The sequence below is a fragment of the Mustelus asterias genome, chromosome 17, assembly GCF_964213995.1.
Source record: "Mustelus asterias chromosome 17, sMusAst1.hap1.1, whole genome shotgun sequence".
NCBI classification, from domain to species: domain Eukaryota; kingdom Metazoa; phylum Chordata; class Chondrichthyes; order Carcharhiniformes; family Triakidae; genus Mustelus; species Mustelus asterias.
The window spans coordinates 44,377,404-44,665,761 of record NC_135817.1 but is presented as its reverse complement, the minus strand read 5'-3'; the positions used below and the strand labels follow the sequence as shown (position 1 = coordinate 44,665,761).

Below are 288,358 nucleotides of genomic sequence, written 5' to 3'. Positions count from 1 at the left end.
GGAGGCACAAGAATCTCACCCATTTAGTGTGAGAGAGATAGAACCATAAAATCCTTTCAGTGCACACTGAGCCCATTCTACCCATCAATTCTGCATGTACGCTTTGAAAGAGTCCTCCCCACTCCCATCCCTATAACTCTGCACATTTACCATTGTCTAACCTACACATCTTTGGACACTAAGGATCAATTTAAATGGCCAATCTACCTAATCTGCACATCTGTGGAATGTGGGGGAAACCGGAACACCTGGAGGAAACCCACACAGACCCGGGGAGAATGTGCAAACTCCACACGGACAGCCATCCAAGCCAGAATTGAACCCGGGTCCCTGGCATTGTGAGGCAGCAGTGCCAACCACTGTGCCACTGTACCACCGACGAATAAGTATTCCTGTTATAACTAATTCCAAAGGATAAAGTTTTGGCATACAGCAACTGTAAACCATTCCTTTAATTAGGATTTAGGAACTCTCTGATGTAAAACTACATCAACCCAACTTTCTATTGATAATAATTTTGAAAGTGAAATTTATATCAGTTTTATTATACTAAGATGCAGAGTAAAACTGATCAGTAAAGCAATGGCCTAAAAATTATATTTCCAAATTATTATTGATGATCTATTTCCTCAGGATGCAATGAATGATCTTAAGCCAATAATGGCTTCAATAGCCCACAAATATCAACTGTATTCCTCACTAGCAGTGAATGTTGTAAAGCATTTTATAAGATGCTGTTAAACACTATCCCGTATTGTGTGTAGAACACTAACATTGGAATAACAATTATGTTAGTTCCAGAAATTCCAGACAATGGCAAAAGATAAACAAGGAATGACATTACATAAGAGCATAAAAATATAAAAAATAGGAGCTGGAGGAGCCATTTTGGCTGCTTGGCCATTAAACAGGATTATTCATCAGCAACAACAGCCAACACAAACATGATGAGCCATCTGGCTTCTTTCTGTGCTGTAATCATTCTATAATTCATGGCCTAACATCTACCTCAATTGCACCTTCTCGCATGATCCCAAGAATATTTAGAATTCTCAGAAGACGAAGGAAATTTGGCATGTCCACTATGACTCTCACCAACTTTTACAGATGTGCCATAGAAAGCTTTTGTTTTGGTTATATCACAGCTTGGTATGGCTCCTGCTCTGCTCAGGACCGCAAGAAACTACAAAGGGTCGTGAATGAAGCCTAGTCCATCATATAAACTAGCCTCCATCCATTGACTCTGTCGACACTTCCCGCTGCCTCAGAAAAGCAGCCCGCATAATCAAGGACACCACGCACCCCGGAAATACTCTCTTCCACCCTCCTCTGTTGGGAAAAAGATACAAAAGTCTGAGGTCACGTACGAACCAACTCAAGAATAGCTTCTTCCCCGTTGCCATCAGACTTTTGAATTGACCTACCTCACAAGAAGTTGATCTTTCTCTACACCTTAGCTATGATTGTAAAACTACATTCTGCACTCTCTCCTTTCCTTCTCTATGAATGGCATGCCTTATCTGTATAGCGTGCAAGAAACAATACTTTTCACTGTACACTAATACATGTGACAATAATAAATCAAATCAAATCAAAAGAATAATTGTAAGAATAATACCCAAAAATCTATCAGCTTTTGTCTTGAATATATTCAATGACTGATCATCCACAGCTCTCTGGGGTAGAGAATTCAAAAGATGAATAACCCTTTTAGTGGAGACATTTCTTCTATCTTGGTCCTGAATAGCAGACACCTTATTCTGAGACTGTGGCCCCATGCCCTGAATTCCGCAGCAAGGGAAAGTATTTTTCTCAGCATCTACCTTGTCAAGCCTTTTACAAATTGTATATGTTTCAATAGATTAGCTCTTATTATTCTAAAATTCAGGGAATACATAGGTTTAGTCCACTCAATGTCTCCTCAGAGAACAATTCACTCATCCTATTAGCCAGTCTAGTGAACATAGTTATACTCCCCGTAGATAAGTTCCATTTTCCTTTGGTAAGGAGACCAAGGCCAGAATTCTCCAACTGTTCATGTAGGCAGGATCATCTGGTCCAGCCATTGGCGCACCCCTGCCTTGGGGTTCCCAGCAGTGTGCGTTTCAGTCAATGGGAAATCCACACTGCGGGGAGGTCAATGAAACCCCCCACCCCAAAATGTGCACACATTACTCCAGCTGTTGCCTCACCTATACTCCATATAATTGTAGCAACAATTCTTTACTCCAATTCCTGAAAGTGAATACACAACTTCCCTTTCTAATTGCTTGCTGTACCCATATGTTAAATTTCTGTGATTTATGTACAAGCACAACAAGGTCGTTCTGAATGCAAATATTTCCCAGTGTCTCACCATTCGAAAAAAATCTCTACCGTCTGAACTGTTTCTGCTCATAGAACACATAACTTCATACCCGACCCACAACCCACAGATACTGCTAAATGCTGGAATTGCAAATACAAAGCAGAGTTTTGTGTCTAATGTCAGGAAATATTTTGTGACTTTCTTCCTGAATCATAAAATTATCAAATCCTACAATGGTTACAAGACAGGTGGCTATTCAGTCTGTCATGCCTCTCTGCAAGAGAAAGACACCCAATTCCCCTTTGAAAGCCATGATTGAATCAGCCTCCACCACACTCTCAGACAGTGTGATCCTAACCAATAACTGCATAAAAAAGATGTTCCTCATGTTGCCATGTCTTCTTTTGCCAATCTGTGTCTTCTATTTCTCAATCCTTCCACCAATAAGAAGAGCTCCTCTCTATTTACTGTCTCCAGTCTCTGTAATTTTTCTATTAACTCTCCTCTCAAAGTTCTCTTCTCCAAGGAGAACAGTCCCAATTCTCCAATCAATCTATGTAACAGAAGTTTTTCATTGCTGGAACCATTCTTGCGAATCTTTCTTTAACGTCTTCACACCCTTCCTAAAGTATTGTGCCCAGAACTGGATGTAATACACCATTTGAAGTTGAACAGTGTTTTTTACAGGTTTATCTTAAATTCTTTATCAAATCCTACAATGGTTACAAGACAGAAGGCCATTCAGTCTGTCATGTCTCTCTGCAAGAGAAAGACATTCAATTATAAAGCCCAGGATCCCTTATGCTTTATTAAACACTCTCTCAACCTGTCTTGTCTCCTCCAAAGATTTATGTACATATGCCTCAAGGACCCTCTGCTCATGCACCCTCTTTAGAATTGCACTTTTTTAATATATTGTTCTTCCTACCAGAATGAACCACCTCACATTTCTCTGGGGAATCAATTAAGCTCCAGGAGACAATGTGTATCTATGATACATCATTGGTCATACATAAGCTTATCCACGCCCTTACATGTTTCAATTTCTTCAGCTACATTGGACATTTTTAAAGCCAAATCTTCACTTTTTTTTAAATTTCCACCCTTTCTTGTCTGAAAACACTGAATCTTTGCTAACATAAAGTCCAAAGTGCCAGTAACTTTCTGATGCTCCCCAAGTGGCACTATTCATGTGTGCGGTCCTAAAGTGAATGTTAGCAGGTTATTGAACTGTGCATGGTATTACAGTCTGATTCTGTCTGTGTAATGATGCACTTGCAGAGACTTCATTAGTGAACAACAAAGGATTTGTTTACAAGGATCTACAACAGCAGCAACATGTCTGCAGCTAGTTCTGGAATGTGTTTGCTCCCTGCAGTGATTCCCCACTCTCAGTCCCAATTGGTCACCCAAGTCAGCTGACCCTTATTTTGTTGTGTTTCCCTTAAAGGGACAATCACCACATCCCTCCCCCTTTAATTGTTTTATACAAAGTTCAATAACTAATTCACTCAGTCCTAAGTTTTAACTCAGCATTATATACATGAGTTGGACAATTATAAATAGAATCTTTGAGGGCTTTTTCTGTTTCTTGTACAGCGGCATAATTCTGTAGTCTGAGATAGTTACACAGGAACTATCATTCTGAGGTGATGTTTCATCAGCAGCTTTGCTAGTGTAACTCCCATTGTTGCATGCGGAGTGCTTATAACTACAGAGGAACTATGAGATTTTGGTCTCCAACACTCCTCCTGACAGTTTCTTTAGGCCAGAGTTGAAAGTTTGGGTTGCTCTCTTGCCCACACCATTTGATGATGGGTGGTAAGATGCAGTTCTAATGTGTTTAATAACATTAAGAGTGGTGAAGTTTTGAAACTCAGCACATGTGACTACGGTTCCAATGTCTAACACCATGACTTCAGAAAATCTGTGAGTTGAAATGCATTGATGTAATTTTTTGATGGTAGCATGTGATGTAGGTGACTTCACCTCAGAAATATCCATCCATTTAGAGTGTGCATCGCAAGCAAAAACAATGTGCCCAGGAATGAACCAACATAATCGATAAGGATTCGTACCCATGCCTGACCAGCTCATTCCCAAGGGCGTAGTGGAACTGTAGCAGGCAATTTTTGCTGCAGTTGGCGTTATTGAAAGTGCTTGACTAGCTTCTTGATATCAGCATCAATATCAGGCCATCACACACAACTCCTGGAAAGCATCTTCATGTTACAAATGCCAGGATAAGAGTAATTCAGTTGAGAGCAGCTCTCTGCCTGGTGCAGGAATGACAACTCTTGCTCCCCAATATGGTGCCATCCTGACAACTCCATTCATTCTTGTGGGCGTAGAATGGTTTCATTTCCTTGGAAAGTGGCTCATTTACCCAAGCTATAAGTATTTTGTCTCTCACTTTGGACTAGAAGTCGATCTCATTTAGTTCAGTTCCATCTTTGGTAAGACTGGCAATATAGCTAAAAGATTTAATGCCATGATGATTGCCTGTGGTACTGGAGTATATGCATTATTTTCTTACAAGGGTAAGTGGCTAAGAGTGTCTGCATTTGCTATGATTGCCCAGATTGGTGCTTCAAAGTATATTCATAGGAAGACGGAATTAACATTGAATTGTTGCCAACGTGATTGTGTGACAGCTTTATCCTCTTTGAAGAGGCTCAACAGTGGTTTGTTGTCAGAAAAAATGGGAAAGTGCCTACCATGTAAGCACTGGTGGAATTTCCTGATACAGTAGAATATTTATAGTCCTTCCTTCTTGAGTTGTGAGTAGCCTTTTTCAGCCTCTAAGAGGGTTCTTTACATATACCCTATTAGCCTATTAGAGCCATCTCATGGGACAACACCCACACGAATGCCATATGGAGAGCTGGCACAGGTTAATATCAGTTCTTTAGATGGTTTGAGGAATGCAGCAATTGCTTCACTCTGTTGATAGTTTCCTTCTGGGCAACCTTCCAAAATCAACGATGGTGTTTCTTTTGCATAATATGCAAGGGGCCAGCACCATCGATAATTTTGGTTAAAAAAAAGTCCATAGCAGTTTACCATCCCAAAAAATACAATATGAGTTCAGTTGTGCTTCTGTGGGCAGCCACGTCCTTTATTGCCTTGACCGAGTCTTCAATGGGAAGTCATCCTTGTGCCGCTACACGGTGCCTCAAGTAGATCACCTCAGTGACTTGAAAGGTGCACTTCTCTTTCTTGAGGTGAATTCCAGCCTCCTGAAACCTCTTGAACACCTCTTCTAAGTTTGCTAGGTGCTTGGCCTCTGTTTATCCAGTTATAAGGACATCATCATGATATACTATAACCTGTGATAGCCCTTGTAGCAGACTCTCCATTGTCCTTTGGAATATTGCACAAGCTGAAGACACACAAAAAGGTAGGCACGTGTACTGGAATAGGCGTCTCTGTGTGTTTATCGGGACATACTTCTCAGAAGCATCAACTAATTTGAGTTGCTGGTAGGTCTGGCTTATATCCAGCTTTGTGTAAGATTGACATCCTGCCAGCTTTACATACAGGTCTTCAATTCTCAGAATTGGATATTATCCAGCTTGGCGGCCTGATTAACTGTTAGCTTATAATCGCTGCAAATGCGATTATATTGTCCGGTTTCAATGCAGGGACTATGGTTGTTGTCCATTCCAAGGACTGAACTAGTTGGATGATGCCTAGTTCCTCCAACCTGTTTAACTCAGTATCCACTTTCTCTCATGAGTCATATGGTAGCAAAAGAATCGGAGAATTGCCTCTGGGTCAATGTAAAGCTTCTCTTGCAGCTCTTTGATTTTGTGTAATTCAACATGAAAGACATTGGGCCTGATTTTACCATCATGTTGCACCCGTTTTCAGGCATGAAAACTTGGTATAGTCGGACATGAGGCGAGTAGCGCGCACTGGTACCCCCTTTACCAAGGCCTGAAAATGGCCCCGATTGGGCCTGCACCTAAAACGGGCATGACGGCCATTTAAATGTATTTGAATGCATTTAAAGTGAATTAATGGGCTGCATGCCCAACTTTACCAGCATTTCCCGCTTTACCACCGCTTTCGCCAATCCTGAATCAGCACGAAACAGACATGCTCCATAAAAGTCCGATTCGGGCGCTCCATAAGTGAGGGTTAGTGAGGAGGTAAGTGCATGGTGTCCGACGGCTCTCTGCTGCTCACGGGTGTCCTCTCATTGTGGCCATTTTCTTTCTCAGGTCGGTGGCAGCTCTGTGAGTGTGTGGGGGGTGGGGGCTGTTGCTCACTGTAAAGAGGTGTGGACTCCAGATTCAACCTGCCAAACAGACAATCTCTATGGCATCAAGGTCCCGGTCTGTCCCTGTTCAAGGACGTTGTGTGGTAACTTTGAAAGTGCAAGGCACAATTTACGAGCGATTCAGGCTCCTTGTGTTACCGCATCTTTGCGCACCAATTCTCCTCGGACTAAATTTTATGGTCCACATGAAGAGTGTGATCCTACAGTACGGTGGGCCACTCCCTTCGCAGACAGTAGGGGAACAGCTGCAGTCTCCAAATTGTCCAAAGCGCCCCGCATGCAATCTTTCTACATTAAAGATCACCACACCCTCTTTATTCAAGAATCTGGTACCAGGCTGCAAGCCCATCGCTACTAAAAGTAGGCGTTACAGCACTGAAGATCGGATCTTCATCAGATCTGAGGTTCAGCGACTCCTCAAAGAAGGGATCATACAGCCCAGTGTTAGTCCGTGGAGAGCACAGGTTGTGGTGGTCAAGAGCGGGAACAAACCCCGGATGGTCATTGATTACAGTCAGACCATTAATCGATATACGCAGCTGGATGCGTATCCCCTCCCGCGCATATCTGATATGGTCAATCAGATTGCGCAGTACCGGGTGTTCTCCACCATAGACCTTAAGTCCGCCTACCACCAACTCCCCATTCGCCCAGAGGACCGACACTACACGGCCTTTGAGGCGGATGATCGTCTGTATCAGTTTCTTAGGGTTCCATTTGGTGTCACCAATGGGGTCTCGGTCTTCCAGCGTGCTATGGACCAAATGGTGGACCAGAACGGGCTGCGGGCTACCTTCCCGTACCTGGATAACGTCACCATCTGCGGCCATGACCAGCAGGACCACGATGCCAACCTTCTTAGATTCTTACGCACTGCATCTCGCCTGAATCTGACCTACAACAGGGAGAAGTGTGTATTTCGCACGCGCCGCCTAGCTATCCTCGGATACGTGGTGGAAAACGGGGTCCTTGGCCCTGATCCAGACCGTATGCGTCCCCTCCTCGAATTCCCCCTGCCCACTAGCATCAAAGCACTGAGAAGATGTTTAGGCTTCTTCTCATACTATGCACAGTGGGTTCCCAATTACGCGGACAAAGCCCGTCCGCTCATCAAGTCTACCTCCTTTCCCCTAACAACAGAGGCTCGCTTAGCCTTTGCAAGAATAAAAGCCGACATCGCGAAAGCCACGATGCACGCTATGGATGAGTCCATCCCCTTCCAGGTGGAGAGTGATGCATCTGATTTCGCCCTGGCCGCCACACTTAACCAGGCAGGCAGGCCCGTCGCCTTTTTCTCTCGCACCCTCCAAGGCCCTGAAATTTGGCATTCTGCGGTGGAAAAGGAAGCCCAGGCCATTGTGGAGGCCGTTCGGCATTGGCGCCATTACTTGGCGGGAAAACGGTTCACTCTGCTCACGGACCAGCGGTCCGTGGCGTTCATGTTCAACAACATGTTACGGGGTAAGATCAAGAATAATAAAATTTTGAGGTGGAGAATCGAACTCTCCACCTACAATTATGATATCATGTACCGTCCAGGGAAGCTCAACGAGCCCTCGGATGCCCTGTCGCGTGGAATATGCGCTAGTGTGCAGGAGAATCGATTACAGGCTCTCCACAATGACCTCTGCCATCCGGGGGTCACTCGGCTCTTCCACTTCATAAAGGCCCGGAATCTACCCTACTCGGTGGAGGATGTCAGGTCCATAACCAGAAGCTGCCGGGTATGCGCGGAATGCAAACCGCACTTCTACCGACCTGACAGGGCACACCTCATTAAGGCCACTCGTCCCTTTGAAAGACTGAGTGTGGACTTTAAGGGCCCCCTTCCCTCGACAGATCGGAACGTGTACTTCCTCAATGTGATTGATGAGTACTCACGATTCCCTTTTGTCATTCCCTGTTCTGATATGACCGCTGCCACGGTTATCAAGGCATTTCGTGATCTTTTCACCCTGTTCGGTTACCCCTGTTATATCCACAGCGATAGGGGCTCGTCGTTCATGAGCGACGACTTGAGGCAATACCTGCTCTCATATGGGATTGCCTCTAGTAGAACCACGAGCTACAACCCAAGGGGTAACGGACAGGTTGAACGAGAGAATGCTACAGTCTGGAAGGCTGTCTTACTGGCGTTGAGGTCTAAAGGTCTTCCAGTCTCCCGTTGGCAAGAGGTACTCCCTGATGCGCTCCACTCCATACGCTCACTCCTGTGTACGGCAACCAACGCTACTCCTCATGAGAGAATGTTTTCATTCCCTAGGAAGTCTTCCTCTGGGACCTCATTACCGTCTTGGTTGACGTACTCAGGACCTGTCCTCCTGCGGCGGCATGTTAGGACCCGCAAGTCCGACCCTTTGGTTGAACAGGTCCATCTCCTCCACGCCAACCCTCAGTATGCCTACGTGGCCTATCCTGACGGGCGAGAGGACACGGTCTCGATTCGAGATCTGGCGCCGGCAGGGGGCTTGGAAACCCCTGTCGCTCCCACACCCCAGTTAGGGACCCCCCAACCATTATCTCCCCTCCTGACATGGCGCGGGCAGTATCGAGACCACCACTTAACCCTCTTACTCCCGTGTACAGCTTGCCTGAGTCCAGGAGATGGTCGCCACTTCAAGGCGTGCCCGAGTTCAGCGGATTGTCACCACCTCGGGGTCTACCGGCCCGTGAGGCACTGGAGGAGTCGCTGGACACCGCCTTGGAGAGAACGTCACCGCGATTGCCTGAACCGGTGTCATCGCCGGTGTTGAGGAGGTCACAGCGACGGTGCGGTCCCCCAGACTGTTTGAACTTATAGACAGATGAACAATTGTTCTGTGTTTTGTACCCCGCCGGCCTTTGTTTTCAAAGGAGCTGTGAATGTGGTGAACCATTGTTGGTTACCACCAGGAGCGCTGAGCCATGGTCTCGCCAGTACTATGAGTCTGTATATATGTTACTGTTGGGGTTAGGGTTGGGCTGTTCTACCTGTTAATATAGTCCTATGGTACACCCCAGTTGGCTCCGCCTCCTGGGAGAGGTATAAAGGTCACTGCTCTGCCTGGTGACCCTTTAGTCTGGGATTGTATATTGTATATAGTAGCTCTGTTATTGTTGGCAATAAAAGCCTTTATTTCCCGGGTACATCCAGCCTCCCGTGTGATTTATCGCGCATCACCCCTTAAAAGTCACTATTGTATCTGCACCCGCGACCACCCCCGGCAGCGAGTTCCAGGCACCCACTACCCTCTCTGTGCAAATAAATATGCCTCGTACATCTCCTTTAAACCTTGCCCCTCGCACCCGAAACTTGTGCCCCCGAAAAGTTGCCTCAGATTGAGTGGAGGAATGACAGGTGCTCATGTCTTGATGGCAGCCCAACCATGCTGTCGCTGACAGCCCGCATCTCCCCTTGAGAGCTCCAGCGCCCGCTTCTCAAAGGAGGTGAGGACCCAGAGGTCTGGCTCACCACCCTCTGTCTTCACCCTCTCACAGGTGTTATGGTCGGTCTTCTCCTGTGGAGACAGAAGGAGACATGAAAGAAATGGTGGCGTGACTCCTGCAGAGTATCAGGTGGTGGCCCTTAGAGGACAAGCACAGTGGGGCTCTTGGGCATGTGTGGGGGCGGTGGGGGGGGGTTGGATAAGAAGGAGCTGTTTGGGGGTCAGGAGCTGGAAGCATGCAGAGTGCTGGGGATAGGAGGATCTGGGGGAGATTTGGGGGATGATGCAAGATGGGGTTCAGCACTCACCCTTGCTGCACAGATGAGGTCATTGACTTTTTTCTGGCATTTCTTTGCGGATTGGGGGGGTGGGGGGGGCTGTGCTCTGGCATTGACCGAAGCAGCGACTTCCTGCCAAGTCACATTTCCATTAGCCCCCCTGGGTCTTCGTCCTCCTCGGGGAAGAGCGTGTCCTGCCTCGCCTCTGCTGCATCCAGTAGCCTCCCCAGGTCGTCCGCAGAAAATCGGGGGGCTGGTCGTGTGCATGATTTGTGCAGGAATGCCTGCCTGCCTGTCCATTCTTGAGTTTTTAATAGCACTGCCCCTCATTAGGGCAGATCAGCTGCAGGCAGTTTGGCAGCGCATTCCAGCAAGTTCCATGCAGTTTGCTTGTTAGCATTGAGGGGAAGGCAAGTAAGCACTTGCAGGTGTGCTGATGGGGAGGGGGCGGGTGGTGGATCAGTGCCTCAATGATTGGGGACAGGGGAGAGAGAGGGAGGTGTCACACAGCCATCGGAGTCCGGAGGAGATGGGGGTCTTGTGCGTGAGCGTCCGGGGTGGGGGTGAGGGGGATCACTCTGCTTAATATCTGTAGAGTGGAGGGTGGATCTCTCTGCCTGTGATCAGTGAGGGGGAAGGGAGGTCTGCTGCCTCTCTGCCTGAGATGCGTGGGGGGGAAGGGGATGTCTGCTGCCACACTGCCTGTGATCAGTGGGTGGAAGGGGTTGAGGCCACGATCAGTCTGGGTGGTGGTGGTGGGGGGCGGTGGGGGGGGGGCTAAGGGGTCAGTAATGTTGTAGGTGTGGGGCAATGTCTATGGGGGCCAGGGGGTGGCATTATCTGGCCCAGGAGGGATGCGGCAGGGGAGCGTTATTCTATCATTTCATTTCTGCGCAGGGCTGCAGGGTTTCAGGCGTGTTAAGCCCCGCCCACAGGCTTGTGCAGCGCGATTCGGAATCACTAATATTTTTGCAGGCAGAGTGCGTATGGGGGCACCTGAGAACAGGTCTAAAAGTTGGATCTGAAACACTCCCAGTTTCAAGTCCGCCCAGCACTTAGAATCAAAATGGTAAAATAGGGCCCATTGCCACATTTCCTTATCAGTTCAGGCAGTCCCCTTCCCGCACTTGAAAAATTGCTGCCCAATTCAACTTGCTTTCTTAAAACCAATTGTGGCTGTAAAGACTTTGTCCTTCACCCTTCACTATTATCACTGGGAGTTGGGTAGACTGTTGTCCATAGCTTACAGGTAACATTGTGGTGCCTTTTAATTATATTGCTTCTCCCAGATAAATCTTCAACTTGGCAGAAGTGCTCTCTAAGTTGACTGGTTGGACTCCCTCTCTTAGATACTGAAATGTATGCTCGCCCATCACAGCGGCTGATGCCTCTTTATCCACTTCCATTTAAGAGTCTCCCCATTTACCCGGAACATTACAGTGACCTGGCTGTTTTTAGATTAAACAGGCAGTGAATACCAGAATTACTGGTGCCAGGCTTTTCCATATTGTGCATACTTGTAACATCTTGGTTGACTGATTATTTGACAGAAGATGCTGGAAATCTGAAATAAAAACACAAAACGCTGGAATAACTCAGCAGGTCTGACAGCATCCGTGGAGAGTTAACATTCTGAGTCCATATGACTCTTTTATCTTCAGCTGCTTCATCACTAGCCTTCCCTCCATCATAAGGTCAGAAATGAGGATCTTTGCTGATGATTGCACAATGTTCAGTACTCTTTGCAAGTCCTCAAATACTTTTGTGCATGCCAATATGCAGCAAGACCTGGACAACATTCAGGCTTGGGCTGATAAGTAGCAAATAGCATTCATGCCACCAAAGAGTAAAACAATGACTATCTCCACAAAAGAAAAGCTAACCATCTCCCTTGACATTCAGTGACATTACCATTGCTAAATCCTCCACCGTCAAACACTCCAGAAGGTTGCTGCTCCACAATCAGGGCCAGAAAGCTGTGGTTATTTCAAACTACAAAAGAACTGACCTCTACTTCTGACAGCACTTCTGTGTTGAGGTGACCTCTCTCTCTCCATGAAGAATTTGCAGCTCCCACTTTGGCCAGTGGTGCTGCCCATATGTAAGTGCTGGAAGGCCTCCAATTGATCTTCTGGTTTCAAACTGAGACATCATCATTAACTGGATGGTGAATGTGCTTGCTGCCATTAATTGGCCTGTCCCTTTAAAAATTCCACTGGGTGTGCCTGGAACAGGTCGAGTGACAGCAAGACCTAAAACTGAACCAGCGACCAAGTTCCCCGATCCAGGATTGAAAATCCTAGCCCACGTCTCTGAGAAAGATCTCAACATGTCTTGAATAGAAATCAAGGCTTTGAAATGCGATTATGCACTCTACAGCCAAATGCAATTTCAAATTGCCAAATTCCCCTTTGCACAAACTAAGATTCCATAAATCACAACCCAGATGAATGAGCAGTCTACCTGCTTTTTGTAGTATTGATCAAAGATAAAATATTGGCAAGAACACCAGGAGAACTCATTGCTCTCCAAATTGTGCCGAATGATTTTTAAAAGACTGTTTTTGCTGCCAAAGCCACTCACGCACAGTTGCCTGTGCAGCTGCTCACTTTATAGAGTCAATGTGCAGTAGGGCGTATGTGGGGTCATCACTGACCCTGGCCTGGCAAATATTACTGCACTGGCTGCATCAAGTTGACAATTTTACCAGTACCCCCAATCCACAGCTCAGCCCAAACCTCATAGACAGGGTGGGAAGAGCAAGTGGCAAATAGCACCCACTCCATCTGCCCATCCTCACCTCCAACCCCCAATCAAAATGACACATTATGTTGGTGTCTTCTTAGAAATTTAATTCAGGGTGAAATATTGAAAGAAATTGCTGGGGGTGAGAAAGTTGGAGAGATGGGGAAATGGCAGCACCTGGAGTGCTTCTCTGCCACCGGCTCAAGGATTGCTTGAAATTTCAGTCCAGCCATTTAATTCGTTCAGAGAATCGATCAACCTGGATGAATTATGTCTTGTTTCTGTGAGAAATTATTTTGGGGTTGCATGGCAATGGAGCAAGATTCATTATTACAAGGTCATCGGTTGCCTAAAAGTATCTGTTACTGTTTATGAGGGTGGATTTGTATCTCCTGCAAATGATGTCATTGGATTTTGCACATGTGCAGAAGCACTGACGGCAGCCATCTTTCACTGGCAGGAGTTATTGGGCAGAAATTTATTGTCCCGCCCACCATGGGAATCGGAGCGGATGAGGGACGAACCATGAAAAGGTCCGATGATCTCGGGTAGGATTTTCCAGTCTTGGGGCGAGCACAGCCAGAAAATCCCACCCAAAAAATTCACATGAGCAAGCTAGCTTTGGTTCAATGTTTCATCTGATGGAGAGCTTTAGGAGCAGTAATGTTCCAAAAATGATATATTGATAGTTTGTAAGTGTGGATGTTTCAATAGCTGAATAAATATCAAAAATATTATTTTATTGTAGGGTTATGTGCCACTGCATATATTAAGCATGCTTAAGAAGTCTTACAAGGATCAAAGTAAAAATTGTTTTCTTTAAATCTTGTATGCTTGAAGGAAGTTTATAATGAGGAACAAACAATTTAAAATTTTTGGTATCCAATCTGAGAAGAAAGGATTCCCAGGTCAGGTCAAAAATAGTTTATTTATTTACAAGATTTTCCCTTTCACATCACCACACACTAATTAGGCTACCATACAGTCATTGATCAATATAAATTCCATATGACCGGTTGTCCAATTAAACAGGCACATCATTGCAATCTCAGAATTTGTTCCATTCTACTTTTGGCCTCGTTGATACAAGAGGTCAGGTAACGAGAGACTAAGCTCTTTCCCAGCATTGTCCTGTTAAAAGCCTGAATGACCTTGTGTTGACTGATACTTCATCTTTGGTAACAGATGATATTTTACGTTGACAGTCAGCATTTTATCCCCTGTGTCAGTTTGTCAATGTCTTTTCACGGGAATTGGAGATTATCAATATCAACCAGATCTGTTAGAGAGTAGAGCTGAAGGCTGTTGGAATAAATCAATCAGACATAACTTGCTTCAACTGTTGATTGCCCTCTAATTTCAACCTGAAAAATTGAAGATAACATTTAAAAAAATAAGAAATAGGATCTGGAGTAGACCATATGTCCCATCGAGCCTGTTCAGCTATTCATCGTGATCATGGAAGATCTTCAACCTCAAATCCACTCTCTTGCCCATTCCCCTTGATCCCTGAGAGACCCATAATCTATCTATTTCAGCCTTAAATATATTTGATGATGGAACGACCACAACCCTCTGTCATAGAGAATACCAAAGATTCACAACCTTTTGAGTGAAGAAATTGCTCCTCGTCTTAATTCTAAATAACCAGTCTCGTAAATTGAAACTGTGCCCCCTTATTCCAGAGTTACCAGCCAGGAGAAACAACCTCCCAGTGTTGATCCTCTCAAACTCCTTCATGATCTTGTAAGGTTCATTTAGATTCCCTCTCATTGTTCTAAACTCCAGAGAGGATAGGTCCGCTTTATCTAGCCACTCACTGTAGGACAAACTTCTCTTTCCAGAGACAAATCCAGTGAAACTCCACTGTACTGCCTCCAATTAAATATATCTTTCCTTAAATATGAAGACCAAAACTGTACACAGCATTCCAAGTGTGGTCTCACCAAAGCCCTGTACAGTCATAGCAAAAGTTCCTTATTCTTGTTATCCTTTCCTTTTGTAATAAAGGCTAACATGCCATTTGCCCTCTTAACTGTTTGCTGCACTTGCATGACAACTTTCTCTGTTTCCTGTATGAGTCCCTCAAAATTTACAGGTTCCATGCCATTTAAACATACTCTGCTTTTCTATAAAAGCAAAATACTATGGATGTTGGACATTTGAAATAAAACGTAAAATGCTGGAAAAACCTAGCCGTCTGGCAACATCTGTGCAGAAAGAGGCAGAGTTAATGATTCAACTCCGGATGATTCTTCTTCAGAGCTGAAGGTTAAAATGAATTGGGTTTTATGAGACTAAATGACAAAGGCATCATGGGCACAAGGCAGAAGGAGTGGTAATGATAATATTAAAGACTAAAGCAGGTGTTAATAGTCACATAAATATCAACCTGTCTGAAAGCAAGAGAGCAAAATGAGTTAATAGCAGCACAAGGGTTGGCACTACCTGAAAGCAGAACATGAGAACAAGGTACAGACTAACACTTGGGGTGGGGGAGGGGAGCAGGTTGGGAAAGAAATCAAACTGGAGAACAGAGTGCATGGTCTGAGGTTGTTGACTGCAATGTTAAGTCCAGAAGGATGCAAGTGGAGAGTATTCCATCACACTCCTGACTTACACCAGCTGCAAGGCACAAGTCAGGGGTGCGATGGAATATTCTCCACTTGCTTGGATAAGTGCAGCTCAACACCATCCAAGACAAAGCAACCCAACTTGATTGGCAGCCCTTCCATAAACATCCACTCGGTCCACCAGCATTGCACAGTGACAGCCATGTGTACCATCTACAAGATGCACTGCAGGAACTCACCAAGGTTCCTTAGACAGCACCTTTCAAACTCATAACCACTACCATCTACAAGGACAAGGGCAGCGGACACATGGGAACACCACCATGTGTTCCTTCAAGGAACTCACTATCTTGACTTAGAAATGTAACAACGCTCCTTCATGGTCACTGGGTCAAAATCCTGGAACTCCCCCCTGACAGCGCTGTGCGTGTACCTACACATGAGGTTCAAGAAGACAAATCATCACTTCATTCTCAAGGGCAATTAGGAATGGGCAATAAATGCTGACCCAGCCAGCTGACCCATATGCCAGAATTAATAAAAGCAAAGTGCCTAATTGGAAGATGAGGCGCAGTTCCTCCAGTTTGCGTTGGGCTTCACTAGAACATTGTAGCAGGTCAAGGACAGAGATGTAAGCATGAGATAAAGATAGTGAATTGAAATGGCAAGCAACAGGAAAGTCAGGGTCATGCTTGCAGGCTGAGGGAAGGTGTTCCGCAAAGCCATTACCCTGTCTGTATTTGGTTTCCCCAGCGTAGAGGCGATCACATTGTGAGCAGCGAATGCAGTAGACTAAATTGAAAAAAGTACAAGTGAATCGCTGCTATACCTGGAAGGAGTGCTTGGGGCCTTTGATGGTGAGGAGGTAAAGAGGGAGGTCTGACACCTCCTACAATTGATGGGAAGGTGCCATGGGTAGATGATGAGATGTTGGGGGTGATAGAGGAGTGGACCGGGGTGTTACAGAGGGACCAGTCCTTATGAAATGCTGACAGGGAAGGTGAGGGGAAGATGTGTTTGGAAGTGGCATCATGCTGGAGTTGGCAGAAATGGCAGAGGCTGGTGGGGTGAAAAGCAAGGAAAAGGGGAACCCCATCATTGTTCTAGGATGGAAGGCAAAAGTGTGAGAAATGGGTCAGAAATTACTGTACCTCGGCTCAGGAAAAAGGAAGATATGTCAGAAGTGCCATCGTGGGAGGTGGAATCATTGGAATAGATACAATGGAGATGGAGAAACTGGGAGAATAAGATGTTTTTATAGGAAGCAGGGTGTAAGGAGGTGGGAGTCAGTGGGCTAGCAATGAACACAGGTGCGTGACTTGTTGAGTTTTTCTGTTTACTGTTTTTATTTCTGCTTTTCTATTCTTCGCATCAAAGTGAATAACCGCACACTTCCCCACACGCTACTCCCATCTGCCATCTTGTCGCCCTTTCACTCAATCATCTAGATCTCTTTGAAACTTCTTTGTGTCATCTTCCCAGTTGACATTCCCACCTAGCTTTGTATTATCTGCAACTTAGTTCAAAAGCTTTGAATCATAATCTCTGCCTTCAGCTTGTTTTTCTCTTCTCTTTCATTTTTATTTGAATGGATTTTGTTTTCTTTCTTTCCACTCGTGTCACATTCAGCTGGATGCTAAGTAGGTGGATAAATAGGCAGGATATAGGTGGGTGAGTGGGTAGGTGGTAAGGTTGTGTAGGTGCATAGTCAGGTTTGGGGGAAGTTGGGCCAATTTGGGCATTAGTTGGATTGAGTTGTTAGGGTAGTTGGGTGGTCAGTGTGGTTTCGGGACAGGGTCTAGTCAGGTCAGCTTAAAGGGGCAGTGAGGAGGGTAAGAGGGTAATCAGGTTGGGTCAGAGGTGTTGCTGGGTCAGGAGGTAGTCAGACTGGGTTAGGGAGCAAGGTGGTCGAGAGGGCAGTTGGGTGGTTTGGAGAGTGGTCAGAGGGGTTAGTTGGGTGGGTGGGTGTCGGGTGATTAGTTAGTCAGTAGTGCAGTTAGATGGTAGATTAGGGTTTAATCTGTCTAACATTTCCTGGGTAACTATCTAGGTAAGTAAGTCTCTTCATAGTCGAAGATGACCATAGGCTGCTCTCCCCTTTGAGAGGGGAGCTGACTGGTGCTAATTTAACCTGAGGATCACCACTCCTCAGGCAAGGGGCAAGGTTGAGAGGGCAGGGCTTCATGTGTAATCTCAGCCAGTACAGGAATTGAACTGTCGCTCTGCATTACTAACCAGCCGTTCAGCCAACTGAGCTAAACTGACCCCCATCCAGGTATTTACTGCAAAACTGCCCAAAGTCTGTGGGCTAAATTGTCACATTTTTAAGCAGAGTTTTGCAACGAGTGGGAAAAATGGCGTGGAAGCCATCGGCTCCAAGGGCGGCTTCTTCGGCCTTTTTTATAGGTAAAGGGGTGGATCCCACAACATCACACTGGTGAGATGGCCTCTGATTGAGTCCACCTCGCCAGCAACTTAGTTTAGGGTGTCTAAATGTAAAAAAACAATAGAACCCCATGGAACCCCATGCCCTCCCTCCCCATGGAACTACCCACCCCTTCAAGGATGTGCGTGTGTGCGTGCGTGTTTTTGTGTGTGTGTGTGTCTGTCTGTCTGTCCCAGGCATTAAGGCCTAATAATTATATTTAAATACATTCAAATGGGAATCCCGGTATTCAACGTTGAATTCCCATTGTCTCATTGCTATGAGACGGATACAATCAGACAGCAAATCCCGCTGATGTAAACTGTGTTTTGGGATTCCTGCGGGATTTACAACTTCCACTGCTGATCCTGCCCCTCCCCCCCACCACCACCCCAAAGACGGGAGCGGAAAATCTCCTCCTCTGACTGTAACTCAGAGTTTTACCTACCCTACCCATTAACAAACCCTACCCACTTACCCACCTCACCCACTTCAGCCACTTACCCCATACCGACATACTGACAATCTGGAAGATTTAGCCCTTTGTTTTAAAATTTGTTAAATATAAACAGTTCATAAAATATAACTAATAAAAATGATTTCTTTTCCTCACAGCAAATTTCAGAAGTACATTGGCTCTTTTCTCTTATTAATGTTTAATTTCCTCAAATCTTTTTTTAAGATTCAACTGATTCCTGATATAAATGAATCAAGTGGCTTAAGAACATAAGAAGATAAGATATAAGATCAGGTGTAGGCCATTCAACCCTTCAAGCCTGCTATGTTCACATGAACCCGCTGCACTGTTTCTACTTGTTGTCCAAGTTTAGATTTTGCAGGTTGTGGTGGACTTCAGTTGTGCCTTTGTCCTATATGGACCACCGTTGTGTATTTGTCATGCCTGGACACATCCCCTGCCGGTTCGGTTCCTCCCCTTGTCACCTAGTATAAAGGTGGCTGTCTCCTCCCCCTTGTTCAGTCCAGGTTGGTTATTTGTTGGGATGTGCTCCTGATTCTGTTATGAATAAAAGCCTACAGTTGTATTGGCACACAAGTAGTCTTTCGCCTGATTGATAGCGCATCAATTTTATTCATAACATTTAACCAACATGGAGCAGCTTCTAAAACCTGACAAGTTAACATTAGACCCTCAAGAGGTCGGAGCCTCTGATAAATTTGACCATTGGCTGGACTGCTTCGAAGCATTCGTCGCGCCGCTACGGCCATCGACTCCGACGACGTTAAGCTCCACGTGCTCCGCGCCCGGGTAAGCGAAGCCGTCTACGGTATCTTCCGTGGCGCTGCTAGATACGCAGACGCTATAGAACTCCTAAAAGGGCAGTTTCGAAAGAGCCCTAACGTGGTTTACGCCAGACATCTCCTAGCTACCCGCAAGCAGCAGCCAGGAGAATCGTGCTCCCAAGTTCTGCGCGCCCTGCGGGTCCTCGCTCGAGCTTGCGACTGTAAGGCTGTTTCAGCAGCTCAGAACATGGAGGACCTGATCCGGGACACCTACGTTGCAGGCGTTGAGTCTACTTACATTCGGCAGCGCCTGCTTGAACAGGGTGGCCTGGATCTCTGGAAAACGGCCACGATGGCTGAAACGCTAGAAGCGGCCTCTCGCAACCTCGGGTCCTACCCCGCATCCCGTTCCATCGACGGTTCCACCGCGACGGCTGTTCCGGCAGGGCCCAAATGTTACTTTTGTGGCCTATCCAAGCACCCTCGGCGTCACTGCCCGGCGAAGGATGCGATCTGCTCCAGATGCGGTAAGCTAGGCCACTTCGTTAAAGTCTGCCGGGCGAAGCCAATTCCGAAGCCTCGTGGCGCCACGTGTGCTCCGCGGGCGCAGCCATCTTTAATGCGGGCGGCGGCTGCGCGCGAATCGCCATCTTTAATGCGGTCACCGGATACGCGGGAATCGCCATCTTTGAGGCTGTCATCAAGACGCGCCGAGCAGGAAGCTTTATCCGTGATGTCATCAGACGCGGCCGAAGATGGATTCTTCCTGGATTCGACGGTGGCATCGATTTGCCTGGACCAGTCGCAGCCTCAACAACTCTCCAAGTCAATAATGGAGATCAAGGTAAATGATCATGCAGAAAACTGCCTGTTCGACTGTGGGAGCACAGAAAGTTTTATACACCCTCGCACAATGCGTCAATATGCCCTTCCCGTGTGACCCTGGAGCCAGACCATCTCCATGGCCTCGAATTCCCACTCGGTGGAGGTCCTCGGGTGCTGTTCGGTGACGCTGACGGTACAGGGCACAGTCTACGAGCGTTTTCGGCTCCTCGTGCTGCCGCGACTCTGTGCAGCTGTACTGCTGGGGTTAGATTTCCTCAACCATCATAGGAGCGTTACCCTGCAGTATGATGGCCCTTATCCCCCGCTTTCCGTCTGCCAGGCGCCGTCACTGCAGCGCCCCCCACGTACCACTTGCAGTCTCTCGACCCTCAAGATTACCCCTCCCCCTTTATTCGATAATCTCACCCCGTATTGCAGGCCTATAGCCACCAAAGGTAGGCGCTATAGTGCGGAAGACCGGGCCTTCATTCGGTCCGAAGTACTACGTTTGCTCAAGGAAGGGATTATCCAGGCCAGCACCAGCCCCTGGAGGGCGCAGGTGGTCGTAGTTAAATCAGGGGAGAAACACCGCATGGTGATTGACTACAGCCAGACCATAAACAGGTATACACAACTAGATGCGTATCCTCTTCCCCGTATCGCCGACATAGTCAACTGCATCGCGCACTATAGGGTTTTCTCGACGATCGATTTGAAATCGGCTTACCACCAGCTCCCTATCCGCTTGGAGGATCGCCCATATACTGCCTTTGAGGCGGACGGTCGCCTCTACCAATTCCTCCGAGTCCCCTTTGGTGTCACCAATGGGGTCTCAGTCTTCCAACGGGCCATGGATCAAATGGTGGACCAGCACGGGCTACGGGCCACTTTCCCTATCTGGATAACGTCACCATCTGCGGCCATGACCTGCAGGACCATGATGCCAACCTACAAAAATTCCTCCATACGGCCACTCTCCTGAACCTCACATATAATGAGGCGAAGTGTGTCTTTCAGACACGCCGCCTCGCCACCCTTGGGTACATGATAGAAAATGGTGTCCTTGGCCCAGACCCAGCCCGTATGCATCTCCTTATGCAGCTTCCCCTCCCTACTACTCCCAAAGCACTGAGGAGATGCCTGGGCTTCTTCTCCTATTATGCCCAGTGGGTTTCCCGTTACGCGGATAAAGCCCGTCCGCTCCTAAAATCGACCTCTTTTCCCCTGGCGGAGGAGGCCCGTCGGGCCTTCGACGACATCAAGGCAGACATCGCGAAGGCCGCGATGCATGCTGTGGATGAATCCATCCCATTCCAAGTGGAAAGTGATGCGTCTGACTTTGCCCTAGCCGCCACCCTTAACCAGAGGGGCCGTCCGGTGGCCTTCTTTTCCCGGACCCTACAGGGCCCTGCGATTCGACACTCCTCGGTTGAGAAGGAGGCCCAGGCCATCGTGGAAGCCGTCCGGCACTGGCGCCATTATCTTGTGGGCCAACGGTTCACCTTAATTACGGACCAGCGGTCCGTTGCCTTCCTGTTTAACACCAGGCAGAAGGGCAAGATTAAGAATGACAAGATCTTGCGGTGGAGGATTGAGCTCTCCACCTACAGATATGACATCATGTACCGGCCCGGGAAGCTCAATGAGCCCCCAGACGCCCTGTCCCATGGAACATGTGCCAGCGCCCAACTTGACCAGCTGCAGTCCCTCCATAACGACCTCTGTCACCCGGGTGTCACCAGATTTTTCCACTTTGTCAAAGCCCGTAACCTGCCCTACTCCCTCGAGGAAGTCCGGACAATTACCAGGCAATGCAGGGTCTGCGCAGAGTGCAAACCGCAGTTCTACCGGCCAGGTAGGGCGCACCTTATAAAGGCCACTCGTGCGTTTGAGCGCCTTAGCATTGATTTTAAAGGCCCCCTCCCCTCCTCTAACCGCAATGTTTATTTCCTGAATATCATTGATGAATACTCACGTTTCCCTTTTGCCTTCCCCTGCCTGGACATGACCACGACTACTGTGATTCGGACCCTGAACACGCTCTTCACCCTGTTCGGCTGTCTGTCCTGCATTCATAGCGACCGTGGGTCCTCTTTCATGAGTGATGAGCTGAGGCAGTACCAGCTCGCCAAAGGCATTGCCTCCAGCCGCACCACTAGCTATAACCCCAGGGGAAATGGTCAAGTAGAGCGGGAGAACGCAACCGTCTGGAAGGCTGTTCTATTAGCGTTACGGTCTAGGGGCCTTCCAGTCAGCCGTTGGCAAGACGTCCTCCCGGATGCATTACATTCAATTAGGTCACTCTTGTGTACAGCGACCAATACGACCCCTCATGAGCGGATGTTCTCGTTTCCCAGAAAATCCTCCTCGGGTACTTCGCTCCCGGATTGGCTGATGTCCCCGGGGCCCGTTCTGCTTCGGAAGCATGTCCGGACCCATAAGGCAGATCCCTTGGTCGAGGAGGTCCAATTGCTTCACGCTAATGCTCAATACGCTTATGTAGCGTACCCCGATGGGCGGGAGGACATGGTCTCTGTCCGTGACTTGGCACCCGGGGGTGCCCCTGAGGCCACCACGTCCTTCTGCCCCACTGTCCCTGGTGTTGTCCACTCAGAGACCGCTACGCCCCTTCCCCCTTCGGTCCCAGTCTCCAATGTTGTGCGCCCAGAGCCCGTTGCGGCCCCCCAGCTCCGGTTCCCACTGTTCTCCATACGCCACCAGGGCCACAGCTCACTCCTCTCACCCCTATGTACAGCTCGCTTGAGTCGCCGGAGCCGTCGCCACGCAGTACCCGACTACTGGACGGGACGACGGATCGGTCTGCCTCACACCACCTGGTGCCTTCTCTCGACGCTCACTGTGTGGAGCCTGGGCCGACATCGCTCCCTACTCGGATGACTCTGCGACCTGTATTACGTCGATCGCGACGACGGACCAAGCCACCGGTTCGCCTGGACTTGTGATATTGTTTCCGCTTCACCCCCGTATTGTTTTTTTTAAAGAAGGGGTGAATGTGGTGGACTTCAGTTGTGCCTTTGTCCTATATGGACCACCGTTGTGTGTTTGTTATGCCTGGACACATCCCCTGCCGGTTCGGCTCCTCCCCTCGTCACCTAGTATAAAGGTGGCTGTTTCCTCCCCCTTGTTCAGTCCAGGTTGGTTATCTGTTGGGATCTGCTACTGATTCTGTAATGAATAAAAACCTACAGTTGTACTGGCACACAAGTAGTCTTTCACCTGATTGATAGCACATCACAGGTGTACTCAGTCTTGGCAAGTTGCTACAGTGGATCTTCAAATTGTGCGCAATGCAATCATGGTGAATGTTTGGTGGAGGGAGTGAATATTTAAAGTGCTGAATGGATGCTGATTTGTCCTGGAAAATTTAAAGTGTTGTTGGAACTGCATTCATCCAGGCAAATGGAGAGTATTCCACCAACCTCCTGAATTGTGCCTTGTAAATGGTGAATAGACTGTGGGTTTAAAGTTTATTTATTAGTGTTACAAGTAGGCTTACATTAGCACTGCAGTGAAGTTACTGTGAAAATCCCCGAGTCGCCACACTCTGGCGCCTGTTCTGGTACACTGAAAGAGAATTTAACATGGCCAATATATCTAACCAGCATATCTTTCAGACTATGGGAGGAAACCGAAGCAACCATAGGAAACCCAAACAGACACGTGGAAAACGTGCAGACTCCGCATAGACAGTGACCCAAGCTGGGAATCAAACTCGGATCCCTAGCGCTGAGGCAGCAGTGCTGACCACTGTGCCACCGTGCCACCCCCAAGAAATGAACAAAGCCTGGGACATTTAGGGCTCATCCAGGATTTGAACCTGTGACCTCTCGAATCATTTTTTGGCTTGGAATACCCAAAGCGAGAATCATACCCCCATACCAAAGAGGTAGCCAGAATGAGAGGTATCCGCTGCAGAATATCCAGCCTCTGACTTGCTTTTGTAGCCACAATATTTATATGGCTAGTCCAGTTAAGTTTCTGATCAATGGTAACCTCCAAAGAATTGATGGTGGAGGATTCAGCAATGGTAATGCCATTGAATATTAAGAGGAGATGATTAGTTTCAATTCAGTTGTTGGAAACGGTTAATGCCAGGCTGTTGTGCAGTGAAAATGTTACTTTCAGCTTATCGCACTAAGCCTGATATTTTCCAGGTGTTGTTGCATGAGAGAACGGATTGCTGCAGTATCTGAGGCATTGCAAATATAACTGAACATTGGGCAGTCATCAGCAAACCTGAGTTTCTAACTTTATGAAGGAGGGAAGGTTATTGATGAATGAGCTGAATATGGTTGGGCCTACCACAGGGAGCTCATGCAGTGATGTTCTGGAACTGAGATGATTGACCTCCAACAATTACAACCACTGAGAAGGTGCCAGAGATTGAAGATAATAAGAAATCAGATTGGAGTAATGAGATTTGCTCCATTAAAAAAATATTATTGCGTTGAAGGCTTTACCACAGTGTACGATCTTGCTAAGTGATATAGACCATTGGTTTGATTGTGTGCGAGTTGCAGCGCTCGCTAATGCTCCTTTATTTTTAGAGCTGTTTCGAGTTTGTTTACATGCACATTAAGATCGCACAGGAAAAGGCGCTGCACCAATTGAATTACAGCAGGAAACATCTACAGAGAAATGTGGGGATTAACATTTTAATGAGTAAGAATGTAATTGATTACGAACCCTACACTTGAGACAGTCTGAACCATCTAAGATTAGAAGATTCAACTCTGCGAGCTCGTTCCTGCAAAATAAGATATTGTGCATTTGTTTTTTTTCAACAACCTTTTATTCCCAATCTGATTTCATTTCCAAAAAGAAAATAAACTTAGTGAATAGGTTCACAAAATAACTTAGACTAAGAATTGCCATTCGTAGCGATAGTGACTGAACCCTTACTGCATCATTTGGCATTTCTTTATCTGCTACCTTAATCCATTTACCTTAACTCGATCCAGAGGTTTAACTGCCTCTGACCCTTCCAGGAAAAAAGTATTTTTGGCTTGTGAAGCAGAATTATTGTTCTTCCCAAAATACTAAAAAGTGCACTAAATAAAGAATCAAAAATCAAAGTTGTCAATGGGGCAGGGTTGAATTTGCTCTTGGATAAATGTCATGTTTTCTACACTCATTCCCCTATAGTAATCTCTGAATTTATCACTGTTGCAAAATGGGTTTGCATGCTGTTGTATTTTTTTCCATTTCGAAACTGGCCAAATGTTGGCCATTCTTACTGCTAAACATATAACTAACAGATGAGATTAAACTGCACATTCAGTGTAACACTTTGGCTTCATTGGTTGGAAGGACAAAGCTACGGGCTGGGCTGTTCTTGTGTTTGGAGTTTTTTGTGGAGTAGTGGAGCTTTAATTAAGCTGTGTTTTCTTTGTTTGGCATGTGATAGGTTCCAGTGAGTGGAGAGACTGATTGGTCACTGTTGACCTCTTTAAGGTACTTGCCACATTAGGCTTAGAGATAGTGGTTTGCCTTTCCTCTGAATGAGGACATATTTTCTGTCAGTTTTGGGACAGTGGACAGTAATGGAGCAATAGTGCCAAACACCCGATGAATGTAAGTCTAACATCCACCAGAATTATCATTCCAAAACAAAAGTCACCAATTCTCTTTCAGACCAACTACGAGCCCACCCTGCAGTATTTAAATCGAGTCCTGTTGATGTAGTGAACATTCCAAACCCACTTTCCCCGGCTTTTGCTGTCACAAAATAAATGGTAGTATGAGTTTTTTAAAAATTCATTCATGGGGTTTGGGCAGCACTGCCTCGGCCAGTATTTATTGCCCATCCATAATTGCCCCTGAGAAGATGGTGGTGATTGCCTTCTTGAACTGCAGCAATCCATGTGTTGTAGGAACGTCCTCAGTGCTGTTAGGGAGGGAATTTCAGGATTTTAACCCAGTGACAGTGAAGCAATGATATTCCAAGTCAGGATGGTGAGTGGCTTGAAGGGGAACTTCCAGGTGATGGCATTCCCATGCATTTGCTGCTTTTGTCCTTCTAGGTGTTAAGGGTCATGGGTGTGAAAGATTGTGTCAGGAAGCCTTGGTGAGTTGCTAGCTTTCTTATTTCATAATAAATGTTTAAATTTAATTCCACTGCACTGTTACTTCTCAATGGCATCACATTAACTTTGTTACTTACAATGTTTGTAATAGCACAGACTATTTATTTACCCCAGTGTTGTGGGAAAATTGCCACCGGAATCAGACTGGAGGTTCAACAATACAGTTTTATTTAACGAAGCTTCGTGGAGAAAGGCACTGGCACTCCGCAGTACTTTAGGCAGCTACCTTCTCTCAATGATACAATAGGAATGGTTCATTTTTATACTTTTCAGACAATGGATAGTCCGGACATTAGCCATTTAGCACATCGTTATAGCTGAGTAGGATTGATAGTTTAACGCATCGTTACAGCCAGACATATAGAGACATTGGCTTTTAACATCGCATTGTTTCATAGAATGGGTACATTTTCCCTATCAATGACTTAGTTTCGGTCTATACATACAGTAATTGGTTTTCCTGCATTTATGTATTCCCGTTCACATTTATGGCTAATCTCTTTATCAGTCCTTATTGTCCTAGGTCTGTCCTTTTCTTAAAAGTGCCTCAAGCCCTTACTGGTTTCCTGTAGTATATGATTCCTGCATGTTTAACTTTAAATAACTGTCTGTCCTGCATGTTTTAATTCCAAGTAGCTGTCTGCACTAAAAGTCAGTGCCTGCTTAATGTCTCTTTCCCAGGTAACCTTTTTATGTGCCAGGCAGCCATTTTATGTGTTAGGTATCCATCTTTATGTTTTTCCCCACTTCACCCAGCACCTCCCCCATCCCTTGCAAAATGTTCCTTGCTTTCCTCCAGAGTTGGTGATGGTCCAGATGGCAATGGGTTTAGAAGGTGCTGTCGAAGGAGCCTTGGTGAGTTCCTGCAGTGTCTCTTGTAGCGGTACGCACTGCGGCCACTATGCATCAGTGGTGGAGGGATGTTTGTGAATGGGGTGCAAATCAAGTGGACTACTTTGTCCTGGATGGTGTCCAGCTTTTGTGTCGTTGGAGCTGCACTCATCCAGGAGAGCATTCCATCACACCCCTGATTTGTGGCTTGTAGATGGTAGACATAATTTGGAGAATCAGGAAGAGAGGGGCAGGCTGCAAAATTCCTAGCTCCTGACTTGCTCTTGTTTGTCCATGTTTGAACCAAGGCTTTGAAGAGATCAGGAGCTGAATGATCCTGGTGGAACCCAAATTGAGTGTCTGTGAACAGGTTATTGCAAAGCAAGTGCTGCTTAATTGCACAGTTGATGACCTCTTCAATCAATCACTTTACTGATGATCGAGATCAGACTGATGGGGTGGTACTTGAATGGGTTATATTTGTCTTGTTTATGTGTACGGACATACCTGGGCAATTTTCTGCATTGCTTGGTAGATGCCACTATTTAAGCTGTACTGGAACAACTTAGCTAGGAGCTTGGCGGGTTCTGGAACACAAGTCTTCAGTACTTTCGCTGGTGTTATGGTTCAGGTTGGAAACTCCACAATGTTTTATGAAGCCCGCCTGGATCATAAGTTTTGCACCTTGAATTTGGCTAGGATAAACATGATATGTTTCACTTCGGGAAGGATTCTAATAACCCACACAGAAACTTTCATCAAACAAAGTTTATTTAAGAATATAGTTAACATGTATGGAAAGAAAATTAGCAATAACTTTTATCAATTACAAACAAAAACAAAACAACCACAGTAATTTATAACTCTTAACAAAAATATCTAAGATGTTCCAATCAAAACCAAACTTCCATCAGACAAAACCCTTTTCATAGGTTTAACACAGCAAAGACTAATGCTCACGCAATACAGGAACTGAGTCCTTTGGATGAATGCTGCAGTCCTCTCAGAACAGTTTGAAGTCAGAACAGCTTCCCAGACCAGGGAGACTCTCTGGTCAAGCCATCAGCAGCAGATTTTCTACTCCAGGAAAGCAGCTAAACCAGCAGAACCTCCCAAAACCTTGGCGGGCAGGGGGGGTGGAGAGACACACACTTCTTTCCAGCTTGATGTCCCTTCTAAAACTAAAATCTGCAGCACAGAATTGAAACTGAAAGATCTCCTGCCACCTGACCTGCCAATCAGTTTTCCTCCTGACAATGCAGGGTCGTAAAACTAATTCCAAAAGTAAAATTAAACAACTGCCATTTAAACCACTTAAGGAGCAATAAAAGGACTCATCATAGGCAACCCAGTGCCACAGTGAGAACAAAGAGCTACAGAGAACATGATTTTACAAAATCTCTTAAAGGTACACAAACGTCACATCGGAATATTGTCAGGGTCCACGATCTTTGCTGTGTCCAGTGCCTTCAGCTGTTTCTTGATGTTGGGTAGGGCGAATCAAATTGGCTGAAGACTGACATCTGTGATAATGGGGACCCCCAGAAGAGGGGGAGTAACATGAAAGTAATCCCTGATGCATGCATCCTTTAGACCATGTTTTTTTTTGCTGCAATTAAAGGTTAACTCAGAATTGTCACTGTTAGCCTGGTTCAGGCAGAATTAATTTCCTGCCCACCCAAATGGCAAAATGAAATCCCACCAACAAAAGTTCCTTCTATTTTTATGTTATGAAAATGAAGAGAATGAGGAAGAGGCTAGATTAGAGAAATTCAGAGTCAGAGATCACAGGAGATAGTTGTTTCTTACATGTTTAGATACCAATAGAGTTGACAAACCAAAAGGGCCTTACTTGGAATACACTGCACATCACTGCAGTTTGCCACTGGAAATAGGAGAAATACATGTTTGGAGCTGAATTCCCCTCACTCAGGAGAATAGCTTTGGATCCTTGCAGGCTGCACCTAGAGACCGTTGCACATTCATTAGGCAGCTGCTCAGCGGGCTGTGCTATCCATATTCTTCCCAATTTAATTAGACATACAAGAAGATACCTATCCAATCATGCAGGAGGAATCGAAAGCAAAGTACTGGAAATCTGAAATAAAAAACATAAAATGCCTGAATTACTCAGCAGGTCTGGCAGCATCCATGGAGAGGAAAACAGAGTTCACATGTTTCAGATGGATAACGTTTCATCGGAGTCGTGGATCTGGGGAAATGCCAGTTTTATACACTGACCCACATTACTCTCCATTGACTTCAATGGAAGGAGAAATTAGACTGGGTTGCAAATCCGTTTTACATCTGATCCCAATACATGGCTTGGGATAAAATGGTCTCCATTAAACTATACACCTCAGTCATGACATAGGAGCACTCCTGGTGTGCAAGCTCAATGTTTTAGTTTTCTACACTGCCGGCTCACTAACAATAGTAAGGACCATGCCCAGTGAAAGGCTTATAAATTATTACATCAGGTTTGTAGCTCGGGGAATAATGGAGTTCTAGGACTGATAGTCCTGACAAGTTAATTTTGTGACATGACATTTTTAAAATACTTGAAAAATGTGAGTAATAAGAATGTCTTGTTTAAATTTACAGCGTGGTGTATAACATATTTAGATCCACAAAGTGTGCATAGTGGAGTCTTTATCGCAGGTCTGGCAATGCATGAGCTGACGGCTATAAAAATGACATGAAGCAGGAAAAGAGTATGACTGATTTTACTCGAATGATTTATCTGCTGGTGATGAAAAATAACTATGCCCTCAGCAGATTTTACTTAAGTTTTAATGGTGGAAGAATGGCTGTGTGCATGACCTCAATTGTTTAATAAGAAAACACAATATTTAAACAAAGTATGATATTTTCATTTCTACACCAGAGAGCTGTGATTATTTGCCCCGAATGGAATTTGATCCCATCCCTAATAATGGTGTCCTAGTACCATTTTATGAGGCATATTTGGTGCATGCATGATCAAGATGAATGGAACAGTGCCGGAAAATATCAAACATCCCCAGTCTATCACATAAAGGTCAGATGCAAAATAAAGCCACGCTACGCCAATAAATGTTGCCTAACATCTGTGGAAGAGAAAATAATTAATTGCATTGTACAAAATGCCATCAGTGTTTACAAAACTGCACAGAGGAGCATTCAGCACAAATTCAGAACCAAAATAAGAAAGCTATTGGAATTTTTGAAGGGACAGTGAAATTATTAGATTATAGGTCTATCCAGTTGCAAAGGTTTTCCTTGATTTTAGAAGGCATTTGATAATATCCCTCACCTAAGACATTTACAGAAGATAATGGATGCATTTTAAGCAATAAAGGGTGTACTTACACTCAAGGTGCAAAGTAGTTTGACTTTGTATCAACATCAGGCTTATAGTGTAAATCTGAACTGACTGTGAAGCAAGTGGATTCCACTTCCGCCTAATATCAGACTGAGCTCTGCTTCTGGATTCAGAACGCATTCATGGATTAACTCCAGTAACGCTACTGCATTGTCAGTGCATTCTTAAAGTACAGGAGCCAATAGTAAATTAGGTAAAGGGTTTGAAAACTGATAACATAATCGGAAGTAATATGGTGCTGCTTTTCATCCCACCCCTACACTTAGCACAAGTCAGGTGAAGCGCTCAGCGTGACCTGATCCTGACCATATTTTCAAGGTCAGATCATTAACTTAGGCCCAAGTGCAACCAGCCCATCATTAGGATTTTCCCTCTAGAAATGGATATATGTTGCTGTGGTAACAACTGCCAGCTTCGATGACTTCTGGGCACTGTCCAAAATCAACAGTCAGAATGCCTCTCTTCCCTAACCTACTGCCTGTGAACTAAAAGAACGTTTGCAAGGAGCTGTTCAAATAGCATAAAGCCCAATTTTCTTCAAAGAGGCATAGAAGCTGGTTCTTTTACTTCTTCCTTTTGGTCAACTCTACCTTTGTTTGTAGATGCTGTAGGCTTAAGCATTTTGACACTCCCTTTAATTGAGAGGAAATCCATAAACCTCTGGGAAACATTTAGGAAGGGATTTTCTGATCACGCTCGCCCCAAGACTGGAAAATCCCGTCTGAAGTCAATGGACCTTTGCATGGTCCACATCCCACCCCCCACCCCACCCGCTACGATTCCTGTAGCGGGAGGACAGGAAAAGTCCATTCTTATAGTTTATATCACTTTCCATCAAGGGGCCACTGCATTTAAAATGCTCCACAGCACACATTCAAGCCAAGACGATGGCAGCTGGAAGGCCAGCTCCCAGATTCTCGGAGGGGGCCCTCACTCAATTACTGGATGCCGGGGAGGAGAGGTGGGCCACAATCTACCCGCAGGTTGGCAAGAGGCCCTCCAGCAAGGTCACCAATGCAGCCTGGGAGACGATGGCAGCACTGGTCAGTTCCAGCAGTCTGACCAAGAGGATGGAGCTCAATGCAGAAAAAAGATGAATGGCCTCCTATGATCAGCAAGGCTAAGTGCCCCCTGCCTCTCCTTAGCATTTGACCCTTCCTTCACCTTGAACCCACATGCCGCCACCTTGCCGGTTCCAAGCACCTGACCTCCCAGCATCATCCTCATATCCCCCGGCACTCCTCATCAGAACCCCTTCCTGCTTAGGCATAGTGCCCACACATTCGAAGATTCATCTAGAACCTCAGTAATGATACTAAAAGACATTCAAATTCATTCAAATCATGTTCTTGCCCTCTCTGCATATGAACCCGATCCCATCATCAGAGAGGGCCTGGGAACATCACGATCAGAAATATTGCCTGTGCAAATCCCGCTTCTGGCCTCTCACTCTCAATTTTGCAGCCATGGCATGATTTGTGCCTCCGACTAATGGATTCATAAAATTGCATCCATAGTGTGGAATTTACAGGCCAAATTCAAAACAGTATTCCAATGCCTCACCTTTAATATTTTTTCTGTCTTAAATCTGCACTCCATTTATTTCTTCAAAGGATTCTTTTAAATGAGCAAATAGCTGGCTGACGACTGCCACTCACTCAAAGGAGCGTATGGCAAATAATATTTCAGAAATTGTCAATGTCATTCTGAACTTGAAGGTGTGGTTACCAGGAAGAATGATACCAATTATCTAGAACAGGACATTGATAGGCTGGCAGGATGGGGAGACAAGTGGCAGATGGAATTTAACACTTATAAGTGTAAGGTGATGCATTTTGACAGAAGGGATAGAGAAAGGCGATATAGACTAAACGGCATAGTTCCAAAGAGTGGGCGGGGACAGAGGAACCTGGGATTGCATGTGCACAGATCTTTGATGGTAGCAGGACATAGTGAGAGAGTTGTTAACAAATTATATAGGATCTGGGTTTCATCAATCAAAGGGCTCGATTTTATCATCAAGTTGCGTCTGTTTTCAGGCGCAAAACTTGGTAAAGTCAGGTGTGAGGCGACTAGCGCAATCTGCGACCGCCTCTGCGCCCGTTCCCCCTTTACCAAGTGCCTAAAATGGCCATGATTAGGACTGTGCCCGAAACGGGCATTTGAATGCATTTAAATTGAATTAATGGGCTGCACGCCCAATTTTACCAGCACTTCCACCTTTAACCACCGCTTTCGCCAATCAGGAATTGGCGCAAATCAATAAAAGTCCAATTCAGGCGCTCCATCAGTGAAGGTTAGTGAGGAGGTAAGTGCATGGCGTCCGACAACTCTCTGCTACTCACGGGTGTCCAGTTGTTGCGGCCATTTTCTGTTTCGGGTCAGTGGTGGCTCTGCGAGTGTGTGGGGGGGTGCGGGGGGTTGTTTCCCTGCTCCGAAGTCCGACTCGCAGCATGGACCCGGGTCTCAGCACTGACCTCAGGTCTTGCAGTGCTGCTGGGTCCTAGCGCATTCAGTTCACTTCCAGCTGAAGGATGTGCACAAAGCCCTTGCAAATTGCACTGCTGCAGCCCTTCAACTTAGCAAGGAGCTATGATTGTGGGGAGCATGTGGCTGAGGGAATTGGGGGGTATGGACAGTGACTGTTGATGTGCTAGGGGCAAGCAGCATTTCATAACCTCTACATGTGTTCCTCTCCATCTCCCCCACACTGCCCCCCCCCCCCCCAACCCCCCACCTCCCTTCAGAGTGACAACATGGCTTTTTCTATCCAACCAATCGATCTCGCTGTCCTTTTGGTTGCTGCTGGAGCTGAGGAGGAGGAGCAGGAGGAAGAATTGCGGGCACGGGAGGCCTGGGCCTTACCACTTCCAGGACCACAGGGAGATGACCACCAGAGACATTCACCCAGAGCAGGGGGGTGGGGGGCACAGGAGAAGGAGGGAGCAGAGACCCCGGCAGTTCCGTGCATGAGCGTCCTTCGAGCAGATGTCGGACACCGTGTGCTGTCGACATCTCCAACTCCGAAAGGAGACCATGCAACACCTGTGCAACCTGTTGCAGGACCTTGAGGCGGGATGGGGGGGCACCCACTCTCGGAGGCTGTCAAATTGACGGCCGCTCTGAACTTCGACGTGACTGGTTCTTTCCAGACCCCGAGCGGAGATGTCTGTGGCATCTCCCAGTCTGCCGTGCACACCTGTGTGAGGCAGTCACTGAAGTCCTGTACGCCTGGGTTGGGCAATTCATCAACTTCAACCTGGACCAGACGCAGCAGGAAGCCTGGGCTGCAGCAGGAAGCCCAGGTTGCAGGGTTCACAGCCATCGCGGAGATGCCGAACATGCAGGGGGCGATCGACTGCACACACTTGGCCCTCAAGGCCCCCCTACAGAATCCACGAAGATTTGTTAATAGGAAGGGGTTCCACTCCCTGAATGTTCAGCGAGTGTGCGACCATAATATGACCATCATGCACATCTACGCCAGATATCCAGACAGCGTGCATGACAGCTTCATTGTCAGGAGCTCGGACATCCGGAGGCATTTGAGGAGAAGTCCAGACTGTGGGGTGGCTCCTGGGTAATATGGGTTACCCGCTTCGGACATGGCTGATGACGCCTGTGCGGAGGCCTGTGTCTGAGGCGGAGACCCGCTATAATGAGGCCCATGTAGCCACCCGCGCGATAGTGGGGAGGTGCATTGTGCTTCACAAGATGCGATTCCGGTGCCTGGACCGATCTGGCTGGGCCCTCCAATACAACCAAGTGATCTCCTCTCGCATAGTGGTCGTGTGCTGTGCCTTGCACAATTTGGATCTACAGAGAGGTGACCTCTTGGAGGAGGTGGAGGATGACCAGCCGGCCGTTGCTGGGAAGGATGACCAGCAGGAGGGGGAGGAAGAGGAGGAGGAGGAAGATGAGGAAGAGCACGCCGAGGAACACTACCCAGGCGCTGGAGGGCTGGCAGCCCAAAAGAGGCATGCGTGGGCGGCAAGGGAAGCCCTGATCACTAGGCGGTTCACTCGCTAGGGGCTTGTGTCTGTGGGTTCCATCCCCCCCACCCCCCAAATTCCTTCTATATTCAGCTCATTGTCACTCCAGAGTGGTGGGCCTGGGTACTCTGTGTTAGCGAGTTTTTTGGCAGGCAGGAGGGATTGGTGTTGGGTCCATTGTTGTTTGTCATCTATATCAATGATCTGGATGATAATGTGGTCAATTGGATCAGCAAGTTTGCTGATGATACAAAGATTGGAGGTGTAGTGGACAGTGAGGAAGGTTTTCAAAGCTTGCAGAGGGATTTGGACCAACTAGAAAAATGGGCTGAAAAATGGCAAATGGAATTTAACGCAGACAAGTGTGAGATGTTGCACTTTGGAAGGACAAATCAAAGTAGAACGTACAGGGTAAATGGTAGGACTCTGAAGAGTGCAGTTGAACAGAGGGATCTGGGAATACAGGTACAGAATTCCCTAAAAGTGTCGTCACAGGTGGATAGGGTCGTAAAGAGTGCCTTTGGTACATTGGCCTTTATAAATCGGAGTATCGAGTATAAAAGTTGGAGTGTTATGGTAAGGTTATATAAGGCATTGGTGAGGCCGAATTTGGAGTATTGTGTACAGTTTTGGTCACCTAGTTACAGGAAGGATGTAAATAAGATTGAAAGAGTGCAGAGAAGGTTCACAAGGATGTTGCCGGGACGTAAGAAGCTGAGTTACAGAGAGAGATTGAATAGGTTGGGACTTTATTCCCTGGAGCATAGAAGATTGAGGGGAGATTTGATAGAGGGGTATAAGATTTTGATGGGTATAGATAGAGTGAATGCAAGCAGGCTTTTTCCGCTGAGGCTAGGGGAGAAAAAAACCAGAGGGCATGGGTTAAGGGTGTGTGGTGAACCATCGTTGGTTCCCACTGTGGGATTGTTCTAATGTTGTTGTTGGGCTAGGGTGGGATTGATACACCTGTGGTTGTTACTGTTGTGGCACATGCCAGTCGGGCTCCGCCTCCTGGGAGAGGTATAAGACCCCCTGCTCGGGCGGGACCTCGTCAGTCTGGGATAGTGTGTTTACGTTCTATTAGTTCCATTGTTAGACAATAAAAGCCTTCTTTTACCAAAGCTTCGTGCCTCGTGTTCAATTGATGCGCATCAATTTTATTGTCTAACATTAAGCTCTCGACGGAAGAAAAAAAAAGAAAGGAGAGTATGGAGCAAATCCTAAAGCCAGAACGTCTGACGCTAGATCCACGTGCGGTGGGCGCTTCTAACACCTTCGACCACTGGCTGAAGTGTTTTGAAGACTACCTGGCAGCCTCCGCAGCGGTCACCACAGATGATGACAGACTCCGGGTCCTCCATGCGAGGGTAAGCGACACAGTCTACCTCGCGATCCGTGCGGCCACCACTTACCCGAGGGCCCTCGAGCTTTTAAAAAAGCGCTACACGAAACCTCCCAACGAGATCCACGCTCGTTACCTCCTCGCTACACGACGTCGGCAGTCGGGCGAAACCATGGAGGATTACGCCAATGAGCTCTTGCAGCTAGCCAGGGGCTGTGATTGCAAAGCTGTGTCGGCTGAGCAGTACATGTACGACCTCGCCCGAGATGCGTTTGTGGCAGGGGTAGGGTCTTCATACATCCGTCTCAAGCTGCTAGAAAAGGGGAATCTCAACCTGACCCAAGCTATGGAATTAGCTGAAATGCTTGAGGCGGCTTCGAAGAGCTTGGTCCTGTATCCGGAGGATCACGTGGAGACAACGTGGCAGCAGCAGTCGCAAATCCCTCCTCGCCCCACGGGCTCGAAGTGCAGTGTTATGGCGTGCTCCCATGTGGACCCGACGACGGCTGCAGCCCCATGCGGCCCGCGGTGCTACTTCCGCGGAGGAGCCAAGCATCCACGACAAAAGTGTCCCGCTAATGCGGTGGTCTGTAACCTATGCGGTAAAAAGGGGCATTATGCGAAGGTGTGCAGATCGAAGCCCAAGAACGGCAGTGCGGCCTGTGACCCTTCGGAACAGGGATCATCACCATCGTCGTCGAGGTACTCACGGGGTTCGTCCACGTGCGAGTCCAGGACGACGCCATTGCGGTCGACGGAATCGCAGCAGGATGACCACCAGGAGTCGCTACGTTTGGCGCCCTCACCCATGTGCGATTCATGGGGGCGGCCATTTTGGTCGACGATGACCATGAGCGACCAGCAGGGGTCCTCAGCATCGATCTCAGCTGCCTGCAGTGACGTTCACGGACCAACGGTGGCGCCGATCACCCTGAACCAGGCTAAGCATCACAGGCTTGACTGTTCGATGATGGATATACAGGTAAATGGTCGTGCAATTTATTGTCTGTTTGACAGCGGGAGCACTGAGAGCTTTATTCACCCTGACACTGTAAAGAGGTGTTTACTCCAGATTCAACCTGCCAAACAGACAATCTCTATGGCATCAAGGTCCCGGTCTGTCCCTGTGCTAGGACGTTGTGTGGTAACTTTGAAAGTGCAAGGCACAATTTACGAGCGATTCAGGCTCCTTGTGTTGCCGCATCTTTGCGCACCAATTCTCCTTGGACTAAACTTTATGGTCCACATGAAGAGTGTGATCCTACAGTATGGTGGGCCACTCCCTTCGCTGACAGTAGGGGAACAGCTGCAGTCTCCAAATTGTCCAAAGCGCCCCGCCTGCAGCCTCTCGACGCTGAAGATCACCACACCCTCCTTGTTTCAGAATCTAGTGCCAGGCTGCAAGCCCATCGCTACTAAAAGTAGGCGTTACAGCACTGAAGATCGGATCTTCATCAGATCTGAGGTTCAGCGACTCCTCAAAGAAGGGATCATACAGCCCAGTGTTAGTCCGTGGAGAGCACAGGTTGTGGTGGTCAAGAGCGGGAACAAACCCCGGATGGTCATTGATTATAGTCAGACCATTAATCGATATACGCAGCTGGATGCGTATCCCCTCCTGCGCATATCTGATATGGTCAATCAGATTGCGCAGTACCGGGTGTTCTCCACCATAGACCTTAAGTCCGCCTACCACCAACTCCCCATTCGCCCAGAGGACCGACATTACACGGCCTTTGAGGCGGATGGTCGTCTGTATCAGTTTCTTAGGGTTCCATTTGGTGTCACCAATGGGGTCTCGGTCTTCCAGCGTGCAATGGACCGAATGGTGGACCAGAACAGGCCGCGGGCTACCTTCCCGTACCTGGATAATGTCACCATCTGCGGCCATGATCAGCAGGACCATGACACAAATCTCCAGAACTTTTTACGCACTGCATCTCGCCTGAATTTGACCTACAACAGGGAGAAGTGTGTATTCCGTACGCGCCGGTTAGCCATCCTGGGATACGTGGTGGAAAACGGGGTCATTGGCCCTGATCCAGACCGTATGCGCCCCCTTGCTGAACTTCCCTTGCCCGCTAGCGCAAAAGCACTGAGAAGATGCCTAGGCTTTTTCTCCTATTATGCGCAGTGGGTCCCCAACTACGCGGACAAAGCCCGTCCGCTCATTAAGTCCACGACATTTCCACTCACGCCAGAGGCCCAATTGGCCTTCAAGGAATTGAAACACGACATCGCGAAAGCCACGATGCACGCGGGAGACGAATCCATCCCTTTTCAGGTGGAAAGCGATGCATCTGATTTCGTCCTGGCCGCCACACTAAACCAGGCGGGCAGGCCCGTCGCGTTTTTTTCCCGCACCCTCCAAGGCCCCGAAATTCGGCATTCAGCGGTGGAAAAGGAGGCCCAGGCCATTGTGGAGGCCGTCAGACACTGGCACCATTACCTGGCGGGAAAGCGGTTCACCCTGATCACGGACCAGCGGTCCGTGGAGTTCATGTTCAACAACACGCAGAGGGGCAAGATCAAGAATGATAAGATCTTGCGGTGGAGAATTGAACTCTCCACCTATAACTACGATATCATGTATCGTCCAGGGAAACTCAATGAGCCCTCGGATGCCCTCTCGCGCGGAACATGCGCTACTATGCAGGAGGATCGCTTGAACGCCCTCCATAATGACCTGTGCCATCCTGGGGTCACTCGGCTCTACCACTTTGTCAAAGCCCGCAACCTGCCTTACTCGGTGGAGGACGTCAGGTCGGTGACAAGGAGCTGTCGGATTTGCGCGGAATGCAAACCGCACTTTTACCGACCTGACCGGGCACATTTGGTCAAGGCCACTCGCCCCTTCGAGAGGCTGAGTGTGGATTTTAAGGGCCCCCTTCCCTCAACAGATCGGAACGTGTACTTTCTGAACATAATAGATGAGTACTCCCGGTTCCCGTTTGTTGTCCCCTGCGCGGACACGTCGACTGCCACGGTGATCAAGGCATTCCGTGATCTTTTTACCCTGTTCGGGTACCCCAGCTATATCCATAGCGACAGGGGCTCGTCGTTCATGAGTAATGACTTGAGGCAATTCCTGCTCTCATACGGGATTGCCTCTAGTAGGACCACGAGTTACAACCCTAGGGGTAATGGACAGGTGGAAAGAGAGAATGCTACAGTCTGGAAGGCTGTCCTACTGGCGCTGAAGTCCAAAGGCCTTCCAGTCTCCCATTGGCAGGAGGTCCTCCCTAATGCACTTCACTCCATTCGCTCCCTCCTGTGTACGGCAACCAATGCTACTCCCCACGAGAGGATGTTCTCATTCCCTCGGAAGTCGTCCTCGGGGATATCTTTACCAGCCTGGTTGACGTACCTAGGACCCGTCCTTCTGCGGCGACATGTAAGGGCCCGCAAGTCCGACCCCTTGGTCGAACAGGTCCACCTCCTCCACGCCAACCCTCAGTATGCCTATATGGCATATCCTGACGGGCGAGAGGACACAGTCTCGATCCGAGACCTGGCGCCCGCAGGGGACGTAGCAACTCCTGTCGCTCCCATACCCCCAGTGTCGAATCCCTTATCACTTATTTCTCCCCCGGACATGGCGCGGACAGCACCGGGACCAGTGCTTAACAGTTTTACTCCAATGCACAGCTTGCCTGAGCCCCGGAGATCGGCGCCATCGCAGAATGTACCGGGATCCCCTGCACTACCGCTTCGTCAGGGTCAACCGGCCTGTGAGTCCATGGGAGAACAGCTGGACGCTGTTTTGGGGAGAACGCCACCGCAAGCACCTACTCCGGTGTCACCGCCGGTATTGAGGAGGTCACAACGATGGTGCGGTCCTCCAGACCGTCTGAACTTATAATCTGTTGACATTTTAGTCTGTTTTCGTACCCCGCCGGCCTTTGTTCTCAAAGGAGGGGTGAATGTGGTGAACCATCGTTGGTTCCCACTGTGGGATTGTTCTAATGTTGTTGTTGGGCTAGGGTGGGATTGATACACCTGTGGTTGTTACTGTTGTGGCACATCCCAGTCGGGCTCCGCCTCCTGGGAGAGGTATAAGACCCCCTGCTCGGGCGGGACCTCGTCAGTCTGGGATAGTGTGTTTACGTTCTATTAGTTCCATTGTTAGACAATAAAAGCCTTCTTTTACCAAAGCTTCGTGCCTCGTGTTCAATTGATGCGCATCAGGGTGAAAGGAGAAAAGTTTAAAGGGAATATTAGGGGGGGCTTCTTCACGCAGAGAGTGGTGGGAGTGTGGAATGAGCTGCCAGATAAAGTGGTAAATGCTTTTAACATTTTAAGAAAAACTTGGACGGGTTCATGGATGAGAGGGGTGTGGAGGGATATGGTCCAAGTGCAGGTCAGTGGGACTAGGCATAAAATGGTTCGGCACAGACAAGGGCCAAAAGGCCTGTTTCTGAGCTGTAATTTTCTATGGTTTTCTATGGTGATGATGACTCGCTAAGCACCATTATGATGATGACCTGGTGCAAACTAGTCTGACTCCTACCTGAGCTCTGCATGCACGCTGGCACCTGGGCCCATGTCTGTGTAGTGGGTAAGGGATCTGAAACGCCCGTACAGGGCCCTGGGACGGGTGGGGTGGGGGACGGGAGGGAATCGCTCGTGGGGTCTGGGGAACAAATGCCTTCCTTTTCTCAATGACACAGCATTGAGGGGCCTCCCCAACTGACATCAACATGAAGCATCCCTCAGGCGATCATCAATGGAAGAGGATTCACAATCGAGACAAATTAGTCACAGGTGGGTGGTGAAAAAACATTTATTTTCATTAAAGGTGTTTAAATAAGATGTTCTAACATAAAATCTTGTGAACAGAAAACGTTAATGTGCTTAAATATCTTTCTAACTAGTGCAGCCCTTCACCCGTGCCATCTCAGTGCAACTACAACTTCCTAACCATACGTGACCTACCACCATGTCTCACTGACTCCCCAGAATGTACATCGGAGGTGGAGGGTGCCAGCTGCCTACCTCGCCCCATTGCCTGTGATGCGCATGGCGGGCATCCTCAGGAGGTCCTGGACCTTGAGGGCCCTGGCCTGCTTCCAGGTGTCCGGGATGTTTCCATGATACCCTCTTCATCCTGCTGCCCCTGAGATGCCCCGGTGTCAGAGAGGGGAGAGTCAGAAGGTGTAGCCACAGCCTCAGTCTCCTGGTTGGAAGGCCTCGGCTCGAGCTCTTCCTCCTCCCTTGGGGTTCCCGTGGGCCCCTGGGTCACTCCATGGGACGGTGGTGCTTCTGCAGTGAGCTCCAGAAGCTCTGGCATCACCAGGCACTGCCAGTCCATCTGGAAGACCACCTGCTCTTACCCATGGTGGTCTAGCCCTCTGCGATGGCCACTTGAGTCGGGGGCCATCTCTCAAAGGCCGCAGCAAGTGCCCTCTGAGATTGGGCCATGCTCTGCAACCCCTCAGCCATGACCCTCTGATGCTGGGCCACATTCTCAAGATTTGCTGCCATAGCCCATTGGGTCTCCTGCAAGCTCTCGAGCCTCTCAGCCACAGGTTGCAGAATCTCGAGAAGTCTGTTCAGTCCCTCAGCTGTGGCCCGCTGTGACTCAGCCGCGGCCCTCTGGGACTCTGCTGTGGGCTGCTGTGACTCAGCCATCGCTTGGACCCTGCCACTCATGGTAAGGATCCCCTGTCCCAGGCTTTCCAGTGCAGAGCCACCCTTGCAGTGTTGGCCTGGGAAGCACACAAGACAGGCAATAGCTGGTCCGCCTGAAAGCTTTCGGACTCCTCCCAGCAGCCTCGCAGTTGGTCCAGTGTGGCCGTCAGCCCTCCTGCATTCCCTGGCTCTGTTGCTGCATCTCCAGCAGCTGAGGGAGAAGTGATCTCAGAGGCTTAGCATGTAGCCTGGAGCCAGTTGAGTCTTCGCCTCAGGTAGGACCCCTGGCAGAGGCCTCGGACATTCCCTACTCCACCCGATGTACATTATCAGATGTGAAGTGCTCACCAGAGACTGTCCTGGAAGCCTCACCACTAACTGGAGCCACCAATGTGTCAGTATCTGGGATGGTGAGTTGTGAGGTGACAGCTGACGCCAAAATGGTGCCACCCTCCGAGGTCCCTTCACCCATATTCTCCGAGGACTCATCCGAGCTGTCCGGACCAGGAGGGGCGGGAGCTGTAGCCAGGGCCTGTAGTTCAGAAGGCCCCGGGGCATCCGGATCTGACCCTGCAACACAAGACACAAGGTTAAGTACAAGGGAGGGAGAGGAATCCGGGATGCCAAAAACATGATTCACATTTCTCCATTGAACATAGAACAAAGAACCAAGAAAATTACATCACAGGAAGAGGCGCTTTGGCCCTCCAAGCCTGTAGCGACCAGACTGCCCATCTGATTTGTAACCCTCTACCCTTCCGGGGACCATGTGCCTATATTCCCATCCCATTCACATAGCTGTAAAGATGCCCCTTAAAGTTCACTATCGTATCTGCATCCACGAGCTCCCCCTGACAGCAAGTTCCAGGCACCCACTACCCTCTCTGTGCAAATAAACATGCCTCGTACATCTCCTTTAAACCTTACCCCTCACACCTGAAACTCGTGCCCCCGAGAAGTTGCCTCAAAAGTGATTGAAGGAATGACAGGTGCTCACGTCTTGATGGCAGCCTGACCACGCTGTTGCTGACAGCCCGCATCTCCCCTTCTCTGGAGAGCTCCAGCGCCCGCTCCTCAAAGCGGGTGAGGAGGTCTGGCTCATCACCCCCTGTCTTCGTCCCCTCACAGGTGCTGTGCTCGGTCTTCTCCGCTGGAGACAAAAGGAGCCATGAAAGAAATGGTGGCGTGACTCCTGCAGAGTATCAGGTGGTGGTCCTTAGAGGGCAAGCACAGCGGGGTTCATTGGGGGGAAAGGAAGAAGGTGCTTGGCGGTCAGGAGCTGGAAGCATGCAGGATGCCAGGGATGAGAGGATCTGGGGGAGATTTGGGGAAAGATGCGTAATGGGGTCAGCACTCACCCTTGCTACACGGATGAGGTCGTTGACTTTTTTCCGGCACTGCTTCCCGGTTCGAGAGAACGGTGCCCTGACAACTTTCTCCCAGGCCGTATTTCCATCAGCCCCCCCTCCTGGGGGAAGAGGGTGTCCTGCCTCGCCTCTGCTGCATCCAGTAGCCTACCTAGGTCACCCTCAGGAGAATCGGGGAGCTGGTTGTGCGCACATTTTGTGCAGGAACTCCTGCCTGCCTGCCTGCCCATTCTTGATGGAGCTGCCCCTCGTTAGGGCAGATCAGCTGCAGGCAGTTTGGCAGAGTATTCCAGCAAGTTCCATGCAGTTTGCTTGTTAGCATTGAGGGGAAGGCAAGTGAGCACTTTCAGGTGTGCTGATGGGGGGGGGGGTGGATCAGTGCCTCAATGATTGGGTAAGAAGTTTAACAACACCAGGTTAAAGTCCAACAGGTTTATTTGGTAGCAAAAGCCACACAAGCTTTCGAAGCTCTAAGCCCCTTCTTCAGGTGAGTGGGAATTCTGTTCACAAACAGAGTTTATAAAGACACAGACTCAATTTACATGAATAATGGTTGGAATGCGAATACTTACAACTAATCAAGTCTTTAAGAAACAAAACAATGGGAGTGGAGAGAGCATCAAGACAGGCTAAAAAGATGTGTATTGTCTCCAAGACACCACACAACCCTGCCACAGCAACCTCTGCAAGACGTGCCAGATCATCGACACAGATGCCATCATCTCACGTGAGAACACCATCCACCAGGTACACGGTACCTACTCTTGCAACTCGGCCAACGTTGTCTACCTGATACGCTGCAAGAAAGGATGTCCCGAGGCATGGTACATTGGGGAAACTATGCATACGCTGCGACAACGGATGAATGAACACCGCTCGACAATCACCAGGCAAGACTGTTCTCTTCCTGTTGGGGAGCACTTCAGCGGTCACGGGCATTCGGCCTCTGATATTCGGGTAAGCGTTCTCCAAGGCGGCCTTCGCGACACACGACAGCGCAGAGTCGCTGAGCAGAAACTGATAGCCAAGTTCCGCACACACGCGGACGGCCTCAACCGGGATATTGGGTTCATGTCACACTATTTGTAACGCCCACAGTTGCGTGGACCTGCAGAGTTTCACTGGCTGTCTTGTCTGGAGACAATACACATCTTTTTAGCCTGTCTTGATGCTCTCTCCACTCCCATTGTTTTGTTTCTTAAAGACTTGATTAGTTGTAAGTATTCGCATTCCAACCATTATTCATGTAAATTGAGTCTGTGTCTTTATAAACTCTGTTTGTGAACAGAATTCCCACTCACCTGAAGAAGGGGCTTAGAGCTTCGAAAGCTTGTGTGGCTTTTGCTACCAAATAAACCTGTTGGACTTTAACCTGGTGTTGTTAAACTTCTTACTGTGTTTACCCCAGTCCAACGCCGGCATCTCCACATCATGTCAATGATTGGGGACAGGGGAGAGAGAGGGAGGTGTCACACAGCCATTGGAGTCTGGAGGAGATGCGGGCCTTGTGCAGGAGGGTCCGGGGTGGGGGAGAGGGGGATCACTCTGCTTGATATCTACAGGGTGGAGGGAGGGTGGATCTCTCTGCCTGAGATGAGTGAGGAGGAAGGGGGGGGTCTGCTGCCATTGCGCCTGAGATATTTGAGGGGAAAGGGGGGAGGGGGCCGCGATCGATCTCGCTGGCAGACGGGTGGGGGGATAAGGGGGTCAGTAATGTTGTGGGGATGGGGCAGTGTCTGTGGGGCCAGAGGGAGCATTATCCATTCCTGGGAGCGATGTGGCAGGGGAACAGCATTCTATCAATTTTTTTCTGCTTACACGCAGTTGGAGGCGCCAATCGGAGCTGCAGGGTTTCGGGCGCGATAAGCCCTGACCACAGACTTGTGCAGCGCGACTCGGAATTGCTGATTTTTTTTTCAGGCAGAGTGCGTATGGGGGCGGCGGAGAACGTGTCTAAAAGTCTGATCTGAACACTCCCAGATTCAAATCGGCCCAGCGATTAGAATCAAAATGGTAAAATCGGGCCCAAAGTATTGAGTAAAAAAGCAGGATGGTTGTGCTGAACATTTAAAAAGCTCTGGTTAAGCCACAGCGAGCGTGCAGCATCCAGTTCTGGGGTCACCACACTTTAGGAGGGATGTGAGAGTCCTTGAGAGGGTGCAGAGGAGATTTATCAGAATGGTTGCAGAGATGTGGGGATGTTAGCATCAACGTTAGGTTGGAGTAACTGAGGCAGTTCTCCTTGGAGATTGCACAGAATTGTACAAGATTATGACAGGTTTTATGTAGAGAAAGAAAAGCTATTTCTTTTAGCTGATGGAACAAGCTCTATGGGACACAAATTTAAGGTTTTGAGCAAGTGATGCAGGGGAATAAGATAATGAACTTTTTTTACACAGGGAGTGGGAATAATCTGGAACTTGTTGCCTGTGAGGACAGTGGAGGCAGAGACGATGAGTGATTTCGAAATGTTATTAGATGGGCACTTGAGGGCTACAGAGATAGAGTGGGGGACTGAGGCCGATTGGATTGGTCTATAGAGAGCGAGCTTGAATTTAATAGGTCAAATGGCTTTCTTCTATGCCATAAAAATCCTCTGAATCTCTGGCTCTCTAACATTATTTAATTCATGCCCTGAAAAGAACAAACTGTGTGCAGAACAAGCAGTGGGTTAAATTATTAAAATGGATATTGACCCGTCATTTAATTATATTGGATAAATCATTAGCACATTCCAATGTGTTACAAGATTTATCACAGCCTATTAAAATGATAACGACAGCCCCTTCTTCTGTACATACTATTATTGTAAATGTGGCCCGTTTATTCCGACGTTATGTCAATTATCAACATATCAACAGTGTTGATATGAAATCATTGGTATAATGTCTATTTTTTGGACTGCTTTTGATTTTTTCTTATGTGCAACGAACCTATCACCTCCATAAGCAGCCCCCACATTTTGCATAAAGAAACTTGCCTGTACAACTTAAAATCACACTATACAATAGCATAATTCAGGTGTGCAACAATTGAACTCCTTATGATCTGGACTTAACATTGTGGGGGTGAAATTGGTCCCCATCATGCCTCTCTTTTGAGTTTATGGCCTGCAGCACAACTGGAAGAATGAGCAAAGGGCACACGGAGCAGGACAAGCAATTGGAAGAGGGAGGAAGAGGAGACAGAATCCCAGTTGGTGCTCATCCTTAGGTGCTCAGGGAGAAATTCTCATCCCATGTGGGCTGAATTTGCTCAGCTCATTGGGATTGGGCTGGGAGATGGGAAGGCCGACAATATGGCGGGGAAGGCATAGGATATAGGACAAACACCTTGCTGCCAGCATGGTATATTGCTAGGTGCATGGAGCACTGCAGTTTAGTCATTCACCAGACTGCCATTGAGCTACTCAGGGCGGCACGGTAGCACAGTGGTTAGCACTGCTGCTTCACAGCTCCAGGGACCTGAGTTCGATTCCCGGCTCGGGTCACTGTCTGTGTGGAGTTTGCACATTCTCCTCGTGTCTGCGTGGGTTTCCTCCGGGTGCTCCGGTTTCCTCCCACAGTCCAAAGATGTGCGGGTTAGGTTGATTGGCCATGGTAAAATTGCCCCTTAGTGTCCTGGGATGCGTAGATTAGAGGGATTAGTGGGTAAAATATGTAGGAATATGGGGGTAGGGCCTGGGTGGGATTGTGGTCGGTGCAGACTCGATGGGCCGAATGGCCTCTTTCTGTACTGTATGATATGTACTTCTGATACTCAGCTACCCCAATTAAGTCTCCCACATCCGGAGGACCCACTGCTGTATGCAAAGACTGCCAAAGCCTCCGAGTGGTTTCCTTGAGGGTCGGGGGGGGGAGCAGCTGAGTTCTAGGTAACCTGTGGCCTCTCCAGCAATGTCGGCCCTGATACACCACAACGGCAGTGTTCCCTTCCCTTCTCTGAGGTCACCGCTAACGGTGATGCTGCTGAGACTGCTGACCCTCTGATTGTGCTGGCAGCTCTGGGGGTGGACAGCGACCCCAGCAGTAGCATCTTAATCGGTTAGCACCAGCAAGATGCCACCTCAAATGCCCCCACCCCCTGTCGTGGATTGTCTCCTGCTTCCAGTCCTAGCAGCAGGAATTCAGTATCTCCCAGAAAATCTAGCCCAGGGTGTCAGATATCCGCTTTTCACTATGGCTTTCCCCACTGAAATCTGCTGCTTGTTGTAGCCATAACTGCATCTCAGAGCAGGATGAGGAATGTATTGCCTGTGGCACTCTGCCCCTTCCATGCAGGGAATCTATCATCCACTGTTGCGTAAGGGAGCTCACTGACATTTCCTATTGAAAAAAGGCTGACTAAATTCCATTTCTTTCTTGCCAGAGAATGGAAGACAGAATGAGCACATGACTTAATGTGGAGTGCAGTACCCCCATGGTGCAGGATGCCATTGACTGCATGCACACCACATTGCAGGCATTACATTGACAAATCTAAGATGTACCACAACCAGAAGTGATCCCATTCCCTCAATGTCCACTTAGAGTGTAACCATAGCAAGGAATCATGCAGATCAATGCCCAATATCCTGGCAGCAATCATGTCTTCATCCTATGACAGTCCATTGTGCAATTGGGCCCCACAGCAAAACAGAAATGTTTGAGTGGCAACTGAGTGACAAGACTACCCACTGATGTAATGATTGATGACTCATACGGGCAACCCATGCACATGCAAATAGCTACATACATTGAAAGTCATGCTGTCACTGGAAATCTGATAGAGAAGACCATGAGTGTTGGAACAATACTTCCACAGCCTGGACCACTCTGGAGGAACCATGCACCTCAGGCCACAGCGGTGTCAAGATTTATGGTGGTCTCCTGTGTGCTGTACAACCATACCCTCATGAGGGGCTAGCTCTTTTCTAGCAGCTTTACAGTAAGCAGAAGGAGGAGCAGGAGAAGGAGCTGGAGGAGGAGGAACAGGAAGGGCGGAGACAACTTTAACAGCCCCTTTCTGGCCACGCCGTCTGTGAAGCTTCTCCGCTGACTGCAACGCCAGTAACTGCAACACTAATTTCCCACTCAACACAGTCGCACTCCTAACCTTCCCTCTGGCACTGATCAGCACAGCTTCTGCTTGTCTACAATGCAAACATAAAAGCCAACACAAAATGCACATTGAAAAGCAAATTTATAAATCAAGGGATGTCACATTGCATACATGAAAGAACCTTATAATCACCCTGGTACATCCCGTTTGCCTTTTCCTGTCCCAGTGCTCCTACACAGTGCTGCCCCAATAGCTGCAGAATGGCTGCAAGTCAGTTGGTGACATTAAATAGAGGAGACTGCAAATCATCCTGCACGATGACCTTGAGCAGCTCTAGGCCTGGAAGGTCTGCTTTCAGACTGCATGATCTCTGCATGAGCAGTCTGGGCTGGCTGGCTGAGATGCAACAGCAAAGGAACTAACAGAGTGCCATTGATGAAAGGTAAACACTGTCATTGTGAGAGAGGACAGCAGACTCAGCCTCAATGGACTCACTGCCACTCCCTCAGAATGCAGCCTCAGCAATCCCGGTAATCTGCTGGTCCGTAGATGACTGGAAGATCCTGCAAACCCCCGGGAACACTGATATTCACAGCTCCAATGGCAGCAGTCTCAGCCCGAGTGACTTCAGTCTGGTCTTCCACTGCAGCATTCAGACTGACTGGCTTCTGCTTGTTCTGCAATGGGAGCTGAGGCATCAATAGCTAGCATTTCAGGTCCTCACACATTTAGCGCAGTTGCAAGCTTCACACTTACCCTTGCTTTTTAGCGCAGAGGTCAGGACCATCTCTATTAGCACACTTGTGGACCCAACCACACTGCAGGAACTGCTGGCTGCAAATGGGAAATTGAATGATAGCGTTTCTTCTTCATCAGTGTCTTCCTGCTGTTCTATCTGTTCCTCTTTCACCATAGGTTGCAATTCTTGGTTATTGAAGGGAAAACAGTGCAAGGGTGGGATGGTGATGAGAGTGTGAAGCTTGCAGCTGTGTTAAATGTGTGAGGATCTGAAATGTTAGGCACGAGTCATGATAGATAGAGGTGGTTTGTAGGTGAGTGAAGGGCATGTGGTGCATGGAGTAGGGTGGCTAGTGGTGCAGTTTGTAGGACGTGGCATTTGAAGATACATTCACTGACCATGTCCAGACATGTGAGGTGATTAAACCTCTTGCAGTCCAGGTCCTGAGGGTTTGACATTCACAATCAATGCTATCTGGTTCTACAAACTTCTCAGATCTTTTCTGAAATTCCTCCTGGCCCTCTGTGGATAGAACATACTGTGCTCTACACCTGCTCAACAAATCCACCAGTGCAGAATCCGATATGTGCAGGTTAACCTGCACTGCTTAATACTGGTTAGCCTCACAGCGCCTGGTACCCGGGTTCGATTCCTGGTTCGGGCCACTGTCTGTGTGGAGTTTGCACATTCTCCCCATGTCTGTGTGGGTTTCCTCCAGGTGCTCTGGTTTCCTCTCACAGACCAAAGATGTGCGGGTTAGGTGGATTGGTCATGCTAAATTGGCCCTTAGTGTCAGGGGGACTAGCTAGGGTAAATGCATGGGGTTATGGGGATGGGCCTGGATGGGATTGTGGTCGGTGCAGATTTGATGGGCCTCCTTCTGCACTGTAGGGATTCTATGATAACTCATGCTGTCTTCTAATTTTTTCAGAACCCCGCTGAGGCTTTCAGCCACTCTGCAGCACAGTTAGTGCTTAGCACTGGCTGCACAATGCAACCATGTGAATTAGCAGTTACACTAAATTCACGTGCAGCCTGGATCAGAAGCAATATACACAGATACATTCCAGAGTGTTCACTGCACCTGCTTTTGGCGGAGAGTGAGGGTGGTGGTGTTGATTTTAGTGTCCCTCCCAATGCCCCAATGAAAATTCCCCTTTGATTCCATAGCAATGTTAAGAAGAATTTAAAACTTTAAAATTTTAAACAAGTTAATTTAAAACACATCATTTAAATGTAGCTCATTTTCAAATGTTGCGTGACCTGCTTTGTGATTCTGACATTTTATGTTTTAATTCCAAATTACTAGTACATGCAGATCTGCCTTTTCCTGCTTTTGCTCAGTCACTCTGCAAATGAACTAAAAGAGAACCAGGACTTTTACCTGTAATCATCAAGGGAAACTCAACATGGTTTAGAGATTTTTTTATAAGGCTGCTGGAACTCATCTCTGAGAAGAGGCAGATCTGATAAAAAAAATTTAAGTTTATTTGTTATTAGTCACAAGTCGGCTTACATTAGCACTGCAATGAAGTTACTGTGAAAATCCCCTAGTTGCCACACTCCGGCGCCTGTTCAGATTCTGAGAGAGAATTTAGCATGGCCAATGCATCTAACCAGCACGTCTTTCGGACTGTGGGAGGAAACCTGAGCACCCAGAGGAAACCCACACAGACATGGGGAGAACATGCAGACTCCGCTCAGACAGTGACCCAAGCCAGGAATTGAACCCAGGTTCCTGGTGCTGTGAGGCAGCAATGCTGAGCATTGTGCCACCGTGCAATAGAACAAAGTATGAGAACAGCTTCTGTTCTTGTGTTAATTTGGAAGGCCCCTGAAAATCACCTTTTAAATGAATTGGTCACAAATGAATAAAGTAGAATTCCAAACTTTGTTGATAACCGACAATAATTTACAGATTGTTTAAAGAACTGAAAAGTCTGAACGGAGACTTACTCACTCAGCCCCAAATTACCTGTTAAATTTCTACCTGTTGACGTTTTAGCTGCTCTCCTGACCTATTGCTTGGCTCTGTCACACTCAAAAACTCTCACTGCTGCAGTCTGTGAGAAGCGCATAGTTGTTGAACCGGAGCAGCGATTGGCCTCTGAGCTGTCATGTTCTACCCATGTTGGTTTGGAGACGTGTTGAGTGTGAGGCAGCAATAGCAGCAAGAAAGCAGGATAGGAGACTCAAGTGGAAAGTAACAAGTTACGGCATGCTAGAAGCAGGGGCAGGTCAGCTGACGGAACAATGCTATAATTCGGATATTACAGCAACTTCTGTGCTGGTTTGAACAAAAGCAATGAGGAAGGACATAGTACAGCAGCCAACAGAGCCAAGTATGATTTCTGGACGCACAAGTTTCATTGTAGATATTTAGAAATAAGTCAAAACTATCCCCACATTAATGCAGAAAATACAATATATTATGGAGAACAGAGTTATGAAGTCTTATTCATAACACATACAAGCTACCTGTTACCATTGACTAATCTTTTTACATATTGTGAGGATAAGATTGCAGAAAAGGTATAGCCACGGGGACAAGCCTCAATTATGGATATACTCAATTATAGAAATATACTGTTTCTAATGACACTTACAAGGTAAAGTGATATTATAAGTTGATAATTTAAACACATTTTGTTGCAATCCACCCACTTTGAATGGAACTGTTAATAATAAAATAGATATGTATGGTTGTCTGCAAGTCTGTTGAGTTTAACTTGTTTGCATTTTAATACTGGAGTTCCTTTATTATAAAAGGTTCATTTACATATTGCCAAACTCGCATATTCCCAGAAGTCGTTTTTCATAAATTTCACAATGTTACCATGATGCAGAAATGTGTGTTATAGAAAGTGCTTAATTACACTGGTACTTTTAACATAGCAGCACAAGAAATATGTGTTGGTTTTGCCATTGAGGAAAGTTTAATCTTCATATGCAAATTAGGTTTAATTTGCATAATTCATCAAAGTTAAAACTAACAGGATTGTGAATACACAATTAAACTTTCATAAACATTAGACAATGTTAATACCATAGTTTGTAGATATAAATGCCAACTAACTCAATTAATTATTTATTTTACAATACATTTTTCCTTCCAGTTTTGTGAAGATAGAAAGCAACAATATTTTGTAATTAACATAATTTGCACGCATGATTTAAGATGAATTAGCTTTGGTATCAATCTATTCTCCCTAATACCAACACAAGAATCAGATTATGTTTTTGAGTCCAGGAAACGTTGCTGTAATTCTAACTCATTTGCACATGTAAATTTGGCTTAAATGTTCTCACGAGCGAATTTTCCCCGAATATCGACAAAGGCCGGTAGCGGACGGGAAAAGTAGTGTTCTCCGCCGTATTGGTTGGGACAGAGTGCAAGGAACTTAAAGGCAGGTCCCACCACATCAAGCGGGTAGGGTGAGCTCTGATTGAGCATGTACCACCAGCAATTTGGGGTGGGATTCTACCACCTCGTTCTTCCTGAAACCATAAAATCCCACCTGAGGTCAACAACGGACCTTCCCGTGTTCCGCCCCTTGCCCGCTCTGATTCCCATGGTGGGTAGGCCGGTAAAATTCCGGCCTTAGTTTTTTGAAGATCGGCCACCATTTTAAAAGGCTGTTCTAGTGCACAAAAGTTCATATGGAACACCACTCCTCCTACCCATGCAACCACCTCCCACCACCCAACCCCCCCACCACCCAGCACTGCCTTGGGCAGTGCCAGGGGTGCAGTGCCAGAGGCAATGCCCGGACAGTGCCAAGGTAGTGCCTGGGGGCAGTGTCAGTGAGTAATGCCCGGTAGTGCCCAGGTAGTGCCTGGGGGTGGTATCAGGCAAAATGCCCTGGCAGTGCCCAGGTAGTTCTTAGGGCAGTGTTGGGAAGCAGTGCCCAGGTAGTGCCAGGTGGCAGTCCAGGTGGCAGTGCCAGGGGCAGTTCCTTTTAGATTTGTTCATCGTAGCATCAAGTTATCTGACTGGCGAATGCGTTTCTGGAAGAGAGATTTCTTTATAACATCTCACATTCTTACAGGTTATACATCAAATACATCATTCAGGAATTCTCTCAGATATGTTTCCATTCTGCCAATGTAACTTTGGTGGAAATTCCGTTCTCACATGTAAACTGGGTTCTTGACACACCTTCAATGGCAATAATGTGATGGAGTAGGAGTAGCTCGGTGAAATTCAATCACTCTACCCAGAATATTTCCAGAGATTCACTGCCTGTGTTTAGGAACCTTATTTAGTGGTTGAGGCATCTTGATATACACACTGGGCGTGATCTTGATCCCAGACTCTCCGTGCATGGGATCATCGGCAGGGGCTCGAAATCTGGAGAGTTGCGAAACCGCAAATCTCAGCGGCGAGATTGCGATTTACAATTTCCTGCGCGCCCTTGCCAGTGATGTAATCAGGTTCACGCCCTTTAGTACATTTTAATAAATGTAAGTATTATTAGTGGGCTTCCTTGCCACACGATCACCCTTCACAAAATATTTATACCTTCCCAACATGCTGCCTTATCAGCGAGGTTTACAACAGGTTTGGCCAGGTGTAAACCTGTCAAGAGGATCTCATCGGGTGTGCAGAGGTAAGTATTGCCCCCAGGGGAGAGGGACATGGCCAGGCAGTGCCCTGGCAATACCTCTGGCATTGCCCCCTTACTCTGGTTACTTGTGCCAGGGGGCGGTGCATGGACAGGTCTTTGTGGGATACCCATGAAGAGGGCATTCATTTATTTGTGGTGAAGGGAGAGAGCAAGAACTGTGGAGATGTGAATGCCAGTGATGATTGTGAAGGTGCCGGAGGGCCGGGGCAGAGGGGTGGCGGGCAGATGCCAGTGATGATGGGGGGTGTGGGAAAACTTCCATAGTGGTGTTGGGGCGGGGGGGGGGTTATGTTTTGTTCCAATTGGGACGCCCTTTACAGGTGGCACCCTGGTCTCTGTGCAATTGGTCTTGCCGGCTGTAAGAGTCCCCACCCCATTAGACTGGTGGCGCAAACCACACCCATTCATTCTTTTTAGTCTAAGAGGTTCAAAATCCAGAGAGCAAACTGATCTGTGCCAATTTTCTGACTAAGCCTGACACTTTGAAGGATTTTGGTAAGATTCCACCCACAAGCCCAGAAGTTGCAGTAATAATAAACGCGAGACTTCCAGCACTTACTGATATCACTGAATAAAACTGACAGCAACTCTGATGTCCACATCTGCACAGTCAAATATGGAAATCTGGAATTTTGTGTCAGATGCCCTGCTCTTCCTCAGTGTGAGTTGTTGCAGGGTTTGCTGATGCAATCAACACAGAAATCACTAATTTGGCATGATCCTAATTACTCACTTCTCACTGTAAAAAAACACTGAAAATCTTAAGATTCATTATAAATTAATTTTACAAATTATTTTCCCTCAGAATAAAATTGAAATGTCACAGATTTTGGAAAAAGACAACAAATTGATTCTTTCCAAAAGCCTCTTCCTTAATGTCACTTGTACTCTTTAATCTTTATTTTGCTTTCTGCACAGTGATTTGACTGTAATCTATGGGTGGGATTTTACGGCCATTCCCACTGACGAGCTGCTCTGGCCCTGCCGACGGCAATCCCTCCCCTCCCCACCACAGAGGTTCCCCGGCGGCGGATGGTGCAAATAATGTGAAACCCCATTGACAGCAGCGGGACTGGAAGATCCTGCCAGCAGCCAATGGCAGGCCACCTCCACCGTTGCTAACATGCCTTATATGTTCCAATTTTTACTTCCTGCTTTATAGTCTGTGAGAATTCTTCAGTATGATTGGTTGATCATAAGCCTTGATGCTTGCCCTGTTCACAGACCCAACAGATTCCCTCTAGAAGATGCCAAATGCAAACTAGTGGAGGAAAAGAGATTTATACTTTAGTGTTTGTTAAAACCACGTGGACAGCTTTACTTTGTGGTCAATGGTGAGCACGGTTTCTTCAGTGTTTTCTGCAAAACCTAATATTTATTCCAATAATAAAGCTTACCATAGATCTCAGGATGGATAATGTTACAAATGCACGACACCCCATCATTCCATTGGTAAATATACTGATTAATAAAGATGTGCAAGCCTCATGTTTAATCTGTGATCTGCCAGAGTGGCATTTCAGCCATTTAATCCATTATGTGGGGTGTTGCAATTTTAGTTTTATAAGATAGTTATGTCTTAGGACTGCGTCTTTAAGCTAAGGTAAAATGAAGGGAGTCATGTAACCTGTTCTGATGTGTGTCTGACAGCAAGCCAGGGTAGATTAATTGTTCAAGATTGAAGGTGTCCCATGTCTCAGACAGTTTTATTGGTCAGAAGGTGCAAGGTGTTTATACGTGGAGACAATGGCAGCAGCTAATAGGCTGTCAGTCTCCAAAGTCATGATGTGGAGATGCCGGCGTTGGACTGGGGTAAACACAGTAAGAAGTCTCACAACACCAGGTTAAAGTCCAACAGGTTTATTTGGTAGCAAAAGCCACTCTTTTGCTACCAAATAAACCTGTTGGACTTTAACCTGGTGTTGTGAGACTTCTTACAGTCTCCAAAATCCCATCAAAGTGTTGAAAATGTAGCACAGTGGTTAGCACTTCTGCCTCACAGAGCCAGGGACCTGGGTTCAATTCCTGCCTTGGGTGATTGTGTGAAGTTTACACATTCTCCCCGTGTCTGCGTGAGTTTCCTCAAGTGGTTTCCTCCCACTCTCCAAAGATGTGTAGGTTAGGCTGATTGGCCATGCAACATTGCTAGTCCCCCTTCCCCTCGGGGCAAAGTAAAGAACAAAGAAAATTACAGCACAGGAACAAGCCTTTTGGCCCTCCAAGCTTGCACCGACCATGCTGCCCGACTGAACTAAAACCCCCTACTCTTCCGGGGACCATATCCCTCTATTCCCATCCTATTCATATATTTGTTAAGATGCCCTTAAAAGTCACTATCGTATCTGCTTCCACTACCTCCCGCCGGCAGCGAGTTCCAGGTATCCACCACCCTCTGTGTAAAAAGACTTGCCTCGTACATCTCCTTTAAATCTTGCCCTTCGCACCTTAAACCTATGCCCTCTAGTAATTGACTCTTCCATCCTGGGAAAAAGCTTCTGACTAGCCACTCTGTCCATGCCCCTCATAATCTTGTATACTTCTATCAGGTCGTCCCTCAACCTCCGTCATTCCAGTGAGAACAAACCAAGTTTCTCCAACGTCTCCTCATAGCCAATGCCCTCCATACCAGGCAACATCCTGGTAGATCTTTTCTGTACCCTCTCCAAAGCCTCCACATCCTTCTGGTAGCGTGGCGACCAGAATTGAACACTATATTCTAAGTGCAGCCTAACTAAGGTTCTATAAAGCTGCAACATGACTTGCCAATTTTTAAACTCAATGCCCCGGCCGATGAAGGCAAGTATGCCATATGCCTTTTTGACTACCTTCTCCACTTGCGTTGCCACTTTCAGTGACTTGTGTACCAGATCCCGCTGCCTATCAATATTCTTAAGGGTTCTGCCATTTACTGTATATTTCCCAAGTGTTTTAGACCTCCCAAAATGCATTACCTCACATTTGTCTGGATTAAACTCCATCTGCCATCTCTCTGCCCAAGTCTCCAATCGATCTATATCCTGCTGTATCCCCTGATGGTCCTCATCGCTATCCGCAAATCCACCAACCTTTGTGTCGTCCGCAAATTTACTAATCAAACCAGTTACATTTTCCTCCAAATCATTTATATATATTACAAACAGCAAAAGTCCCAGCACTGATCCCTGAGGAGCACCACTTGTCACAGCCCTCCATTCAGAAACGCACCCTTCCACTGCTACCCTCTATCTTCTATGACCGAGCCAGTTCTGTATCCATCTTGCCAACTCACCTCTGATCCTGTGCAACTTCACCTTCTGTACCAGTCTGTCATGAGGGACCTTGTCAAAGGCCTTACTGAAGTCCATGTAGACAACATCCACTGCCCTACCCTCATCAATCATGTTCGTCACTTCCTTGAAAAACATGATCAAGTTAGTGAGACATGACCTCCCCTTCACAAAACCATGTTGCCTCTCGCTAATACATCCACTTATTTCCAAGTGGGAGCAACTCCTGTCTCGAAGAATTCTCTCCAATAATTTCTCTACCACTGATATAGGCCGGTGAGCCTTACAACTACCTGGATTATTCTTGCTACCCTTCTTAAACAGAGGAACAACATTAGCTATTCTCCAATCTTCTGGGACCTCCCCTGAAGCCAGTGAGGATCCAAAGATTTCTCTCAAGGCCCCAGCAATTTCCTCCCTTGCCTCTCTCAGTATTCTGGGGTATATCCCATCAAACCCTGGGGACTTGTCTACTGTAATGTTTCTCAAGAACCCCAATACCTCCTTTTTGATCTCAACATGACCCAATCTATCTACCCACCCTTCCCCAGACTCATCATCCACCAAGTCTTCTCTTTGGTGAATACTGACACAAAGTACTGATTTAATACCTTGCCCATTTCCTCTGGCTCCACGCATGAATTCCCTCTCCTGTCCTTGAGTGGGCCAACCCTTTCCCTGGCTACCCTCTTGCTCTTTATATATGTATAAAATGTTTTGAGATTTTCCTTAATCCTACTGGTTAATTACTTTTTGTGACCCCCTTTAGCCCTCCTTACTCCTTGCTTAAGTTTCTTTCTACTTTCCTTGTATTCCACATTTGCTTCGAGTGTTCGCAGTCTCCTAGCTTTGACAAATGCTTTCTTTTTCTCTTTGACTCAGTTCACAATATCTCTCATTATCCAAGGTTCCCAAAACTTGCCATACTTATCCTTCATCCTTACAGGAATATGCTGGTCCTGAATTCCTATCAACTTACAATTGAAAGCATCCCACATGCCAGTGTTAATTTGCCCTCAAACATCTGCCCCCAATCTACATTCTTCAGTTCCTGCCTAATATTGTTGTAATTAGCCTTCCCCCAATTTAACAACTTCACTTGAGGACTACACTTACCTTTATCCATCAGTAGCTTAAAGCTTACTGAATTGTGGTCACTGTTCCTGAACTGCTCCCCTACTGAAATGTTGACCACCTGGCCAGGCTCATTCTCCAATACCAAGTCCAGTACGACCCCTTCCCTAGTTGGATTATCTACATGCTGTTTCAAGAAGCCTTCCTGGATGCTCCTTACAAACTCTGCCCCATCCACGCCCCTCGCACTAAGTGAGTTCCAGTCAATATAGGGGAAGTTAAAATCTCCCACCACAACAATCCTGTTACTTTTACACCTTGCCAAAATCTGACTACATATCTGTTCCTCTATCTCCCACTGGCTTTTGGGAGGCCTATAGTAAATCCCCAACATTGTGAATACACCCTTCCTATTCCCGAGCTCTACCCATATTGCCTCGCTGGATGAGCCCTTCGAGGTGTCCTCCCACAGTACAGCTGTGATATTCTCCTTAAGCAGTAGTGCAACTCCCCCACCCCTTTTATATCCTCCTCTATCCCACCTGAAACATCTGTATCCTGGAACGTTAAGCTGCCAATCCTGTTCTTCCCTTAACTAAGACTCTGTAATGGCAGCAACATCATAGTTCCAAGTACTAATCCAAGTTCTAAGTTCATCTGCCTTACCTGTTACACTTCTCTCATTGAAATAAATGCACTTCAGTCTACCAGAAGACCCTCTTTGATTAGCAACCACACCCTGCCTGCTCTTTATCCGAGTCTTACTGGCCATACTCTCTAGTTCCCCTTCAGTTAATTTGCTTTAGCTTTGGTTCCCACCCCCCTGCCAAACTAGTTTAAATCATCCCGTGTGACACTAGCAAACCTCCCGGCCTAAATATTTATGCCTCTCCAATTTAGATGCAACCCGATCTTCTTGTACAGGTCCCACCTGCGCTGGAAGAGATCCCAATGGTCCAGATATCTGAAACCCTCCCTCCTACACCAGCTGTTTAGCCACATGTTGAGCTGTACTATCTTCATATTCCTAGCCTCACTGGCACGTGGCATAGGGAGTAATCCTGAGATTACATAGGGTTACGTGGGGTTACGAGGGATAGGGCCTGGGTAGGATTGTTGTCAGTGCAGGCTCGATGGGCCTCCTGGCCTCCTTCCGAACTGTAAGGATTCTAGGTTGTAAACAGTTGGACTTTAAACTGTCCATTTAGTTCCAAGATGAAAGAGATTTGGGCTCTCGAGATCTATTCATCATTTCCATCAGGATGCAAGACTTACGTGATTCATGTTGCCATGGAAATGGGCTTTGAGAGGGAAATGGTTTCGAAGATATCCCTGACATATTCACAGACACTGTTAGTGTGCAGGGGTCCTGGAGAGAGAGAACAGCCTGAGGCCTAACGTCTCTATGGTGCTCTACATCGAATGTGAGTGGAAGCTTGTGCTTGGATTGAAAAGACCAAATTTGTGAAGTGCTAAAAAACAAGGCTGGATGATTCACCTGCTTGCACTAGAGGGAGGAACCCCAATAATATTCTCAGTGTGAAGGTCAGTTCTGGGTTTAGAATTTACTGGGCTGAGAAAAGAAACAACAATAAGTAAACCTTCAGGAGCTAAGTATCACTTTGGACTGATTTTGGGAGAATTAAAGGTCTATTTCAAGGACAGTGTAACATATACCTGTGAAGTGTGTTTTATCAGTTGTGCTAAGGTAAAAGAGGGATATTCTGTTCTGTGGTTTAAAGTATAAATTGCGTACAAAATAGCGTTCAGTCTTTTCGTTACAGTAAACATCCTAAAACGTGCAATCTTGTTGTGCTATCTGTTCAGCTATTAACTGGAATTTCAATTTTCTTTTTGAAAGCAATCCATCTCTATGGGGATCATAACAGGGGCTTAGAAAGCCACTGCTTGCTGCTGTCCAATCATTTCTACTGACAAGTGCATGATACAGACTGAATGAGCTCAGAGACAACTCAGCTGTGGTTTGCCCCACAGTGAAATAACCTGTTGATAACTCAAAGTCCAGACCTGCATATATAAGGAATGGTCATTTGGTCAGGGTTCTGGAGAGTGGCTAGTGTCGGGTGAACAATAATCTTTAAGGAACAGACAGGAGAAGAATGAGGAGATGGGGGAAGAAGTTAATGTCACAAATATTATTGAAGATTATAGGCCAAATTCTCTCATTTTGAGACTGAGTGCAGTGGTGGCTGGTTCAGGCAGCATCTTTCCCATGCCAGACTCTGTTCTTGCAACCTCATTAAGCATGCACAGGTGAGTTTCCCTCCGACTGTCCTGGCGGGTCGGCAACTGATTCCTCCACCTGCTGTCAGCTGACAGGTTTGAAGGTCCTGCCGCCATATTTAAACAGCAGTCCAGCAGACTCCTATCTCTCTCTGCAGTCCGCCTGTATTCACAGCAGCACAGAGGGAAAAGGCTACTGCCTCAAGACAAAGTCTGTTCCTCGATTCAACAATCCTTCCCCTGAGCCTGTCATCTGCGAGATGTTCATGCTCCACTTGGATCTCTACCCATCGCATCTGGAGTCTTTGCGTATCCCCTTCTAGCAAACAATGAGATCCTTTTGACCCACTTTTTTGTGAGCTTTTTGTGCAGCCTTGTCAGGGTTCAACTTCCCTCCCCTCGGTCTTCCCTCTACCTTCCATTGTGAGCCCTCAAAATTCTCTTCCTCGCTCCTTGCTCTGTCCTCCTTCCGTATTGCTCCCCCCCCTTGTCTTCGTCAGACCACCATCAACAACGACACCCCACCCCAACTCTCCTCACCCCTCAGACTCACCTTGCACTTCACCCCTTGTTAAACTTCAGATCTTTGCTGTGTCCCGCAGCCCAGTGCTATCCAGAGAGAGGCACTGGTTTGTGGCACCAGGGGGAAGGAGACCCCTGTACTCCCCAACCCCAGGCGTTGTACTGATTCAACTAGGTGCTACTGGATGGTCCATAGGTCCAACAGCACAGTGCTATCCATGAAAACCAGCTTGACATGGAGATGAAGGACAGGAACCAGTCTTCCCCGGCAGGGTGATGAACAGTGCATCAGGAGCAGCGCAGCACCATGGCAGAAAGGCTTTGCTGCACTCACGTCAAAATCTCTTACAAACTGAGGCTTGCTTTGTGCACACTCCTACTTATCAATCAGGTTTCAGATGGATGTAACTGCCCGCTGGCATGACGCAAGTTTAGAAGGCCTCATGGGTTGGCAGCGGGCAGCTATTTTAATGAGCACTCACGAGATACAAATGGCACACATGCCACCAGCAGCAGAAAGACTGGCACGCCATTGGGAGAATTGCAACATTATTTTACTGGTGGATTTCTGACATTTTGGTTCCCACTAGATCCAGGCTCCCGCCCGCCCCCAAGCCCACCACGGGTGGGATGGGAGAATTCTGCCCTGTTTTATTTAGGCAATGCATTTATATAATATCAAGCAAACATTGAAATCAGCCAGAAATGCAGGGAACACTACCTGTGCTTTAGAGGTTAGTATTCACAGCATCACCGTGCAGGTGTCGTGTGCCCAGTTATAGTGAGATGGCACTCTTCTATTTCCAAATATCAATGAACTTAATGGGCGGGATTTTGTGGCCTCGCTCATCCTGAAACTGTAAAATCCTGCCCGAGGTCAACAGATATTTCCATTATCCACCCTTCGACTGCTCTGATTCCATGGCGGAGGGTGGGGGGGGCGGGGGGGGGGGGGGGGGCGGTAAAATTCCAGCCACTGTGCCTTTCAAGCACTTTGATTATACTTCTGCTTAGAAATTGTTCAGTTCTAAACTGGTGACTCTACTAAATAGTTAATTAATCCAGGTTTGTTGCAAGTTAATGTCCATTCAAGGCAGGCACCTACTTGATGTAGATTTAAATCTGTACTGGTTTATTGCAATATCGCAATAATAGTATCAATAAGTATATCTAAATGTAACATCTCAGTTGTAAATTAGACAACAAACGTTTCCAGAATAATGGCATTGACCATAATTTAAAGCAGAAGAGTGTGCATTGGACTCCAAACAGAACACACACTGTTCTAAATTATTCACATATGTGAATAGAAAATAGGAGCAGACATAGGCCATTCGGCCCTTTGAGTCTAGTCCACTATTCATTATGATCATGGCTAATCATTCAACTCAGTAACCTGTTCCTGCATTCCCCCCATATCCTTTGATCCCTTTAGCCCGAAGAGCTATATCTAATTCCTTCTTGAAAACATACATGTTTTTGACCTCAACTGCTTTCTGTAGTAGCAAATTCCACAGGCTCACCACTCTCTGGGTGAATATTTCCTCATCTGAGCTCTAAGACAACAAGGCACCCCTGTATAACTGTAAAAAAGCTGCTGCATGAGATAAAGGTGCACCGCATTATGGGTAATGTATTAGCATGGATCGAGGATTGATTAACTAACAGAAAGCAAAGAGTGGGGGTAAATGGGTGTTTTTCTGGTTGGCGATCAGTGACTAGCGGTGCGCCTCAGGGATCAGTTTTGGGACTGCAATTGTTTACAATTTACATAGATGATTTGGAGTTAGGACCAAATGTAGTGTGTCAAAGTTTGCAGGTGATACTAAGATCAGTGGTAGAGCAAAGTTTGCAGAGGACACTGAATGTCTGCAAAGGGATATAGATAGTTTAAGTGAGTGGGCAAGGGTCTGGCAGATGGAGTACAATGTTGGTAAATGTGAGGTCATCCATTTTGGTAGGAATAACAGCAAAATGGACTATTATTTAAATGGAACAAAATGCAGCATGCTGCTGTGCAGAGGGACCTGGGTGTCCTTGTGCAGGAATCTCAAGGCGTTGGTTTGCAGGTGCAGCAGGTAATTAAGAAGGCAAATGGAATTTTGTCTTTCATTGCTAGAGGGATGGAGTTTTAAAACAGGGAGGTTATACTGCAGCTGTGTAAGGTGCTGCTGCAGCTACACCTGGAGTACTGTGTACAGTTTTGGTCTCCTTACTTGAGAAAGGATATACTGGCACTGAGGAGGTGCAGAGGAGATTCACTAGGTTGATTCCGGAGTTGAGAGGGTTGGCTTATGAGGGGAGACTGAGTAGACTGGGACTATACTCACTGGAATTTAGAAGAATGAGAGGGGATCTTATAGAAACATATAAGATTATGAAGGGAATAGATAAGATAGAAGCAGGGAGGTTGTTTCCACTGGCAGGTGAAACCAGAACTAGGAGGCATAGCCTCAAAATAAGGGGGAGGAAATTTAGGACTGAGTTGAGGAGGAGCTTCTTCACCCAAAGGGTTGTGAATCTGTGGAAGTCTCTGCCCAATGAAGCAGTTGAGGCTACCTCGTTGAATGTTTTTAAGATAAAGATAGATAGATTTTTGAACAGTAAAGGAACTAAAGGTTATGGTGAGTGGGCGGGCAAGCGGAGCCGAGTCCATGAAAAGATCAGTGATGATCTTATTGAATAGCAGAGCAGGCTCGAGGGGCAAATGACCTATTCCTAGTTCTTATGTTCTAAATGATCTACCCTATACCTTCAGACTACAACCCTTAGTTCTGGACACCTCCACCATCGAGAACATCCTTCCTGCATCTACCATGTCTAGTCCTGTTAGAACTTTATAGGTTTCTATGTGATTTCCCCCCGATTCTTCTAAACTCCAGCAAATATAATCCTAACCCACTCATTCTTTCCTCATATGTCAATCCTGCCATCCCAGGAATCAGTCTGGTAAAATTACACTATATTCCATAGCAAGAACATCCTTCCTCAGATAAGAAGACCAAAACTACACACACAATATGCAGGTATGGTCTCACCAAGGCCCGATAACTGCAACAAGGTACCCCTGTTCCTGTACTCAAATCATCTCACTATGAAGGCCAACATACCATTTGTGTTCTTTACCACCTGTTGCACCTGCATGCTTAGTTTCAGCGACTGATGTACAAGGATACCATCAATGCATCCACTATTCCTTAGGGCCACATCTTTAAGTACTCAGAGATGTAGATTACATCTACATCTGGGGAATTGTCAGCCTTCAATCCCAACAATTTCCCCAAAACCATTTCCCTACTCATACTGATTTCTTTCAGTTCCTCCCTCTAACTAAACCTTTTCCCCAACATTTCTGGTTGGTTATTTGTGAAGACAGAACCAAAGTATGTAATTAGTTGGTAAGCCATTTTTTTTGTTCCCCATTATAAATTCCCATCTTTCTGACTGTAAGGGACCTACATTTGTCTTCCAAGTGAATATGTTGGTGGTATGTTACAAATCATTCAGGGAACCCGAGTTGCTGTCTTCACATACACTTTTATTTGCATGTTGTAGTCTGGAACAATGGTAGAGTGTCCAACTTCCTTTTATTACATGGCCGACCAGGAATCTCTCCCACTCTTACCATCTGTGATAGGAGGTCTTGTGGTGCAGTGGCAGTGTTCCCTACCTTTGTACCAGAAGCTCTGGGTTCAAACCCTGTGTCAGGACTTGTTGGCCATGAAAGGAGCATTCATGATGTGGTTCACTGAGCTGATAATCAGCCTGAGAATCTTTCCACCACCTTACCATCATTCCCCAAAAGGGAAAGAAATGTTGGCTGGAATTTTACCATTCTGCCTGCCATGGGAATTGGAGCGGACGAGGGGTGGACAATGGAAAGGTCTGTTGACTTCGGGCAGAATTTGACGGTTTCGAGATGAGCGAGGTCATAAAATCCCACCCGTTGTGTGAAGATACACTAAAAGAAATGGCTGCCATTGATGTGATTTAGAAGGATGATCAGTTGATACTGAGCCCATCTAACCATGCTATAAATGCATTATCCTTGGTCATCAAATCCTGGAGTGGGACGTGAATCTAGATCTTCTGTTTCAGTGATGAGGTCATTACCCACTGCACCATAAGGCCTCTTCATGTATGTCGTACCCAAAAATTATTACTCAGCTGAATAAACTCAGCTGATGTGGAAATAAAAGAAATTTCTATGTGTCAGGGTTTCATTCACTGAACACAAGTACACATCTTCAGTGGCTCAACCTCTTATTAAATGGCAGCTTGATATGTCTTGGATTTATGGCTTCTGGTTTGACTTCCAGCTGAAACCACTTGCAGGTACTTGAGATAATTTGCGGATCCACTATGTCGCAGAGTACAGTTTGGACACAGACCCCTATGATGAGCGATTACTATAATGAATGAATGCACTCAGCAGTCTCAATTAAAGGTAATTAAACTGTTCTGAAATGTTCTTTGTACAGCTACTTCATTAGGAACAGATGTGGATCCGGAGATGCCACATAAGCCAAGAACCACAATCATATGTAATAGGAAATGATCTGACAGCCTCTACCGATCCATCTGGATCCATCATAGTGCAATAGAAAACTACTTCATTACTTCTGATTAAGACAAATGAGTGAGTACATAAAAATCTGCATTGATTGCATCTAGTCAATGAATATTTATTACATCTTCAAGCCTTTTAGTTTTTTGGGACTTAAAAGCTTGTTTAGTTGGATTCAACATTTTTCAAACAAAATGTTGGATTCATCATTATTTGGCCTGTTTGTATTGACATTTATGCTGAGCTCCAAAACTGATCTCGTATTCAACTAGTTAAATCTAAGTTTACAATGTACTTTGAATTGTTTATCAAGATAACAGATGCCAATGTTGGATAGAAGACCACATGATTACAGCGCTGAGAAAAACATCTCGCACTACACAATTATATTTCTAATTTCCACAGTGTTACTCCTGAGCTTTATGCACCTCAGGTTGCTGAATCATGCCACTACGACAATTATTTGCTTTGAACTCATCTCCACTGGGAACCAAATTAAGGTAAACAAATCTTTTCTCACCTGTGGACATTAAGTCATTAGTTGGAGAAGAATTGTCTCCTGGATGCATTTTAACTTCACTCCCCTGAGATGAAAGAGAGTAAATAAATGGAACATTGCCTGTCCTCAACATAACACAAATCAACATATCTTTGTACAATATTAGGCATGCACACACCTTATGTAACTAGGAGATGAGAATTAGTTTCTAGTGTTGATTAAAAAAAGCACAATTATTAACAGCTTTAAGCTTTGTTGTTGTTTAGGTTGGAAATATGGACCTCGTCATGCAATTACCAGTTAATATATCAGCATGATTCAGTATTGATTTTTACCGAGGCCCAATAAGTACCATTACAGAATTATTTGTACATTACTTCACCAAATTAATCAATTAACAGTTACTCCGAGGATTGAAAACAGATGGGTGACGGTGAGAGGGGCTGGGAGGAAGCAGTCCGTGCAGGGATCCCCGGTGGTCGTTCCCCTTAGCAACAAGTATTCCGCTTTGGATACGGTTGAGGGGGATGACATACCAGTGGGGAGCCGCAGTGAGAGGATCTCCAGCACTGTGTCCGTCTCTGTGGCTCGGGAGGGAAAGGGGGAGAGCGGGAGGGCGATAGTTATTGGGGACTCGTTAGTTAGAGGGATAGATAGGAGGTTCTGTGGCAGCAAAAGAGACTCACGGATGGTATGTTGCCTACCGGATGCCAAGGTCCGTGATGTCTCAGACCGTGTTTTCCAGATTCTGAAGGGGGAGGGGAAACAGTCACAAGTCGTGGTGCACATTGGTACCAATGACATAGGTAAGAGAAGGGACGGGGATTTAAAGCAGGAATTTCTGGAGCTGGGCTGGAAGCTGAGAGCCAAGACGAAACATGTGGTCATCTCTGGTACGTTGCCGGTACCACGTGATAGCGAGTTGAGGAACAGGGAGAGAGTGCAGTTAAATATGTGGTTGCAGGGATGGTGTAGGAGGGAGGGTTTCAGATACGTGGATAATTGGAACACGTTCTGGGGAAGGTGGGACCTGTACAAACAGGACGGGGTGCACCTGAACCAGAGGGGCACCAATATCCTCGGAGGGAAATTTGTTACGGCTCTTCAGGGGGGTTTAAACTAATTTGTCAGGGGAGTGGGAAAGGGAGTTGTAGTCCAGAAGTCAGTGAGGGTGGTGAGGTATTGGGGAAGGTATCAGGGTCAAGGGTGGGTACTGGTAGACAGGAAGGTAGGTTGAAGTGTGTCTACTTCAATGCAAGGAGCATCCGGAACAAGGTAGATGAACTTGGGGCGTGGATTGGTACTTGGGACTACGATGTTGTGGCCATTACGGAGACGTGGGTAGAACAAGGACAGGAATGGTTGTTGGACGTTCCGGGGTATAGATGTTTCACTAAGTGTAGGGAAGCTGGTAAAAGAGGTGGAGGAGTGGCATTGTTAATCAAGGATAGTTTAACGGCTGCGGAAAGGCACTTCGTGGGGGATCTGCACACTGAGGTGATATGGGCTGAAGTTAGAAATAGGAAAGGAGCGGTCACGTTGCTAGGAGTTTACTATAGGCCCCCAAATAGTAATAGAGATGTGGAGGAAGAAATTGCTAAGCAGATTATGGATATGTGTGGGGGTCACAGGGTAGTTGTCATGGGGGACTTTAACTTTCCAAATATTGATTGGAACCTTTGTAGGTCAAATAGTTTGGATGGGGCAGTTTTTGTGCAGTGTGTGCGGGAGGGTTTCCTGACACAATATGTGGATGGGCCGACTAGAGGTGAGGCCACATTGGATTTGGTACTGGGAAATGAACCGGGCCAAGTGTTAGATTTGGTTGTGGGAGAGCAATTTGGAGATAGTGACCACAATTCGGTGTCTTTTGTTATTGCAATGGAGAGGGATAGGGCCGTACGGCAGGGCAAGGTTTACAATTGGGGGAGGGGTAATTATGATGCGATTAGGCAAGAATTAGGGGGCATAAGTTGGGAACAGAAACTGTCAGAGAAAGGAACTAATGAAAAGTGGAACTTTTTCAAGGAACAAATACTGGATGTCCTTGATAGGTATGTTCCTGTCAGGCAGGGAGGAAATGGCCGAGTGAGGGAACCATGGTTCACAAAAGTGGTGGAATGTCTTGTGAAAAGGAAGAGGGAAGCTTATGTAGGGATGAGGAAACAAGGTTCAGATGGCTCGATTGAGGGTTACAAGTTAGCAAGGAATGAGCTGAAAAAGGGGCTTAGGAGAGCTAGGAGGGGACATGAGAAGTACTTGGCGGGTCGGATCAAGGAAAACCCCAAGGCTTTTTACTCTTATGTGAGGAATAAAAGAATGACCAGGGTGAGGTTAGGGCCGGTCAAGGACAGTAGTGGGAACTTGTGTATGGAGTCAGTAGAGATAGGCGAGGTGATGAATGAATACTTTTCTTCAGTGTTCACCAAGGAGAGGGGCCATGTTTTTGAGGAAGAGAAGGTGTTACAGGCTAATAGGCTGGAGGAAATAGATGTTCGGAGGGAGGATGTCTTGGCAGTTTTGAATAAACTGAAGGTCGATAAGTCCCCTGGGCCTGATGAAATGTATCCTAGGATTCTGTGGGAGGCAAGGGATGAGATTGCAGAGCCTTTGGCGTTGATCTTTGGGTCCTCGCTGTCCACGGGGATGGTGCCAGAAGACTGGAGAATGGCGAATGTTGTTCCTCTGTTTAAGAAAGGGAATAGAAATGACCCTGGTAATTATAGACCAGTTAGTCTTACTTCGGTGGTTGGTAAATTGATGGAAAGGGTCCTTAGGGATGGGATTTACGACCATTTAGAAAGATGCGGATTAATCCGAGATAGTCAGCACGGATTCGTGAAGGGCAAGTCGTGCCTCACAAATTTGATAGAATTTTTTGAGGAGGTAACTAAGTGTGTTGATGAAGGTAGGGCAGTTGATGTCATATACATGGATTTTAGTAAGGCGTTTGATAAGGTCCCCCATGGTCGGCTTATGATGAAAGTGAGGAGGTGTGGGATAGAGGGAAAGTTGGCCGATTGGATAGGTAACTGGCTGTCTGACCGAAGACAGAGGGTGGTGGTCGATGGAAAATTTTCGGATTGGAGGCAGGTTGCTAGCGGTGTGCCGCAGGGATCAGTGCTTGGTCCTCTGCTCTTTGTGATTTTTATTAATGACTTAGAGGAGGGGGCTGAAGGGTGGATCAGTAAATTTGCTGATGACACCAAGATTGGTGGAGTAGTGGATGAGGTGGAGGGCTGTTGTAGGCTGCAAAGAGACATAGATAGGATGCAAAGCTGGGCTGAAAAATGGCAAATGGAGTTTAACCCTGATAAATGTGAGGCGATTCATTTTGGTAGGACTAATTTAAATGTGGATTACAGGGTCAAAGGTAGGGTTCTGAAGACTGTGGAGGAACAGAGAGATCTTGGGGTCCATATCCACAGATCTCTAAAGGTTGCCAGTCAAGTGGATAGAGCTGTGAAGAAGGCCTATCGTGTGTTAGCTTTTATTAACAGGGGGTTGGAGTTTAAGAGCCGTGGGGTTATGCTGCAACTGTACAGGACCTTGGTGAGACCACATTTGGAATATTGTGTGCAGTTCTGGTCACCTCACTATAAGAAGGATGTGGAAGCGCTGGAAAGAGTGCAGAGGAGATTTACCAGGATGCTGCCTGGTTTGGAGGGTAGGTCATATGAGGAAAGGTTGAGGGAGCTAGGGCTGTTCTCTCTGGAGCGGAGGAGGCTGAGGGGAGACTTAATAGAGGTGTATAAAATGATGAAGGGGATAGATAGAGTGAACGTTCAAAGACTATTTCCTCGGGTGGATGGAGCTATTACAAGGGGGCATAACTATAGGGTTCGTGGTGGGAGATACAGGACGGATATCAGAGGTAGGTTCTTTACGCAGAGAGTGGTTGGGGTGTGGAATGGACTGCCTGCAGTGATAGTGGAGTCAGACACTTTAGAAACATTTAAGCGGTTATTGGATAGGCACATGGAGCACACCAGGATGATAGGGAGTGGGATAGCTTGATCTTGGTTTCAGATAAAGCTCGGCACAACATCGTGGGCCGAAGGGCCTGTTCTGTGCTGTACTGTTCTATGTTCTATGTTCTATGTTCTAACTGAAGTGACTGGACCTCTCAGACTGACCAACAGATATACTCATCCCACTCTGTTTCTGTGCTCCATAAGCATCATTCGGCACAGTGTAGTTTTGGGATTACGACATATATGATCAGTTCACTAAATTAGTTGCATATTCAAAATTGCATCTTGCGCTGTTTAAATAGCGCAACATCACGCATTTATTCCTAAATATTCAACAAAACATTCTCCACAAGTTGCCTGCATGCATTTATCGATTGAAAGTAACAACAATAACAACTTGCAGTTATGGGCTAATAAATCATTTGTTCTTTAAATGGAGTACCAGAAATACAGAGCCAACAGGTCTGTATTTGGAAAAGAGAACAGGTTTACATTTGAGTCACTGACCCTGCATCTGGATTGAAAACATTCACCTTTCTTTTTTCTTTCAGGTGTTGATGGGTTTGTTGTGTATTTCTAACATCTTCCATGTTTATTCCATTTTTTTCACCCTAACTTTAAAAGGAAAATTGCTTCAGAGTTCAGCTCATTTTTAAAATGAACTCAAACCAATATTTCAAATTTAAGGAAGTCATTGCTCACTAATGCAGGAAGTTAATTTAATTTTAGAGCCTGTATTTGGTGACACCGCAACCGCAGAGGTTTCACTACCAAACCAGGCACAGTCCCAATGCCTTTGTTCATGACACTCTGTATTCCCTAATGCTGACTTGAAGTCAAATGTGCACACGCGTACCCGACTCATATTTCATTAACCTATGTTTGCACACTTTGTTCCAGTATATTATATTACTGGGGCCCTCTCACCACCTCCCAATGGCTTGCCTGCTGCTACTGTGCCTCTTGATGTCACTGGCTGTGGTTCTCCAGGCCACCAGGACTGGGATGTCATGGCTGGTGCTGGGGTTTGGCCATTGGTTCCACAGAGGTTGTCATCACTGATTCGATGCCAGTGAGTTCAGGGATCGGGGGCCTGAGGTGAAAGGATCTGAGTTCAATGTGGGTGGCCCCAGAGTCTGGGTGACTGAGTTCCCACTCACTGGGCCCGATTTTACCATTTTCATTCTAAGTGCTGAATCTGAGAGTGTTTCAGATCTGATGTTTAGACCCGTTCTCCGGCACCCCCATACACGCTCTGCCTGAAAAAAAAATCAGTGGTTCTGAAACGCACTGCAGAAGCCTGTGGGTGGGGCTTATTGCACCCGAAATACTGCTGCTCCGATCGGAGCCTTCAACTGCGCATGCGCAGTTAAAAAATAATAGAATAACGCTCCCCTGCCACAATGCTCCCAGCCTAGATAAAGCCTCCCCCCTGACCCCCACAGACATTGCCCCACTCCTCCACAACATAACTGACACCCTTATTCCCCCACCCCTCCGCACTACCCAGACCGATCGCAGCCCCCTGCCCTCCTTCCCCCCACCGACCACATGCTGAGTGGCAGCAGACCCCCCTTCCCCCCCACCGATCACACGCAGAGTGGCAGCGGGCCCCCCTTGCCCCTGCCCCCCCGTCCCCTCCCCACCAGAGAGCCATCTGACACGCCTCCCTCCCCGCCCACCACCACCGATCTGAGTCAGAGAGCCACCAGAAGCTCTGAACTTACCTCTTCAGAAGCTGGAGAGTCTGAATCGGACCTTTGCGGACTATGTCTGTTTCGCGCCAAATCTGGACGAGGGAGTGCGGTGGTAAAGGGGGAAGTGACGGTAAGTTTGGGCGTGCAGCCCACTAAGTCAATTTAAATGCATGCAAATGAATTTAAATTGACGTTGTGCCTGTTTCGGGCGCAGTGCCGGGGGCGGCCATTTTAGGCCCTTGGTAAAGGAGGAACAGGCGCGGAGGCGGTCGTGGATCACACTATTCACCTCACACCCGACTTTACCAAGTTTTCACGCCTGAAAACAGGTGCAACTTGATGATACAATCGGGGCCACTGTCCCCCAGACTCGATTTCCTGTGGTCAGGATCTGAGCTGTTGCTTTTCTGTCTGTCTGCTGAAGTTCCAAACATTAGCATAGATCATGACATATAAGTTGACTTGACTTATAAGTCAACCCCATTTTTTTCAGCCCTAAATATCATTTTATTCTAAGTACATAAATCAACCCTATCCTCCTTTGTCAGCTATGACTTGCAATTACACATGGATGGGAAGCACATCTTCTGCAGTTGCAATGTCACAAAAACAGTCATATTAAAATGTTGACATGTTTATTAAGTCAACAGATGCCAGTACTGATATAATGGAATATTTTCTACTTGACTTTCACCCAGCCATATTTCTAATTTCCACAGCAACTTCTGCCTATCTTTCAAGACTATTGAGATTGGTCACTTGTGTCACCTATTTGCTTTGAACTCATATCCATTGGGAACTGGACTGAGACAAATAAAGCTCAACTCACATGCAATCATGACTAGTCATCAACGAGGTGAGTCTCAGCTCTCTGATGGATTTAAGTTTGTGTCCTCAGAGATTAAAAGACGAGAACAAATAGGTGTGTCTGGGTTCACACCAACTAATCTCAAAAGCCTATTGTGCCTCAGCATTCATTATAAATAAAAAAAGTTCTTGCCTTTTGCAACTTACAAGTCTTTAACTCTTGATTCAATCACCTTTATCAGTCAGATTAATTCTTTATCTTTGATTAAAGTGTGTAAATCTCTATATTTCTCCCTCTGATTGGTTATTCCTTATTTCTAATTATATTACATAAAACTCCTTTCATGAATTTCAATATTCTTTCCAGCCTCAATGTAGCAGCAACATCTGAGATGCGGTTGCAATTATAATTTTTCACTCACTGCATTGTGAAGCCCCGTATAATAAAATTAAACACATGACAAATGATAAAACAATCCACAAAATATCAGAAATGCACCAATGCATCCTGCTGTCCCCTCTTCCCTTCTCCCAACAACCCTCGAAGCAGGTTAGTTCTGGAGCACAAGTCTTCAGTATTATTGTTGGAATGTTGTAAGGGCCCTTAGCCTTTGTTGTATTCGCTGCTTTCAGCTTTTTCTTGAAATCATGTGGAGTGAATCAAATTAGTTGAAGACTGACATCTGTTATGCTGGGGTCCACTGGAAGAGACCGAGATGGATCATGCACTTGGCATACTGACTGAAGATATTTGTAAATGTTTCAGCTTTGCCTTTCGCACTGGGTTCTCCTATCATTGAGGATGGGGATGATTATGGAGCCTCCTGCTCTGGCGTAGTGGTATTGTCACAGGATGAGTAATCCAGAGACCCAGATGCTGTCAGACCTACTATAATGAGAGATCTGCATGGCTGAATCAGCATGCAAGTTCACTGCAGGAAAGCTTGAATTTGTACAACTTGCTGTGTGAACAGCTGGAAAGAATGATACCACTTTAAAAGAAAAATCAAATAAAATTGGTTATGATTTCCCCAGCTGTGACTCTCCACAGGTCAGAGTTCTGGGCTTTGAGAACTCAGAACTACTTTCAGCTTGGTACTGAAAACTTGCGATCTTCTTTCACGAAGGTCACAGCATTTGGGGCACTTAATATTAAAAAAATCTATAAGCTTCTATCGCCTTCAAAATGTAATTTATAGACTGTCTTCCATTTAAATGCCTGCTTTTCTTCCTGCTATCATGCTTTTGTGGAAAATAAATTCAACGGAGAAAAAAATCACAAGCAATGCAGAAAATGTTGCCCTTGTGTTGCTTTGTTCATAGACCTTGCTACTGAAATATTGCATGCATGACTCCTCTCTTTGGGGCAGACTGGTTTATTTCATATGAAATACATTCTTCTTCTGTTCTCCGCCTGAAGGCAGACCTAACCCACAGCACTATGACCTCCACCATAAGTAGGGCAAGGAGGCAAGTCCTGAATCCACCCCAGCCGGAACAGAAATCAAAAACCCCCATGCTGTTGGCACCAATCAAATCCGCACTGGCCATTCAGCCAACTGACGCAACAGGGCCTCAGGAGTCCCAAGCTGCAACATACACTTTTAAATGCACTTGGTGTCTGGAGCTATGGATAATGATGATAATGACTAAAATTTATTTCCATCACAGAGCGAACCAGGAACTTCTTCCACTCTTACCACTTGCCTTTGGCATATGTTGGAAGGATTTACAAATTGATACTCAACCAGTTTGGCCATGTTATGAATGCACCTTCCTTGCCCATCAAGTCATGGAGTGGAATTCAAACCCAACATTTCTGGCTCAGGGGCAGGGATGCTACCCACTGTGCCTCAGGACCTCCTCCATAAAATACATCAGTGAAGAGAATACAATTTTCACAGTGAGAACAGTCAATTTCCTACACCACTCTCATACAAAAATAACACAGCTGCATCTTACTAACTCCATAAATATAGACTTTATTTGATAGCTAAGCAATTAAAGATAACTGGTTCAGATCTTTCTTTAAAATTCAGGCAACTTTCTGCTGCTGCTTGCTGTATCACAGTTCACCGTATATCTGACAAAGCAAGCTATTCCCTTATCACCTGCATTGTGGTTAGAGTGAGCAGTTCGACCCACCAGGCTGAAAATCTCAGTTACAAGCATAACCATGACGTGTGAGTGGGAAGATTTCAAGTGTCTATCTTAGCTAAATCCCCAGCTGTGTGAATGAAATGAAATGAGGCCCAGCTCCATAAAACGTTGCAAAGAATGTTCCATTAACAATGGCATTAAATGCTAGAAATTGCACATAATGATCTGACCTTCGTTATCTAATTGATACTCCAAATCATTCTGGTAACCATGGCTGCTGCTTTATGTTGAGCAAAATAAAAATTCTGAATTAAACCTTACGAAGTCAAAAAAGACACCAACAGTTCGAATAACACAGGCAAAATGAAATTAGTTACAACCTCATTTCAGCATTGAAATGATGTTCTTGCATATAACACCGATGCTTTAGGCTGGCTTAAATAGTTACCGATGAGATTATACGTTGCACGGGGCAGGTTTCAACAATATGATTTTATGGCCCTTTTGTGTACATAACAACACTGGGACCGATTGCACCAACCTGTACCTCCATAGGACCAAGGTAAGGAGGGACACATTTGTTTGTACAACATCAGGTGTTGGCATTGTCACATGCAATTAAACATGAGAACTCTTGGAAACATTCTTTGTACCAATACTTTAAACATTTTCCGTTTTCTCATTTATTTCAGTAGCCAGCCTACACACAACAAAACTGATTATTTGACAACACATCCTTCCACCTGGCATTGCTACTATTGACAGCTCTTCAAGTTGCCCGTTTCAATCATATTAACAAAATGGAAACTGCTCTCAGTGCTGGCATTCACACAATCCATATTTTCCTAGCTTGACTGACAGTGGGAAATGAGTACTCTGTCAATCACAAGAAGGTCCTCTAGCCATATCAAATTGGACTGAATACTGATTCATAGAGGAATATTGCAGCTTACTACATAGAAGCACAGATATCAATGTCTGTTAGACTTGTAAACTGCACAAGGCCACTGTTGATGGAGTTAATGGAGTTGTAGATGGGGAGCTGACACTGATGATTGTTTTAAAAGGTAACAGTTTCTCAGGACTTCCGAGATGGCAGTTTTTTTACTCAAACAAATACGGGACACTCGGGATAGATCTGCACCAAGTTGTATACTTCAGCACCATATCCTACGGGTGCTACTGGAAATAGATTCCAGAGTAAAACCAGTGTTCACGATAATATGACAATAGGATTTTTTTTAACCGTATAATGCACAATGTGGTTATTGAATGTGTCAAATTTTCTTCTTGTTACAAGGTGCAATGTGGCTTTTACTGGTGTTTTGAGGAACAAATTCTGCAATCTTACTTGTGGAAATAGTGAATCAGTGACATTGATTGCAGTATGTTACAGTTTATCTGCTAATCTGCTACAGAGAAATAGAGGGTGGGTTTTTGAAGCCCCGTCGCAGTGTGATGGGCCTGTAAAACGCGGCGAGCCATTCAAACATCCATTGACTTTGGCAGAGCTGGAAAATCCCGTTGCCGGGAGGTGCTGTAAAGTTCCACCCAGTGTTTCAGTTCAATCAGAAGCCAGTCCATTTGTTTCCTACTCTTCTACTGTTCTACGTCACCTTCTGTTTCCCATCCTTCCTTTCTCATGGTGATGCCATGGCACATTTCTCATTATGGTGTCTATTTACCTGTTAATTTTCCCCTCACTATTTCTGTCAACATTGTCCATTGCACTTCAGGTGTTACATTCTTACATCAAACTTCCATGATGTTTTGATTTGATTTGATTTATTATTGTCACATGGATTATTATACAGTGAAAAGTATTGTTTCTTGTGCACTATACAGGCAAAGTGTACCCATTCATAAAGTAAAGTAAAAAGTTTATTTATTAGTCACAAGTAAGGCTTACATTAACACTGTAATGAAGTTACTGTGAAATTCCCCTAGTCGCCATAGTCCAGCGCCTGTTCGGGTCAATGCACCTAACCAGCACATCTTTCAGAATGTGGGAGGAAACCGGAGCACCCAGACACGGGGAGAATGTGCGAACTCCACACAGACAGTGACCCGAGCCAGGAATTGAATCCGGGTCCCTGGCGCTGTGAAGCAGCAGTGCGAACCTTAGGTTATATAGGGGATAAGGAGAGGGTGCAGAATATAATGTTACAGTCATAGCTAGGCTGTAGAGAAAGATCAATTTTATATTAGATAGGCCCATTCAAAAGTCTGATGAAAGCAGGGAAGAAGCTGTTCTCGAGTCGGTTGGTACGTGATCTCAGACTTTTGTATCTTTTTCCGACAATATACTTGAAATGTTACACTTGTTGTTGTGCATTTCTATGTACAAACTTCTTGAACATTACTGTCTCAAACTTTATATTCAGAAAACAACAATGAGTCAAAATTAACGTAGTGAAAATAAAATTCATTTGAATTTCTAAAGCAACTGACCATGTCTGTCATTTTGAAAACATTATGGAAGGCATTCTCTCAGGCAGTCCCCATTCTCTCCTCAGTAGCCGTCAGAGGCAGAAAGTTCTAAAGTGTCCAGCTGTGCTTTCCTCGAGTTCATAGAATCCCTACGTGCAGAAAGAGGCCATTCAGCCCATCAAGTCTGCAACAACTCTCTGACAGAGTATCTTACCCTATCCCCATAACCCCACGTATTTACCCCGCTAATCCCCCTAACCTACACATCGTTGGACACTAAGGGCCAATCCACCTAGCATGCACACCTTTGTTGCTTTTGACATCTCAGGTGCCTCTTACACCAAAGTAGCCAAGGTCCCTTGGGGCTGCCGTAAGTTGCAACTCTCATGCTGCTGTATAAGCAAACACCCCCAGGTATCTTCTGATCAGTGTACAGGTGTCTGAGGAGTCTGGCAGGAGGGTAAACATGTGAGAAACCCTTTCATCCTTCATTTCTCCACTTCGCTCCCCTCCTTTAAGCTCCTCCTTAAAAGTCACATCTTTGGTCATCCTTCCTAATGCTGCTCCTTTTGTTTGGTGTTCTTTATTGACTGACCATGTCCCTGACATTTTTCTACATTAAAGACACCATATTAATGCCAGTTGTTGTCAACATTATTAAATGTCAAACCTAATTGCTAATACGATCAAAGATTGGAAAACAGATTTCAGCCTGGCAGAAACTGTCAGGTAGGAGAACCAGGCTGAATACAGAAAATTCAGAAGGGAGGTGAAAAAGAAAATAAGAGAAACAAAAAGGGATTATGAGTAAAGACTGCTGTCTAACATAAAGGGGAATCCCAAAGTCTGCTGTAGTCACATCAATAGAAAAAAGAGCAGTAGGGCTAATTAAGGACTAAAAAGGGGATTTTCACATGAAGGCAGGGGACACACATAGCGGAGGTATTAAATTAATACTTTGCATTTGTCTTTATCAAGGAAGCAGATGTTACCCAGGCCATGGTGAGGAGGAAACAGTCACTAGAGTAGTTCAAAATTGAAAAGAAGGAAGTGCTGAATAGACTGTCGGTACTTTAAGTTGACAGGACACTGGAACCAGATGAGATGCATCCAAGGATATTGAAGGAAGTGAGAGTGGAACTTGCAGGGGCACTGGCTATAAATTTTTAGTTTTCCCTAAACTTAGGGGAGGGATCAGAGGTCTGGAGAACTGCAAATGTTACGCCCTTGTTCCAAAAAGATCATAAGGATAGCTCCAGCAATTACAGACTCAATCAATTTAACTGCAGTGGTGGGGAAGCTTCTGGAAATAATTATTTAGGATAGAATTACTAACCACATGGAAAAATGTGGGTTGATTAGGAAGAGCCAAGATGGATTTCTAAAGTGGTAATCATGCTGAAATAACTTGCTGGAGCTTTTTGAAGAGGTAACAGAGAGGGTTGATGAAAGTAATGCTGTGGATGTGGTTTACATGGACTTTCAAAAGGCATCTGATATAGTGCCACACAACAGACTTGTGAGGAAAGTTATAGCTGATGGATCAAAAGACAGTAGCAACACCAGCAGGAAATTGGTTGAATGATAAGAAACCACAAGTAATAGTTAATGGATATTTTTTGGGCTGGAGGAAGATTTGTAGTGGAGTTTTCCAAGGATTGGTATTGGAATCTTTGCTCTTCCTGATATATATTAATGATCTAGATCTTGGTATGAAGGGGACACTTTCAAAGTTTGCAGCTGATACAAAACTGAGAAGCATTGTAAACCGTAAGGAGGGCAGTGTAGAACTTCAAAAGGACATTGACAAGTTGGTGGATTGGGCAGATGAAATTCAATGCACAGAAATGTGAGGTGATCTATTTGCTAGGAAGAACAGTAGATACAATATAAAAAAGTGGTACAACTCTAAAGGATGTGCAAGAGCAGTGAAACCATGTGCATATGTGCATCAATCATTAATGGTGGCAAGACAGGTGGAGAGAGCAGTTAATAAATCATAAACAATTCTTGGCTTTTTTAATAGTGATATAGAGTACAAGAGCAAAAAGGTTATGCTGAACTTGTATAAGACATTAGTTAGAGCTCAGCTGTAATAGTTTGTACAATTCTGAAAACCATACTACAGGAAGAGCCTGAATGCATTGGAGAGAGTGCAGAAGAGGTTCCCAAGAATAGTTCCAGGGATTAGAAACTTTAGTTATGAGGATAGATTGAAGAATTTGGGACTGTTCTCCTTGGAGAGGAGAAGGCTAAGAAGAGAATTGATGGAGATGCTCAAATTCATGAGGAGGCTGGACAGAGTAGATGGAGAGAAACTGTTTCTGCGCATAAAAGGAGCAAGAAGGAAAGGGCACAGATTTTAAATGATTTGCAAAATAAGGAAATGTGGGCCAGGATTCTCCAAAAAATTAGAAGTCCCCAATGTGCGGGAAAATGGGAGTAAATCCCACTCTATGCATCAGAGTGCCCTAGCATTCACTCGGAAAATCAGGGGCGGGCCTATTCCCGCCCGAGAGGGAGGCAGCATAGCACTGAGTGGGCCACTGCGCAAGTGCAATCTGTCAACATGGAGGTCGATGCATGCGCAGCTGTCCCCCCATTGTCAGCCTCCAGATTGTAGGCCTTCCTGATCGTTGGCCAGACCCGCAATCCCCCAAGCCTTCCGACCCCCTCACCCTCTGATCACTGGCCTCCTGGAATAGCCCCAATCTTCCCGACTCCCCCTGAGTCCTGATGCACCCCCCACCCCCCTCAATGATCAGCCCCGATTGCCGTCCCCCCTCCCTCTGCCACTGATCCTCTTGCAGACTGGCAGAGTGGCAGCGGGTCCCCCGCCAACCCCCACCGCTCATCACCGCAATAAGTCCTGCTCCAATAGACCCCGCCCCAATAGGCCCCACCCCATTAGCACTGCCCATTGCCCGGTGGGCAGTGCTAGTTTGCCCCTTGGCAATGCCAGTTTGCCCCTTGGGCAGTGCCAGGGGGCCAGGTTGGCACTGCCCAAGGGGCACCCCCCTTACCCCCAAATTCCTAGGGGGACTTCAAAGGCCTCTCTTCCCTCCAGCGAGGTCAGGCCACCTGTTCATCGTTGGACTTCAGTCCCAGGCCCACTAATCGGATGCAAATGGAGATTTCCATATTGTAATTAGTTCTGCATTGGAAATCGTAATCACGCAGTTTCGTGGAGACCGTGATGCCTAGCGTGAAGTCGCTGATCTCTCCTGGACTGCTGTGCTGCTCTAGTAGGGAGAATCACCCCCTTGAGCAAAAACGTTTTTGTACAGCAAGTGGTTCGGGTTTAGAATGTTCTGCCTGGAAGTGTGGTGGAGGCAGGTCCAATCCAGGTATTCAAGAGGGTATCAGATGATTATTTGAATAGAAAAAATGTACAGGGGTATGGAGAAAAGGCAAGGGAATGGCAGTAAATCATAAAGCTCATTTGGAGAGCTGACGCAGACATGCTGGGCCGAATGGCCTTCTTCGGTACTCTGACGATTCTGTGATTTGTACTGTCTGGCTCAGAATCAAATTCTTAGGAGTTAAAGGGAGCTCAGTGCATTCATGCTTATAAATGTGAACACAGCTTCAATCCCACCATTACATTTTAAAAGTCCAATTGGAGTATAAACATATTTAAAATATCTCTGTATAAATAGATAAAGTAATTATTGCACTGGCGATGTCATGCTTAAGGCCACTTATAGATCTGAGAAAGTGCTGGGTTCCCCTTTGGGCAATGGAAGTTTAAACCAGCATTTGTTCTGGAGTTCCAGAATATTGACCCAACCCTAATGAAGGAACGGGTAGCTTAGAATTTGGAGCAAAATATGAAGTTGATATTAAACAGAAAATGCTGGAAAATCTCAGCAGGTCTGATAGCATCTGTGGGGAGAGAATAAAGCCAAGTGAGTCCAGTGAACATTAAGTTCAACAACTTCAGAGGATGAACTCTCTCCTACACCTTCACCCCATTTCCATTTTACTTTCTTCCATTTCATTTAATCTCATTCATCCATTTTATCATCCTTCTTTTTCACTTCTATTTTTTCCACTTCTCCATTTCAGCTCTCTTCCTTTCCGCACTCTCCCCACAGCCACCCCACCCACCCCTCCCCCCTTCAATGCAACTGCCACATTCCTCAGGCAGTCCTTTAACAATTTGTACCTCTGGTTTGCCATTCTCGCATTCTGATCACCTTCTCAGCCTTCTGTATCCTCATTTACATTCCTTTTGTTGAATTCCACACCCCCTCATCCCCCACACCCACCCCCAACCCAATGGTATAAATCTCTGCTGATTCTCTTTGCTCTTAGCTCTGACGAAGGGTCATCCAGACTCGAAATGTTGGCTCTATTCTCTCCCCACAGATGCTGTCAGACCTGCTGAGATTTTCCAGCATTTTCTGTTTTTGTTTCAGATTCCAGCATCTGGGGTATTTTGCTTTTATCTTGAAGTTGATACTGTTTCCATGACATTGCTATTTCTTGCACATTGCAAGGAAAGGAGATGCTGTCATATCTTGCTGAAATACTGCAGTGAACCATATACATAATATATGCTGCATCTACAGTGATCCATGGCCAGAGCAAGTGGAGATTTGTGAGGCAATGATCAAGTGTATGTTTCTGTTTTGATGGTTTTTGAACGCTATTGAAGCTGAATCCATGCAGTTAAGTGAGTATTTCCTTACGCTCTTTAAGGCTTTAAGGAATTAGGAAGTGAGCCATTTTTTGCAGAAAATTTTCCATTAATGAATTTAGTGCCCTGTTCTTGTAGCCACAGTGTTGATATAACTAGTCCAGTTCAGCTTCTAATCGATGGTGACTCTCAGGTGTTGATAGGAGGAGAGTCAGTTATGCTGGCTATATTGAAGATTAAGGGGAAACGGCTGAGTTTCTGCTAGTTCATTAATTGGCAATTAAGTGAACTGACTGTTAACAGTCCAAGACTGAAAGTTATCCATCTCCAGTTGAGTTGTCTTAACGTAATGTCATTAAAGCGTAGAAGGAGGCCATTTGGTCTATCAAGTCCCTGACAGCTCTGTACAGCAATTCTGTCACTTCAAGTGCCTGCTGTATCTTCGTAGACATGTAAGTTTATTTCCCTCAAGTGTCCATCCAATTTCCAAAATATCAGAATTACTGATCTTTAATGGACCTAATTATCATAAAATGCAAAGAATTTATGAACAATGAGGAACACTGAAGTTTTCTCTTAGTGTCCCCATGCTGCCCATTATTTGTCAAGTTTAGCAAATGGTTCCAATCTAATCACAGCAAAGTGGTGATAATCGTTAATTAGTGTCTTGATAAGCAGGAAATGAGCTTTATGACACTGTTAAGAAACTTGCTTTCTTGCCAGTTTGAAAGGGCTGAGAGGAAACTTTGGAGGCAGAATGTAAAAGCTGCATCAATAGCAGAGTGAGTTTGGCTGTACAGGCAGGATTCAGCTCGGGTATTCATATTGCTTCAGGCTGCTCATTAATATGTGCCTGACAGGAGATCTACTGTCCAAAAAGGACTGAAATTAGAGATAGACTGTGAATTAAGCATGAAGTAAGGAAGGACTGTTTTGATCATATTAAATAAGGTCTTTCCTTCAGCAGAGGCCACAATGTCCAAGAAGCCTACCACTGCTTTCTTGGTCATATTTCTCCCACCATCTAACTGGAGAGCAGGATGCCCTCTAAACGTGACCAATTTCCCTTCCCACTCCTCAGATGCTGTCAATCCTCCTGAGCATTTCCAGCATTTTTCTGTTTTTATCCCTACTGGGGCTACACCTCACAGTTTAAGTCTACCAACCTGAAGTACCGCTGGATCCCTCCACCATTACCTGTTTACAGTCACAAGCTCTATAGTTGGATAAACAATTTTCCATTAATGAATTTAGTGTCAACTGTGGAGCAGAGGTAATCTCCATTCCTGTTTAATGGCACATACAGAGTGAAGAGAAATGCAGTGAATTGGGAGACATGATGTACAAACACTAGCTAGACATCAGCTGGAGTATTGTGTACAGTTCTGGGCGCCACAATATAGGAAGCATGTAAATGCATTGGAGAGAGTGTAGAAGAGGTTTACAAGAATGGTTCCAAGAATGAGAAACTTCAGTTATGAGGATAGATTGAAGCGTTTGAGACTGTTCTCCTTGGAGAGAAGTAAGCTAAGAGAAGATTTGATAGAGATGTTCAAAATCATGAGAGGGGTGGACAGAGTAGATCAGGAATAACTATTCCCACAGTATTTATATGCCTGATCCAGTTCAGTTTCTGGTCAATGATAACCCCCAGGATGATAACGGGGGATTCAGCGATGTCAGTGCTGTTGAATATCAAAGGGGGATAGCTGGATTCTCTTTTGTTGGAGATGCTTGGTGCTTGTGTGGCCCAAATGTTACTTGCCACTGTCCAAAATGCAATCACCCCCGAGGTTTCCGGATTAAGGATACTCGACCTTTCACGTCCATTGCATCGATGTGGAACTTTGTCCCAGTGTTTTGGAAACAATTTCTGTTTTAAAAAGATAGGTACAAAATAAAATTGGAAAATGTTGGAAATACTGGGCAGACGTGACAGCATCTATGAAAAGTGAAAAAGAATGAGAGTTTCAGGTCTGCCAACCTATGATCAAGACTGAACTCCAGGAATGGTATAGTTCAAGGATTTACTTGGACTAAAATGTATGATATGCCATAGTAAATCAGCTCCATTTGAATATCTGTTGTACGTGTATTTACTTTACCAAAGGTAACTGTAAAAGATGTTATAGGTGATGCATTTAATTTAAATAAATTTAATCTGACTTCTTAATTGCTTGTTGCATATTTTGAGACATCTCGGGAATGCCTTGGAGAATAGTTTTGTCACAGTTTAAATGACTTCTGGTGAGAGAGTGACATGAGAGTCATAAAAGGTGCTGTAAAAGGACTGGGGTGTCATTAATTATTACAGCTGCCAGGCAGCAAATATAATAGGGGACATAATGAAGTCATTTAAAGAGTTCTAAAATATAGCTTGAATATAAATAGGTGGTTAAAACCGATGAATAGGTGGCAATTTTATCTGGTAACAGACTGTTAATGAAAAGCCTGACAGAAGATAAAGGACAGCTGAAACACCTTCCGACAGTTCACTTATTTAAATTATATATCTACTGCATTTATTAGAATAACAACTGTCTGGAAGAATCACCTGAAAATGGAGATGCTCTTAGTGAAGAGGGAATCTCTGCTTAGAAAATCTGTTATAGCTGTCATTAATTTTAAACTCTTGGAAAAATAATCACTATGGCAGTCTAACATTTTTTGAGAGAAAGTGACGATAAGCCTTCTAACTGGTAGCAGAAAAAAATATCCCCACTACTTAAAACAACATGCAGCCAATGTCCCAGACACCACTGTCACCACTTCTGGATATGTCCAGTTCCATCTGCAGGGCAGAACCACCAGTGGTATACAGTCGGGAGGGAGCAGCCCTGGGAGTCCTCAATATTGACTATGGATTCATGCAGTCACATGGCATCACATGGCATCAAACATGGGCCAGATAACCTCTGCCTGATAACTACCTACCACCAGCACCACCTTCTCAGCTGACCAGTCAGTACTCCTCCATGTTGAAGAACAATTAAAAGAAGCACTGAGAGTGGTAAGGGCACAGAATGTACTCTGGATGGGGAACTTCACTGTCTACCACCAAGAGTGGCTCAGTAACACCACTACAGACTGAGCTGGCTGAGTCCTAAAGGACATAGCTGCTAGAGAGGGCCTGTAGCAGGAGGGGAGGGATCTAACAAGGGAGATAAACCTACTTGGCCTTGTCCTAACTAATCTACCTGTCACAGATGCATCTGTCCATAACAGTATCAGTATGAGTGACCACAGTATGGTAATTGTGGAGATGAAGTCCCATCTTCACATTGACGATACCCTCCATTGTGTTGTGTGCTAGTGCTAAATGGGATAGATTTAGCAACTCAAAATTGGGCATCCATGAGGTGCTGTAGGCCAGCAGCAGCAGCAGAATTGTAGTCAACCACAAAGTGTAACCTCATGACCAGAATAGCCCCCACTCTACCAATACCATCATGTTGCTGAATCAACCCTGTTTCAATGAAGAGTACTGGATGGCATGCCAAGAGCAGCACCGAGCATAACTAAAAATGAAATGTCAACCTGATTAAACTACAGCACAGGATTATTTGTGTGCTAAACAGCAAATGCAGCATGTAATAGACAGAGCTAAGAAATCCAACAACCAATGGATTGAGTTTAAGCTCTGCAGTCCTGCCAAGTACAATCATGAATGGTGTGGATGAATAATCAAATAACAGGAGGAAGAAGCTCCACAAATAGCCCCATTTGCAATGATAGGGGAGCCCAGCACATCAGTGCAAAAGACAAGGCTGAAGTATTTGCAACCATCTTCATCCAGAAGTGCTGAGTGGATGGTCCATCTCAGTCTCCTCTCAAGGTCCCCAGCATCACAGATGCCAATCTTTCCTCAATTCGACTCACTCCACGTGTTTTCAAGCAACAGCTGAAGGCAGTGGACACTGCAAACATTCCGGCAATAGTATTAAAGATTTGTGCCCCTAGCCAAGCTGTTCTACAACACAGGCATCTACCTGGCCATGTGGAAAATTACCCAGCTATGTCCTGTACACAAAACGCAGGACAAATCGAAACTGACCAATTACTGCTCAGTCTATTCTTGATCATCAGTAAAGTGATGGAAGGGGTCTTCAACAGTGCTGTCAAGTGGCATTTGCTTAGAAATAACCTGCTCATTGACCCTCAGTTTGTGTTCTGGCAGGGTCATTCAGCTCCTGACCTCATTACAGCTTTGTTTCAAACATGGACAAAAGAGCTGAATGCTAGAGATGAGGTGAGAGAGTCTACTCTTAACATCAAGCAGCATTTGACCAATTATGACATCAATGAGCTCTAGCAAAACTAGAGTCAATGGGAATCAAGGGAAAAGCCTCCCCTGGTTGGAAGGTGGTTGTGGTTGTTGGAGGTCAATTATCTCAGCTCCAGGACATCAATGCAGGAGTTTCTCAGGGTCGTGTCTGAGACCCAGGCATCTTCAGCTGCTTCATCAATGACTTTTCCTCCATTACAAAGTCAGAAGTGGGGGTGTTCACTGATGATTGCACAATGTTCAGCATCATTCACAACTCCTCAGATACTGAAATAGTAAGTCTCCAAATGCAGCAAAACCTGGACAATACTCAGGCTTGGGTTGATAAGTGACAAGTCACATTCGCGTCACACAAGTGCCAGGCAATGATCCTCCAACAAGAGAGAATCCAACCATCGCCTTTTGACATTCAATGGCATTGCCATCACTGAATCCCCCATTATTAACATCCTGAGTGTTACCATTGACCAGAAACTGAACTGGACTAGCCATATAAATACTTTGGCTGCAAGAGCAGGTCAGAGACTAGGAATACTGCGGGAATAACTCACCTCCTGACTCCCCCAAATCCTTTCCACCATCTACAAGGCACAAGTCAGGAGTGTGATGGAATACTCCCCACTTGCCTGGATGAATGCAGCTCTAACAACATTCAGGAAGCTTGAGACCATCTAGGATAAAGCAACTTGTTTGATCGGTATCCCTTCCACAAACATTCACTCTTTACACCACCAACAGAAAGTGCCAGTGGTGTGTACCACCTACAAGATGCACTGTAGGAACTCACCAAGGCTTCTTAGTGTACCTCCCAACCCCACGATTACCATCATCTAGAAAGACTAGGGCAACAGGTATATGGGAACACCACCACCTGGAAGTTCCCCTCCAAACCACTCTGACTTGGAAATATATAGTTGTTCCTTCTCTGTCATTGGGTTAACATCCTGGAACCCCCTTCCTAACAACACTGTAGGTGTACTCACACCACATGGACTGCAGTGGTTCAAGAAGGCAGCTCACCACCACCTTCTGAAGGGCAATTAGGGATATCCTGGCCTAGTTAGCAATGTCCACATCCCTCAAATGAATATTTTTTAAAAACTTACTATCAGAAGAATGTTGTCTGGTATGGAAGGCATTATCTATGAGGAGAGGTTGGAGAAACCTGGTTTGTTCTCACTGGAACGACAGACGTTGAGGGGTGACTTGATAGAAGTCTACAAGATTATGAGGGGCATGGACAGAGTGGATAGTCAGAAGCTTTTTCCCAAGGTGGAAGAGTCAATTACTCAGGGCTTGGTTTAAGATGCGAGGGGAAAAGTTTAAAGGAGATGTACGAGGCAAGTATTTTACACAGAGGGTGGTGGGTGCCTGGAACTCGCTGCCGGGGGAGGTAGTGGAAGCAGATAATTTTTAAGGGGTGTCTGGACAAATATATGTATAGGACGGGAATAGAGGGATATGGTCCCCGGAAGGGTAGGGGGTTTTAGTTCAGTCGGGCAGCATGGTCGGTGCAGGCTTGGAGGGCCGAAGGGCCTGTTCCTGTGCTGTAATTTTCTTTGTTCTTTATTCTTTAAGAAGTGGTTAGCTGAGACACTGGGGAGGTAGATAGGATAAAAGCAGAGATGTGGTTCTTCTTTGCAAAATTAAAAATACAGGACAGAGTTGCCTATCTGCAACGAGTCTGTGGATACCAAAGCTGCAAGTGGCCCAATGAAGGGATCAGGAGGATAACAGGAGAAATGCCATTCCCTGTTAGAAATCACAATAGATGGAGAAATCAGATGAACTCAGAGGTGAGTGGAAATCACCCACATTGATGTAGGGAGAATATTTCAACTCACTGTTGTCCATTTATCAACTAAAAATTGGACTGTTGGCTGTTGAAAATTGTAGTGGTCTTCAACCCTGCTGATGCCCAAGGTCCACTTGATGCCATTTTCATGCATGTCTTTAAATGGGAGATCAGCCCTCTTGTGTAAAAAAGGCAGATAATTAGGCTGCTTAAATGGGGGAGCTGGGGAGGCTGCTCAAATCAGGCACAAATCGTCAGCATGTGTGCCATGCCTACTCTGCGTATGCCATGTCACCTCAGACTCATTCCCCTCACACCTTTATTGGTTCAACCTTTCTGCCAGTTGGGGGAACCTCTGGACCACCCAGAGCTGGAGTGCTGCAGTAGGAGGTCCATTTGGCACCTGAAGCTCCAAAGAGACACAGTAACCAGCGCCAACAGGCACCACCAAATGTTCACCTACTTTGTGTGGAAGTCAAAATTCTCCCCAATGATGTTTGATATTAGAAACTAAGTAATTACTGGTTACTCAGCAGGCTGAATGGCCTACTCTTGCTGCTATGTTCCTCAAGGGTGATACAAACAAAAGGATGGCACACTAGAATCATAGAATTCCTACAGTGCAGAAGGAGGCCCTTCAGCCCATCGCGTCTGGAGTGACTTTCTGACAGAGTATCTTAACCAGACCCTTTCCCCCACCCTGTACCCTTAACTCACACATTTACCATGGCTAATCCATTTAACCTACACAGCCTGGGACACTAAGGGGCAATTTAGCATGGTAAATCCACCTAATGTGCACATCTTTGAACTGTGGAAGGAAACTGGAGCACCGGGAGCAAACCGGCGGAGACACAAGGAGAATGTGCAGTCTTCACACAGACAGCCATCCAAGGAATCAAACCGGGTCCTTGGTGTTGTGTGGCAGCAGTGCTAACCATTGTGTCACCATGCTGCACCACACTAGATAATAATAATGACATAATTTTAAAAAGTCATGTGATTATTCAGGAAGAACGGCATGCTTTAGAAAAGTTGAATAGGATTAAATAAGCTAACAAAGAACATAGAGGCAGCTATTGAAATTAATTTCAGCTAGACGCAGAGGTGGGAGGCAATTGGATCCCATACAAGACTGATAGAAGAATGAATGTTAGTCGACATACAGGGAAGAACACAGTATGAAAGAAATGCTGGAGCCAACTTTCAAGAATAGTCACTGAAAACAAAACAAGAGTCAGATTTTGATGACAAGTGTGTATATAAAAATGCTGGAAAAAGCCATTGTAAAATGACACAGCCTATTTATTGTGGCTTTAGGGAATATGATGTAATAAAAGTAACAGAATATTACTTTAAATAGAGAGAAATATAACATCAAAGTGTACAGAATACCTGGGAATTACAGAACAAATAAGAGCGAAAATGTAGATTTGGAACACTTGAGATGTAAATTAAATAAACCTTGTGCAATGTGAAAGATTACTTAATGAACCACTTTAACTGATGTTTCTAATGTAAAGAATGCTAAACTAACACTAGGGCTTTGTAAGTGGCTCAGCACAATAATAAAAAGTAAGGCAGCCTACATTGTGAAGAGATATGGTGAATGTGTGAAAATAAAAACATTACATTAATGGGGACTTCAACCATTTAAATATAAATTGACAATGCCCAAATGGCTCAGAAACCGGAGCTGGTAAATTTAACACACATTTGCTTCATGACCCAATGCATCAGCGACACCATGAGAGCTCTCAGCTTGACTTGGTAATGATAAGTAACCCTGGCAGCATACACGGCATTGGAGTTGTAGCACCCCTGGGCAATTGGAACTGCAACAAGATTAAATTTCATGCGACTTCAGATTCAACACTGGCCTGGACCAACAAGCAGGTGCACAATTTCAAACTACCCTTACGAAGCAGCGGGAATCATGGAAGAACACATTTTCCAGGCTTCCTGTAAACAGTTGTTCCGCTCTTGTGGCTGTGCCATTTTGGATATATACACACTCAGACTGCTGTTGCTTCAGAGGTACATCATGCCATAACCAGCACTGAACATACTGCTGTTGCCAGAAGAGTACGTTCATTGCTCTACAACAGCAATTTATTTTCTATAATGCCTTTAACATAATAAAAAGTCTCAAATTGCTTCACAGGGGTAATAAAAAACAAAAAATGACAGTCACATAAGGAGATACTAGAGCAAGTAACCCAAAGCTTGGTCAGACAGAAAGATGGGTTTTAAGGAATGTCTTAAAGAAGGAAAGCAAGGTGGAGAGACAAAAAGGTGTAGATGGAATTCCAGAGCTTCGAGTCTTAGGCAACTGAAGGTAAAGCTGCCATGGTGGAATAATTAAAACCAGGGTGTTCAAGAGGCTAGAATCAGATGAGTGCAGATATTTCAGAGGGTTGGGAGGCTGGACGAGGTTACAGGGCTGGGGAGAAATGTGGCCATGGAAGGATTTGAAAAAAGCGTAAGAAATTTAAAGTCAAAACTTTGCTTGACCAGAAGCCACTGTAGGACAATGAGCACAGGATGATAGGTGAATGGTACATGGTGCCAATAAAAACACGGGCAGTAGAGTTTTGGATATCCTCAAGTTTAAGGACAGTAGAAAGTGGATGCCGAACCAAGAATATGACTCAAGGTAACAAAGGCTTGAATGAGGGTTTCAGAAGCAAATAAGCTGAGCGGGGGTGGGGAGGCAAGCAATGTTACAGAGATAGGCAGTCACAAGCTCATGTCAGAGTCAAATATCACACCAAGGTTGCAAAAAGTCTGGTTCAGTTTCAAACAGTTGCCAGAAGAAGAATGAAATCAGTATCTAGGGAAATTTGTTTGGAGCAGGGACCAAAATCAGTGGCATCAATCGTCTAGTATTTAACTGGAGGAAATTTCTGCTCATCCAGTATTGGATGTCAGATAAAGAGTCTGATGCTGTAGGGATTGTGAAGGAGAGGACAGAGGTGGTAGTGATGTGGGATAAAAGCAGAAATGCTGGAAACAGTGAGCAGATCTGGCAGCATCTGTGGAGAGTGAACCAGAGTTAATGGGTGGGATTTTGAAAAACAATCCTCTACAACCAACCTCTGTCTTCTCTCATCAAACTAATTTTGTATCCATTTGGCTACCTCACCCTGGATTCCGTGAGATTTAATCCTATGTAACAACCTACCATGCGATACCTTGTCAAAGGCCTTGCTAAAGTCCATGTAGACAACATCAACTGCACTGCCCTCATCTACCTTCTTGGTTACCCCTTCAAAAAACTCAATCAAATTTGAGAGACATGATTTTCCACTCATGCCTTGCAAAGCCTTGCTGACTGTCCCTTGCCTCTCTAAATGCTTGTAGATCCTGTCTCTCAGAATACCTTCTAACAACTTACCCACTCGAGATGTGAGGCTCACCGGCCTGTAATTCCCTATACCCTGCAGCCTTTCTTAAACAAAGGCACAACATTTGCTGCCCTCCAATCTTCAGGCACCTCACCTGTGGTTGTCGAATGATTCAAATATCTCTGCTAGGGGACCCGCAATTTCCTCCCTAGCCTCCCACAATATCCTGGGATACACTTCATCAGGTCCCGGGAATCTATCTACCTTGATGCGCTTTAAGACTTCCAGCACCTCCTTCTCTGTAATATGTCCACTCCTCAAGACATCACTATTTATTTCCCCAAGTTCCCTAACATCCATGCCTTTCTCAACAGTAAATACTGATGCGAAATATTCATTTAGGATCCCACTCATCTCTTGTGGATCCACACTTGTTGATCCTTAAGAGGCCCTACTCTCTCCCTAGTTATTCTTTTGACCTTTATGTATTTGTAGAAGCTCTTTGGATTCTCATTTGCCTTATCTGCCAAAGCAATCTCTTGTCCCCTTTTTGCCTTCCTGATTTACTCTCTTAGCTCTACTCTGACAATCTCTATACTTTTCAAGGGATCCACTTGATCCCAGCTGGCTATGCATGTCATATGCCTCCTTCTTCTTTTTGACCAGGGCCTCAATATCCCGAGTCATCCAGGGTTCCCTACTTCTACCAGCCTTGCCCTTCACTCTAAAAGGAGCGTGCTTACCCTGAACCCTGGCTACCACACTTTTGAAAGCCTCCCACTTACCAGGCGTCCCTTTGCCTGCCAACAGACTCCCCCAATCAACTTTTGAACGTTCCTGCCTGATACCATCAAAATTGGCCTTACCCCAATTTAAAATTTTAACTTTTGCGCCAGACCTATCATTCTCCATCACCATCTTAAAACTAATGGAATTATGGTCACTGGTCCCAAAGTGATCCCTCACTAGTATTTCTGTCACCTGCCCTTCCTTATTTCATGATGTGGAGATGCCGGCAATGGACTGGGGTAAACACAGTAAGAAGTCTCACAACACCAGGTTAAAGTCCAACAGGTTTATTTGTTAGCACTAGCTTTCAGAGCGCTGCTCCTTCATCACCTGTTGAAGGAGCAGCGCTCTGAAAGCTAGTGCTACCAAATAAACCTGTTGGACTTTAACCTGGTGTTGTGAGACTTCTTACTTCCTTATTTCCCCAGAGGAGGTCAAGTTTTCTACAGCAGCAACTTGCATTAATTCATACATTATATGCTTATTATGAAAGGATAAAAGTAACCACGGTAGAGTTGAAAGAAATCTGGTGGCGAGACGGTCTTTTAAATTTTGCCCTCCAAGTAAACATTCAAATACTGGACCAGCAAACTTAAAAGTGATGCAAGAACAGAGAGAGACTTTGGGGATTTCTGCGCACAAATTGTTGAAGATGGCAGCTGATTAAGGTATGGGATCCTAGGCTTTATCAATAGAGTCAGAGTACAAAAGTCAGAAAGTTATGTTTAATGTATATAAAACATCAGTACGGCCACAGCTGGAGTATCCAATTCTGGGCATCACACTTCAGGACAAAAACAAAGGATTCGGAGCAGATACGGAAGAGATTTAGCAGAATGGTTCCAGGGATTCCATTATGTGGATGAACTGGAGAAGCTGGGCTTGATCTAATCAGAGCAGTGAGGTTGGCAAGAGATTTAATAGAGGTGTTTAAAGTCATGAAGAGTTTAGACACAATAAATAAAGCATGGCTGAATAGGGCACAGATTGAAGCTGATTGACAAAAAGAACCAGTGTTTACAAGACGGTGAGCTTTTGTCACAATGAGTACAGGCCTTGGAATACATGGTCAGATAGTGTGGGATTCAATAGTAAGTTCAGGTAAATACTTTAAGGAGAAAAAAGTTGCAGGGATGTGGGGAGAGTGGCAGGGAGAGCAACTAACTGGGTTACTCTTTGAAAAGACCAGCGCAGACATGATGGACCAAATACCTCTCTCTGTGCGGTACTATTCAGTGATTCAAAGAGCCCAGTGGTTGATCTTTCACATCATAGGACTACTGATTTGCTTTATCTGTAATGTCACATTCGTCCCTCAGAGAATAGTGTGAATTGTGGAAGGATTTACAGATTGATTGACAGCCTGAGGAGCTGCAATGTCAATGCTATTTCCATGGCTGCAACCAGCATTATGCCACTCATGGTGGTTAGTTCAATGTGGCATCTTATCTATGAGTTGGGGGGAGGGGTGCACCACATTCAGTCCACTGGGCGACAAACCAGTAATTCAGAGCCAAAAGCTCCAGTCTGCAAATAATGCCAGGACTTGTGGAGTGTGGTTTTAACCCTATATCTTCTGACTTAGGGTGGGATTTTCCAGCCCTTCCTGCCGGCAGGATTTTCAGATCCCACTGGAGGTGACCCCACCCCGCGATGTGTTCCCCGGCAGCGGGACAGGAGAATCAGGCAAAACACTGTAAATTTTGGCAAGACCAGAAGGTCAATTCTTCTATTGAAAGATTATTTGAATGATCATTTGTAGGAACAGCGGCTAAAACACAAACATCGTGGGAAAAGGAAATCAGATCGCCCAGTTGAACAGATAGCAGATACAATTGTTTTAATTTTCTTAAACATTAAAGCTCAAAAGTAGTAGGATATATTAATTTAATGCAGATAAGTAACTACCTGTTTTGAAGCGAATACAAAAGAATGCTGGAACTTAAGGGGAAAAAAATCAGCAAAGATTACTGTTTCAAGTCAGGTTCTTCTCATTCTCGTCCAAAATATTAATCAGATGCTCTCTTTACAAATGCTGAAGAGCCTATTGCTTTTATATACTTTTAATCCAGCTTTCCAGCTCCCATGGTTTTTCTTGGCATCTACCTTTACAATTAAAACACTTAACCAAGAGGAGATACTGTCTGAGGTCATAGATGAGAAGGTCAGTCTAAGTCATTGGATCATTATCCCGTTCCATCATGCATACAAACGGATTTAATCATCCAAGATCGAGGTACTCAATATAAAGGACAAAGTAAAATGTAAGCTCTTATCTGATCTCAACACCCAGAAAGAGATCCTTTCACATAATACAATTTGCAACAGAGTGTTACATCGTATTCTGAAAGAGGCTATTGGGATATTTTTCAAATGTATCAGAGTTATTGTCAAGGACCCAAAGGAGGCAGACAGTAGGGTTGGTAATGTTACTAATGGATTGTCACAGGGATCCACGATATACAACCTATATCAATGACTTTGATGAAGGGTCTGAATATGTGATTGCTAACTTTGCTGATGACACAAAGATAGGTAGGAAAGTAAGTTGTCAAGAGAACAAAGGCCGGAACTCTGGCCATTCATGCTGGCGGGATTCTCCGGTCCTGTCGACAGCGCACCCCCTACCATGGGTTTCCCGCTGGCGTGGGGGTGGCAATGGGAATTCCCATTGACAGCGGCGGGACCAGAGAATCCAGCCGCTAGCTAACAACGCGCCACCTCCCGCTGGTGGGAAACATGTGGCTGGGAGGCTGGAGAATCTCACCCAAAGAGTCTGCAGAGGGATATAGTGAATTGGCAAAACATTGAGCAGATGGAGCATGATGCACGAAAATGTGAACTTGCCACTTTGGCAGTTAGAATAGAAAAGCAACACACTGTTTATATCAAGAAAGATTGGAGAACTCAGTGATACACAGAAATTCGGCTGTTCTGGTACATGAATTACAAAAGTTGATATGCAAGATCAGCAAGTGTTTAGGAGGGCAAATGGGACATTGGTGTTTATTGCAAGAGGAATCGCATATAAAAGTTTAACTGCAGCTGTACAGGGCCTTATTTAGTACAGGGTGTACTGTATACAGTTTTGGTCTCCTTACTTAAGAAAGGATAGAATTGCATTATTAGATCAGGCAACGTTCATTCAATTGATTCCTGGGATGAAAGGATTATTTTATGAGGAAAGATCACACAATTTGGTACCTATTGAAGTTCAGAATATCATTGAATCATAGAAACCCTACAGTGCAGAAAGAGGCCATTTACCCATCGAGTCTGCACCAACCACAATCCCACCCCAGGCCCTACCCCCATATCCCTACATATTTACCCGTTAATCCCTCTAACCTACACATCTCAGGACTCTAAGGGGCAATTTTCTTTTAGCATGGCCAATCAACCTAACCCGCACATCTTTGGACTGAGAATAATGAGAGGTGATCTTATTGAAATGTATAAGATGCTGAAAGGGACTTGACAGGGCGGACGCTGAGAGAATATGAGAGGACACCCTTGTGTGGGAGTCTATAACTGGGAGTCTAAGTTTGAAAGTTTAAACTAAATTTAAAAATTAGGGTTCTGTTTGTAATTTTCGCTCTCAAAAAAGTCATTAGTCTGTGGAATCCTCTTTCCCAGGGCCAGTGGAGGCCGAGTGATTGAACATGTTCAAGGCTGAGATAGTTTGATTTTTGATCAGCAAGAGAATGAAAAGTTATGAGGGATGGGCAGTAAAGTAAGATTGAATTCACAGTCAGATCAGCCATGATCTTATTGAATGGCAGAGCAGGCTCGAGGGGCTAATAGGCCTACTACTGTTCCTAATTCTTGTGCATCCAAAGGCAGAAGCAGACAGAAAATAACGATTGCCAGGACCTATGTTGTACAAACTTGGAATCACAGCATTGCATTAGGATAGTTCCACTTCAACATGTTTGAGTGCATGCAGGGGCATAGCTTTGTGGACCCTTATCAATGATGTTGCACAGGTTATGCAGGTAGGCCTACCCCTAGGGAAGCCAGTCAGGCCTTTGTCGTGCTTCTAAATGCTGGATTGAAAATCCCAATGTGTTCAGCAGCCAATGAAGTATATCTGTATGTTTTAAGTGTAGTAATGGAGAAAATGAGGCAGCCAATTTGCTCACAGTAAGCTCCCACAAAGAACAATGTGATAATGACCAAATAATCTGTGATTAGGGCTAAATATTGGCCAAGACACTAAGGATAGTTCCCATATTCTTTTTCAAAATAGTACCATGGAATCTTTTTTCTCCTCTCAAGAGGAAAAACAAGCCCTTGGGTTGACATCTCATCCAAAAAGGCTTAGGAGGACTCATTCTGGAATAGCCAACATTGCAGTACTCCCTCAACAGTCTACTGCACTATCAGCCTAGATTATTGTGCTCAAGTCGTGAAGTGAAAACCTTCCAACTCAGAAGCAAGACCACTAGCAACTGAACTATGGCTGAAATATTTTCCCACCCCGCGTGTCTTTGAGAAGAAACTCAAAGGCTGTCTCATGTGCCAACTGGAGGAAGGTGGCCACCTCTCTCAGCCCCTGAATTGCAGACCAGTGCTGGAAGCATTCCAACAACTTGAGGAGCAATACAATACACCAACCATTCAGCATTTTCTTGAGTACCATTCGCAATAATTCACTGTTCACCACATAATTTAACAGCTGCGGAGGGTGTCAAGAAGGTCACATTAATGTATCAATTCTATCTGCTTCAAGGGCAAACTTAAGGTACACCTGAAAGAGAAGGGGATAGTAGGGAATGAGGACAGTTAGGGAGGAAACTCATATGGAATATATGCACTGGCATAGAATAGTGGGCTGAATAACTGGATTCTGTGCTGTAAATTTTATGTAAATTTATAAGTTTATGTCTCACTTTTACAGATTGGAGTTTGAATGAAGTCTGTCTAATTCTTGAATGCCATCTAAATCCAATCTGCGCTGAATCTTTGTGATAGAATATTCCACATAAGTGATGAGACTCATCTTTAGGGAGAGTGAGAAAAGTTTTCATTATGAAGCCTAACCTGTGATTAGCACACATTATATTGGTTGAACAAATACAATTATCAATGGCAGTGATGGGTAAATTCAGAAGATGTGTAGAAGCAAAATGTCACATTTTAATCTTAATTCAAATTCTACTTTGTGTCGGGGAAGGAAATAGAGTAAGAATCAATGCGGTGAGTACATTTTCTTATAAAGATGTATAAAATAGTATATTAATGAACAGACAGTAAGAGATTCTTGTCACTCTGATTGCCTATTCAATTCTATTTTTGACAGCATTTCTATTCATTTTCACCCCAGTGGTGCTAATAAGATTGCCAGTATTTGTGTAAAAATATTCAGCAAAGCTTAATTGAACATCACACCAAAGCCTTTATACTGTTTTAACGAAAGATGCAGGGTACAGGGAAATAGACACATTAGTTAAATAAACCAGAGAAATACTATCGCATTCACAGACACCACAATAGAGGCCAAACCTATTCCTGTCTCACATTGAAGGCTATTCTTTCTCACATCCATCAAAAACATTGTGTTGAGGCAGCTTGTCATTGTTTTGTGTAGCTTGCCCATTACTTGTGCTCCCTGGTTGGCCTGTGCTGTCCCAGAAATGAATTGAAGCGCTAATGTCAGCTGAAGATGACAAGTTGCTGAGGTCCATCACATGCTATGGAAAACTATGCTATAAGAATGCTATTAGGAAGAATAGAATAACCATAAAACCATCCCTTCTATCATTATTCAGAATGAATCATGCTGCAAACTAGAACTAGCCAAATTTAATCTGCCGATGGTTTGAAACAAAGGTCTGTGATTGAAAAAAATTCCCAAGATGAATATTGTCTAATATAGCACTGCTAATGTTTTGGTATGTTTATCCAGTGAGTAACTGAGACATGTAGAGCAGGAATGTCTAAGGTTTGATCCCAGGCTGTGCTCAGTGGCACAAAATCCACCACTGCAGTGTGACAGTGGCACCACTACAATGCACCCTGCTGGAAAGATCAGTCTGAGTGCTGCTCTTTGTAGTATTCAAAGCTACCCTTGAGAAGTGAGCATGCTGAATGAGGTTTGCTTATGATGGCTCTTGCAGTCTAATTGCCTGACACTGAACCGACTACCACAAAATTAAGGAGAGTTACTTGGATAAAATACTACGGATCTATCATCCAGCAAGCATTCAGTACCTGCAGATAGTGACAGGAGGAGGGAGAAAAAAACAATGTTATCAGCCAGAATAACATTTCAGAATATGAGGAAAAAGTAACATTTCATCAAATGAATGCAAGTGAAAAGATTTGATTGAAAGATGTGACTCAAAGGTTTTGACTCGCTAGAAAGTTTCTGCTGAAATCTCTTCAAATAGAGGTATCATTTGAGGCATTAGGCTCGGCTTACCATCTGGCCTGTTGGATGGTGCACCTTTACCTCCATCAAGGACGAAAAAATGTTTCATACAGGTGTCCCAAGTCACCTTCTAGGAGTAAAGAAATCACTGAAGAAATTAATGATCTGATTCTTCATGGTTAACAAAGAAAACAATGGAGTAGAATCGGAAAAGATGGAACAATCAAACACAGGTAAAATAGAAGCACATAGCATTCTCTTCACAAGAAAATCCTCCAAAAAAAAATCAACATAGTCAGGATAATAGCTCTATAGAGGTTTTACTTCATCAAACCTAAGGTCGTTCAATTAGCCAAACTAGCTACCAATTTCTTTCAGTAAACAAAGCATTGGTCACATTCTTCGATATCTGAATTCGATATAAGCCATCAGTCATTAGCATTGCAAGGTTGCCAGTGTTCTTTTTTGAGCAAAAGACAAAACAGTACCTCCCACAGCAGGCGTTTTAGAAAGTATGAGTGCTTCATTTCCATCCATTTGTGGCCCCGACCTTCTCGTGGCAAAGGCCTGACTATGGGAGAACCAATGCCACACATGCTTCATTTCTGTTTGTTTTCCTTCACAATTCCCCAACTACCCCTGACATCAGGGTTAACAGCTTCCTTTTCTGTGACACACGTGAACTGTAAGTGCATTTTTTTTGCCGTGTCAACAGAAGTTTACGGCAAGGTTGAAACCTGAAAGCTTTCGAGTCAGTAATATCAGAAAATTGTTCAGAAAAAAATCATTCCATTGAAAAATAGTGTGGTATACTGTCCAAATGATTGCATACAGAAATAACCTTTTCAAAAAATGGTTTTGTGGTTTCAAATGTGATCTCCAACATTTAGGTGCATGAAAATTATAAGCACAGGAAAAATATAAGACAGTAATAGAAAAGTGCATTTTTCCACAACAAGATTGATCAGCACATACCCATGTTAAAGCCAGCAATGTTACACTGCAATTAGCAAACTGCTTGGCCCAATAAATTCTTTCTGCAATCAGAATAAAAGCAAGTTCAGTTTATTCTAAGGATTATATGACTTGGATAAGGATTCTGAACCCATTGCATAACTACTACATTCTGTTCTCCTGCTGAGTAGCACAATTGCTGAGATGCAGCCCATTGTGTGCCAAAGGAAAGGCATATGCTGCTTTCTCAGAATGACAGCAAAACTACTGCACCCACCAACACGAAAGACAGCTGCACTCAACTGTCTTGGCTAAAACACAGATGCTGTAGTCTGCAATCAGGCTCTATCAAGTCTGAATTCCTCAAGATCTCCCATAGCTACTCTCCAAAGAGTCCTCCCTGAATTAAAAGTAGCCGATCACTGCCCATGTTCATAGAATCCCTACAGTGCTTGACAGAAGCCAGAGGGTGGTTGTAGGGAGTTGTTTTTCAAACTGGGGGCCTGTGACCAGCGGTGTGCCTCAGGGATCAGTGCTGGGCCCACTGTCATTTGTCATTTATATTAATGATTTGGATGAGAATATAGGGGGCATCGTTAGTAAGTCTGCAGATGACACCAAGATAGGTGGCATAGTGGACAGTGAAGAAAGTTATCTCCATTTGCAACGGCTTCTTGATCAATTGGGCCAGTGGGCTGACAAATGGCAGATGGAGTTTAATTTAGACAAATGTGAGGTGATGCATTTTGGTAGATTGAGCCAGGGCAGGACTTACTCAGTTAATGGTAGGGCGTTGGGGAGAGTTACTGAACAAAGAGATCTAGGGGTACATGTTCATAGCTCCTTGAAAGTGGAGTCGCAGGTGGACAGAATGGTGAAGAAGGCATTCAGCATGCTTGGTTTCATCGGTCAGAACATTGAATACAGGAGTTGGGACGTCTTGTTAAAGTTGTACAATTCATTTGTAAGGCCACACTTAGAATACTGTGTGCAATTCTGGTCACCCTATTATAGAAAGGATATTATTAAACTAGAAAGAGTGCAGAAAAGATTTACTAGGATGCTACCGGGACTTGATGGATTGAGTTATAAGGAGAGGCTGAATAGACTGGGACTTTTTTCTCTGGAGGCGGAGGGGTGACCTTATAGAGGTCTATAAAATAATGAGGGGCATAGACAAGGTAAATAGTCAATATCTTTTCCCAAAAGTAGGGGAGTCTAAAACTAGAGGGCATAGGTTTAAGGTGAGAGGGGAGAGATACAAAAGTGTCCAGAGGGGCAATTTTTTCACACAGAGGGTGGTGAGTGTCTGGAACAAGCTGCCAGAGGTAGTAGTAGAGGCGGGTACAATTTTATCTTTTAAAAAGCATTTAGATAGTTACATAGGTACGATGGATATAGAGGGATATGGGCCAAATGCAGGCAATTGGGATTAGCTTAGGGGTTTTAAAAAAATAATGGCGGCATGGACAAGTTGGGCCGAAGGGCCTGTTTCCATGCTGTAAACCTCTATGGCTCTATGCAGAAGGAGGCCGTTCGAGCCATCAGGTCTGTACCGACAATTCCACCCAGCCCCTATCCCCATAACCTCTGCTAATCCCCCTGACACTAAGGGGCAATTTAGCATGGCCAATCCACCTAACCAGCACATCTTCGGACTGGTAAGGAACCGGAGCATCCAGAGGAAACCCATGCAGACATGGGAGAACGTGCAAACTTCACACAGACAGTCATCTGAGGCCCAAATTGAACTCAGGTCCATGGCACTGCGAGGCAGCAGTGCTAACCACTGTGCTGCCCTTTAAATTGCACTATCTGCCATGCTGGGATTCAAACCCAGGTCCCTGGATTACATTATTACCCTAGGTCTTTGGATTACTAGCCCAGTGACAATACCACCGTGCCACCACCTTCTCTTATAGCACACTGTGGCAGGACTTCACAGGAGTACAAAGATAGGTAGAATAGTATCTAAAGTAGGCACTAGGGGGTTTGCACCAGTTGACTTATGTGGTTACTGGCATTTTGAAATTGTTTTCTGAATGAATCATTGCAGTTTCTTTAGATTAGTCTTTCTTCATCATACCTTGTATTGTGATATAAATATTCTGCTTTTTTTTTTACTTCATCCTTAAAGTTACAAAGCCAATGCTCAGAGTGGACCGGGCAAACCTAAATCCATTCCTTGCTTGCTCCAAAAACCAAATTCAAATTCCAATTGAATCCAACTCACAGGTAGGGATTTTATAGCCTCACTCGAGCGAGATTGGAACTTCCCACCAAGGACAATGGCCATTTCCATTGTCTGCCCCTCGTTCGCTCGGATTCTGTGGTGGGCGAGGTGGTAGAATCTCGGTGATGGTCCCCACGAGATCCAAGCTGACAACATAAGGCATTGCAGCCCATCTTGGGCTTGATCCAACACTTGATCTTAGCCAAAAGGCCGAGAAGCAGTTGAGGGCACTGCAAATTGATGAACTGTGCTCATTACTTGTTGCAGCCTAGAACAACAACTCAGAGTTACAAATACTCTTGGATCCACAGGCAATGAAGCTAGGAATGGTTCTGGATTCTAATCACTTCTAGACTTTTTAAGGTCCAGCGCTGGTGAGTATACATTCGACATATAGCTGCTAAAAGAAAGCTAAACACCAATCACTTGCATTCGATTTTTAGGACACCATGTTGAAACATTCTTTTTGCACTACTGAAATTTAAGGGCATTGCTAATAGATTTAACTTTACACACTTGAAGAGTGTGGAAGACACGAAAGTAAATTCAATCCCTTAGCCTTAGTCCAGACAGCCACTTAAAAAAAATTATAAACTAATTTTTGTGATCCTTGAGATATCGCAAAGCCTTTTGCATCCAATGAAATATTTTTGAAGTGTAGCCACTGTTGTAATGTCAAAAGTGTGGAACCCAATATATGCACAGTAATGGTCCAAATCTTCCAGCCTGGGGAGAGGCCTCTGGCTCAACCCCTTTCCTGACTCACCTTCCGGAATTGTTTGCTTCTGTCCAGCCAATGGCAGAAGAGTCAACATCAGCAGGGAGTGTGGGGTTTGAGCATTTTAGTAGGGTGAAGAGGGATGAACACTGTCAGAGTGAATATTGTTGGAGAGGGGCTTAGCGCCATCAGTGAGGGGAAGTTGTGCAGTGTTGGTGTTGACAACTCCATTAGACAGCGTGAGTTAATGAACTGAATTGATTTTAAGGGGCATGTCTGTAGTTCATGATGAGAAAAAGGGGCATGGTTGTACTGAAATTACACTAGACACTTAGCTGGCCAATTATGCTCATCCTTGCTGGAGCCGACAGCAGGCGTTGCAAACTAAATTGCAATCAGCATCAGGCACTTCCTCTCCAGTACTGACTGGACAATCTGGGCCATTGTGATAATGAGCAGACAATTTGTTTTTAGGTGTTGGGTTAGATGAAGGATAAATTTTGGCCTGGACACCATGGAGAACATCACTGTGTTCTTTTGAAATAGTGCCACGGTATCTTCATTATCTATCTGAGACACCAGGAGGGGCCTTGGTTAACACCTCAACTGAAAGGTGGCACCGCTGCAGTGCAGCACTCCGAGACCAGGGTACCAGCATAGATTTAGTGCTCACTTCCCTATGGTAGGTCAGGAGGACGAATTGCACCCATTTATAGTCATATACTGTTACTTCAAATAAAACTTTGTTCTATTTGGTTCAGAATAAAAAACACCTATTAAGGGATATATAATAGCACATTTAGAGGATGATGCTGGGGCAACTTGGTTTATTAGAACCATAAAAAAGTTACAGCACAGAAAGAGGCCATTCAGCCCACTGTGTGTCAATTTAAAAATAATTTAAAAAACTATCCCCACCCATTCTAATCCCATCTTCTAGCAGCTGGTCTAAAGCCGTGCTGGGTACAGCGCTTTAGGTACAGATTCAGGTGCCTTTTAAAATGAGCTTAGGGTTTCTGCCTCCATCACCAGGCAGTGAATTCCAGACACACACACCCCACCCCCCCCCCCCCCCCCCCCCCGACCCCCACCTCTGGGTGAAGAGGAATTTCCTCATGTCACCTCTCATTCTTCTAGCAATCACCTTAAATCTGCGGCCACTGGTAATTGATCTCACTGCTGGGACTGTTTACTCTATCTACGCCCCTCATAACCTTGCACACCTCAGTTAAGTCAGTGCTCAGCCTCCTTTACTCTAGGAAAACAATCCTAGCCAATCTTTCCACATAGCTTCAATTTTCGAGCCCTGGCAACATTCTTGTAAATCTCTTCTATCAAAATAGGCATACTTAAAAGTCTAACATAATAGACATGTCTGTACACTTAACAAAAGTCAATTAATGTCCTAGGAAGATAAAAAACCTTACCATGAATGAATGCTTCACCTCACTTCAGAGCGATTGAAATAAAAGGCTGAATTTTACCACAGCATTTGGGGCTCTATGTCGGGGCAAAAAGGACCAAGCTCGCTCTGGCCAGCAATGGGACCTGCTCAGTGATTTTACCACAAGATGGCCACCTACTTGATAGCAGTCATGCTCCTGATGCTACCAGTCCAGAAGGCCTGTACCTGTAAAGCCTAAGCAACCCCATGGGGAAATGGTGGGTGCTGCTGCGGCAGGCCAGTAACCTTGGGTGTCTTGGACAGTTATTTTAAATTAAAATTCAGGAAGGTGGGAGGCCCATGGGATGGAGGGGAAACCACCCAGGGGGTCATTGAGCCCCCAGCAGCTACCTCTCATGTCCACAGACCCCTCTCTCTTTGCTGCAGGGCTATCTGCCTTCATGAGGCAGGCAACCACTCCCATCAACATAAAATGACAGCAGCCCCATAAATTGTCTCATAATTGAGTCCTTAATTATGCAAATTGTCTGCCATTCTCCATGCAGCAGGTAGCTAACCCTGTCATCTGTCATAAAGTCTGTCATCTTCCCACTGCTGGGAAACTTCCCTGACAGTGGGACGATGGGGAGTATCCTGACAAGGTTCTCTGCTATTCTCAATCTGCCATCTGGAGGCCAGTAAAATTGAACCCAAAATAACTAGCAGATTAAGCCTGAATGAAGATGTACTTGATAGAGCTTAGAAAGATTGTTGAGGGGTGGTGGATCTCATTGAAACTTACCAAATACTGAAAGGCCTGGATAGAGTGAACATGGACAAGGAGTTTCCATTAGTAGGAGAGACTAAGATCCAAGGGCACAGCCTCAGAGTAAAGGGACAGCCCTTTAGAACCAAGGTGAAGAGGAATTTCTTCACCCAAAGGATGGTGAATCTGTGGAATTCATTGCCACAGAAGGCTTTGGAGGCCAAGTCATTGAGCATATTTAAAACAGAGATAAATAGGTTATTGATTGGTTAGGGAATTAAAGAGTACGGAGAAAAGGCAGGAGAATGGGGTTGAGAAACATATCAACCATGATCGAATGGTTGAGCAGACTCAATAGGTGAAATGGCCAAACTCTGCTCTGATATCTTATGGTCTTATGTACTGAACATAAAGACTACAAACAAATGTAGTATCCATTTCATCTGTTCACAGCTTTTAGAGATGGTGAAATTCTTCAAAAGGTACTTTGAGGTTTTTACATAGTGAAAAGAATGGAGACACTGGTCTGATTTTACCAACACGTTGTGTCCATTTTCAGGCGCGAAAACTTGGTAAAGTCAGGCATGAGGCGAGTAGCGCGATCCATGAACACCTCCACGCCCGTTCCCCCTTTACCAAGTGTCCAAAATGGCCACGATTAGCACCGCGCCTGAAACAGGCGCGATGCCAATTTAAATGCATTTGCATGCATTTAAATTGACTTATTGGACTGGATGCCCAAACTTACCTGCATTTCCCCCGTTACCATCACATTCGCCCGTCCAGCTTTGGCGCAAAACAGATGTGGTCCGCAAAAATCTGTTTCAGGCACTGCAGCTTCTGAGGAGGTAGGTTCGGAGCTTCCAGCAGCTCTATAACTAAGATCGGTGGTTGGGGGGGGGGCGGCGGGGGTGGTGGGATGGCGGGCCAGATCGTTCTCTGGTGGAGGGGGGGGGGGGGGCAGAGAAGGGAGGCAGGCCAGATGAACCTCTGGTGGGGGGAGGGGGGGGGGTGCTGGAGGAGGGCCAAATCGTTCTCTGGTGGGTGGAGGACAGATCGTTCTCTGGTGGGGAGGGAGGCGGGCCGGATGAATCTCTCGTGGAGAGAGGAGGAGGGCCAGATTGTTCTCTGGTGGGGGGAGAGGGGAGGGAGGCGGGCCAGATGGATCTCTGGTGGAGAAAGGGGAGGAGGAGGCCAGATCATTCTCTGGTGGGGGGAGGGGTGGGGAAGGGCGGCAGGCCAGATGGATCTCTGGTCGGGGGAGGTGAGGAGGAGGATCAGATTGTTCTCTGGTGGGGGGGGGGGGGGGGCAGATCATTCTTCGGTGGGGGAAGGGGAGGTCCACTGCCACTCTGTGTTCATTCGATGAGGGGGGTGGCGCCTGAGAACGGGTCTAAAAGTCAGATCTGAAACACTCCCAGATTCAGCACTTAGAATCAAAATGGTGAAATCAGGCCCACTGTGCGCTATCTGGAAAACTAGAAAAAGTGACGTCATTTATTTTGTGCACAGAGCAGGATTGCTAACATAATTAGGCTTTATAAACATGAAAAAGACTACAAAAAGAATACAAGCTGGTTCTTTTCATAAGTAAAACAAAAATCCGATTTTTCCACCTTTTGTTTATTACTTTTCATAAATCATAACTTCCATGTTGCCAAGGGTTTTGTGGTGAAAAGCAGGAACAGTGTTATGGTGATAGTTCTATTACAGAAAGAAGCCAATATAAAGACACTGGTGCTGTATTTCATGCCGATTTGGCACACAAACTAAATGAAACATTAAATTCGAAGCAATGGATGCCATGTACGGAGGAAAATCATGTCTTATTGACAATGACTTTGCTCGTAATTATGATATTGTTAAAAAAGGAGCATTTCTTTGGCTATTTGATTTAAAAGAGATGTCACAATGGAAAAGAATAATTCATTGCCGTAGTTCAAAATGGAAAAAAAGTACTGCATAAAACAAACAAGCTGACTGAAGCTGTTTTATTGCAGTCAAGTATGATAGAATATTTAACAGATAATTGTTAAAATATATTTTATCAAATTCATCCCAAGTTACTTCTTCTAATCCAGCACACCCCTTTCTAAAATATCCTGATGCAGGAAGACACCAAAATTCATTGGTCTTAAAAGCATCTTTATTTACAAAAGCACATTTTTGAAACAATTTTGTTGACAACTGTACTAATACTGATACAATGATTCTATACAGCTCACAAACAATGAAAGAATATCAATGTTTTCTAAATGTCGTTTACAGGTTGTGATACCCTGATCATGACACCAACCTTCACGCTGGGCATACTTTGCACAGCACTTCACCTCTGATGGCCTGGAGCCAGCAGAAATACACAAAAAATATCAACTCTCTTCAGCAACTGCTAGAGGTTGAAATGGAATGAACAGTGGCAGCTTCCAATTAGTCCTCTGTGAATAAAACTTCACAGCACAAACTACCTTGGTTCTGGAATGTCAACTCTCAAAAGCACGAAAATGGAAATGTCACCAAGAACATTGCAGAGTGCTCTTCAGACTTCAAGACCGGGGCTACATTGTCAGAGATATATTGTGAGGTGGATAGGGCAAGCACCACTGTTGCCATTCCAGGTTTCCCTTGTATCACTACTAAAGACAGCAATGTTGTGAAAAAAAAATGCTTGTGTTTCATAAAAACACATTCATTCTGTTGATGTCATCTAACTCCACAATAACTAGCTAAAACGTTTTTTTTCATACACCAAACACTACGCACCTGTCATGTTACTGGATTTTACCAGAAGGATCATTAATTAATGAGATGCAAGACGTCACAGAGCTCCAATCAGTTAAATGTTATCACAACTGGAATGAACCAATGGTTACCATAAATGTTGCTTTAGAATCTATTTTTCCAGTCAAATACCACAGTGCTATAATTATCAACAACATTTTAGTTTGTACTTCTCTTCCTCTTCCCACCACCATGCATGTCCTTGTAGGCCCTACCTGCACTCAGCAACTCAACTTGGCAATGTTCTTTTTGAAGGGAGTAAAAGAGGGGATGCAAATAGATATAATTGAGTTTTGGGCTGGAATGAAGGTGGGGAAGTGGTTGGGGGGGAGGTGGGGAAGTGGTTGAGGGGGGGAAAGAGGTGGGGAAGTGGGGGGGGAGGTGGGGAAGTGGTTGGGGGGAAGAGGTGGGGAAGTGGTGGGGGGGAAGAGGTGGGGAAGTGGGGGGGGGTGGTGGGGAAGTGGGGGGGGTGGTGGGGAAGTGGGGGGGGTGGTGGGGAAGTGGGGGGGGGTGGTGGGGAAGTGGGGGGGGGTGGTGGGGAAGTGGGGGGGGTGGTGGGGGAGTGGGGGGATGTGGGGGAGTGGGGGGATGTGGGGGAGTGGGGGGGGATGTGGGGGAGTGGGGGGGAGGTGGGGAAGTGGGGGGGGAGGTGGGGAAGTGGGGGGGGGAGGTGGGGAAGTGGGGGGGAGGTGGGGAAGTGGGGGGGGGAGGTGGGGAAGTGGGGGGGGGAGGTGGGGAAGTGGGGGGGGGAGGTGGGGAAGTGGGGGGGGGAGGTGGGGAAGTGGGGGGGGGAGGTGGGGAAGTGGGGGGGGGGAGGTGGGGAAGTGGGGGAGGTGGGGAAGTGGGGGGGAGGTGGGGAAGTGGGGGGGGAGGTGGGGAAGTGGGGGGGGAGGTGGGGAAGTGGGGGGGGAGGTGGGGAAGTGGGGGGGGAGGTGGGGAAGTGGGGGGGAAGGTGGGGAAGTGGGGGGAAGGTGGGGAAGTGGGGGGGGAAGGTGGGGAAGTGGGGGGGGAAAGTGGGGAAGTGGGGGGGGAAGTGGGGCAGTGGGGGGAGCGGGGGGGAAGGGAAGTGGGCGGGTGGGGAAGGGAAGTGGGGGGGGTGGGAAAGGGAAGTGGGGGGGGGAGAAGGGAAGTGGGGGGGGTGGGGAAGGGAAGTGGGGGGGTGGGGAAGGGAAGTAGGGGGGGGGGCAGTGAAACATGCAGACACAGTGCTACCTGCAAGATGAGGCGGCAATATTGAGGCTGTAAAGCAATGGCTGCTTAATGGAAGCAGCTTAATGATGGCATATTGTATTTTCTATAAGCAATTACGTACAAATCATCAAATTTATTATTGATTTTAAAATCCAGAAAAGGTAAACTGCAGCTTACAGAACTGTCCTTAATTCTGAAAAACTACTAGAAACATACTGATAGTGTTTTAGCCAACATTTTCCAATTTATTTGCATGTGCTATTTGACGGGGGATAAATTGAGCACTTTTCCAATTCAGTGCCTGACGTTAGTAACAAGTGCTGCAGCTTGGGCAGAAAGTAAAGCTTGCTGTACTCTTGATCAGTCTAAACCTCAGCATCGTTATCAGATTATTTGGTTCAGGTTGCTCAGGAGCATCTGAAGTGGGATGCACAGGGATCACAACTATGTAAGACATGCTGGATAGGTCAGCTCATGTCCTGTCTAATATTTCTGTATGTCTGTATATACGAGGGTGTCATTTTCCATTTCGAGCACCAGCTGTCTTGTTCCCCGAGTGATATTGGCAGCTTTGCATCATTGCCCCCTCCAATCATGCTATTAGACATTGGACTCAGATTACCTGGCATTATTCTATCCAACACAACATTAAACTTTCATTCTTTTTGTCGAACTGCAAGGGGTAAGAGATTTGAAAGAAATTTTGGTTCTGGTTAAGGGCTGTCATACAGACAGCCTGCATACAGTAGAATTTAACAGGAGTTTTACCTGCAAGCATCAATGATTAGAATACTTGCTGCTTGTTTCAGAGATGTACAAAAATATTTCTTACAAATTTTCAGTATCATTTAAAGTTCACAATGACTTACCATTTTCTTTTACTATTTGGCAGGGAAGAGATGAGCTAATTTTTGATATTACCAGAATGACTCCCACACCCCCACTACTCTCAGTAAAACCTCTGGCCCTGTACTCCAGCTAAATCAGAGGTGTTTATAAAGAGCTGATGCTGCAGTGTGGAAATGGAGAAAGGATGCACATCTAAATCAAAAAGACCTTAAAAGAATTTGACATTTCTATTTTCTATGTTTAGTTTTCTTCCTGCACTTGCGAATTTACTCAACTATTGAAAATTAGCTGGTCTTCAGTTTTCACTGCTTTAACTTACAAAGTTGGAGTTCACTTGAACCTTCTTGGGAGATTATATATAAACAGGCAAAATAAGTGTATTTCCTGGTCCTAAGATAATTTCTCTGGAGAAAGAAGGGGAGAATTTATCCTTAATATTTCAATTGTTACACCAGTGAATAGTAGGGAGTGTTTACAAAAGACAAATTTTGGTAGGTCACCAAAATGGCCTGTTTTGCTGTCAATCACATTGAAATAAATTGTGTTATAGATACAAACACACACTGACAGCTGGGTGCTACTATCTTATTGAGATAGAAAATTCTATTGTGCCATCTTTATATATTTATTTCTTGTGCTTAGTTATTTGGTCGCTATAAGCATCTCTATCTTTCCCTTTCAATTTTAACGGAGAATAAAACATTATAACAAGTACATTAAGGTGCAGAGTACAGTTACAAAACATAAACAAGGCATGCCATTTAAGTAAACAAGTAAATACTGCAGATGCTGGAATCTGAAATAAATACAAACAAATGCTGGAAATCTAATGCAAGGTTATCAAAATGAAACACAAACTTTCTTTCTCTCCACTGATGCTGCCTGACCTGCAGAGTATTTCCAGCATATTTTGCTTTTATGCTGTTCAGTTAGTAACACATTCAACTCAAAACTTAAGTGTTCATAATCCCTCATATTTAACTAAACCATTTTATCAGCTAAGTTTTTCATACATTTGAACAAATTCTGAGCTTCATAATTTGTGTAGCTCACAACCATGACTAATGTGTAGAAACTGGAGTCATTAGTATGTACAAAGCCCCAACATAAGCTGAACCTGATATGATCACAATTATTACCAAATTTTACAATTTTTAAAATTTGCACCTGAATTACAAATCAGTGCAACTTCCACAGTTTGCTGCTATACATAGGACCCCAAGGTTTCCCCCTTTCCGGCACGACTAACTGTCCATGCTGTACACCCTCAGCAAACGTGAAGTAATCGGCGAGGGAACGTGCCAAGCCTGTTAAATCCACAGCCTGAATGTTGTCATAAGAATTCAAGACAGAGGCCACAACATCGTCATTTTCTGCTTGAGACAGTGTGCACGTAGAATAAACGACAGTCCCTCCAGGACGCAGTGCCTCAAGAGCTGACCTGCAAGTGGCCAGTAAAAGGACAGTTAGGTCACTTCCAGTAGACACAGAACAGCAAGTTGAAAAATGGATCTTGTTTATTTTTGTGCAACCAGAGAGTAAAATAACTTTAATAATGCACCATTTCTATGGAACAGTGCACCCTTAATCAATCAATCTGGCTTGCAGTAACAATCTCAATCACTGAACAGTGTTTCTGAAACAAGAGATGGTAATTTATGGGAGAAAATATGATATAGTTTCAAGTGAACTTTGATTCCTTAATATGAATACCGAGAAACAAAAGGAGGTAACTGGTTTACATGAATAGGGAGGGAATCACGATCGGCACAACCTTGAAGGGCTGAAGGGCCTGTTCCTGCACTGTGCTTTTCTTTGTTCCTAAAAATTTCTTCTCAAAAGAGAGTTAGTACTGATCATTACACATCATATACATATGATTTTTTAAGCTGATAATTTACAGAAGCTATTAAATGAAACTACTCCATCAGAAACATAACCCATTTGTGGATACAATTACTCTGTGCACTATTTTTAGAGCACCTGTTTGGTCTATTTGCATATAGTTCTCTCTGCGCTATTTTAACACAGACATTAAACAGTTGAAAACAAACAGGTTAAAATAAACCGCTCAATATGAAAACATGAATGTAAGTAAATGCATTTATTAATATGCTAAAAATAGCACTGTATAGAATTAAACTAATTGATATTGTATAAATGGGTAAATATGTATCATACAATATTCTTTTTCATCAACTTTTCAGTAAATACAGGTGGATATTTTTCAGTCCTCATACTTTTCCAATACGAGAGCCTATGGGCTATTTTTTTTCTCCCATATGGGGCAAGTATGGAGGTGGGCCATGTTCTAATGTAACCAATGATAACATTGGAATCTGTTATAATGTAACCAATGGCAAAACGATGTGATGATATAGAACATAGAACATAGAACATAGAACATTACAGCGCAGAACAGGCCCTTCGGCCCACGATGTTGCACCGACCAGTTAAAAAAAAAACTGTGACCCTCCAACCTAAACCAATTTCTTTTCGTCCATGAACCTATCTACGGATCTCTTAAACGCCCCCAAACTAGGCGCATTTACTACTGATGCTGGCAGGGCATTCCAATCCCTCACCACCCTCTGGGTAAAGAACCTACCCCTGACATCGGTTCTATAACTACCCCCCCTCAATTTAAAGCCATGCCCCCTCGTGCTGGATTTCTCCATCAGAGGAAAAAGGCTATCACTATCCACCCTATCTAAACCTCTAATCATCTTATATGTTTCAATAAGATCCCCTCTTAGCCGCCGCCTTTCCAGCGAAAACAATCCCAAATCCAGTAAGCTTAACATCGGAAGTGGGGAAAATTCTCGAATCCATTATCAAGGACTTTATAGCAAAGCATTTAGAAAGCAGTGGCAGGATCAGAGTCAGCATGGATTTATGAAAGGGAAATCATGCTTGACAAATCTGTTGGGATTCTTTGAAGATGTAACTAGTAGAGTTGACAAGGGGGAACCAGTCGATGTGGTATGTTTGGACTTTCAGAAAGCATTTGGCAAAGTCCCGCATAAAAGAGATCATCGTGCAAGATGAAAGCGCATGGGATTAGGGCAAGTGTATTGTGATGGATAGAAAACTGGTTGGCAAAGAGGAAACAAAGAGGAGGAATTAATGGGCGCTTTTCAAATTGGCAGGCAGTAACTAGTGGGGTGCCACAAGGATCGGTGCTGGGACCCCAGCTATTCACAATATATATTAATGATTTGGATGATGGAACAAAATGTAACATCTTAAAGTTTGCAGATGATACCAAGTTGGGTGGGAGGGCGAACTGTGACAAGGATGCAGAGATCCTTCAGAATGATCTGGGCAGGTTGGGCGAGTGGGCAAATCAATGGCAGATGCAGTATAATTTGGATAAGTGTGAGGTTATTCACTTTGGAAGCAAAAACAAGAAGGCAGATTACTACCTGAACGGCTGTAAATTGGGAGAGGGGAGTGTGGAGTGGGACCTGGGTGTCATTGTGTACCAGTCACTGAAGGTAAACGTGCAGATGCAGCAGGTGGTAAAGAAGGCAAATGGCTTCGAGTACAGGAGGGTTCGAATACAGGAGCAGGGATGTGTTGTTGCAATTATACAGGACCTTGGTGAGGCCACACCTAGAGTATTGTGTGATATTCTTGCTCTCAAGGGAGTGCAGCGAAGGTTTACCAGGCTGATTCCGGGGATGGTGGGACTGATGTATGAGGAGAGATTGACTAGGTTAGGATCGTTTTTGCCAGAGTTCAGATGAATGAGGGGGGAATCTCATAGAGACTTATAAAATTCTAACAGGACTAGACAGGGTAGATGCAGGGACGATATTCTCAATGGTGGGGGAATCCAGAACCAGGGATCACAGTTCAAGGTAGACCATTTAGGACGGAGGTGAGGAGACATTTCTTCACCCAAAGAGTGGTGAGCCTGTGGAATTCATTCCCACAGGAAGTAGTTGATGCCAAAACATTGAATATATTCAAGAGGCAGCTGGATATAGCACTTGGAGCAAATGGGATCAAAGGTAATGGGGATAAAGCAGGATTAGGCTAATGAGTTGGACGATCAGCCATGATCATAATGACTGGCGGAGCAGGCTCGAAGGGCTAAAAGGCCTCCTCCTGCTTCTATCTTCTTTGTTTCTATGATCAGTTGACCTGGTATAAATAGAAAGCAGATGGATATTGTGGGGAGCTTGCGTGACCCAGGGCTTGGCCTGAATGTTGGTGTGATGAGTGAAGGGTCAGGATCTCCATTTGACCCAACATCAAATCCACATCCTACTCACCATCACGATTATTATTTAGATATAAATGGGACTATATTTCAAATTATGTTATCAACCGTATAAATTTCTTAAAGCAATCGCTCGGTTAGATCTATATTAGAATATACAATAAAAAAATTACCAAGACAGTACTGCAGCTTGTTAAACATACGCACATGTCTAAGATTGACATTCCAAATCAAGCATTCTAAGAAAGTAACATATTTTGCTGACATGTAAAAATAGCAATTGGATGGAAAAAAAATTTTAAATAAGTTTTCTGCTCAATTAACCTCATTTCCTAATTCAATTTAGAACATCAACAGTAGAGTGATAATCATCTGAAAAGCTTTTAAACACTCACAACATGACAAGAAACTGTGACATTTAGCAATATGCAGTAAGCACCTGTCTATATGAATCTTATTTTATGTAATTCTAAAATATGGCGTGCTTGTACTAAATGGGTTACAGGAATCACGAGTTTCTGAGAAACAGATAGCAACCGTTAAGTCAATAAAGAAAGTTAATTCAATAAGGATATGCATTATGGATTGAAAAGCAGTTTCCAGTAAAAGGGTAACTGCCTCAGCATCACTATTAAGCATTTAGCAGGATAAAGGCATGGCTGCCTTGGAGGTCACAAAGTATCAAATGAAAGAAAGCAAATAATTTTGTTTCCTTACACATCAAGCTGCAAAGTGCTAATACAATTTCAAACAAAGCACATGGCAGCAAGTTCAGTGCATCTTTGATAATCTGCATAGTTAAATAATTTTTTACATCCACGTTATATACAGTTCAGTTGATTTAGTGAATCATTGTGTTTCAGAGACATGAATTAATCATGGTACAAATAAATGTAAAACAGTCAGTTTTACATAAAATATATTGATCAACATAATATATATGCTATATGATCAATTTGTGAGGTGTACAATATATGGTTTAATGTAAATGTACTTGAAAAAATTACTTGTTTTACTTTGATCACACTGTTATTGTGTCATTTTTATTAAGTTCAATATGCTAATTGATTTTTTTTCCCCAAACAGATACACAAGTTGGACACAAAAACATTGACATCGAGAATTGACAAATAATTCATGATATCAGATGAAAATTGGCAGCTACAGCTTTGGATTATTAGAAAGATGTTTGACAGTACACTATGTAACACTATCACAACAGTGCTAATTCAATGCAGTTGAATAGTTGATGTATTGTTTGGTTAAATGGTCATAGAGGTTTACAGCATGGAAACAGACCCTTCGGCCCAACTTGTCCATGCCGCCCCTTTTTGTTTAAATGACTAAGCCAGTACCAATTGCCCACGTTTGGCCCATATCCCTCTATACCCATCGTACCCATGTAACTGTCTAAACGCTTTTTAAAAGACAAAATTATACCTGCCTCTACTACTACCTCTGGCAGCTTGTTCCAGACACTCACCACCCTCTGTGAAAAAATTGCCCCTCTGGACCCTTTTGTATCTCTCCCTTCTCACCTTAACTCACCAGGTCAATTACATCAATAAAAGGAATCTGGGAACTAGACATATTTGCCACTGGAAGCATTATTTAGGATAAAGTTTCCAGCTTTCAATACCTAACTAGTCAAAGGCTGCTCTGACTGCTGAGCTTCCTTCCATCTCTTCACACAATTTGTTGTCTACTGCATTTGACTAAACACCATCATCTTGGACACAAGTAGAGAAAAAAATTCTATCTTTGATGATTGTCAGTCATCATCGCTATAGTGGATCAGTCAACCAGCATGACGTTTGGTGACGGATTTGTGAATATAACAGGAAATGACAGTAGACAGTATCCAATTTGTCAAAAATAAAGTTGGATGTCCAACCCAACAGAAAACAGCCATTTATTTTCAACCGTTTACATTTCTATTTTAACTTGTGTAATAGGCACACACGTTACAGTGTACCTGCTATACCTGGTTTATAGTTATACTAAAATAATTTGACCACAATAAAATAGATTAGATTCTCATCTCCACTAATTGTTTCAGCAACTAAATATCTTCACTGTATCAACAGTGCCACCTGATGGCGAAGGGCAGCATGTTCAAGCAGGCTGAGAGTAATTTAAAATTATTTGATCGCAGCACAGAATCCAAATTTTCAATACTTATCGCTCACTTTAATTATATACTATGAATTCCTGATCCATTTACTCAAGAGCTGAAAGCGCAATCGTAATTCAAACATTACCACCTCACCCTCTCAGGTTTTTAATTCCCTTCTTACAGAATATTGACCGTGCATTTAATGTCACTTAAGGCAACATGAAATGTTAGAATTCTCACCACTTCTCTGCATTAGCACCTCCATGTAAATCATTTTTGTCAATCTATTTGCACAGTAATGTGTGGCATGCTTCCTGTAATCTCATTTCAGTTGAGTAAATGTGCAAATTAGATAAGATGTAAATTGCCAATTTATTCACTAGAGCAGCAAGGAGATTTTGATGTGAAGAAGACAGGGTAAAACATTTATAGGGCTGTGAGTCAATAAAGCAAACGTATATAACGATGCAGCTTGATGAATGCACAGGGGATGCAGACTATAGACTATAAAGTGGTGTCAGAAATGGACTGTTGTGCATATTGCCCCACTGATTCTACAATCAATTCTACCACCTGCAGCTTTAAGAATTAAAGGGAAAATATTCTGGAGAAGTATGAGTCTGGAAGTCAGTTCTATCGCGCACAGGTTTTCTGTGGTATGAATGTCATTGTGCTCAATATGGCGTCAGCACAATGTGTGTACACCTTTGCAGTGGGCCATGCCGGATGCAGTGTTGGTAAGAGCCAAAGAAGAAGCATCTTTCACCCAGGTCAGAAGCAAGCATGAGGGCAGGGACTTGCACAAATAAGGGGCAGTAAACCTGCATCTGCTCAATTGTACAACTGTGGCTTACACCTGAGTCAGCTAACACCAATGTTGATTGCCTCTGGGAAAACCACTCATAGAATGAGAAAAAGGTTAGTCATCTTAATCACACCACTCCATATGCAGAGATCTTGCGGGACTTTTCCCCTGGCGTCAAGCTCCAGACACCACCCTGAACTTCTCTCCCCTCTCCCAAACTCCAATCACGCTCCCAGATCCCCCAACAATACTGCAGATCCCAGCAATGTTCTTTCTTGATCCCAAACCCATCCTTCACCTCCACAGTTTAGGGTCCAACCTTTACTCCTCTAGTTCTCCGTGATCTTACACAATCACCTACCTAAACGTTGGTACGTGGACCTAAGCTGGCACCTACCACTGTGGGGATGGTAGTGAAGTCTGAGGCCCAAACTGCATTGCTCTTCAGTCCTCTTTATTTGCCCCCTATGGGTGAGGTGCCCAAAATGAATGGCGTGCCTACTTTCTAGGCCTAGACATTTACAATTTTGCAGATTGCTGGACATTTCATGCCATAATTCTTCTTACAATAATCCTCCAAACCTCAGCCATAATGTTATTAAAGGGACCAAATGGGGACTAGTCATTTTCCTATATAATAGAGCATCAAAAAACAAATTGGAGTGTCGTGCTGCTTCTAGAACAGCTTCTCAATTTGGATCTTGGCACCACCTTTGTGGGAACTATGAATTGGATTGAATTCGAATTGGCTTTTGGAGCAAGCAAAGAGATGGATTAAGGGCTTGGCTGGCCACTCTATGCATTGGCTTTGTAACTCTGAAAAAGGAATACATTCCTTTTTTAAAATAAAACACCCATGGTTGGGCCACCTGCTCACCCTTTTGGTTAGAAAATGTAAGCAAGTATCAAACTTTGGGATTTCTACTTATTTAGTGTGGAAGGGATGAGATTAATTACATTGATATGAACATAAATTCAGTATACGACATGAATAAGATCTATTAGCTGAGGTATCAGGTGAAGTACTTAACAGAATTGCATACATTATTAATACCATATCAGTTTGAGACATCATTGGTGGACAGAATCATTAGCACATTCTAGAGAGGTCAGCAAGCAACCAAATGGGAAATGTACAATCTAGTTATATGGCTGCTATACCCGACAGGCTGGGAGTGGTGGTGGTCGTGTGGGGGTGGGGGCTGGGGTGGGGTGGGAGGGCCAGGACAGTTGGGAACAGGCACGGGAGGCTCAAGGTTGCAGAACAACGGGTTCATGTTCCCCATTCAAAATGGTACTTTTGGTTGACAGCTCGGCAAGCCAAACATTGACACCAGGCTTGAGAAAGAATTCAGATATACAGCTTCTTATGTCGAGAAATGATCTGGAGCATGTTCGAGGACAAACCAGACCAAAAAATAAGTTCAGTACTGCTGACTTGTAATGTGACGTAGACCTGCATCATAAGGGTAAAGTTTGCATGGTTTGTTATTTTACTGTTTAGAATTGGTTGAGATACACTGAGAAACTGTGGCCTGTTCATCACAGTTTTTGTGCTAAACTAAATCAGTTTGTTGGTGCTCAGATAGACAGACAGATAGACAATCTATAAAAGGATAGGGATATCAACATGAGAACACGAGGCCACAATATTTAGTAACTCCTTTTGCTTAACTAATTATTGAGTTGTAAATCTATACTCCTGATGTTTGCAAAGTGGGTTCCAGCCACAGGAGTGATCACCATCACTGACCCAAGAGAATATCTTGTATGGATGCAAAATTAATAACACACAGGAAGAACAAACTAGTAAAGCTGAAAGCATAAGGAGTATAATTCAAGCACAAAACACTTGTACGGCAAAAGTGTTTCATCCTGGAATACTGCATAGTTAAGTGCTGTTTTTATGTCAACCATTTTAATTTTAAAAGATAACCAATCAAAACTATACAAATCCTTATGTCATTGCACAAATGACACACATAACCAAAGCATACAAATGTAAGGACTGATTTTATTCCATTTTTTAAAAAATGAAATTTTGAACCACCTCTTCAGCACTTAAGATAAAGACCTCACAAAAATTGCACATTGAATGCTTCTCTATATTGGGATAGATCGCACCTGGGAATATTATTTTTCTTCCTTCAGAGATAACAAAGCGGCTCATCTTGTTTGTAGAGGATAACCGAGTTAATTGGTGAGTTTCAAACAGAGGATCATCTAAACAGAGTAGAACTTTATTTTCACTGCTCGGGAGCAACTCGACAGCATCACCACTTGCCCAGTTTTAGATAACAAGCCACCTGATCTTTTTTCTTTGAAGTCAACAGCCTACAAATCACAAATTCTATACAGGTCAGCATTCAATTCCACTCAAGAGGTAGAAAGAAAACTCTACCTCTCTGTTAGTTCAACCGTGTACCAGTAGTTCCTTAGATGTCATACTTATTTTACAGGCTATCCTGTTGTTGTACAAACAGGGGATAAAGAACAGTTCTATGATTCTGTGTGTGATGGCAAACCAGTCAACATGGTTTTTAGAGATTGAAAACACATTCCAGCTGGCTTCCAGTGAAGGCGTTCTGAAATCTTCAGATTTGCTGCTAGTAACATCTTCAGTCAGTCATCAGAACATTGCTTGGAGTTGCACATTATACTATTATTTTGTCATATTTTTTGAGTGTTATATAACTAACAAACATGAAGTCCGCCTTGGTTAAACAGTACAAGCTACCACACATTTAAGTTATTAAAAAGAATCCAATGATAACAAGAATATATCAAGCAAAATCAGGAGCTATGTATTACATTTGTCATAATTAGTTTATTTCCCCTGTCAAAATAGTTTCCTGTCAAACAGTTTCCCAAAGCTCACCATCGCTGGCTCACCTTGTGTCCGGGTCTACTGTAGACAAATTGATAGTGTTTGCTTGCATTTACAACCAGAGTATATACACAAGTTGTGCTGAATTTCAGCTTTGTAGCAAACCTATTAGAGCCACTAAGCAACCCATGTGTGCGCGAATGCCATAACCACAATGGGCCAAATGGCATCTTTGTGTGTTGCATTATTGTATGATTCTATAATCAGAGAGTGGGACTAACTGGATTGCTCTTCGAAAGAGGTAGCTAGGGTTGTGGGCCACTTTCCGGTTCTATAATTTAATGATTGAATTTTGTGGCTTGTGTTAGGCCAACTAAGTAATAGGTATGGCTCAAAAGGTATTCCTGCAGAGCCTATTGATAGAATGTACAATTAGTTAATTGATAATAGCTGAGGAGCACAGCTTCAGGACTGTTATCAATTAGCTAATTGTACATTTCTATCAATAGTCTCTGCAGGCAGTTTTACATGCAAAGTATTATGTACACATTAACTTAATTCTACTAACGATAAATAGATTTACAAAATGAAGAGCCAGATATTCAATTTTCTTTCTGTGCAGAGGGCGAGTGCCAAGCTGTTTGAAAAGTCATAATATCAGTATTATCTGGTAAAATCTCTGGGGTTCAGAGAAGAGATCAACACGCAAAACAAAAATCATGAATGTATGATATTCCTATTTTTAAAAAAAATGCTTTTGGTAACATTTTTGGTTTTCAAGGTGAAAAATATCACAACATGTTGCACCTAGTGCCACTATCATGTCCCTCAGGTCATATTTAATAAGGATTAAGTATAATACATGGATCCTCATTCAATCTTCATTACAAAATGTTTAATCGAAGCAAGAATTTAAGGTTACACTTTCTAGAAGACAAATTAGGGTTGGAGAAAATGAAGGCCATTAGAAAAACTCAGCAAAACCTTGATTCACATTCAGAATAATTTTATGACTGTCCATCAGAAACAGAAATCAATCACCCCCTGAACAAACATGGCAGCAACAAATTGCATTTTCTCACAAAGTACACCAAGCAGCAAGGAGAAGGGGTGGTGGGGCGGGGGGGGGGAGGTGCGTGTAAGATAGACAGGGTGACTGAAGGCAAGATCAAAGACATTGGTTTTAAAGAGACCTTTGAAGACAGAGGTGAAGGTAGCAAGCAAATTGACCTTAGCAAAGCGTTTCAAAAGACCACAGCATTCTGATTGAATGACTGCTCTTCAATGGTGCAGCTCCATAGAAGGAAATAATCAAAAGTAATTAAGATTGCTCAGGGAGGCTGGTGAGAAAATGGGGTCTAAAATTATTAAAGAACCTGAAGTCAATTGCTGAAGTATAGGAAGTCAGTGGAGCTGTGAAACAACATGGCATTCATGGTTTGAAGGACTTTTTGCTGAAGAGGGGATGGGCCATGGTTTTATGAATTCACTGTAGTTGGTTAAGGAGGAGGAGTTTTCAAAGAGAGGATTACAGAAGAAGTCGATCCTCAAAGTGATGAGGTGGAGGATTAGATTTTTGACAGCAGAAGAAATGTGGCTCATCATGCAATGTTTAACTTGTGAATGAATTCCATCTTAGTCGGCCAGATATAGAACATGAAATTCATCACAGGGTCAAACAGAGTGAGGGCAAAACTCCTAAGGGTTCAATGCATAGTTTCTCTCTCACAAATGACTGGCTAAGTTGAAGCTCAAATCAATGGATTCATTGCTGAAGGTGAAACAATAGGTTGCAGGTAACTAGAAACTGGGGCAGCAAGATGGAAGGAGTCTGTGTCACAGCCGGTTTCAGTGGACAATTAAATCAATGTTGACCAAGTGTGATCAAAAGTAGCTAAAATCAACTAGATTTCTGAACAGTGAAAACATCTTGCATTACATATATTTTGTTACATGAATAAATGTATTTATCAATGTAATTTTTAACATCAATTTATGACAAAATAAATAGCATCACTACTCATAATGCACAAGGAAACCTATACATAATCTATCATACAACTGACTGCAAACAAATCCATCAGTTCTGTTATAAAGAGAATACACAAACCAATACATCATACCATGATCAAAATATTTGTACTCTATCATTTCACATATTCTCTCCTTCGTTACTTGAACTTTATTTTTGAAATTGGCCAATAAAACATCTGAAAGAATGTAAAACGAAGGAGATAGTCATCGACTTCAGGAAACGTAGTGAGTGGAGGACATGCATCTGTCTACATCAACAGGGATGAAGTGGAAATGGTTGAGAGCTTCAAGTTTCCAGGTGGCAAATCACCACCAACCTGCCCTGGTCCCTCCACAGTTAAGAAAGCCCACCGACACGTCTATTTTCTCAGGAGGCTCAGGAAATTTGGCATGTCTACTACGACTCTCCCAGCATTTACAGATGAACCACAGAAAGAAACTACAAAGGGTTGTGTACGAAGCCCAGTCTATCCAGCCTCCCATCCATTGACTCAGTCGACACTTACCACTGCCTCGGTAAAGCAGCCAGCATAATCAAGGACCCCACACCCTGGATATACTCTCTTCCACCTTCTCCCGTCGGGAAAAAGATACAAAAGTCTGAGGTCACCTACCAACCGGTGACCTCAGACACCGGTTCTTCCCTGCTGCCATCAGACTTTTGATTGGACATACTTTATATTAAGTTGATCTTTCTCTACATCCTAGCTATGACTGTAACACTACATTCTGCAGTCTCTCCTTTCCTTCTCTGTGTACAGTATGCTTTGTCCGTATAGCACGCAAGAAACAATTCTTTTCAGTGCATACTAATACATGTGACAATAATCAAATCAAAAGTATGATTCATTTAAACTCTTCAACCATTAAAATATTGCATGTTAAATACTTTTAAAATGAGACAATTGTAAAAGATTGCTTGATAGATTTATTCACGAGGTTACAAATAACTAAGTTTACATTTCTAGAACGTTCATAAAAACGAAAGCGTTAGAGGTAATCATTGTGACAGATATAGATGAATGGAAGTTAAAGATCACGTCGTTGGAGCCAAAGTATTCATGTCCATTTTGAAAAAGTGTACAAAAATGTAGCTGTGGATACCTGCCGTAAAATGCTGCTATAAAACCTCTTTTTTAAAAATCAGAGGTTTTTACTTCGTTGAACACACAATGGGCTGTAATTTACTCTTAGTGGTGACCATTCGCATTACACTTGCACTGTATAGCCCATTAACCAGAATGGAGAATCATCAACGAGTTTCGCAGAGTCTGAACCACAAAGTGTTAAATAGAACAACAAATTCCATGTCAAATCAAGGGGTGCGTGAAAAGAGGGGGAAGGAAAGATTGAAGTGAAAGCGACAGATAGAGGCAGAAAGAAAAAGTAAAGGAAAATTGTTTAAAATTTCCAACCGTAATTCACATTTGCAAATTTGGTGAGTAGTTTGTCTTTTCAAAAATCCAGACTCTCTGTTACTTAAAGGTCCTGCAAAAGTCATTTTTCACAAGCACATTGCTGATATAATGCTGTTTAGTTCTTTTCTCATTCGAGTTACACAATATAAACTCCATTTTGCAAGTATCCTATTATCAGTAACTGAATTTTAACAAGGTAGCTATGTAATCAAAAGAAGAAAATCAAAATTTGCATCTCCCTGAAGATTACATAGTTTTTAGGAGAGTAGGAAAGATGATGTCGTGATTAGTAAAACCCACAACAATGTGGGACAGGCTTGATGGACCTTTTGATCTTTTTCTACCATTTTAGCATATTCATTTACTGTATAAAAAGTGAAAGGTAAGAAGTGCATAAAGTGGCAAGAAAAATAATAGAATTATACTATGCGGATGACAGAGGTATTTTTGGAATAATATTCCCTTCTGCCCATCAGAAAGAACATACAGCAGTATAATTAGGGCTTATGTAAGAATCAATGCAATGACATTCAAATGAAATGTGTTATGAATAACAACCACTGTGGTAGAAATGTTAACTTTAACTCCACACAGTCCGGAGGATTTGAATCAATATAAAACAAAATTTGAAATATAATTGAACAAAAAGAAAAAAAGGCATGAGAAATAAATGTAATTAGCCACAACTGGCACTGCATCACCCCCTTCTGAAAACAAAATGAAAGGGAATAATTTGTCTCTTGGAGTGAAACTTTAAGGTTAAGATTAGCTAATGGTTCACCGGCTTAAAGTTGTAAAGTTTATTTACTGGCGTCACAAGTAGGCTTACATTAACACTGCAATAAAGTTACTGTGAAAGTCCCCTAGTCGCCACACTACGAACAGCGAGGTAAAAAAGACCGGGTCCATCTAGTTTGCCTTCTTCATCCTGGTTGTCACTTAATGCAATGATAAAGGAGATATTGACTAATTATAGCATTCAACAGAAACCAAAAACAACCACAAAACCAGAGAGAAGGATTTAGGAAACCATAGGTACAAAGTCAACAATTTCCCCCTAAGCATGCTACACTTACCACATATTGGGCCCGATTCTCCCCAAAAAGTTCTAAGTGCTGAATTGGCGGGAGAAATTGTGTAATTCACGATTGTTTTTTCAATGGGAGTTGAGACTCGAATCTCCCACACTCTGTGCAATGCAGAGGTCACAATTGTGATTATTAAAAGCTCGAGTGCAGGGCTTATTCACGCCAGAGTCTGATAGTTCCAGGCCTCTGCGCATGAGTAGTGGCTCCGAACTGTCAGACTGTAGTTGCTGGCCAGCGCCATCCCCACGGCCCGATTGCGGCTCACACAAGCATTCTCGGGCCAGCCCCCCACCCCCGGTCCAGGAGCACCGCAATAACCAGCACCCCCCCCTCCGCCCCCCACCAGCAGTGATGATCCCCCCCTCCCTGCCCGGGAGTCAGACCACCCCCCACCCCCGGTCCAGGAGCACCGCAATCTCCAGCACCCTCCCCCCGCCCCGCCCCCCCACCCCCAGTGACGATCCCCCCCCCCCCAAAGCAGACCACCCTCTACCCCCCCTTCCCTCCCCCCCAGCCTGCCCCGATCGCTGACCTCCCTCCAGCCCCAACTGATCCTGTCTGCACACTGGCAGCTGAACCCCCCCTACCCCCACCCTTGGCACTGCCCAGTGGCATGGGCACTTTGCCCCTTGGGCAGTGCCAGGGCACAGGCTAGCACTGCCATGGTGCCCATACCCAGGGGGTTCCACCCCCATGCTGCCTGACCCCCTGGGGGGCACCAATTGCCCCCCCCCCCTTCACTACAGGGGGGTCTCTCGCTAGTTTCCTGCAAGTGGGGCTACTCTAAACCCCGCTGGAATGAAATACTCCTGGCGGGGTGAAAGATGCTATTGGACCTGGAGAATTCAGTCCTGGGCCCGATAATGACATTTAAAATAATGATTTAAATCACTTATCTTGTCTTCCCGCTGATTTCCAGCCTGGTCCCGCTCTGCGGCAGTGGGAGACATGCATGCGTTGGGAACACATGTGCAAATCCCGCAAAATGGCCGACATGTGCATCTCCCAACCCGACGCACATGCATGCCGGGTTGGGAGAATTGGGCCCAACATGTCTCAAATTACTCATACACTGTATCCCAACACAAATCAATACTTACTGCTTCCTCTAGCTCTCTGGGGAGTCTTTTCCAATAGATTGATCACTTACTCACTGAAATATTGGACAATTATTCCATTTAAAATGTAAAACATGAACAGCTGGGCTTAAAGTTTTTCTCTTGTACCTGAGTAATTGCCTCTGCAAAACCGGCAGATTAGGCCTCTGTGTAATCCTCATGGTCGCCAGAAGGTCATCAGAGCAGAAGAGCCAACTTCGATCATTTGAACATGGAGAGTCCACTAGTATCTAAGAAAACAAATCAAACCAGTACAAAAACACGAAAGTTACTTCCAGAAACATACAAGTTCAAGTGACAGAAAGTCTTTCATCAAAATCCTTGTTTCCAGTTTAATGTCAGCTTGACACAGTTGTCAGCACCCTAAACCAAGGTTCACTGCTCTGATGAAAGATCATCTAGACTTGAAACATTGGCTCTATTCTCTCTCCACACATGCAGTCAGGCCTGCTGAGATTTTCCAGCATTTTTCTGTTTTTGTTTAATGTTCACTGATGCTGGTTCCAAACCTCAAAATTCAGCAGATAAGGTAGGCTAACATTTGGTAGCATTGGAGGGGGTATGGCACTGTTAAAGGTAGCTTTTGGCTCAGATGTTCACCCTATGTCTCATCTGTCTGCTCAGGTGAATGTAAATGATCCCATGGTGTCATTCGATAAAGGAGCAAGAAGTTAGTTAGAAAGGTGACCGAGTTAACATTTGTCCTTTGACCATTCACTCACTGTGAGAGATTTCATTGTGCACAGACTGGCTGTATGGTTTACCTGTAAAGGAGCAAATCCACTTCAAAAATATAATCCTTGGTTGCAACAGGCATTTTTCCCTTTCTTTTACAAAGTCATTGTACACTGTACAATTTGGTGACTACTTGAAGAATAAAACATGTCTGGAGATTTGTCAAAAGTGAACATGGTGACCTAGATAAAGATTTACTTTGCAGGAAAAGCTGGCACATCTAAAAGGACTACTGTAGTAAAATAACAGTGTATGGTCTGACAACCTCAGTTAAAAAGTGAACTCGGCAGAGCAATTTAAAAATCTCATCTATCAGCCAACGAAGCATCTTCTCAGAAGTTGTTCTACAAATTACATGTGAGCCAAGACATTTGGGAAATTAAATCTTTGATCTGTTATTGCTGATAGGCTGTCTATTTGGACAATGGTGGCATAATATGACCAAAACAGCAAGTCACGTGAGACACGCAACATGACAGAACATTCCCCAAATGCACAAATATAGATAGTGACTTATAGATACAGGCAAAAGTACAACTTCTGACAGTGCTGGACTCAGACTCCTGACAAAGTCCAGCAGGCTAATTATAGAGTTTCAGACATTTTAAAAAAACTATAGAATTATGCAAAGATATAGGGCAGTCTAGGGTAGGATAGCTGTTTCTGATCGTCCATGCTAAGACTATGTAGTTTTTACGCAAATGACAAATTAATTTCCTGTAATTTACAAATAATGAACACCTTGGAAGATAAGTGAAAGCTTAGACTGCTATTCAAAACAAATTGAACAAGTAATAGAATCCAATTGCATCTTATTCGGATTGTCTTCTGCTAGACATGTAGGAGTCAAGCACTGTGCACAGACAAGGAAGTAGAATCATTTCCCTCAAACAGAAATGTTGAGTAAAACCTGACAACTGAGCACCCCCATGTGGCCAAGATCAATGTAACATGGATATTCAAAAATTCAGCACAATATCAATGGTAATCTTTACATATAGACAGAGTCTGACACTTAATCTCATGTTAATTGTTGGTAGAATGTCGTCTAATTTCAGAACAGCTTTGAGCACAAAATTATGTCTACCATGATCTCAGCATTTCAACAGATCTGCCCATGGAAAACATGTTGTATGAACATTTCAGGTCAAAACAGAAGTCAGCAAACCCATGGGCACTATTTGTATCTGACCACAATCCACACAAGGAGAACACGGTGGTGGTCCGCACTAAATACCAGTCCAACCATTTAATGACTACTGCAGTTGCTTGTGATCTAATTATTGGACTTGTTCATTTTTTAACTGCTGGAAACTGACATCTTTGGGCCGATAAACCATTGAACATCATCTGAGCAACCAGTAAAAGTACAAGATGTATGTAGTTGGGCTTATTTGTGGACACCAACTCGAACAGTCACCTGATCTTGCTAAGATGTTGATTTTTCAACACTGTATGGACCCACCCAAACTATCAGTGACACCAAAGTACAGAGATCAGGTTGTGCCTCCTTCACACAACTCAGGTCAGACCAGCGCGTGGCTCGGAGCCATAGTACATGGTCATTGTTGGGGTTCATTTTCAGTTCAGCAGTTTTGTGTTCAGAGTGGGCTGAAATCCTTGATTCAGATTCACTCATTTGAGATCAGGACGGGGCAAAGGTGAGGGCGGGCCATGCACAATGGGGATCGATTGGCACATGGACCCTCATATCCTCAACTTCAACCAATCATTGCACAATCCGATAATTAAAACAAGCGTCTTGTTTCAGCCTTAAGAAGAGTGGAATACCATACAGCCAAACCACTGCCAGCTCAACAACTGAACTCCCCAGATCCTTGGAGTCTTTTTGTGGTGGGGTGCGGGGGGGCGGGGGGGGGGGGGGGAATGCGGTGGTATGGGGTAATGATTTCACACTCAGGCTGTGGAATCACCACAGCACAACTCAATCACCTCAGATGACTTAGCTGCCAGAGGTAACATCCTGTCTAAAAGGACCCTAGAGGATCCCAATTTTAACTGCCCACTTATACCATGCTGATCCCAGGGTTTAACACACTACGTCTGATATTCTAGTCTTTTATGCCCAGTTGCAGGACAGTAGAATCAGCCAATGATGATCACCAACTTGTTTAACTATTGTCGGAGAGCAGATGCGAACCAATGAAGACAGGACTCCAGTGGGTTGCATTGTCCCACAGCCTAGCTCCCCCAGTTCATTTTCGTGCAGTGTTAATATGGTGCCTCAAGATAATCACAGTATTTTACCCCTATAGCTCTTTGAAGGCTCTGGTTACAACGTATGATCTAGACATTATTTAACAGTCAATTTCTCTGGCCATTAACTTAAAGCAGAGGAAGGTCCTATATTTCCAGGTCTGAAGAAAGCATCTGCTATGTCCTTTGCCTCTACAACAACAAAAGCCAGAACTAATGACCAAAAATGCAAGCAAGCAAGAATGCAAGGACCTGGGAATCTGACACATCCTATATGCACAGTAAGAAGTCTCACAACACCAGGTTAAAGTCCAACAGGTTTATTTGGTAGCAAATACATTTCCACATCATGACATCCTATATGACCAATGATTGCTGTTGTTCTGGCAGTGATGTCAAGGATCTGCCTAGCAACAGCAGTAACAAGAACATAAAAAGGTTTGATAGGATGCGATTTGCCCAGCAACAGATAGAAATCAGCCTAGTGATAGCAGTAGCTAACATTCTAAAGGTATATGGAGATGCAATTTGCCCATTAACAAGATTAGCAGACATCTAGACAGAATCAAGTGTAAATTGCCCTTTTAGTACCATCTTACCTAGACAACTGAGAGATCAGTGAAGGTATACACATGCTAATTTCTAGAGTCAAGGAATTTGAGATGCAGACAGCCAAATCCATAGAATAAAATATCAAGAGATTAAATGGTATAACTGCTAGGACCCTTAGAGGAAAGAAGGCCAGAATACCCAACGCCTGAGGTGCTATTTTCCATCTAACTGCCAGACAGATCAAAATGATCAAGCCTATTCCATCTAACATTTTGAGCCACAGCAGACAGTTTTGAACCTTTGCTGAACCAACAAGTTGCCAAATATCATCCTTTAAGATGCACTGCATGGTCAGGAAATGTGGGTATTGTTTGGGAACAAGGGGTAATCTCAGAGAAAATGGTGTGTGTTTAATCATTCATATACTTGTAGTCTTGTTGTGCATTTTTCTTCCTTTCTTTTACTTTCATAAATACTCTTTATTAATTGTTTACATAAAGACTGGACTATTTCCTCACTGGCTCTAATGAAGGATCATCCAGACTTGAAGCAAAGAACAAAGAACAAAGAAAATTACAGCACAGGAACATGCCCTTCAGCCCTCCAAGCCTGCACCGACCATGCTGCCTGACTTAACTAAAACCCCCTACGCTTCCGGGGACCATATCCCTCTATTCCCATCTCATTCATGTACTTGTCAAGACGCCCCTTAAAAGTCACTATCATATCCGCTTCCACTACCTCCCCGGGCACTGAGTTCCAGGCACCCTCGTACATCTCTTTTAATACTTGCCCCTCGCACCTTAAACCTATGCCCCCTAGTAATTGACTCTTCCACCCTGGGAAAAAGCTTCTGACTATCCACTCTGTCCATGCCTCTCGTAATCTTGTAGACTTCTATTAGGTTTCCCCTCAACCTCCGTCACTCCAGTGAGAACAAACCAAGTTTCTCCAACCTCTCCTCATAGCTCTATGAGGAGAGGTTGGCTCTATTCACCACTATGAACCAGTGTTTCCAGCTGGGACATACTCACATATATCAGCGGGGTTTGTAACAGTGTCCAGAGCAGTCAGCCAGGGAGACAATGGGTGGGATCAGGCACAAGCAGAACAAAACCTGTATTCTGTGTACATGAGAAGTGAAGAAATGTACACAGAATACAGGTGGAGGTGATGAAGGTCAGAAAAACATGTCAAATGTACATGTACACAGAATACAGCGTGGAGGTGATGAAGGTCAGAAAAACATGTCAAATGGTGGAATTCTATATTTGAAAATCTGCCATTTGGTGGATATTTTCATCCCTGCATTTAATATATCCTGCTCCTGAATAACTTTCTTTCCAAGCTAAATAGCTAAGCATTAGATAGCTCTGCACAACCCTATAGAGGAAAATAAGTTTATACGTAATTACTGATTTGGCAATACACAATTTTCTTTAACAATCTGACATTAACTGTAGCTGAGGAAGACCTGAGTCTTGTGCCTGATCCCACCCATTGTCTCCCTGGTTGACTGCTTTGGACATTGTTACAAACCCCGCTGATGTTATATGTGAGTATGTCCCAACTAGAAACACTGGTTCATAGTGGTGTACATTTGTTTGGATCAACGTGAGGAACCATGTACAACCCAGTGAGAAAATAAAGACTCCCAGAAACACCTCCCAATGTAGCATCTAAATGGTTCTTAAATGATTTCAGGGTTTATGTCTCCACAGCTCTCCCTCAAGTCCATTCCATGTGTCACGCAAACCAGCCTCCCATCCATTGACTCTGTCTACACTTCCCGCTGCCTCGGCAAAGCAGCCAGCATAATTAAGGACCCCATGCACCTCAGACATTCTCTCTTCCACCTTCTTCCTTCGGGAAAAAGATACAAAAGTCTGAGGTCATGTACCAACCGACTCAAGAACAGCTTCTTCCCTGCTGAATGGGCATACCTTGCATTAAGTTGATCTTTCTCTACACCCTCGCTATGACTGCTACATTCTGCACTTTCTCGTTTCCTTCTCTATGAACGGTATGTTTTGTCTGTATAGCGTGCAAGAAACAATACTTTTCACTGTATGTTAATACATGTGACAATAATAAATCAAATCAATGTTCATTACTGCTTGTGTAAATCAGTGTTCCTTACTGCTTGTGTAAAGCATTTTACAGTATTAGCTAAGATCAAGTGTAGTATTGGCGCCCTGCACTTGGTTGAAGTCATGAGGTTACACAGAGTTTCATTTGAAGCAATTTTTTTTAAGCGACATCTAGGCCTTTTGCCTAAGATACAAATGAGGTCAACCCTTGGAGGAGGTGCAATGTCTGCTCCAATCATCTTGGATCATGTAGATCAAGCCCAAGACAGGAAGAGGCTTGTATGTCTTGTCAGTTTGGATCTGGAATGTCTCACTTGTTGAGACTTTGAATTGGACATTGATTGAATTGAATTGGATATAAACAAAAAAAAAAATCAGTCCTAAATTTACATTTTACTCCTTTGTTTCACTACCTTACTCTTGCAATCTAATAAAACACAATAATCTGAATTTAACATCTCCATAACTATTTTGTTTACCTTTATAAAGGTACTTGGTAAAGTTTCCCTCTAGAATCTTCCTCGAGGGAATTTTCATAGACAGTGCACAATGATTGCAGTTGATAGTCACATTAATCTAAAAAGTTCAACAGATCTTCCTCAAATGAACCCTTAGAAGGCATGAAGATTAATGTTTGTAGAAGGTTGTTCTAGTCCTTAATTATGTTACTCTAGTTTGCTGAACTTTGACCTTTTAAACTGAGATTGTTAACTGCACTGCCTCTAATGGTAAACATCTTTTTTGGTTCCTGACCAGCAGAACTGGACATGGTACAAAAATGCAAAATTATTAAAGTTCTGTACAGGTCACCGCAACTTCCTTGTATTTGATGTTTTAGCTAAGTAAACATTCAATAAACTTTTAAAAACTGTTCTCACATACCATCGTCCTCCAACGCATGCACCTGGTTTCACTCTTAATCATCCAGTGTGATGATTTCTGTTTTTTAAGAATCTGAAAACCTAAGTATTTACTGAAAGAATGAAGCCACAAGGCTCACCATTTAACCATGTAATTTTAATACACAAAGAATATAAATGCTGGTAAACTATACTCTATCTTAAATAGTCAATTAAAGATATTGAAAGAACAATGAACACTGTTATCTATAGCACTCCGAACTTAGTCAAATGGCTTTAGAAGGAAATTTGAGTTAACACCCACAAAGTCAGACACTGAGAAATTGGAAGATGAACCAAACGATCTGAGTACTATTCCCAAAGACTGTATAGGGGTCGAGATTTTTTGGGCCTTCCATTTACTCCTGGAAAGGTTGTCTCTTCAAATCTCCTCCAACCATTCCATAGTTGTAGACGCCCCGTTCAACACAGGCATTGCTAACATAGAAACATAGAACAGTACAGCACAGAACAGGCCCTTCGGCCCACGATGTTGTGCTGAGCTTTATCTGAAACCAAGATCAAGCTATCCCACTCCCTATCATCCTGGTGTGCTCCATGTGCCTATCCAATAACCGCTTAAATGTTCCTAAAGTGTCTGACTCCACTATCACTGCAGGCAGTCCATTCCACACCCCAACCACTCTCTGCGTAAAGAACCTACCACTGATATCCTTCCTGTATCTCCCACCACGAACCCTATAGTTATGCCCCCTTGTAATAGCTCCATCCACCCGAGGAAATAGTCTTTGAACGTTCACTCTATCTATCCCCTTCATCATTTTATAAACCTCTATTAAGTCTCCCCTCAGCCTCCTCCGCTCCAGGGAGAACAGCCCTAACTCCCTCAACCTTTCCTCATAAGACTTACCCTCCAAACCAGGCAGCATCCTGGTAAATCTCCTCTGCACTCTTTCCAGCGCTTCCACATCCTTCTTATAGTGAGGTGACCAGAACTGCACACAATATTCCAAATGTGGTCTCACCAAGGTCCTGTACAGTTGCAGCATAACCCCACGGCTCTTAAACTCCAACCCCCTGTTAATAAAAGCTAACACACTATAGGCCTTCTTCACAGCTCTATCCACTTGAGTGGCAACCTTTAGAGATCTGTGGATATGAACCCCAAGATCTCTCTGTTCCTCCACAGTCTTCAGAACCCTACCTTTGACCCTGTAATCCACATTTAAATTAGTCCTACCAAAATGAATCACCTCACATTTATCAGGGTTAAACTCCATTTGCCATTTTTCAGCCCAGCTTTGCATCCTATCTATGTCTCTTTGCAGCCTACAACAGCATCTTACGTGTAGCCACCTTGATTCTGGACTCGCCCGCTTGTAATCATCATAGAATCTCTTAAGGAGGCCATTCGGCCCATCGAGCCTGCACTGACAACAATCCCACCCTATCCCCGTAACCCCACACATTTACCCTGCTAATCCACCCAAAACTAGGGTCAATTTAGCATGGCCAGTAATGATTATAACTCTGGAGTTTTGTATCGGTAAACTCTCTCTCTCCATTCTCAGCTTGACGATCTCCAGAAATCCAACTTACTTAGTAGAGTCCTTCAGTTATCAAGGTTTTTAAAAATCCTTGCCAGCCCACACAGAATTTCAATTGTATCCTGCTTCAAAGAAATGTCCCGTGCTTTGCAGTCAGCTTATTCTATACGCACACACCTCCCCTCATAAGTAACTTTTTTTTGACCATTTCTATTACTTAGCACCCAGTCACCTTGGTCATGTGATCAGTTACTGGAAACCAGGAGCTTTTCCAGAAATCATCTCCTGGAGAAACCTAGTCCTTAAAGGGACCATCACCCCACATAGAAGACATGGGTTTTTTGCACCCTCCCCCCACCCCCCCCCCCAAAAAAAATAAAGCACATGGGCCATCACACTTGTTATAAACAGAGAATTACTGGCAATGGTTTTTTTCCCTCCTCCCCTGTTACCTCTGGAATTCTCCAAGGCCACATCTTTGGCCTGTTCCAATCTCTCACCAAATTGCAGCCCCAAGTGACATTATCCAAAAACAGAATTGGCTTCCACAGGTACGTTGACGACACCCAGCTTTCTATCTTAAATGTTCAACTGTCTTTAAATTGTCAGACTGCTCACGTTACCCTGACTCCTCTTGGCTTTGAGCTTAACGTATAAACTTTTCTATGCAACTCTGTTAAACATTTATTTGGAAGTTGAGGTATAGCATTTGTAGAGCAGTCCACTTTAGTTTTCACTACTTCATAGAAGTTGATAAGGCAGATTTTCCTCTTCTGATACCATACTGATTGTGGTTTATAAGATTGTTAGAAAGATAACCCTCAAGCTTACTCTTGCTAATTCTGTAATCAGCTTTGGCATCTTTTTATGGCTTCAATTTTAATAGAATTCATGCTTGTGAAAGTTTATTGCAAAGACCTTTTTCAAACTATACAATTTTCACACATCAATAACTTTTTTAAAACTTATCACTTGACCTCTATTCAAATTCAGTACAGCAAATAGCAACTCAGTGCTGTGTGGCCTGTGTGTTACAACCCATGTTTCAGTGTTCTGTAGGGCTATACTTTGAAGCTATTATGGGCTATATCGCCATGGCACAGAATTGTCTTAAAGCCAGTGCTTGCACATGCCTAGCAAGACATGATAAAAATGTAGCCTTACCTTGTCATACATTTGTGGCTGCTGTGGACCAATGTATCTGCCATCCTGGTCAGTCACAGAAATTATGTTCCTTAATTCCTCAGGTACGAAAGATTCAAGTGCTTGCTTTAGCCGTTTGTATCGCAAACTGTCATATTCATTGCAGTGTAAATGACCTTTTTTAAAAAAAGACAAACAAATGTGAGATTGACCAGGTGAGCAAACATCTCACTGTGAGTAACTAGTTCTGCTGCAACCAACACTAGTGAAAGGTAATAATTAGAAAAAAATTACAAGTACGGCAATAATAAAACTAAAGCCCCCTGTGTGTCTATCCTCCCAAGGACACTGTGACATATCTGCCTTGTCCCAGGAGTAAGATTCTCATCTCTGTGCCAAAATGGCTTGGGTACAAGCTCCACTCGAGAGACAGCATAATCCAGACTGAAAGTTCAGCGCTGCACTGTCAGTAACATTAAACCTACGAGACCGTCTGCCCATCAGGTGGGCAGAAAAGATTCCATAGTAGTATTTGGAGATCTAGCCAATATTTATCCCTTAACCAAAATATATTATTTGTTTACTTATTTCTGAGTGCAAATTGGCTGCAGTGTTTCCCCTCAGCCACAACTATGACCACGCTTCATCAGCTTCATGGACAGATCCCACCACCTGCCCAAACTTCTTTGGACACAGTTAAATAGTGAATGGTGCTGCATAAATGCAAAGATGTCTTAAATTCTTTCACAGGATGCAAGTGTCACTGACTAGGTCAACATTTATTGCCCATCCCTAATTGCCCTTGAGAAGGTGAGCTGCCTGCTTGTTACAAGTAGGTTTAATTTCACATTGCAATGACGTTACTGTGAAAATCCCCTAGTCATCACACTCTGGCGCCTGTTTGAGTACATCGAGGGAGAATCTATCATGGCCAATTCACCCAACCTGCACTTCTTTGGACTGCAGAAGGAAACCGGAGCACCCAGAGGAAACCCACGCAGACACGAGGAGAACGTACAAACTCCACACAGACAGCGACCCAAGCCGGGAATCGAACCCAGATCCCTGGCGCTGTGAGGCAGCAGTGCTAACCACTGTGGCACCCCATCTGTTGCACCTGCCATGTATTTGCCCACTCACTCATCTTGTCTAAATCACCTTGAAGCTTCTTAACCTCCGCCTCGCCACCCACATTCCCACCAAGTTGTGTGTTGTTAGCAAATCATGTATAGAAAAGAATATGGAAATATTACATTTGATTTCCTCATCCAAATCATTGATACGGATTGTGAATAGACACAGCAGTTCCCAGTAGCACATAATAAAAATGTTTACACATTAGTAGGAAATTCATGAACATAAGAATTCATACAAACATAAATAAATTGTACTACTGTTGTTACCATCCAAGATATTTGACAACACGCTAGTTCTTCAATTACCAAAACCGTCATACTGTTCCGAAATACAGGCCTTCCCAAGTTAGGCTTTGTGCTGTACCTACACTGTCAACTCAAATATTGCCATTGAGATGCACATAACATTCATCGTAAATGTCTTAATCTGGCATGAACAATAGATACAATAGTCAACAAATCATGGTGTAGATAAATTTCTTTGCCTCTACCTAAACTTTTATCATACCCCTATCCTTGAAAGCATAAAGATGCTATTTTTCCTTTACATGTTCAATGCATAATTTTTTTTTTTAAAGATATGCCTCCTGTCCCTCAACTCAACTGTCCTTTATGCCATTGCTGCCAATGGGGATGGACAAGCCTGCTTACAGATGAGCATCACTTCAACACAAGTTCTCTTCCATTCAGGGACACTGGATAACCTGTGCCCAACACACCTTTGTTTGATTTGACAAACATTGAATAGACTGGCAATCAAAGCAATAATTGTCTGACTCCACTACTGTGAATATAGTTTCAACATGCTATACAAGTAGAAAGCTCTTATTCAATGATTAATAATTAACCATCATGAAACATTGTTTATGCTAAAGGCACTATTGAAACACAACTGCTCTTGTACATGAGCAAAACCATAGAAACCCTACAGTACAGAAAGAGGCCATTCCGCCCATCAAGTCTGCACCGACCACAATCCCACCCAGGCCCTACCCCCATATCCCTACATATTTACCCACTAATCCCTCTAACCTATGCATCCCAGGACACTAAGGACAATTTTTAGCATGGCTAACCCGCACATCTTTGGACTGTGGGAGGAAACCGGAGCACCCAGAGGAAACCCACGCAGACACGAGGAGAATGTGCAAACTCGACACAGACAGTGACCCAAGTCGGGAATCGAACCCAGGTCCCTGGAGCTGTGAAGCAACAGTGCTAACCACTGTGCTACCGTGCCGCCCAGCTGAAACCAGCTGTCTGTACATCTAAAATATGCAATTGTGTTATAAATAGTTGGTTGGACACATTTCATTAAAGTGTTCTTCGTTTGTTTGCTGTTTTGCCATGTACCTTTCCCCTCCCAATCCTTCACTTATGCCTCTCTTGAACTAGTATAGCTAGAAGGGTGCAGATTTTCATTTCTTAACAGGGAAGTGTCACACTCTATTGCCCATAATCATCATCCTTGACTTGAAACAAAATTCCCAACGTATGACATATTATGGCCATTTTTGTTGTAGAATTATATCCATTAGACAGAATTGTCTAATACTGAACCCAGGTTACATTCACTTACTCGATTCTTTGAACAGTATTGTCAGCTGCGGCTCAGTTAATAGCATACTAGCCTCTGAGTCATAAGGTTGTGAGTTCAAGTCCCACTCCTGGGCTTAAGCACATAAAATCAAGACTTGACACTTTGCCATCCTTCAGCTGAGGCATTAAACAAAGGCCCATCCATCTACTCGGGTGAATATAAATGATCCCATGGCAATACTTTGAAGAGGAACGTGGATTTATTCCCCCACGTCCTGGACAACATTTACCCACTAATCAACATCAATAAAACATCATACAGTCATTCTCACATTGCTATTTGACAGAGACTATTGTATGAATATTCATTCGCTACTGCTTTTCCTACATTCCAACAGTGACTACAATTCAAAAAGTACAGATCGAGTAACCAAACATATCCAGAAATGAGAATTTTCTGAATCTCATCGACCTTTAGCACAGGAGGTCTAGTTGTTTGCACTGTTTAACTTGTGGCTTTTGTGGTGAACATGACAAAAAGAAATTATTATGGATACCCTGTATTTATTATTTTGTGATACATCTTACTTTGGACCATAGCTAGCCTAGGCTTAAGCAACTGTAATGCAAGTTTACATGTGGTGTCCGAGAACTAAAATTATCCAAAATTGGTTCTGAGAATTTCAGATAAAGGATATTCACCCTGTACTTCAGTGGCTGTAAAGCGCTTTGAGACATCTGGTGGTTGTGAAAAGTGCAGTATAAATCTAAGTCTTCCTTTGTTTTAAGTATTGTTACATTGTATTTACAAACATTAAAACCCTTCATCATACAGGAATCATAATCAATGTATTCTTTACAGCTACTGTCCATTTGTTTCAGTGTGCAGTCCCTTTAAATTCTTCTTGCGCAGCCGAATGTGTTATTTATTATAGTAAGAAGTCTCACAACACCAGGTTAAAACACCAGACTTCTTACTGTGCTTACCCCAGTCCAACGCCGGCATCTCCACATTATTTATTATAGAACAGGCCCTACGCAGTACTTGTCAGACTGCTGTGCGGCATTGCACCCACAAGTTTAACTGGAACATTGGTCATAATTGCATTTTAAAAAAAAACAGCAAACCTGTTCAGCACTTGGATTTCTGTTTTGCAAAAAAATGTAGACATAACCTATTTTAGGGGCAGTACAGTGGCACAGTGGTTAGCACTGCTGCCTCACAGCGCCAGGGATCCGGGTTAGAGTCCTGGCTTGGGTCACTGTCTGTGTAGAGTTTGCATCTTCTCCTTGTGTCTGCATGGGTTTCCTCTGCGTGCTCCAATTTCCTCCCACAATCAAAAGATGTGCGGGTTGGGTGGATTGGCCATGCTAAATTGCCCCAAGGGGCAATTGAAGTGACACTCTGTTGCTTGCTCTGTCACACAGATCCTAAATCCCTTTAGAGGGCACCATGGTGTTTCAGACTCACAACACTCATTGGTTTGCCACTGACAAAATCCAAGCCAATACCTCAAATAGACCTTTACAGAGGCAAGTAATCTAACTTCTTGTCAATATACAATTTCTATTTGAAGACACAGCATTCTCTTTCATTAGGAAGAATTAGGGTAAATGCATGGCGTTGTGCTGGTGGGGCCTGGGTGGAATTGTGGTCGGTGCAGACTCGATGGGACGAATGGCCTCCTTCTGCAGTGTAGGATTATATACTTTACTCAAAAATATTAAAGCAGAAAATATGTTCAAAAGTAGCTACAGAAAAGTCTAGATACTAATTAGGAATGGAATCTCCATTCAACCAGTTTGATCATCTATTCCAAAATTGAGATTTATATTGAAACATGATGACCTGAACTTTGTGGTAGGAATGGCAGAGAAGTTATCAGTGCTCACCATTATTGAAGAGGAAATCAGACAGCAACATCCAGTGGCAAATGCACAGGTAAACGCAGAAATTCAGAAGTTGCTGAGTTGCCCGGCTTCTCCAGAAGCTTCGACACGCCGTATCCTTGCCAAGAGATTCGGCTTTTACATATGTGGAGGACAATGAAATTACAGTTCCTACCGATTAGATATCGACCCAAACGTGCCAGAAAGTTAAGATTTGCCAATTCAAATATAAGTGATTTTTAAAAAAAGTTTGATAAGATTTAATTACTAGCAAACTCCTCTCCGGCATTGAAAATTTACTTTACAAATGTGATATCTTATTCTTTTGCAATTGAATTGTTGTTGGGAGGGTTTGAGAAAAAGATTTTTTATTTTTGTCTTTTTACCCACTCTTTCTTAATTCCATTTCCCTCCTCTATTTTGTTTCGTGTGTCTGATTTTACATAGTCTAACTTGCAATTCCTGTTTTAGACTCTGGATGCCTTACTAAGGATTTAATTGAAGTGACACTCTGTTGCTAAACCGGGATCTTGGGTTCATGTCACACTATCGGTAACCCCCTCAGCTTGTCTGGACTTGCAGAATCTCACTGGCTGTCCTGTCTAATGCTCCCTCCACTCACATTGTCTGTATCTTTAAGACTTGGTTAGCTGTAAAGATTCGCATTCTAATCAGTATTCTGTAACTTGAGTTTGTGTCTCTGTGCCTTGTTTGTGAGCAGATATCCACTCCATCTGACGAAGGAGCAGCGCTCCGAAAGCTAATGGCATTTGCTACCAAATAAACCGGTTAGACTTTAACCTGATGTTGTTAAAACTCTTATTGTGCTTGCTCTGTCACACAGATCTTAAATCCCCTTTAGAGGGCACCATGGTGTTTCAGACTCACAAGACTCATTGGTTTGCCACTGACAAAATCCAAGCCAATACCTCAAATAGACTTTTACAGATGCAAGTAATTTAACTTCTCGTCAATATACAATTTCTATTTGAAGCATTCGCTGTCATTAGAAATAATTAAATCTGCATCCATACGTACCATAGATGATCCTGTTTGTAAGAAGCTCACAGACAGGATTTTTTTTGCTGTTAAAAGTTGTCTAAAGTAAATAGTCAGCCATATTTTTCACGAAGGTTAATTTATGTTTATGTCCATTTTCTGTCGCAGAGTCAGCTTAAATTCATTGTTTCTTCTTTTAGCAATTTCTAATTGTTTTATCCCAATTATGATCTTTTGAACTTTATTGGATTAATTGTCTCATTCTTTATGACACCGCTTCAAAGGCTCTTTGTTTCAGTAGCTGGTTAACCCCCTCAAATTGACAGTTTGTTAGACAGGTTTGGAAGCTTTTTCATAAACATAGTGTATCCTGATCTCAAAAAATCTAATTCCAGCCTGTTCCAATGACTTGCTCCTCAAAAACAAGCAAAGAAATTGCATAGAAACACTGCTCATGTCAAAATAGTGGGAGCTCTTGGTGAAAATCCTCCAGCCATAATGAGTGGGTCCATCCCAACCAAGCAGCACAAGCAATCATCCAATGAGACCAACTAACTTTTCCAGAGATTGGTTGCTTTGCTCACGCTTCAGGGTTTTTGTTTCTCACTTATTATTCAGGCCTGCACAATAATAGAACCATTACATGTACAACGTGGGTGTTATTTTAAGATACTCGCTGAAGCTTGTACTCAGCTCAGCAACAGGCAGTAGAGTAAATGCAAGCAAGCATAAGCAAAACCAGTTCATTTTCTAATATTAGGAGAGAGCGGCATGGAAGTGTCAACTCTCTCCTATCAGTAAGGTACATTCATAAGTAAATTTACAAGGATGCACCTCCTGGGCACCTTTTTAAATTTGATTTTGCACCGGGTTGCAGTTATATCCAAAGCTCCAAGCGGTGGGGATCCATTAACTAGTGATTGTCTGGAACCTATCAGGAGCAATGCAGCTGTCAAGCCACCAACCTGAGTCCCAGGTTACAATCAGGAGAATTTTACTGGCCCACAATAGACGGGATCATGATGGAGGAGGGGGGGGGATTAGCTCCCAATTATGCCCCACCGTTGGGGAGTTTTACCGATGGTGGGACTGGCTTCTGGCAGGGGCTTCCTGCCACAAGGAGATGGGAAACAAAATTAAATATTCCAATTGATCATTAATGGCCATTTTACCAGGTAAGGAGATTTTTTTTTTATTCAGAGGATGATGCAAGTAGGATAGGCAGCCCCAACCCCAAGGCCCCAGTAATAACCTCAGAGGGGTTTCTGCTTCATTGGTATAATCTGTATTTTTTATATATAAATGTCTCTTCCGCCAGGTGGCACTGCTGAACTGCCGGCCCTCTGATTGGGTCAGCATCTTTAGGGAGAGGGTGACTATCCTTCACAAGACAGCAATCCCATCAGGAACTGCCGCCTGTAAAATTCAAGGAAGAAGTCCCAGTCGCCAGCCGGCGTGTTGCTTACGTGCATTTCAGGCCACTCCTTTCTGAATAAAATTCTGCCCAACATCAGCTTTTTCATTTGTTATAGAAGTTGCTTCTCATTTACTGAAACACGACGCATAAGACCACTAAAATGGAACATGAACAACAGATGGAAAAATTAAGACAACCTCAGCCTGCAGCAAAGTGCAAGCATGGCAATTCTGAAAAGTGAAAGCATGGCATGAGCTTTGGGAAGCACATAAAATAACAAAGATTACCTGGTGTGGCATACTGCATTATTGCCACAGACTTTCCTCCAGGGGCAGCACACATATCGAGCACACACTCGCCATCTTGTACATCCAATGCAAGGACAGGCAACAAAGAGGCTGCATTCAGAAGATAATACTGCTTCAACCTTTCAGCGTGGTGTCGAAGTCTGGGGAGCCGGCACTGGATGTTGCCGATGTAACATCGTAAAGAACGCCGGGCAAAAGGCAAAACATCTGGTAGGAAATTGGAATATCCCTGAGATTGAAGGTACTGTTCAAATGTTACACATTGGCTAAACTTGTTCACAAGCACTGCATACTGCCAGCTGGAAGGAAGCAGGAGCACTTCTCTGAAAGACAACCAAACAAGAAAAATCAGTGCAAGTTAAACTGTTACAGCGCTTCCTTTGTGTGCGAGGGGGGAAGGGGGGAATGTTGTTGGAGCAGAAAGCTTGAAATTTTTCCTAAAATCTGAGACGAAAGGAATGACTGATATCTGTATATTCAGTACTTCCATAATTTAATCATGATTACGAGTAGATAGAGATTATGTTTTCTCCATGAGATTATGTGCTGTTGTATTGCGCTAAGTGCATTTTGGAATACGCACTTGCTGGAGCAGCTCAATTCTCTGGTGAGTGGTTAATAAAAGGATTATATGCTGGCAATCTCAAATAAAAATCAAATCAATAATATTTTAAATGTCCAAATCTAGCAAGTTAGACAGCAACACAAGACGTTCTATTTGCCCAATGTGGACTGTACGTTGTCTCTTTCTAAACATACACCCAAATTACCAAAGGACAGAAAACTTTATTGGTTAGCAGAGCCATTTCTTGGGGGGCCCAAAATGAGTGCAGGGCTGCTGTTGAAGAATAACCAGCTAAAAAGATGCTGCCTATCTGTGCAGAGTACTGTAAGCACCCTGCTATGTTGGGTGGCACGGTAGCACAGTGGTTAGCACGGCTGCTTCACAGCTCCAGGGACCTGGGTTCGATTCCCGGCTTGGGTCACTTTTTACATTTGGCTCCAGATGATCTTGCAAGCCGGTACCTAAGGATGGATAATAGAAATCATAGAAACCCGACAGTGTAGAAAGAGGCCATTATTGACAGGTGTCTAGGTCTCCAATGAGTCCTTCGGTGTCTAGAATGGCTGGTCTATTATCAAAGAGCTCTCGAGGACCGCAAAACTGCTCACCTCAGGCGCCTGATTACTAACTCTGCTCTGAAAAGTGAAGAATTTCATACTTAGAATTTTGCAGCAGTCTCATCCCTAAAGAGATCCTGCTAACCCACCTCTTCCCTGGGCATATTGTCAGGTATTAGTCCTTAGAAATTCACAGACGTGGTTGAGCCATCATTGGGCACACACTTATACCAGAAGCTGAAGTCCTGGGAAGTGCTCCAACCTCTGGTCCATAAGCAACAGTTCTACTAAGTGAAGCAAGTTCATGCTTTAGGCTGTGAACAATGAATGAAATGGTATATATCTTTTCTTCTCAACAATTCCAACCTTAAAACAGCAGTGTCAATTCTCATGGCTAGGTTGATTGTAACTATAATTTCTAGTCGCATCAAACTGTTTCTCCTTCTCCACAGATGCATTATGAAATTCTTATTTGACCCCTTTCACACAAAGTTCAAAGTACATTTCTGAAATATAACAAATATATTACATATAATTTAAAAGCTGGCATCCTAACCTGAAAACTATACATTATCTTTGTTTAGTTACACACTATTTCAAAATATACAAAAAGACAAAATACACCAATAACTATTGATAGAAAAATGACAGACATTTTGAGTAATTTGGTAACTACGTATGTAATCATTAGACCACCATAAAAATAGCTTGGTAGACTATATCATAAGTTCCATAAATTCATTTCCTTGTGCATGCATATTTATACTGTACAACTGCAAATAGACAAGGCAGTAGTAACTATATAGTACTTTAGTCATAAGACTTTTAACAGATGAAGCTCAACGAAATCATTTTACCAGCAACTCCTGAGTGTTCTCCTAACCCACTATAATCTGTAGCTTTTTGATAATCTACTTTCAGTAGAATTAAACTCCCGTGTACAGAGTATCAATTACTCTGGATGCTTACTGAATTACAGTGTCCGTATATACATATATATATATATGCACAATTAAGGACAGAAATCTTTAAGTTACTACCAAAGATATATTCATTTATAGGCGCACTGTTGTAATCTTTGCCAATGGAACTAGGGCAGAATCATGATTCGATTATAATCACGACTGAACAATCTCTCTGGCCCCAGAATATTTTTTTTAATGCGGAGTCACATTCCCTTGAAGTAAATGTTGTAGATTTTTTTTTAATTAAAGTTTTTTAGAAGTTCATGTTTTCTTATTAAAGTTTCTCTGCTAATCCCATATTTTGTCTTGTTTGTTCTATACCATGATTTAAATGCAATTTGTATTTACTGCTTTTTGCAGTATTTTTCAATTCGATTGGTTGATTAGCCTCTCTGCCTTGGCCACAGACCCAAAAGATGCTCTGGCAAATGTGACAGCTTAAACTAGCATTGGAGGAGAGGAAGAAAGGGTAAGGTAAGGTGATGAGAACAGCTTTTTGAGTTGAATGGTGAGTGTTCTTTCACCAATGACCACAAAACTCTGACCAATGTAAACATTTATAATACATCAAGCACAGTAAAAATGGAGCATTTCATCTGATCCTGCCACAAATTTGGAAGGAATTTCCAAATAGATGCAAGGTCCAATTGAACAGTAGAACATAGAAGAGTACAGCACAAGAACAGGCCCTTTAGCCCATGATGTTGTGCCGAACATGACACCAAATTAAAATAATCCCTTCTGCCTGCCCTTGGTCCATATCCCTCTATTCCTTGCATATTCATGTGCTTATCTAAAAACCCCTTAAACGCCCCTATTGTATCTGCCTCCACCACCACCTCTGGCAGCGCGTTCCAGGCACCTACTACTCTGTGTAAAAAGCTTGCCCCTCACATCTCCTTTGAACTTTCCCCCTCGCACCTTAAGTGCATGCCCCCTCGTATTAGAGATTTCAACTCTGGGAAAAAGATTCTGACTGTTAACCCTATCTATGCTTCTTTTATAGATTTCCCTCAGCCTCCGCTGCTCCAGAGAAAACAACCCTACTTCATCCGGCCTCTCCTCATAGCTCATACCCTCTAATCCAGGCAGCATCCTGGTAAATCTCTTCTGCACCCTCTCCAAAGCCTCCACATTCTCCCAGTAATGTGGCGACCAGAACTGAACACAATACTCTTAAGTGCGGCCTAACCAAAGTTTTATAAAGCTGTAACATGACATCCTGACTCTTGTACTCAATGCCCCAACCAATAAAGACAACCATGTCATACACCTTCTTTACCACCTATTTACTTGTGTGGCACTTTCAGGGAGCTATGGACTTAACCCAAGATCCCTCTATACATCAATGCTGTTCAAGGTCCTGCCATTAACAATATATTTACCCTTAACATTTGATCTCTCAAAGTGCAGCAGCTCAATTCTGTTTAATTTCTGGGGGTCCAGCATCATAAAGCTTTAGATGAACTTTACAATGTTATATTTAAATATATTCAACTCAGAATGATTTGAGTTTCCCAAATGTCAAAAAAATACAAATAAGTAAATACACAATTCTGGAACTCCACAAGATTCACACAATTTGCGGTACTAAAATACATTCTTGCTGAGGAAAACCAAAATGCAATAAACTCCAAATTAACTAAGGAAATAAACTACCTGATCTTTGGATGGAAAGACCCTGTTTGTGCTGTAATTATGACTAAGGTTGCCTCTCTGATTGCTATGAGGAGGAACTGGGAATCAGGTCAGTCCAGCTACTCTAGCCTGCAGATTGGTTGCTCTGTTAATTGGATATGTGGGTCAACTGGTGCTAACTAGATCCGGTCTTTTTGGCTTTCCCGTGCCTTCGCCAGAGGCTAAGTCCAGTTTGGTTAACTATACACTGGTGCCCGGTACCTGGCCCATGCCTTCACTAGAGGCTAAGTCCAGTTTGGTTAATGTTTTCTGACAAATGTGTTTGAGGCCACACTCTTGTTAATTAGATCTAGGAGCAACTGGATTTTGCTACGCTAATTAGTTACAGGTGGTCCCAATGTTGTACAGCCAATCAGACACCAGTAGGAGAAACAGCTATCACCAGAAGAAATCTCTAAAATATCCAATTGCCATGCTTCTGAAATTCAAGCATTGTTGCATTAACTCTGATGAAAATTCGTAATTAACAGATAGGGAATGATCTTAGGCTTAACAGTAGCACTTCCACCACTGATTTATGTGAAGGGTCTGAGTCCTTTCCAGATAGCCCCAGCGAATGGAGGCTAGTATATGGATTCTGAATACTCGGAACATCCATTATATTTTGAATGAAGAACCACCGACTGAAAGGTAGAATAAACCACCTCTAAGTCAGAAGGTTTGTATTTTGTCTCACTCCAGACCATCCAAGCAAGCAGAGTGTTGGTTCTGAATAGCACCTAGTAACAGTACTAATATCTGGAGGGAAACAGAAAATGCTGGAGAAACTCAGCAGGTCTGACAGCATCTGTGGCTGTATTCTCTCTCCACAGATGCGGTCAGACCTGTTGAGTTTCTCCAGCATTTTCTGTTTTTGTTTCAGATTCCAGCATCCACAGTATTTTGCCTTTATAATATCTAGAGGGTCTAGGTTCATCCCCAGTGTAAAGGAAAGTTGGAATTTTTAGTATTAGCAGCAACAGAAAACCACCTCAACTACTCTTCTGTAGTAAGTAGCTCAAGAATGATAGAGACTTTAGTGAGGCCCTACCAACGGACAAAATATGATGGATGAACAAACAGAATAAGTTCATTTTAATGGTCGAATGAATGTAGGTAATACACAATATTAAACTTAACAAAAGTGGAATAAAGTAGTCAGCACACTTGCACTTCCAGAAGGGAAAAGCATAGAAATTATGGTAATCTATGCTAATACTGAAAATGGTTAATGACTATATTGCCAAAACATCAATAATCTACATTTATTTATTATACACTCAAATTGCAGATATATGTCTAAAAGGTGCAAGGCCATCTGAGGATTGGAAAGCAGACATTGCCAAATTTAACACCTTGACTTTGCAACTATGAAATAACTAATGCTCTGACAAATTTGTGTTTCATAAGCTTACGATGAAGGAGCCACATTCCCAAAGAAATATTCTTTAATATCAGAAACATTATTCCTCGTTAGTATTGCTTTTTATTGTAAGCTATCTTTTTGACCAGACTTTAATGAGACTAACATGCACCAAACTGAAGAATATTTTGTCTCTATAGGGTACCCATTTCATGCTTTGCAGATTTGAGTTTTTGATCCTACCTGTGTGAAAGACAATGTTAGGAATTGCTGAAAAGAATCATGGGGATTTCAGCACAGAAAGTAGTCATTCACTTGGTATGCCTTTGCTAACTCCACATTACACCTATACTTACAACTCCATTTCACCCATATGTTCCACCCAATTTTCCCTTTACACAGCCCCATCAAGCCACTGTCCTATCTAAATCTCATCACACAAACAATTCTTCAAAAGACCCAAGGTTTAAATCATTTAATTTGTTCATTAATTTTAACACTTCTTCTTATATCAGGTTTGGTTCAGTAGTAGCACTTCTGCTTCCAAGTCAGATCATCATGGGTTCAAGCCCCATTCTGGAGACTTGCGCATGTACCTTAGGTTGAGACTTTAATGCAGTTGTGTTGGATAACTGCATTGCTGAAGGTGACACATTTCAGATGAGATGTTAAATTGAAATTAGGGTCACATCTATGGGATGTACTCATGGCTTAATTTGTATTTTACAATATTTAGGTTTTACTTCAATCTAATTTAATAGGAAGGAAATTACTTATTACCTGACTTTGTTCCATAATTCGCCAAGTTCTTGTCCATATCTTTCATCAAAATATTCCAAAACAGGTTTGCAAATTTGTTTCTGTGGTTTCTGTCTGATATGAGACTTCTTGTTTGTCTAAAAGCAAAATTGACAACAGTAATTACTTCCGCCAACTCTGGTTGTTCATTATGAATCTGTCTTTTACTTGGTGTCATCTTCTTTTCTCCTGTTATTGCTATGTGGAACATAACCAATAATACAATTCCTGCATTCAGTGGAAACTATCTAGAGATCACTTCTCAAATGGTGGTAAGTATGCAGCAAGAATTCTTAAGTGCCCCCCTTGTGCTGTGTACATGTCGTTTACATCAAAACAACAGTGAAAGCAAATAAAGTTCTCTCCCTGGCAAGGTTTTGGGAGGTTGGGGAATGTGTTGAGAAAAAAGAAATATGTAAAATGGCCAGTTGGAAAAAGTACTAAAGGGTTGCTCGTCATACCCTGATGTGTAACATAACATACCTTCAGTAGAAAAGGGAGGAAAGGTGTTTATGATCGACAAAAACAAAGGTCATGTTTTCCACAACTTCTATTTCTTTCAAAGTACATTCCAGTATCTTTGCAATACTTTAATACCTTGCAATAATTCCTTTACTATTCGAGGAAAATTATCCACTGACTGTGAAACTATTTGGAAGCGATTACAATTAAGAACTGCCCTATATAAAATATAATTCTCTCAAAACTAAATCTATTGTGATACATGATTTTAAATGTTGTACTCATTGGCAGGTGGGGGATGGAGGTAAGAATATTTTCACAAATTAATAGCTAGAAAAGACCAGTTTACTAACATCTAATTTCTAAAATGCTAATGGGGTGGCACGGTAGCACAGTGATTAGCACTGATGCCTCACAGCGCCAGGGACCTGGGTCAATTCCCGGCTTAGGTCACTGTCTGTGTGGAGTTTGCACGTTCTCCCTGTGTCTGCATGGGTTTCCTCCCGGTGCTCCAGTTTCCTCCCACATTCTGAAAGATGTGCTGGTTAGGTGCATTGGCTCGAACAGGGCCAAACTGTGGTGACTCGGGGAATTTCATGGTAACTTCATTGCAGTGTTAATGTAAGCCTTACTTGTGACTAATAAATAAACTTTAACTTTACTACCACAAGGTCCACAAGGGAAGCTATTGTTTTTGTCCAACTGCTCTATTTATATTATCCACAGTTTGTGCATATATTGCTCCTAAAGTTCTTGTTAGTTTCTTGCTTATTTGCTCACCTCAGGAATATAAACATTCTCAATTTAAAATGTTTAAATGTGAAATGTTTCACTTTGCTTCGAATGATCGTAAATTATTGTTATGCAAAATCCAAGTAGAAATTGATATCTTGGTGCAATTAACTTAGGTCAACAGCTGTTCCCACAGAAACAGGTTAACATAAAGCAGGTTAACATCCTACACTTCCACACAGTATATAAACGTGACTAAGATGTTGGAATCGATTTCCAAGATTATACTCATAACTAGGCAAATCTCTTTCCAGTTTCTCTTCTATCTATATTTTCTGAAGTTACTGAAGGTGCAATTACAAAACTCAAATTATCCACAAACTAAAAATTATACTAATTTTCAATATGTCCATTCCATTACTAATTTCTTGTCTACACTGCACATCCCAGTCACTGTTCTTCAGATCTTTGTGAACCTTCTCTTGGTCTTGTACTTCCAAATTCATTAATTGAACTTTCATGTACATCTCTAAACCATTATGTGGTTTTACATTAGTTACATTCCTGGCTATCCAACATTTTGCAAATCTATCTGTGCTATAGTTCATGTCAGAGATCCCCCATTTTTGTTCTCTCTTAAATTCTGCTTCTTTACATTAATGATCACCTATGCTCAATAATATAAAGCAATCTGTTCCTTTGCTGATATTCCACTCCACATTTCAGTGTACACAATTTATTATACAATAGTTTAATCATTCTGGTCTCCAGTATACTTTTTTGCTTGATTTAACATTCTGATATATTATCATTTCCTTTTTAATTCCACCCCTGAATTTTCTGTCGTTCTCTTGTCTTTCTGCAGTTTTAAACTTTGGGCATCTGAAATAAGTATTCTTTGTTGCCTTATTGTACTCTTCGTGCTCTTTGATGTTTGGCAGGTTGGTGGTGGTAGTGGGGGAGATAGATTTGTAAATCCCATACTTATTATGGAAAAATGTCTGTTCTGAACCCTATCTCCTGCTCAAATGCCCTCCTCACGTCTGTGATTGCCTCCTTAACCAACACTGCAACCCTTCCCTTTTTATCCTCCTCCCTAATCCATCTGAAAACCCTGCAACCTAAATGTTGAGCTGCCAGGTCTGTCCATCTTTAAGCCATAATTCAGTAATAGTTATATCATCATACTTTCACGTGTTTGTCTATGCCCTCACCTCAACTGCCTTATTCACCAGACTCCTTGCATTAAATTATATACCATTAACTAGTGATTTCTTTGTTGTCTATTTTCTCACATTTGTTTCAAAGATGTCCTATACTCAGTTATTAATTTTGCCCTGAGATGCTGCAAACACACACAGTGTTGACCATGGCAGCCACTACCTGCCAGGCATGCTCACTGTTGTCCTCTGAGGAGGGTGCCAAAGCATGCAACTCTCCACAGAAAATGGAACTCACTGTCACAGAGAGTGGTCAAGGCAGACAGCACGGATGCCTTATACAGGGTGGTCATTAATCTAGTCATTAATCTACTAGATGATTTTTATGTCTGGTGTTTTGTACCTTAGCACATTTAATACAGTAAATCACTGGCAAATACTGGTGCTCTTTCCAATCCCCATCCGCAGCAGCCTCAAACTGACTGGGACACAAGACAAGTTGGTTTTCATAATTGTTTTCCACTTCTTGTTGTCTTTCCCTTGCAATTGGGCCTTTTCCATCTGATTTACATTTCAAAATTATAGGTTAGTGGCACTGTTGTTTATACTTAAACTTCAGCAACTTCAGACAAAAAGGGCAGATGTGTGATAAAACTCAAAAAGTGCTGTCTGAACTGCAATACGTCATCAGCAGCTACACAAAATCATCTTGGTTGGCAGATGCATTGAACCACCTGAAGTTCCTGCACTTGCACTAAACTTGCCTCTCAATGAGTTAGGTGTCAAATCCATTCCAGTCTAAGTGCCGCTTGCATGACATGATAGCTGAATTATTACCACTCAACCTTTCCAGTACTGAAAATTAAGTGTCACTAATGTCCTTTAGAGAAGGAAATATCCTTTAGGAAAGAGCACAGTGGTTAGCATCGCTGCCTCAGTGCCAGGGCCCCAGGTTCGATTCTCGACTTGGGTCACTGTCTGTGTGGAGTTTGCAGGTTCTCCCCATGTCTGCGTGCGTTTCCTCCGGATGCTCCGGTTTCCTCTCACAGTCCAAAGATGTGTGGGTTAGGTGGATTGGCCATGCTAAATTGCCCCTTAGTGTCAGGACTAGCTAGGGTAAATGCATGGGGTTATGGGGATAGGGCCTGGGTGGGATTGTGGTTGGTGCAGACTCGATGGGCCGAATGGCTTCCTACTGTACGGTAGGATTCTGTGAAATCTGCCGTCCTTACCTGGTCTGCCCTACATGTGATTCCAGAGCCACAGCAATGTGGTTGACTCTCAAATGCCCTTGGGCAACTAGAGATGGACAATACATTCTGGCCAGCCAGCAACACCAATGTCCCATGAATTAATTTTTTTAAAGTTTGTACACATTCTCATTCACTCTGGTTTCAATTGCTGTTAGAGATTTTAAAACCTTTCATTTCACTTTTCTTATGTTTCTGCTCAATCCCATTTCCTCTCCCACGTCTTTAATGTATTTCTCTGTAGCTGATATGACACTGAATTCACCCTCTCTAAACTTTAATTTAACAATCCTTCAATCTGTTTATTCTTCTTCCCCATTATTAACATTTAAAAAAACACAATTAAAATCCTGAAGCTGCCTCAGGCTGAACTCTGCCTCAGGACAACCCAACAGGAGTAACCTGTGGCTGCAGCAAACTATCAGGCTGCTCTGCCCATCGAGCCGGCCCCGCTGGCAGCCCCTTTCCCCGGGAAACTGCGGCCCGGCCCCGGCCCCAGTCCCGGCTCCCGCCGTGTCGCTCCCCCGCCTGGGCTCCGGCTCTCACCTGCTGCCGGGGCCTGGATTCGGGCCCGAGGCTGCCGCCGCTCCGCCCGGCGGCCGTCAAAGACTTACACCGGGCGAGGGAGGCAGCGAAGCGGGCGCCGCAACCGGCTTGAGCCAGGAGAGGGGCCGCGGCGGCTCCCGGAACCATAGCGACCGCCGGCCGGCCTCTCCACAGAGTTTCACCGGGGCCGCCCTACAGGAACCGGGGATCCACTGGGTCCCACCCCGGACAGATCCCAGGACAGACTCCCAGGGCTTCCACTGGGACCCACTCCTTGGACAGGCCCCAAGGCTTCCACTTTATTACTCTTTGCACAATGCTAGATCTTTAAATTAGTATATTTTCCCTTGTCAGTTCTGCAATATATTGCTCCAGGAACCCCACACATTTACCCTAGCTAGTCCCCCTGACACTGAGGGGCAATTTAGCATGGCTAATCTACCTAACCCACACAGCTTTCGACTGTGACAGGAATGATGTGGAGATGCCAGCATTGGACTGGGATAAGCACAGTAAGAAGTCTCACAACACCAGGTTAAAGTCCGAAACGTTTATTTGGTAGCACAAGCTTTCGGAGTGTCGCACCTTCTTCAGGTGAGTGAGGAGTTGTGTTCTCAAACAGAGCATATACAGACACAAACTCAATTTACAAGATAATGGTTGGAATGCAAGTCTTTACAGGTACAGACAATGTGAGTGGAGAGAGGGTTAAGCACAGGTTAAAGAGGTGTGTATTGTCTCCAGCCAGGACAGTTAGTGAGATTTTGCAAGCCCAGGCAAGTTGTGGGGGTTACAGATAGTGTGACATGAACCCAAGATCCCAGTTGAGGCCATCCTCATGTGTGCGGAACTTGGCTATCAGTTTCTGTTGAGTTCAGCCTCTCTCCACTCACATTGTCTGTACCTTTGAGACTTGATTACCTGTAAAGGCTCACATTCCAACCATTATCTTGTAAATTGAGTTTGTGTCTATATATGCCCTGTTTGTGAACACAACTCCTCACTCACCTGAAGAAGGAACAACACTCCGAAAGCTTGTGCTACCAAATAAACCTGTTGGGCTTTAACCTGGTGTTGTGAGACTTCTTACTGTGGGAGGAATCCAGAGCACCCGGAGGAAACCCACGCAGACACAGGGAGAACGTGCAAACTCCACACAGACAGTGACCCAAGCCGGGTCCCTGGCGCTGTGAGGCAGCAGTGCTAATCACTGTGCCACCCCTGTCACAATCTGTCAGAAAAAAGACACAAGCTCATCTTCTAGACCTGTGTCATTTTGATTGTTCCATTGTATCTGAGGGTTAAAAATCCCTCACAATTATTACATTGCCTTTGCTAGAAGCTCCAGTAACTTGTTAAATGCTCTGTTCAAGGGGGAACTATATGCTGCTACTCCCACCTGTTTACAGATTATTTATTAGTAGGATTACATCAACACTGCAATGAAGTTACTGTGAAAATTCCCTTGCTATTTCTGGCTATTCCCAATCTCCACGCATACTGATTCGACTTCATGATCTTCCAAGCTCAGATCCTTTCTCACTAGTGTCCTTATCTCATCCTTTACTGTTTGAGTTCTCCCTTCTCCTTACCATTCTGTCTGTTTTTCCAAAATATTGTGCATCTTGGAAAATTTATTTCTCAACCTTGTAACCATATCTCTGTAATGGTGATTTAAACCACTTTAAACCACTTGTAAACCACTTAAATTTAAACCACTTGTATCTATTTGTGCCACTTATTCATCTATCTTTATGTGGATGTTTCACAGACTCAGATAAAAATTCTCTAATTTATTTTTTTCTACCACAATATCCTGTATGGACCTTACTTGGTGACACTCATACTTTCTAAACCTTTCTGTCCCACTCTGCTTGTCTTTCCTATATTGCTACACTGTTCAGTTGCCTTGAGCTTTCTCTTTGGATTTCAAAATTCCCCTTCACTGGACTTAACCACTCCTCCATCCTCATTTGTTTAAAGCCTTATCCACAACCCTAGCCATATGATTGGCCAAGACACACACTAGTCCCAGTCTGATTTAAATAAAATTCCATCCCAGCAGAATAGCTTCTTTTTCTCTGAGTATTGAGCTCAGTGCCCCATGAATTGAACCCCTCTTTCCCACAACAATCTTTGAGTCACGCATTTAATTCTGTAATCTAGATTTTCCCAAACTTTTCCAGCCACGGAACCACTTGTGACCTCCCAAGAGCATCGAGGAACCCAAAACATTCTTATGTCGAAGACATAAGAATAAGTTGTGGAATAGGTGCGACCACAGAAACCAAATGTATATAATTCTTTTCTAGCTATATTTATGTATACATACATACTATAAAAGCAATGAAATATTTTGGTCGACAAAGTACTGAAGTCTGACCTTTGTCATATTTGATGGGAGGAGTGATGCTGGCTCCTTTGCTCACAGATCGATTGATGCCAGGGTTGATTTGGAGAGCTGGTTCTCATTTCAGGTATGGCATTCAGTCTGCTCCTACTTTTTGCATTTGTCACAGAGTACCGAGGAAAACCACTTTCACACAAGTATATTGAGGCGAAAGGAAGGAGCTCACAAACTGCTCTGTTTGCCCCATTAAGCTGCTGTAAAAATTCATCAGTGGAAGTTCACTGAAACGTTGCTTTAGTGTAGTCAGAAGTCATGTCAATCAGGCTCTCATAATGGTGTATTGATAAGCCACCTGGCCTAATTGTTAGTGCAAATGGCTTGCGCACCACATATTGTGCTCATCTGACAGAGAGAAGTATTCCAACAAGGGTGAAAACCAAGTAGGTGCTGTGTAATGTCACTGAAAATATTTTCCTTGGGGATAGAATTAACTTCAGCGAGAAAGTCATTCAATGTGGGAAAGCAGTCAACGGTCTTATTTTCTATGCAGCATGTTCAAAAGTACAATTTCCGCAACAGCAATGAAATCTTATCTCTTGCTGTGAAGGCAGTAATATCCTTTCTTTGTAATGACAGGATCACTTTATTTAGCCTTGTAAAAATATCTGTAAGATATGCAAATCTTAAAAGTCTTGAGGTACTTGTAAAACAATTCTGAAAATTGATATTTCTGACCCACACAAAACACCAACAGTTCACGATGAAGCTCAACAAAGCTCATGGGCATTTTGCCTTGTTACAGCCACCTCACCTTTGTATATAAGAGCAGCAGTGCTATGTGCTCACTGCTCATTTCGTCACAAGGAATTTGAAACAGTCTCAATTTCAGTGGACAATCTTTAGCGCTGTAGTTAATTTGCACCACCCCATTCAGCACAATTTGTAGAGGTGCAGGCATCTTCTTAACAGTGAGTGGAAGCCTATGGAGGATACAGTGACTGCTTGTGCAGCATGGTGCTACAGCTTTGATCTGCACTATAACACTTGCCCTCTTCCCAACCATTGCCCATGCATCATCAGTGTGCACATCAACACATTTCTCCCAACTAGTTCCATGTCCTTCGATAAAGTTTTTAATGCAGTTGAATATTTCTTCACCAGTGTTGCTCTCAGTGGGTCACCAAGGAGCAAGTTGCCTTCAATTAGTATGGTGTGCAAATACAAACAATATTGCAAGGCCCGACACGGCCTTGGACTCATCTAGCTGTAATCAACATGCTTCTCAACATTTCAGATGAGACTAGCTGATTCTCGATGTCAGAGGCAAGGTCATGAGCTTGATGGTTGACAGTATTGTTGGTGAGTTGTAGCACCTCAGTCTTACCATTTGCAGCCTCATCTAGCAAGCACATTACAATATATTTGGCGCAAGGCTTTATCAGGTTTTTCCCAGGTGCAGGTGCAATGTGGTCGCTTACTTTGTCGGATGCTTCGGTTGTGTTTTCGTTATCAGTCTTGGCAGTTCTTACTACCATGGATTTACTGCTTGTTAGTGAATTAAGTTTTCTCCTGAAGAACCATATGTCTTTATTTTTATCTTTGGAATGATTCATTTCCAAATACCTTCACAGTTTAGCAGTTACCATAGAACTGTTGGATATTTTGTAGCACACAACACATTGCGTTTCAGGGGAAGCATTTTCTCCAGTACACATAAATCCAAGGGACAGATAGCTCTCATCATATTTACACTTTATATTTCCTGCTGCTGCTGCTTCAGTTGACATGGGCAATGAACGGTTCATCATGGAAAGATCATCGCCTGATTGTTCTGCAGTGATTGCCTGAAGTGGTCCATCTTCATCATTTGCTTTTCACTTCTTTGAGTCGCCCTCTTTTAGTCACCAATCCATTGATGAGTAGCACACCTACATTAGCACCAATGAGTGATAAGCTATCAACATATTTGTTTGGCCCAGCTGTCTCCGGTATCTCTGGTAATCACTCAGAGCCTGTGACATCTGGAATTAGGAAGAGGAACAGTTACAAGTGTATTGAGCTACATTCACCAGTTCGGTATATGCATGTCCCCCCTCCCTCCCTACCTCCCTCCCCCCCCCCAACCCCCTCACATCAACCTCTCCCTTGACCACCCCCCCCATTATTTTGATAGCTTGATAAATTCATAATGGAGCCGCAAAACCCAGTTTGTGGTATCCTACTCTAATCAACTTGACCCAATGTCAATTGGCATGTGGGTTAGGTAACAATCCAGAAATGATTACTCTTGACGTCCTGGTGGATCTGATACCCTATCTGTTACAGACCCAACTTTACCTTAGTGCTATCAAACCCTATAAATCTTCTTAGCAGTGCTAAAGAGGACTTCTAGAATACCACATTCCTGGTGGCCCCAAGTTTCTGCCGCTAGACCCCAAACCCTGCCCCAGTGTTTTCAAACCCAAGGACGCCTTTTGCATGTCAAACTCAAGGAACCCCTGCTACAAAGCACCGTGTTCCAAAATTCAAGAACCATTCCTTCAACACAAAAATTTTGATTACTCTCCTCACTTTGCTCTCAGGACAACACACCACAAAACTGACAAAACTTCAGAATACTCGACTCACCACTTAGTATTAAGCCTGCAATCCATCCCTCATTTTATTAAAGTGCAGTACCATGGGATGTGTTATAATGCTACAAAACCTCAGCACCTGCACCAGTCTGCCTAAACTCCAGGATATCTGCACTAGTTTTGCCAGACTCTGGCAATACTGCTCCCTCCAATACCCAAGTTCCCCATTGCTACTAGATTTCTTTTTTGGTGCGTGTGTGGGGGTGGGTGTACGTATACACAGAAAGGGGATTACAAGCTTCCACTGGTGATCTAACAATAACATAAAGAAATGGCACATCCATTTGATCGAACTTTGAATATTGAATCGAGGACAAAATAAGTTCAAGTTATTTTTTTAAAAACAAGACCGTGGTATCTGTTTCACGTAGTCCAGGGAATAAATTTTCCAGGACTTAAAATATTCTAGAAACAATACTTAGAATCATACAGTGCAGAAGAGGCCCTTTGAGTCTGCACCAACACATCAGAAATAATTGAACTCCTACCTAACCCCATCTACCAACACTTGGCCCATAACCTTGAATGTTATGACTTGCCAATTAAAACATTTTTATAGATACATTTTGATATTGTGTATGAAGGGATGAATGAAGCATTTGTGTTTGCAAAAACACAATTGTTTTTAAGCTCAGTTTGCTTAATTCTAGACCTTTTATAAGCTAATACTTCAAGTTGATCAGTTTCTGTTGAATCAGTTCTGCTGAATATTGTTATTTCATATTCAAAATGAAACATGCACTTTTTCCTGCAGTTCTCAAATCAAAACTAGCCATGGGATGAGTAGGCATGATGTTCACATTTCCATATCTCTTTCATGAGGTCAGCATTTTGCTAGTCAGACTGATATTGCTGCCTGCTTGTGAGAATATTGTCATCCTAATTGATGTAGTGTAGATCGAGTTATATGGGTAGGCCAAAGAGATCAGAACAAATGCACAGACACAAAAGACACTCTCATCTTATATACAAACAACTAATTTGGTATGGATTTACTTGATTTATAAGGAATGCCCCAGAAATGATCTGAGTGTTTGATCCTAGGTTATCAGGAGTAAAAATGAATCATTACTGTTGGAGTCTGCAAACTAATGATGCTAGAAAAAGAACTATGCAACACTTTTTAAAAGTTATTTTTATTTTAAAAGACCATAAAATCTTCAGATATTAAATAAAGCCCCAAAGTATAATACAATGGATTTTAATCAGCTTTTGACTAATACATTTTACAGTAACATTTCAATTCTACCACAAAGTACTGACTTTGAAAAAACTGATAAATGTGTTTCACAAATCAGTACTTTAAAAAAAAATGATTACTGGATTACAAATAGATCTATTACTACAAATGGTTCAAAATAATATACATTACTTTCAAAAAGAAGTGTGATTAAGCTAGGGCTTAAAAGGGAAGCACAGTGTAAATCAAAACATTTAATTTGTAATACTTGTTATAGATGTTTGAAACATAAGAAAATAACTTTTTTTTAAAAAAGGAAATTTTATTGCAAACCAATGAGGTGGATTTTAAAAATTGCAGAGCACATAGTTTAACACTTTGTCTTGGAATAAAATAAATAGCAACAACTATGTAAAATTTATGTTTAGATAAAGAAATTAAACAAAATACACATATCAGAAACATAAATGTTTTGATACAAATATTTAATGTTCTTACCAAAAATGAATTCACCATTATTTATGGTATTTTGTTTCATAAGGTGGCTGGTTCAACCCCTCATCTGTGCTGTTAGCCAATTTTATAGTATGACACAAGGTCATCAATCTGAAAGGTTAACTGTTTCTTCCTCCACAGATGCTGTCTGAATTGATGAATATTTCCAGTATATATCCTCTTTTTATTTTAAATGGGCTGTGCGTGTTAACAGCAATTGATCTGTTTCCCAGAACTGGGAGGGTTGTTTGGGTAGGTGGGTGGTGGGAAAGAAAGGGGAAGCAAGAGCCCAGGAAATCAGATGATTTTCCAACATTGGATAGTTATCCAATGGTTCTTACCGGTGGAAATGCACGTCTGGACATCAGCAGCAGAACAGGCTGAACTCAACTGCAACGGCCCACTGGTTAAATACACAAATTATTCAATCTGTCCAGGCTGACAGGCATATAGTTCCTACTTGGTGAGTTATTAGATAGTTGCTGACATTCATTCTTCAACATTAAGCACTATCAAGCAAGAAGAAAGATGGATAATTAGAGGAAGGATTTGTCGCAACCCGAACTTTAAAGTTTTTCTTTTTGTTCGTTTTGATTGATGAAGCAATAGTTTGATGTTCAGTTACATATCCAAGACAATACAGTAAGGTACTCTAATGAAATCTATTAATAAGTTTTGTTCAATTCAGACCACTGTGGGATAGTGTAATAACACTGCAAAGCAGCAGATTTATTTTATTTATTAGTCGCAAGTAAGGCTTACAATAACACTGCAATGAAGTTACTGTGAAATTCCCTCAGTCACCACAGTCCGGCGCCCATTTGGGTCAATGCACCTAACCAGCATGTCTTTCGGAATGTGGGAGGAAACCGGAGCACCCGGAGGAAACCCACGCAGACATGGGGAGAACATGCAAACTCCACACATAGTGACCCGAACTCGGGTTCCTGTGAAGCAGCAGTGCTAACCACTGTACTACCATGCCGCCCCCGGAGCCTATGGAGATGGAGCCTAATGTGGGGAAATACAGTTAGTCTATGATAGGAATAGAAAGAGGTAATATTTTTAAATGATAAAAAATCTATTAAAAGTTAGTGTTCAGAAGGATTTGTGTGTCCTTGTGCATGAAGTGCAGATAATGTACAAGTACAGCAAGCAATTAGGAAGGCAAATGGTATGTTCGCTTTTATTGGAAGGGAGTTGTAGTACACAATGAAGGAAGTCTTGCTGAAATTGTACAAGATTTTGTTTCGATGAAATCATCTCATTTTTCCAAATGCAGAAGATTCAGAGAGGGCATGATATGGTACATGTTGAAATGTTGTTTCCATTGGTTAAGAATCTAGAATTAGGGGCCAAATCAAAGGATAAGGATTGAGATGGGCAGTAACCTCTTCAGTCAGGGGTTTTGAATACTTAAAATGCTGTACATCAGAGGGCTGTGGATACTCAGTTGTTGAGAAAATTCAAGGCTGAGATTAATACACCTTTGTATCCTAAGGGAATCAAAGGATATGGGAATCACGTAGTAAAGTAGAGTTATAGTTGAAGATCAGCCATGATCTTACTGAACAGTAGAGCAAGCTAGAGGGGCATGTGGCCTTCTCCTGGTCCTATTTCTTATGGTCTAACCAAGTGATTCACTGTTTCCTTTTCACAACACGTAATACTTTTTATAAAAATGCAAGATCGTTTTTTGAAAGATGTACAAAGTGCTTGAAAAACTGTCATAAACTCATTTGTAAATACAAATTAGTAACTATTATAAACAAACTCAAAACATTTCAAGAAAGGAAATACGTATTACAGACACAAGATGGGTCATTTTAAATAAGATAAAAATTTAAATTTTACAGACAACTTTCATGACCATTGAAGTATACTACATTATATTACTGTTCTCTACAAGAACAGATCTATCACATCTCAGGATGGAAAATACAAGCCACTTCTAAAATGTCACATTTGACTTTAATCTACATAACCGTGATTTGTTTTCTCTGATCGCAGATTGAGAGTCTTTTAAAGGGAAGTGTTTCTGCAATTTAAAAATTGGGATATTTATGTAAGAAGCTATTACACCATATCCAGAGTCAACTCAGCAGTATACAAGGAAGATGAAGGGATTATTGCTTGGTAATATTACGTGTTTTCTTTTGCTCCATGGAACATCTAACAAAATATCACTACATTAGTACTGGCAGACATTCAATCCAATTGAGTTTCAAGATCGCTTGAATAGAAGTTCTTTCTAAAGCTTTGAAACAAAACCTAGAATATCTGCAGTTCTAAACATAATTAGTTGCATGACTATGTTGCATTTTCTAGAAAGAATGCTCAAAAGACAATAAGCATGAAAGGCATTAAAATGTTTTGTACTATACAAATACCAATTCTTGTATTTAAAAAAGTGATGCTTTTTTCTATCCGGTTTCAGTGCATCCTCATGAACATTTCAACCGATACAAAATTCTACTGGCTTAAACAGCAGAAAAAAATACTTTTGTATATTGTCTCACTGCTTCTTCCTTCTCCAATGTTTACAAAATATACCGCATGCCTGATGTATCTGTTCAACACTTTCCTCGAAATTAAAGTCTGTCCATTCCAGCCATTTATTTGCTTTGCAAACATGCCAATGCAGTTCCAATAGTGTCCTCGAATGCAGAATGGAAAGCTCTGTTCTGTTCTGAAAAGTGACAATAGATTCCCTCCTTGATAAGTTCTTTAGATCTTTCCTGATGAGAAAGAATGAATCGCAAGTTTAATTTTTTGAATAATACTTCAAATATTATCTTTTTATTTCTGTTCAAAGAGCAATAAGAGATCCATACTGCTAGGAGATGACTTCTTGGGTATCAGCATTTGGTTTCTGGCTCACTTGTACTGGTGGCAGTGGCTTACTGTAAAAATCTGTCAAACAAGTTAAAAGAAAAATGTAATAGATTATTAGAAAAGCTGTAATTTCCTGATTAGCACCAACCAACAAAAGTGTAAACACTGAGAAAATCTCAGCTCTTCTCAAAATAGCCCGAGTTCTTTTTTCACAGTTATTAACACACTGAAGGGTAACAAGGGTAAATTTGTGTCAGAAAAATAATTTTTGCATACCTGGTCTTCAGTAACCTTGTCATATTGTATTACTTTTTACAACAGATTCTCCTTGCATTTATTTGTAGAACATCCATCATGTTAATTTCCAATAGTTGGTAGTTCAGAACTTGGGGATTACTGAAAGACTCAAAAGCTTTTTGTTTTGCGCTCATCAGGATAATTTGCAAGAATACCAAATGTAAAGGGAATAACAATTAAGACTGAATAAGGAGACTGGCAAGTGGACCCTGACTGGTAGACATGGAGAATGCACCAGTTAACTGATGACTGACAGTTAACTGCTAAGCTGTCCTTTTCCAGCAATACTCATGTTGATTTCTCTGTTGACACCTTAGGCATTTAATTACTTTCTATTGAAAGTGTGGTAACTGTTCTATAAGCAATGTTCACACCAATTCTCATCAAATCCGTATGAGGAGATTAATGTAAATGAAATATCATTCACAATGTGTGTTTAAAATGCTACAAAGTGGTTAATTAGCTGATCAGAGCCAAGCTTTAATTGGCCTAATTACCCTTTGATATGTGGAAAATCAGTTATTCTGTGCATGCGTGCGTAATTGATATATTTGGGAGGGGAGCTGGTGCACACAATGAATTTTGTTTCTGTACGACTCAATATGAGAGGAAGAAACAAGGGAGAAAAGTTTTATTTTCATCTCAGCAGTACATATGAACATACAAAATAGGAGAAGGCAGCCATTCGGCCCCTCTAGTCTGCTCCACCATTCTGTTCGTGTTTTTGAGTTCCACATTCTCATCTACCCATGATAACTTTTGATTGCCTTGCCTAGCAAGTATCTGTATACCTCTGCCTTTAAAATATTCAATGGCACTGCTTCCACTGCCTTCTAAGGCAGAGAGTTCCAAAGATGCATAACCTCGAAACACTTCTCCTCATTGCTTTCCTACAAAGGCAACCCCTAATTTTACAATAGCGCCCCTCTTGTTCTTGACTCAATCATTGATTGGTGGCAGCACAGGTGGCGAGATCAGTTAACAAAGCATATCGGATTCAGGACTTTATTAATAGATGCAGAAGGAGACCATCTGGCCCATCATGTCTGCACTAGCTCTCCAAATGAGCATCATCGTTTAGTGCCATTCCCCATATCGCTGCACATCGTTTCTATTCAAGTAATCGTCTAATGCCTTTTGAATGCCTCAGTTGAACTTCCTTACACCACACTTCCAGGCAGTGCATTCCAGACCTGAACCACTCTGTGCGAAAATGCTTTTTCTCACATCACTTTAGCTTCTTTTGCAAATCACTTTATATCTGTGCCCTCTCATTCTTGGATCATTTTACAAGGGCAGATTTTTCCTATTTACTCTGTCCCGCCCCCACGTGATTTTAAACATCTTTGTCAAGTCTCCTCTCAGCTGCCTTCTCTCCAAAAAGAATAGTCTCAATCCCTCCAATCTATCCTCATAACTGAAGTGTCTCATCCCTGGAACCATTCTTGTAAAGCTCTTCTGTACTCTGCAATATGTTCACATTCTTCCTATATGTGTTGCCAGAATTGTACACAATGTTCCAGCTGAGATTGAACAAATGTCTTGTGTAAATTCAGCATAATCTCCTTGCTCTTGTACTCTATGCCTTGATTAATAAAGCCCAAAATACTAAATGCTTTATGAACTGATCTTGCCACCTGTCCTGCCACAAATCACAATAAGAAACATCCTCTCCACGTCCACTTTGTCAAGACCATATGGGATCTTATATACTTCAAGTACTACTCTATTCTAAACTCCAGTGGAAACAAGCCCAGCCTGTCCAAACCATCCTCATCAGACAATCCATTCAATTCCAAGTGGCAATCTAGTAAACCTCCTCTGAACCGCCTTAAATGCATTTACAGCAGTGTTATACAATAAAGGATAATTATGACAACTAGAACAGTAATTTAAACAGTATAGATTACATATTATTAAGATCAGTGAAACAACATCGAGGTGGTTTATTAATACATTCAAAATTTTATTGTTCTTGTCTATTTTTCTTAATTTCCTCCCAATTTTCTGTGTGTTCACATACATGTACTGGAAAAGTCAATAATAACTTTTGCCAAAAATAATGTAACGTACACATGTTCCTCTCCTGAAGGCATTACATTACTTGCTAAAGGAATAGTTCTACAGTTGGTAGTTGCTTTCTGGTATCTGGCCCACAAAGATAAATATTTATATAGAGTCTTGACCATGCGTATAAACAGACTGTTGATACACTGAGAGCACCATACATCAAGTGTAAACCTACGACAAAATAATACCTACATAGATGTATTTCCATCAAGGGCCACTAAATAGCAATCAGGTGCCAGAATCCTTGTGGCTAGAAAATGCTTCCAACACATTATAAAATCTCATTAACACAGTTGCCACCTTGCTGCAGCATAGTGGTCCCCTCGACTTTGGAGACCAAATGCAGATAGTGAGCTCACTTGTGCTGAATACCTCCATCAGTCTGCAAATATGACTGAGCTGGAAGCTTGCTATTTTAATTCTCTTGTCCTATTCCCACTATTCTTACCTGTTTTTCTTCTAGGAGGGTTTAAGGCAACTTGGCAGTGGGATGGAAACCAAGATGTAGCATTAGAAAGAAAAAACAAGTTCGACAAAGGATTAGGACAGATTGTGCAGTAGAGTTAGAAATAACAAGGTATCGTATGGAGTCAGACAAAGAGGGATTGAAATAAGATCTAAATTAGGTTTACAGTGCATGTATGTGGACACACAGATAATGTTAAATAAAGTTTGTGAATTGCAGGAGCAAATCACCATATCAGAATATGATACTGTGATAAGAGACCTATTAAAAAATGGACAGACTGGGTTAGAAATATTCCTAGATGCAGGTGTTCAGAAGAGAAAGGAGAGGGATGGCGGTATTGATTAATTGATTTATTAGTGTCACATGTACTATTAGTGTACAGTGAAAAGTATTGTTTCTTGCACGCTAAGCACACAAAACATACCATACATAGAGAAGGAAAGGAGAGATTGCAGAATGTAGTGTTACAGTCATAACTAGGGTGTAGAGAAAGATCAACTTAATGCAAGATCGGTCCATTCAAAAGTCTGATGGCAAAAGGGAAGAAGTTATTTTTGAGTTGGTTAGTACTTGTCCTCAGACTTCTGTATCTTTTTACCAATGGAGGAAGGTGGAAGAGAGAATGTCCGGGGTGTGTGGGGTCCTTGATTATGCTGGCTGCTTTTCTGAGGCAGTGGAAAGTATAGATAGTATCAATGGATGGGAGGCTTGTTTGAATGATGGACTGGGCTTCGTTCACAATCCTTTGTAGTTTACTGCAGTGTTGGACAGAACAGAAGCCATACCAAGCTGAGATACAACTGGAAAGAATGTTTTCTATGGTGCATCTGTAGAAGTTGGTGAGAGTTGTCGTGGACAATTCCCCTTTGCCAAATTTCCTTAGTCTCCTGAGAAAGTAGAGACATTGGTGGCTTTCTTAAATATAGCGTTGGCATGGAGGGACCAGAATAGGTTGTTGGTAATCTGGACACCTAAAAACATGAAGCTCTCAACCCTTTCTACTTCGTCCCCGTTGATGTAGACAGGGACATGTTCTCCTTTACACTTCCTGAAGTCGATGACCATCTCCTTCGTTTTGTTGACATCGAGGGAGAGATTATTGTTGTCGCACCAGTTCACCAGATTGTCTATCTCTTTCCTGTACTGTGTCACGTCATTGTTTGAAATCCGACCCACACTGGTGGTGTCATCAGCAAACTTAAAAATTGAGTTCGAGGGGAATTTGAAAATAGAGTTGGAGGGGAATTTAAGGAGGCGATTAAGAAGAATAATGCAGTGCTGGAGGGAGTGGGATGTCCTTCAGGAATCAAAGACATTTGGTAGAATTAAGAAAATGTATTTTCTTAGGTCACCAACTAGTCAAAAAGAATCAGAAGAGTAGTGATAATGGGAGCCATTAATTATCATAATATAGCAATTGTGGAGAATGGCAGGCAAAATTGTAACAAAACAATAGGCTATCTTTAGAGAGAAAATAGTTTGGATACAGGCAAGGTACATTTCCATGATGGAGAATGGTAGTGCAACCAAACCCAAAGCTCACTGGATGATACAAGAGGCAGTGAATAAACTGAAGTAGAAAGAAGGGGGCAAATAACAGATAGGCAGGTTGGTATTACAAGAAAGAATCAGGCCCGTAACAGAAGGTTCAGAACAGAAGTGAAAAGGAAGGGAGCTTGAGAACAGACTGGTAGCTAACATAAAATGGAATCCAAAAGTCGTCTTTAGGCATATAAACAGCAAAAGGTGCTGACTGGCCGATCAGGAACCAAAAAGGGGATCTAAAGATGGAGGATGAGTAGTTCTCCGTCTGTCTTTTCAAGGAAGAAGTTGGCAGCAAAGTAATGATGGGAGAGGAGATACTGGAAAGGTTAAGAATTGATAGAGGAGTTATGAGAAAGATCAGCTATGAGAAAGTTGATGGGTCACTAGAACCAAGTAGGACACATCAGAGGATGTTGAAGTAGGTAAGGGTGAAAACTACAAAGGTACTGGCCATAATCTTCCAATCCTCATTAGATATTGGGGTGGTGCCAAAAATCTAGAAAATTGTAAATGTTACATCCTTGTTCAAAACTGATTGAAAAGATAAATCCAGCAACTACAGCCCAATCAGTTCACTTTGAGATAACTGTACCCTTCTAATACTGGCCTCTTGTGCATTCTAAATCATAATTGTTCCACCATTAATGGCCGTGCCTTCAATTGCCTGCACCCCAAGTTCTAAACTTCCCTCCCTACACCTTTCCATCTCTCTACTGTGCTTTCTTCCTTTAAGAAACTTTTAAAGACTGAGAGGAAATCTGAGAAGAGCTGTTCGAAATCATGATGGGTCTAGGCAAGTACAGGTAGAAAAAGAACTGTTCCCACTGACAGGTGTTGCGAACTACAGGACACTGATTTAAGTTGATTGGTAAAAGAAACAATGACGACATGAGAAGAATACAATCTAGCTTTGGAAATATCACGATTCTAGTACAAGACACTTATGCTGATTTGGATGTTGACTTCATACAGTTTCATTGTGTTATTTTCTCTCTATATTCTTATCGTTACCACTGGAAGTTGGCAGCTATCACAACTTTTGCCAAAGTATTTCACATAACAATAACACCTGGGTGCAAATAAGTTTCATTAAACCTCTTTCTTAAAGCATCTTGTGCTTATCTTAAGATCGTGAATCTATACCTTGAATTTACCTTATTTCATTTATCTTTCTGAAGTTGAAAAGAATCCAGCCCCAGTTGACTTAGCCTTTCCCTGAAATTCAAGATTCCTCATCCCTTTTGTCTTGATAAATCTGTACTACACTTACTCCAGACTATTATACCATTCTAATATTAAGGAGCTAACTCTCCGCCACTGTGCAGCTGCTGCTTCTTTAAACATTCTTCTACTTGTGACTGCAACTCTTTTTAAAAAAAAACTATGTTTCCCTTAATTTAGCTACAGTATCGATTACAGTTTTTAAGTGGTATATAAAAGCAAGAATGTGAAGATATATGTAGATAGAGAGAAACCAGTTAGAGTGTGTTTGCAGGTCAATGTGATAACAGAAACATGAACACCAATACTCACTTTGAGGTGCATTGGTGGTGCGGGGTGTCCAATATTACTTGAGAAACCTACAGGTAATTTCAACATGTCTGTCTGGCATTTTAACACAGTCAGCTTATTTATCATTTTACTTCTGAGTTTGGTGTTGAATGAAGAGCAGTGGGCATGTTGTGGACTCATGATGTGAACACAACCCCGGAATTTAAAAAGCCAATCCAAGTGGAATTTGAAAGAGGAGTTGCAAACTTTGGCAAAGGAACAGCAATTTCAAGGCATGGACTCAAGACGCTCAAAGTGCTTCAGTACTGAGGTTTTCTGTGAATAAGAATACAGTGAAAATATTTTCTGGGATCTACCATAGCAATAGCAATATATTAGAATTTGTTCTATTCAGTGTGCCATTTGTAATAGTTATTAAAATAATACACTACTTTGTTAGATATACATTCAGAATCCATAGAATCCCTACAGTACAGAAGGAGATCGTTTAGCCCAACAAGTCTGCACCGAATCTCCGAAGAAGCACCTTACTCAGGCCCACCCACTGCACTATGCCCATAACCCCACATATTTACCCCACTAATCTCCCTAACCTGCACATCTTTGGACACCAAGGGGCAATATATCGGCTGTAATAAGTGTCATACTGACGAGGCTGAAGAGAGCAAAAATTACTCCAAACAGATAACTCTGAAATGTCACACAAATTATGCATAATAGACATGTTCTTACCATGAAATAATACCAAAGTCTCTAAAACCATTTAAAAAAATAAAACAAATTACAGTGATTGCTTCAGGGTTTTATATTATACGGTCATTAATGGAAGTTGCTGCTGAACAAACAAATGGAGTGCAAAATAAGCATGCTGAGCAACACTGAACGTTGAAAAGAATTTACCATTACGTTGGGTTTCACCAAGAGGTTCAAGTTTTGGAAGTCTGGTAACTTTGGGAGTACCCCAGCCGACTAAAGGAAGACAGATAAAATCACCATTAAACATGGAAGTCTGGCTTGAAAAGAATCTTGCTACGTTGTTGATGTTAAAATCCAACAAAGCAAGAAGAAGCTTTTAAAAAGCCAAAACATCCAAGTGAGCTGCAATGAACCAACAAATATTAGAGCAAACATAATATTCAAGAAAGTATGATTTGGAAAGAACAAATGAAAATATTAGTTAGCTGGCATCAACATGATTTTTCTTTTAGAGTATAGGAGAACATTCAGAATAAACTTGAACCACTAAAAATAGTCCTCAAGTTAGTTAGATGCCCTAGAAATTGAAGAATTTGGTGCAGGCATGCTCATTTTGTTGAGATGCTAAGATGGCAACGGGCGAGAACATGAATCTTTGAAGCTACCTTGGTGAATTGGGCAAGTGACTTAGACCTTAAAATTTTCATTCTCAGGATGTTGTGGTTGAGTTCAAAAGATGTTTTGAAATTTTATGGCTTTAACAGGATGATTCATCCCCTTGAATAAGCTTCCTTGTAGTTGCTGAGACATCCAAAACTTAAAATAACCCGGAGTCATAAAACCTCTGAACTACATGTGTGGAATTATTCTGGGTATTTTAATCCAGCAACTATATCTAATTCTGATATCTAATCGCCATGTCGAGGCCTTACTGGGAAACAAGAGGCAAGAATGGCCATTCACATAACATCTTTAATTATGGGAGGAACTTGGAAGGTCTTGTTAACTGATAAAATATCCATTAAACATTACAGAGCTTTTGCCTATTTAACCTGAGGCTTTTTTCAGAGTGCATCTTGCTAGGACGCTATGAGTACAAGATTCTAGGGCCTTAGTTCAAAAACAATTCCTGGTCAGGATAAAGAATTATGACTCAGCTGTGGAACTTGAAAGCAATGATTGAAATTTGCTTTTGGCAACCTGAGAGACAAGATCGATATCCTGATGGAACTATCATACTTGAACGTGTTCCTTTTTCCAATTTATTTGCTTTGGCCCATTGGATTTCCCACTTGATAGGAAAAATCTCCAAGATGTTCATCATTAACTCCATTAATTAAAAGATGCTGTGTGGATGGCCATTGTTGCCTAATGCTTCCTAGAATGTCCTAGACGTGGTTACTGGTATCTGAATCAATTAACACAGATACCATCCCTATTACGACTACCCTGACAGTAAATACTTTCAAAGGCAATTATGAAACAAGGAACAAATATTTTATCACAGATTGAGACAAATGCATCGTACCATTAAATAATTGTTTTTGACTGACAGAAGTAGTATTTATCTTACTAATGCTGCCATTACTATATTGCCAGGCAATATAAAATAAAATCAGGAGTTCTAAAGGGGCACAGGAGCAAGGGACCTGTGTGTATAGATGCATAGATCATTGAAGGTGGCAGAACAGGTGGAGACAGCATTTAATAATGCAGAGTGTTCTGGGCTTTATTAATAAGGGCATAGAGTACAAGCGCAAGGAAGTTATGTTGAATTTATAAAAGACACTAGTTAGATCCCAGCTGGAATATTGTGTACAGTTCTGGGCACCACACTATAGGAAGGATGTGAACATATTGGAGAGAATGCAGAAGAGGTTTACAAGAATGGTTCCAGGAATGAGAAACTTCAGTTATGAGGAAAGATTGGCAGAGTTTGGACTGTTCTTGGAGAGGAGAAGACAAAGAGGAGATTTGATAGGGATGTTCAAAATCATGAGGGGCTGGACAGGTAGGGAGAAACTGTTCCTGCTGATAAAAGGATCAAAAATGAGAGGGCACAGATTCAAAGTGATTTGCAAAAGAAGTAATTGTGATGTCAGAAAAACGTTTTCACAAGTGATCTAGGTTTGGAATTCAATGCCTGGAATGTGGTTGAGGCAGGCTTGAACAAGGCAACGAAGAGGGCATTTGATGATTACTTGAATAGAAACAATGTGCCTGGGTGCAGGAAAAAATCATCAAGTTATTATGACTTTCATTTGGAAAGCTGGTGTAGACATGATGGGCCAAATGGCCCAGGAGGATGCCAAATGGCGTCCTCTTGGGCCATAATAATTCTGTGATTTGAATACATTTTGTGAGAGGCATAGGGGGTGGAGGGAAGTGAATGATTAGATTCTTAATTGGAGGTTCCTTTTTTCCCATATTGGGAATGTCTTGATTTACCTAAATCAACAAGAGAAATAAGACTGAAGATTAACTTTAATTTTATAACCTCTACAGGTAGCACTACAGTTTCTTAAATACCATATTAAATACCTGCTAAAAAATCAGATACATAGGTTGCATTTAAAGCTGATTTTACAACCTGAAGTTGATCAAGACTTACACATTTTATTGCAACAGAAACAGGTTAGATTTAGATAATTTACCCAGAGGTTTCAGTACACAAGGATAATTTATTTTTGTTGTGTGTTCTATGATACATCTCTAAAACTAACAGTATGAAAATAGGAAGCTAGAATGTAAGCTGAGAGAATTTCTAATCTATATGGAACTTGTACTTCATACTTTGCTGATATTCCACAACCTCAATATGCTTCTTTGAATGTTTCCAGCTAGTACCATTACAGATCAATTAAAATATTTGTGTTACAGGCTTGCATGTCACATTATGCAGGTCATGGAAGACAGGAACAGCTATTTTTCAAAATATATCTACTCAATATTTTTCACATCAATAAACTCAAATTTCCGGAAAAAGCAAATTGTTCACAATATGTAATGCCGCACAATATTAAAACACTTTTGGGCTTTCATTTAGGCAGTCTGCCATGCACCCTCCCCCCCAACTGTTAATTGTATATTAATTGTGTTTTATTATATGCAGCAGAAGGACATTACAAGTTAGCCAGGAAGGACCTAAAGAAAGAGTTAAGAAGAGCCAGGAGGGGACATGAGAAGTCTTTGACATGTAGGATCAAGGAAAACCCTAAAGCTTTCTATAGGTATGACAGGAGTAAAAGAATGACTAGGGTAAGATTAGGGCCAGTCAAGGACAGTAATGGGAAGTTGTGCGTGGAGTCTGAAGAGATAGGAGAGGCACTAGGTGAATATTTTTCGTCAGTATTCACACAGGAGAGGGACAGTGTTGTCGAGGGGAGTACTGAGATGCAGGCTGTTGGACTGGACGGGATTGAGGTTCATAAGGAGGAGGTGTTAGCAATTCTGGAAAGGGTAAAAATAGATAAGTTCCCTGGGCCGGATGGGATTTATCCTAGGATTCTCTGGGAGGCTAGAGAGGAGATTACAGAGCCTTTGGCTTTGATCTTTGTCTACAGGAACAGTGCCAGAAGACTGGAGGATAGCAAATGTTGTCCCCTTGTTCAAGAAGGGAAGTAGGGACAACCCTGGTAATTATAGACCGGTGAGCCTTACTTCTGTTGTGGGCAAAGTTTTGGAAAGGATTATAAGAGATAGGATTTATAATCACCTAGAAAGGAATAATTTGATTAGGGATAGTCAGCACGGTTTTGTGAAGGGTAGGTCGTGCCTCACAAACCTTATTGAGTTCTTTGAGAAGGTGACCAAAGAGATGGATGAGGGTAAAGCGGTTGATGTGGTGTATATGGGTTTCAGCAAAGCGTTTGATAAGGTTCCCATGGTAAGCTTTTGCAGAAAATACAGACACATGGGATTGAGGGTGATTTAGTGGTTTGGATCAGGAATTGGCTAGCTGTAAGAAAACAGAGGGTGGTGGTTGATGGGAAAAATTCATCCTGGAGTTCAGTTACTAGTGGTGTACCGCAAGGATCTGTTTTGGGGCCACTGCTGTTTGTCATTTTTATTAATGACCTGGATGAGGGCGTAGAAGGATGGATTAGCAAATTTGCAGATGACACTAAAGTCGGTGGAGTTGTAGACAGTGTGGAGGGAAGTGGCAGGTTACAGAGGGACATAGATAAGCTGCAGAGCTGGGCTGAGAGGTGGCAAATGGTGTTTAATGTGGAAAAGTGTGAGGTGATTCACTTTGGAAGGAGTAACAGGAATACAAAGTACTGGGCTAATGGTAAGATACTTGGTAGTGTGGATGAACAGAGGGATCTGGGTGTCCATGTGCATAGATCCCTCAAAGTTGGCACCCAGTTTGATAGGGTTATTAAGAAGACGTACGGTGTGTTAGCTTTTATTGGTAGAGGGATTGAGTTTCGGAGCCAGGAGGTCATGCTGCAACTGTACAAAACTCTGGTGCGGCCGCACTTGGAGTATTGCGTACAGTTCTGGTCGCCGTATTATAGGAAAGATGTGGAAGTGTTGGAAAGTGTGCAGAGGAGATTTACCAGGATGTTGCCTGGTATGGTGGGAACATCGTATGAGGAAAGGCTGAGGGGCTTGAGGTTGTTTTCGTTAGAGAGAAGGTGGTTAAGAGGTGACTTAATAGAGGCATACAAGATGATCAGAGGATTAGATAGGGTGGATAGTGAGAGCCTTTTTCCTCGGATGGTGATGGCTAACACGAGGGGACATAGCTTTAAATTGAGAGGTGAGAGATATAGGACAGATGTTAGAGGTAGGTTCTTTACTCAGAGAGTAGTAAGGGCGTGGAATGCCCTGCCTGCAGCAGTAGGGGACTCGTCAACATTAAGAGCATTCAAATGGTTATTGGATAAACATATGGATGATATTGGAATAGTATAGATTAGAGGGGCTTTAGATTGGTTTCACTGGTCGGCGCAACATCGAGGGCCGAAGGGCCTGTACTGCGCTGTAATGTTCTATGTTCTATTAATTAGAGTTTCACTTGAGCAAATATAAAGGGACACTCACAGAAACAGAGGTGTAGTTAGGAGGTGTATGATCATAATGAATCACTGTTAATAAATGTTAGACTGAACGGTGGGAAGCTTTTCCCCGGGTCGGTGGTGACGTTCACGAGGGGTCATAGGTTCAAGGTGAAGGGGGGGAGGTTTAACACAGATATCAGAAGGACATATTTCACACAGAGGGTCGTGGGGGCCTGGAATGTGTTGCCGGGCAAGGTGGTGGAGGCGGATACACTGGGAACGTTTAAGACTTATCTAGACAGCAATATGAATGGAGTGGGAATGGAGGGATACAAAAGAGTGGTCTAGTCTGGACCAGGGAGCGGCGCGGGCTAATTGTTCCTTGTTTCTCGTTTCAAGGCTTCATTCTATGATCATCTTGCTGGTGCCAGTACAGAGCAAGACTGCGGATAGTTGGGAACCTGTCTCGGGGGCAGGGAATTCATATGGTGTTCGTGGAAGTGGAAATGACTAGGGTTGGGAAGCATTTCCCGATCAGGGCCATTGTGATCTCCTGGACTCGTTTCGATCGCCTCAGGGGGTCGGAGAGGAATTTCCCAGATTTTTTTTCCCCATATTGGCCCTGGGGTTTTTCACTCTGGGTTTTCGCCTCTCCCTGGAGATCACATGGTCTGGAATGGGGGGGTGGGGGTGAGTTAATAGGTTGTAATGAACAAAGCATCGTAGCTGTGAGGGACAGCTCGGTGGATAGGATATTGGTATGTAGATAGGCTGGAAAATTGGGCGGGGATCCTGGATTCAGGATTCAATCCTGGACTGGGGAGCGGCGCGGGCTTGGAGGGCCGAAGGGCCTGTTCCTGTGCTGTATTGTTCTTTGTTCTTGTTCTGAGTAAAGTTTGGTTCCAGTATTATCCTTCATCAGCTGGTTGTGTAGTATAACACCCACAACCTTTATTTTTTAAAAACCTTTTTCTTGAAGGTGCCAACTCTTGCTTTGGTGCACTTACATTGGTTCTAGCAATGATTATTAGCTTACACAGTTTTCTATTCTTCCCATGTGAGGCTGGATAGTGGGCAAGGGTGGTTGTGCAGAGCAAGTTGGACAAAGCAAATTCAGTTCCCAACCTGCATTCGCATGCATACTTTTGAGCATAGATCATTAGATAGAAGTTAGAAGTGGGTACCTTGACTGAATTTTTCTTGCCAGTAAGAGACAGATAATGTCAATGAACGCATACCCACAATCACCCTATTATCAACCAACCGGGGATATACTAGCTTTGTGTATTCCAATATGATGCAGTTCTCCATTGTATACAGCTGTAGATCAGATTACTGCTTCTGTTTTTTGAAAAACAGTCGAATTGTATTTGCCAGTTCTATTCATTCTTAAAATAACAGCCAAATTATTATAATTTGTCACCACATGCTAGGAATTTCTTTTAATTTGAATATCTTTTCTGAATTTCATTTTTTTTCTACAGTATTTGTGAATGCTCCATTTCAAGCATAATAATTTATTGCTCTCTTTGTTTCTGAAGGTAACAGGTTCTCTTATTGGGTACATGCCAGAAAAAGGAACTTGTGCTCACCTGGTGGTGGTGGTGGACTGGAATTTTCAGAGTCATCATCTGTACTGAATGGTTCCACCTTGTTCTTTCTCTTTATGGGAATTTTTTTGACCTTTCTCTTCCCTGATTCTGTTTAAAATATATAATTTTAAATATACAGTTAAGTATAAACACCATTTTATCAAGTCTAATAAACAATACGCTGAGCAAATTCAGACACAGTTGCTGTGTGTTATTGCTTGCTTCATATTCCCAAAGCAACTTCATTTGTAAAATTACCAGAGTCTGGCATTTTCCGGTTGTGCTCGATTTCCTGCTGTTGCTCAGTTAATACATGGGCAATCGGCTTCACTTTCTCAATATTTTGATTGCCATTGCCGGATTCTTTTTGCATTTTGGACGATTTTGTCGCTTCTGAAGCACTAAGTAGAATCTCTCCATTAGATTTTGGTTTGATCTTTTCTTTCTGTTTTTTGATTTTCTCTTCATTCTAACAAAAAAAAGAGAGAAAATAGAAAATGGGAAGTGCTGTTCTTCTCCAGTTTGCAGTCTAAAGCACAACATGTCCGAGCTCCCATCTATCTCCCCTGACCTCTCACTGGCTGCTAGTTGAGGAGCTCATAAGTTTCTTTGTCCCCAAAGTGTCACAGCTTACTCCACCACCTCCTTTGCCTCTCTGACCACCTGCTATACAAGTCTTGATCTCAAGCATTCTATCTGGCAACTTTTGCTGTCTCTCCTTGTGATGTTATAGTGATCTTATTTTTCCTGCGTCAGACAACTGTTGAACAGAATTAATCGGGTGATATATTAAACCCATTTATATGTGTCCATCAAAGTAATCTAACCTGATGAAAGAATTATCAGAGAGTTATTGTATTAAACTTGTTACATGTGCCTGCCAATGCTGCTTGCCTAATCTGTTGGATAGAATTGCTCTTTATTTTCAACTTGGAATTTATTTTCTTAAAAAACAATCACAATCACACTAAGCTCAGTATTAGTTAATTACATATGCCTTTTGCCTCCGGTATACCCATGAAGCCAGAAATCCCAGTGTTCAATTCTGTTATACATCAAACAATTCTGAAATCTACCTCAAAATATAAATATCAGACAGTTCACAAACATCTCTCTCAAAGCTTCGTGCTCTTGATGGAATCCTGCAATGCATGTGAAGAACAAACCAATTATTCACAGGCTGTTCATTCTTGGTACTTGAATTGAAAAGTAGCATCAAGGTTGAATGAAAAACTACAGATTATAATGTTGGAATGTATTCACACACTTAGCAAATGATAAGAAGTTGTAGGTGCACAGAAAGATCAATGCTGTCTTATTAATTTAAGTGTTAGTTTACTTGCCATTGCTCAAAGTCCACTTGTGATCCGATCATAAAATTCCATGTCTCAAGTGCCAGTCCATGAAAATGAAAAGTCTCTGCACTTTAATTTCTCTAGAATATTTGTGTAATTATAAACAACACAACCCTTTGGATCTTTCACCCATTATTAAGCCTGCTAATATCATAACAATCAGCAACCATCCCAACCAAGATCCAATCATTTATTTCCATTATTTTAGCAGATTTTCTTAAAGGGAATTAACTGTGAACTTTATATTCCATGTCAATCTCAGATAAATGACACTTTGAGAGTCTCATTGTAATACTAGGTCATGTGTAACTATAAATAAGCATGTAGACCCCCGTACAATAAATGCTAAATGAAATATTTTTCTTCAAGATTTTTCTACCATAGGTGATCAGAATATAATGGCCACATAAATATTCTTCAGTTTATGACAAAAGTTATGCGATCTGAATAGATCCTTCAGCTCAATTTTTTCAGATAGCTATCTAATCCCATCCAGTATTATTTGAGGTGAGAACTAAGCACCAACCTAGCTGCCTCTCAGACCAATTGTAGTCCCCAAACTGTGGTTTGGTTTTGATGTATGGCCTGCACGGAAAAGTGCAGTTAAAAGCTACTATAGGATTTCTGAAAATCTACAGACTTCACTAAATGCATTTTTTTAAAAAACAGGATGGGAAGGTCAGCATTTATTGTTCACCCTTAATTGCCCTCGAGAAGGTGTTGATGCCTTCTTGAACCACAGTAGTCTGTGTGATGTAGGTACATCCACAATGCTGTTAGGAAGAGTTCTAGGTTGTTTGAAACAGCAATAATGAAGGAAGTGATAGAATTCCCAAGTCACAATATTGTGTGGCTTGGAGGGGAACTTGCAGGTGGCACTGTTACTTATGTCTGTTCCCTGTTCTTCTCAGTAGTAGAGATTGGGGGTTTGGAAGATGCTATTGAAGGAGCCTTGATGAGTTGCTGCAGTGCATCTTGTAGATGTACACACTGCAGCCAATGCCAAAGTAATTGAGAGGAGTGAATATTTAAGGGGTTGGATGGGGTCCCAATCAAGTTAGATGCCATGGATATTTCTAGGCTTCTTGAGTATTCTTGGAGTTGCACTCCAAGGAAAGTGGAAAATATTTCATCACACATCTGATTTGTGCCTTGTTGATGGTGGCTCGGCTTCGAGGACTGAAGAGGTGAGATACTTGCCACAGAACTCCAGGCCTCTGACTTGCTCTTGTAGTTACAGTATTTATTTGGCTGGTCCAATTAAGTTTCTGGTCAATGATGAGCCCCAAGATGTTGGGGGCAAGAGATTTAGTGATGGTAATGCAGTTGAACATACATGGGAGATGGTTAGATTTTCTCTTGATGGAGATATTACCTGGCACTTGTGTGGCATGAATGCGTCACTTGCCATTGAATGTTGTCCACATCCTGCTGCTTAAGGCACAAACAGCTTCAGTGTAAAGGGTTGCAAATCGTACTGAATACTGTGCAATTGTCAGTGAACATGCCCATTTTTGCCCTTATATTGGAAGAAGGGCCATTGATGAAGTAGCTGAGTGTGGTTAGGCTTAGGACACTATTCAGGGGGACTCCTGTGGGAATTTGGCTGAGATGATTGGCCTCCAACAACTATCTTCCTTTGTGCTCGATATGACTCCAATCAGGGGAGAGCTTTTGCCCTGAATTCCCACTGACATCAATTTTGATCGGGCTCCTGAATACAACACTCCATCAAATGCTGCCTTAAAGTCAAGGGCAATCACACTCATCTCACCTTAACAGCAACATATTCATACAGAGATCGCAATATTGTTTAAAAATATCAAAACGTAATGCGACTAAATTAGAAACTCAGGGAAAACACTAATGCCAATATTAAAATCCAACAGTTAAACGACAAAAGCAACTCGTTTTGGCGATGTACTTAAATACCTACCACAGAAATGACCTTAGATATAGGCTGAAAAGGGTTTGTTTTGAGGTCAGGTTCATCATCCTCTTCCCGATTTAGGAGGTGCCCCTCTTTCTCAGCAACTTCCTTTTCTATTTGTTCTCTATAAAGACATAAATGCTTTTTGAAAACCAGTCTTAAAATAATGACAATTCACAGGGAAAACTTAATGATGCGTCAGATTTATCATGTGTAAATTTAAAAAATAATTCTTGGCATGTATGGGTCATTGGCATTTATTGCCCATTTTTAGTTGTCTAGAATGGTTTAATACAGTGAGAGGCTTGCAATTTAAAGTTATGAGTCAATCATTTTGGTGTGGAACTTGAGTGACATATGCACCAGAGAACAGCAGGTTTCCTTTTCAAAAGAACATGAGTTAACCTGTTAGGTTTTTATGACATTCCAACAACTTCATGATCACTTTTTAAAAAACCAATAATAGCTTAAATTTTCATGGTGGGATATGAATGCACATCCTTTGGATTATTAGTCCAGATTTCTGGATTACTAATCTAGTATGCATACTCTGTAAACAATATTGTCTTGTGATATGATGTGGAATCGTGTCCTGTAGGAATTAGAATGAGGACCCAGACTTTTATTTCACTTAACAATGCAAAAACGAATCTGGAGAGGAGATAATATATGTGGACCAGCTCATGATTAATAGCTCAATGCTGAGACTAAGGCAGTAAATTTAAGGCTCATGTGTACAGCACTCACGTGTGTGCTTAGATTATTTGTTCAAGTCTCAGGAGAGGAACTTAAATTCACAATCATCTGATTTAGATGAAAGTATTACCACAGGGTGGGGATGGATTTTAAAAATAAGTTATAACCCACTCCACAACAAAAAAATAAAATATTTACATTCTAATTATTCAAATTCTTATGAAAAAGTGGCAGATGACACAGCTCCAGGGACCCAAGTTTGATTCCAGCCTTGAGTGACTGTGGAGTTCTCCATGTCTGTGTGGGTTTCCTCCAGGTGCTCTAGTTTCCTCTCACAGTACAAAGATGTGCAGGTTAGGTGGATTAACCGTGGGAAATGTGTGGGGTGATGGGAACAGGACGGGGGTGAGGGCCTAGGTAAGATACTCTATCAGACAGTCGGTGCACACTCCATGGGCCGAATGGCCTCTTCTGTACGGTGGGGATTCTATGATTTTAACTGTCTATAATTCAAATTCTTCTGAAGGATTGAAAAAAATCATAATGTTAAAAATGAAGTGCTATTTAAATAAATCGGACAATTAAACTGCCAAAATGTGTTTTTACCTTTCCTCTCGTATTCTACGCACTCTCTCTGCCCGTTCTCGTTTTTCTTTCTCCTCCTGTGCCTTCTGCTCCATTGTGTCTTTTTGTACCCGTTCTTGTAGAACATCATAATCTTTTGCTATGGTGATCAAAAGCCAACTAAGGCCTTTCCTAATGGATTTGTCCAATTTTTTTCCATACCCCAAAGCAGCAGAACATGGCTCCTATTGGCATAAATTGAACATTATACTCAGTGGGGAATTGCTACCGAGTTTCATTTCTTGCATTCAATCCCTAATTTGTGTTTAAATGGGTGAAATGAGCTGATGCATCAGTGAAATTGCAGAAATTGTCTTAGCGTCCCCATGATGCTTTGGGGACAAACTGCATGCCTCTGTTAATATTTCCATGAACATCAGAAATTAGTGGTCTTTATTAGAGAGCGGTATGTGGAATAGTGGTTAGCACTGCTGCCTCACAGCACCAGGGACCCAGGTTCAATTCCGGCCTCAGGTGACTGTGCGGAGTTCTCCCCGTGTCTGTGTGGTTTTCCTCTGGTGCTCTGGTTTCCTTTCACAGTCCAAAGATGTGCGGGTTAGGTTGGTTGGCCATGCTCAATTGCCCCTTAATACGGGGATAGGGCCTGGGTGGGAGTTGTTGTTGGCACAGGGCCGAATGGCCTCCTTCTGCACTGTAGGGATTCAATGATTATAGGTTCCTTCACCGTTTTCAAAAAGCGGCACATGCATAATGGACTAAAAGGCCTTCTTCCATGATTTAAATTTCAATGATTCAACCCCTGGGTGACATTTTACAAAGTTCCTGATAGGCAGGGGTTTAATAGCAACAGGTGGAATAGGGAGAGGATTTGAAAGTTTGGCAGTAATTATGGGAGTGTGTCAAGCTCTGGCAGCTTCAGCAGTCATATTGTGGAGTGTGATCCTGAGCTTTGGTACAACCGGAATATGGAGTTTGCAATATGGGGTGATTCTTGGGATGTGGCATGAGATGATGGGGGAGTGCAATCTCAGGGTTCAATCCTGGTGGGAATATAGAGTCTCAGGATAAGGATGCATTGGAAAGGATGTTAAGGTCTGGAACACTGAGCAGAATCCTAGAGTGACTCAGAACTTGACAAAATGCTCCTGTAATTTAGAGCAATTGAGAAGGGACAAGTGTGATTCGGAAGAAGGATGCAGTTTAGGCTTCACTGTGGAAATGTCTCAACTTTACTGCAGTGGAATTAAGTAGTGCCTTGATCTCAGACAATTGGGGATAGGGGGTCACGATCAGGCAGCAATATGGGCCTTAGGGTCCCATAGTATAGTTGCAAGGGAGGAGCGATGCGAAGACTGTGTTAGGGATTGCACCACAGGAAAATTAGGGGTTCTAGAGGTCTAGGCAGGGTTAGAAAGAAAATAAACCTTAAGGGTGCAGATATTGAGGTGGATCAGGAGATTGAGACTCTAGAGCACAATATTAGTTTTGTTAGAACGTGATGGGTTCAGCCATGAATTGAGCAATCCAGAATTACGTTAACAGTTATCATAGGTTCTTGATTATATGATCTGGTTAAAGGGAAAATGGTGTCTGGTTTTGAGAGAAGGAACTCTACAATCTTACAATAATAAATTCAAACATACAAAACAAAATTAAAACCATTGTTAAAACAGCTAACTTAATAAGCCGGTTAAAAAAATTGCTCTCAGTAAAACAGATATGCCATTGCCATGCTAAACCAGTCACCATTACAGGACATTGAACAGCACATTAAATTTAATAGTAAAATTAAATGTTTATTTTTCAGAACTGCTAAACTTAGAAATTAAGAATCAAATCCATAAAGAAAAACTATTTGTTAGCATTATTTATAGAAATTGGCCACTGCTAAAACTTCCTGCATATCCCTATCTTCAGTGATGAGGGAGCCCAGCAAATTAATGCAACAGGTAAGGCTGAAGCATTTGCCCCAATTTTCAGCTATCAGTGCCAAGTGGATGATTCATCTCAGCCTCCTCCAGAGCTCCCCAGCATCACAGATGCCAGTCTTCAGTCAATTCGAGTTACTCCATGTAATATCAAGAAACGGCTGAAGGGCTAGACATTTCAAAGACTACTGGCTCTGATAAGATTCTGGCAACAGTACTGAAAACGTGCTCTAGAAATTGCCGTACCCTCTAATCAAGCTGTTCCAGTACAACTACAGCACTGGCATTTGCCCAGCAATGTGGAAAATTGCCCGGGTATGTCCTGTACACAAATAACAAGACAAATCCAGCCCGGCCAATAACCGCCCCATAAGTCTAATCTCAATCGGCAGTAAAGTGATGGAAGGGGTCATCAACAGTGCTATCAAGCAGCACCTGCTTAGCAATAACCTGCTCACTGTTGCTCAGTTTGGGTTCTGCTAAGGCCACTCAGCTCCTGATCTCAATACAGCCTTTGTTCAAATCTGGACGAAAGAACTGAGCTCCAGAGGCGAGGTGATAATGACTGCCCTTGACATCAAGGCAGCATTTTACCAAGTGTGCCATCGAGGAGTCAGGCAAAACTGGAGTCAATAGATATATCAGAGAGAAAATTCTCCACTGGTTGAAAATATACCTAGCACAAAGGAAGATGGTTGTGGTGGCCAATCATCTCAGATCCTGGCTGACAAGTAGCAAGTAACATTCATGCCACACAAGTGCCAGGCAACGACCATCTCCAACAAGAGAGATGGAGTTAATCTAACCTTTGCCCCTTGACATTCAATGGCAGTACCATCACTGAATCGCCTACTGTTAACATACTATTGACCAGAAACTGAACTGGACTAGCCATTTAAATACTGCACCTTCAACAGCAGGTCAGAGGCTAGGAATACTGTGACGAGTAACTCACGATCTGACTTCCCAAAGCCTGTCTACCATAGATAAGGTACAAGTCAGGAGTGTGATGGAATGTTCTCCATTTGCTTGGACGAGTGCAGCGCCAACAATACGCAAGAAGCTTGCTACCATCCAGGGCAAAACAGCCTGCTTGATTGGCACCCTATCCACAAACATTTACCCCCTCCACCATCGACATACCGTAGCAGCATCTACAAGATGTACTGCAGTAACTCACCAAGGCTCTTTAGACGGCACCTTTCAAACCCACAACCTCTACCATCTTGAATGACAAGGGCAGCAGATGCATGGGGACACCACCACCTGCAAGTTTCTGCCCAATTCACTCAGCATCCTAACTTGGAAATATATTGCTGTTCTTTCACTGCCACTGGATCAAAATCCTGGAACACCTTTCCTAACAGCACTGTGGATGTACCTACATCACATGGACTGCAGTGGTTCGAGAAGACAGCTCACCACCATCTTCTCAAAGGCTGTTAGGGATAGGCAATAAATGCTGGCTTAGTGACATTTACATCCCATGAACAAATTTTTAAAAAAGTTCATAAACTGAAACATCAAGAGTTTGAGATCTGGTTGTTACAAAGGTATTTTAAAGGACAGGTAAAAGTTTGTGTTTGAAGCAATACATGAAGTTTAATGTGGAAGACATTATGATAATGCATTTTGGTAGGAAAAATGAGGAGTGAAGCTCACTGATAAAGCTTTAAATAAAGCAGCAGCGGCACTTAATTCAAATCACATCTTCAATACACATCACAAAGTGCAAGACCAGTTTGCTATAGCTGAGATGCAAGTTTGATAAATAGGGATGTAGAATTCAAAGACAAAACCGATAATGCTAAATCTATACAAACCATGAATTCAACCAAAGCTTGATATTTAATTTAGGGCACACCTCATTTTAGAAAAGATATAAAAGGCCATAGCAGGGTACAGATGAGATTGACAAATTGCAAAGGAGAAAAATAAAATAAACGGAGCCTCTTTTTATCCCAGAAAAGAAAGTGAATATATGAAGGTGATATTCAAGTACTCACAATTTGACATAGACATTTGTTTTCATTGACCAGCTTCTCCAATGAAAGGTACTCTATGATATCAGCCTCTGCTAATGCACCATCACAATCCTGTTTGTTAGCCAATCTAAAATAAAAAAATATATATTTCTATTTTACTGATCTTGTTTTAAATAAAATAACCACATACTTGCATATTTTGTACTCTTAGTTGGAGGCTGGCAATTTCCACTTCAACAATTTTGAAACTTTTCCAAATAAAACTTTAATAAAAGCATTCAAAGATAACTCAATGGATAAACGTAATCATTATTGCGACATTTAATTTTAACTTTACTCAACCTCTTTTTTCTGACATCAGAATTTCTGTTACCGAGGGAAAAACAGTGGTAAAGTTTTCTTCACGCATTACGTAAAATGTTAGGAAAAAGTAGCACAATTTTGTTCCTGTTTATATGGCGTTTTCTATCAATTTAAGCACAAGAATTAATAATGGAGAAAATAGAATGAAATTGTGAAAAAATGCAACAATGGGGTTTGACTTAATATACGCTTATGATCCAGTTTGCCGCCAGTAACGTTCTGTTAGACAAAATTTGAAATTCCAGTTATCCACTTGGAGAATAAAGCCACAAGATTGCACAGTTTTAAACAAATTAAACTTTACCGAACAAAATCAGAAAGTAGAACAATTTATAATGTCCATCTGACACACTAACATTCAGAATTATTCTGCTGTGATAGCCAAGTTCCGCACACATGAGGACGGCCTAAACCGGGATGTTGGGTTTATGTCACACTATCAGTAACCCCCACAGCTTGCCTCCTGGACTTGCAGAATCTCACTGGCTGTCCAGTCGGGAGACAATTCACATCTCTTTAACCTGTGCTTAATGCTCCCTCCACTCACATTGTCTGTATCTTTAAGACCTGGTTGGCTGTAGAGATTCGCATTCTAATCAGTATTCTGTAACTTGATTTTGTGTCTCTGTGCCCTGTTTGAGAGCAGATTTCCACTCCATCTGACGAAGGAGCAGTGCTCCGAAAGCTAATGGCATTTGCTACCAAATAAACCTGTTGGACTTTAACCTGGTGTTGTTAAAACTCTTACTGTGTTCACCCCAGTCCAACGCCGGCATCTCCACATCATGACTTCCAACTCCACCAGTTTCACTAAACAGGCACTTTCCCTGGATTTTTCCAAATTCCAGTCTACCAACTGTTGCAAGCTACAAATGGTTCCTGGGACTTTTCTGAGCCCTAACTGCCTAGCATTGAAGCAAAGACCTTCCATCATCATCTCAGCCCACCAGGACTTTACTGAGCCCCAACTGCCCGGAGACTGCTAATAGCTCCCAGGATTTCTCTACGAGCTGCTGAAAGCCACAAAAGATCCAAGCTGCAACCAACCACCTCTTCCAGCAAACACAGATAAATTGAAAGCAGTGAACTTTCTTAAGCTCCACCCACCTCTATGACAATGTAGCTTTTAAAAGTTCACTGAATGCTTTTCAACTAATTTGGCTCTAACCTCCAAAAACAAAACATCTCTCTGGGCTGCATTTCTTTGCAAGCAGTATAAATGTCATGGCCGGAATTTTACCAGCACACCCGCCCCAGAATCGGGGCAGGCAAGGCTCACAGAACGGCATTCTCCATTGACCTCGGGTGGGATCTTACGAGCTTTGGGCTGGCGAGGCGGTAAAATTCCAGTGCACATATCCAACTCTCTGGCTAAGTAAGCCCACCTGCTGTTTCAGGATCTTATTTTTCTAGCCGTTAAGCCCTCAAGTCAACATGTCCCAAACTTTTAAGTGCAATAGACTTAATGAATTCTCAAGGACAATTAGAGATGAGCAATAAATGTTGGCCTTGCCAGCAACACTCACATCCAGTGAACAAATCAATAAAAAATAATGGCCTGTAACTTCCTCGGAGTGGCAATCAGTGGCAGATTGCCACCCCATTGCAACTTTCCTTCACTGGAATTCCAATTCCGTCCCCCCCAACCTTCCTGACTCAGGCTGGATGAGACTGAGGAAGCGCAGCAGCTCAAGGACTCCAGCAGCAAAGTATAAAAGGAGTGCAGCAAAGGAGGATATGCGCCCTTTTTACCACACTAGCTTCCGTAAAGCTGATGAATTTAAAGGGACTATTGAAAGGAAGGAGAACCGAACAGGTGAGAAAGCTATGAGTGTTTCCAACTGGATTTTAAGCAGATGAATGCAAGCACAAGAAAGGAATATATAGGCACAGAAGTAGGAATAGGCCTTGGGAAATGTTCCCTCTAAGCCGCATGGTCACAACCTGGAAATTTCTTGAAGAAGTCACCTTCTTTAATTATCTGCACATGGGCAACCACACAAAAACTTAAGAGCCCCATAGCATGCAACGAAAAAGAAATAAAATTTGAGGAATATTGGTATTACACTCTTACTGAACAGCAGAGCTGGCTCGAGGGCAACGTATTCAGAGTTAAATTTCCCTCAAGGCAACTGCATTACACATTGATACATTATTCCTGTGAATGCTGATCAGCTTAATATGGAAAGACTGCTCCCTGCTCATGGATTCTGGTTTCCATTAGCATGCCTGTGATGAATTCTGTTCACTGATCCACTGGTCTTGGTAGCCAGCGCAATACTGGATTTGTTAATGTACTGTTGTTGGAAAGCTCTTGTCTGGTGCAACTGTTGTCATACAGCCCCCTCCAGGTTTTCTCTGGAGGAAAAGAAGCTTGTAAACGCAGAAAGGGAGACCAAATGGAACAATATGGATTTTCAATGGAAATAAATGGTTAATATTGCGGTGTGAAAAAAGCTTCCAATGTGGACAATGTTTTTCCATATAATAATAACCATTGACAACTTATTCATCTTATTCACTTAACAAACCTTATAGATTTATTACTGAGCATCCAAGCTGAAAGTATGTTTACAAGACCTTCTCCTCTGGTCTAGGATTGCAACCTGCTGTTAATGTGAAAACAAGTATCAGTTAATTTTCTTCGTACTTTTACTCATATTTCTTTTAAAAAGGATCTTTTGTTGAAGAAGCTTAATTATCATCAGTACAGGTATAAACAATCCAGAGTGTTTTAGCAACCTTAGCTCAACTGTTAAGCAATTGTTTCCTTTGCATTGAAAGTTTCAGTGTCATAAGTCAATTCTACTAATTGCAGTTTTAGCATTCAATAATTCAGATTTCACTATCATTAAGAGGGGAATGTGAAAAAATTCCTATTCATTTGATTTATAATAAAAAAGATGGTTTTATTTACCTTTATGTGGTTTGAAAAAAATAGTTCATAGATTGTTGTTTTAAATTACTGACCATTATTCATGAAAGATGGGAGAGCTGTATGTACAATGCTGCGAAACAGTTGTGGAAGTGACTTTGATTTTTTGAGCACAGTAAATTATGACTATGATGCAACTTATTGTGATTCTTTGTCAAATGTCCATATGTAAACTAGATCAGTGAAATTCTTCTTCCTTTGGGAAACGTCTGGCCCGGATGCAAGATCCCAAATTAGCCTTTAACATTTTAGTTTCAAATACATTCGTAACATGGTACAATATATTTGTCATTTAGATTTATTAAAAATACAGAAAGCAGTGATCAGTGAATGGTCAGGGTGCTTCGTCCTTCTGTACCTATACTACTTGATCATTTATACTGTTGGTAATTGGAATTGTTTCTCAAAGCTGTAGACTAGTGGATAGCTGACAAGGAATGTTACTCCTCTGAAGGCCTCCAACAGGCTGAACCAGATTCCCAGACCAGGAAACAACAGGAAGAAATTTTCTTGTTCTTGACGTCATTTGAACATCCAAGCAGTCTGATCACATCTCGTCTGGAGGAGTGCCAGGTTACGTAGTCTGAGAACTCATAACATTAAGCACAGTAGGAAGTTGCTTCTTCAGTATGTTTACAAGATGGAGAACTATTAAAAAGTCATCGTGATCTTAAAATATAGTTTGCTCTTGAAGACTTCACGGACAACATTAAGCTTCTATGCACTGATTCTTCACTTTTATATCCAAGGAGCCACGATTCAATCTAAGATTTTGAACGAATGTTATTAATCCTGGTCTGATTGCATAAGGTACTGTACAATGATTATAGATATTTTACGAATGATTTCAATTGCATGTGTAAAATAAAATGTGGACTACTGAGAGTAACCAACGATAGTATTTATGATTTTGTAAAACTGCTGCATAAAAAGCTAAATATCATAAATGTATATTCTAGATTTACATAAGATACTGTATTACATACTTTCTTACTTAGCAACTTTATACTGTTCCAAAACTCAGAAATTGAGCCAGCGCAGTAGCTTATTGCAAGATTGAAGATCTTTGTAGATTGAAATTCCAATTCATTACGATAAATTCACTGCTACAGATACTTCACTTGAATCAAAAGAATGCCAATATCTTTGCAGAGGTGGCAAATGAGACAGTGGGATGAGATTGAAAAAAAATGAGGAAGGAACAAACCAGGCAGATTCAGAAATGGTGGGGGAGTGGGGAGTGATACAGTTAGAAAGGTAAAGAAGCTAGATATCACTTTATGTGTGGGATTTGATAATCCCAATAATATAGCAGGTAAGCTTGTCAAGTATAAAGATATGATTACATGAGGAAATAATGACAAAGCAATCACATCAGTCTCTGAAGTGAATTGAAAGTAAGATTCTGTATATGAATTCTGGAAGTATTTGGAATAAAATGGGAGGCACTAAAGTTCTTGATACAAATGAGGTAAGATATCACAGGTGTCAGACTGGAGCTCAACATCAGCACAGCTTTGATAAACATGCAGGGATACAGATTGTTGGAATAGCAAAAGAATCAAACTGGTGTGAATGTTAACCAATTATGCAAAGGAAAGGTGGATTCTTATGGAGATGCAACTTTCTAATCAAAGCACAGATAAGATGGAAACCCATGATCAGGCATCAGAAGGACAAGGGGAGGGAAACTAGCTTTAATGTCCACTACAGATCATCAAATTGGAAGAAGGGATTGAACCAAGAAATTTATAACCAAATACAGGAACTGTATACAGAAACAGACAATTGTTATGGATGACTTAAATTCACCAGGGTGAATTTGAGAAAAGGTGTACCAGGAACGCATGCATGATAATAAGATCGTAGAGAAAACATTGAATTGTTACATGGAATAATTGGTCAATGAACAATGCAAGTAGGAGATCCACGATGCTTGGCCCACCCTATTATTTTAACCTTTTCTCTAGCTTTAACTTCTCCTTTAAGATGTTCCTTAATATGTACCTTAATGTCTAAGCTAATTAGTAGGTTCCAACTAGAGCACTTGCATGCAGTTTTGGGCATCTCATTATATAAGGACCATTAAAGCCATAGAAAATGTTCACTGGGATGACACCAAATTAAGAAGCAACAGAAAAGGCCAAGTGGAGACTTAATAGGTCATTCAAAATTATGAAAGCTTTTGATGGGGAAAGAGCAACTCCCGGTTGAGGAATTTGTGACGTGACCATTTTAAAATTGAGTAAGTAGAACGATTGGGAAAAATTTCTTTGGCATCCTTAGGGCATTAATACTTTGCCACAAGATCATCACATGCACCTTCAAGAGAAGAATGGGTAAAAGGTTTAAATGATGTGGAGATGCCGGCGTTGGACTGGGGTAAACACAGTAAGAGTTTTAACAATACCAGGTTAAAGTCCAACAGGTTTATTTGGTAGCAAATACCATTAGCTTTCGGAGCGCTGCTCCTTTGTCAGATGGAGTGCCCTGTTTGTGCTCTGTGCCCTGTTTGAGAGCAGATTTCCACTCCATCCGACGAAGGAGCAGCGCTCCGAAAGCTAATGGTATTTGCTACCAAATAAACCTGTTGGACTTTAACCTGGTGTTGTTAGAACTCTTACTGTGTTTAAAAGGTTTAAAGCAGAGGAAGCTACACTTTATGAGGACAAGATGGTGGGATTAATTTTAAATTGTTGTGGTAAAGAGCCAGTGCAGATAACAGGCAAGAAGTGGCCTGCTTATGTGATATTGGTTCCAGGGATGAAGGATTTCAATAACGCGGATAGAATGGAGAAGTTGGGGTTGTTCTCCATAAAGCAGTGAAGGTTCACAGGGTTGGAACTACATTTTTGCAATGCTATATTCTGCCTCATTTACACTGCAGGGAGATTTGTAACAAAAACAGATTTAATTTTGTACGACTAATGATCTTATAAAGGCCAGAAATATAAAAGTTACAACTAAACCGGACCGGGGGAGAGATAGGCAATTATAAGAATGAAGGCCCTCTCTCTTAGACATTGTGACATCATGATTTCAAGCGATAGCTCCCACTTTGATTCTGAATCACCGCCACAGTCCTGCTTTGGACTTGCCAAAAGGTAGCCATCTTCACACTGGCACAGAGTACAAAAGCAAGGAAACTTTATAAAACACTGGTTCAGCCTCAGTAGGAGCACTATGTCAGATTCTGGACACATAACTTAGGAAGGCTGTAGAGTGGATGCCAAAAAGATTTTTGATATTGGTTCCAGGGATGAAGGATTTCAATAACGTGTATAGAATGGAGAAGTTGGGGTTGTTCTCCATAAAGCAGTGAAGGTTCAGGGGAGATTTGATAACGATGTTCAAAACCCTGAAGGGTCCAGATAGATTAGATAGAGAAGTGCTGCTCCATAGGGCAGAAAGTTAGATAACTAGAAGACTCTGATTTTTTTTGCTGCCAATGACTTTGAACCAATGGTGACAGGAGAGAAAAATGTTTTTTTAAAAACACAGCAAGTGGTTAGGATCTGGAATACATTTCGAGAGTGTCGAGGAGTTAAGTTCAACAATGGATTTTAAAAGGAAATGCACATCTGAAGAAACAAATGCAGGGCTGCAGAGAAAGGACTAGCTGAGTTGCTCTTACAAAGAGATGATCTGGACATGATGGACCAAATAGCTTCCTTCTCTGCTGCAAATATTCTATTAGTCAATAATTCATTGGTACTTACGCTGCAGTACCTCTTATTCCTCCATAGCAAGAGTTCTGTTGTTATTGGGCAGGTCACATGAGGGTTATTTGTGCCAAAAGTGTCTCATTTAACTGATAGTACAGCACATCAGTTACCCCAGAGGCTGACAAATTTAAAATTAATGCAAAACTTACTGTAGAATGATTTCTTCTCTAGACAATGCAGAAAACAGGAGTGCATCACACATTGTTCATAGAACTTCTCAATATAGCACATCAGAATTATTTGTCTGATTATGCCCGAAAAATTCAAAACAGAACCCGAGGGAACAGCGGTACGCTATCTATTACCCATCTAGGTTCCAAAGTATAGTATGGTGTTTCTATAGTTTCAGCTGAATGGCTTGAACATATTTTGTAAACTAAAGAAATATTTACACATTGCATATTTTCACTTTCCTTTTTTCTTTCATATCTGTGTCACACAATAATCCCGAGCCAAATTAACTGATAGGCTTGTGTTAACGTAACTCGCATTTTCAATGAAAATTGGCCAAATATTAAAGGTACCAAATTAGAAAAGGCAACCTGCCAAAGTACAAAAAGCAACAAAATACTTAAGTGGGTGGACCAATGGCATGAAATGTAGCATAAACAAATGCTGCAAACAAGAAAAACAGGAAGGCTCAAGAAATAACTAGCAGTGAATTTGAAAAACCTTAGTAGGCTGAATGATTATGTTGTCTGATCATTGAAAGATTGAAAAGAAAGAGAACAAAGTGGGAAAAAAGCTGAAATTATACTGACCTGCTTTTAATAGTCCTACATTTAAATAAACTGCCAATACTTGCTGCCTAGTACCAAACATTTGAATTGCCACTGGACAAAGAACTGAAGTGGATTTGTGCCCATGGAGCCTCACATCATCAAGGAATCCATAACTGCAATTATACTGACATGTGTCATACAGTTTTACAGCACAGCAAAAGTCCCTTCGGCCCATTGGGTCTATACCAGCCATCAAACACCAATCTATTCTAATCCCACTTTCCAGCACTTGGTCAATAGCCCTGTATGCTATGGCATTTCAAGTGCTTATCCAAATGCTTCTTAAATGTTAAGGATTCCTGCGTCCATCACCTTTTCAGGCAGTGAGTTGCAGATTCCAACCACTCTCTGGGTGAAAAAGTTTTTCCTCAAATCCCCTCTAAATCTCCTGCTCCTTACCGTAAATCTGTCTCCTGGTCACTGACATCTTGACGGAGGGGAAAAGTTTCTTCAATCTACCCTATGTCCCTCAATTTGGTACACCTCGATGAGGTCCCCCCTCAGCCTTCTCTGCTCTGTTGTTCTAAAATCTCTCACATCCCATAAATTACTATAAGTGCATTCAGTAATGTAGGGAAATGAGGCAGACATTTAAACAGTAATATCTTCACAAACAGCACTGAAATTAATGACAAGCTAATCCATTTTTGATGGTGTTAAATTTAAGTGGAATTGTTGGCAAATATACTGGGAGAACTCTTCAAATATTGCCATGGATCTTTCAGATCTACCTGAATCATGGTGCAAGAAGATAGAGTCTCAGAAGGATTTGCAACTCAGATAATGCAGCATTTTCTCTGTACTACAGTGTGAAATATCAATTATATGTTCCAGATCTATAGTGCAGCTGGAACTTTCAACCTTTCAACTCTGAATGCTACCTAATAAGCCAAGTTGATAATAGTGGAAACAGTACAGATTGGACAAAATTGTAATTAAACTTAGATAAAACATGTCAGACCAATCCTTGAGTAGAGTACAGTTTCATCTTCTGATTACTAAAAAGTATGTATTAAAGAGATGGAAACATGCAGAGAAAACCCACAACACATTTGCTGGCAGTAAACTATACAATCTCTATTGCTCAGATAGGCTAAGTCACTCAAAAATAATTTCCTTTAATCTGTTTTTAGAACTATATCCTTTAGCTTTAGAAGTCCAATGTCAAGATGACCTCGCCAGCTAATTTATTTTTGCTTCCAACCATTATCTTCTGTTCCCTATTTTCTTGCAGTTATGGATTCCTTGATGATGTGAGGCTCCATGGGCACAAATCCACTTCAGTTCTTTGTCCAAGTGGCAATTCAAATGTGTGGTACTAGGCAGCAAGTATTAGCAGTTTATTTAAATGTAGGAATATAAAAAGCAACTCCAAGTCAATCCACTTTGAGCAGGGATTGTATGGTAGTGAACATGAACAAGAAATCTTGCTTTTTCACTTCCTTAACCAAACTGTGTTGAGCTTAATTGCAACATTTCAAGTAGCATTCAGGTAAAAGATAACTTAGCCAAAGACCTGGTGATTTCCTGGTCTGCAAGAAATACATTCATTGGGGAAGAATTTGCTCACTTAGTGGCTATACAGACTTGTATTGATTCCCCTTAGGCAATCTGTGCAATCAGCACAGCATTCTTCAGTGATGTCATTGGAGAATACTTGGCGGCCCATGGAATGCCCATCTCCCTTGGCGCAAGTCTGTCTATGCAACCCAAACTTCCTCTCATTATGTCTGAATTCACCTCATCACTATCATTATGCAAGGTCCTAATGTAGATATAGTTTAATGTTTGACAAAAAATATCAGATGTAGTTTATGCAGTTGATCAGACCTTTGACGATTGGTTTTAAACATACAAATCAGTAGAAATGTTAATGATTTGAACAGCAACCTCAGCAACAATTAGATCATTTCCTCAAATCTAGTTAGTTGATAAATTTTAAACTTGGAACCATTACTGAACAAATTTACCACAATGATTAACTGCACTGATGAACAGAGAACTGCTTGTTTGTTAATGGAAAACAAGCTGGCACACCTAACCACAGTGTTGGGCATTTGTTGTTCAGCAGTTGCAATTTTCAAAACCTTTTGATCTTATTTCATTAGGGAGATTAGCAATAAGCAACAACTCCCTCTGTTCGTCGCCTTCTTTTCCCAATTCAGACAGTCTTGGATACTTGGCTGAGGTCTTTAGCAGAAAATCTATATTGGCCCCTTTCCATTTTTTTCTTGTGCAAACTCACCAGTTATTGCAAGGTTGGCTGAGGAGTTACACTTAAGCAAATTCCCAAACTATTACACAATCTCAAATGCTTGTTTTGATTTTCCCACATTTATGACACAGTTTCTTGACATTATACATCATTATTATGAAGCCTGGGGTCGAGCTGGGGGCCAGGGCAAGGCTAGCTAAGAAGAGGAGCACTCTGGAGGAGGAGGACCTGACTGGGCCTGGAGGTCTGGAGTGCATCTGCTTCAATGCGAGGAGTGTAACGGGTAAAACAGACGAACTTAGGGCCTTAATGCTTGTGCGGAATTTGGATGTGGTTGCGGTGACGGAAACTTGGTTAAAAGGACAGGACTGGCAGCTGAATATTCCGGGGTATCAGTGTTTTAGGCGAGACAGAGGAGGGGCTAAAAAAGGTGGGGGAGTAGCGATATTAGTTAAGGAGCATATTACCGCGGTGCAGAGGGTAGACAACTTAGAGGGGTCATGTACTGAGTCGCTGTGGGTGGAACTCAGAAACAGGAAGGGTGCAGTCACTATGCTGGGGGTGTACTACAGACCACCCAACAGCCCACGGGAAGTGGAGGAAAGGATATGTCAGGAGATTCTGGATAGGTGCAGAAAACATAGGGTTGTTGTAGTGGGGGACTTTAATTTCCCTGGCACAGACTGGAAAGTGCTTAGAGCTGGGGGACCGGACGGGGAGGAATTTGTAAAATGCGTACTGGAAGGTTCTTTGGAACAGTATGTAGATAGCCCGACTAGAGAGGGGGCTATACTGGACCTAGTTCTGGGAAATGAGCCCGGTCAGGTCGTCAAAGTTTCGGTAGGGGAACATGTGGCAAATAGTGACCACAACTCTGTTAACTTTAGGATAGTAATGGACAAGGATGAGTGCTGTCCTACGGGCAGGGTGCTAAATTGGGGGAAGGCTGACTATAGCCGGATTAGGCAGGAATTGGTGGATGTTGATTGGGAGAGGATGTTCGAGGGTAAGTCCGCGTCTGGCATGTGGGAGTCTTTTAAGGAACTATTGATAAGGCTGCAGGATAGGCATGTGCCTGTAAAAAGGAAAGATAGGAAAGGTAGGATTGGAGAGCCGTGGATAACCAGGGAAATTGAGGATCTGATTAAAATGAAAAGGGAGGCGTACGTTAAGTCCAGGCAACTGAAAACAGATGGAGCTCTGGAGGAATACAGAGAGAGTAGGAAAGATCTCAAACGGGGAGTTAGAAGGGCAAAAAGAGGGCACGAGATGTTCTTGGCAGGCAGGATTAAGGAGAATCCTAAGGCATTCTATTCATACGTTAGGAACAAAAGAGTTGTCAGGGAGAAAATCGGACCCCTCAGGGACAAAGGAGGGGAATTATGCTTAGAACCCAAGGGAATAGGGGAGATCCTAAATGAATACTTTGCATCGGTATTCACGAAGGAGAGGGGCGTGTTAACCGGGAGTGTCTCGGAGGGAGGTGTTGACCCGTTAGAGAAAATCTCCATTACGAGAGAGGAAGTGTTAGGTTTTTTAGGGAACATTAAAACTGACAAAGCCCCAGGGCCTGATGGCATCTATCCTCGACTGCTCAGGGAGACGAGAGAGGAAATTGCTGGGCCTCTGACGGAAATCTTTGTCGCTTCTTTGGACACGGGTGAGGTCCCTGAGGATTGGAGGATAGCGAATGTGGTCCCGTTGTTTAAGAAGGGTAGCAGGGATAACCCAGGAAATTATAGGCCGGTGAGCTTGACGTCCGTGGTAGGGAAGTTGTTGGAGAGGATTCTTAGAGACAGGATGTATGTGCATTTAGAACGGAACAATCTCATTAGTGACAGACAGCATGGTTTTGTAAGAGGGAGGTCGTGCCTTACAAATTTGGTGGAGTTTTTTGAGGAAGTGACAAAAACGGTTGATGAAGGAAGGGCCGTGGATGTCGTCTATATGGATTTCAGTAAGGCATTTGACAAAGTCCCACATGGCAGGTTGGTTAAGAAGGTTAAGGCTCATGGGATACAAGGAGAAGTGGCTCGATGGGTGGAGAACTGGCTTGGCCATAGGAGACAGAGGGTAGTGGTCGAAGGGTCTTTTTCCGGCTGGAGGTCTGTGACCAGTGGTGTTCCGCAGGGCTCTGTACTGGGACCTCTGCTATTTGTGATATATATAAATGATTTGGAAGAAGGTGTAACTGGTGTAATCAGCAAGTTTGCGGATGACACAAAGATGGCTGGAATTGCGGATAGCGAAGAGCATTGTCGGGCAATACAGCAGGATATAGATAGGCTGGAAAATTGGGCGGAGAGGTGGCAGATGGAATTTAATCCGGATAAATGCGAAGTGATGCATTTTGGAAGAAATAATGTAGGGAGGAGTTATGCAATAAATGGCAGAGTCATCAGGAGTATAGAAACACAGAGGGACCTAGGTGTGCAAGTCCACAAATCCTTGAAGGTGGCAACACAGGTGGAGAAGGTGGTGAAGAAGGCATATGGTATGCTTGCCTTTATAGGACGGGGTATAGAGTATAAAAGCTGGAGTCTGATGATGCAGCTGTATAGAACGCTGGTTAGGCCGCATTTGGAGTTCTGCGTCCAGTTCTGGTCGCCGCACTACCAGAAGGACGTGGAGGCATTGGAGAGAGTGCAGAGAAGGTTTACCAGGATGTTGCCTGGTATGGAGGGTCTTAGCTATGAGGAGAGATTGGGTAGACTGGGGTTGTTCTCCTTGGAAAGACGGAGAATGAGGGGAGATCTAATAGAGGTATACAAGATTATGAAGGGTATAGATAGGGTGAACAGTGGGAAGCTTTTTCCCAGGTCGGAGGTGACGATCACGAGGGGTCACGGGCTCAAGCTGAGAGGGGCGAAGTATAACTCAGACATCAGAGGGACGTTTTTTACACAGAGGGTGGTGGGGGCCTGGAATGCGCTGCCAAGTAGGGTGGTGGAGGCAGGCACGCTGACATCGTTTAAGACTTACCTGGATAGTCACATGAGCAGCCTGGGAATGGAGGGATACAAACGATTGGTCTAGTTGGACCAAGGAGCGGCACAGGCTTGGAGGGCCGAAGGCCTGTTTCCTGTGCTGTACTGTTCTTTGTTCTTTGTTCTTTGAAGGGGGGGAGGTTTAACACAGATATCAGAAGGACATATTTCACACAGAGGGTCGTGGGGGCCTGGAATGTGTTGCCGGGCAAGGTGGTGGAGGCGGACACACTGGGAACGTTTAAGACTTATCTAGACAGCTATATGACCGGAGTGGGAATGGAGGGATACAAAAGAGTGGTCTAGTTTGGACCAGGGAGCGGCGCGGGCTAATTGTTCCTTGTTTCTCGTTTCAAGGCTTCATTCTATGATCATCTTGCTGGTGCCAGTACAGAGCGAGACTGCGGATAGTTGGGAACCTGTCTCGGGGGCAGGGAATTCATATGGTGTTCGTGGAAGTGGAAATGACTAGGGTTGGGAAGCATTTCCCGATCAGGGCCATTGTGATCTCCTGGACTCGTTTCGATCGCCTCAGGGGGTCGGAGAGGAATTTCCCAGATTTTTTTTTTTTCCCCATATTGGCCCTGGGGTTTTTCACTCTGGGTTTTCGCCTCTCCCTGGGGATCACATGGTCTGGAATAGGGGGGTGGGGGTGAGTTAATAGGTTGTAATGAACAAAGCATCGTAGCTGTGAGGGACAGCTCGGTGGATAGGATATTGGTATGTAGATAGGCTGGAAAATTGGGCGGGGATCCTGGATTCAGGATTCAATCCTGGACCGGGGAGCGGCGCGGGCTTGGAGGGCCGAAGGGCCTGTTCCTGTGCTGTATTGTTCTTTGTTCTTTGTTCCTTGTGGCCGATGACAAACTTTGTGATGTAAACAGTTTTGGAACCATTAGTCAAGGTATTCGGTCCAAGTACATGTCACCAATTTAAAGATAGGCTGATAAAAATAAATGATTTATGGATTAAACTTCGACGGCTGGAGCCAGTTAAGTTACTTGTTTTAAAAAAAGGCTTGAAAAGTTTAGGTCGACCATACTGAAAGATTAAAAAGTAGCAGAATTCTACTAATTAAAAGGATACACAACCCAAAATGATTTACAGACAGAAGCTACTTTCTAATATGCAAAATCGCCAGAGATTGTGATATTGAACTTGAACTTAATATCTTCGTAAGATACTAATTTTTCTAGATTTCACAGTCTAGAAGCGCACATGAATACCTGAAGAAAATAACTCTTAACTGAGACATCCAGCCCACCTTCTGATAGTTAGGGCATGCGATTTGTCATGGTAACAATGGCCAAATATCACATGGCAATTCGGGACAAATCTAACAATTTGTCTAATTCTCTGCAGTCCTCTACTAAAAGAGGAAGCCTAAAAGGTTCCAGGTTGATCAAGATGTCGCAATTGAAACTAGGAGTAATTCTGAGAGAAAAAGAGGGAGGGTGAGAGAATAAGTTACACAATATACGCAGATGGTCAAACATTTGTTGTGATCTGGCTTGATGTTATGAATCACTTGTCTTCCTGATAATTTAAGGTTTTTGAGTGAACATCTACTAGTGAGGGGTGGGATAGGGGAGATGTTGAGAGGAAAAAGTAACTGTAACAAGTGGAAACCAAAGGGATGAAATAACTCCAAGTAGCGATGTATGCTTTACTGAACACAGATGAGCACAAATGCCAAATATGATTCATCTGATCCAAGTTTTAAAATTAATGTGATCATTAATTGCAAGGATGTGGCATCACTTTGGAATTTAATTTTGAAATAACAGGACTCAAATTATTGTTTACAAGGTAGCTAGTTAACCCATCATATTTTGGCCTGCAGAGCAAGAGGATTCGAGTGCAGGGGCATGGGATGTCTTGATTCAATTCTCTCATAGAAACCTATAAATTTCTAACAGGACTATACAGGGTAGGTGTAAGAAGGATGTTCCCAATGGTGAGAGGTATCCAGAACCAGGGGTCACAGTCTGAGGAGACCGTTTAGGACAGAGATGAGCACCCAGATGAGCAGAAATTTCTTCACCCAGAGAGTGGTCAACTTATGGAATTCACTACCACAAAGTAGTTGAGACCAAAATATTGAATGTTTTCAATATCAAAAATCAGTTAGATATAGCACTTGAGGTGAAGGGGATCAGGCCTCTGAGTAGAATGATCAGCCACGAATAATGATGGCGGAGTAGGTTCGAAAGGCTGAATGGCCTCCTCCTGCTCCCATTTTCTATGTTTCTATGAACTGGAGCCATCCACTTCAATTCAATTTCTGTGTCCTTTTCTAGTACATCTTATGCCCTTTTCAAATATGTATCTACTTCATTTTTAAATGATGTATATCTCTGCCTCAATAGTCACTTGTGGAGAAGCATTCCATGTTGTAATAATCAGAACAACAGCTTCTAACTTCGCTCTTCATTTCTGTAGTGACAATCCTAAATTTATGCCCTTGCTACCGATTTTCTAGCATGTGCTAACAATATTTCACTATTTATCCCTTCCTTTCAAGTGCTCCCCCATGACTTCCTTCTCCCAATCTTCTGTGTTCAAGTGAAAAAGTTACATTATTATTTGAACCTATATAACTATAACCTCCAGCATATCATACTAATGATTCTTTACCCAGAACTACACACAATCCTACAATGTGATCTAACCAATGTCAACCAACAGCATCACTACTCATTTGTACTCAATGCTCCTAGATTTAAAATATTTTTAAATATATACCTTATTCTACTTTTACTGTCAACTTTAAAGTATCTATACCTTTCAAACTACACAGTAATTTGATTTTAAAATAGACAGAGCTCCTTGTCCAGTACTCGTTGCTTTGATTAATAAATTGAGAAATATATACAATACAGTATTACACACCTACTGAAACAATGGTGAACAAGAATGAACTAAACATTCCAGACACATGTAGAATTGCATTTTCAGATGCAAAAACTGTGTACACCAATTTCATAACTAACGACAAAATATTAATTATATCATAGAATCATAGAAACCCTACAGTGTAGAAAGAGGCCATTCGGCCCATCGAGTCTACACCGACCACAATCCCACCCAGGCCCTACACCCATATCCCTACATATTTACCCACTAATCCCTCTAACCTACCCATCTCGACACTAAGGGGCAATTTTAGCACGGCCAATCAACCTAACCCGCACATCTTTGGACTGTGGGAGGAAACCGGAGCACCCGGAGGAAACCCACGCAGACACAAGGAGAATGTGCAAACTCCACACAGACAGTGACCCGAGCCGGGAATCGAACCCAGGTCCCTGGAGCTGTGAAGCAGCAGTGCTAACCACTGTGCTACCGTGCCGCCCTATATGAGCTATATTAAGAAGCAGAATAAAAATCAACCATGGTTTCCCCTCATACACTTAGAAGCACAATTCTTCCAACTAGTTCAAATATGGGATGACATTGATACTTTAAAATCTTGACATATGTTACAAGATACTGTATATTGCACAATTTCCTAAATCAGCATTATGGTGATCAATAATCTTATATTCCACATTACTTGCCTTAGTATCTGAATGGTTACAGTAACTATCAATCGCTTGTAATTGCCCATCTTTCACGTGGTATGCAGTGGGTAATGTCAATTATGTAGATGCTGATGTCAAAAATGGGAAAAACAGAAGCAATGCTCATGTTCCAAAGGCAAGGCCCAGCACTACAGGGATTCCCTGATCTGCATTTGACAGAGCTTTTCCTGGAAACTGTTAGCCATCCTATCATAGTCCCTTTGCAATTTATTGAGCAGTGGTTTGACTATGAAAGCCTCGACCGCACTCTGGAATACATGGCTACAACAAGCTGTCAATAGCTCTATTCATATCTAGCAGGAAACAACCTTCTGGCTATATGTCAGGCTGTGATAGTTGTGATATGCAGGGAAGTTGGGCAAATGAGAACAGTACCCCAATTCAAGACATGCCCTGGTTCCACAGGGTATTTTACTGTATCAACTGCTGGGATTGCATCTGTGATGCTGCAGATTACCAGGCCTTCAAAAACATATTAGTAATACATGAAATCAACTAAGCATCAAATTTGGAAACTCTGTCGGCTGAAATACACCTACCAACAGTTGCAAGTTTCTTGCCATTATTTATTGTTCAGACAATAAATATAGGTAATTAAGTTTATTTATTCGTGTCACAAGCAGGCATACACTGCAATGAAGTTACTGTAAAAATCCCCTGTTGCCACACTCGAGTGCTTGTTCGGGTACACTGAGGGAGAATTTTAGCATGGCCAATGCACCTAACCAGCACGTCTTTCAGACTGTGGGAGGAAACCAGAGCACCATGCAGACATGGAGAGAATGTGCAGACTCCGCACAGACAGTGATCCAAGCCTGGAATTGAACCCGGGTCCCTGGCGCTGTGAGGCAGCAGTGCTAACCACTGTGCCACCATGCCGCCCACACTACAGCTTTAGTGTCCTCATCATCCAATGGCCAATGGGTGGCACGGTAGCACAGTGGTTAGCACTGCTGCTTCACAGCTCCAGGGACCTGGGTTCGATTCCTGGCTTGGGTCACTGTCTGTGTGGAGTTTGCACATTCTCCTCGTGTCTGCGTGGGTTTACTCCGGGTGCTCCGGTTTCCTCCCACAATCCAAAGATGTGCGGGTTAGGTTGATTGGCCATGCTAAAATTGCCCCTTAGTGTTATGAGATGCGTAGGTTAGAGGGATTTGTGGGTAAATATGTAGGGATATGGGGGTAGGGCCTGGGTGGGATTGTGGTCGGTGCAGACTCGATGGGCCGAATGGCCTCCTTCTGTACTGTAGGGTTTCTGTTTCTATTCTGTTTCTAACAGATTAGCTGTACTCCCATGGTGGAAACAATGCTTATTGAATTGTCCAGTGTTTAAGGTGCTTTCCTCACCTAGGTTACCTGATACAATGCGACAATCTAGCTGGACCCTGTGGATAAGTCATGTTAAACTCACTCAGGGCATTTGTTCCAGAGTGGCAATAATAACTATTTATTTGTTCACCAAACTTTTTGCTTATTTTTCTTGAAATCAAGAAAGTACCATTTCTAATCAAGTAAAACACAGCCACCTGTGAAATAAAACTCCAGCTACCAGGATCCAACAATGCACATTAACTCAAATCTCAAAAGACAGCCTCTGTGACTTTAAAATATCAAAATATAATACAATCCCATTGTTTTCCTTCAGAAACAGGTGCAATTTGTAAATTTTTTAAAAGTTTGTATTTTAACTTCTGAAAATTTCTCCTTTTTACATAGATTAAAAGCGTCTGCAAGAATATAAAATCCGGGAATCTGTGGAGAAGGTATGAATGGAAGATAAACCTGCTGTAACAGACCACAGATAGCCAAAATGAGGGACCGTCTTCAAGAACTTCGACAACGGGCAAAGGAGGCAGAACTTAAGATAAACAATGATGGTGAAGAAAGCAAGCAAACAGAAGACACTATAGACTTCAAACAGCAGGCCATTATTTTTGAAAAGGAGCCAGTTATAGAGGGTTTCTTACTGAGTGCACAGCGAATTCAAGATGAAATCAATGAACTAAACAATGATATAAAGAAACTGAGTAAACAGAACAAGACCATGCCTTCCACACGTCGGTTCAGCATTGTAAAAAAAGACAATTCCAACCTCATTAAAGACATCAAAGTCCGAACTGAGTCCATACAGAAGCATTTAGATACATTATCAAAGGACACACAACAAACAGAGGCAGAGGCTGGAGTGGATGCAATTATCTCAAGAATGAAGAGGACACAATATTCAATATTGTTTAAGCAGTATCAGGTAGCAATGTCAGACTTTAATACCATTCTAAATAAAAAGCAAGAAAACTGCAAGAAATTCATTCAGCGTCAGCTTGAAATCGTCGGAAAGGAAGTATCAGAGGAGGAGCTGAACAACATGGTGGAGCATGACAAATGGTACGTTTTCAACGAGAACTTCCTCAGTGACGTCAAAATTACTAAAGGACATCTGAATGAAATTGAGAACCGTCACAAGGAACTGATCAACCTTGAAAATCAAATCAAAGAGTTACACGATCTCTTTGCGCAGATTTCACTTTTGGTACAGGAGCAAGGGGATTTTCTTAACAACATTGAAAGGACAGTTCTGAGCACAAAAGAGTACACAGAAAAGGGCAGGGATGAAGTCAGACTAGCAGTAAAATTCAGAAAGAAAAATCTATGCAGAAGATTGTGCTGTTGGTGTTTCCCATGTTGCATTTGATATTATGTAATGACTGCCATAAATTCATCATTATGAAATTAAGATTCATTTACAAACATTGGGTTTTAGAATGCTGTGGCCAGTGTGTAAAAACTGTTGCTCCAAGAAACAATTAAATTTGGAGCAGTGCTTCTCAAACATCTTTGCACTATGACCCCATTTTAACACTTGAAAATTGCTGTGACCCCAGAGTCAGCTCTGGGGGCACAGAATGGGAGTGACAGCTGTAAAAGCAGGGTGGCAGAGAGCAGCTGGAGCCTGTGGCGAGCAGCCACAGAGTGATGGCTCTTTTGACGATCGGGGCCTCAGAGAAAATTCTCTCAGCACGTGCCACCCGAATCACCCAACCCAGTAGGGGAACCACTGATCTAGACTGTGCATTTTTGCAAACTTAACAGGAAAGGAAGAAAGTGGTGTGGTTACATGCTGGCAACCAGGAAATAAAGACAAAGTAAGAAGTGAATCCAGTTAGCAAAAGTGCTGGTCAAACATGGATAGTTAGTGATCCGTCCAATTCAAACAGGCATGTTTGAGGAAATACAAAGCTCAAGCCGTTATTTGGAGAGGCCTAAAATCGTCACTGTTAACCTGACCCATCCTTTCTCAATTCCTTTATTTATTCACCAGCAAAAGTCCTAGTTATTACTTCGGGTAACCATGAAACCTTCAACAGTGAATATTTAGTCTTTAATACTTGCTTCATGCTAAACACATTTTACTGCGTGTATATTCATCATAGACATGAGAGAGCACTAAATCACATCATATACTTGACAAACTGAAGTTATCTTCTGAAAATATTAGGTGGAGAATGACTTAATACAGGAACAAAGTCTTTCCTTCAATTTTAAATGTATTAATTTATATATATGGTATCAGATAGTATTAAACACTGAAAGGCTGAAGCTTTAAGTTTCATATCCTATATTTAAGAGCAAAATTAAGAATGCTCCCATTGTTATGCATTTCGATATATCCATAAATATGACTGAATATACTGAGCCAATCCCTGCTGGAGTTTGGTATCTTGCTGTACACACTGGTAGTTAGACCATTTTCTACACTCTACAGCTCACATACTATTTGTGCCATAACTTGCTGGAAGCATGAGCTGATAACGAGGGCAACAGAAAATGTATAACTTCAGTGAATGGCACAAACAAACAGAGAAGGAGGGTGCATTAAAGACAAATCCAGTACTGTAAGAGAAAGAGAGGGGAAAAGAAAGATTGGATTAAGACAAAGAAAAAGAGACAGGAAAAAAAAAGGCATTTTCAAATTCTGACAACAATTGACTACATGTAGGAATGAAATTGAAAGTTTAAATGGTTCTCTTTTTGGGCCAGCAAGGTTCATTGGTATCTTACAAGCAATTATCACATGATTAAAAAGGTATTTATGTTGTTTTGTTCCAGTCCTTACTGTGGCAAGTTTAATGGGCAATTAAGGTGCAAATACATCAATTCCTTACAGAATAATTCTCGGTCTTTTGGCTAAGATCAAGTGTAGTATCGGATCTGCACTTGAATGAGGTCATGAGGTTACGCTGAGGCTTCATATGTTTCATATGAAGCAATTTTTAAAAGCGGCATCTCGGCCTTTTGGCTAAGATGCAAATGAGCTCAAGTCTTGGAGGAGGATCCTCCCCCTCCTCCAATCAGCTTGACTCATGTAGATCAGGCCCAGGACAGGGTGGCTTAGTCACCCGCCCTGTCTTGTCAGCCTGGATCGGAAATGTCTCAACTTGTTGAGACTCTGAATTGGATTTGATTTGATTGAATTGGAAAAGTATTTAAAAAAAAATTCCTTACAGAATAACAGAAAGACTAATGGCTCATGTGTAAAGCAAATCAACCAACAAGTTCTGGACATTTGGAAGTCACCCAATATTTCTTAATTCCATGAACTTGCTGGCCAATTTGCACATAAAAAAAACAAATGGTATGTGCTGTTAATGTGGTTATTTTTCAAACAAGATCTAGTCCAATGTTTAGCCAAGTAAACAAAGATCTGAAGAAAGAAGACTTTGAAGTGTTATTATTTCAGCCACATGTAATCTTTGAGGAAGTTTTAAGATACTAAATAAAATATTATTTTATTTGTACTTTATCTTCTAATGAAGTGCAATTTTATTTTGGATATAAAAACAAAGTCACTTTGATCTCCTGAAAATCTGCTGTTAAACCTCAAGAAAAAAAAATGTTCAATGACACCTCTCCCCCCTCATTGTTGTATCGTTCCCTTGGTGCAGGGCACTCTCTGTTACCTACCCACGTGGTGATTATTCATGTTTGAGACTTCACTTTACTATTTCCATTTTGCCATGCGAGCTGTCAAACATCTCTTCTATCTTGAAATTCCCTACACAGAGATAGTATACTAAGATAGTGAAAATGAAGTATTAACCTGCAAGGCGCTTAGCCCGAAATGCTGGTCTATCATTACGGACTTAGAGATCAAGTATTACTAATTACCTCCACAACTTCACGTATATCCAATATGCAAAAATCTCTCCAAATTTGGCATCATTCATATTGTATTGTTCTTGATTTACAGAAACAGTCAGGGAAGAGGAGTTATTTCTAATCATGACGTTACCATAGTGTAACATGTTTTATGTCATGGAAGGAGTGATTTTTTTCCTCCAATTTTTGTTAGGAATTAAATTTAATTTGTATTGTTACTATAATCACAATGCCAAAATAAACATACGTTAACTTACAAATCACTCAAACACATTCCTTATTTTACTTTGTCATATGTAATCATTACTTTATTAATCTAATAGCTTCAGACAGTTGTTATCTATGCATAATAAACTAAATTAGTTAAATTCACAGATGATAAAATGATTGAGGGCCCTATTTTACCATTTGATTCTAAGTGCTGGGCGAACTTGAAACTGGGAGTATTTCAGATCCAACTTTTAGACCTGTTCTGAGGCATCCCCCCACACACTCTGCCTGCAAAAAATATCAGCAAGTCTAAATCGTGCTGTACAAGCCTGTGGGCAGGGCTTAACATGCCCAAAATCCTGCAGCTCCGATCAGCTCCTCCAACTGCGCACGCGCAGAAACAAAATGATAGAATGTTGCTCCCCTGCCACATCCCTCCCGGGATAATGCCTCCCCTTGGCCCCCACAGGCATTGCCCCACCCCCACATTACTGATCCCCTTATCCCCCAATCCCCCGTCACCCAGACCGATCACGGGCTCCTCCCCCCCACCGATCTCAGGCACAGTGATCCAGCCTTCCCCTTCGCCCCTACCGATCTCAGGAAGAGTGGCAGCGGACCCCCTTTCCACCATCCCCCCTACCACCCGATCTCAATCAGAGAGCTATCAGACGCTCGGCACTTACCTCCTCACTAACTGGAGCGTCCGAATCAGACTTAACTGGAGTATGTCTGTTTCGCACCGATTCTGGATGGGCGAATGTGGTGGTAAAGGGGGAAGTGCCGATAAAGGTTGGGCGTGCAGCCCATTAAGTCAATTTAAATGCATGCAAATGCATTTAAATGGTTGTTGTGCCCGTTTCGGGCGCTGTCCTGATCGTGGCCCATTTCGGGCCTTGGTAAAGGGGGAACTGGTGTGGAGGCGGGCGCGGATCGCGCTACTCGCCTCACGCCCAACTTCACCAAGTTTTCGCCCCCGAAAACGGGCGCAACATGATGGTAAAATTAGGCCCCGAGTGTCCAAATCAGAAAGAACAGCCAGAAGGAGAGTTGGATAAAATCAGTAAATAGCATAACGATGGTAAATTAAATGTGATACATACCAATACAAGGCACTAAATATTTGAAGAAAACCAGACATAACACATCTACTGAGTGGAGCAAAATAGATAAAGATCAAGTTGAAGAAAGATAGCACCCTCCACATTTAACCTGCCATATCACAATAAGAAGTTTAACAACACCAGGTTAAAGTCCAACAGGTTTATTTGGTAGCAAAAGCCACACAAGCTTTCGAGGCTCTGAGCCCCTTCTTCAGGTGAGTGGGAATTCTGTTCACAAACAGAACTTATAAGACACAGACTCAATTTACATGAATAATGGTTGGAATGCGAATACTTACAACTAATCCAGTCTTTAAGAAACAAAACAATGGGAGTGGAGAGAGCATCAAGACAGGCTAAAAAGATGTGTATTGTCTCCAGACAAGACAGCCAGTGAAACTCTGCAGGTCCACGCAACTGTGGGAGTTACAAATAGTGTGACATAAATTCTGATTCTAGGATCGCATGATAAAGACTCAGGAGGAAAAAAGCAGAAATATTTATGTGAAATAGTGTGACATAAACCCAATATCCCGGTTGATATCCCAATAGCCTGTCTTGATGCTCTCTCCACTCCCATTGTTTTGTTTCTTAAAGACTGGATTAGTTGTAAGTATTCGCATTCCAACCATTATTCATGTAAATTGAGTCTGTGTCTTATAAGTTCTGTTTGTGAACAGAATTCCCACTCACCTGAAGAAGGGGCTCAGAGCCTCGAAAGCTTGTGTGGCTTTTGCTACCAAATAAACCTGTTGGACTTTAACCTGGTGTTGTTAAACTTCTTACTGTGTTTACCCCAGTCCAACGCCGGCATCTCCACATCATATCACAATAAAGCAGTAACAAAACAAATACAATAAACAATATTGTTTGATCAATGGAATACTAATCAGAGGATGCCACACTAAAATGGTACATTATTCTGTTCAGAGTGTACCATCAGTGCTGTATTCGCCAAGATGCAAAGGTAATTCACAAGTTTTTGAGACACTGGAGAAAGACACACAACTGACTCTTGACCTCAAAGAATTGAGTTACAAGGGAAAACTAGGGAAATCAAAGTTGTCAACTCTGAAAGCAGGTGATTGAGTGTGGATCTGGCAGAAGTGCACAAGATACCAAATAGTACAGTCAAGTTAAACTCAGAGCATTATTTCAAGGAAAGCCAAGATATTAGAACAAGGGAACATCAGCTAAAACTGATGGTGAAGGGACACTTTCAAATTTTGGACAGAAAGAAATTGATGCAGAGAGCAATGAACTTTAAGTGGTCTTCTCGATAAGGTAGCGGATGTGAAAACCTTAGACTTATCAAGGCAGACAGATATGATGCACTGGGATAGAGGGGCAACTAATCTTTCACCACTGGGTGGATAAATTAAACTAGCCCAAAATGCTTCCCTCACCTGCATGCAACTAACCAGAGAACAACATGCTATAAATTAAGGAAGATTTTTTTTCCCAGTCTGCAGGCCTTCTTACCAATTGTAGTTGCTTGACCAAGGTTATAACTCAAATTCTGTAAAAGTTTGCTTGTGTCTGGGTCTAGGTACCAGCCTTTGCATACAAGTTACCTCACTTGGGTTCAAGCCCCACTCCAGTGACTTCAGCACATAATCCAAATAGATATTCCAATGCAGTAACTGTCCCACTTGCACTCTCAAATGGGCATAAAAGATTTCATAGTACTATCTAAAGAACAGGGAGGGGAGCTCTCCCACTATTTAGGTCAATATTTAACCTTCAATTAATATCACAATATTGCTATTTTTGAAACCTTGCTAGCCTTGCTTTGGAATGTATTGTGAAAGGCACTAAGTAAGTACAAGTTGTAGCTTTACATTTATTTCGTATCTGCAGCTGCACTTTCTCTTTTATTTATGAACAATGAAGTTATATTCGTTAAAATGTTTAAATCACATTCAAATAACAAGACTGAAAAAAATTACATTTCAATAAAATAAAACATATTGAAAGTTGGTTTTGCTGGCATGGTAATTACTTAATTTCAAGTGTTCCTCAAATTCTGAACAAAAATCCCATATTGTTGACCTGCACATACAAATCAACTGATTTTAAAATCTGAAAAAGGGTGATCTTCCTTCCTAACAGCAGGGCTAGTATTAGAGTATAAATCCGGAAATTCGAAAGCTATTGTAACAAGGGTGTTACAGTAATTCACAGAATTGTAATGGAGAGGCCATTCGACCCATCGTGACTGCACCAGCTTTCTGAATCAGCATTATGACTTAGTTTCATTCTCCTGCATGTTTTTTTAGTCAAATAATCATTTAACGCCCTCCTGAATGCCTCAATTGAAACTGCCTCCACCACATGTCCAGACTCTAACCACTTGCAGTGTGGAAAATATTTTTCTCACATTGCATTTGCTTCTTTTGAAAACCACTTTAAAATCTGTGCACTCTCATTCTTGATCCTTTTAGGAGCGGGAGCAGTTTCTCTCTTTCTACTCTGTCCAGCCTCCTCATGATCTTGAACACCTCTATCAAATCTTCTTTTCTCCGCTCCATGAGAAGAGTCTCAACTTCTCCAATCTATCTTCATAACTTAAGTTTCCCATCCCTGGAACTATTCTTATAAACCTCTTCTGCGTTCTCCCCTATGCATTCACATCCTTCCTAAAATGTGGCACACAGAACCGTACACAATACACCAGCTGAGGTCTAACTAGTGTCTTGTATAAGTTCTGCACAGACTCCACATTCTTGTTTCTATGCTTTTATTAACAAAGCCCAGAATTCTATTTGCTTTCATTGCAGCGTTAACGTAAGCCTTACTTGTGACGAATAAATAAACTTTACTTTAACTTTATTAGTCTGTTGTGTGGCGCTGAATAAAATACCTTTCTAAAGGCCGTGTACATCACATTAATAGTACCACCCTTATTTTAGTTATCTCCTCAAAAAACTCCAGCAAGTTGAGTTAAACACAATTCCCCTTTAGAAATCCATGCTGGCTCTTCCTAATCAACACACATTTTTCCATGTGACTGTTAATTCTATCTGAAATAATTGCTGCTAGAAGCTTGCCCATCACTGATGTTAAACTGACTGGTCTGTAATTGCTGGGGCTGCCTTAAAACCTTTTTTGAACAAGGGTGTAACATTTGCAGTTCTCCAGTTTTCTGGCACCTCCCGAGCATAAAGACTGGAAGATTTTGGCCAGGGCCCCTGCAATTTCAATTCTCACTTTGTTCAATATATTTGGATGCATCCAATCCAAGTGCCTTGCCAACTTTAAGTACTGACATTCTATTCAACACTTCCTCCTCAGCAATTTTGAACCTTTATAGAGCAGAGTTTCCTCATCTATTGTCATGACCTGGGCAGCATCTAGCTCCTTGGTAAAAATAAATGCAAAGTATATATTTAATAGCTCATCCATGACCACCAGCCTCCATTTGTAAATTCCCTTTTAGGTCCCTAATCAGCCTTACTCCTCCTCCTACCACCCTAGGTTAAACTTGGATTTAGCTTGGGGTCAGCTTAGCTCAGATGGCTGGACGGCTAGTTAGTGGTGTACAGCGGTGCCAACAACGTGAATTCAATTCCCGTACCAGTTGATGTTATTCATGAAGGCCTTCCTTCTCAACCTTGCCCCTCACATGAGGTGTGGTAATCCTCATGTTAAATCACCACCATTCAGCTCTTCCCCCCTCAAAGAGGAAAGCGGCCTATGGTCAACTGAGATTATGGTGACTTTACCTTTTATTATTCATATGCCTATAAAATACTTTGGGTTTCCCCTTTATGTTGGCTGCCAGTCTTTTCTCAATCATTTTTTTGTCATAATCATTCCTCGCTTTTCTAATGTGCTTGTTCACCTCCCCTCTGAACCTTCTGTATTCCTTATGGTTCTCAATTATATTTTCTACTTGATTGCTGTAATAATCACACTTTTTCAGGTTTATATTAATTTCTATTTCCTTTTTCATCCAAGGAGGTCTGGATTTGTTTGACCTACATTTCCCTTTTAATGGAATACACCTTAACTATGTCGGACCATTTCTGTTTTGAAGGTAACCCACTGTATAGTTTTTCCCACCAACCTTTCAATCCAGTCTAACCGACCCAGCTCCATCCTTGCCCTACTGAAGTCGACTTTTTCCCAATTAATTAGTTTTACTCTCGATTGCCTACTATTCTTTTCTATCATCATCCTAAACCTTACAATACAATGATCAATGTCTCCTAACTGTTCCCCACTGACACCTAATGTACTTGACTCACCTTATTTCCAGGACCAGGTCCAACAGTGAATCCTTGCTTGTTGGATTGGACACGTCATGAACACCATCTAGGAATTTTTGCCTCTTTGCCCCTTACATTACGACTGTCCATAGAACCATAGAAACCCTACAGTGCACAAGGAGGCCATTCGGCCCATCGAGTCTGCGCTGACAACAATCCCACCCAGGCCTTATTCCCGTAAACCCTCTATATTAACCTTGCTAATCCCCCTAACACTAGGGTCAATTAAGCATGGCCAATCAACCTAACCTGCACATCTTTGGACTGTGGGAGGAAACCAAAGCACCCAGAGGAAACCCACGCAGACATGGGGAGAATATGCAAACTCCACACAGACAGTGACCCAAGCCGGGAATCGAACCCGAGTTATTGGCACCATGAGGCAGCAGTGCTAACCTATGTGCCACCATGCCGCCCTGTCATAGTCTACATTCGGGTCATTAAAGTTCCCCATTATAATTACTCTATGTTTACATCTTTCTGTAATTTCCCTGCAGATTTGTTCTCCTCCATCCTTCTCACTAGTTGGCAATCTCTAGACTACACTGAGCAATGTATTTACACCTTTTTTTCCTTAGTTCATATCGTTCCTAAAATGTCAAGCCCAAAACATTACACAATACTCCAACTAGTTTCCTATACAAGTTCAGCTTAACCTCCTTGCTCTCGTACTCTATTCCCCTATTAAAGTCTAGGACACCGTATGCTTTATTAACTGCACTCTCCACTTGTCCTACCACCTTCAATGATTTATGCACATATACATCCAGGTCCCCTTATCCTACAGCCCCTTTAGAGATGTACCCTTTATTTTATACTGTTGCTCTATGTTCTCCCTATCAAAATTAATCACTCTTCACTGACCTTCATCTGCCACCCATCTAACCACTCCACCAACTTGTCTATGTCCTTTTGAAGCTCTACACTGTCCTTCTCACAATTTACAAAGATTATTATGGAAGATGAGTTAATTGAATGTATACAAAATAGTTTTCTAGATTAGTGTGACAAGGAAACAAAAGGGATCTGGTTATTTTGTTATTCTTGTGGTAAAGGAGACTCCAGGGAAGAGTAATCAGGATGTGGTAGCTTTCTAGATTAGTATGTTGAGGAAACAACTAGGGAACAGGTTATTTTGTTATTCCTGTGGTAGAGGAGACTCTAGGGAAGAGTTATCAGGATGTGGAAGAATTTTACTTAACATTCCAGTTTGATGTAGTTAAGTCTGAAATAATAGGCTTTGATCTGAGCAAAACGACTATGTAGGTATGAAGGGAATCTTCGCTAAGGTACATTGGAAGCCAAATTGAAATATATTTTGGTTGATTAGTAATGACAAACAATTAAACAACTCATCATTTAAAACAATTATTGCCCCTTTAAGGACTAAAACCCTCATCAGAAAAATGGTACGACTGTGCCTCACAAGTAAGATAGCATTGGATTGAGAGAAGAGGCTTGTCAGAAAAGTTGTCAAAAAACATAGCAAGCCTGAGGAATGGGACAATTTTAGAATTCTGCAAATGATGAAGAAGAAATTGATAAAGAGAAAATGGAATATGAGAATAAATGAGAGAGATATAAAAAGATTGGAAAATCTCCTATAGGTATGTATAAAAGAGATGAGTAGAAGTAAACATGGATCCTTCAGAAGCAGAGACAGGGGAAATTATAATGAAAGGTAAGACAATGGAAAAATATTGAACAAGTAGTGTCTCCATGGCAGAAGACAAAATAATTCCTGAAAAAGTAGCTTCCAGGAGTCTAGCAAGAATGAGGAGCTTAAAGAAATTTGTATCCATAAAAAAAGCACTAAAATAATTAGTAGAATGAAAAACTGACAAATTTCCAGACCTAGTGACTTGATGTCCATCTAAAGAGGTAGTTTGAGGGATAGCAGAAGCATTGCTTTTGATCTTTCAGACTTCCCTATTCTGTCAAGATTCCACGTGAATTGGAATTCAACAAACATGACCCTGCAATTCAAGGAAGAATGAGAGAGGGAGAAAATGGCCAGTTGGTCTGACATCAGTACCAAGGAAATGCCAGAATTTATCAAGGACATGATAACAGAGCACTTAGAAAATCATAATTCGATTAGGCAGAGTCAATACAGTTTTATGAAAGGGAAAGAAGATTTGATAAATTTATTAGTTGCTGAGGTTGCGGTTAGCAGGATAGATAAGTGGGAACTAGTGATTGTAGTGCACTGTTTCAAAAATAAAAGCATTTGATAAGGTGCCACATAAGGGATTATTCCACAAATTAAGGCTAATGAGATTTGGCATGTTATATCAGCTTGGACTTTGCTCACAGATGCTCAATTTGGGCTTCACCAGTGCCACCTAGCTCCTGACCTCATTATAGCCTTGGTCCAAACATGGACAAAAGAGTTGAACTCAAGAGGTGAGGGGGAGAGTGACTGCCCTTGACATCAAGGAAACATTTGACTGAATGTGACATAAAGGAGTCCTGGCAAAATATTCCACTAGTTGGACACATACTGGCACAAAGGAAGATGGTAATGGATGTTCATCATTTCAGCGTTAGGACATCACTGCAGGCATTCCTCTAGGTAGTGTCCTAGACCCAACCATCTTTAGATGCTTTATCAATAACTTTCCTTCCATCATGTTCGCTGATGGTTGCACAATATTCAGCATCATTCAAGACACCTCAGATACTGAAGCAGTCTGTGCCCATGTGCAGCATGAGCTTGACAACATTCAGGCTTGGGCTGTTAAGTGGCAAGAAAGATTCATGACACAAAAGTGCCAGGCAATGACAATTTCCAATAAGAGAGAATCCAACCATTTCTCCTTGACATTCAATGTCATTACTATCATTGAATCCCCTACTATCAACTTTCTGGGGGTTACCATTGACTAGGAACTGAACTGGTACACACAAGAGCAAGTTAGTGGCTGTGGCGAGTGACTCACCTCCTGACTCACCAAAGCCTGCCCATCATCTACAAGGCACAAGTCAGGAGTGTGTGATGGAATACTCTCTTCCAACGGCATCAACTATGACCTCTACTGTCCCAAATGACAAGGGCAACAGATGCATGGGGACACCACCACCTTCAAGTTCCCTTCCAAGCTGCACACCATCTTGACTTGGAACTATATCACTGTTCCTTCACTGTCGCTGAGTCGTAATCCTGAAACTCCCTTTCTAACAGCACATGGATGCTCCCACAAAATATAGGTTACTGTAGTTAAGGAACCATCACTTTCTCGAGGTCAATTAGGTGTACCTAATAGATGTTGGCTTAGCCAGTAATGCCCACATCCCATGAACAACCTGAATGATCTGAAAACCAGTCTTCAACTGCACCTGTGATCACCATCACCTAGAAAGATATGGGCAGCAGATGCACAAGAACGGTACTTGCAAGTTCCCCTGCAAGGCACACCATCTGGAATTGGAGGCACATAGTTATTTCTTTGTCTTCGCTGTGTCAAAACTCTGGAAATCCTATCAGATTTGTGGGAGTACCTGTACCACATGGACTGCAGCAATTCAAAAGAGCAGCTCAACACCACCTTCTCAGTCAACCAGGGGAAAGCAATAAATTCTGCCCTCGCCATGAACATCTACACCTCCTGAACAAATAAACAAAACTAATTTCCATTGCCAGAGAGGTTGATTCACAGTTAACAACAATGATCCTATTGTTAAAAAGGTATTTACAGTTTAAATGACGAGATTTAACTTTCTGTGGCCAGTTTAATTTGTACCTTGCACTCAAGTACAGCAACTCAGCCATGGTCGTAATGAATGGCGGAGCAGGCTCGAAGGGCCAAATGGCCTCCTCCTGCTTCTGTCTTCTATGTTTCTATGTTTACGTTATTCAATCCCTTTCAATAGTGAAACAAACGATGAAATGACATTTTTTGCAAAGCCAAGAGAAGAGTGGGGCAACTCACATCATAATTTTTTAATATCTTGATCAAACTGTGAATCTCTCTCTCAACTGAAGCTGCGACATCATTTTCAAATGAGTAATGGTGAGCACCATTAATCTCAACTCAATTTTGAGAGCAAAATCCAGCCCATAATTTCCTATTCTACATTGCATTGTCTTGCTACTGCAGATACTGAAATCTTGTTGTGGATTTACTTAAGTACTGCAGTGCCACCTATTGACTGGTAGCTGGGAGACTACATGCAGCATTGGATCCCTGACCTCAATATTCAAGATGTGGAGATGCCGGCGTTGGACTGGGGTAAACACAGTAAGAAGTTTAACAACACCAGGTTAAAGTTGGACTTTAACCTGGTGTTGTTAAACTTCTTACTCAATATTCAAAGCAGCAATTTCAAAGCATACTAACAAAGATGAGACATATTCCATACCTACATAGCATCTGACAAACACATTTTCCTCTTAGTGATATACAGTACACAGTAAATTTGAGTTCAAATTATTGACGAGGCCTCTAAAATGGTAATGAAAATTAGTCATACTGGAGTCAGAAACTGAAGGGGATGTCTTCACCTGAAACATGTACCCTGCACAGAATTTATAATTACTACTCACTAATATGGAGACATTTAAAAATGATAAGCTAGAAATTAACATGGGCAATATTCAGGTTTAGGCTGACAAGCAGCAAGTAACAAATATTAGTAACCACACAAGTGCCTGGCAATGACCCTCTCCAACAAGAGAGGATCCAATCATCCCCCTTAACATTCAATGACATCACCATCACCGAATCCCCCACTATCAACTTCCTAGGGGTTACTAGAAATTGAACGAGACTAATATTAATAATGTGGTTACCAGAGCAAGTCAACGGCTAGGAATCCTGCAGCGAGTAACTTATCTCCTGGTGCCCCAATGTCCACCATCTACAAGGCACAAGTCATGAGTATAATGGAATACCCTCCACTTGCTTGGGTGAGTGCAGCTCCAACAACACTCAAGAAGCTCGACACAATTCAGGACAAAGTAGTCCGCTTGATTGCTACCGCATCCACAAACATTCAATCCCTACACCACTGACAAACAAGTGGCAGAAGAGCAACAGATAACGGGGAACATCCCCACCTGGAGGTTCCCCTCCAAGCCACTCACTACCCTGAGCTGGAAAAATATAACCGTTCCTTCACTGTCGCTGAGTTAAAATCCTGGAATTCCCTCCCGACTGTGGGTGCACATACACCTCAGGTGACTGCAGTGACCATAGACCATACGATATGGGAGCAGAATTAGTCCATTCAGCCCATTGAGTCTGTTCCGCCATTCGATCATGGCTGATATGTTTCTCAACACCATTCTCCCACCTTTTCCCCGTAACATCTGATCCCCTTACCAATCAAGAACCTATCTCTGTCTTAAATACACTCAATGACTTTGCCTCCATAGCCTTCTGTGGCAATGAATTCCACAGATTCACCACCCTTTGGCTGAAGAAAGTCCTCCTCATCTCGGTTCTGAAGGGTCGTCCCTTTACTGAGGCTGGGCCCTTGGATCCTCGTCTCCCCTACTAATGGAAACAGCTTCTCCACGTCCACTCTATCCAGGCCTTTCAGTATTCTGTAAGTTTCAATGAAATCCCCCCTCAACTTTCTAAACTCCATCGAGCACAGACCCGGAGTCCTCAAATGCTCCTCAAACACCAAAGCCTTTTATTCCTGAATCATTCTCGTTAACCTCTTCTGGACCCTCTTCAAAGCCAGCACAGTGGTTCAAGAAGGCAGCTCACCACCAGCTTCTCAAGGGAAAGTAGGGATGGGCAATAAATGCGAGCCAGCGAAACCCACATCCCATAAATTATTTTTTTTAAAATTGCTTTCATAGATATGTTGCACGTGAATGAAATGAGATAACATTACTGACAGATAAAGTTCCCTTCTGCTTACAATGATTACTTTCTATGGTGTTCCTCTGATGTCCTTCAGTGTGAAGGCAAATCCCTCACCAAATCACATGTTCAATCCACATCCTTTGAGCCTGTACCAGTGTAGCGACAGGTTACAGAATAGATATCAGGAAGTTAAATCCTAAATTAGGTGGAACACAAGGCTACAATCTAAAAGGAGGGCAAGTGATATCATCAGATTGCTTTGCTGAGATGACACCACTAGGTGTGCAAAGTCAAGATGAATGAATGGGCAATAAGAGGCTTGGTGTAGACCAATCTACATTGTACAGATAGCTGGACTATCTACATAAATTCTGCAGAGTTTTTGTGGCAGTTCACCCCGGAAAGAAATAAAAAATACCAAATCTCTGTTCCTAGTTCCACAAGTGGGACCCATGATGGCCAGTTTACTCTTTGAAAATGCAGCTGATTTTGCCTAAGTACGGATTCAAATGAGCCAATTTGAACAACTTCAGATAATCAGAATTAAATCATATTATTTCTCTGCTGGTGGGTGCAGGAATGACAGTTTTCTGTCCTGTTTCAGATCACAAGGTCACTATATTCGGTACCATAAATGAGAAACTGCAGCTATACTTAACATTGTAATAACTTGAAAATGATTTTATTGCAGGATTGACAGTGGCCAAAGACAAATAAATCTGAAATTAGTCACCAAAGGTAAAAAAGGTCTGAAAATTTGTGGCAAGGAATCATGAAGTGATAGCACTTTTTAATGATCTGTAAAGAAATGCAAATGCTTCTCAGCCATTTCAAATGGGTGGAATTAATTCAAATGGATAGAAAAGTTAGTTTTCCCTTTGTTTATCTTCTATAAATATCAAGACTGTCAGGAAAAATAGCAATTGCATGAGCATATTAGGGGAAATCCAATAAATTGCAATATTTTCTGTTATATATTTTCAAAAAGTATGGAAATAGCTGCTTAAGGCAGGGACAGTTTGGTTATGCTAATAGAACTAGTGCTTTTGATATACTGATGAGCCTAGCAACACTTCAAATAGATATTTATCTAAGGCAACCTCGTAACAATGAACAGAACATAAACTGCTTTGAATGAGGTTCAAAGGAGGAGACGAGGTGTGAACTTTTCATTTACACTCTAAAAGGCAGCCAGCCTCATGAAATGAAGGCAATTAAGTTTGACTTCTGAAGAGACCAGTTCAGATAAGGCAAGTTCAAAAGGGAAAAACTGTATACCAGAAGCTGATTAAATCAAGGCAAGGGTAGTTTTTTCAGACACAGCAGGAATAGCTGTTCAACTCCTAGCAAGCCGTGTCTGTGAAGAAAGTCTGTCTGGAGAAGCCAGTTGTTTGTTTTACCCGAGAAGTAAACCCCAAAGAGATAAAGCGGCCTGGTATGGTAATAGTTACTGGATTGTTAATAGTTTTAAACATCTAAGATATTTGTGGAACACTTGCGGAGAATTAGCTCCGAAGGCACTGAAATAAAGGTGTTTGGAACTAGATGAAATTAGTTATTGTGTCTAGCCATTGTCCTAGTTAAGGATACTTCCAGTTTATTTTATTGCCTAATAAACATTTATTTTATTTTAAAAGTCACCACAAAACGTCTGGGACATAACTCTCTGGATTTCAAACCTTTCAAATTGCTAAATACAGGTGAGGGCAGTTTTTTCCAAGTTTCCCTTTTGGGATTTGAAATAATCCAGCATTTGCCATCAGCTGTTTTCTTCACTTGTGGAACAATGCATTGGTATCAAATCACCAAAACGATCTCAGCTTTTCAGCATTCAGTGCAGTTTGTGCATGTAATTCAGGATGAAGCCCATATTAACAATAGAACATGACCTTGCTGGATTATGTACATGCAAAGCAAAGGATTATGGCAGTGCTTCACAAACTATATTCCAATGTGATTCATTTTAACTCACTCAATAGCAATTAGTGATGGGCAACAAAGGCTGGTCATGCCAGTGATGCCCACATAGCATGAATAAATATATGTATATATAAATAACTATTGAAAATTGTGACCCTAGACACCAAATATAAAACAATAAAGCAGCCTAATAACATTTGGTATGTTACCAAAGTTTGTGTTTTAATAGATCAGCTTATAATATTACATCATATAAAATCTGTGTTTTGTTCAATTATATATAAATATCAGCCAAACTCTCCATATCTTCTAGTGTCAGATATCTCTCTCGCCCCACCCAAACACATTGTAATCAGTTCATCTCCTCCACCACAAACACACACATACACCTCTTCCCACCCACCTCCGTCACATTCATTCATGACTTCCCTCCCACCCCTACACATTCACATGCCTTCCTATCCTACTCAGCCCCCCACTCCTATCCCCCTTTCCCACTTAGCAGCACGCATTCAACCCTCCGTCCCTCCCCATCACCCCCTCACTCATCCACTCTTCCTCCTCCCTGCTATGTGGATTTCACTATCCCTGCATGAATGTGGGGGAGCTGGAGTGGAAAAACAGCAATAATAACCATGGATAAAAGAGTAACATTTTATAAATTAGATTCAAATGCCAATCCTTTATAAAACCTTGATTGATGCAGTTATCCAGGCCTATAACCCAAGCCCTGAAACCCAGATGCCAGGCTTCAGCCCCACTTCTCTACCCTGCCCACCAACTCACACTCTCACCCCTCGCAGCAGCCAAGCAACACTCCTCACCCTTTAATAACAATTCCTTCAACCACTGCTGTGGCTCCTCCTTGCCACTGTCAGTAGACGGCTGTGACTCTTCCTTGGCCGGTGTCACTTGATTCTGCACTGCTGGGGTAAGTAAACTTGTCTCCCCAGGAGATTTAGCTCAGCCCTAGGGTTCAGAATCCAATAAGATAGGACTGTAGCCTCTTCCATCACCGGACACTTAGGAACATTGGGATCTGGAGAAAGTTGAGCCAGAGGCAGTGCTGCAGAGGGCAGAATTTGGTCAAGGCCAAAGAATCAAAGACCAAGAATCTTCCTCCCTCCTAGGGCTGAAGCTGGATCCTGAATCTGAGTGGCAGGCTACGGTTGGGTTGGGGGCCAAGTCATTCCATTAGTAACGGAGTCTCAGATTGAGCAAGACCATCCAGCTGTCGTGCACCAGCAACTCTTTGGCAGCGGAGGCAGCGCCAGGAAGACAGCCCCGCACAGGAAGATGCTCTGTAGGCTGAACTTGGGGGCAGCAGCTACTGGAGGTACGACCTCTCCATCTCCTGCTCACAAAAGGCGAGTCAGATTGGCAGCAGACTGAAGAGGGAGGGGCTGATGGATAGCATCCCTGGGCCAGGTGGAGGTCAGAAAAAAAAAGGTGGACTTCTGGTGACCCAAAAGTTAGAATTCTGCCAAACAGCAGAAATTTCTCATTCTTATTAGCGCTTACTTGCTGGGACAGAAATCATTTTTTAAAAGAGAAAATGTTCTGTGCTGAACTGATGACTGGGGGTGGGGCAGTTTAATTTGCAACTTTGCCCATGAACAGCTCACCATTACGTCAAAACTGTCCAGTCAGAGATTGCAGTTGTGTTACCCATTGACATACCTAGCATTCTACTGCAAAAGCAGACGGTCTCTCAATAAAATGATTTCCATTGGTTCATATGAACCAAATCAGGTCATTAGGATGTTACAACTATAGAAAAGTTCACTTTCCCCACAGTAACGATATTTCAGATATTATGCAGTTTCCTCTTTACATTTAACTTTAAGAAGCAGTATTTAAAATCTAACAGATTGATCATAATAATCCAAGCGTGTGCAAACTACAACCATTTATATTAATAGGTAGAAAATTGTGGGCTAGTGAGCACAGAAGCAGAATACACAGGCCAAATGTTCATCGACTGGGCATTCAGTGTTACACTAACAGAAGACCTGCGATATTGCTGCATATAAGAATACTTGTACCATTTTATTCATGCATATATAAATATTGGATAAGATAAACAATAGATCTGTTTATCTGTTGTTTATAGATAAACAATCTATGATGCAAGATGTTTTTTCTATGTTCAGAGTTAATACTTACACTAGTACAGGTTTCCCTGATATCCGAGGATGCCTTATGACCTCTGCTACAATATCTTTGGCTTCTTCTATTCGATCAACATCACTGGAGTCCACAACAAAAACAACACCAAAAGACTCAGCATAATAGTTCTTCCAGATACCACGAATTCTTTTTCCTCCTCCCAAATCAAAGATGGTGACTTCAAACTTGTCCTGTTTTAGATCAATTCTTGAAAAACCCACTGTGGGAGCTATATCTTCCAGAGATTCTGCAAAAGAAAAGAATAAGTATGCATACTCCATGGGTCAATGAAGAACTTCCAACTGCTACTTTTTTCAACATTTTAAACCCATTTCTCCGCTCCAGCATCGACCCCAAATGGAATCTTACATATAATAAAACCAATTAGAAATCACAATCATATTCTTAATACGTACATTAGAACCAGTTTTCAATCCCTTATCAGGCACGAATGTAGTAGTAGTGCTTGAAAACTCAAGTGCTAAACTTACTGCCCCATCCTTGTCTATCTGCCGACTGCCATCAAAGCCTAGTTATAAGTGAATGGAATTCCTTTCAAAAACAGGTGAGCTCAGCATGAATGTTCAGTGCTGGACCCATACAGTTGTACTGCGTGCTAAAGATATGGGACACTCATTTGCAAGTAGTCAGATCATCGGTGTCTTTCTGGACAGTTAAAGGAGCTTTTATGATCAGCATTTGAAATTGTGCTATTTTTGACATTTCAACTATCTTGCCAGCATTGAGAAGTATTTGCGTTATTGATGGATAACTGTGATATTGGCCACTCCTTACTGGCTATAGGAAGAGGGGGTACAGGTGCAAAAGCAGCATCAGTTTGGGGAGCTTTAGGGAATATCACACGGCCCTGCCAGGAATTCAGGATGGAGGACCACACCTCACAAAGAGACTTACCCTGCATATATAATCTAGTAAGAGTTTTAACAACACCAGGTTAAAGTCCAACAGGTTTATTTGGTAGCAAATGCCATTAGCTTTCGGAGCGCTGCTCCTTTGTCAGATGGAGTGGAAATCTGCTCTCAAACAGGGCACAGAGACACAAAATCAAGTTACAGAATACTGATTAGAATGCGAATCTCTACAGCCAACCAGGTCTTAAAGATACAGACAATGTGAGTGGAGGGAGCATTAAGCACAGGTTAAAGAGATGGTTGGCTATAGAGATTCAGATTCCCAAAGAGGCAAGACCAGATAGCTATAGAACACTGCCAACAGTTGGAGCCCATAACTGGTACTGTATTGCTTGAAGAGGTTAAAGTAACCACCACCCTGAATCCCTATGTAGCAGAGACATTTTAGGCTGAAGATATATGCAGTATGGCTGCAGGGAGTTCTTGCAAAAAAGAAGTCACAAATGGGTTTCAAAGAAGAGTCACATTGGACTCGAAGGCCCTGATTTTACCGACACACCCGCCCCAGAAACAGGGCGGGCAAGGCTCGTAGAACGGAATTCTCTGTTGGCCTCGGGTGCGATCTTACAAGCCTCGGGCAAGCATGCCAGTAAAATTCCAGCCGAAACGTTAACTCTGCTTCTCTCTCCACCTGACCTGTTGAGTCTTTCTAGCATTCTTTTGAATCACAAATGAAATGCTTGCCAGATTTAAAGCATTTGTCTGGCTTCTCGTGGACAACATAAACTGGCAAGAAAGAGCTGTGCGTCGCAGGGTTACCATAATTGATAAGTGATTTTACTCCCTTAAAATCCAGCATGCATTTGTAAAAGGTGGGTCATATCAGGAACCTGACTGATTTTTTAAATAAAAAAGGTGACAAAACCAGTGGACTGGAAAATGTCGATGGATGTTATTTATAAAACTTCCAAAAAGAGTTTGATAAAATTCATCACAAGAGACTGTTAACTGAAGTTGTAGCCCCTGGAATTGATTTTGTTGACCTAGTTTGGAAACTGGCTGAGTGGAAGGCAGAGAATAGGAATAATGCGCAGGAATGTTAATGAGCAAGATGTGACAAGTAGCATCCCACAACAATCTGTGTTGCGTTCAACCATCCTCTGCATTTATTAATGATGAGGATCCCTTCCTGTTGCTGAACTCTTATTCATCAGTACATGGTTAAAGAGGACGTATGCTAGAATGGCAAGCTTGAAAAATCACACCGCTGGTGTCAAATAAGCATTACCAGCTAATGACTCAATCTTGCTTCCTGTACTGGTGAGCACGTGCAGCATGGATGCCATTTTGTTAGCAAAACAGTACCCATCATGCCAGAATTATGGGTATTATAGAGTCCTATTTTGTAGTTTTCATTCTCATTAAGAGCAGTTAGTTGGGAGCAATGCCTGCATTACAATATTTGAAAGATCTGCTATGAACAGGAGATTAAATTTATTTTCTATAATTTAAAAGCTACAGCTGTTATTTCTTATGAGACAAGATTTCACATGAAATTCACTGGGGGCAATTCTCCTAGCTGCTGTGCTGTTTGAGTAGTGCAGTGGCCAGGATACATCAGTGGGAGCCTATAGCGGGACTTGCGACTGGCGTCCGGCCGATCGTGAGTCTCCCAGGCAACATTTCTCGATGCAATCTGTCTCACGCTGGAAATCGGTGCAAGGCTGTTTCCAATATGGAGATTCACCTTTCCATATGATTAGTGAGCCCAGGATGGTAGTCTCCGGGCTCGCTAGTGTCTCCCCCATTGCTGGGAGAGGTTCCCACCAGCGGAGATTACAATTCGTCCCCATCAACAGGGATCAGGTATGATCATCCTGTTAGTGGAAACAGAGGCCATCGAGGCCACCCTGGGAGGTTGCGGCAGGATGGGGGGTGTCCCTTGGCCAGTGCCAGCCTGGCACCACCCACTGGGCACCGTCAGTGTGCCCACTGGGCACCATGGCATTGTCAAGGGGGTGGGGCCAATCCGTGGTGGTGGGAGGAGACCTGCTGTGCACTCGGCAAGGGGATTGATGGGAGAGGGAGGAAGACGGTGATTGGGGCTGCACATGGTGGGGTGGGTTGGGGCGGCGTGGGGTGGTTGGGAAGCCAGCTGGCGAGGGGGGGGGGGGGGGGAAGAGAGAGAGAAGAATGCAAATTCGCCGATCTCCTCACTGACAGATCGTCGCAAGCGCAGTGGCCCACTCAGCGCTATACTGCCGGCCTCGCCAGTGGGATGAGGCACGAGTCTGATTGGAGGTGGGATGTGAAGCACAGGGTGCCAAAGATTCGTAAAATAAAGTACTCCCAAAAAACGGGCGGGAAAATCACCCATTTTTCCGCCTGTTGGGCAATTAATTCTTTTTGGGAGAATTGCCCTCACAATGTTTATACAATTACCACAGAGAGTTAGAATAATATAGTTTGAAGTTTCAATGGATCACCAAAAATTCCTTACCTCCTTGAATTCCCTTCACAGTTGCGGTTTTCCCAGCATTATCCAATCCTACCATTACTAGAGTCACCTTCCTGAGAAAAGAGCATGCTACATCTGCGTAAAGCTACTTTTTCCATTTACAATACGATAAAGAAGAAACATAGAAACATGTTAAACCAGAGATCTCAGAATTTATATTATATAGTGATAAAGTTGGAGACATATACACACACCCATGATTACAAAATTTACAAAATCACATTTTCAAGAATTATAATATCCCCGACACACAATTCTGCTGTGGGACTAGTGTGATGACTGTAAAAATACTGGATAATATTTGGGCTGGAATATGCTACAAAGAGGCAATACACAGCAGTCCACATTCTACCAAATTACGAATGCCAAACCAGAAAGTGATTATCAATAATAACGCATGGTCTACAAATGAATGAAGAGGTGAAACTACCTGTCAACACCATACTTATGGAAGTTGGACAGGCTGAATTTAGATGAGGAACAGGGAGAAGAGTTTAGAAATAGATCCTTGGGAAGTTCAGGGGAAAGGTAAATGAGGCTAAGGGGAAACTGTTTTTTGAAGTTGCGCTAACTGTGTTAGTACATGAGGAATTAAATCATTCAAGGGTGAAGCTATAGAACATTCTGTGATTCAAAGCCAAAATGAGTGAGAAAAAAAATCTCTGGGACATGCAGATTGGTCATAGCAATGTGACAATACTAAATACATGCTTTACTGTCTTTAGCCTTGTCTCTTCGCCTTATCTCACTCAATACATCCGCAGGTTTCTGGGCATGGTCCTCAAGGATACCACTCGATCAACCAGTCCACAGCAGTTTAATCATTCATATGGGCCTGTTTTCATGCTGTAAACCTCTATTAGTGGCAGTCCCAAGGCCCATATCCCAATTCCAAGGTGCTCCTTAAGTTCCTTAGAACTAATAAAAAAGACTACTATTAGATTGGAATGTTTTAAGGGGATGGATTGGGAGTGCAGTGGTAAGAGTTCTGTAAGTTTAAAAAAATAATTTCAGCTGATACTGACATGTTGATCTAAACAGCTAGAGTGTAGCTCTGCAGAATTGTAATGTACAAGAATTAATGCAAAACCGTCCGTGAAAAAGAGCTGTCATACAAAATCTCTTAATTTTCTGCTTTTGCAAAATAATAACTTAAGTGATCTCATTAACTTAGGCATTTTGTACAAATATTAACCAGGCAGAACATTAACAAAAATTATTAAACTTCTTGCAGCAACTGGAAGAGATAAGAGAAGCAATTAAAAGCTCATTCAGTTAGAATGGCCTTTTATATTGCAGTGGAAATCCAAACAAGTGAATATAATGATGAATACATGATCTATTTATCTTTTGGACAGCACCCTTGATCGTGTTAGGCAAATTATATTATTGTAAACATGTGTAACAGGAGGTTTGCAGAGGATACAATTCTTTTGTGAAAGTCCAATGTGCTGACTTCGTAATTCAGAATAAGTATTAGAACTTGGAGATGTTACAGCTGGTTGATGAAAATAAAGTGAAGCAGCATCTAGATTCAGTGACGCATTTGGAATTGTAGCTGGGTGCAGTCAGACATGCTTGTTACATTGCTGTGGAAAAGGAAGAAACTGTGAGCCAAGATGGTGAGCAGCAGGAACACTGTGTCCGGGTCTAGGATTCAGTGCAGGAACCTAGCATGTTAAGAAATAGTTAGCTGTATTTTCTGACTCAACTACATCTTGGGATTTAAACCTCCATCCCCTTTGCACTCAGCCCATCAGCTTTCAACAACAGTATTCAATTGCTGTGCACATTTATCTTGCTACCTTGTTTTCCTCCTTCAAGATGTTCTTAAAATTGACCTCTTTGACCAACCTTTTGTACATCTGATCTCTTATTTATTGTGGCTTTATAGTGCATTTTGCTTTATAATGCTCTCGCGAAGCACCTTGGGGTGTTTTATGGCGTGAATTTGATTTTCATTTGACTTATTGTCATATTTATTAACATACAGTGAAAAGTATTGTTTCTATACAGACAATACATACCATTCATAGAGAAGGAAACGAGAGAGTGCAGAATGTAGTATTACAATCATAGCAAGGGTGTCGAGAAAGATCAACTTAATGCAAGGTAAGTCCATTCAAAAATCTGACAGCAGCAGGGAAGAAGCTGTTCTTGAGTCAGTTGGTACGCGACTTCAGACTTTTGTATCTTTTTCCCGAAGAAAGAAGGTGGAAGAGAGAATGTCCAGCGTACGTGGGGTCCTTAATTATGCTGGCTGCTTTGCCGAGGCAGCGGGAAGTGTAGACAGAGTCTACCAGAGGCTGGTTTGCGTGATGGATTGGGATACATTCACGACCTTTTATAGTTCCTTGCGGTCTTTTGGGCAGAGCACGAGTCATACCAAGCTGTGATAAAACCAGAAAGAATGCTTTCTATGGTGCATCTGTAAACGTTGGAGAGTGTCATTGCTGACATGTCAAATTTCCTTAGTCTTCTGAGAAAGTAGAGGCGTTGGTGGGCTTTCTTAACTATAGTGTATAGAAAGGTGCTTTGCAACTTTGAGGGTGAGGAATATGGGTCTGAAACCAGTGTTTTAAACTTAAATATATGCAATTACAAGGGTACAACGACAGAGTTCGCTGAAGTGGGTTGGAAAAATAGGTTAAAAGACAAGATAGTTGAGAAGCAGTGGCAGACATTAGAGATTTCATAACTCTCAACAAAAATATATTCCATTGAGAAAGAAAGATTCCACAAAAAGAATAAACCAACCGTGACTAACTAAAGAAGTTAAAGACATATCAAGTTGAATGAAAAGCTGTGCAATGCTGCAAGGATTAGTGGTAGCTCAAAAAGGTAGGGAATTTTTAGAAACTAGCAAAGGATGAGGGAGAGAAAGAGGGAGCGAATGCACCTCTTGCTGTTACAGTAAAATACTGTTTTTTTAAAATGTGTACGCAACAATGCAGGATGCTGGCAAGACCTGGTTCTCAATTCAAAAAGGCAGAATAGATGGACCTTTGGAGATCTAAGGAATAAGGAGTCTCCGAGGTGGGCGTTGCTGGTGACAATTGGCCATGGCATACTCGGACTATGTGGAGTGATTTTCAAAACACACTGGAAGTTAAAACCCGGCATGGCAGGGAGATTAGAGCCTACAAGGAAGCTGGGAGCAACTTGGGACTCAATCTTGTATGGTTAAATAGCTGCCACAAGTGCAGTGAACAGTGAAAGCAGTTGTAAGATATATCTCAATTGTGCGGATTAGCTTGGTGTGTTAGTTGTCTGTTAAATAATTTTTGATTTTAGTTTGTTTATTATGGTAAATGTTTTAAAACTTATAATTTTGTTCCTTGGTTTATTTCCGTTGGTTGCTGGGGGGAAAAAAAAAAATCGGTCTCTACAGAGATTGTAACAATTCTTACAAAAACTCTAGCTGCAAATCTTAAATATAATTTTTAGAAAGCACTTCGCCAATATTACAAACCAAATAGTTGGAGTTTCTATATTAAACAGGCTCAAATAGAGCAGCACTGCGGTAGTTTTACAAAAAGTAAAAGGACCGCAAACGCAGCAACTTTGGGGAAAAAAAAAGAAAATGCTACAAATACTTGTCAGCTCAGGAAGCATCTGTGGAGAGAGAAACAGAATTAACATTTCAGGTTGATAACCTTTCATTAGAGGTGCTTAAATGATACCTGACAGGTTCTCGCCAACGTTTTAACCAGGTGCAGCAGTTAGCCATCAGACTGAACATCCCTTCTCAGGATTCTGTGAGGATCAGATTTCAGCAAATATGCCAACAACCGAGAAACAAACACCTGCAACGAGATGAAGAAAAAACATCAGCCAGAGTTTACAAATGTACTTTCAAAATAAAGTTTGAATTTGAAATGATCTAACTGAAGAATTAGGATCCTCTGTAGGGGACATAGCTTTAAATTGAGGGGTGCTCGATATAGGACAGATGTCAGAGGTAGGTTCTTCACTCAGAGAGTAGTAAGGGCGTGGAATGCCCTGCCTGCAGCAGTAGTGCACTCGCCAACATTAAGGACATTTAAATGGTCATTGGATAAACATATGGATGATATTGGAATAGTGTGGGTTCGATGGGCTTTAGATTGATTTCACTGGTTGGCGCAATGTCGAGGGCCAAAGGGCCTGTACTGCGCTGTAATGTTCTATGTTCTATGTATAACGAGTTATAAAATCTAAAACCTCAGTTCATAGTAAATTTATTTCATGCAGAAAAACATTGATTTTGGTAACTTTTAAATTCTAAACAAATACAAATAACATATTTAGACAAATTATTACTTCATTTACATACATTCATTATTACTCACTGTTATGATTTCAGCTGATGTTAATATCGGACATTAAATGGCTTAGCATGATTCAGTGCTGCTAAAACTGATGCGGTAATCAGTACAGCTTTCAAGCTGTCAAAGGCACTTTGACACTCCTTTGGCCACTCAAATTGCTTGCCTTTCTTTAATAAGCTTGGAGGGGACCACTGCAGTGCTGAAATTCAGAAGAAACTTCCAACAGATTTCACCCATGCCTGGATACCAGAAAATGTCTTGTTTTGTCTTAGACACTGGGAAATCCAAGATTGCCCTTATTTTTGCTTCTCTCGGTGCTACTTGGCCTTGCCCCACAAAGTGGCCCAATAAGTCACTTTCATACATACATACAAACATACATAGAAAATAGAAGCAGATATAGGCCATTAGGCCCTTCAAGCCTGCTCCGCCATTCATTATGATCATGGCTGATCAACAAATTCAATCCCTGATCCCGCCTCCATCCAGGGTTACAAAAGCTAATATTTATTGCCAATATCCCCAAAATAAATCAAATTTCGTAACAAATCTTGCTTGTCCAATCTTTTCAATAGTCTTTTCATTGTGGAATCAGATATGAATCTTCCTTTGTTATGCAATTAACTTATTAAGACTCATCTGGTTTTGGTACCATTACAATAGGTGAACTCCAGCTACTATGACTCAGGGTTCAATAATGTCATTTTCCAACATGAACTTGATCCCTTCCCTCACTTGGGCTAATTTCTATGGATCGAGTCTGTAAGGATCTTGCGTTATGGAGATGCATCTCCTAAGTTATCATGTATGGCCAGAGGCATTTTCCCTAGCCTATTCACAGAAATCAATTTGTAACAGCTTTTGTAAGTCACCTCAACAGTTTTCTGGAAGATACCATATTACACCTTAAATTTTTAAGCACTTCTGTGTTTTCCAATCCTGGATTACTGGGTGGTCAACTGCTGAATTTTCGACTTCCGATTCATTTTCAAATCACTCTCCATGTTTTTATCTCACTCTCTGCACCTTTTACCACAACAGACACGCTCCTCTCCTGACTACCTTTCCTGTCATAATATCACGTTACCCTATTAACTTGACATGCTTACTGACATTTCCTTCCGTCTGGAGTACTCACTATATAATTTATATCACCGAGTTTCTTTTGATTTGGTATGGTCTGGTGAACCTCGCTTGTAATGGCTCACCAGAAACAGGTAGCAACTCCAACACCTTGTCTCTAGCAACAAAACCTCAAGCTTTGGTTGGCATTTCTATCTGCTCTAACTTTCATTGTTTATTGAGTGATTTCAAATGTTCTTTAGCCAACTCACAAGCTTTGATTAATCTTTTGTGGAAATTTGACACATGGGTCAAAAGTATAGTCTCTGAACTTGGGTTTATAAATTTTTAATTAATTTAAGGGATCCTCTCAACTCATATCCTTATTGGAGGACCAAAGGACCAACTCCTGTGGATTATTTATGGCATCTCTGATAGCAAACAGTAAAAATTGAATTCTTTTATCCCAATCATTAGGTCATTCCTGACAATAAGCTTTAATTATGGTCTTTAAAATTTGATGCCATCTTTCTAATGCTCCTTACAATTGTGGATGATAAACTGAAGATTTGAGTTGTTTTATTCCAATTATTCTTTATTTCTTTGATTACTTGAGACATAAAATTTGAATGTTGATCTGATATTTCCTTAGACAATTCATATCTTTAAAGAATCGAACTAACTTCTCCACTACCATTTTTGCTGCAATTTTCCCCAAAGGCACTGCCTCAGGAAATCTTACTGAAATATCCATAATTGTTGAAAAGATACTGCTTCCAATTTCTGGTTTTAGGTAGGGGGTTCTACACAATCAATTAAGACCCTGTTAAATGGTTTTCCAAAAGCTGGTATCAGAATTAAGGGTGCAGATTTAATTGATGATTAGGGCTTACCCACTACCCAACTTGTATGCCAGAATTTAACCACTCTTTATGCAATCCTGGCCAATAAAAGTATTTCCTTATTTTAGCCTGTTTTCTCCCAATCCCAAATTCCATTATGTGGTCATCGTAATTGAATGTCAAGAGGCAATGGTTGAATTCTCTCTTATTGGAGGTAGTCAGTGTCTGGCACTTATGTGGCACAAATATTGCTGGCCACTTGTCAGCCCAGACCTGGATATTTTCCAGGTCTTGCTTCATTTGGACAGGGACTGCTTCAGAATGAGGAGTTGCGAATGGTGCTGAACACTGTGCAACCAGCGAATGTCCCCACTTCTGACCACATGATGGAAGGACGGTCATCGATGTAGCAGCTGAAGATGATTGGGCCGAGGGCACTACCCTAAGGAGCTCCTGTAGTGATGTCCTGGAACTGAGATGATTGATCTCCAAAAACCACAAGCATTTCCCTTGGCGCTTCCTTTGACTCCAACCAGTGGAGAATTTCCCCAATTTCCATTGACTCAAGTTTCGTTCAGACTCCTTGATGCCGCACTTGGTCTAAAGCTGCTTTGATGTCATGTGCAGGGCAATTTTGTCCCAGCGACGGTAGAAGGAAATAACTAGCTGCCTCGAGAGAGACCCTGCATCCAATTTCTGTTATATTGCATTTTGTAATCTGACTTATTGTTAATCTTCAGTGTTCCTTGAGTTGGGCTGAGTTCAGCACAGCCAGTTGCACACGCTTATGTCACACCCTTTCTTCAAGTTTCAACATGTTTAATTCTTCCTTCTGAGCTATTCTTCATTTTTTCCTTATGCCATGTCCCTTTATTTTCTAATCCTATGTGATGCCAAGGTGTGGATATATAGAACTTTAAGTCCTCAAGGTGTCCCAAAACTTTATAATTAATGGCTTGTTTTCAAAGTGCCATTATTGTTGTTACATTGGCAAATGCAGCTGCTAGGTTGTAAAATTATAGTTCTATGCATAACACTGAGCTAAAACAATTAGATAATATGATTTTCCAGAGGGTACTTGAGAGAAGAAAATTGATGAGGACACTTGTCAGAACTCCCTCGGCTTCTTCATGTAGTGTCATGGAATCTTTTGCATCCACATGACCAAGAACACTGGGCTTCATTTACTCCTCACCACGCAAAATAACAAAGATTTTCCATCGTTACTCTACATATATCAGATAAGGCTATATACCTTTCAATCTAAAAATATCTGGCAGGCAGTTTCTATCATAAGAATGTTTCTGTCTCCATAATTCAAGAACAACTCTCATCCTGAGAATTACATTTAAATTATATCTTTTGCAAATGTGGACAACAGAGACACAGAAATTCTGAAACAAAGTTTGAAGGAAAACAGAACCATTGATCTCTAGATTGCAATCTAGATCACCAAATGTTTTCCAATCTAAAAGAGAACCTAATTTCAAACTTAAGCAATACGCTTATTTCTGTAACTATAAAATGGATATTGAATCAAAAAGTCACATTATTAACCTCTTTCATCAGGCAATAGAATCAACTTAAAAGCAATATGTTACAATGGCAATAATTTGTCAACCAAAAGTTACACATTCCCTTCACAAAATTTAATAAATCTGGGTCCTAAAATTGAGTTCATTAAATGTCAGGGTGAATTTCAAGGTAAGGATCCTTGGTATTATTGGTGTATTGCCGTGGTTCCCAAACTTTTTTCACTGGGCCGCACTTTTGGAATAAAAATTTGCTTGCACCACACCAAATTTTTTATTGATAAGAAATACATTCAAAAACAAAAAAAACTCCTAGCAGTGCTTGATTCATAACATAGAACACAACTACTTTATAACATGATCATGGGACATCCAGAAAGTATAAGACAATGCAGCTACATAAAAACATGATTCATTCCCAAAACATACTTATAGACGAGCCTCTTACATATGTAACCTTAAGTAAGTATACAAACTCAATGAGAGGTGTGAGCTTGTTTTTGTCGGGTAATCTTATTTATATTAGGTCTAATTTGAGACAAACAAACTCTCATCTCCTCATCAACACAAAGAAGCCTCTCTCTTTTCTGGTCTTTGATATTTGTCAGAGCTGAAAATCCCTGTTCACAATATGTCGTGGAGAACTGTAGAAGAATAGTTAATGCTCTTGAAGAGATGCGTGGATACGGTTTCTGATTGTATATCCAAAAGGAGTCCAATGGCATACTCCCGTGTTTCATTTTCAAGGTGCGATCACTCGAAATGAAGGCCATTTCCTCCTCCTCATCCAATGTCAGACCTGAACAGCTGGAATTCGCAAAGGGGTCTCTAACCCAGTCGAATTTTTCTGTAGACAACGATGGGAAGTAATGATCAATCTTTTCTACCAGTGTTGCAAGATGTTCCTGTATGAGGCCGTACAATTCATTACTCATTTTAAAAGTGGGAACATTGAGGTTACGTTGCATCACTCTTCCGAGCCAGAGCTGAAAGCTTTTTTTTTGAACGCAGTTAGTTTGTCTGTAGTTGTGAGGATATTGTCATCGTGGCCTTGCATACTGGCATTGAGCACATTCAACCGGGAAAAGATATCGGGCAAATATGCCAGCTTTGCACACCAGTCTGTCATCCAGTTGGTGGTACAATGGGTTCCCTTCTTGTTCCAAAAATTCTCTTAATTCGTTCTTCAGTTCCAACACCCGATTTAAAACTTTTCCGCGGGACATCCAGCGAACCTCCGAGTGCAGAATTAGGTATTGATGGTTTGATTCCATGTCTTTGCAGAGTTGAGCAAATAACCGCGCCTTTAGTGATTTTGCTTTGATGAAGTTCACAATGCGCACAGTCTGATCTAGAACCAACTTCAAATCAGCTACAAGGGTCTTGGTGATTAATGCCTCTCTGTGTAAAAAACAGTGAGTTGATATTACACCTGGATTTTTCTGTTTGATGAGTGCCGCCAAGCCTCTCACATTCCCTATCATACATGGCACTCCATCCGTATAAATTCCAATACAAGAATCCCATGAAATCTCAACTTTTTCCAAATACTCAGACAAGGTTTGGAAAATATCTTGTCCTCTGGTATGTTTTTCAAGTTCCTTGCAAAATAGAAACTGTGAGATTATTTCGTCATTGTGAATGAATCTGATATAGGCAAGCAACTGTGCTTTTCCACTAATGTTGGTCGATTCATCAACTTGAATGGCAAATTTAGAATTCTTCATACTTTCGGAAACACGCTTCTCAATATTAACTGACATATCAACTATTCTTCTGCGAATTGTATTATCAGACAAAGGAATTTCCATAACTTCTCGCTCAGCATCATCACCAAAGTTTTCACAATCAAGCTGCAGGCAGGCTGAATCAATTTTTCAGCTATTGTATGAGGTTTTGTCTGTTGAGCAATCAATTCAGCCACTTGGTAAGATACAATCTGCATCTTATCTGAGACTGTCATTCGTTTTTCGAAATATGATTGTTGGCATTTCTGCTGTTCCAAAAGCCTTTTAAAATATTGAACATCCTTGTTTGCCAGATTTCCATGTTTTGACAACAGATGTCTTTTCATCTTGCTTGGGACCATATTGGAATTGGAAAGCTTCTCACCACAGATCAAACACATAGGCCGAGGTACGTTTTCATCTCCAGTCCATGTGAAACCGAGACTCAGATAGCTATCCATATATTGTCGACAAACTTTCTTTTTTGGAGGTTTGCTTGGGCCTGCTACTGGTGTAGAATTAAACAACTCTTCTTCAGCACTCTGTCCGAACGATGATTCTGGATCACAATGTGATCAGCATCACTTGGTGCTCTTGCTCTCACTTTGGAAAAATATCTATTCATGTTTGAATGTTTCTTTGATTGTCTTTGAATCTTCCCGCCACACTTGCCATCCTCTCTCGCCGCACCAGTGTGGCGCGTCACACCCTTTGGGAACCACTGGTGTATTGTGATAATGATGTGGAGATGCCGGCGTTGGACTGGGGTGAACACAGTAAGAAGTCTCACAACACCAGGTTAAAGTCCAACAGGTTTATTTGGTAGCAAATACCATAAGCTTTCGGAGCACTGCTCCTTCGTCAGATGGAGTGGAAATGCACATTTCCACTCTTTCCACATTTCCACACACATTTCCACTCCATCTGACAAAGGAGCAGCGCTCCAAAAGCTTATGGTATTTGCTACCAAATAAACCTGTTGGACTTTAACCTGGTGTTGTGAGACTTCTTACTGTATTGTGATAATGCCCAACATACTTTGTAATTCTATTTTTTACTCTCGTTCTATACTTCTAAAACTTCATTCTAACTCTTTTAAACTATCTTTCTCTACACCCTAGCTATGATGTAACATGATATTCTGCACTCTCTCCTTTCCTTCTCTATGTATGGTATGCTTTATCGGTATAGTGCACAAGAAGCAATACTTTTCACTGTATACTAATACATTTGACAATAATAAATCAAATCAAAATCAAAATAGTGAAGGACTGCACCAGTTCTTATGGCACATATGACAAACTGCCTTTAAGTAGCTTCATTAATATAGTAAACTATCCCAAGTTGCTTCACAGGATTGTTATCAAACAAAATTGGTTTCTGAACCATGTAAAGAAAAAAGATGACTCGAGTTTATGTATCACCTTTCATGACCTCAAGACATCCAAAGTGCTTTACAGCCTAAGAAGTCATTTTAGAAGCGTAGTCACTACTGTAACATAGGAAATACTGTAGCCAACTTGGGCACTGAAAACAATGTGATAATGAACAGATAGCCTATCATAATGAATGAAAGCCTAAATCAACATAATCCAATCGAACACCGAGGAGAGACTCCCCTACTCTTCTTTGATATACTGCCATGGGATCTCTTTCATTCACCTGAGGAAGGAGACGGTGGCTCTGTTTAGCATCGCATCCAAAAGACACATAATAGGGCACAAAATATTAGAGAGCCAGATAACCAAAAGCTTGGTCAGAGTGATAGGTTTTAATGACAGTCTTAAAAGAGGAAAGTGTTAAAGAAATAGAGGATTCAGGGAGAGAATGCCAGAGTTGAGAGCCTCAGCAATTGAAGGCACGGTTGCTAATAGTGCAACGATTAAGTTTGCAGATACATAAGATATCAGAATTGAAATAACACAGATACCCTGTAGGATTATAGGACTGCAGAAGATTACAGAGATAAGAAGGGAGTGAAACCATGAAGAGATTCGAATATAAGAAAGCAAATTTTAAAACTGAGGCATTGCTTAACTGGAGCCACAGTATATTAGTGAGCACAACAGAATTTTTGTAAAAAGAGAACACGTGTATATATAGCAGCTTAATCCATTCTTGAGATGTCTGAAGGTGTTTTTCACAATTAATATGCAGCAAATTTGTTAATATCTTACAATTAAATGCCAAATAGGGTACACTGATAAACTTCATGAAGGAAGCTATTATATTTTGCCAACTGCATTCTTTCCTATTCTTCACCTCTTACATCAGTATTGAGTACATGGGCAGGGGAACTAAACATAGCCCCAGAACAGAAGAAAACTATGTATAGCAGTCAAAGGGCCAGATTTCAGCCACAAAGGAGCCACATGTAGTTTCAGAGGCGCCAGTTGGCCAAAACTGTGGCAAAAGAATGAACTCTCCCATTGCAGTGAACCTTGGATAGGATTCAAAGTTCTCAGAAGATTTGAAATAAAGAATAAAACTATATTTTTTTAAAGATTAAAAATATTCAATCAACAACAGCCCAGAGTGCACTTATATCAAGTAAGTCAGCAATAGAATTCAAAAATAGTGAAGTTATGTTAAACTTGGTTCCTGGTCAGACTGCACTCAAGAGTGAAGAGTGCACAATTCTGATCGGCATACAATAAAAAGAAATGAGAGAATGCTGGAGAAGGTATAAAAAGCAATTAAAAGGATGGTACCAGAACTAAGATTAGTGACCAAGGGAGATTGAATCGGTTTGGATTTTTCTTTAGAAAAGAGATGACTTACAGGTGTGGGAGGAATCCAAAACTAGGAGCCATAAATACAGGATGGTTATTAACAAATCCAGGAGGGATTTCAAAAGAAATTGCTTTACTAAGAGAATGGAACTCTTTACCACAAGAAGTGGTTGAGCAACTAGCTTGGATATTTTAAAGAAAAGAAAGCAAGACAAATACATGATAGAAAATGGAAAATAAATATGCTGAAAGGCAGAGATGATACATGAGAGGTAGATCGAACAGGAAGACGCTAGTGTGAAATGTAAACAGTAGCACAGGTTTGTTGGATTAAACGTTCTGTTTCAGTGCTGTTGTACATCCTATAGAAGCTCCAGCTTCACTTTGGGCAAATCTTGGTTTGGAAAATACAATGTTAGAACAAATCATTGGAGAAAAGTCAGAAGGAGCAGGAAAAGTGGAAAGCTGCTGAAAATACACTTCTAGAAATGATATAATTAATGCAAAAAAAAACTTTTGTCCATGAGGACAGTTAAAAGGGGACCAGAAAAGTGTGATGATAACAAAGGACAAAGTAAATTACAGCACAGGAACAAGCCCTTCAGCCCTCCAAGCCTGCACCGACCATGCTGCCCGACTGAACTAAAACCCCCTACCCTTCCGGGGACCTCTATTCCCATCCTATTCACGTATTTGTCAAGATGCCCCTTTAAAAGTCACTATCGTATCTGCTTCCACGACTTCCCCCCGGCAGCGAGTTCCAGGCACCCACCACCCTCTGTGTAAAAAAACTTGTCTCATACATCTCCTTTCAACCTTGCCCCTCGCACCTTAAACATGCGCCCCCTAGAAATTGACTCTTCCACCCTGGGGAAAAGCTTCTGACTATCCACTCTGTCCATGCCCCTCATAATCTTGTAGATTTCTATCAGGTCGCCCCTCAACCTCTGTCCTTCCAGTGAAAAAAAACAAGTTTCCCCAACCTCTCCTCACAGCTAATACCCTCCAGATAACATATATAACATGTTTTTATTTCTCAAATCCTCTCCCCTCCCCTCAAAAGAATGAGATTTTCATCCAAGTGCTGTCTATTTAAAGAAGTTGCATTGCATGCCTTGTCCTTTGCCCAACATCACAAGTGAAAACCCTGGATTAGTGTTTGCTGCCCAGTGAAGCAGAGGAATTATTCAGCTGAGATATCCGGGCAAACTGAATCATAACATTGCCGGCCAGTGTCCACTGGCTGCAGCAAAGCTCAGGCACACTGGCCGGCCTGAAGCTGACAAGCGGCCGCTGCTAAAGTCCGGGGGTCCCCTCCAGCCGCTCGGTGCTGCTCCGGGCACACACAAAGGCCCGGCAATCGACACAAAGAAAGATGCCCTATCCCGGGGCCTGGGCCGCGAATCCAAGCCGCCATCTGTCTCTGTAACTTAGCGCTCCCGACACGGCAAGGCCCAGGACCTTGCCCCTCCACCCCTGCCCCCGAGGTTAGCCAGAGGAGAAACGGCACTTACCTCCCACCCATGGCCGCTGCTCCCACTCGCTGTGTTTATCCGGGTATCCCCGCCTCCTCCCCGTTACCCCGGCGCCTGTTGCTAAGCGGGTTGCCAGGTTCCAGCGTCGTCCCGGTGACGTCATCGGCAGCTTGAGCCCGCGCGCGCTGGCTGCAACACTGGGATCCCCTCCTCTCTGAAGGAACAGCCTATTCCGAAAGCTAGTGGCTTTTGCTACCAAATAAACCTGTTGGACTTTAACCTGGTGTTGTGAGACTTCTTACTGTGTATCCCCCCCTCTCCCCAGAGCTGCACTCACTAACACGGCATTCTATCAAGGGGAATACTGGGCAGCCCAAAGAAAACACATATCAAACAGAAGGGGCCTCCCTCCACCCTTTTTTGTTGGTATGAGGCACGACCAATAAATTTCCCAATCATGCAGAACTGGGCAGGCTAAATCATTCATAGAATCGTTGAATTGATTTATTATTGTCTCACGTATTGGGTACAGTGAAAAGTATTGTTTCTTGCGAGCTGTTACAGACAAAACATACCATTCATAGAGAAGGAAAGGAGAGGGTGCAGAATGTAGTGTCTCTGGTATGAATAGGGTGAAGAGAAGGATCAGCTTAATATATGATAGGGCCATTCAAAAGTCTGATGCCAGCAGGGAAGAAGCTGTTCTTGAGTCAGTTGGTATGTGAACTTAGACTTTTGTACCTTTTTCCCAGCAGAAGGTAGAAGAGAGTATGTCTGGGGTACATGGGGTCCTTGATTATACTGGCTGCTTACCTGAGGCAGCGGCAAGGATAGATGGAGTCAATGGACAGGAGGCTGGTTGGCGTGATGGACTGAGCTTTCTTCATGACCCTTTGTAGTTTCTTGTGGTCTTGGTCAGAGCAGGAGTCATATCAAGCTGTGATACATCCAGAAAGGATGCTTTCTATGGTGCATCTGTAAAAATTGGTGAGAATTGTAGTGGACATGCCGAATTTCCTTAGCCTTCTGAGAAAGTTTCCACTGCACACTCTAGTCCCTGCCAATGTGCACTGTTTGCAGAAGAGCTCAAGCACACTGGCAGACACTGAGTAGTCCTTCTCCTGGACCACAACCCTGCTACCATCAGACTTTTGAATGGACCTACCTCGCATTAAGTTGATCTTTCTCTAAATCCTAGCTACGACTGTAACACTACTTTCTGCACTCTCTCCTTCTCTATGTACGGTATGCTTTGTCTGTATAGTGTGCAAGAAACAATACTTTTCACTGTATACTAATACATGTGACAATAATAAATCAAATCACACACGAGAGGAGAGAGCATCCAAAGGGAACAATGTCCCATAATATTTGGGATACGTCAGAAGTGATGTTTCTGACTTCTTAGACAATGAGGAATTCTGCCTTTCTCTAAACTTGAAGAGAATTGGCTTGCACCTCTGACTTGTTGAATGTGCCAATGCACCATTCTTACTGATGTTACCAGCGGCAGCCTAGAATAATCTGCCCCTGCATTATTGCAATTCAAGGTAGTTGTGAACTTTACTAATGGCAGAGTCTGCAAAAGAGGTGCATGGTGGGTTATTTTGTGGTTTCTTATGTTTGTTAACAGCAGTGTCTATCATTGTAACTCCTGACTGAAAGGAAGAAGGAGAACCTTAGCTATCTACTGTGGCTGTAAAACTGATGGGTAGTGACAGACCAATAAGTTTTCTCCCTGTAGGAGGGAATGAATGAATTGAGTCTTCCAAGATTGTGTAGAACTTCAACAAAAATGGCTTTATTCAACATGCAGAAGGGAGAGCAGAACTCATGGCTGTAACTACTGCTTGCTTCCGAGCTACTCTACTGAGCATTGGTTCTTACAGATTCTTATATTCCTTTCTTTACATTACCAAGCATTATATTTATATCAGGTCATCAAGTTGTTATTTTGAATTGGTTGTAGTTCTGTTTTGATTACATTATATGGTTCCATTATCTTGTGTGCTTTAGCTTTACTTATTTTCTGGGCATCTCCTGTCTACCTGCTTACAATATCAAAGTGTTGTGTTTGTCAAATCGATTTCGATGGGGTGTTAATTGTCCCGTCTCCCGGATACTTGAGATTTTCAGAGGCACAATGGTTCCTCTCGACTTTTTGGAGCCTTGATAAGTGATATCAATTCTTTTATGGTTGCTGTAACCTTGGAACAATCCCACCTGGGGTGTTACTGCTTTAGCGCCATCTGAGATGTAGTTATTTGTATTTTGTCCTGTCTGCCTGCAGTGAGTATGGATGCTACAGTGCTCTCTGTTTATCCCTTTCCATACATTTCTCTTCTGCTGCAGCCCACATTCCCTAGGTTTGCCCTACTACACCCTCCAAAGGTGCTCTTTTCCTATTCTAAAGAACAAGGTGCAGGTATGTTCCCATTGTGAAATGCATTGTAACATCTTTACATCTTTAGGTTTAGGGTAGGAAAATGGCAAACCTATGCTCGAGCTTAAATTAGCTGCTGGCACTGTAAATAAACTTTCAAATGTCTTCATTTCTAGCAAGTGTCAGCCTGGATTAAGTAGTTAGAACCCCTGCCTCTGAGTTAGAAGATTAGTGATTCAAAGTTTAATTCCACGACTTGAGGACAAAAATCAAGGCTGATACTCCCGTAGAATACTGAGAGAGTACTGACTTGTCAGAGATGCCATCTTTGGATGAGATATTAAATGGAGGCCCCATCTGCTCTCATAGATGTATGTAAAAGATCCAAAGGCACTATATTGAAGAAGAGTGGGGGAGTTGTCTTGGTATCCTGTCCAATATTTATTCCTCAATCAACATCATAAAAAGAGATTATTGGTCATCACATTTTTGTTTGTTAGATTTTGCTCTGCACAAGTTGATTGGCATGCTCCCCATGTTACAACAGTGGCTACACTGTACACCAATCATGGATGGCATGGTGACACAGTGGTTAGCACTGCTGCCTCTCAGGACCAGGGACCTGGGTTTGATTCCCAGCTTGGGTCGCTATCTGTGTAAAGTTTGCATGCTCTCCCCCTGTCTGTGTGGGTTTCCTCCTGGTGATCCGGTTTCCTCCCACAGTCCAAAGATGTGCGGGTTAGGGGCATTGGCCATGCTAAATTGCCCCTTAATGTCAGGGGGACTAGCTAGGGTAAATGCATGGGGTTATGGGGATAGGGCGTGGGTGGGATTGTGGTCGGTGCAGACTTGATGGGCCGAATGACTTCCTTCTGCACTATAGAATTCTATGAAGCACTTCAAAAGTACTTTATTAGCTGTAAAGTACTTTGGGATGACCTGTGGTCATGAAAGGCACTATATTAATGCAAGTCTTCTTTTCTTTCTATCTACCGGATCTTCTACTTTTCCAGTTGTTTTTTATAATCGGCCTTAATGAGGTAAAAATCATGGAAAAATAGAACATGTGATGTTGCAGCATGATTATTACCTTATTTAAATATGCCTATTATTTTTAAGGCAGGTACTTCTAGCATTGGGTTGAAGCGATTGGGCATGCAAAAATCTGTATGTGATTCATTCTCAAAATCTCTGAATATAAAATGAAGACAAAATAATCTTCCAGTCTATAATTAAATCAACCCACTGTCTAGTCCATAGACAGTGGGTTACTAAGATTGCAGAGGGAGGAAGTTGCACAATATTTACGAGAGCTGGCAGCTGGCAGGAGCTCAAAATGACTCCTTATTGCTCTCCCAAGCAAATCTAACACACCAGCCAGATACAAGGACCTTAACCATTATAAATTTCTAGCAATACTTCATTCTGGATCTAAAGGGAATATATCTTAAAAATGCCAACAATAGCAACATGCCAAAGGTATTGTATCTTTAGGTGGCGTTGGGAACCTATTATTACATAATATAACCTTACACAACACAGCCTTCTTAAATAATAGGAGGCACAAGAAAAAATAAAGTTTTAAAAGATGCCATTAAAAATAACAGAACATGTTTTTTTTTAAAATCAAAACAAGAATGGCAAGCATATTGTGGAGTGAGCTGAAAGTAACCTGCAGCACTCTGAACTTCTGAAGTTGCAGTAACAGTGGCACAATGATTAGCACTGCTGCCTCACAGCGTCAGGGACCTGGGTTCAATTCCTGGCTCGGGTCACTGTCTGTGTAGCGTCTGTATGTTCTCCCCATGTCTGTGTGGGTTTCCTCCGGATGCTCCGGTTTCCTCCCACAGTCCAAAAGATGTGCTGGTTAGGTGCATTGACCATGCTAAATTCTCCCTTTACAGTCCTTCAGACAAACGTTTAAAGTTTATTTATTATTACTTGTGACAATAATAAATAAACTTTAAACATTTGTCTGAAGGGTTGTAAAATTGCTACCAATGCAAAACAGTCAGGAAAATGGCCTGTTCTGTAAAGAAATACAGTAAATCCATCTGTGTGCTGAAACAAATGTTTCAATGTCCCCCAGCCGATTAGGACCTGTGGTCAAGATACTAATTGACAGGACTGTGAGTTAGAACACTGCCTCCTCTTATTGAGAGAAAATTCACAGGACACAGGACCTGCAACCTTATAACATCAGCCCTCCACTGAGGCATGGAAAACTCCAAGTTCTAGCAACCCAACTCCACAAATATAAAATTCCAGCAATCCCCCATCCCCACTAAAGTCAGCACAACCTCGTCCTCCTCCTCTTCCTCCTTCCCCTCAACTCACTGAGTAAATCACAAGAAAAAAATAATTGTCAGTGATCCAAATAAAAAATGGATCATTATGGAGTGGTATAACATGTAAAGACATAAAGTATTAAAAACAAAATCAGGGGACTGGAAGCATTAGTAACTATGGAGGACTGAGAATGAAACATAAAATGAGTGAATTCAATGCCGAATCAGGTAAAAAAAAACTAAAGATTGGAAAAGAAAGGTTAACCTTTCTCTCTCTAGGTACCAGGCCCTGAGAGGACACTGGCAATCATTGACTGCAATGTGATGGTCCATGGTTATGCTTGGCAAGATACTGCAGCAGTGTGCCTTGCCTTCTGCAGGTTCTGGCTGACCAGGAGACTCTCCTGATCTCACTTCGCTCCACAGGTGTATAGGAAGGGTTTGCAGGTTGATAATGAACTTATTTGGCCAAATCATTGTAATGTCCTAACTATGTTAGGGGTTGTGGATTTTAATGAAAAGAAAAAGCTGTAGTTTGCACATGTAGATTCAGACTAACAACAACAGGTTTATTCTAAGAGTTCTGGCCTGTACAAAGTACAAAACGAAAGTAAAACAGCAGCCTCGGCAAATACCCTAATAGCATCACCTTCAATCATGTGATCAGCTCTTAAAGCTATCTTCAACCCTTTTAAATATATAACATCCCTCTCCCTTTACTTCTGTGGTCATAACAACAAATTACTATGATGTTATATATAGGATTAATAATACTCTAGACACAAGGCTATGCATCAGTAATCATAATACCCAGTCAATAAGAAAATCAATCAGGAAGACATAGAAACATAGAAGATAGGAGCTGGGGGAGGACATTGAGAGGCCATTTGGCCCTTCGAGCTTGCTCCGCCATTCATTACTATCATGGTTGATCATCCAACTCAATAGCCTAATCCTGTTTTTTCCCCATAACCCTTGATCCCATTCGCCCCAAGTGCTATATCCAGCTATCTCTTGAATACATTCAATGTTTTGGCATCAATCACTTCCTGTGGTAATGAATTCCACAGGCTCACCACTGTTTGGGTGAAAAAGCTAAGGACGTCTATTCCTCTTACGTTGTATGCAACATTTTGGAACTTGGCTCCTTGACTCTGGAAGTATGACTTGAACTTTAGTAGACACTTCTTCTCTTGGAACTAACTCTTCATCATTCTCACATGGTATAGTAGCAAAGACACAATCCTCAGGCAACTCAGATTCAAAGAAGTCTTCTGCAGTAGTATTCACAACACGAGGCACGAAAGAATTTGGCACTTCTGGAGATGATTCAGAGATGCTTTGGGCCAGCCAAAGGTACTTCAGAAGATCCTGGCAACAAAAAGGGCCCAAAACGTCTGGTCAATGGATCAACAAATCATCTGCTAAATTTGAAGTACAGTAATCATCAATGTTTATTTTAATCTAAGAAGCAACAAAATCTTCAAAAGGGCTAAATTTAATAAGCGTGTCCAGCAACCAGGAGAACGTATCGATTTAGTCATTAATGATCTGTAGAGGATGGCTAAAAATGTGAACACAGTAAGAAGTTTAACAACACCAGGTTAAAGTCCAACAGGTTTATTTGTACCAAACTACCAAATAAACCTGTTGGACTTTAACCTGGTGTTGTTAAACTTCTTACTGTGTTTACCCCAGTCCAACGCCGGCATCTCCACATCATAAAAATGTGAATACAGAGACCTAAAATGTGAACTTATCAGGAATAGCATAGTTGTTAGAGTAGCGAATGACACAGTCTGTGACATGCTGCAAATGAAGGAAGATTTAATCCCTGAGAAAGCTATCCAGATTGTTAGGTAGCCTAAACTCCATGTATAGATAGAAGAAAGTAAACTGTGGTACAAAGGAAACCTCACATTCCAGTCCATTCAATGTCCTGCAATTTCAACCCAATGTTTTCAGTGTATCAGGATTGGACACTTTGACAACTGTACAAGGCAAAACATCTAAATACACAAAAGAATCATGAGGTTGAGACGGCACATCAAGTAAGCTACACAGCCATGCTTCTTGAGTGAGGCCAGGGCTCTTGGGTTTTCATAATTGGAATGTAGATATTCTAGTTAACGGCCATCTCACATGGTGGCACAGTGGTTAGCACTGCTGCCTTATGATGCCAGGGACCCAGGTTCAATTCTGGCCTTGGGTAACTGTCTGTGTGGAGTTTGCACATTCTCCCATGTGTCTGTGTGGGTTTCCTCCAGGTTAAAGTCCAACAGGTTTATTTGGTAGCAAAAGCCACTAGCTTTCGGAGCGCTGCCCCTTCGTCAGGTAAGTCTTACCTGACGAAGGGGCAGTGCTCTGAAAGCTAGTGGCTTTTGCTACCAAATAAACCTGTTGGACTTTAACCTGGTATTGTGAGACTTCTTACTGTGTTTACCCCAGTCCAACGCCGGCATCTCCACATCATGGGTTTCCTCTCACAGTACAAAGATGTGTGGGTTAGGTTGATTGGCCATACTCAATTGCCCCTTAGTATCAGGGAGATTAGCAGGGTAAGTATGTGGGGTTTTGGGGATAGGGCCTAGGTGGGATTGTTGTCGGTGCAGGCTCGATGAGCTGAATGGCCTCTTTCTGCACTGTAGGAATTTTCTGATACTATGGACATGGGAGCCAGTGTTAGAGTCGTTTTGGACAAAGAACCATGGCTGAGAGACCTCTGGCTGTGAACAACAGACACACGACTTTATGGGCCCAGAGAAATCTGACTTCTGGTCATCGGCATGATGCTGGAACCACTAAGGATTGGCTGAAAACAAATCTTCAAGCTGATATATGTCATCCATGTAACCAGCCTTTTTCTCTCTTGAGCAGAGATGCTGGTGTAGCCCTGTATCTCCTCAAAATGGCAGAAGAAATCAAGACAATTATTGTTTAAGTTATATAGAACTGCAAGTTTCTGAGAGCTCAAACAATAAAGATTATCCTGCCTGGGACTTCAGCTCTGAACTATCTTCTCTTTTTGCAGAGCACATTTGTCCATTCTTTTTATCAGTGCTGGAAAGCCCTCGTTAGTCAGACCAGTTAACCACACAGATGGTTACCATGGCGCTGTTAGTGGAGTATGGCCAGTAAAGCAACCAACAAGCAGCAGATCTTCAATCTACGGCACCAATGACGGTTGATGAAGTCAACACTGCAATGACAGAGCAAACGCTTTAACCCCCAACAGAAAGTCAGTTCTTCAGACAATGCTGGAAACAAGTAGCAGCCATTTATTGCTGATAGAACAGCACACAGCCAAATGCAAAGGTTACCTTACTGAAAACCACATCCTCATAACAGGAAAGGCCATCTTCCATCACAGAGGACATCGCAGCCACTCACATGATGAAAGAATCAGAGAAAAGAAATGACATGAAGTAAGCACAATGTTTGCATGGCCTGCCAAAAAACAGGATGGAACAACAACCACTTATCACTATAACTGTCAAATCAACAAAAAGCGCTTCAATACCAAGTATGGAAAAAGAGGATAGATACACATATGGCAAATATCCAAATACCTACAGTGCAGAAGAAGGCTATTCAGCCCATTGAGCCTGCACCGACAACGATCCCACCCAGGCCCTATGATGCGCGTTATCATACACGAGGCTAGATGCTCAGGAAATAAAGGCTTTTATTTACTGTAATGAAGCAGCCAATAATTATATACACGATCCCAGACTGAGGGGTCCCAGCCAGAGCAGGGACCTTTATACCTCTCCCAGGAGGCGGAGCCCGACTGGGATGTACCACAACACTACAATTTTTAAAAATACTTTTCCAATTCAATCAAATCAAATCCAATTCAGAGTCTCAACAAGTTGAGACATTTCAGATCCAGGCTGACAAGACAGGACGGGAGACCAAAACCACCCTGTCCTGGGCCTGATCTACATGAGTCAAGCTGATTGGAGAAGGGGGAGGATCCTCCTCCAAGACTTGAGCTCATTTGCATCTTAGCCAAAAGGCCGAGATGCCGCTTTTAAAAATTGCTTCATATGAAACATATGAAGCCTCAGCGTAACCTAATGACCTCAACCAAGTGCAGGCGATCCATACTACACTTGATCTTAGCCAAAAGGCCGAGAAGCGATACAAAGGTGTAACAACCCCACCCTAACCCCAACAGCAACAAGTAGCACAACCCATCCCTAACCCAACAGTAACATATGTACATCCTTGTAGTACTGGCCAGACCCTGGCTCAGTACTATCCAGTGGGAACCAACGATGGTTCACCACACCCTATCCCTGTAACTCCACGTATTTACCCTGTTAATGCCCCTGACATTAAGGGGCAATTTAGCATGGACAAACAACCTAATCTGCATATCTTTGGTGTGTGAGAGGAAACCGGAGCACTCGAAGGAAACCCATGCAGACGTGATTAGAATGTGCAAACTCTGAAATTGAACCCGGGTCCCTGGCACAGTAAGGCTGCAGTGTTAACCACTGTGCCACCGTGCTGGCTTAATGTGGGACTGAGTACAGGTGATGTATGAGAACACATGACCCGCACCTCGGGATCCGTCTAGTGTTGGACAGAGCCCTGTGTACGAGCAAGCTCCCAGGAGACAGCTCCTAGTTTGAACCCTTTTATGTATATAATATGCATGTACATACTGTATGTATGTACATAGTTCTCATAGTTAATAAGTGCATACAGTTGATTTACTTCAGAGTACAAAAACTTCATTAAAACTGACCAAAATTCTACAACACTCAGCACTTCCTGTTTGATGGCTTGCGAGGCGATCATGAGATGCGTGCAAGTGGGGTGATGCCCTGTTTGGAATCCCTCACTGGAATTCCTCCAGTCTTGCACACCCCATTGCCGCAGCCATTGAGGACAGAGAATTTGGCGCTCAGCCAAATCTCTGTTCACAACAGCGGAACTGGAGAATCCCGGCTGCAGGTGGGGTCGGAGAGAGTGTGGCGATTCTTTACGAGCAATGTATGGTATGATTTGTACGGATAGCACGCAAAATGATATTTTTCACTGTTTCTCACTACATGTGACAATGATAAATCAAATCAAATCAAAGAATTCCAGCCCCTGTCTTTTCTCTTAGTTAAGATGTGTTTTCTTTTCGTGTCACAATATATTTGTTTGCCAGCAGATGGCGGCCAAGTTCAATATTCCACACACGATCAGTCTCGAGCAGTGAGCCATTGGACGCTCAGCAAATGCATTGAGCATGCTCGACGTTAATGGGACTAAATTTAATGGGTACAGATCAAGCAGCTGTTCCGCCTGGCCCTCAATAACATCTGGTGTCATGACGTGGGGTCAGGAAGCCATGGGAAACGTCATGATGCACATGTCCAAAAATAATAACAATTAATAATAATTCAGAATGCAGAATATATTACCAAGGGTCCGTCTGCCTCCCGAAAATGAGCATTTCTTAGAATAGGATGATAGCATGGTGGCACAATAGTTAGCACTGCTGCCTCACAGCTCCAGGCACTCGGTTCAATTCCAGCCTCTGGTCATTATCTGTATGGAATTTGCACATTCTCCCTGTGTCACCGTCGGTTTCCTGCAGGTGCTCCAGTTTCCTCCCACAGTCCAAAAATGTGTAGGTTAGGGAGATTGCCAATGTTAAATTGCCCCTTAATGTCCAAAGATATGCAGGTTAGGTGGATTGGCCATGCTAAATTGCCCCATGGGGCCCTATTTTACTATTTTGATTCTAAGTGCTGAGCGGACTTGAAACTGGGAGTGTTTCAGATCCGACTTTTAGACCCATTTAGACCCTTGGGGGGCACCCATAAGCACTCTGCCTGAATAAATATCAGCGAGCCCGAATTGCACTGCACAAGCCTGCAGGCGGGGCTTAACGCGCCTGAAATCCTGCAGCTCCGATTGGCGTCTCCGACTGCACACGTGCAGAAGAAAAATGATAGAATAATGCTCCCCTGCCACACTGCTCCCAGGAATGGATAATGACTCCTTCTGGCCCCCACAGACATTATCCGGCCCCCACAGACATTACCCCCCCCCCCACAACATTACTAGCCCCCTTATCCCCCATCCTCTCTGCCATGTAGACCGATTGCAGGCCTCTTCCCCCCTTCCCCTCCACTGATCTCAGGCAGAGTGGCAGTGGACCCCCCCTTCCCCCTTACTGCTCTCAGGCAGAGTGGCCGCAGACCCCCCCTTACCCGCCCCTCCCTACCGATCTCAAGCAGAGAGCTGTCGGACGTGCGGCACTTACCTCCTCACTCACTGAAGCGCCCGAATCGGACCTTAGTGGAGCATGTCTGTTTCGCGCCGATTCTGGATGGGCGAAAGCGGCGGTAAAAGGGGAAGGTTGGGCGTGCAGCCCATTAAGTCAATTTAAATGCATGCAAATACATTTAAATGGCTGTCGCGCCCGTTTCGGGTGGGTCCCAATCGTGGCCATTTTCGGGCCTTGGTAAAGGGGGAACCAGTGTGGAAGTGGGTGCGGATCATGCTACTCGCCTCACGCCCAACTTTACCAAGTTTTCACACCCAAAAATGGGCGCAACTTGATGGTAAAATCAGGCCCATAATGTCCAAAGATGTGTAGGTTAGATGGATTAGCCATGGGAATTGTGAGGGATAGGACAGGGGAGAGGACCGAGATAAGATACTCTGTCAGAGAGTCAGTGCTGCCCGATAGGACGAATGACCTCTTCAGCACTGATGAGATTAAAATAGATTGGTACTTGATGGCCAGTGCAGACAAGATAGGCTGAAGGGCCTCTTCCGGTGCTGTAAAACTCTACGATCCATCTGCTTACCGGCTCTTTAATGGAGCACTTTCCTGGTCTTGTGTTTCCAAAGCCTTTCAGATCACTCACTATGCTGTGAATTCAGCACACTCTGACATGGTGGCTTCATTATGGTCTGGCCAGAACATCTCTGGTTATCTCATGTCATGTAGTATGATGTAAAATGGTTCACCATATTGTACCTGTTCTGAATCTTGCTGCCAGGCTGAGAACTATATCATTAGGAAGGAATCACTGCTGCACACCATGTCACGTGTGTTTTAGTGATTTAAAGGCATCAGTAACTCAGAAGGGCTTGTGCAAACACATTTTGGGTTCATTTATCCATTCTCGGCATATGTGAACAAATATAGATGTATATAAACCTCGAGGGCGTTAGAGCTGCACAGCTGTGTGTCTCTGTTCTGCCCCAGGCTGAAGTGAAACTGAAGGTGAATCATATGATACACTTCCCTTCAAGTGATGGTATGCTGTTATCCCTTAAAGCATATTGCAGCACCCATGACTACTGACCCTCCTCTTCCACCTCAGCCAGGCTCAGCTAGATCCATCAGCAAGGTTTCCTCTTGCCAACCTGCAGTAAGAGAATCTCTCACTGTTCAATAACAGCCTGCGAGGAAGATAAACAGAGAGTGAACATCATGGGGCCACCCGACATCTCACCTCCTCCACTGTTCCTGGCAGTGGATGTTATGGGAGTAGGTCCCTCTGATCCAGGAGTGTTGCCTTGGAGGAGCAGTTTTTATTTCCATTTTCATATCCAGGGATGTTAAGGATGGCAACTGCCACGGGAATTACCAGATTGATGCCAGATATTCTGCTCAAGATCTTCATGCTCCACCCCAACCCCCGCCCCCCACCCCCTTCTTTTCCTGCAGTGCTGCTTTTTCTCAGAGCTGGTGGGCAGACAATTGACAGATGCTGCTTCCAACTGTGTGAGCAGCACTAGTGGCAGCCCTTTAAATCTGATGCTGGAAGCTCCTTCTGATTCACTGACCACTAGATCAAAGAACATAAGAAGTAAGAGCAGAAGTGGACCATTTGGCCCTTCAAGCCAGCTTCACCATTCAATAAAATCATGGCTGATCTGATCATGATCTTAACTCTATTTTCTTGCCTGACCCACTAAACTTTGCCTCCCTTGTCAATCAAAAATCTGCCCCACTCAGCCCTGCTAATATCCAATGATGTGGAGATGCCGGCGTTGGACTGGGGTAAGCACAGTAAGAAGTCTCACAACACCAGGTTAAAGTCCAACAGGTTTATTTGGTAGCAAATACCATAAGCTTTCGGAGCACAGCTCCTTCATCAGATGGAGTGGATATCTGTTCTCAAACAGTGCAAACAGACACAGAAATCAAATTACAGAATACTGATTAGAATGCAAATCTCTACAGCCAGCCAGGTCTTAAATGTACAGACAATGTGGGTGGAGGGAGCATTCAACACAGGTTAAAGAGATGTGTATTGTCTCCAGACAGAACAGCTAGTGAAATTCTGCAAGTCCAGGAGGCAAGCTGTGGGGGTTACTGATAATGTGACATAAATCCAACATCCCGGTTTAGGCCGTCCTCATGTGTGCGGAACTTGGCTATCAGTTTCTGCTCAGCGACTCTGCGCTGTCGTGTGTCGTGAAGGCCGCCTTGGAGAACGCTTACCTGAAGATCCAAGGCTGAATGCCCGTGACTGCTGAAGTGCTCCCCCACAGGAAGAGAACAGTCTTGCCTGGTGATTGTCGAGCGGTGTTCATTCATCCGTTGTCGTCAACGGATGAATGAACACCGCTCAACAATCACCAGGCAAGACTGTTCTCTTCCTGTGGGGGAGCACTTCAGCAGTCACGGGCATTCAGCCTTGGATCTTCAGGTAAGCGTTCTCCAAGGCGGCCTTCACGACACATGACAGCGCAGAGTCGCTGAGCAGAAATTGATAGCCAAGTTCCGCACACATGAGGACGGCCTAAACCGGGATGTTGGATTTATGTCACATTATCAGTAACCCCCACAGCTTGCCTCCTGGACTTGCAGAATTTCACTAGCTGTTCTGTCTGGAGACAATACACATCTCTTTAACCAGTGTTGAATGCTCCCTCCACCCACATTGTCTGTACATTTAAGACCTGGCTGGCTGTAGAGATTTGCATTCTAATCAGTATTCTATAATTTGATTTCTGTGTCTGTTTGCACTGTTTGAGAACAGATATCCACTCCATCTGACGAAGGAGCTGTGCTCCGAAAGCTTATGGTATTTGCTACCAAATAAACCTGTTGGACTTTAACCTGGTGTTGTGAGACTTCTTACTATATCCAATGATCCAGCTTCCACTACTTGCTGAACAAGAGAATTCCAAATGACCCCGATAGAGAAGAAATTCCTCCTCATCTCTGTCAAAAATAGGAGATCCCTTATTTTTAAACTGTGTCTCCTAGTTCTGGTCTCTCCAAGAAGGGAGAACATCTTCTCAGCATCCACCCCATCAAGCTCCCTTAGAATCTAATATATTTCAATAAGATCAGCTCTTATTCTTTTAAACTAGAATGAGTATAGACCCAACCCGCTCAATCTTTCTTCATACGACAACATTTTTGTCCCAGTAATCAGTCTAGTGAACTCTTTCTGAATTGATTTGATTTGATTTATTATTGTCATGTGTATTAGTATACAGTGTATAGTTTTTTGCACGCAACACAGACAAAATATACCGTACATAGAGTACATAGGAGAGAAGGAGAGAGTGCAGAATGTAGTGTTACAGTCATAGCTAGGTGCAGAGAAAGATCAGCTTAATACGAGGCAGGTCCATTCAAAAGTCTGATGGTAGCAGGGAAGAAGCTGTTCTTGAGTCGGTTGGTACGTGGTCTCAGACTCTTTTTCCCAACAGAGGAAAGTAGGGTTCTTGATTATGCTGGCTGCTTTTCCAAGACAGCGTGAAGTGTAGACAGAGTCAATGGATGGGAGGCTGGTTTGTGTGATGCACTTGCGGTCTTGGTTAGAGCAGGAGCCATGTTATGATACATCTGGAAAGGATGCTTCCTATGGTGCATCTGTCAAAATTGGTGAGTCATAGCCAACATGCCGAATTTCCTTAGCCTCCTGAGCAAGTAGGGGCACTGGTGGGCTTTCTTAGCCATAGCGTCAGCATGGAGGGAAAAGGGCAGGTTGTTGTTGATCTGGACACCTAGAAACCTGAAGCTCTCGACTATTTCCATTTCACCACTGTTGATGTAGAGAGGGACATGTCCTCCACTATGCTATCTGAAGTCAATAACTAGCCCCTTCATTTTACTGACATCGAGGGAGAGATTATTGTCATCGCACCATTTACCTGATTCTATATCTCTTTCCTGTCCTTTGCTTCCAGTGCAAGTATGTTCTTTAAGTAAGATGACCAAAACTGAACACACCCAGTACTCTAGGTGTGATCTCATCAATGCCCTGTCATAGCAAGATTTCCATACTTTTATATTCTATCCCCCTTCCAATAAAGGCCGACATTCCATTTGTCTTAATTGCCTACACATTACCTTTTGTGATTCATGTACAGGGACACCTAGAGATCCCACTCTTTTGCAGCATTCTGCAGTCTCTCTCCATTTAAATAACATTCTGCTTTTTTCGTTCTTCCAGCTAAAGTGGACAACCTCACAATTTCCCATACAATTCTCCCACTGCCAAATTTTTACCCATTCACGTAACTTTCCTACAACCCTTTACGTACTCACTGTATCCTCCTCACAACTTGCTTTTTATCTATCTTTGTTTCATCAGCAAATTTGTCTACAATACTGTCAGTCCCTTCTTTCATGTTATTAACATAAATTGCAAATAGCTGATGTCTGCGGCACTCCACTAGTTACAATTGAAAATGACCCATTTATCCTGACTCTCTATTTCCTGCTACTTAGTCAATCTTCTATCCATGCTAATATATTACCCTCAATGCCATGAGTTCATACCTTGTGTAGTCAGCTCTTTTGTGGCACCTTATAAATTGCCTTTTAGAAATCCAAATACATTACACTTACTGGTTCCCCTTTATCCACGTTGCTTGTTACATCCTCAAGGAATTGGAATAATTTTGTCAATCCCAATTTCCCTTTTACAAAACTATGTTGACTTTGCCTGATTGTATTCTGATTTTCTAAATGCCCTGCTGCTTTGTTCTTAATGATGAATTCTAGCATTTTCCCGATGACAAATGTTAGGCTAGCTGCCTATTGTTTCCTGCTTTCTGTCTCTGTTCAACCCTGTCCTACTCCAGGCCATCCAGTTCCACCAGCCAGCTGCTCATTGGCCTGCTGGCACTTGGTACAAGAGATCTGGGCAGGAACGGGTGACTGTGCACTTCTGCTTCCATTGCCGTGACTCTGCCGTGAATATCACAGCCACCCACAATAAGTACTGTTCTCGGCTGAGTCAATGCCTTTTTTCCCTTATGGAAAGTGACGGATACTTTTCCCCTTATAATATCCATGTCCAGCTGAATGACTGATTTGGCATGTGTCATAAATTGTGGTTTGGAAGAAATGAGATTTAAAAGCCAAAGTCACAGAACGTAGGGATCATCTTCAATTTTCCAAGGCTCTTTCGACTGTGTCTTCCATACCTGTTACCTCTGCCACCAAAAAAGACACGGGCATGCCACCACCTGCCAATTCACCACCCAGCCACATAACATCCTGACTTGGAAATATATCGCCGATCTTTCACTGCCGCTGGATCAAAATCCTGGAACTCCCTAAGAACACTGAGGACATTTATGTGGACTCCAACAATTCAAGAAGACAGCTCACCACCACCTCACTAGAATTTTGTAAAATTGGCCCAATATCAAAAACTCAAAGCTAAGTAATTAACCATCTCTCTTTTTGTACATTGGTTACAGCAGTTAAAAAAATAGAGTTTAAACAATATTAGAAGTTATTAATGGTGGAAAAGGAATGGAGTATGAATATATATAAGATATACAATATAGCCAACTGACAGAATAAAAAAGGCTCATATTTCAGCTTGTGAACTAAAGTGAAGGCAAAGCACAATCACATGAAAAACTGACATTATATGACTCAGTAACCAAGTATAGTCACATTAAATTAGAGCCACAATATAGTTATGAAAGGAAATTCAAATACAATTCAAATATGGAAAGCTTGTGAGTTCACAATCAAATTCTATATTTCCAATTCTCATGTTATGCATTGAAAACAGAAAAACAATGCAACTTCAATCAATTTTACATTTTTAATACTATTGACGTTGTGCTGTGCATGAACATTTAGATATAAAATTCCTCGGTCCCATTCCATAAATCAGATACCAAGTAATGAAATAATTCTGAAACAACTTTAAAAACAATTTCATATGAATGGCGTAAGCATTGGTATGCAAGTAACACCATCTAATGTTTAATTCAAATCAAATAGTAACCTTGCCAGGAAACAGTGTCTACAGCAAGCCTGTCACCACATGCCTGGTGCTATTTCTTGTAAATCCTGATTTTGGGTCAAACTGCTTGTAGTTAAAAGTTAGATTGGAAAGTCTTCCTCAGTTGTCAGCTGATCTGCTATGGTCCGAGAGGATTTAACCACCAAACTCATAAATCCTAGAGAAAAATGCAAAAAGAATAAATTTAAGAGAAGGAAACCAAAATGCAGTAATTAGATATGATAGTTTTATAAAGCAACATAAAATGTGGAAGTGTTATGAGTGGGATACCCATTACCCCAAGGACTCCCTGAAGTGTTAAAAATTTGAATGATCTCACTCAGTCACGAGGAATGAGCTTTTCACTATGGGAACTTTCCTCCATCTGAGTCAAAAAATACAGGTTCGACTGCCCGGAATAGCTCATTTGCATAATTGTTCAAGCGCGAGATGAAAATTCAAATGTGTTTTCAAGATGATGCAATTAGCTGGCGAGAAAATTACGTGTCAATTGTCTTTTCAAAAAGAGGAAGAGATTTTAAAAAGAATGTCACGCAAAACAGGCCCAAAAACTCTTAAAGCTTTTCATGCCTTCTCACGTAGAGCCTAGAACAAATCTGAAAAGTGTGTGGATCTGATTCTGCTCTCTTTTGCTACCCAGACTCCTCTGTTGGAAAATGGGCACAGGGTAACTGGCTAGATGACACTAAAAGCAGTCCCAAAGAGTCTTGATACGTAGTTTGTAATTGGCTGGTCCAAAGGCTTTAGCTGGAATAAGAGAGGTCAATAGTTCTATGTTGCATCATGTCTACCAAAGAGTAATGGTACAGTATCCCTGTATGCCACTTCCTAAATCCCCAAGTGGACAGGCCCAGACCACAACCTAAATTACAAAAACTGAATTCACTTGAATATGTGGGGCGAGGGTGTCAAGACAGTAAGGACACCAATATCTGGAAGATCGGTTAAAAAAAAAGTAAGCCCTGGAAGGGCCAATATCCTTGTGGGAATTCATTTGGCTTCCAGTGATAAGCAATAAATCTCCTATGGATCGACTAGCTTTCATTCACAATGGTTGAGTTTTCCTAAAGCTTTCAAACCACCTGTTAGCCGACAAGAATTCTCCATGGACTTGAAAAGGAGAGATTAGAGGAAATTCATTTGGTAGCCTGTTAAGCAACCCGCCTACACCATTGGTATATCACTGAAGATGCATCTATTTCTCTGTAATAATCTTACTGAGGTCAGTCTTCCATCACCAGCATCCTTTATTTACAACATGTTCAAAGTGCCGTTCAGCGGCTGCAGTGCCTTAAAATCTTTCGACTGCCAGCCTGAATGAAGCCAATTGGTTTTAAACCAAACCCCCCCCCCCCCCACCCACAACCCCCCACCTGCTCCTTCCCGATTGGACAAGCCTCCACTTGTCTAATAGGGGAACTTGTATTCTACAAGGCCCATGGGGAGGTCTATAGATGAACCCCCCTGGTCATCATAACAGCTGAAAATGTGGAAGAAACAAGGCAGAACCCTGGTGGAACTGGTTTGAGCCCACAAACCAAGCCACAGGCAGACAACCCATCTACTCTTTGCCCAGAATCAAAGTTTGGGGGCTTAGGAAAACAGGAGCTAAAGTGAGATATCCAATATTCTACAACTACCCATTATTTGTACTGTGTACGCATAAAATTCCTTTTTATATTCAGTGTGCAAAACGTCTATGATCAAAAGTGGATCTGGCCAGTGAGTTATTTCCTTCCTTCTAAATTTCTGGAAGTAAGATTAATTCTTCCTGTGCCCAACCATGATTTGGAACACCTGAAGTAACAGGAAACTGGTCCTGACCTGCTTCCTCTTTGAGGTGTAATAGGGTTAGTGGGCTTTCCAAAGAAAATTGAAGTTGTAAACACCTCACTTCTCACAGGATCAAGACGAGCAGTTTAACTCTTAGACTGCATTTGTCTCCTCGGACTGAACAAATCAGTACAATTTCAGTTCATACCTGTAATTCTGAGAAATTGTATCAGGCTCAAAAATGGATGCAGGGATCACAACATGCGATGAAACCTCATAGAAATCATAGAAACCCTACAGTGCAGAAAGAGGCCATCTGGCCCATCGAGTCTGCACCGACCACAATCCCACCCAGGCCCTACCCCCATATCCCTACACATTTACCCGCTAATCCCTCTAACCTACGCATCTCGGGACACTAAGGGGCAATTTGAGCATGGCCAATCAACCTAACCCGCACATCTTTGGACTGTGGGAGGAAACCGGAGCACCCAGAGGGAACCCATGCAGACACGAGGAGAATGTGCAAACTCCACACAGACAGTGACCCAAGCCGGGAATCGAACCCAGGTCCCTGGAGCTGTGAAGCAGCAGTGCTAACCACTGTGCTACCGTGCCATGTTGCTTCTGCTTAGGGTAGTACACAAACATGGTGCTCCTGGTCATTTCAATCATTTCTATGTGCAGCCAGTGCTCACTGTTGAATGGCTGCATGGCAAAGGAGGGTGCGTGCCATACTGAGAAGCTTGCTCCACTTAAAGCAAGCCTGCACTTAAAAAAGTGGCTGCAACATGTGCTGGTACTGGTTATTTCAGAGAATCTGAGCAAGAAAAATACCAAATGATGGCACAACATGGGCTCCAAGTTTTCCAATGTTGCACTGGAAGCTGTGGTTGAGAAGGAATATAAGAGGAGAGATATTTTGCGAGGGTCAGAAGGCCCAGTGGACAACTTATCGAAAGGCAGTGGGAGTAGATAGCTGTGGTTGTCAATGACACGAGTGTGGCTCCAAAGATCTGGATGTAGTGGTGAAAGAAGTTCAATTACCTCACACAAGTGGGTAAGGTCAGTGAATGCATCTTTAACTGTCGCATCCCATCAACTGCAAAGATAGCCTCAGCCACTGCTCATTTCACCACAACACAATCACTCACCAGCCAATAACCTCTCTCAATCACAACTCATATCTAATATTTCTAGCTTCACCTCACACATTGTACTGCTGAAACCCGGATACACATTTCACACAAATTGCATATACTGTCAGCCAGTCATGACAGCAATGTTAGCCAAACACATTGCACCACACTCACTGATACACTACCCTCTCCCTTGCAGGACAAGGTAGTGCACAACCGGAGACAGCAGCTAACCCAAGAGGGCAGGTGAGTCTGCAAACCCATGGAAAGGACAACACTCATCATCATTGGAGCAGTCATAATTGAGGCCGTTTCCAGTGGTGGGAATGAAACCATTGAATGTGGCAGTATGCTCATAGTTAATTTTCCTTTCTACATCCCACTTCCTTCTCATCACTTCATATTTACAGGTTGCAGATGGTGTAACCATGCACCTCTTACTGTTGATCCATTCTACTCATCATAGACCTGTGCCTTTTTCTATTCAGATACCCAAGAGCTACCACCTGGCCAGGCAATGGCAAAAGAGAAGGGGAGGGAGAAGAAGAAAGCAAAGAAGAGTAGGAAGAAGGTGAAGGAAGCAGGAAATGATGAGGATGAAACAGCACCATTCACCCACCACTCGCAGGCCAGCAGCCTAGATACTGACACAGCAAGTACTTTAGAGGAGGGCAAAGAAGCAGGACCTGTGTGTGGTGAGACTCCTGGTGCAAACAGCCTGCATGGGACAAAGAAGATGCCGGCTCATCAGAGGGCAAGGTTGCACAAATTATTTGCTGCACAGGACTCAGTGAGGACTTTAATGGGAGAGCTGGATATACATGCACAAATGCTTGATGCACATGCAGGCATGCCAGAGAGCCTGTAGTTATGTCAAGAACATGGAGAAGTCCAACCTCAACTTGTCACAGGGTTTTGCACGGAGCTTTTGCCATCCTTTCCATTATAGCAGTGGTGGCCAGCCTCGTGAGCACTTGCAGATCCAACCACGATGCAGTTTGATGGTCGATATCCCAGCCTCCATTACAGGAGAAACAGAAGCCACCCAACCTTGGAATGCTGCAATGGGAGCTCAGGCTGAAAGGTCTGTCTGCTCAGTGAATCAGTGCAGCAGGATGGGAGAATCGCCCCCATCATTCTAAATGATGATGCTCTCTCTCTCTCTCTCAACCTTTCTGCACCTGATGGTGCACAGATCAAATTTTCATCTGTTTATGTAGCTAATTATTCCTGGAACAGTTCACTAGTCTGTCACCAGGAGCTAATAGTCTATCCAAAGGAAGGCAATAAGGATACTCCCTTGCTGTATGGGCGCCAAAGGTCTCCAGCATATCTAAGAAAAACCTATCACGGCGGAACTCTCATGGCAAATCTTCAGATGGAGCATCCTTTAAATGGCTCACAAATATCAATGGCAAGTGTTTCTAGGCATATTACAGGAAGGGGCATGTTTAAGGTAGTGGATGGGTTGTCAATCAAACCGACTGCTTTGTCCTGGATTGTGTTGAGCTTTTTGAGTATTGTTAGAGCTGCACCCATCCAGGCAAGTGGTGAGTAGAACGATGTTTCCCACAACTCCCCACCCCACCCCCACACAAATATTTATGGTCTTTTACAATACAGGTAAAAGTCTCCCTTCCTAACAGCACCATGGGTGTATCTCCACTACATGGACTGCAGAAGTTCAAGGCAGTGGCTCACCATTACCTTTTAAAGGTAATTTGGGATGGGGAATAAATGCAGGCCTAGCCAGCAATGCCCACATCCCATGAAAGAATTTTAAAAATAATTTACAATGGAACTACCAATATTATCATCTGGCAGTTTTACTGCTTAGTAGAATATTTAATTGGCCTTCGGGATCTACCCACATATCCTATAAAGTTTCAAACTTGCCTTTCAATGAACAGAATGATTGAAACAACATAGCCTTCGGTCACATGACCCATCAAGCTGGCTTCAGTGTTTTTCTCCACATGGACCTTTTCTCATTTTCCACTCTCCTAGCAGCAACTCATTGTGTTTATTATTTGTGCTTTAATAATTTCCTTTCAAAATAATTAATATGAACCCTGCATGAACAATGACACCATATTTTATTACTAATAGATCCATCAATGGTGGGTGAAGGAGTGAAGCAGATAGATCTAGTTGGGATGTAACTAACTGTTACAATATGAAGAAGTTATAATACTTATCAAATAAATACAAACACATCTGCTTATCTTCTGAGCATCAGACCATAACACTTCCTGTAATTCATTCAAACATTTTCTCAGGAATCGACCCGAGTTAAAAAAAAGGTTCTGCTTTCTGAAAATATTTTTGAATTTGCATTCAGGGTTTTAACATCAAGTCACAAGATGATTGCAACAAGACTGGATGGGTTAAACAAATGCAAAGTAAAAATGCTAAATTGCAGAAGAAAATAAGAATTCCAGGTACATAAATCTCTCTGAAACAAATCTGTTACTGAAGTCCAGTCATTATGGTAGCGTAGATGTATACATGGGATATACCCAATTCAAACGTATGTAGATGAGCATAATCACACTTCTGGGCAGCCAGAAAAGGTGACATATACTCAGGAACTGGCCACCAGGACAAAGAGTCAGAGCCACCTTTTGCCAATCAATTATTTCTACGTTTTCTGGTGATAGAAACTGTGGTGTTTGCAGGATTGACTTAGGAGGCCATGGACATTCAACAAAAACTAAGAGCTTTATTCAGGAGATGTTAACACGACAGGCCAGTTACACTGCGCAGTTACCCGTGCAAACAGCCAATTATGTCATCTCTGATGATGCTATGCAAACATTCTCTTAAAGTGTCCCTACTTAGCTGCAAGGTTGCTGACAACAAATCACTCTTAATACTAATAGAAACAGACTTAACAGGAACCACAGAGGGAGGGGCTTTGTTCTCTACCAAATCCATACAATGGTTCCTATTCAGTCTGCTTCTACCACTGGGAAAGGTAATAGTAATCTGGCTACAGGGCAATGCCAGCTGTAGCTCAGTGATTGCAATCTCACCTTTGAGTCAGGAGCTTGTAGGTTCACGTCTCACACTAGAGGCCTTGAACTCATAATCCAGGCTGACATGCCCACTGAAGTACTGAGGAGGTACCATACCGTTAGGGGGTGCTTTCCACCCAATAAGATATTAAAGCAAAGCCCTGTTTGTTCTTTCATGAGGGTATAAAAGATCCCACAGCACTATTCAAAGAATAAGAGGATTGTTTCCCTGGTGTCCTCAAATTTCATCCAATTAAATACCGAGAAGTCTATAACCTTGTTTTCAGTCCCCACTCCTACTCTGACCCCAGCGACTGATGCCATCCCCCTTCCTAGCAGCTGTGTTTGTTCATAACCTTGCTGACCCCGGAGATGAACTTCTGACATCATATTCACACCATCAGGAAGGCTGTCTATTTCCACCTTAGTAACATTGCCCAGCCTCATTCCTGTCTCAGGTCATCTGCTGCTCAAATATCATTCTTGCCTCTGTTACCTCTAGACCTGGCTATTACAAAGGTCTCCAAGCTGATCTTCTACATTCTTCCCTCCGTAAATTTAAGGTAATCTAAAACTCTGTTGGCCTGATCTTAACTTGCACGAAGTCCTATTCCCCTGACCTGCATTGGCTTCTGGTCAAGCAACATCTTGATTTTAAAATTCTCACCCTTGTTTTCAAATCACTGCATGGTCTCTATCTCTGTAAGCCTCACAGCTCCCCAAGATATTGGTGCTCCTCTAATTCTGGCTCTTTGGGCATCCCCCATTTTAATCACCCATTGGTAGCTGGGTCTTCAGTTGTCCAGGTCCTAAGCTCTGTAATATCCTCCTTATACCTCTCCAACTCTCTACTTCACTGTCCTCCATTAAGAATTAAAGACTACATCTTTGACCAAACTTTTGCTCATCTCACTTAATATTTCCTATGTGGCTTATGTCATATTCTGTTTTATAGTGCTTCTGTGAAGCAACTTGGGATATTTTATTAATGTAACTTACATCTAAATATAAGTTGTTGTGTTCCGATCAATATTTAGCCCTCAACCAACATCGCTAAGACAGATGATTTAATCAACCACATCACTATTCATATCACTTCCAGATTTTCTATTTTTATTTCAAATTTCCAGTGAATGCAGTATTTTGCATCTGATCACAATCTCATTGCTGTTTGTGGGAGCTTGCTATGTGCAAATTTACTGCCATGTTTCCTACATTACAACAGTGACTACACGTCATCCAACAGGTCAATGTGATGCTCCGAATATGTGGATGAAAAGAGCATATTTTATGCGTCTGTGTGCTAGTTTGCTTCTCATTTTCAGTCTACACCATTGGCTAGCAACAATGCGAAAGAGAAAGCCAAAGTCTCTTTGTCAATGTCCAGTCTCTTCATTGCCAAGTCCTCAGCTGTGCCTTCTTGAAACTGAGTCCCTCATGGCCCAGGCTAAAGCTTCAGTGGAACCTGAAGGAGGTTTGGCCCCAGACATCAGAATACAAGCCCACCAACATGTAGACATGTCCTGGCCCTTATGAACCAAACTCTCAGCTACGGGAGAACAGCTCCACTGCCTCGTGGACACATGCAAAGAGTTCAAGGCTAAGGGAATAAAATACGACAAAAATATTTGGAGTGAAGCCCAAAGGCAAACTGATGACATGTTATCTTTTTGGCAACTCCTGCAACCAAGCTAGTGCCAGACATGGTGCTTTGCTTTCCTTTCAACTTAACTGAGGAGGCCGGGAGTGGGGCCTCTCTTTTGCGTTTTTGCTCGCCAGTGGTGTTGGCTGAAAATGAGAGTGGGACCCTGATATTTGGGCAGCCCAAAGTCTCCATAAATTTTGCCCAAGCTTGAACCCTGGAGAAGACACTCGTTTTTCACTGCAGAGCATTAGCACAACATGACAGACAGCAATCACGAGTGATGAGCTTAACTGACTTGGTGTAAAGAAAGGGTACGATACACTGTCTCTGACTGTGGAAAGGACCATCATGTCCCAAATATTAGCCATCAGCCAACTTAAATCAGGCAGCTCCCAGACTAATAAGGTGCTGACCCCCCACAGTCCATCTACTTTGATGTGTCTTGGAAATTAGATCCTCTGTTCAACAAATGAACAAAATCCATCACATCAAGGAAACAACTCAAAGGAAGAAGATGCCAACTCTTTGATTGGTAAGCTGGACCACATGCACAGGACTGACAGATGACTTGCACCTGGTTAATATTATGCACTCGTCAGCTGTGAAAGGATTCAGAAGAATCACATGAACAAGGTGTAGGCATTCAGCAACGTGTCAAAACTACGGTTCATCGAAGAAAATTGACGTGAAAAAGACAAAATAAAAACATTGGGAGAACTGAGAAGAGATATGGGCTGGACTTCTCTGACCATTCACACCCTGCTGCCGCTGCCAGCGAGGATGGAGAATTTGGCGCTCAGCCAAACCTTCTTTCACTGCAGACCTTCTTGCACAGTTGCCAGCAGGTTAACGTGCTTTGGGCCTGGTGCAGGGAAAGGGTGGGGATGCCTCCATCACTTTCCTAATCGAGAACCCCTTTTCTGATTGGGGTTTGCATCCACAAAATCTGCTGCCTCCTCTCCCTCCCGCTCACCGTACTTCTTTCTTCTGGGTTCCCAGTACTTATGCGTTTTCTGCTGACTTATTCGGTGGTGGAATGGGAAACAGCACCATATGGAAATTCCTGCTGCTCCTTAAATCACATGTTCTACTATATTTTGCAGGATTTTGATCCCAGAATGAAGCCTCACTTAATGAGAACACAAATGGAGTTAAAGGAGTTGGTCTGCTGGCTGATTTGTGGTACAACTGACCAGTAAAATTAATGTCCATAAAAATGTATAGTTCCACTCAAGCACAATGATCAATTTTTCAAACTGTGCCTATTGTTAAATGGGCTTAACCTGGAATGGGGTCTTCCAAAGATCACACGCAAGGATAATCATTCAAACTTACGCCTGCTACAAAACTATTAGACAAGTCATTTCTGTGCTCATGCAAACTCTGGAAGAAAGAACTGAACAACAGTTATTCAAATATTTTTAAATAGCAAGATTTTGTGAAAGCGTTGCAGAAAATTTACAGCTTTCTTTAGACATAATTCTCCACTTTTTTTTTCATTTTACTTCAGAAGAGGATTATTTTTGCTATGCAGGTGTGTAATTGGCTGGTATTCTTTTATTACATAACATCCTCCGTACCCTGCTGTATCACATTATGGGGAAACCAAGTGAAGGGATATTCTCACTGTAACATGTTTTCAATGTGACTAAGTGGTGAGTCTAAGTAGTAAATTAAGTCTAAAATAATAACCACATTTTAAAAGGTTTTTCCCATCACAATATTATGGCTAAAAACTGGTTAGAGTGCCAAGGTATTCTTCTGTAACTTCTGCTTCCAGTCTCTTGAGACCCATTACAGAATTTTCCCAAGTACCTCATCCTACCCACACGAGTTTCCCCTGTTGGGGGAAAGACAATGGTTCTCTTAAACTTGATGGGATTTTTGTTTCGGGGTTTTTGAATCAATAATTCCAAACAACATCAACATTGATCCGCTACAATATCTGATTTTCACCCTCTGAATATTTTCCGTTTTCTTGTTTTAATTAGAAAAATGAAAAGTTAATTCATTTCTGCTGAATAAAATACTGATGTCTATCTATTTCCAATTTCCTTCTCTCCTTTTTTGGATACAATGTACAGATTAGATTTTCCACTAAGGTTGAATGGTGATAAAACTGAATGTGGAGATGCCGGCGTTGGACTGGGGTAAGCACAGTAAGAAGTCTCACAACACCAGGTTAAAGTCCAACAGGTTTAAAACTGAAGTCAGTCTTGAGCGAGAAATACAATGGAAGCTGATCCACGGGCTTTGAGCTTTCTGCAACTTCTGGGTCTTTTTCTCCACATGCTTAAACTCTCTCCTGGGACCAATTATTTCCAATGCATGTTAATTAAGTGGTTTTCGGGTCCCACCCACGGTGGGAATTACCACAGACAGGATGGAAAATTTGATGGACCAGCCAAAGGTCTGTTGCTTCCCATTGTCTGCCCCTCGCCCGCTCTGATTCCTGTGGTGGGCGGGGTGGTAAAATTCCGGTCAATTTATCAGAAGTAATTTCACCAGGAGGAGAGCTGTATTGTGAGATTACGCATTGCTCTTTCAGATTTAACACCTTCATTTTGATAAAGTTCAAATTGATGGGATGAATAGGGCAGCAAGGTGGCACAGTGGTTAGCACTGCTGCCTCACAGCGCCAAGGATCTGGGTTCGATTCCGGCCTCGGGTGACTGTCAGTGTGGAGTCTGCATGTTCTCCCCATGTCTGCATGGGTTTGCTCCGGGTGCTCCGTTTCCTCCCACAGTCCAAAGATGTGTAGGTTACTGTTTGATTGGCCATGCCAAATTGCCCCTTAGTGTCAGGGGGACTAGCAGGGTAAATATGTGGGGATAGGGCCTGGGTGGGATTGTTGTTGGTGCAGGTTTGATGGGCTAAATGGCCTCCTTCTGCACCGTAGGGATCCTATGACTTCGAGTGGGAATTTCCAATTCTATCTAGAATCCGACCCTAGTGTTAAGGTGGCATTTGATTTTGAGTTGCTTAGTAATTGTGCAAGTTAATTCAGCAATGAATTAATTTTCACATTGTCTTCATTCTCCCATTTAAAGCTTTTATTAAAACACAAAGCGGAACCATGAGAGATCATACGGCAGTTATTACCTCAAAAAGGTTGTGAATTCTGAACCATGGCTGTCCCATCAAGTCTGGCAATTTCTAATAGAAAGAATAACAAGAAAAGAAAATCATAACCTGGTTGATTCAATGTCACATCAGGCAGATTGTCGGGATCTTCCAGAATTATAGAATGGACACAGCACCAAAGGAAGCCATTTGACCCGTTGTGTCAGTGCAGCTCTCTGCAAGAGCAATTCCACTAATGCCACTTCCCCACCCTTACCCCATTACTCTGGAAATGTCATCTTCAGGTGCAGGGGCAGCACGGTGGCACAGTGGTTAGCACTGCTGCCTCACAGCGCCAGGGATCTGGGTTTGATTCTCGGCTTGGGTCACTGTCTGTGTGGAGTCTGCACATTCTTCCTGTGTCTGCGTGGGTTTCCTCCGGGTGCTCCAGTTTCCTCCCACAGTCCAAAGATGTGCTGGTTAGGTTCATTGGCCATGCTGAATTCTCCCTCAGTGTATCCGAACAGGGGCCGGAGTGTGGCGACTAGGGGATTTTCACAGTAACTTCATTGCAGTGTGAATGCCAGCCGACTTGTGACTAATAAATAATCTTTAACTTTAACTTATCCAGTTCCCATGGAAAGCCATGATTGAATCTGCCTCTGCACCTCAGTTTTACACAGTGTTTTCCTAATCCTATCCACTCTTTATCTGAAAAAAGATCTCTTCATGTTGCTGTTGCTTTTTTTCCCCCATTCATTTTAAATTGGTGTCATCTGGTTCTGGACTCTTCTCCTGACAGAAACAGTTTCACACTATCTATTCCATCTTGGCCACTTACAGTTCTATCACATCTCCTCTCAATCTTTCCTTTTCTAAGGAGAACAGCCCCAACTTTTCCAATCCATCCATGTAACTGAAGTCCCCGGAAGCATATTTGTAAATATTTTCTGTCCCGTCTCTAAGCCTTCACTGCTTCCTAAAGTCCCTGCCCAGAACTGGACACAGGACTCCAGTTGAGGTCCAACTGGTGTTTTACAAAAGAGCTTCATCTTAACTTCCTTCTTTGATTTATAATGCTGTATCTATTTTAACCACTTTTTTAACCTGCCCTACCACCTTCAGCCATTTGTGCATAAGGCAAAAATAGCTGAGTTTCATGTTGTTCCTTCCTTGTTTAGCAATAAGAACGCCACTTGTGATACTGCAGGTGCTATAAGTCAACGGTTCAAAACAGTGCACTTCTGCTTAACAGAAGCTTCGGAGAAATAAGACATTAAACTTTTTCCTAATCTCTCAAAATGCCCATCAGAAGCCTATATTTTGAAGTTCTTATTTTCCAACAGTGTAAATACTGCAGACATATTTCATACTCAGTGATCAATTGTGTAAAAGTAAGCTTTGCCTCAACAGGGTATGACTTCAGGTCGGTACCACTTCCTAAAAATAGATATGCAGTCATGCCGCAATATCTGAAAGGCAATGCAAGTGAAAACTGTACTCAACTTCTTCAACGCTGTATTATTTCAGGAGCCAACAGAAGACGTCATCCAGATCACTATAACGTTCTACAATACATTACAGCAAGAGGAGGTCTGGAAAAGGAGCCTGAGAAAGGAATACCAGCGATCTCGAGTTCAAGAACCCATCCCATCTCACAGAAACACCTGCCAAATGTACAGTCAGAGATGCGGCTCTAGAATCTAGGCTCATCAGCCATGCAAAGATCCACAGAACCCATGACCAGTGACACAGAGTTTCTTAGGTGGACAATCATACACGTTAGTGAGTGATCACTGAAGAAGAAGACTGCTGTAATTGATGTCATATGTTGGCCTGCAAGAAATTTAACAGGGACATGAATCTAAAAAGACTTAATTTTGTCAATCATTTGGCATTTGCTGAGTAAAAGATGCCATTGCTTATATTGATGTGCTTCTTTGCTAATGGCCAAACATTTATCTATACACAGTCAAAAGGTCACAACACAGTCCTTGGAACACAATGCTAATTGCATTCTTGTCATTTCAAGAAACAGATATTTACTTCTATTCACTTTGATTTATACCAAACTGTTAACCACACCACTAATTTATCTTTAACACCTTGGGCCTTAACGTTTGTGACACTTCTCTGGAGTGACCGGCTTTGAATGTAATGAAAATGAAATTGATTGCCAGAGTAAAGACATCTGATTATTATTAGCACACACTAGGAGCATTCTCATATCCATGGAGTCCAGCTGTCAAGAAAATCTGTTAGGAAAATCCAAGAAATTGTATTGGCGGGGATTTTCCGTTCCCGTTCTTCTTGGGCGGGTTTAGCAATGGGAGCGGAAAATCTTGTGAGAGGCCTATTTCTATAGCAGCAAGTCAGTTTCTAATTCACCTTGCTGCTTCAGCAAAAATCAATGTTACCAGATGCCCTATTACCAGTGCCAGCTCACACTTTCACCATTTTTTGGCACGGACAATTTTCAAGCTGCAAGAGGGAAGACGTCCAACGGGCAAGCCATTAGATGCAGATGTGTTCCAGAACATTCTGCACTATTGTGCAAAGCAATAAAGTTTCCTTACTTTTGTTGGTGTCTCCTCTTTTTATACCAGTAGAGGCTGGATACAGCTATAACTAACAGAATTGTTAGCATTATTGAAATAATCCAGATACGGAGCTGCGACTTTGTATGTGCTGCAAAAACACAAAAGGGAAATATTAATGCCTTTGGTGAAAACTGGGATGAGCAGAATTTTATGGTTCCCCAATGGTAGCTTTACAAGTGTGAGGTGGTGGGGGTTAATAAAATCCTTTAGGTGCCCTCCCACCTGCACCAACCTGTCCGTAAATTTACAGAGTTTGGATGAGGCCGAGAGGCCAATTTTTGGCTACTTACATGCTGCTTGCAGCCCAGCTGCATATCTTGAGGCTGGTGGGAGCAGTTTAAGGAGGGGGGAAAAATTTGGCAGATCACCCTGCTTGAGCGGAAAGAGAGGAAGCCCCTTTCATCCAAGATTTGCCTCTGAGGAGTTACTTCAGTATCCAGCCAATTGTATGATTGCAAAATATATGGGAGCCTCCACTAAGCAAATTAAAAGAAAATTTCTTCTGGATCTGGGTTGTTGTGGGGTGGTGGGGTGGGGGTGGTGGGGGGTGCACAGAATGGACAGAATGGTGAAACCAGAAATGTGCCAACAGGTAGTTCATCTTCCCTTATTTGCAGAAAGTATTGGTTGGAAAAGCAGATAGTGTGGTGGCCCTGGGGAAGGGAGGAATTAGAGCAAGAGGCTAAAAATGCAGATGTTATTCCTTAAAAAGCCATCTGCATTTCCTCTGATGATGACTTTTGTACCTTTATGTGCTAGGTTTGTTGGAGGACAAGCTGGAAATTTGCAAGTGCCTAGAGCGGTTAGCCTTTTCTCATAAAGAGCCTTGGAAATTATGTTGATGGAGCTGATCCAAAGCAGAGCTGACACTTCTGGCTATCTAAAAGCATCAGCTTCAGAGGTAAACGACTCTCTCCTCAAAAGGCGTCTGTCAGGGTTACATGGGAAGAAGTGGTGGATCAGATCATTGCAATTCCTAATATTAAGGCATCTTCTTTCTAAATGAGGGAATAAATTCAACATCTTAAGGAGAATTGTGGCTTGAAGTATATGTTTATGGTGTTTTATGTCACACACAACTTTACCACAACCAGTTGAATACTCACATGGAATGCTTTGTCTTTCTAGGCTCTTTCCAGTCTAACATTAACATAATGCCACAACTTCCATATTTCCCAGAAAAATCTAATGCCATAGCTTTGACATTTCCAAAAACAAGCTAAATCCAGGATGGTGATATGGTTGTTGGGTGTTGTTTGTCATTTGACTAATTTAGACAAACAAAATATTGTGGATGCTGGAAATCTGAAATAAAAATAAATATTGCTGAAAACTTTCAGCAAGTCAAGCAACATTTGTGGAGAGAGAAACAGATTAACATTTCACGTTGATAATCTTTCATCAGAACTTGACGTTTACCTTCAGTATAGCTAACTCACTTTACTTCAGAACTATTAGTCAGTTTCATTTCAAGAACTGTTTCAACCAAAGCTTTAATAAAACTGCTTTTCTATCACTTCAAGTATCAAGGACTGCAAGCTTCAAAGATTCTTAGATACCAAGCACACTCCATCCTGATCCTCCTTCATTTGCATTTTCTTCTGACCCCATTCTTCCCTCCAATTTTAATCTTTGCCCTATTTTCACTATACACTATGACCTTTGTCCTCTATGAGCCCCATATGTTCACTCCTCTACAAAGGCCTTAGCTTCATCCCCTTATTCTCCCACTTTAATGGCTCAACTTTCAACTTGATGCCAAGAAGGGTGTCATGTGACCTGTTCTGAAGTCTGCCTGATAGTAAGCCAGGGTTGTTTGAATGTTAAGAAGAAACTGCAAGGCATTTGCACTTGGAAACACTGGCAGCAGTCTCTGAGTTTACCATTAGTAAAGCCAGAGTCTCCCAAAATCCCAGAAAGGTGTTGTAGGTTTCAAATTATAAGCAATTATGTTGTAAATTATCCATGTACTCTTAAGATGAAAGGGATGTGAGATCAAGGATAGCTAATTAACATTTTTATCTTGATACAAGGTTACACATTGCCATGTGGAAGTAATTTTTGAGATCAGGTTACAGGCTTCCTTACAACTCAATGAATTTCTCAGATAATCAGCAGTTCTGTGTGGTCAGCAGAGAAAGAGACTGCTTGACCTTATGAGTGACCACACCCAGAGATGTGGCCAAAATGAATCTCTCATCAAAAAGATGTGCCCTGCTGCCTTCTATAGATTCAGGGAGCTTTTTTCTGGCATGGCCTTAAAATCACCACAACAGGCTTTACTGCTGCTAGTGGCATCTGGAGATGGTCATTTAAAATTACTGCTGAGCAAAGCAAAGATACGGGAACCGACTGGAATAAACAAGGAAAAACTATGGACTATTTGCTACAAAGATTGTAATTCTGTAGAGTGCAATGCGTGGTAAGTATAAAAGGGGAATGCTCCTCTCTGTAACTTAATGTACAGGTCTTCTGCAAAAAAGAAACAATGGTAAATGGTTTAAAACATGGAATCTTGTCTCGTCATTCTTTCAGCTATCAACTGGAAGTTTGAATTTCTCTTCAAAAGTCATCGGTCTTGTGGTGTTTGCCCCTTTATGGGGTGATATGTCGAGAGGGTCACGTGACCTGGGTAATCTATCTGGGGCAAGGCTGGGAGAATCACCCAAGCAGGTGTGGGTTTCTGTATCAGTTTAGCCCTGGAAGTTGACTGACAGCCAGGAGGCTGCAAGCCTCTGTATTATAGTTACCTATAAATAAACGTTGCAGTTGTTATTTACCTAACTGGTGAACAGGAATTATTACAGGTCTCCATGGAGATTGCAACAGCACCTAAATCTCTGCAAAATTGCAGCTGCACAGTGGATGATAGAGTTCTGATGAAAGGTCAATAATATGAAATGTAATCTCTGTGCTCTCTCCCCACAGATAATTACTGATCTGCTGAGTGTTCTCATCATTTTTGGTTTTTATTTAACTCAATAGGCCATAACTTCTGATTAGTGTCAGAAAGAAATGGCTCACTAGAATTAGAAATCTGTATTGCCCACTTACCTGGTCTTGAAAACCACATGGATAGCCCCAATGGCCAGAACTGCTTGAGATCTGCATTGAAAGAGTTTCCGCAGACCCCAGCACAGTCCAGCTCCATCAGTTTCAAGGAGACCACATCCCCTGTTTTGCTGTAAAGCAGTTACGTTTAATGGGACCCAGTGAATCTGACAGGCCAGAGAGAAGGTATGTGCCAAAGGTAAGTGGATGGAATTCAAGTAGGCGGGAGGTGCAGAGGTCAGGGGTGATGATATATGCCTGCATGTATTAGAATGTAAAGGTGTTCGGCAGAGCAAGGGTTAATGTAGGACTGGAAAGTGGTACCATTCACTGTGTGATGGGTGCTCATGATGTGGAGATGCCGGCGTTGGACTGGGGTAAACACAGTAAGAAGTTTAACAACACCAGGTTAAAGTCCAACAGGTTTATTTGGTAGCCTCACTTGTGTGGCTTTTGCTACCAAATAAACCTGTTGGACTTTAACCTGGTGTTGTTAAACTTCTTGATGTGTGCTCGCCAGAGCAAGAGTGAACATGGTGCTAGAGAGTGGCACTGCCCACTGTGTGATGTATACAGACACATGGTAAAATACTCTCAGGCTGGAATTTTATGGCTTTTCTTGCTGGCGGGATCTTCTGGTCCACCAACAGTGAACTCCCGCCGCGTGTTTCCTGGAGGTGGGGGGGGGGGGAATGGAGTTAATGGGAAATTCCATCAATAGCAGCAGGGCCAGAAGGTTCCACTGTCAGCCAACAGCAGGCCACCTCCCACTGCTGCAGAACGCATTGTGGGGGGCACAGAGAATCCCCCCCTATTTGAGATTAGTTTTGAAGAAAAACTCTATAAGCAACTAGCCTGCACAGTAGAGCTAATGCCATGCATGAGCATACAGGAACTGTAAATAGCTAAAGCCCACCAATAAAGAGGTTTACGTTTAAACATACAAGTCACAAGATCTCAACAATCGAACATCACCACAGCAACATAAAGAACCCATGTTATGACAGGAGGCCAGGGGTCAGGGGAAACCTTGGGGGTGTCGGAGTGGGGGGAATAACTGTGGGGGGAACAGTTGTAGGGAGGGTGGAACCACCCGAAGATTACGATTTAAATCACATTTTCAGGTAGTTCCATTGCAGCGCAATTACCCGGAGGAAGTTATTGCATTCAGGCCCTTCAGAGATGGAATCCCTAGTGTATCTTTGGGGCACCCCCAAATCTGATGTTGGGGAACTAGGAAGTTACAGTCTATTGATCTTGATAATGTAGTTCACTTTTTTTACTTTCAAACTTTTTTTATTTTTACATTTGTTTCAGTCTTACCGTGTACAGTGAGGCAGGTCTTCCCAATACTTCGGCCACTTCTGGATGTATGAAAGACACACTGATAACATCCTTCATCTTCAAGTTTCACTCCAGATAATACAACAGTGGACATTTGCATCTTTGATGATACGAAAGTAGCTCGACCAATAAATGACCCAAAAAAATTGGCTTCAAATTTTTCACCAAATGTAGCAATATTGTCCTCAGATTCTCCACTTAACCTTTGCCAGGTAACCTGCAGAACGTCTTCTACATGTGAAGTACAGTTGAAGGTAACATTTTCACCTAAAACCGCTGTCACATTCACCTGTGTCTCCACATATATGTCCTTTGCTGTGAAATGGAAAAAAAGAAGACAGTCAAACACCTCAATTGTTCCACAAACGTTTTATGTAATGCATTTATCTCTGAAGTATTCGGAAGTTTACAGCCTGCAGAAGACTTAGAATGTCACTATAGCTCAATCATTGTACATTCAGTCCCAACAGAGTTGTTGGCTCAAGATGCTCTCCAAAGTTTAACTGCAAACTCTAGACTGACACTTTCAGTACAGTAGTGAGAGAGGACTGTGCTATTGGAGGTGCTGCCTTTCGGATGAGATGCTAAACACACGTTGCATCAGCCCTCTCAGGAGAAAGTTAGAAATACCATATTGGATCCAGAACGGTGGAAAAGTTCCCCTCTCCCCCTCTGCTGTCTGGTCAATACAAATGCATTAATGAACATTATTAAGGCAGATTATTTGGTCATTAATTGGTTAGTGCCAGGCTCTCAATTTTCAGTCGGCCTGTTTCTGATTAGACACATTACATTCTATGATGTCACAAGAGGAATTCATGGGTTTTTATATCTCTTCCATGTTGGTCTTCAATCAGGCAACACTTTGTAAATAAAGCTGCATTGATTTGTTTAAGTACCTCAGAAATCATTTTCCTTCGTTGTCAAATTGGTCAGAAACAATCACACATTCACAACAGTATCTATCATACCATGTACAGTGAAGCAGGTCGTCCCAATACTTTGGCCACTTCTGAATGAAGTAAAGACACACTGATAACATCCTTCATCTTCATGCCCCACTCCAGATAGTACAATAGAGGAGACTTGAGCCCCTGATTGAATCAAATCAACTCGATCGATAAATGATCCAAGTACATGGAATCCGAACTGGTCACTAAATGTAGCAATATTGTCCTCAGATTGACCGTTTATCTTTTGCCAGGTGACCTGTAGAATATCTTCTAAATGTGTAGTACAGTTGAAGGTAACATTTCCACCTAAAACTGCTGTCATATTTTCTTGTGTCTCTACGTCCAGGAGTTCTCCTGTGAAATAGAAAATTATAGTAAAACATCAATTGTTCACCAACATTCTGTGATGTATTCTGCTCTAAAATATACAGAGGTTTATTAGTTACAGTGGATTACCCTGTCTGCTGTGGCTCAGTGGTAGCACTCTCATGTCTGAGTCAGAAGAGGCTGAATATTAAAGCCCCGTAGGGCCAGAGCTATAAAATGTAGTGAGCTGTTCAAACGTCCATTGACTTTTACGGGGCCATAAGATCCTGTCCATGTATAATTCCACCAATGTTCTGGGTTTAAGCCGCACTCCAGATACTTGTTTGTAAAATCTAGACTGACACTGCCAGGGCAGTAATGAGCGAATACTGCTGTCTTGCAGATGAAATGCTAAACATCTGCCCTCTCAGGTGAATGTAAGAGATACCAGAGGGAAGATCAGGGAAGTTACCCACACTGTCCTGGACAATATTGATCCCTGAACCAATATTGTTAAAACAGATAATGTAGTCATTATTACATTAGCGTTTGGGGGATATTTCTGTACGCAATTTGGCTGCTGCATTCTGCAATTTACAACAGTGATCATACATTCAAGTGCACTTTTAACAGCTGCAAAGCATTTTGGGAAAATCTGGAATACTTGAACTGTTGGAAGCTTTTTCCCAGAGCAGAAATGACAATTACAAGGGGGGCACAAGTTCAAGATAAGGGGGGAAAGGTTCAGTGGAGATGTGCGGGGGAAGTTTTTTTACATAGAGGGCGGTGGGAGCCTGGAATGCACTGCCAAGTGAGGTGGTTAAGGCAGTTATGTTAGCCACATTTAAGACTTATCTTGATAGATGTACGAACAAACGGGGAATAAAGGGATATAAGTGATTGGTCTAGATAGGTAAATGTGATCGGTGGAGGCTTGGAGGGCCGAAGGGCCTGTGCCTGTGCTCTACTGTTCTTTGTTCTTGTTGTTAATATTCATGACAACATTCTTACATTAAATTCCACTCACAAGGAATTAAATCTAAACAACTCTGCTTCATGGAACATGAGTAAATTCAAATGAATTAGCTGGAGAATTTCTGTTTCGTGCACATCACTTCAGCTTGTGAAAATTCGGAGCAGTTGTTTAGATGCTTCATTGTCATTCGTTATTAATACTTTGGGAATTGTTGAATTGGGATGAGCACAGCCTAAGTTATCTGAACAGGCTGTGTAGGAACTATGTGGAAGATTTTCAATTCATGGTAGCAGCCTTGATTGGCACCTCATCTGGGCAATTCCCAAATTCAAGCAGCCTGAGGTAGATTCGAGGTCAAGTGTTTGTCTACCAGTGTTGGGACACTGGTACTGGGATTATGTATCCAGCACCTTTGTTCTAGCTGAGCAGAACTTTGTTGACCCTCCGGCACTAACCGAAACATAGCCCAGTTTCCCAGTCTTGGGTTCAACCCATTTTGCACAGCATACTTCTGGCAGGATTCGCCCCAATAAGAGAGAGCCTCCCATGGCCTGACCGAGAAATTCCAGCAACACTCTAGAAGGAGAGGTAGCCAGACAGTTACTGCAGCAGGAATGTCCTGAAGCTAGGAAGATAAGAAACAAGGGCAGAATAGGGTTGTCAACTGTTCGATGTATCAGTTTCACCACATGATCTCTGCCTCCAAGGCCATGCTCAGTCAAACAACCATTTATTCCATCAATACTTTTAGAACTAATAAGTGAACTTGCTTGGGGAAAATATTTTCCTTTCAACATTCTTGTGATCTTTTTTTCCTGGGTTGCTCTCAGCAACATTGTGGAGATTAATGTTTAATTCCTGGAGACTCCGGGTCAATCCCTGGCTGGTTGGAATGGGGGAATCTGGAGAGTGGTTCAATGAGGTTCCCCTGGAGCAGCGGTAACTGGCCTTGTCTCAGTCAACCTCTACAGTTATGCACCTCTTCACATTGGCTATATTCCTCACAACTGAGTATAAGCTTTTCCAGGCAAATCTGCCAGAAGCATATCAAGTCTGTGTAACTCCTTTTCTGACAATCGTCATAAACACAACTTTCTATGGCATATCTTGTGGTAAAACAGATATTCAACAAATTAAAAGGATCCAATTCATCAAGTTATTGGGAGAGAGAGTGGTATGAGGGAGACACAGCTAATTTTGGAAATAAAAGATATTATGGATTTATAAAAGGACCATTATATCAAAGTAAAATTAACATACAAACTGATGCACATCAGTCATGTTGAAACCGAATCAGTGATGGTCAAGTAACAGTACCAAATACACAAGTTTATTCTCTTTATTATTTGTGTGAACATCAAGGATGGGATTTAATTAAACAAAGATTGGATAAAATTAGCATGAAAGAAAATGCACCTAAAACATTAATTGACAACAAATACTACTTTATCCTTTAAGATAAAGGCAATATACTGTGGATACTGGAACCTGAAACAAAAACAGAAACTGCTGGAAAAACTGAGCAAGTCTGACAGCATCTGTGGAGAGAGAATAGAGCCAACACATTAGCTCTATTCTCTCTCCACAGATGCTGTCAGACCTGCTGAGTTTTTACAGCATTTTCTGTTCCTATTTTATCCTTTTATGGGTTGAATGAATATCATTCAACAATAGGTATGTTAACGTTGACAATATTATAACTAATGACCAATAAAGCCCATATGATGGGCTATAGAGAAAAATATTGGGAGCGAGGTAAACAATGTTAAAAAGACAAGCTTAAAGGCTCTGTGCCTTAATACACAGAGCATTTGCAATAAAGCGGATGAACGAATCGCGCAGATAGATGTAAACTGGTGTGGTATAATTGGGATTACGGAGACATGGCTGCAGGGTGACCAAGGGTGGGAATTGAATGTCCCAGGGTATTCCGTATTTAGGAAGGACAGGCATAAAGGAAAAGGTGGTGGAGTGGCACTGCTGGTTAAAGAGGAAATTAACACAATAGTGAGAAAGGGTATTGGTTCTGACAACGTGGAGTCTGTATGGGTAGAGTTGAGAAATACCAAGGGGTTAAAAACATTAGTGGGTGTCATATATAGACCCCCAAACTGCAGTGGTGATGTTGGGAATGGCATTAAACATAAGATTAGAGATGCATGTGATCAGGGAATGTTGGTGATCTAGGCTGATTTTAATCTGCACAAAGATTGGGCAAATCAAATTAGCCGTAGAGGAGGAATTCCTGGAGTGTATACGGGATGGTTTCCTTGACCAATATGTGGAGGAGCCAACTAGAGAGCGGGCCATCTTAGATTGGGTACTGTGTAATGAGATGGGAATCATTGCCAATCTAGCTGTATGAGCTCCCTTGGGGATGAGCGACCATAACATGATAAAATTATTTATCAAGATGGAGAGTGAAATAGTTGATTCAGAGACTAGGGTGCTGAATCTTAATAAAGGAAACTATGAAGATATAAGGCATGAGTTGGCCTTGATAGATTGGGGAGCGTTAATTAAAAGGATGACTGTAGATAGGCAATGGCAAACATTCAAGGAACGCATGGGGGAACCGCAGCAACTGTTTATTTCTGTCTGACACAAAAACAAATGGGTAAGAGGGCCAATCCATGGCTTGCAAAGGAAATTAGAGAGAGTATCCAATCCAAAGAAGAAGCATACAGATTGGCCAAGAAAAATAATAGGTCTGAGGAATGGGAGCAGTTTAGAATTCGGCAAAGAAGGACCAAGGGATTGATCAATAAGGGGAAAATACAGTACTAAAGTAAGCTTGTAGGAAACATAAAGATGACACTAAGAGATTCTATATATACGAGAAGAGAAAGAGATTGGTGAAGACAAATATAGGTCCCCTACAAACAGAAATGGGGGAATGTATAATAGGGGACAAATAAATGGCTGAGCAACTGAATACACACTTTGGTTCGTCTTTACAAAAGAGGACACAAATCAGATAACAGTAATGTTGGAGAATGCAAGATTTAGCGAGAGGGAAGAACTGAGGGAAATCAATAATAGTAGAGGAATGGTGCTGGGAAAATTGATGGGATTGAAGGTGGATAAATCCCCAGGGCCTGATAATCTATATTCAAGAGTACTTAAGGAAATGTCTCTAGAAATAATGGATGCATTGGTGGTCATCTTCCAGGATTCCACAGACTCTGGAACAGTCTCTGCAGATTGGAGGGTAACTAATGTCACGCTAATATTCAAAAAGGGAGATAGAGAGAAAACAGGGAATTATAGACCAGGAAGCCTAACATCGGTGGTGGGGAAAATTCTCAAATCCATTATCAAGGACTTTATAGCAAAGCATTAAGAAAGCAGTGGCAGGATCAGACAGAGTCAACATGGATTTATGAAGGGGAAATCATGCTTGACAAATCTGTTGGAGTACTTTGAAGATATAACTAGCAAAGTTGACAGGGGGAGCCAGTCAATGTGGTATATTTGGACTTTCAGAAAGCATTTGACAAAGTCCCGCATAAGAGATTATAGTGCAAGATTTAAGCATATGGGATTGGGGGAAGTGTATTGAGATGGATAGAAAACTAGTCGGCAGAGAGGAAACAAAGAGTAGGAATTAATGGGTCCTTTTCAAATTGGCAGGCAGTAACTAGTGGAGTGCCACAAGGATCGGTGCTAGGACCCCAGCTATTCACAATATATATTAATGATTTGGATGAGGGAACAAAACATAACATCTCAAATTTTGCAGATGATACCAAGTTGGGTGGGAGGGTGAACTGTGATGAGGATACAGAGATCCTTCAGCATGATCTGGACAGGTTGGGTGAGTGGGCAAATCAATGGCAGATGCAGTATAATTTGGATAAATGTGAGGTTATTCACTTTGGAAGCAAAAACAAGAAGGCAGATTACCAGCTGAATGGCTGTAAATTGTGAGATGGGAGTCTGTGTTTTGAGCTTCTCGGTTGCTGTAGTGCGAAGGAGACATGAGTTCTGCTTCTTCATAAAATACCTTTATTTCTTTAACCCAACTTCTCACACAATTCTCCACCAACAAAATAATGCCACCTGTGACGCCTTTATATATCAGTGACTTCTATTGAATAATTGACATCAAATTAAGACTTAATCGGAAGGTCTGTTAACTCATTCCTAACAATCTCCCCTTCCTTGGAGAAAAATTATTTTGATGAATATTGGTTTTCCACAGAAAAACACAAAACACAAAACACATTCTATTTCTCCTTCCTTTATTTAAATACATCTCGTGAGAAAAAAAACACAGAAAAAATGTCCTTCTTTAATAATCTCCAAAAGTTTCTTCAAACTAGCCCCTCTCTTAGTAAAACAATTGGATAACTGATAGCTACTATCTACCCATTTAATTTTTGATATTTCTCCTTTGTCCAGCATCTACTTTAAGCTGGCTTTGTCAATCCTCAATCTTTTCTCATTTACACTTTGCGGAGTGCACACTTTCCCACAGGGATTTATTGTCAATGTGACACTCAATGGGTATTTTACCCGAATCCTCTAACCCCAAAATTTCTGCTAATATCTGGGATATATAAAAGGCCATATCCACTGTCTCTACAAGGCTTCGTGTCTCAGCAGTCAATGTGCTTTATACCACTCTCCTTATTTTCTTTGTTTTCCACACAAGGGGGCAACATTTTCCATTTTCCCCTCAAAGAAATATAATAAAGCCTCTCACGCTTGAGAACCCATCACATAAATTAGCATAGGATGTGTCACTATAAACTATGAGTTTCAGATGCCTAAGATCACCCAGAAACAGGAACCTCAAAACACAATCCTGCATTATTAGTTTAGCCAATGTTTTATTTGTTCTTCCACTGTCAGATCATTCATTTTTGTACTCAACTCTGGGACATCAAAACTAACATCCAGTCTAGTCTGTCTACCTAGCCAATTCAGTTGCCCAATCAAACTTCGGAGTTCATCTTTTTCCATCTTCGAAACTACCGCGCCCTTTTGTGAACCCCTCCCAAGACTAATTGCTATTGGGCTGATACCTTCCAAATAAGATTGCTGACGTAAAGTGACACCTGACTCAGTCTGTCCGATGTATTTGAAAGCGCCTGAAGCCTGACTTCCAACCCTGAATTCCTTCCTCAGCCCAGAGATTACAATAACTTCAAAATCACTACTACCTCCCCACAAAAAATCACCAACATGCATCATAAAGATACCAGAAAGATTTTGTTCATGGTGCCAGCAAAACATTGCAGGATCTGCTTCCAATTGGCAACAGCCTAACTTTAACAAAACTAACTTTACCAAAAAAATACCAAACTCTAGACGCATCATTTAGCCCATATACACATTTATTTAGCTTCCATAGTTGCCCTGCTGTCTTAGCTGCCTCTTTGGGAGGACGGAGAAAAATATCTCTCTGAAGCTGATGCCCCTGCAAAAAAGCAGCTTTTATAACTATAGATTTGCAGCTAACAGAGCCAAGAAGATCTTTAAAATAATCTTTCCTGCCATAGGTGAATCCACCCTTAAATCCTGGTCTTCCAAGTTTTCTTCGAATCCCCTCACCACAAGCCTGGCCTTTGTCTTATAAATTCCATCAGGAAGCACCCTTTCTGTTTAAATCCATCTGTGAGATAAAACTCTTTGTGCCCTATCTGGTACCTCCGTGTATATCCCAAATTCACTCCAACTTTGCAGTTCTAGTTGTTTGGCATCTTTTATAACTTTTTCATCGAATTTATTGGAAACCACCAAAATCTCACGAGTCTTACCCCTATTCCGAGACCTTGCCAAGCTACTCCCCCTATCCTGCCTGATATCTTGTTCTGTACAACCACTGCTTGATTTTCCCCTCCTGTTGTGGGATGTTTTTCAATAGTTCTCAATCTCTTCTTGTGATCATGATGACTATTGGACTTACTATCTGAACTGGCGCTACGTTTCTGTGCCCTCCTTCCGTAATCAAGTCTTAAAGGTACAGACAATGTGAGCTCTCTCCACTCATATTGTCTGTACCTTTAAGACTTGATTATCTGTAAAGACTCGCATTCCAACCATTATTTTGTAAATTGAGTTTGTGTCTTTATATGCCCTGTTTGTGAATAGAACTCCCACTCACCTGATGAAGGGGCAGCGCTCCAAAAGCTAGTGGCTTTTGCTACCAAATAAACCTGTTGGACTTTAACCTGGTGTTGTGAGACTTCTTACTGTGTTCTCTCACACATCCCATTACTGAATGGGCTTTCTGCAGCAGTATTCACGACTATGATATTCATGTTTTCACACATATCCTTAAACTCATCATTAGCAAATTCCCCCCCCCCCACCCACCCCATCCCCCCATTGTCTGTAAGGAACTTTGCCAATGGCCCCATTCCTGTCCCTATCCATTTTTCCATGATCTGATCCAGAATTACTCTCTTTACTACGTACAATGGTTGATTGACTAAATCTGGTCGTTAAATCTACGAAGTACAAAATAAATATATTTGCTTTATCCCAGATCTTAAAGTCCATGGCCACAATGTCGATAAAACCTCTGGCCAAAGGTAGAGTTACTATTGATCGTGATGGTGCCTTCTGTACTTCCTACAAGCCTCACAGTGATCAATGACCTATTCTATCAGCTTAATATAGTCTTTATCCCTTACCCCTTCATCCTTTAATACATTTTTCAGCCTCTGAGGAGATGGATGTGCAAATTGCGATGCAGTTACAATACAATTAGATTTTTATCAGCTAAAGTCCCATTTCCGGCTGATTACACTTCCTTAATCTCTTTACCCGAAAAATTATTTTTCATTAATGGAATGCAATAGTGTCTCCTGTGTTACTGTGTAAATTGTAAGTCCACCGTTTTTCCAAAAACCGTTGCCTTATTATTTTCCATATCCAGTTTCATGTGTGCTTTCTTCATCAATGGGCTACTCAGAAGCAAAGGTATCTCACTTGACACAACATCTGTGCTAATGAAATGATTCACTCCGGCAATATTACAAGGGATCATCACTCTCTTCAGTGACTTCAGGGTATCATCATCCCCAAACCTGAAACTTGTGGAACTTTCAAATTCTTTAACTTTGTTCCAATTTTCAGCATTTAAAGAGTCCAGGTAACATTTTAACTAGTCAATTCCACACACGGTAGATGTGCAGCCACTGTCTAATACAGCACATTCCCTTACTAAGCTTGAAAATAATAGCTGCAGTTCTTGCAACATATGTATTGATTTCAGCATCAAGTGACAGATTACTGGTGATTATAGAGCCTAGATATGTGAAGCTATCAACAACCTTCAGCAATGCATTGTCCATGCTGATAGATGGTGGTATGGCAACATTCTGGACCATAAAATTTGTCTTCTTCTGAGGCTTAAATCAAACTCTCTACCGGTGAGAGAGAGAGAGTCTGTCCATTTGTCATTGAATATGTTCCTCAGTATGGAATGTTAGTGCGGCATCATCAGCGTAGAGCAAATCTCTGACAAGGATCTGGTGCAATTTTGTCTTTGATCTCAGCTGAGCAAGACTGAACATGTTTCTGTCAGTTCTGGAATGTAAGCAGTCCGAATGACATGCTGTTAAGTGCATTGGCCATGCTAAATTCTCCCTCAGTGTACCCGAACAGACGCCGGAGTGTGGCAACTAGGGGATTTTCACAATAACTTTATTGCAGTGTTAATATAAGCTTATTGTGACATTAATAAATAAACTTTAAAAAGGCACCCTCTGTATATGACCTGACAGAAAATGACAGAGGCTAAGAGAAGAATATTCACAGCTCCTTGAAAGTGGAGTCACAGGTGGACAAAGTGGTGAGGGAGGCATTCGGCATGCTTGATTTCATTGGTCAGAACATTGAATACAGGAGTTGGAACGTCTTGTTGAAGCTATACAAGACATTAGTAAGGCCACATTTGAAGTACTGCGTACAGTTCTGGTCACCCTATTATAGAAAGGATATTATTAAACTAGAAAAAGTGCAGAAAATATATACTAGGATGCTACCAAGACTTGATGGTTTGAGTTATAAGGAGCGGCTGGATAGATTGGGTCTTTTTTCCCTTGAACGTAGGAGGCTTAGGGATGATCTTATAGAAGTCCATAAAATAATGAAGGGCTAGATAGTGAATATCTTTTCCCAAAGGTAGGAGAGTCTAAAGTCTAAAACTAGGTGGCATAGGTTTAAGGTGAGAGGGGAGAGATACAAAAGGGTCCAGAGGGGCAATTGTTTCACGCAGAGGGTGATGAGTGTCTGGAACAAGCTGTCAGAGGTAGTAGTAGAGGGGGGTACAATTTTGTCTTTTAAAAAGCATTTAGACAGTTACATGGGTAGGATGAGTATAGAGGGATATGGGCCAAACATGGGCAATTGGGATAGCTTTGTGGTTTAAAAAAAGGGCGCCCTGAACAAGTTGGGCCGAAGGGCCTGTTTCCATGCTGTAAACCTCTATGACTCTCTGACTAATTTGCCAGAAAGAGTTGATGCCAGAACACAACATAACCCATTTTGCTCCCATGCAGATCTTAAAGGATCCTGATGTTGCCCTGTCATAGCTGACCTTGCCCATCATGTTTATCATGGGACGAGATGACACTGGACAGCTTCGATCGGCAGCCAATTTTCTCCAACAGTTTAAATTGACCACCTCTGCTTACATGGTCAGATGATGACATGACAAAAGTCAAATCTGGACTAGCCACCACTGATGCAGCAATTAAAATCAGGGGTGCTTATTAGACTGGTTAGCCTCCCTGCACTGACCTTATTCCTGCTGTAAGGCTGCATCAAACTAAGGGCTGACCCTCAGGGGATAACATCTGATACACACTGCAGTAGCAGCAAATCCCAACTCGAATACTATTTAATATAAAAGCAAAATGCTACGGATGCTGGAATCTGAAACAAAAACAGGAAATGCTGGAAAATCTCAGCAGGTCTGACAGCTTTCTGGATGTATCACAGCTCTGTATGGTTCCTGCTCTGATCAAGACCATAAGAAACTTCAAAGGGCTGTGAATGTAATCCAGTCCATCACGCAAACCAGCCTCCCGCCCATTGACACTGTCTACACTTCCCGCTGCCTCGGAAAAGCAGCCAGCTTAATCAAGGACCCCATGCACTCCGGACATACTCTCTTCTACCTTCTTCCATCGGGAAATAGATACAAAAATCTGAGGATAGGTACCAACCGACTCAAGAGCAGCTTCTTCCCAGCTGCCATCAGACTTTTGAATGGACCTACCTTATATTAAGTTGATCTTTCTCTACACCCTAGCCATGACTGCAACGCTATGGCCAGAATTTTAGCGTTCCGCCATGGGAATCGGAGCGGGCGAGGGGCGGACCATGGAAAGATCCATTGACATCGGGCGGGATTTTACGGTTTCAGATCAAGCAAGACCGTAAAATCCCACCCTGTATTCTGCACCCTCTCCTTTCCTTCTCCCCATGTACCCTATGAATAGTCTGCTTTGTCCGTATAGCAAGAAAACAAGAAACAAAACTTTTCACTCTATCCCAAAACATGTGACAATAATAAATCAAATCAAATCAGCATCTGTGGAGAGAGAATAGAGCCAACGTTTCAAGTCGGGGTGACCCTTCATCAATTGATCCTTTCTGGGTGAACAGATGGCACTTGACCCAACAACACCAAGGAATTAATACCTCTGAAAGCAATGCCAAAAGCACCCACTCTGCCAACTCGGCAGGCACCTAAGAGAAAGTGAAGAAATAGTAGATAGGTGCAACCTCTGGTATAGAGAGTGGAATATGTGGGAAGTACTGCTCAAACCATTCCATGTTAAAAAATGCTTCACTTTATTTCACTATAAAGATAAACTCAGCTCTTCATTCCGATACATTCATTCTAGTTGTTTTTTTTAATGTAACCGTTCAACCATATCATTACAGTAATTTTCACAATTGAAATTCAGTTTAAATTCCTAATCGCGTCTTCAAAAATATTTTTTTCTGTAAGCATTTTGACATGTCGCCGGATTTTACTGACCGGAGCAATGTTCCCTACAATTCCCCCCACCCCCCGGACCCTTTCCTCAATGATTTCCTCGTCACATTCGATCACTGGGGCTCAGAGTTCGATGAGTGTTTTATTTCTGAACTAGTGGAAAATATAAGTGAAGGATTCTCACCATCCACAACAGCGGCCAGCAGCAGTCCGAGGATGAAGAGTTTCATTTGCAGATCGCCACCCTCCCCCAAGTACAGGGTTTTCATCCAGCAATTGAACGGTTGCGAGTTCGAGACTGAAAAGCCCTTGCTCCAGATACCAGCTTCTTGAAACTGTTTAAAGGGATATGTTGAGTCCAGTCTCACTGAGCGCCAGCCCTCACTATATGCTGACAACAACTTTATTGTGGAGTAAATAGCGCCGTCATGTGTTCAAGTCACACAACCAATAGGTTCCAGGAAGTTTGGCATTTGTACAATGGTAGGGTATTCAACGGGGTGCGAATTGTTAAAACTCCAGGGTTTCTTTTTTTTAAAAAGCACATGTTTTCACAAGTTTTATTTTGCAGCAGTAGTCAAAAAAAGATCTGTCAGTTCTGCCAATCCCACCAAGAAAAATGCTCCAAGGTTTAAAACTGTTAGTACCCCGCCCCAGCTCCAGAGTAGATATTGCTGCCTCACAGCTCAGGGTCCCCAAATCTCCCCCGGGTGGCATCGCACTCTTTGGGAAGCCCGTTTTCTTGGATGGAGAGTTGGGGACGTTTAGGGAGGGAATTCCAGAACTCTGACACAGCCACAAATACAAACATGCCCAGGAGGTCAGAACTAGAGGAGCAAAGGTTTCTTGAGCAATTGTGGGGCCTGGAAATTACAGAGATGGGGAAGGGTTATAGAAACATAGAACATAGGAGCAGGAGGAGGTCATTCGACCCTTCTAGCTTGCACCACCATTCATTATGATCACGCTGATCATCCAACTCAATAGTCTGATCCTGCCTTCCTCCCATATCCTTTGATCTCCTTCCTCCCCAAATGCTATATCTAACTGCTTCTTGAAAGCATGCAGTATTTTGGTCTCAATTTCTTTCCGTGGTAGTGATGCTGTAGAGGGGTTTGAAAATAAGGATGAGAATTTTAATGTCACGGTGTTGATTAAACCAGGAGCCAGTGTAGAGTCAGCTAGTATAGGAGTGATGGGTGAACAGAATTTGACCTGAGTACAGAGACAGGCAGCAGAGTTTTGGATGATCTCATGGACATTGGGAGGGTAGCATGTGCAAGGCTGGCCAGGAGTGTGTAGGAATAATCATATCCAGAGGTAAGAAAAGCATGGAATGAGGGTTTCAGCAGCTGATAAGCTGAGGCAATGTTACCGAGCTGGAAATAGGCAGTTTTAGTGATGGCATAAATATATGTTTAAAATCTCATCTCACTCATTCACTGTCACTGGGTATAAAAAGGGTCATGAATGAAGCCCAGTCCATCACTCAAACCAGCCTCCCATCCATCAACACTCTCTACACTTCCCGCTGCCTCGGAAAAGCAGCCAGCCTAATCAAAGACCCCACACACCCTTGACATTCTCTCTTCCACCTTCTTCGGGAAAAAGATACAGAAGTCTGAGATCACGTACCAACCAACTCAAAAACAACTTCTTCCCTGCTGCTATCAGACTTTTGAATGGACCTATCTCACATTAAATTGATCTTTCTCTACACCCTAGCTATGACTGTGTTAAGTTCGTTATCGTGAGACTCTTCCATTCCTGATACAAAGGCAAACACCAACTGTTGTCCGATTCAAAAGTTCTTTATTTGTCTTACATATGCAAGCTGGCAAAGCTTTGCTACGTAACTTCCACTCAGTGCTGGGAGTCAGTTAGCAAAAGCGCACTGAGCAAAAAGGCTTTTGTACAATTTACAATTTCAGCAGGCAGATTTCAGCAAGCACACGTCATCTGATACAATCAAGGACAAGCACACAAGAAAGAACTTTCAGTTCCCAGCAAAAACAGCACCCCAGCTGTCTTAAGCAAAAACAAGTATAGCTGCATGAGAAAGAACATCTTTTGAAATAAAAAAAAATCACCCTGGCTGTGCTCTGGAAGTTGGAGCCTGTGGTTATCTTGTTTGTCAGTTTGCTCTCATGAGCTGTTTTTCTGTTATTTTTGCAAACCCAATAGTTCATCTGAGACTCTACAGTGGATATTAACTCTTTAATATCTCATTCCCTCCTTTTATCATTCCATGATAACTAATCCGTAAATCGTTTTACAGGGGACCATTGGAAGAACGGGACAAATAATTACATAGGCATTTGAGAAAAAATAAAATGATCAACATGACCAAGATAATGATCCCCAGGTGTACTATCATTCCTCCCCAGTCACCAAATATGCTCCCAAACGGCCATCAACCAGGGGGGTTGTAATTGTTGAATCTGTGCCCTTCGGTTCTGATCTTATCTGCTATCTCTCTGATGTGATCAACGAGGCTTGTTATATTTTCAGAGGAATCAGGGATATAGGTGCAGCACTCTGTCCCACTAGAGTGCATGTACCTCCCGATTTGGCCAGTAAATAATCTAAGGCCATTCAGTTTTGGAGGGCTATCGTTCGGATGGCAATTACTTCTGCCGACACCTCAGATATGGCCGTGCTCACACTTTCCAGACCATCTGCTGTGTCATTGGCTATTTTCTCGAGAGCTAACGCCATGTTGATCAGTTCTCGGGCAGCTTTGGCTGTATCATAAAGAGGAAAGGCTATCATCCAAAACCGCTGGGTCTCCGTGATGGCCCATTTTGATTTCAAAAGGTGTATCTTGGGGTGGAGTCATAGGGAGTCATAATGTCGGATATAGGGGACCACATATGCTAGATAGCAAGATCCTGCCCAATGCCAAGGGAGCCATGGATAGGCGTTGTTTCCGCAGACAAAATAGGTACCATTATACGCCATCATGTCGCTCAGTAGTTCGGGATCCATCCTGAGTTGGGCAATACCGTTAGAACACTCAATTTTCAGCATGTCCCTTTGGGTGCCCTTAGTAACATTGAAGGTCTGTGAAGACGGGAATGGGTTAATGAACTTTGTAACGCTTAAGCATTTAGACTCACCTCTGTAATACTTAAGAGATTCGTGAGGGGTACTGTAAAATTCATTGTTTTTGTTAAAATTAATTGTTTTCGTGCATCCAGACCAGATAAGAGGAACAAATATCCCTGCTCTCTCCAGCTATCGTATTCAGGAATGCAGCTAACCCAGCTCAAATAAGCTAAGCTAGACTCCATTTTTTGTACCTTTGTTTAACACCATGGAGTTGACATGTATGCCTTCTGTGATTGTGTAACCATAGATTCATATATATATTCATCATATGTTATTCATCTTATCCTGATATAAAGTATTATACAAACTCCTATACCCTTGTATGTATATAAGTTAACTTGTTTGTGCAAAACCTGTGATGTTGTTTCAAGGCTATAAATGATGAATGATCGTGGCCTTGGAGATTGAACAAATTACGCAGAGGAAGAAACTGCTGATGCAACAAGAATCTCACCATGAACAATGACAGACATCTTAGAAAATTGCAATGTAATAGGGGCGGGAACCGAGATATATAAAACTCTGTTCTTACTTGTGTTCGAGGAGAAGGCTGGGGGTCCACTGTTAGGGACCTCACTTCTCCCACAATTGTGAAAATAAACCTGCATTTTGATCTACTAATAGTGTCAGAGGTTTTTTTACCTACAACAATTGGGGGCTCGTCTGGGATAATCTGTTTACGGTCCGGTTGGATGGCCACAACCGAGACACCTGAATAGATTACCGAACTTTAAATAGAGTGGGTCAAACTGCAGTAGGTAATCATCTGTGATAAGAGTGTGTGATGTTCAGACGTGAGTGAGATAGGGACTGTCTGAGTGATCGCCGGAATTTGAAGGAAAAGCCTTCATGTAAAAGAGTTAGAAGGAAAAGCCTTCTGAGGAGAAGCCGGCTTAACAAATATATAGCATAAGCGGTGATACGGAGGGATCTAATCACCCCTTACAGGTATCACCGGACTCCGATAAGAGCGACCTAGGAGGAGGAGCGTGAGAAAGGAGAATAGATCACTCCAGGTGGTGAGTATAAACTTATCAGTGTTATGGCGGGACAAAGACAGTGCGGACCCCTGGGTCCCTAATAAACGAATATATGATTAAGAGGGACAAACTCATTAAACAGGTGATAAAAGGGGGATGGGATTTAGACCACCCACTAGACCAACAACAAAAATGGTTGGAAAAGGAAAAGAAAAACAGAACTAAGAAAATTGGAGTTCTCTTAGTTCACCAATTGGCTGGATTAATTGAACAGGTCTCAGTCTTGGGTAAGAAATGGGCTGATGTCAAAGCAAAAAGAGAATTAGACAAGCGCAACCAACCTTTAGAGGACCCTGGCGCCACGGCATCAGTGGGAGACCCCGATGAGGAAGAGGTCCATGATCTGCTTCCTTAACTAAGGGTGGGACATTACAGAGTCCCACCCGATATAAACCCTTTACCCTAGAAGAAAGACAACAAGTTTTGGCATTCCTGGGAAGGCTCCATTTATATTTGCGGGATATGCGCCAGTTGGTATGGGCCACTTGCCCACAGGATACGTGGAGACTAATGAGTGACGGAGCGGGACCAACCAATTGGTCCAGAATTACCAATGTTAAACAACAAAGGGGTGAAAGAGCCTCCGAATTTGGGGAGCGACTCTTTAGAGTATACCAAAAATGTTGGGGAATACCCGAAACTGCCCGAACAGATAGAGCCTTTTTACAAGCATTTAAAGACGGGCTGTCGCCAGCTCACCAGTAAATCCTTAAAATGGGAGTTCTCAAAACCCAGACTTATGATGTATTAGTGGAATGGGCATCTGGAATTAGAGATGGACCAGATGAGAGACCATACCTACAAATAAAACAGGAAAATGTTAGTGCAAACAGTGGAGGAGCCAAACCAAAGGGTGCGTGCCATAACTGTGGGAAACTGGGTCACTTTGTCAGACACTGTAGGGCTCCAAAGGGGGTAGTGAAGTCTGCGAAATGGCAGATAATGAAGTAATGAGGGGATCTGCAGGTCCTCTCATTGACGTGTACATATCAAAGAAAAAAGCATTCATAAAGAGGATGCAAAAGGATGGCTGAGATACGTCTCAGACCTTAGAGTAGCAGAAAACATGGATAAAGAAAAGAGAAACAAGACAAAGAAGGTCGGAGTATGGTTAATACATCAGTTAGCTGGACTAATTGAGCAAGATAAAGAAAAGATTAGAGAATTAGAATTCAGAATAAGAGAATTGGAGAAACGAAACCAAGTCTTAGAAGAAAAACAATGGGGAGGGGAAACTGTTCCTTTACCTCCTAATGAGTCCACACTGGGACCAACCGCTCCTCCAGAGGAGTGGGAAGTGCTAGAATACAACTCAGCGCCAGTAACCCGGAGGGGAACTGGTGCGCGGCCAAAAGCAAAATTATAAACCCTTCACCCAGTGTAAAACAGAGATTCAGAGGGGA

General features: G+C 42.8%; 4 protein-coding genes and 1 pseudogene across 8 annotated transcripts; 1 reads left to right on the top strand and 4 right to left on the bottom strand.

The window, feature by feature from the left end:
- Positions 1 to 107,697: 107,697 nt before the first annotated feature.
- nsun3 (NOP2/Sun RNA methyltransferase 3) lies at positions 107,698 to 150,987 on the bottom strand. The gene is made up of 6 exons (XM_078232001.1): positions 150,574 to 150,987; positions 146,406 to 146,521; positions 140,478 to 140,821; positions 133,231 to 133,385; positions 124,174 to 124,295; positions 107,698 to 109,872 (listed from the first exon to the last, which is right to left on the bottom strand). The coding sequence occupies exons 1-6, from the start codon at positions 150,718 to 150,720 to the stop codon at positions 109,611 to 109,613; spliced, it is 1,146 nt and encodes a 381-aa protein (XP_078088127.1). The 5' UTR covers positions 150,721 to 150,987; the 3' UTR covers positions 107,698 to 109,610.
- Positions 150,988 to 156,690: 5,703 nt separating this feature from the next.
- Positions 156,691 to 236,206, bottom strand: arl13b (ADP-ribosylation factor-like 13b). Of its 3 annotated transcripts, none has more exons than XM_078232545.1 (12): positions 236,085 to 236,206; positions 226,049 to 226,171; positions 222,348 to 222,418; positions 218,973 to 219,222; positions 181,757 to 181,862; positions 177,844 to 178,046; positions 176,548 to 176,665; positions 173,515 to 173,725; positions 173,257 to 173,364; positions 166,863 to 166,931; positions 160,069 to 160,147; positions 156,691 to 159,972 (listed from the first exon to the last, which is right to left on the bottom strand). In XM_078232545.1, the coding sequence occupies exons 2-11, from the start codon at positions 226,105 to 226,107 to the stop codon at positions 160,071 to 160,073; spliced, it is 1,272 nt and encodes a 423-aa protein (XP_078088671.1). In that variant the 5' UTR covers positions 226,108 to 226,171; positions 236,085 to 236,206; the 3' UTR covers positions 156,691 to 159,972; positions 160,069 to 160,070. The 3 variants fall into 3 exon arrangements, 2 of the variants coding, with proteins under 2 accessions (XP_078088671.1, XP_078088672.1); XR_013499904.1 differs by lacking the exon at positions 156,691 to 159,972 and adding an exon at positions 165,984 to 166,277 and having other exon boundaries at positions 160,074 to 160,147; XM_078232546.1 differs by lacking the exon at positions 166,863 to 166,931.
- On the top strand, positions 185,656 to 202,211 carry stx19 (syntaxin 19). Its single transcript, XM_078232547.1, has 2 exons — positions 185,656 to 185,843; positions 200,043 to 202,211. Exon 2 carries the CDS (start codon positions 200,137 to 200,139, stop codon positions 201,016 to 201,018), a length of 882 nt encoding a protein of 293 aa, XP_078088673.1. The 5' UTR covers positions 185,656 to 185,843; positions 200,043 to 200,136; the 3' UTR covers positions 201,019 to 202,211.
- Positions 236,207 to 244,681: 8,475 nt separating the features above from the next.
- On the bottom strand, positions 244,682 to 244,861 carry LOC144506730 (U2 spliceosomal RNA; annotated as a pseudogene).
- Positions 244,862 to 250,146: 5,285 nt separating this feature from the next.
- LOC144506157 (OX-2 membrane glycoprotein) lies at positions 250,147 to 283,208 on the bottom strand. Of its 3 annotated transcripts, XM_078231999.1 has the most exons (6): positions 282,989 to 283,178; positions 271,577 to 271,912; positions 270,585 to 270,920; positions 266,187 to 266,298; positions 263,650 to 263,703; positions 250,147 to 253,130 (listed from the first exon to the last, which is right to left on the bottom strand). In XM_078231999.1, the coding sequence occupies exons 1-5, from the start codon at positions 283,071 to 283,073 to the stop codon at positions 263,688 to 263,690; spliced, it is 885 nt and encodes a 294-aa protein (XP_078088125.1). In that variant the 5' UTR covers positions 283,074 to 283,178; the 3' UTR covers positions 250,147 to 253,130; positions 263,650 to 263,687. The 3 variants fall into 3 exon arrangements, with proteins under 3 accessions (XP_078088125.1, XP_078088124.1, XP_078088126.1); XM_078231998.1 differs by lacking the exon at positions 263,650 to 263,703 and having other exon boundaries at positions 250,152 to 253,130; positions 282,989 to 283,208; XM_078232000.1 differs by lacking the exons at positions 250,147 to 253,130; positions 263,650 to 263,703 and having other exon boundaries at positions 266,183 to 266,298; positions 282,989 to 283,154.
- Between the last annotated feature and the right edge of the window lie 5,150 nt (positions 283,209 to 288,358).

What these genes read in the sequence shown, in the direction of transcription:
- nsun3 (XM_078232001.1), bottom strand. Translation starts at nt 150,720, where the DNA reads ATGGTTCCGGGAGCCGCCGCGGCCCCTCTCCTGGCTCAAGCCGGTTGC. An exon ending in AATGCAGTATGCCACACCAG is followed by an intron (nt 133,386 to 140,477) that starts GTAATCTTTGTT and finishes TTTTTAAAAAAG; the next exon opens with GTCATTTACACTGCAATGAA. An exon ending in AGCCACAAATGTATGACAAG is followed by an intron (nt 124,296 to 133,230) that starts GTAAGGCTACAT and finishes TTGTTTTCTTAG; the next exon opens with ATACTAGTGGACTCTCCATG.
- arl13b (XM_078232545.1), bottom strand. Translation starts at nt 226,107, where the DNA reads ATGTTCAGTCTGATGGCTAACTGCTGCACCTGGTTAAAACGTTGGCGA. An exon ending in CGTTGGCGAGAACCTGTCAG is followed by an intron (nt 222,419 to 226,048) that starts GTATCATTTAAG and finishes CTCTTTTCTCAG; the next exon opens with GAAGGTGACTCTAGTAATGG. An exon ending in CAGTCCACCACCACCACCAG is followed by an intron (nt 166,932 to 173,256) that starts GTGAGCACAAGT and finishes GTCTTCCTTTAG; the next exon opens with TCGGCTGGGGTACTCCCAAA.
- stx19 (XM_078232547.1), top strand. Translation starts at nt 200,137, where the DNA reads ATGAGGGACCGTCTTCAAGAACTTCGACAACGGGCAAAGGAGGCAGAA.
- LOC144506157 (XM_078231998.1), bottom strand. Translation starts at nt 283,073, where the DNA reads ATGAAAACCCTGTACTTGGGGGAGGGTGGCGATCTGCAAATGAAACTC. An exon ending in GCTGGCCGCTGTTGTGGATG is followed by an intron (nt 271,913 to 282,988) that starts GTGAGAATCCTT and finishes TCTATTTCACAG; the next exon opens with GAGAACTCCTGGACGTAGAG. An exon ending in AAGAGGAGACACCAACAAAA is followed by an intron (nt 253,131 to 266,186) that starts GTAAGGAAACTT and finishes ATTTTTCTCTAG; the next exon opens with GATTTATGAGTTTGGTGGTT.